Source organism: Paramisgurnus dabryanus, chromosome 8, assembly GCF_030506205.2.
Source record: "Paramisgurnus dabryanus chromosome 8, PD_genome_1.1, whole genome shotgun sequence".
Taxonomy (NCBI): Eukaryota; Metazoa; Chordata; class Actinopteri; order Cypriniformes; family Cobitidae; genus Paramisgurnus; species Paramisgurnus dabryanus.
Window position 1 is genome coordinate 43,519,547 of NC_133344.1, and position 288,358 is coordinate 43,807,904.

The 288,358-nt window shown below is 38.6% G+C and overlaps 8 protein-coding genes across 13 annotated transcripts in view; 5 read left to right on the forward strand and 3 right to left on the reverse strand.

Moving 5' to 3' along the window:
• Positions 1-240: 240 nt before the first annotated feature.
• wdr53 (WD repeat domain 53) lies at positions 241-35,478 on the forward strand. Of its 2 annotated transcripts, none has more exons than XM_065271182.2 (3): positions 241-314; positions 1,087-1,579; positions 33,823-35,478. In XM_065271182.2, exons 2-3 carry the CDS (start codon positions 1,094-1,096, stop codon positions 34,435-34,437), a joined length of 1,101 nt encoding a protein of 366 aa, XP_065127254.1. In that variant the 5' UTR covers positions 241-314; positions 1,087-1,093; the 3' UTR covers positions 34,438-35,478. The 2 variants fall into 2 exon arrangements, with proteins under 2 accessions (XP_065127254.1, XP_065127253.1); XM_065271181.2 differs by lacking the exon at positions 241-314 and adding an exon at positions 342-486.
• On the reverse strand, positions 8,265-15,920 carry LOC135771632 (E3 SUMO-protein ligase ZBED1-like). Its single transcript, XM_065281951.2, has 2 exons — positions 10,023-15,920; positions 8,265-9,524 (listed from the first exon to the last, which is right to left on the reverse strand). The coding sequence occupies exons 1-2, from the start codon at positions 10,849-10,851 to the stop codon at positions 8,512-8,514; spliced, it is 1,842 nt and encodes a 613-aa protein (XP_065138023.1). The 5' UTR covers positions 10,852-15,920; the 3' UTR covers positions 8,265-8,511.
• A 2,577-nt stretch (positions 35,479-38,055) lies between the features above and the next one.
• Positions 38,056-68,033, reverse strand: srprb (SRP receptor subunit beta). Its single transcript, XM_065271184.2, has 7 exons — positions 67,837-68,033; positions 67,663-67,757; positions 67,502-67,579; positions 67,335-67,417; positions 67,004-67,140; positions 60,818-60,872; positions 38,056-39,674 (listed from the first exon to the last, which is right to left on the reverse strand). Exons 1-7 carry the CDS (start codon positions 67,979-67,981, stop codon positions 39,458-39,460), a joined length of 810 nt encoding a protein of 269 aa, XP_065127256.1. The 5' UTR covers positions 67,982-68,033; the 3' UTR covers positions 38,056-39,457.
• Positions 39,683-57,711, forward strand: LOC135752839 (zinc finger protein 862-like). 4 transcript variants are annotated; one of them, XM_073815634.1, is made up of 6 exons: positions 39,683-49,424; positions 49,511-49,850; positions 49,962-50,081; positions 51,367-51,526; positions 51,620-51,758; positions 51,841-57,711. In XM_073815634.1, the coding sequence occupies exon 6, from the start codon at positions 52,689-52,691 to the stop codon at positions 54,045-54,047; it is 1,359 nt and encodes a 452-aa protein (XP_073671735.1). In that variant the 5' UTR covers positions 39,683-49,424; positions 49,511-49,850; positions 49,962-50,081; positions 51,367-51,526; positions 51,620-51,758; positions 51,841-52,688; the 3' UTR covers positions 54,048-57,711. The 4 variants fall into 4 exon arrangements, 2 of the variants coding, with proteins under 2 accessions (XP_073671735.1, XP_065127279.1); XR_012337233.1 differs by having other exon boundaries at positions 43,239-49,424; XR_012337232.1 differs by lacking the exons at positions 51,367-51,526; positions 51,620-51,758; positions 51,841-57,711 and adding an exon at positions 50,485-51,291.
• A 1,043-nt stretch (positions 68,034-69,076) lies between the features above and the next one.
• cux1b (cut-like homeobox 1b) lies at positions 69,077-175,471 on the forward strand. 2 transcript variants are annotated; one of them, XM_065281915.1, is made up of 23 exons: positions 69,077-69,195; positions 78,843-78,953; positions 83,201-83,248; positions 89,027-89,105; positions 90,701-90,838; positions 94,386-94,509; positions 96,691-96,767; positions 97,326-97,392; positions 97,939-97,987; positions 102,496-102,600; positions 129,639-129,827; positions 129,936-129,994; positions 150,332-150,380; positions 150,469-150,565; positions 156,747-156,874; positions 158,005-158,068; positions 158,361-158,473; positions 158,575-158,691; positions 158,970-159,053; positions 163,701-163,757; positions 164,922-165,002; positions 165,094-165,158; positions 174,853-175,471. In XM_065281915.1, the coding sequence occupies exons 1-23, from the start codon at positions 69,130-69,132 to the stop codon at positions 174,902-174,904; spliced, it is 2,019 nt and encodes a 672-aa protein (XP_065137987.1). In that variant the 5' UTR covers positions 69,077-69,129; the 3' UTR covers positions 174,905-175,471. The 2 variants fall into 2 exon arrangements, with proteins under 2 accessions (XP_065137987.1, XP_065137988.1); XM_065281916.1 differs by having other exon boundaries at positions 129,642-129,827.
• On the forward strand, positions 150,572-156,736 carry LOC135752848 (SCAN domain-containing protein 3-like). The gene is made up of 2 exons (XM_065271217.2): positions 150,572-153,402; positions 154,379-156,736. Exons 1-2 carry the CDS (start codon positions 152,988-152,990, stop codon positions 154,717-154,719), a joined length of 756 nt encoding a protein of 251 aa, XP_065127289.1. The 5' UTR covers positions 150,572-152,987; the 3' UTR covers positions 154,720-156,736.
• Positions 175,472-178,919: 3,448 nt separating the features above from the next.
• LOC135770598 (uncharacterized) lies at positions 178,920-181,270 on the forward strand. The gene is made up of 2 exons (XM_065280235.2): positions 178,920-180,607; positions 180,770-181,270. Exons 1-2 carry the CDS (start codon positions 179,195-179,197, stop codon positions 181,268-181,270), a joined length of 1,914 nt encoding a protein of 637 aa, XP_065136307.1. The 5' UTR covers positions 178,920-179,194.
• Positions 181,271-271,902: 90,632 nt separating this feature from the next.
• panx1a (pannexin 1a) overlaps positions 271,903-288,358 on the reverse strand; it is a 79,167-nt gene continuing 62,711 nt past the window's right edge. Inside the window, exons 5-6 of the mRNA XM_065271185.2 lie at positions 287,791-287,938; positions 271,903-272,636 (exon numbers count right to left, since the gene is read on the reverse strand). Coding sequence (XP_065127257.2) covers positions 272,560-272,636; positions 287,791-287,938 — 225 coding nt within the window. The 3' untranslated portion in view covers positions 271,903-272,559. The remainder of the gene's footprint in view (positions 272,637-287,790; positions 287,939-288,358) is intronic.

Below are 288,358 nucleotides of genomic sequence, written 5' to 3' on the forward strand. Positions count from 1 at the left end.
GAGAATGTAGAACACATACTCCTGATATGTAGAGAATACTCTGAATAAAGGAAAGAACTAGAAAAGGCAGCAAAGAATGAATTGTGTGTGGTTTTTTTTTTAAACTATTAGTTGTATTTATTTATTCCCCCCTCCCATTTTATCACCTCCGTAGTAGCGTAATATAATTAATATCCCAAAAAGTTCACACCTCAGTCCAGAAGATGGCGGTAATGTAAAAACTACCGAAGAAGAAGAAAACGCCCGTGACGTCATCAATACGCGCTTACAACAGCACCACAACCTGTCTATGACCACAACACGGGCTCGAGCAGGTATTTTGTTATACGATATTTGCTCGGTTGTCAAATCTTACGTGACGTGATTTATGTATTAGTGTTTATTGTTCTTCAGTGATTCCTTATACAAATTTATGTGTGCTGCGCTTAATTTTTGTTTATGTTTGCAACAACGTGAAAAAAGACAACGAAAAAAACACAACAAAAGGTGTGCTTATGCTCAATCTGTTCTATTGGTTCACATTAGTGAATTTATGCTTGTTATAGACATTAGCATACGAATGCTACACACGGAATGAACATCTGTAGATAAATCTAATCTATAATCTCAGTATCCCAGTTTAAATGCGAATCTGAATCAGTAGCAAGTAATTTACTAATGATATCATCTTTCTAACGTTTAAGTTACTTTTAAACCCCAAATGTGTTATAATTTACTCAAGGTCGTGTTGTTTTCAACTTGTAATATACAGTACAAGAGTGTTTTTATTCTGTAGAAAACAAATGGCGACTTTTTAAAGACTTTCTCATATAATCGCACTAATAATATGAGCAGGAGTGTCAAGCTTATTAAATATCAACAAAACACATAACAGTCAGCCACATCAGGTAATGTCACGTTAATCATGGATGCAGCGTTGATATCCCATTCTCAATTTGCCAGAGAATTTTTGTAAATGCAAATGAACTTTTAAAGATTCTTCAGGAATTCCCTTTGTGTCCCTCACGTTTGACTGTCTTTTGGAAGTCAGAGACTTATCTGTCAATTCCTGGAGTGTTAACTTATGTCTTGTGTGTGTGTATTCAGGATCAGGATGTCACGATGGGCCGGTGGTCACGCTGCACCTGTGCTCTGTGCTGGAGTTTGCTGTGGATCAGAGCAGCTGCTAGCCACCGGAGCAGAAGCGGGTGAACTGACTGTGTGGAATCACAGCGGATTACCACTGTCTAAACTGCATGTGCGTAACCGTGAAGACGTTACATGCGTGGCGTTTTCCCCGTTGGCGCCCTGCATGCTGTACGCCTCTCACGGACAGAGCGTCAGCATACTCGACCCCAGGAATCTCAATACGACTGTGACAGAACTGCAGAATGTAGTTGAGGAGGAGATCAACTCTCTGTCTGTGAATGAGGGGGGCGGCGTTCTCGCTTTGGCTGATGATTCTGGAGTCGTGAGGATCGTAGACCTGCAGCTAGAGAAAGTTACCAGGACGCTGTGGAAACACGACAACATCTGCTCATCCGTGACGTTTCGCCCGCACAGACCTCAGAGCTTAGTGTCTGCAGGACTCGACATGCAGGTAATAAAATGAAAAAATCGCACTGAGAGCGCTGTCAGATGTCTAAGGCTTCATGTGCAAGGCCTACAAACAAACTCTCCAATCAGGGCTCATGGGTTTCCCTCCCCTGGAAGAATTGTTTTTAATCTTAAAAGTTAGTTATTGCACGAGCTAACACCAATTAAAAATAACCAAGACCTTGGTACAGTATGCTTAAGCGTTACTGTAAAACATTTTGATATGTGCAGCATAAATGCATGCAGCTGCGTTCAACACATCCTGAATGACCCCTAACAGAGGTGTGTTTGACATCATGTGCACTGCGCAGACTGATCTGTTTACATAACCGTGAGAGAGATTTAAAGGCATATTAGTAGCCATTTGCTCTGCAATCGCTGACGTGCTGCTTTAATGTCATAAGCCAACTGATCTGCACAGTGCGTGTGATTTCAAACACACATAATAGTGTAAGTTTACCCATTAAGCCCATGTACCCTTTAAGCCTTATTTGTACTTCAACGGCAAATTATAAAAAGAGAAAATCATATTTTATGCTGCTCTAAGCAATTCAGTGATTTGTTAGTTCACTGATTTTTTTGCAAAAAGTGTCACTTCACCCATTTGCATTAAGCTTTGTATTGTTAGAACCCCAGCCAGTCATGTTTTTGAATGGTCGTGCATCATTTCCTCAATTGCCGCTGAGACAGGAGAAATACAGATTTCAGTGTTGCACTTCCTTCTTTCAATGATGTAAAAATCATAATTTTGCATCATTGAAAGAAGGAAGTGCAATATCTTTGTTGAGGGGTTAAGACTACACAAAGCCCTTTTCTTTGTCAAATAGGCACCAAATTCTAAATGTATGTTACTTTTCGACTACAAATATGACACACTTTCAATAAAGATTAATATTTCTATGAGTGAAATGCTCCTATAACAATCACATTTGTCAATGAGCACGTTTACATGGACAACAATATTTGGTTATTATTATTTAGAGAAAGACAATACTCTGATTAAGAAACTACTAGGGCTGTGCAAAAAATTGCCTGGGATTCTCGTGCGTGTTATATCAGTAAAGCGGGTTTTGTGATTAGTAGTACATCGCCATCAGCTGCTTTCAGATAGAGCAGCATTTACTACACAGAGATTATTGGAGTAGATTTACCTCGATTATGAACATGATTTTGCCTATCTTCTCTTTGAAATACGGCTCTGTGTAGTAAATGCTGCTCCATCTGAAAGCAGGTGATGGCGATTTACTCAAGGAACCGGCTTTACTGATGAAACACGTATGAGAATCGCAGGCATTCTTAAACAGACCACGCGATCGATCACAGAATCACTAATGCAACAATTGATAAAACTTATACATTTTAATCTAGTCTATTTAATCTAAATCATCTACCTACTCTTATCTACACTGTGTTCTAACTTATTATGCATGTCACATACTGTATCAGTAAGATATTAGTAAAACAATTCATGTTTTAAAGTACTTGCTTTGTATTTTTCCCCATATATTTTTAGCTAACTGGTATCAATCTCAGACAGGATTACTTATTAGTTTGCAGGGTGATCTTAGAAAGAGAAACCCACTTGAAAAAGTTGTTCCACATTTTTAAGCAAGTTGCAACTTACAATATTGGTATGGAAACAGATATTTCTAAAGACAAAGAAGTGTGCATTATCTTAAAGTTATTTATTTCCTATAACAATTTATATTTGGCGGAACTAAACAGAAATCATTGAATTATTATAAGATTTATGAGTGATTCACTGTACAGGATTTGACAATATTCTTAAATATTAGGAAAAGACAACAATAAAAATGTCACTGCTGAGAAGCAAACATGCTGGTGTCTCTGGAATACTTACCCGTTTCATATCCCTATCGTGTTTATATACATATATATATATATATATAAATATATATGTATCTCTCTCAAGGGTTTTTCTCCTTCTAGGGTTTTTTTCATCTTATGGAGAGTCAGCCAACAGTGGCTTAACTTAGCACTTTCCTGTATACGTTACATTATTACTACACTCGTCAACATTGGCTTAACTTAGCACTTTCCTGTATACATTACATTATTACTACGCTCGCTTGTACGGTTTATTCTTAGCCGCTGTGTTCTCCTTATTAAATTATCTATCGATTTTTCTGTGTTTTCCCCTACATCTATTCATGTAAAGCTGCTTTGAAACAATTAAAGGAATAGTCTACTCATTTTCAATATTAAAATATGTTATTACCTTAACTAAGAACTGTTGAATCATCCCTCTATCATCTGTGTGTGTGCACGTAAGCGCTGGAGCGCGCTGCGACGATACGATAGCATTTAGCTTAGCCCCATTCATTCAATGCTGCCATTTAGAGATAAAGTTAGAAGTGACCAAACACATCAACGTTTTTCCTATTTAAGACGAGTAGTTATACGAGCAAGTTTGGTGGTACAAAATAAAACGTAGCGCTTTTCTAAGCGGATTTAAAAGAGGAACTATATTTTATGGCGTAATAGCACTTTTGGGAGTACTTCGACTCGCCTGAAAAGTCCGCTCCCCTTCTCACTCTCATAATGGGAGAGGGAGGGTGTTACTGCGCCAAGTCGAAGTACTCCCAAAAGTGCTATTACGCCATAAAATATAGTTCCTCTTTTAAATCCGCTTAAAAAAGCGCTATGTTTTATTTTGTACCACCAAACTTGCTCGTATAACTACTCGTCTTAAATAGGAAAAACGCGCTTACGTGCACACACACAGATGATAGAGGGATGATTCAACAGTTCTTAGTTAAGGTAATAACATATTTTAATATTGAAAATGAGTAGACTATTCCTTTAACAATTGTGAAATGTGCTATATAAATAAAATTGAATTGAATACAAAGAAGCCTTCAATACTGGGTCCTTCAGTGCATGAAGTTGTATATTAACCCCACCCCCAAAACTAAAGCTTAGAAAAAGAAAACATTTGCTGTGACCTCAGAATACATGAAGTTTTTAAACTTTTTATTCATTGACATGCAATAAATGCACTAGTATATTCTGGATTGCCGGAAATAAAGACAGAAAATATGCATAGACTTAAAAGTTTAATGAATGGGAGATTTAAAGTCATTTAAAAAATATGTTCATTTTTTCTGATAGACTTTTATTTTGACACGGTGATCTGTTATGATAGAGTAACCATGGTAACGAAGTCTTGGGTTGTGGAAGAACCGCGTGGGAACAACACAGAAGCTGAATACTTTAATTCGGAGGCTTGGAAAATAACATTAGGAATGCGTGGATAAAGGTTGTTTTTGAAGAGTTCCAGCTCACGTGGGGAGTGTTTGATTGTCGTGGAATTTTAGCCGCATCAAATAATACTCACTAAGAGTCAAAGTCAAGGATCACACAGACACACTGTCGACAGAATTTTCTTTGTCTGAATTTTATATATTCTGCAGAATAGGCTCTCACCCCCGTGGTGCTAGAAGTTTAAAAACCTAAGAGCCCCGTTTACAAGGTTGAGCACATATTTATAGTAAGATACTGAAAAAACACAGTCATCCCATCTCCGCCCATGATCCAAAGATTTCATCATAGTTCCAGCGTCACTTAGAAAATAAACCTTCAATTTATCAATGACTAAGAAACATATCAGTTGAAGCACATCTGGTCAAATAGAAGAAATTATTTTGTTCTCAGTGAAACTCCACCGTTTACTGAGTTTTTCCACTTGTTCATCATTTGTTACTTATGTCATTCACTAGCCCCCCTTTATCTTATCTGGTAGGACTTTGCATAATGTTCTAGTCTTTGGACATTTTACTACTGAACAGATGGAAAGAACAGAAATCTTTCACTAGAACAGAAGAAACAGGATTTTGCATTTAACAATTATAAGTTCATAAACTATAATTAAAATGAAAATAAAAAAATCTTCCACTACACTCCTCCCTTTTTATGATTTATTCCTAACTTCATGATTCTCATCGTTACATAGGGTCTTTTTAATTGTAGTGAAGATGTTGAGCACAGTTAGAGTTGGGGTCGTGCGCCCTTGATGATTCCTTTGGATTTGTGGTGAAGAGGTTGAGCACAGGTATAGTTGGGGTCGTGTGCCCTTGATGATTAATTCCCTCTGTAGATTCGGGTATGGTAGCACCACACCACGCAGTCGGTTAGTCATCCTCCCTTTGGATCACCCCTTGGATTCCAGCACCAACCCTTCGGCAATGGGCAGCGTGCACCCATGTGGCACGCTCTGCGATCTTTACGGCGGTATGCGTTGTCAGCAGAACCTGATAGGGCCCATCCCACCATCAGGCTTTCCAGGATTTCCTCCTGAGGTTCTTTACCACCACGTAATCCCCTGGTTTGATGTTGTGTAATGGTTTTTCTACTGGACGGGTTAGGCCTGTTTTTACCTGCTTTGGAGATATTTTGAAATACAGAGGACATAGAAATACAATACTGCAACATGTCATTTTCATTTTGAAGAGTATCGCCTGTCACCGTGGTCCCCATGTGTCAACCTAGGAAAATGGGAATAAAAATGTTTAGGTAAGCAAGGTTTTTGATTTGGACCCATCCAAATCCCTTCAGGAGTTTTGGTTGCTTCACACGATTTCCATAGAGCTGTTTCTGTTGGAAGAGAAAATGTATGCATGGTTATTAATGACTCCTGTGCTGTTTCAGCTTCATTTTCCTGGGAAATCTGCGTAAGAGAAAAGATTTTGTTAGTAGAAATGAGAGATGCTTCCGCATCTGAGCGTGCATTTCCTCTGGAGATCACGTCCTGTTCCTTGGTGTGTGCTTTGCATTTGCACACAGCTATTTGAGAAAGGAGTAAAATTTGTTATAGGAGAGAAACTGTCAGTAAAATGAGCAGTCAATGTAAATGGTTATAGATTGATTAGTAGAAAGTTGACAAGCTTGTGTTAGTGCATGCAATTCAGCCACCTTTGCAGATTTGTGAGGTGGTAAGCATCCGGATTTCACTACTTCAAAGTCAGACACAACTGCCCACCCCATCCTATTTATGCCTCTGTCATCTCTGGAAGAGGAACCATCCACATAATATGTGAGGGTGCATTTAGGTATGGGTGTGTCAGCAAGGTCAGGCCTTGGTGTACATACTTCCCGTAGGGCAGACAAACAACAATGCGGTGTACCTTCACCAGGTGTAGGTAACAATGTCGCCGGGTTTAGCACTGTACATCTTTCAACTGTGACATTAGACATCTGTAACAATACACAGGAATAACGCAGCCATCTTGCTGCAGACAAGTGAGATGTGCGCTGTCCAAGCAGTATATGAGACACAGAGTGAGGAAACCAACAGACGCAGCTGTGCGTACCCCACAAACTCACTGCACGCTTGTACAGCTTTTTCCGCAGCTGCCACTGCCCTGAGACATCCTGGTAGGCCCCTGGCCACCGCATCAAGGCGTCCTGAAAAATATGCAACTGGTCTCAACTTGTCACCATGTTCTTGTAACAAAACAGAGGTCATACAGCCATTCCTTTCATCCACTGTTTGGATAAAAGGCTTTTTTGGATCTGGCAACCCCAAAGTGGGTGCCTGCTGTAATGTCTGTTTTAGTTCCACAAATGCCCTTTCAGCCTTCTCTGTCCATTCTACCTTCTCTGATGGTGCCAAAGGTTTCTCATAAATCATATCATGCAATGGTTGTTGCATCTCAGAATAGTTAGCAATAAAAGTCCTGCAATAAGATGTCATACCCAAGAATGACATCACCTGTTTCTTTGTAATGGGTTTTGGTATGTTAGCTATTGCCTCTATTCTCTTTGGAGAGAGAGGCTTACCCATTGGTGTAATTTCATATCCTAGAAAGGTTACTTTCTGGACTGAGCACTGGACTTTATTAGGGTTTACCTTATGACCTTCCTTAGCTAGATGAGTAAGCAGCCGTATGGTGTTGTCTGTGCACGATTGCTGAGTCGGTGCTGGCACCAAGAATTCATCCACGTACTGCAATAAAGCAACATCATCATCCAACACAAGTTTCTGTAATGAACAATGCAATGCAGAGTTTGTAAATAGTGCGGCTCTCGCTGTACCCCTAAAATGTAAAATCAAGCTAAAACTGGCTATTAGAATCGACAGGAACTCTGAAGAATGCACTTGAAATATCCACTACAGAAAACCACTGGCCGTCAGCTGGTATCTGTGAGAGAATTGTGTAAGGGTTTGGCACGTGAGGTAGGGCTGCACGATGTTGGGAAAAAATTACATTGCGATAGTTTTCCCCCAGACGATGTACATTGCGATGTTAAGAGCCATTGATCCAGGCTAAAGTAAATATGTACCATTCCAAAATATTAATGATTTCACTAATAAGCAAGCTTTATTTCAAGTGACAAAAATGTCACTTAATATTTTTATTCCAAAATTAGAACATTTCTGTAAACACTAAAGCAGAACACATTTTTAAATAAAACAGCAGCTTTACACCAACCCCCCTGATTGGTTAACAACAACATAACTTAAAATAAATATATTTCTATCAAACAACTTATAAGCATTTTGATTCACAATCTTTCAAGTAAACTTTTCTTAGCCAAAGTGCCAAAGTAAAACAGTGTTGGTCATCATAATCATGGCTAAATATATGAAATAAACGTAATAAAATAAAACTTTAATATATTTTGTATTAGAGAACATATTCCTGTAAACAGAAAAGCTAAACACATTTAAACAGCAGCTTTACAACACCAACCCCCCTGATTGGTTCATAACATAACTAAAATATTTTTTTTATAAAACAACTTATAAGCATTTTGGTTCACAATCTCTTGTTTTTTAGTCAACTTTTCTTAGCAAAAGTGCCAAAGTAAAACCGTGTTGGTCATTATTATAATCATAAACAAAATGAAATAAAACTTCTAAACTGAGTATTCTTTAGCATGATCATGCATACATATGTATGCTGAATGCTTTGCTTACTCAAGGTTTTTAGCTAAGAACACAAGTCTATCAACCTTTGCAGGCTTGAGACAGGTTCGTTGGCAAGTGACGATGTTGCCACTTGTACTGAAAAGTCTCTCTGACGGCGAGCTTGTTGCAGGAATACACAGGTATCTGCGTGCAAGTCTGGCAAGATGAGGAAAGCTTAGTTTGTGTACTTTCCACCATGCAAGTGGATCCTCCTCTTTGTCTATTGGAGGTGTTAGCAGGTAGGTGTTTAACTCTGCTTCCAAAGCATCCTTTACGGTCAGAGACGAATCACCCTTTGCTGCAGTTTCACTCTGTTTAAAGAAGCTTCCCAATGACTTCTTTGCTTTCTTTTCCTGGGGTGCACTAACATTTGGCTCCACGTCAGTGCTGCAGCTTGATTTCTCCTGGCATTCCATCATCAGTGATGACACTCTAGCTTTAACTTGGGTCTTCTTGTCTGCACTGATGAAGTCCATCTTGAACCGGGGGTCCAAAAAAGATGCCATATCTAGCAGCTTCTGAGTTTCATCATCTTCGTATTTCTCATTGAGGTAGTCCAGCATCTTCTTCTTTATGTTCTTGGTCAGGTCTGTGTCATCTTCTCGCATTTCCAGTAGTGAAGTGTTGAAGAGCTGAAGAACTGGCTTTACAAAGGAGACACTGACGTATTCATCTCCTGAAAGTGCATCCGTGAAATCCAGCATTGGGCCCAGTGACTTGCTTACCGATTCCAGGACATCTATATCCTGCCAGGTTGGAATCAGATGCCGCAGCTTCTTGTCTGCAGACAGGACCTGAGTTAAAGCCTGCTGCTGCTCTAATATCCTGCTGATCATCATCTGCCTGGAACCCCACCTTGTTTGGCATTCTGAGATGAGACAATGTGATGGTAGATTGAGTTCCTTCTGGACTTTTGCCAGGGCATCGCTGGCCTTCCAGCTGTGAGAAAAGTGGCTCACCAGCTTCTTGCAGAGTCCTACAGCACGATCAATGCGGCCATCCTTTTTCACTGCGTTTTCTAAGCAAACAAAACATTGCAAACTTTAATTATAGAAGTTAAATATTTATTTTAATTATACATTTTGATACAGAAATAAGTTCATATGCAAAAGACCTTGGTTTATGTAATATATTTATCTTATAACTGCTTTTTATAACATTTTAATAATGCTATTGTATGCATTCTATAGTTATACAGTACAATGTCATATGATGCATGTAATTTCTGTGCACTGTTCATCCATGAAATGTTTTCATTTTCGGTCATCTCTAGAGGGCACAATAACCTGTTTTATTTTATACAATGTGCTCATAAAACTATTTTTTCAATGATTCAATAAATTGTTTAAAATTAAATGTTTAGTGTCTGTATTTTTTCTTACGTTTTAAAGCTCTACGTACACACATGCAACAAATTCATCTTACAAGTTTTGTCAGGTTCAGGACAGGTTATCAAGTAAAACAGCTGAGTAAAAATGTATATTTATTTAGGATAAAGATCATGGTCGTTACTCACCAACTGCAAGATGCAGTCTGTGGCCGAAGCATTGTAGCCTGGTCCACTTGTTCAGATCGGCAGCTTTTACCATGTTCGCTGCATTATCTGTTGTCATGCAGACTTGACGTCTCTCATCTAAGCCCCAAGCGGACACCGCTTCTCTCAGGGCCTCTGCGATATTCTCTGCTGTATGACTTTCCGGGAAAAATGCCGTCTGCAAACAGCGACTTTTTAACTCAAAGTCCTCTGTGATGAAATGGACCGTCAGACTCATGTAGGGCTCCATTGTCCTGCTGGACCACAAGTCTGTTGTGATTGCGTAGTATTCCACGTGCGATAGTTCTGTTTCAATCTTAGATTTGCATTTTTCATACAGCTCTTTTATTGCAACTTGGGAAAAATATGTGCGGGATGGTATAACATACCGTCTGTCAAGCGTTCGGATCATTTTCTTAAATCCCTCTTTGGTGACGGTATTTAATGGCAACATATCTTTAGCTATATGAAACGTTATTGCATCGGTTATTTCTTTCTGTCGTTGAGAGCCTTTCTGGTAAGGTGTCACGCTGGCAAAGGCATCACAAATATTTGTTTGTTTGGGTTGACATCCAGTCCCAGATTTGACTTTGTATTCGTCGTAAAGAGCTTTGTAGTGCCGTTTTAAGTGGTCAGACAAATTGGTGGTGTTTCCTTGTTTTGTGCCCACAACTTTATGACACTCAATGCAAAGTACCTCTTTTTGGTCAACATCCTCCTTTTTGTAGCCGAAATAATCCCAAATAGATGATTTCGACTTTCTTTTTGGTACAAAATCACTTTTTTGCGGCGGATCCTCTTCGTCGCGCATTTTAGCAGTGAATTTTTGCTGTGAACTGTGAGCGTGAGCAGCGTCACAGCGAACCAATCACTGTGCAGGCACGCGGAACGTGCATGTCACCCCAGCAACAAGCCATACGACAAACTCGTGTTTACTGTGTGTGCTATCTTGGTGCTACTGTTCTCTTAATACACCATGGGCTACTACCTTTCACATCGCATGTTACGGCGATGTGACTATCGCTCACGCGGACATCGCGATGACGATGTTAAAACAGAATATCGTTCAGCCCTAACGTGAGGTGCCCTTGCTTGTACTGCAGCATTTCCTGCTTGGAGATCTTGAACTAACCTCCACTCTGTGGGCTGACCTGCATCCCTGACCTTTTGTACAGGAAAAATGGGTGTTCTCACAGGTGAGTGTGGGCAGGGAATAATTATCCCTTTTTCCAATAAGGCCTGAAATACTGGCCTTATTCCCTCAAGCGCCTCCCTTTTCAGAGGATATTGGGGTTTACATGGTCTATAATCACTCTTTGGGGTGATAGTTACTGGTTCACACCCTTTAATCAAACCTACATCATACTTGTCTTTAGCCCACAGGTAATCAGGTACATGGTCAAGAACTTTTTGGGGTAAATCAATACTAGCACACGTCATGTGTACTGACAAACTGCTTTGTGAGTTGAAATCTGCAGAAACAGCTTTCTGTATTACAACTCTCTCTCTCTCAGCCATGAAAAAGCAGCATAATCTCTTCTGTGTGCTGATAACTGCTCTGAGAACTGTATGCTATCTGCCAATGGTTCCCAATCAACAGCCTCACTGCAGGCCTTTGCAAATTCACCTGCTTTTTCTAACGGCTGACTAGTATTTTTTGCAATGGAGATGTGGGGTATTGAATTGTCAACATCAAAAATTTGTTCCTGCTTTCCTGTCAACTGAACGAGTGCCACACACCATGAGTCATTCCAGCATATATGGGTTAAAGTCAAAACCCTCTGTCTTTACAGAAAACCATCTCTCTTGCCACTCTCTCTCTGTTATTTCAACAGCATGAGCATGCAATCCATGTTTTCAGCTGGAATGACCTCGCTGGCTTGTGGCAATCTTATCTTCCCTTCAGCATGCAACTCTTCATTTAGAAAGGCCCATTCATACACATATAACAGAGACACACACATAGACAACATTCTGGGATCCCAACAAGAAATATTCAGGCCTTGGTTGTAGGGCTGCACGATTAATCGTTTTTGAACTGAAATCGCGATGTGAATGGATGCGATTTTCGAATCGCAAGAGCTGCGATTTTTTTCGATTCAAAACTATCAAATATAACAATCATCTAGTACGCAGTTTTTGACAGTTCGCTTCATGCGCATTTTACGTTTGATGCAGTTTAAACCAATAGAGTGCATTAACACTGAGGTGCTGACTACACGTCAGATAACACCATTAGGAAAACATGAGCGAGCAGCAGTTCAACTCCTCAACAAAGTGTACGGCCATATGATTTCCGCGATGCGGAAAACACCAACAGAATCGCGAAATGCATACTAATGGAATTAACTGCACAACGCGGAATGTCATGAAGTTGGCAGGTTTTGGATTCAGTCATTTTAAAAACCCATTATAACTCATTAACCGGCAAATGAAAGGACAGAAATGCGCGAAAACATTTCCCTTTTGTGTAATGTTGGACTTAAAGAAAGGTATATACGTCCGTTTCTCGTCATGCATCGCAAACAATGGCAAGCGCCTCATCAGACTATAAGCAGGTTTATAGCCCGGAACACAGCAGACGAAAGAGGTACAGTATACTTTCTTGCACCCGCACATCTGCACCACTTTGAATATTTACAGGCACGAGGGTTCATGAAGCGCGCACACAGAGAGCAGTCAGCACACGCGTGATCACTAAACTTAAGTTTTCTTTCTTGTCTAAGTGAACATAAACAGCTGGATGTTTATCAGTATATTGAAGCAGAGCAGTTTTAAAGCTGTCTTGTGTCTTAAAGTGACAGACAGTAACCTGGTGCTTTCTGTGTCAGAAATGTTTATTACACACCAAAAATTAAAATCACTCCTTAATCTTAACTGTACAAGCTTCTGCAGCTCCACATTTAAAATCGTACAGTGAGGACTGTGCAGTGTTTTATTTGTATTTTTTGCTTATGTTAAATCATAGATTCTAATAACTAATATATTTACATTTATTACAGATGCCTGAAAAGTAAAACAAGATGAGTATAGTCTTATGATTAAAAGAAAAAACTAAACATTTGCTTGTCAGAAGCATTGTTGTAGTGACAGCCAAAATACATTGGCCTATATGTTATTTTAAATAAAACTTTCAATAAATTTTTGTTAAATTGTATTTTAATGTTCTTAGATAAAAAAAAGTTTGTCTGCAGAAGAGCAAAGTCCTGCAGACAACTTGGTACAATGTCTAAGAGGTTTTAAATAAACAGTAGCACAGCATCTTTCTTTGGTGCTATTAAAACCACCACAACAAGCCTGGATGTAGCTCTTTTATTATATACTAATGAATCGCACTTTAAATCGCGAATCGCAATTTTTATCAGAAAAATCGCAATTAGATTTTTTCTCCGAATCGTGCAGCCCTACTTGGTTGTTACATAAGATGCTAGCATTCATTTTACACATCAAATCCCTCCCCATGAGGTTTACCGGACACGCGTCAGATACAAGGAACATATGCATAAACTCATTACCGTCATGCATACAACAGAGTGGAGCAGTAAATTCTTCCCTCACTATATGCCCCGAAGCACTCATAGATGAGTTAAACTGCCCACTCAAGGTGACAAATGGGATTTCATCTTTGCGTATGACAGAGTTGGTTGCACCAGAGTCTACCATAAACAACAATGCCTGTCCCTCAACCATTATTTCTTCGAGAGGCAGTTTAGAGTATGCTTCTCGATCAATTTTAAGCAAAGCAAGTTCTTCATTGCATAGAGCATTCTTTCCCTTTCACACACATCAGAAAAACAGAATTAGCAAGCAGATAATATGGCATTTGAAACGCAGAAAAAACAAGATTGGACTTACCCCCTTCCGTCCGATTCTCTCTTTCCCCCTCCTGGCTTCAGTCCCCTTTTTCTTTACACCCCGCAAAGTTTCCCGCATCCGCCTGGGATTCTGGTTGCTCTTGAGAATTCAGGAAATGAAAACATTGGTTTTTCAAGTGTTCTTTCTGTCCGCAATACCAGCAAATCTTCTCTCTCTGATTTTCTTGCCACTGCTTTCGCTCTTTTTCTCTCTTTCTTTTTGTTGCCAGTTCTCCTGGAAACGTTGTCCTTGTGAAGGGAAACTGTGCTGATTATGTCGTTGCTGGCCCCATTCGCTTATCTTGACAAAAGCTGAAGATAGTTGTTGATTTGCCTTTCTCTGCTGCTTTCGTTTTGTCTTCATGCAGGCGTTCAGCATGTAGAGAATGTGTAATGACCTCACTCAGCTTTCCTGATTCCCATCCAATGCAGGTTTGCTTCACCTTTGTTGAAATTTCAGGTTGAAGTTCCCCGAGGAACATTTGCTTTAGGTAGGATTCCCAGGATGTAACCTCTCCTGTGTTGATGTTTTTATCTGGACTTCCTCCTCTTCCTCTTCCAAGATGCTGTCGAGGAGGATTGGTGGGTTTAGCCCAGGTGATAGTTCTTGTGCTGGCGGTGGCGGGGGTGCAGTTGGTATTCTTGGTAATGCTTCTTGTGCGGGTGGTTGTGGGAGTCTTCTTGGAGGGGGTTGGAGATCACCGTCTAGAAGAGGTACCTTTGTATAAGAGAAATGTACCCCAGGTGGGGTACGTGCAGGTGCATATGGAGGAGGAAAAAAAAAGAAAGTTAGGTTCATCATGTAATGAATCTGATGTAGGAAAACATTATGCTTAATGTTTACCTCTGACTTAGTCTGAGTCAGTTCGTCCTTGGTCTTTATCTTACTCTGTGCTCTCATTTCTCTGCCATCCGCAATGATTTTTTCCCTTAATAAAGTGAGTGCTTTTACACTCAGTGTTCCTTTAGGAGGAAAATCATACCTTTTCTCCCAGATTTTACGCTTTCCAACGCCCCTGTGCTCTTTGATTTGATCACTCGAGTATACACACCATTTTCCAGATCCATTGACTTTTACTCTCTTTCGAATTACCCTGACCCATGGTCACGAACGAAATAACGCTTACCATATTATCTATTCAGATGCCACCACAACGGTTCTTTTCCAGATTCCGTCAGCCTTGACATCAGAACTGGTTGAGACTCTCCCTTCCCTTAGGCCTGGGGTACGGAGCCCGAGACCTCTTGTCTCAGGGGTGATCAGTCAGTCTCTCCCAAACCTGGAGTCTACAGCTGTGGAATCCGCATCCTCGTCGCCATTATTGTCGTGGAATTTTAGCCGCATCAAATAATACTCACTAAGAGTCAAAGTCAAGGATCACACAGACACACTGTCGACAGAATTTTCTTTGTCTGAATTTTATATATTCTGCAGAATAGGCTCTCACCCCCGTGGTGCTAGAAGTTTAAAAACCTAAGAGCCCCGTTTACAAGGTTGAGCACATATTTATAGTAAGATACTGAAAAAACACAGTCATCCCATCTCCGCCCATGATCCAAAGATTTCATCATAGTTCCAGCGTCACTTAGAAAATAAACCTTCAATTTATCAATGACTAAGAAACATATCAGTTGAAGCACATCTGGTCAAATAGAAGAAATTATTTTGTTCTCAGTGAAACTCCACCGTTTACTGAGTTTTTCCACTTGTTCATCATTTGTTACTTATGTCATTCACTAGCCCCCCTTTATCTTATCTGGTAGGACTTTGCATAATGTTCTAGTCTTTGGACATTTTACTACTCAACAGATGGAAAGAACAGAAATCTTTCACTAGAACAGAAGAAACAGGATTTTGCATTTAACAATTATAAGTTCATAAACTATAATTAAAATGAAAATAAAAAAATCTTCCACTGCATGATTACCTTGTGTACTGTGCGGATTCACTTGTAAAGAAGCACGTCGATGCTGGATTTGCAGAGAGACTTTGATTAAAAGCACCACTAATATTGGATCTGACGAAAATGACACAGCAAGTAAGACATTTTACTTTATTTAAGTTACTGTGTTTCACTATTGCTTTGTTAGAAGAGATCGCTTGATATGTCCTGTTGTAACATCCGTGTCTAAACACGTATGTTCGACTGTTTTAAATTACTAAAAACGATTAATAAAGGTGCAACACTTAAGAATACGATTGTAATTTAACGGTAGAAATATGCAAAGGTAGTGATAAGGAAGGACTTATCAGCTGCAATTTAGATTATGATGCCCGCTTACTGTGTTGTATACGGTAATTTAGGCAAGTTGTGTTTGAACAGTCAAACACTCAACAAAGCTCTTTATCATATAACTATGGTATGTAACGTTACGTGTATCTAAGAGCAACCTCACAAGCACAATAGAAATATACAAAGTTATTGATAAGAGCTTATCAGCCGCAGTTTATAATCTGATGCGCGCTTACTGTGTAGTATACGGTACTTTAGTCACGTCGAGTTTAAAGTTTTGTTTCTACTTTACTATACGTATTGTCATTTATGTGTATCATCTTTAGCACCCAGAATATTTTGTGGCTCAAACATACAGTCTTGTTCAAAATAATAGCAGTACAATGTGACTAACCAGAATAATCAAGGTTTTTAGTATATTTTTTATTGCTACGTGGCAAACAAGTTACCAGTAGGTTCAGTAGATTCTCAGAAAACAAACAAGACCCAGCATTCATGATATGCACGCTCTTAAGGCTGTGCAATTGGGCAATTAGTTAAAAGGGGTGTGTTCAAAAAAATAGCAGTGTCTACCTTTGACTGTACAAACTCAAAACTATTTTGTACAAACATTTTTTTTTCTGGGATTTAGCAATCCTGTGAATCACTAAACTAATATTTAGTTGTATGACCACAGTTTTTTAAAACTGCTTGACATCTGTGTGGCATGGAGTCAACCAACTTGTGGCACCTCTCAGCTGTTATTCCACTCCATGATTCTTTAACAACATTCCACAATTCATTCACATTTCTTGGTTTTGCTTCAGAAACAGCATCACCCCACAAGTTCTCAATTGAATTAAGGTCTGGAGATTGGGCTGGCCACTCCATAACATTAATTTTGTTTGTTTGGAACCAAGACTCTGCCCGTTTACTAGTGTGTTTTGGGTCATTGTCTTGTTGAAACAACCATTTCAAGGGCATGTCCTCTTCAAGTATTTTAACATATGCAAACTGATCCATGATCCCTGGTATGCGATAAATAGGCCCAACACCATAGTAGGAGAAACATGCCCATATCATGCTCCATGCTTCACTGTCTTCACTGTGTACTGTGGCTTGAATTCAGAGTTTGGGGGTCGTCTCACAAACTGCCTGTGGCCCTTGGACCCAAAAAGAAAAATTTTACTCTCATCAGTCCACAAAATGTTCCTCCATTTCTCTTTAGGCCAGTTGATGGGTTCTTTGGCAAATTGTAACCTCTTCTGCACATGCCTTTTTTTAACAGAGGGACTTTGCGGGGGATTCTTGAAAATAGATTAGCTTCACACAGACGTCTTCTAACTGTCACAGTACTTACAGGTAACTCCAGACTGTCTTTGATCATCCTGGAGGTGATCATTGGCTGAGCCTTTGCCATTCTGGTTATTCTTCTATCCATTTTGATGGTTGTCTTCCGTTTTCTTCCACGTCTCTCTGGTTTTGCTCTCCATTTTAAGGCATTGGAGATCATTTTAGCTGAACAACCTATAATTTTTTGCACCTCTTTATAGGTTTTCCCCTCTCCAATCAACTTTTTAATCAAAGTACGCTGTTCTTCTGAACAGTGTCTTGAACGACCCATTTTCCTCAGCTTTCAAATGCATGTTCAACAAGTGTTGGCTTCATCCTTAAAGCGTAACTAAACCCCTGGTCAGAGCCTGACTCCGCCCACTGGCAATATTTGAAAAATGCAAGAAAAGTGGGCAGACCCCAACGGAGATAGAGGGGACGAACTAAGTGTGTTGTGAGATCGTAACAAGGGCGTGGTGAGCTTGAACCTGCTTACGTCACGAGTCATTTTTTGGACCCATCATCCAATAGGAAAATTCAACTGCAATAGCCACCGTTCACCCTGAAGAGGGCAGCACTCAGACGTTTTTACACCATATATTGTAGTATTGAAACACTTTATACCCAAATGTCAAAAAACTTACTAAAATCAATGAACAGCACCAATAAATCATCATTCTTACAGATCATTAACTATAAAAAGTTGGTTTAGGGTTTAGTTACTCTTTAAATAGGGGCCACCTGATTCACACCTGTTTCTTCACAAAATTTATGACCTCAGTGATTGAATGCCACACTGCTATTTTTTTGAACACACCCCTTTCAACTAATTGCCCAATTGCACAGCCTTAAGAGCGTGCATATCATGAATGCTGGGTCTCATTTGTTTTCTGAGAATCTACGGAACCTACTGGTAACTTGTTTGCCACGTAGCAATAAAATAATATACTAAAAACCTTGATTATTCTGGTTAGTCACATTGTACTGTTATTATTTTGAACAAGACTGTATATGTGTTCGGCTGCTATTTTCACACATTAATGTTTTTATAACATTTCCCCACATGTAATGATGGGGAATGAAGCTGTCCAATCATAGCAGTGGGTGTTTACGTCCAGGTCTTCAATGCGGCCCGCCCCTTCAGACAAAGCTTTTCTCCAGAGAGCCACTAATCCATGTTACAAAATAGCTTATTACTTATTGTTTTTGATGTTTTTGAATGTAAAAACCACGCGAACATCATAAGTAGACCTCAGACAACATTATAAAACAATAAAATCGACAAATTCACCGCCCCTTTAAAAAAGTATTATATACCTGGCACAGGGGTTTGTGCAATCCACTGCACCAACGACAATAGGGAAAGTTGTAACACAAAATAATGACTGTGCTAATGTAACACTTATTTTTTCTTATTTAGTTTATTTATTTAGATAGGGACAGTGCATATTGATGAACATCAGTACAAGTACACAATGTAAAATGCTAGAGTTAGCACCACAGCTAATTTTCGTCTATAGTCCCTACTTAATGGAGTAATCTGTCCCTGTTAATTTCATTTTGTAGAAATCCCCCTTGATGAGTCACTGTGTAACGATCAGCCCTATCAGCTGAGTTACAAATAGTTAAAAGGGGCCAGATCTTACTGTGTGAAGTTAAAACAATGTTAAAGTGCCCATCTTATGACTGCTTTTCCACAAGTTATATAGGTGTATGAGTTTCATAAAGCATGTTTCAAAAGTTGTTTGGTCGAAATAGCTTGTAGGAAAAGATTGTTACCCATCTCTAGTAGCCTCTGTTTCAGGGCAGTTCAGATTGTGCCGTTTTGAGCTAGTCTTACATATTTATGAGCTACTGCTCCTTTGATCACGCCCCACTACTAACGTCATGTGATCGTGCGCATGCTCAGTGGTATCGTGAGCAGTACAGACCATACTGTGTTATTATTTTATATATTATTATTATTAACGGTTTATGTTGCCAACAGACAAATCATGCAGAAAAGTATCACTAATAAGTACACTACAGGAGAAGAAACTCATGACACACAATGATTCCAGAGTAAATTGTGATGTTAAGTTAGCAGTCACAACAATAAACTCGTTTTCCCAGGACAATGCTAACATATTCCCATTATAAAACATTTTCAAACGCATTATTTTCGCAAATTACAGAAATTAAGACCCGGCGGGGGTTGTATACTGCTTGTGGACCGCGTGCTAATTGCTAGAAGCTAGCGGGAGGTCCGGACAGTGTAACTTATATACCTATGCGGACCGTAAAGTTATTAGAGGCTCGCCTCGTTAGAAAAGCCAGGGCGTACGGTCTCGGTTAGTTTGGCAAAAAGCTTTTAGCTCTAGCATCATAAATGTAGTATTTTGTGACAGAAGATGACAACATGCAAAATACAACGTGACTTCTTACCTTTTGTGATGAAACAACGCGATCGCGAATCGAATCCAGTCTGTTTCAGATGTGTGAATGATCCATGAAAGTCCAATAAAATACATCCAATTACCATTTTTGTCCACAAATGCTTATAATCTGTGAAATATAGATACATAGTATGTTGTTTACATCAGATTTCGCATGAAGGTCTTATCGCCTACAATATGAGGACTGTTTGCGTCGTAACACACTGTATATAAGATTACTCCGGGTTCCAATAACCACGCGTTAAAACTTTGTTTTTAAAAGTAGGTGGGAGTATAATCCATAATATTCAAATAGCGCTGTTATTTCCGTGAGAGATGATAACAGCACAGAGGGTCTCATTCAAGTGACTGCTCTATGCTCTCTAGCTACCTGGTGGGTGGAGACCTGGGAGTGGGGTGGTGGGCGGGAAAATTCAAACTGAATGTGACGAAACGGTTTGTTACGTCACAACGGAGCTAAGTTTTAACTGGCGCAATCTGAGACTCAAGGCAGAGGACATTCAGAAACCTGTATCTCACTCAAAACAGCATGGATGGATTTTTTTCCAAGTTTGTATGCGTGTGGGAGCATCAGAGACACAAAATAACACCCCAAAACCCAGAAAAAGTGAGTTTTTCATAATATGGGCACTTTAAAGGATGACAAACAAGTGAAATTAAATCAAATAAGTGTATTTACAAGGATCACAATGAACTTAAAACAACACATTAAAACTTAAGATTGTTAAAAGAAAGGAATACAAGAAAACCAAACCCAAAACAATCTAAAAGTTGAAGCGTGTTGAAAGTCCAAATGTGCAAAGTGTTCTCCAGTGTATATACAATCCAATGATAGTGTTAATCCAAACTCTGGAAAGGTAGGTCCAATAAAAGTAACTCCACTGACCAGCAACAGTTTGTTTAAGCTTTAGCATTAGCTCCCTATGTGCTCTTTGCTACTTCCTTTTATAGAGTCACTTCCTGTTTCCTGTCATGTGATCACTCACATGACAGGTAGACCGTATCAAAATAAAAGACATACAGACAAATTAAAAGTAAGAGATAAAATGGCTAAGACTATTTACAACGAAATGGCTGCCGCTGTAGAATTCAGATCTGTGAATTCTGACATTGAGTCTGTTCTAAAAGATTTTGACAGAGCATTGATTTTAAGAGGAACAGAGAAACGGGAGCAAGGCATTTGTGGATCGGAAAGAAGTTTTTGCCGTCCTTCCTACGGGATTCGGCAAAAGTTGGTCGCACTTATGGAGGACAAAGTTAAAGAAGCAACTGAGTTCATACGGCAAAATATCGGGAGTGTCCTGTTCACACAGCAAATTAAAGACACAAATATAACACTGCCTGTATGAACGAGCATTCGACCTCAAACCCGCATGCTAGTTGCACACGGTGCCTGTAACCATAGTAACAGAGGTAAATGTTAAAAAAGAAGTATTATTTATGCAATAGGCAAAACTTTATTTATGTAATTAACAAAAAAAGCTGGCTTGTGTAACGCTTACCATTGTGCAGAAAAAATAAGCAAGGGTGGTTCTATATTTAAAGTTTTAATTTCCAAAATGAATGAACATAAAATCAGTGTCAGCAACTGCCCGTTTTACCAAAGGAGATATATCCAATACAAAAGTAATCATAATGACAAATCGATACATTTTTGCAAGAAATTGAACTTTATTTACAGCATTATTAACGCAGCCAAAAAGGAAGTGCGCTTACCCTCCCGCTCTATAGGTGGGGCAGAGAGTATGGTTTACTAACCGCAGGCAAAACCAGCCTCGTAGTGCCACCTACAGAGCGGGAGCGTAAAAGCCAAGGTTCAGTATGGATGCTAATAATGTTGTAAATAACATTCAATATCCTGCAAAAACCGACCGATTTGCTTCACAAGCAGCCAAACTGTCACCAGGAGTCATTGGTGGGGATGTCACGAGAACCGATACTTCGGTACCAAGTCGATACCAATTTTTTTTTTTAAATGATGGTACCCGCTTTCTCTGGTACCGGAGGTACCGAGGCTGCAATACTCTTCCGGGACTGATGGGGGCAGCATATACGCGCGTGTGTATTTGACACTCCACAAGAGTTAAAGAAGAGGAAGAACGCCTCAGAAGAGCACACGGGAATCTCTCTAAAGTAGTTTGTCGCTATCAAACATAGAATTTGGCAAAGCTCTTGAAAGACACACACCCCGATCTCTTTAAATAATTCGAGGTAAGTTTTAATTCACAATAACATTATATAGAAACTGTAAAACTTTAATTTTATACTGAAACCCAGACCCTATATTATGTTTGTTTGAGGCAGCTGGCATTAATGCCGTGTAACCAGCTAACTTTATGCTAGATGTTAATGTTTTGTGTAAGTCAGTTATTTGTTAATGACGCTGCATTTGCAACTTTATAAAGTATGCATCACCATTGCATCGCCATTTAGTCATCCTGTCAGCAAAATGTAGCCTAATGTCACTGGATGAAGTATTAAAATGTTAAGGGTTTTTAATAACTATTTTCATCCTGCAACAATGTGAGTGATATTAAACTAATGCTTGCATTCAGAGTATGTGCATGTGCGTGTGTGTGTGTGTTTATAAGTGCACCTTAGCACCTGTAGCTTTAGCTGATTTATTAGTCATTGTCAGACAGTATGTTAAATAAATAAAATGTATTTCTTATTCTCTCTCTTTTTGACAGTATCAGCCAGAGAAGGATGTACACCAAGAGAGTCAGGAGAAAAGTCAACAAACATTAACACAGACAACCTAAACAGAAGCTCTTAAAAGTTTTCTATAATGTTGAAATGTTTTAATAAAAAAAAATATTTAAGTATAATTGTTCTTTTTTTACACACTGTGGTACCGACTTAGGTACCGAGTACCGTGTACTTTTTGTGGTATTGGTACCGACTACTAGATTTTTGGTACCGTGACATCCCTAGTCATTGGGGATTACTTTTGTATTGGATATATCTGCTTTTTGAGCTCTCAAAGTGACGCATCTTTTGCCTTGCATTATATGATTCACAGATGTTTTTTTTTTTGCAAAATATCTTCTTTATTGCTGCTGCACTGAAGATTTAAGGTGAGTAAATAAACAGCTTATTTTTTTATCGCTTTTATTATACAGTTAAAATTAAATTAATTGTCTACTTCTAAGTTTTTAAGGTCAAGATCACATATATCCCAGCACATAGAGCCTTTTTTACCAGAGTACCAACACATCTCGACTGTGTCTGTTCCTCGAACAAATAAATACAGAGCACCGTTTACCTCGTCTTGTACAAATCTTATTAACATAAAATTAGAACACAATACATTAACAGATGAAACTGAAATGTTAAAATTCGGCCTTCTTAACATTAGATCGCTTACCAATAAAGAACCAATTATCAATGAAATAATTACTGACCAAAACTTAGATGCACTCTGTGTAACAGAGACCTGGCTTAAAGCAGACGATTACACCAGTTTAAACGAATCCACCCCACAAGACCCCATTATTATAAACACGTTCCTCATCTAAAAGGGAGAGGGGGTGGTGTAGCCACAATATACAATAAAATATTTAAAGTAAACCATAAATCAGATCATTAGGATCAGGTCAGTTAGAAATACCAAGGGTTCACTCAAAACAAGGTGCGTCAGCATTTAGCTTTTATGCCACCTCTAGCTGGAATCAACTTCCAGAAGAGATCAGATGTTCTTCAACAGTAAACACTTTTAAATCTAGATTAAAAACACATCTGTTTAACTCTGCATTTACTGAATGAGCACTGTGCTGCTTCACACTGACTGCACCTTTAACTCAAGTCACTTTTACTCCCGTTTTATTCTTTTTAACATTTTAAACTGTTTTATTAAAATCACATTTATTTTCTTTAATAGTTATTTTAAATTCTCATGTATCTTTGTCTTTATTGTGATCTTATCGTGTAAATCTTATTTTTACATTTTCTTTTTCTTTTTTATATATTGTTCTCTCATTTATGTGTAAAGCACATTGAATGACCTCTGTGTATGAAAAGTTGCTATACAAATAAACTTGCCTTGCCTGCCTTGCCTGCCTAAATCCAACATAAAATTTAATTCGTTTGAAATAATTCTGCTAAATATGGAAATAACTGATCGTAACAACAAACGGCTTTCGTTCATTTTAGCTACCATATATAGGCCTCCGGGCCACCACACAGATTTTCTTAAAGAAATAGCGGACTTCCTATCTGACCTTACAGTCACTGTAGATAAAGCTCTTATCGTTGGTGATTTTAACATCCATGTGGATAATCCAAAAGATGCATGAGGACGTGCGTTTATGGATGTTCTAAATTCTCTCGGCATTAAACAAAACATGTCAGGGCCCACGCATACTCGTAATCACACATTAGACTTAATTCTGTCACTCCGACTCAATATTAATGACATCGAAATATCAACCCAGAGCGATGCCGTTTCAGACAATTGCCTTTGTGTCATACACAATACTTCTAGATAGGACCGCTCAATCTACAACATGCTACAGATTAGCCAGAACAATAATTTCCACCACTAAAGATAGCTTTATTAGCACTCTTCCAGACCTGTCTCAAATGAAACATGTAGCAGATAATCGTGAAGATCTGGATATTATAATAGGAAAACTTAACAACGTCTGCTCTAGCACGTTGGATGCCGTTGCTCCCATTCGAAAAAAGAGAATCAAAGAAAAATTGGTATGGCCAAAGGTATGGCGTTCAGCATGGAAAGAGAGTGTTCAACACTACAGACAGGCTATTAAAACTGCCAGATCTACCTATCTCAGTACGCTTATTAAAGAAAATCATAACAACCCTCGTTTCCTATTTAGCACAAACTGTTGCGAAACTGACTAGAAACAAAGAACAAACAGAAACCAATAGTAAACTCCAACACAATAGTGATGACTTCATGAACTTCTTTACTAACAAAATTATGTTTATTATGGAAAACATTAGAATATACGCAAGCAGCCACCACTCTGCCCAATAGTACATTTTCCACTAGATTACCAAACGAACATCTTGAGTCATTAAAACCTACTACAATAGAAGAGCTCTCTAAATTAGTAACGTCATCTAAATCATCATCCTGTATATTAGACCCCGTTCCCACAAAATTACTAAAAGAGGTAGTTCATGTAGTGTCAGACACGGTACTAAATATCTTCAACTCATCTCTAGAATTAGGATACGTTCCAACAGCTTTCAAACTAGCAGTTATTAGACCGCTTATTAAAAAAACCAAACCTTGACCAGGGAGATCTCAGTAACTTTAGACCAATCTCAAATCTACCTTTTCTTTCTAAAATTTTAGAAAAACTAGTGGCCAGCCAGCTACGCACATTCGTAGAGAATAATAATACATATGAAAAGTTCCAATCAGGTTTCAGGCCCCACCATAGCACAGAGACAGCACTTCTTAGAGTTACAAATGACCTCCTATTAACATCCGATCGTGGTGAAATCTCAATCCTTATATTACTAGACCTTAGTGCAGCCTTTGACACAATAGATCACAAAATCTTACTCAATAGACTAGAAAACTATGTTGGCATCAGTGGTCAGGCGTTAGCCTGGTTTAGATCGTATCTAACGATATCACTTTGTTTATGTAAATGAGGAAGAGTCATATCACTCCCCCGTTAAATACGGCGTACCTCAGGGATCAGTTCTAGGCCCTATCCTATTCTCGTTATATATGTTACCTCTAGGAGACATTATCAGGAAACATAACATAAGTTTTCACTGCTATGCAGATGATACCCAGCTTTACATCTCATCGCATCCTAGCGAAACCCACCAGTTTTCTAAGCTAACAGACTGCATTTAGTGATATAAGGGACTGGATGGCACATAACTTTCTTATGCTAAACTCCAATAAGACAGAGATACTTATTTTTGAACCGAATCGCTACAAACATAAAATGTCAGATTACAAGTTGCCCATAGATGGCTGCACGGTGGTGCCATCTTCCACGGTTAAGAATTTAGGCGTGATGTTTGACAGCAATCTAGCTTTTGATAGTCATATCTCCAACGTCTGCCGCACAGCATTCTTCCATCTTAGAAATATCTCAAAAATACGCCATATGCTGTCTGCATCAGACGCAGAAAAGCTTATCCATGCTTTTATGACCTCTAGAATAGACTATTGTAACTCATTACTCGGGGGATGCCATGCAAATCAGGTAAACAAGCTACAGCTGGTTCAAAACGCCGCCGCAAGAGTGCTTACTCGATCTAAAAAGTATGACCACATCAGTCCAATTCTGGCATCTTTACACTGGCTACCAGTTAAATATCGCATACAATTTAAAATATTACTAATCACCTACAAAGCCTTAAATGGCCTAGCACCCTCGTATATTAAAGAACTACTATCAGAATACAATCCATCACGTAAACTGCGCTCACAAAATTCTGGTCACTTAATTATCCCTAGAATATCAGAAGTGTCTAAAGGTGGTAGATCCTTTTCCTACTTAGCCCCTAAGCTCTGGAATGATTTACCAAATAATGTTCGAGTATCAGACACAGCCGATCAATTTAAATCTAAACTTAAGACATTCTTCTTTAACAAAGCATTCACATAAAATGTCCAGTAAATGTACTTTTCCCGCAGTAGTTATTTTTGTCTAGAGCAAAGCACTCACATACCTCATATGGGTAATATGCTATTGCCGCAATAGTTAGCCTGTCTGGAACCGAGCTAACTTAAACCACTATAATGTATGACACGGCCCCTACGCTAATAGAACTCTGTTTTTGTCTCCCTGTCTCGTCCTCCACCCCGAGGACAATGAGACAAACAGACCCAGTTCCTGTTGCTGTGAAGGTCATCGCACCACTGATCTACTGGCTGTCCTTCAACGTGACGACCAGCCGATGCCCGACCAACGACCACCGGCTAAACCAGTTTAATCCGCTTACCCGCCTCCTATCCCTACCGTATCTATCTATCTATATCTATATCTATCTATATCTATCTATATATATATATATATATATATATATATATATATATATATATATATATATATATATATATATATATATATATATATATATATATATATATATATATATATATATATATATATTAATTCCTCCCAAGGGTTTTTGTCCTTCTAGGAGTTTTTCCCATTGGGTTTTTTCCTAAGGGTTTTTTTCGTCCCAGGGCGAGTCAGCCAACTTTGGCTTAACTTAGCACTTTACTGTATAAGTTACATTATTAATATGCACGCTTGTACGGTTTTAACCTTAGCCGCTATATTCAACTTCTTATATTATCTATTGATTTTCTGTGTTTTCCTCTACATCTTCTCATGTAAAGCTGCTTTGCAACAATTAACACTTGTGAAAAGCGCTATATAAATTAAATTGAATTGAATTGAATTGAAAGGTTTAAACTCTCACTTACTGGGCTGTATGCGATTCTATGGATTATGTAATATGTTCTGTGGCGTCTATGAAGGTAATAAAATATCACATTAACCTTGAGCTGCAATTTTGCTTCGTAGTTTGCAGTCATTTTCATGCACTGTAACGTTATCTTAACAACACAAGAGAGCAACGAATGACGTGACAGACAACTGGTTGTCCAGTGCGATTCCGTTCACACGCCACAGCTTCTTTGTATGTACAGTTGTGAAACCCGAAAAATAACAGGTGTGAGGTCGGTTATAGAATGCGGTTGTCAAGCACGTAAATAACCGAAATGCGTGTGAACGGAACCGTCTTAAGGACTCAAATATGGATTTGACAACCGTATTATGGTACCGTGTGAACGCAGCCTTAAATGGGTATCACGGCGATGCAACTCGGCGTGCACAACGAGATTGATATAATTAGCGGTCGTTGCCAGCTTCTTTTCGGAACCCTGGAATCGTGGCGAGAGGCAGCAAGCTCAAATCGTTGCAGTGGCAGCTAGTAGTGGCACTTCCGGCATCAGTAGTGGCACTTCTGGCATCTGGCTCATTTTGAGGCAGCTAGTAGTGGCACTTGAGGCATCTGACTTATCTTGTTTGTGTCACCTCCGGCATCTTAAGGCAGCTAATCGTGGCACTTCCAGCATCAGACTCATCTGGCGGCAGCTAGTGGTGGAACTGTGACTTTTTGAGGTAGCTGACAGTTTTTGTGTCTTAGGGGTGGCACTTCAGCATTGTATATTTGTACCAGCTGTTTATGCGGTTTTTGTGCTGTCATAATGTTTGCGTGCTGGCTGTCAGTCGGACATTTCGAGATGCCTCGGGAACTAGGTGCCACCACTCTTGCACTATGAGGCATTCGCCGCCGTTCATTTCATTCACGCGGGATATGTGTGTTGAATGTGCGCGCAACGCTGGCAGACAGTTGTTTGTAGGTGCGGACATTTCAAGATGGCACGGTTACTCTTGGAATGCCACCACTCTGCCTCCCGGAATAGAAATAATAGAATTCTACTTTTCTCACTTTGTTCATCTTATCTTATTATTTTAGCTGGCAGACTGAGAAACACGTGGCTAAAATATTTCTAATTTATTTAAACAGTATTTTAAAACCAGGAAACCCCCCTCTTTTACTAATCTTACAGTATTGCAATTCTCTTGTCTAACGGTAGGTGCCCCCAAGCACAAACGGGAAATGCCGATGCTAAGGTTATATCAAGTTCTGATATAAGGTGTGTGACTTTAAACTGTTTTTCTAAAATAAAAAATACCATACTGCTATTACTTTTGTTTGACCACACAGGGTGGAGATTCACATGTACCAGCAGTGCAGCAGTGTACATTAACACCTGTGATTTTAGTGTGAATAAACGTTCAAAATAAATTTTGAATGACTCTTTTTGGTTATTGTGTTGTGAATGTAAAACTTTTTAAAAATAAGTAAAAGAAAAATCAGTCACACAGTCAGTCAGTTTGTTTATCAGACCAAACAACCAAGATATGTTTCATATCCACAATTGATATGTTGCAAAAAGAGCATTATGTGTACTAATGATTGGTAGGGGTGCACCGAAATTTCGGTCGCCGAAAATTTAGGCCGAAAATGGCATTATTGGTTTCGGGCTGAAATAAAAATCCAGCCGAAAATGTCAACCGAAAATGAATGTCAACTGCGCCCTTCCCATCTGTGCCCTAGCGCTTGGGTTTCACTCACAGTCAAGCTGTTATCAGTCGTCACCCACCCCTCCCCTCCGTGCTCAAGCAGGTTTCACTCACGGTCGAGCTGTTTGCACGATGTATTTAATCGCAAAAAGGTGCTAAAATGAGCAGATTTCTTTATGCACAGAGGCACATGCGGTTGAATGTGTCTCCGGTCCAGACGTGGTCATCACAGTATGCCCTTCAAAGATCAGAACTCTTGATGTGTAAGCTTTAGAGAGAGTCACGCAAAAGTGTCTCATACAGTAATCCATTAACAAACGTTTGGCGAATAAAGCAATGAAAAACAACGTAACGTTTTTATGTTGAGCGACTGTTGCGCTGTTTGGGATGCACCCTCGGTCTCTGTGTGCACGCACGTTTAAGTGCCCTCAATGTGTCAGCTGCCTCAAAAAGTCACGCTGCCACCACTAGCTGCCTCAAGATGAGTCCGATGCCGGAAGTGCCACGATTAGCTGCCTTAAGATGCTGGTGGTGCCAAAAAGAAGATAAGTCAAATGCCTCAAGTGCCACTACTAGCTGCCTTAAAAATTAGCCAGATGCCGGAAGTGCCACCACTGGCTGCCACTGCTGCACGGAAGTGCCACTACTAGCTGCCTCAAAATGAGCCAGATGCTGGAAGTGCCACTACTAGCTGCAACTGCCGCGATTTGAGCTTGGCCCTACTGATCGTGGCTGCTGAATAAGTGGAGGGACATGCTAGGCTCCGATATCTTTCAAGCCAACGTAATGGGTATCATCATGGATGAAGTTCACCTAACATACAAATGGTAAGAGATAGTCTCACTGTATGACTTAGTAAATACTTAGGCTAATGTTGTGATATAAATGAAATGTTGTAAACATAGTAGGTGTTGATGTACGTTCGCTAACTCAGGCTTAGTATAATCACAATGTTAGTGTCATTGTAGCGAAATAACTAGCAGTTCAGTCAGTCTGCAAAAGACGTAATTTCAACATACTTCACACTCCGTTGCTCTGATTGATCATAGGTCTATCCAATTGAGTGCAGAGGCATTTTTTGGTTGAAACACGCCTCATAATCATAGCCCAATGGAGCGGTATCAGACTCAAATTCTGACTAGAATTGAGTATGATAACGTCAGGCTATGTAAAACATTTAAAACTCAAGTATACATATATATATATATATATATATATATATATATATATATATATATATATATATATATATATATATATATATATATATAGTGGTTAAAACATGAGTCTTGTGTGGCAGTGTCACAACTGAATTTTTGTTTTATTAAATTGAAAAAGAAATCATTATATTTATTATATAAATTATAAATATTAATATGAAATTGGAATGTAAAAAAAATTATATTTTAAAGATTTAAAACATAAATAAATATGATAAAATATGTATTTTAATTTTAAAACATAAATCCCAGCTCCACAGGGTTAATTGCTTTAGATGAGTGTTTACCCTGATCACATCTGTGAGTATGCGCCATTACGTGCAGTGACGTTTATAATATCTACACCTCAGATCTAAACACTGGATGTTATGGTCATGTTTCAGATTACTTTTAATATGTATAGCTCTTTTCATTAAACAAAGTAGAGATGCTGGCTTGTTTACATTAATTCCCTCTCCTCACGTTGGAGATGTGGGTTGTAACTTGGCTTTAAATCCAATTCCAGTCGGATGCATTCTTTCAAACTGTATGTATTCACCATAAAAAAAATTCAGCTTGAGTAGCTTTCTCTTGGCCTGTCCTCTCTCTCTTGCTCTCTTTCTCTGTGTGTGTGTGTGTGTGGGCGTGTGTATGTGTGTGTGTGTATTTATATATCCGTTATTATTATACACAATACACACACATATGATGTAAACAAAAACCTTTATTCTGCAAACGATTGGTCGCGATTAATCGTTTTGCAGCCTTAATAAAAATTTGGCTCTTGCAATGAAATTGCCTTTCAATTACTGAAAACTAAATACTGGATCCAATAAGTGTGTATCTTTTTTTTAATGCATGATTTTTTAACTCTTTCCCCAACATTGACAAATTAAATTGTCAATTAAGAGAAACCGCTTCCCTGCCAATGACGAGTTTTTCCGGCAATACATATTTCCGCTATTATTGATGATCACTTACAAAAGTCATTCACAAAAATGCAATTATCTCAGCATTTTGCTCAAAATTAGGTATTTTTAAGAAACCTACCCATAAAGGTACACTGCAAAAAATGATGTCAAAAAGTGTCTAAAGGTGGTAGATCTAAAGGTGGTAGATCCTTTTCCTACTTGGCCCCTAAGCTCTGGAATGATTTACCAAATAATGTTCGAGTATCAAACACAGTCGAGCAATTTAAATCTAAACTTAAGACATTTTTCTTTAACAAAGCATTCACATAGAATGTCCAGTAAATGTACTTTTCCCGCAGTAGTTATTTTGTCTAGAACAAAGCACTCACATACCTCATGGGTAATTTACTCTTGCCGCAATAGTTAGCCTGTCTGGAACCGAGCTGAATTAAACCACTATAATGTATGACACTTGCATTACATAAGAACGGCCCCTACGCTAATAGAATTCTCTTTTTGTCTCCCTGTCTCGTCATCGACCCCGTGGACAATGAGACAAACAGACCCAGTTCCTGTTGCTGTGAAGGTCATCGCACCACTGATCTACTGGCTGTCCTTCAACGTGATGCCCAGCCGATGCGTGACCAACGACCAATGCCTGAACCAGTTTAATCCGCTTACCCGCTTCCTATCCCTACCGTGTCTATATATATATATATATATATATATATATATATATATATATATATATATATATATATATATATATATATATATATATATATATATATATATTAATTTCTCCCTAGGGTTTTTTGTCCTTCTAGGATTTTTTCCCATTGGGTTTTCTCCTAGGGGTTTTTTTAGTCCCAGGGAGAGTCAGCCAACTTTGGCTTAACTTAGCAATTTACTGTATACGTTACATTATTAATACGCTCGCTTACACTGTTTATCCTTAGCCGCTATATTCTACTTCTTATACTATCTATTGATTTTCTGTGTTCTACTCTACATCTACTCATGTAAAGCTGCTTTGCAACAATTAACAATTGTGAAAAGCGCTATATAAATAAAATTGAATTGAATTGAATGGGTTAATTTTTTACACATTGTGTGTGTCATGCCATTTAACGAGTTTTTCCGGCAATACATCGTCCCTATACTAACACACCTTCTGTGTTATTATTCATTGCGCCGCCCACCATGGTCCTGAGACATTAGATCAGAAATTTCTTGTCTGCAAGTGTTCATTTATCACAAAATAGAGTAACTCAAGCTTGTTTATAAGCTTGACCTTGTGGGGACATCAAAATGTCCCCACAAGGTCACAAAAATACTGGTATTCCTATCTTTGTGGGCACAATTGGACCCCACAACGTGATAATTACCAGGTACACACACACACACACACACACACAAATATATATACACAAAAGTATATTTTTATGCATGTGTATATATATATACATAATTATTATACACAGTACACACACACATATATGATGTAAACAAAAACTTTTATTCTGCAAATGATTAATCGCAAGTATTCGTTTTGCAGCCCTAAGTTCAACTATGAACATTGCACAAAACAAGTGCGATTGCAAATAGTCCACAATACTAACTGTAATGAAAAGCTCTTAAACTTCTTTTGTTTATAACTGTTTAACTTTCATAAATGGTTACATTTCAAGTATTTACATACAACATATAGCCAGTCTTCTATTAATGACTTACATTCCACGTCATATATATATATATATATAGGCTATAAACCACCTTTCCATTGTACACCTTTCCATTGTACACGACTGTTGTAGTTCGCCCCCTAGTGGCAGTTGTAATAAAATTCCAGTTTATTCGTAAATCCATGCCAAAATGGATGAGAAGCTTATTCCAGTTTATGAATATTCACCATAGTTGAATAAATAAATGCAAATTAATGAAATAATAAACAGCTATGCAAGTATGCCAATATGTTTGCAGAGAATTTTTTTTATAATAATGTATAAATAAATATTACATTAATAATTTAACTAGCAGTTATTAATTGTTTTTAAAAAGACTCACGTGTTACTTATAATGTTAAACAAAACGGGATTAAAATTTTTCACCTCGCATACAGTGTTTTGATTGGAATACAATGAAATACATCACTTTCGGTCGTGATGTCATATGCGATGTAGTCACACAAGTTTATTTTTTGAATGCATCCAAAGCTCAAATTGGATCCAAAAATTATCCACCCGCAGATAGCCACCCACGCAGCCCCTTTGCGACTCTCCTTCCAGTTTATCGGCCATCATTTGTCATGTACAGTGGAAAGGCAACTTTAAATTAACCACACTGATTTTAAATCAAACAAAGATAAAAATGTTTGGCGCACAGCATTTGGCCCGTGGGCCGTCAGTTGACTAGCCCTGATCTACGTAGTCTGCAGAAGCTTACATATTTTGTGTTTCTCTTTTATCTATAACTCATTTTTAGTTTACATTTATGCTTGCATCCAAAGCGACTGTACTGAACAAAATTGTACAGCCTGAGTGCACTGTGTTCCAGTTTGTGTTCCCTGGGAGTCGAGTCAACAACCTTTTGCGCTGCTAATGCAATGCTGTAACAGCTGAGCTATAGGATCACATATAGCAACCGATCTTCCGATGAGCTGTGAATCATAACATATAGCTGTGACAGCACATTTATTAATGGCAGGATTTAATGACGTTTTGCTCTCTTGATCCTACAGGTAATGTTATGGAGTCTCCCAAAGGTGTGTCCGCTTTGGACCTGCAGTCTACAGGACGCGTCAGAGGGAGGAGGTGCAGGGCAGATTTTCAACCCTCCACTGGCACACTGCGTTGACGTGGCATCCTGTGGCGATGTGTTTGCCTGCGCGGCCGAGGACGGCTGTGTGCATCTACTGCGGGTGTCTGCTGACTCGAGGCTCAGAGAACGTGGTGCTTTCAAAGCTCACAGTCAGGGAGCCTCACAAGCACGCTTTCTCAACTTCCTGTCTCATCCGTATTGGCTGGCCACAGGAGGAAATGATGGACTTGTGGCTCTTTGGGACCTCAGTGAAAATGATGTGGTGCTCAACAACAGGAAGTTCAAGCAAAACGTGACTAAGAAGAGAACTAAAGGCAGAGCAAAGACCGTTAAACCGCAGATGGGAAGAGATGAGCATAAAGATGGCAGTGCTCACTCTGCTTTAGAGACAGGTGCAGAAGTTAAACCAAAATTGTGTTTTAATCACAAGGACAAAGTAAACTGGGTGTGTCCGACTATGTTGAAAGGAAAGCCGAGTCTACTGGTGACAGACCAAAGTTCCAGCCCGACTCTGTATTCACTGGAAAACCTGTAATATTTATCTAGAAAAATATGATCATATTGTCTCGTGATTTTCTCTGAATAGTACACTTAACAAATTTAGATATGTGCTCTGATTGCCCAGCTAACCAGTATGTTGTGATTGGCCGAATACCTCTAGAGCAGTGGTCTCCAACATGGTGCTCACTGGTTGAGTCTGTGTGGTCCCCGCCAAAGCACATTCTATGAATAGTCTCAATTGTAATATTTCTTTTTTTGCATATGTTTATATTAACTTGGCTTCTTTTTATGTATGTTAACATTTTAAGCAATGATAAAACATAAAACATGTAAAGTAAAATAGAATCAAAAAGTAAAACAAAAACGTTTTGGGTAGATAAATATCAAAAAAGTAGCCCTCAAGATTGTTTTATCCATTGTAGTAGCCCTTGCTCACAAAAAGGTTGGAGACCCCTGCTCTAGAGTATGATGGAAATGTTACGCTCCTTACCATATCTGTCTTGTTATTTTCATTATGTATAATAACATTCTTTGTATATGCATCAGATTTGAACCCAAATAAATATTTTCTCAGTTTTTTTCAATGTTAATCACAGCATTGTTATATATTGTAAATTAGAACTTGACCGATATATCGGTATCCCGATATTGAAGCATTTTCCTATTATCGGGTATCGGTTTTGTAAAATCAGATTGACCAATAAGCGCTGCCATCTTGTGGGTGTTTTGAAAATTGCGTGTTGGACTGCCATTTCATCACAGCGTCTGAGAATAGAACAACAACAGCGTGCTCAGCAAATTTGACGGCGGTGTGGCGCAAAAGGACTTTGAGTATTTACTTACTTTGGTTTATTTAATCAACTTCTTTATAACAGCCGTTAATGCACAGACGAGATGTATTATAAGTGCCTGATATGCAATTTATGTAGCTTGGCTGAGAAATAGAGACAAACTTACAGTCACGTCAGATCCATCAAATCCTGTCCCAATAATGACGTAGTTTTACTTGAATAAAAAAACCATGAATGAATGCTTGTGGGACATACAATGCTGAATTAAATTCATTTTTCTGTTATTTAGGCTTATTGTAGCCTTGTAAAATCATGTTCATATTCCTTACTGGGTTAAAACATGTAGCCAACTTTTATCAAGATTTTATCAATATTTAAGATATTAAGTTATATTAACATTCCCTTGATAAACATTTTTGCAAAAATTCTAAATTAATGTTTGTGGAAATCATTTAATTATCAATCAATTAATTATTTATGACTTCCACAAGCTATTGCAGTTTGATACAGTTAATGCATAGGCTAAGTTTATCTAGCCTATGTCAACAGCCCTTTGGCTGTTTATCAACAGCCATTTCAACAAGCTATAATAACAAAATATTAAATATTCTGACATAAAATACAATAAAGAAATGCAATGATAAGTTGTTTGTTACTTTCCTGACAAAGTATTATTCCAGTGATATTATTCATTAATATTATTCACTCTTTCAGCCCCCTATTTATTACATTGTATCAGGGCTCCAGACTAACGTTTTTCACTAGGAGCACAGTGGCCCCCAACTGAAAATTAAGGGGCATACAATGTAAATCAACATGCTAACCAAATATTCACATTTCTATGCAATGTGCTGTTTCAAATTCAGTGTCACATCACAAAAAAAAAGGGTCAAATTTACTGGTCGCACACTGGATGTAAAAATCAGTGGCACACTCTCAAATTTTTGTGGCAAAATGACACCATTTGGGAGCAGTCTGGAGCCCTGTGTATGCAAAGAGTGAGTGATTGTTGTTATTAAAACAACATTTTATAAATGTTATTTTATTTATAAAAAATTAAAATCGGTTCGGCATATTGTTTACCTGGTGTATTCCAGAAAGCAGGTATGTGACTTACCCAGGTAAGTTTGGGATAGGTAAGTGGATAACCTCTGCTTTTGGTTCCAAAAACAGAGGTAACTTTCGGGTTATGTAAGTAACCATAGCAACTGACTATTATAGAATCATAAGAATAAATGTGTGTGTAAATACATTGTCATTATTGAGACAGAGATCTTAACATGTGTTACCTAAGTGACAATGTGGCAATGTTACAGAAAATGGATATAAGAAATAGAAACACATGATGCCAATCCTGTGCTAAATAATAATAATTAATGAGTGACAAAAGTTACCCTGCAGTCTCTGATAGGCATGTTCATTTAACCTGACCCACAGAATGACACAGGCGAAGCACAGACTTCATTAGGTGAAACACCATTGAAACACAGACATGGCAGAGTGGTCAGAGATTTCCTATTATCAGTAAGATGCACATACATAATGAAATAAAATTATAAATATATATTTCATAGTATTATTTTTATTTCTTAAACATGCACTTCGGATCCTAAGCCATCTTTGATCTGTAGTTGGACTTTCTCTAATTCACCTTTTTCCTTCTTAAAAAATGGGCCTTTGCAGCTTGTTTCCTTAGCTATCATTTTTGAGCCAAAGGGAAATTGAGATATTTGGATATTTTAAATGATACAGGACATATAACATATAGAACATGTTTCTATTGGCACTAATGTAACATTTACATTCTCCAATTTTGTCACAGCACATCCTAATCATCCAATGCAAATTAATGATTATTCCTAGTGTAAGGACTGTAGGGAAGCTTTACAATTAAAAGAGGTTGCATTAATTTATCAGCTATCAGTAAATGTTAAAAAGGATGGTGATACATTGTCATTCAATTGAAAGTCCAAAACTAAACCGGGTCACCGAAAGGAGCGGAAGTAAAATAAGTACAATATAGTGAAAATTGTCATAGTGCATTTTATGTATACACATTACAATCGTATCTTTAAAAAAAAAAACTGTAAGCCTTATGACAGATTTATGCACTTTTTATGCCACAAAAGATATTCATAATGAGTACATATTTTTATAATCATATATAAAATCTATGATTATTTTTACAGGCTTTTAAATATGTGTATTTTCATTGAGACACATGTAATATTGTACTTATATGGGGTAAAATAGGTTTTTATTAATTAATTTTATCTGTTTTGTAATCAAGCACTTCTAAATCAATCATAAAACATAAATTTTGCCCGAAAGTATAGGTTTATGATGTTATTTCTCATCTAAAAACGTTTACGTTCTCTGACATTTCCATTGTGACTCGTGAAATCTGTGATCCATTGACAATGCCTTATGTAGTTACCATAAGCGCGTTAACTCTGAGTTACTTTCAGCGGGTTGATTGAACTAACTCGTAAACTGTGTTTTGCAACCGACCTACCAAGAGTAAGCAAGTTTTGGGTTAATCAACCCAGAGTTCAGGGTTAATCTGATGGCAAGTTAACCCTGCTTTCTGGAATACACACCAGGCGCATAAGCAGCAAAATATTTGGTATCAGCATTGATTATAAAAAATCAGTATCAGCCGCAGTATCAGAGCAGTTGTAGCCTAATATTTAGAGAGTAGGACTTGTAACCTGGTTCAAATCTCCCAGCTGACAGGTTGCAAATGAGGTGCAGTGATAGCATCCACTGCTCCAGGTGTGCGCTTACTACTCAGTGAGAAAGGTTAAATGTAGATGTCACATTTTGAGTATGGAAATCCTTGACAATCCTGTGCCTTCTACTTCAATATGCTGCCATTTTTAATTTCCGTTCTAAAATGTGTTTGTTTGGATTCAGTTACATTAATAAACCTAAAATATTTAAATTATTCTCTAAGAAACACATCATTTCACTTCAATGGTTAATAAATGGTTTCTGGAGTTACTGTAAAACTTCGAATAATAGCCCGGGCTTTTATTTTCCCAAACCTATCGTCACACCAGCCGTCTAAAAGAGACAGGCTTTTAAAATAATTGTTCCAGCATGACAGCAGGAGGTTACCACATATTACGTTTTATTTATAATTTGAAAGTGTTTAACAAATTAGTTTGTGTAAGAATAACAGTATTAAAGTTATTGGCAGCATAAATAAAGCATACGAGGATATGCTTTTTTATTGGTTATTGCGTGAAATCTTACCCAGATACAACAGTGCTATTTTCTGATTGGCTCGCTCGACTAGAACTCCAGGGGAGACGGGCTTGATAGAGAGAGCAGAGCGGCCAGATACATTTTGGGCACTGCAGTGTATTAAATATGAAAAATAGTGTTTCCGCGTGAGAAATACAATGTGTGGCGGGCTATTAATAGCGGCCTCAAAACACTACCGGCCCACCCGGAAAAGTCCCGACTCTCCCGATTGCCACTTTGCTACTGTCATCATCGCTGCAATCCTGACTACGAACCTTGTTGTGTTGTCATAGTGATGAGTAACGGAACGACTGCGTCTGTCACGTGACATCTACCGGTAATCAAAACTTTAGCGTATGCAATCTGCACCATAGAACTGGCTTAAAAAGACGATCTGATGGGTTTTAGAAGATTAAATGCAACCCGAAACTAAAAAACAGAACAGGCCTTTATTTGAGACAAGCGTTTATTTACCCAAACCTGTCGTCACACCAGGCGTCTAAAAGAGACAGGCGTCTATTTGGGACTAGGCTATTATTTGAAGTTTTACGGTATTTGGATAATATGGATGGTTATGCATTTTGGAGCATGGTAAGGACAATGTGATAGCATATTTGCATAAAAAGAGTTGTGTTAAACTATAGAAAGAATATCATTTGCAAAAGGGGAAGTAAATGGGGACAGCATTTTCATATTTGGGTGAACTTTACGGTTCTCACAAGGCTTTGGAAAACACAGCAATTTACATATCATCTGATCTTCAAAAGTCAATTACAGCATTACATAGCACAAACAAACACAACATATACAATATGAATAAAATTAGTAAAATGTTGACTTCACTTCAGTTTAACTCTTGAGAGCCCAGAGGCTAAACTCAGTTTTTAATATTAATCAACTGATGAAGCTTGAGCAACATTAGGTTGAGAACGTTGCAATGAAAAAATGAAGGAAAAAACAATAGATGACAAACAACTGGAAAAGAATAATGAAAGTATAAATAATTTCTGGTTATTAAAGTTTAGCCAGAGACTTCTCCAACGCATCAATATCTGCATCTCCATCTTCTCCTTTATCTCCACAGGCGCTGCATTCAATAAACTCCACCCGATTGGGCAACTGAGAGAACTCAAAATCTTTACCCTTCTTCCCCAAATAGGCCGAACCCCCCATCCCAACAGCATCATCCTGAGAGGAGAGAGCTGCAGATCGAGTTACTCTCAATGTGTTCCTGTGAGAAAAAAAATAAAACATTTGACAATTAAGCTCAGTTTAGATAAGATACAAGAATGATTTACACAAGAGGAGATATAAGCCAAAGGGCTGAGTATTAACTCATATGATTTCAAATTTGTGCCAAATGCCATTTTTATTTATTTATTACTCAATGCCATTCTAGTGTTTGTGGCTATATTCATGAAAGAACCACAGTTAATTTACACACAAGACAGGGTTTCTGGTGTTTTATAGGAAATTTTAGACTTTAACCATTTCCCTGTCAGCTTTTTTTTAAGTTGCTTTGCCAGCATTTTTTGTGATTTTCACAAAAGTTTCACAAAATGCATTCCAGAATGCATTTCATACAATATGAAATAAAAGAACAGACCCTCTGTTTTCAAATAAACAAAAAAGCGTCTGTCACTGCATCGAAGGGGGCCGTCTATTTCTAACACAGGTGCTTATTCGCTCTCACCTTCGGCGCTGCCTATAGTCGACTCAAAGATGGCGGCCATGCCCTCTCGGGCGGCGGTGGAAGGGCTTGAGTGGACTCAACCTCCCCCACCCGAACCATCCAGCCTTGACGACTGGTATTTTGGAATTGCTCGGGCGTCTCAACCCTTACCTCCTGCACTTTTCTTCCCGGAGGTGCATGATAAGCTGACCCGGTCTTGGAGAACCCAGTTCTCCTTTTGTGACCGACCCTTTCAGCAACACCCCTTTACCTCTCTCAATTGCAGTGCAGCTAAAGGGTATGATGGCGTCTCGACAGTTGAGTGGTTGGTTGTACACAGGGTGGCCAGCCACCCCTGCCACCTGGACGGATAGCCCTGCCCTTCCGTAGCGGGCTTATAAGCAGTCGTTGCACTAACGGCATCTGGGTATTGGGCTTGTGGGGAGGCGGCCTCTGCACTTCATGCAACGGCGTTGCTGCAGGTACATCAGGCTAAGGTGCTAATGGATCTGCACAAGAGAGGTCACGACTCAGCTGTCTTTTTAGACCTTTGTGCAGTCACTGACCTGGCGCTCCATGCGACCAAGGTCACCACACAGGCTGTTGATTGTGCAATGTCCACATGAGCTTCGCCCACGGGGAGTTTGGGTACTTCGTTTCAGAGTCCCAACAACCCTGCCCCCATCAGCGGAATGCCTGTATTCGTGTAGCCACAGCGCACACAACGGCGATCACCAGCACGAAAGGGCTGAATCCATAGGGAAGTTTTCTTATTCCTGTTGAATTAACATCTGAAACCCCTCTCAAAGAATTCACATCTACCCCTGAGAAAACCACTCCATGATGTGGGGTCACCCCTACCTCACTTCCTCTCCATCTCCCACTCTTCTCATTCTCTCAGGACAAACTGTATATGGAATGCTACATACACAAAGTATCTGAAACTGGTCTTGTTTGATGTCACATTAAGTATTTCAATGTAAGCGGTACAATTTGGTTCATTAAAGGGGACATATGAGATTTTTTAAAGATGTAAACTAAATCTAAATCTAAGTCTGAGCAAAAGTGTGCCGTTTTGGGTGCACATTTTCTAGGTTGATAGAAGCACTGGGGACACAATTAAAGCACTTAAACATGCAAAAAGTCAGATTTTCATAATATGTCCCCTTTAAAATAACAACAGAATTCAATGTTAAAGTGTAACAATACATTAAGCAAACTTCACTAAGTGTTGATAGGCACCTCCACTCTTAGGCATAATCCAATCACCCACTGTATGCAAATTAAGGACAGCCATGTGTTCACAGCAACCGATCAGTAACAAATTTCATTATGCTTTGTTCTCTCTGGATATTTAAGGAAAAGTTTGTAAATGTTTCGGGGGGAATTTCTAGATTCAGAAAGAAACCCCCATTTTGCTGTCTTGACACAGCTTCATGTATTATTTTATTTTATTTTAAGGAATCTGTAACCAGATCTTCATCGTTTTACCAGGTATGCAATGGTTTTTCATTTGATTGTTTTGTAACGTGTCAGGACCCATGCATACTCGTAAGCACACATTAGACTTAATTCTGTCACTCGGACTCAATATTAATGACATCGAAATATCACCACAGAGCGATGCCGTTTCAGACCATTCCCTTGTGTTATACACAATACTTCTAGATAGGACCGCTCAGTCTACAACATGCTACAGATTAGCCAGAACAATAATTTCCACCACTAAAGATAGCTTTAGCACAAAGATAGCACTCTTCCAGACCTGTCTCAAATGAAACATGTAGCAGATAACCGTGAAGATCTGGATATTATAATAGAAAATCTGAACAACGTTTGCTCTAGCACGATGGATGCCATTGCTCCCATTCGAAAAAAGAGAATCAAAGAAAAAATGCCAGCTCCATGGTATGACCATCATACTGCAGCCCTTAAAAAAGTAGCTAGAAAAATGGAAAGAAACTACCAAAACACAAAGTTAGAGGTATGGCGTTCAGCATGGAAAGAGAGTGTTCAACACTACAGACAGGCTATTAAGACCGCCAGATCTACCCATCTCAGTACGCTTATTAAAGAAAATCATAACAACCCTTGTTTCCTCTTTAGCACAGTTGCGAAACTGACTAGAAACAAAGAACAAACAGAAACCAATAGTAAACTCCAACACAATAGTAACGACTTCATGAACTTCTTTACTAACAAAATGATATTTATTAGGGAAAACATAGAAACTACGCAAGCAGCCACCACTCTACCCAATAGTACATTTACCACTAGATTATCATACGAACATCTTGAGTCATTTAAACCTACTACAATAGAAGAGCTCTCTAAATTAGTAACGTCATCTAAATCATCGTCCTGTATATTAGACCACGTTCCCACAAAATTACTAAAAGAGGTATTTTTATGTAGTGTCCGACACGGTACTAAATATCTTTAACTCATCGCTAGAATTAGGATACGTTCCAACAGCTTTCAAACTATCAGTTATTAACCGCTCATTAAAAAACCAAACTTGACCAGGGAGATCTTAATAACTTAAGACCAATCTCAAATCTACCTTTTCTTTCTAAATTATTAGAAAATGTAGTGGCAAGCCAGCTACGCACATTCATAGCGAATAATAATACATATGAAAAGTTCCAATCAGGATTCAGGCCCCACCATAGCACAGAAACAGCGCTGCTTAGAGTTACAAATGACCTCCAATTAACATCCGATCGTATCTAACCAATCGATATCACTCTGTTTATGTAAATGGGGAAGAGTCCTATCACTCCCCCGTTAACTCTTTCACCGCCATTGACGAGATATCTCGTCAATTAAGAGAAAACGCTTCCCCGCCAATGACGAGATTTTCCGTCTTCCCGCAATACCGCTATTATCCACCAGGTGGACAAAAAAACAGTTTCATCTACCTTCAGTGGTTCTTTTGTAATCAGCTTTTGAATATGGGTAAGTTTCTGCAAAAACACCACATTTTGAGCAAAAAGCAGAGATAATTCAATTTTTGTGACTGACTTTTCATAGAGATCCCATTCAGAGCGATCTTTAAAACAGACACGGACATGCAGCCGCTTGCCACATGGTGGATAATAGCAGTATTGCGGAAAGACGGAAAATCTCATCATTGGCGGGGAAGTGTTTGACAAGAAGCGTTTTCTCTAAATTGACGAGAGAGCACCGCCAGTGACTGGATTGTTAAAAAAAAAGAGTTTTAAAATAAAAGAAAGAGTTAAAAAAATAAAACAGAGTTCATGTGGGATCTCAGTACCAAACAGATATTGCATGTCGGAGGTAAGAAATATTTGGTTTAACGTCTTTACAAATAGTTAACTCTTTCCCCACCAATGATGAGTTTAAGGCAATCTATATTTCCGCTATAATCCACTAGGTGGCGGGCTTACCCAACTTATAAAACACTGGAGTATTCACTGATATCATCTGATCTCTAACAAACATCCTTATATTTACCTTTTGCACATTTTATTTATGTTAAAAAGCTCTTTCTACAGTAGCTTTTTCTAATAGTATTTTTCTAAATCTTTTTGCACATTTTATTTATGAGCTATTTCTAGCTCAAGCTTATCCAAAAACTTATAAAAGGATTTATTATTTTTCACAAAGTTGTCTGTTGATTGCTGAATATAAAACCCCTTCAATATAGGAGTCGTCGAATCTTATTAGAGTAATAAATTAGAGTACCGGGCACCTCTTTTGGGTCACTTCAAGCACTGCTTAAAACCCACCCATATTTGAAAGGTGATGAATAAAAATGGGATGAAACTATTTTATTTGAAAGCAGAGGGATCAGCATTAAACTTTTGTGAAAATCATAAAAAATGTGGGTGCTGGCTGGCATCGTAAAAAAATCCGCTGGCGTTAAAGAAGTCCGCTAAATGCTCCACTATTTGTTAAAATGGATAGAACTGTATAACTGTCATACATATTATTTCTGTTATTTAACATGTTTGTTTAATTTGTTAAGTCTTTTCGTGAATATTGAGTGTTGATGTTAACGAGGAACTAAAGTTCGTTTGCGTTGCACACGGACATTTTTGAGGTGCAACAGGAAAAAGGTTTATGCTCTGGTGAGAAGAAGTTATTTCTCTGCTCGTGTATTAAAGAGTTACGTGTACTACAAGATTTACTCGTATTTTGAGCAAATAACTAAAGATGTTTTTTCTTTTTGTGTTTTAAGCAAAGGATTAAAGAAGATGCGTTTCATTTTTTGTGTTTTGAACGGGTTTTTCAAGAACTCATTCCCTCTTGGTTATATGCAGCCAGCGAGGTATGTGTATATTACGTTTGTATTCGCCAAGTGTATTTGTATTTATGTTTTATAGCATATGTGAACGTGTTTGTCTTTTACATTGTCATACTGTAGTTTGACGGTGGTTTTCATTGCCGGTTAATGTGATGACGGAGAAATGGATGACAAGGCAATAAATCCATCAGTAATCAGAACAACGGTGTCGTTTATTTCCTGGAGGGAGTGATAGTCAAACTCGGATCTGCGTCAACGTTCCCGAACCTGCTCGTCCCCGGCACAGATACAGATAAGCCCACGTTTACCGTTAAGGATCTGCAGTTCATCAGTGTTTCATTAAGACGTCCATAAGTCAGACACTTAAGTTTGTGTTCTGAAAAGTGACAATAAGTTTGAACACTACAAGGGACTGTGTAACCTTAATTATAATTGTGGTTTAAATTGTACAAGGGAAATTTATTGATATAGTCTATTGAAGAAAGATAGAAAGTGATTTCTTTTTTTTTTGTACATTTAAGCAAACCAATATCTTTCACTTTTTTGAAGTTTATTTATTATTATAAGTTATTATTTTCAAAGAATGTTTACCTTTATGCAATATTACGTAACCTTTACAATGTTTACTTAATTGAGGGGTTGAACTAAAAGCAATTGACATAATTTAATTTGATTGTTCAGAAAAAAGAAAAGAAAAAAGGGCAGTTTAACTACACAGCTAATTTTAAGTGTGTTCAGGCTATTTCCCAGATAATGTAAGATGTCTCAAACGAGTGAAAGGGAACAAGTGTCAGGGAATGCTACCATTGTACAACAAGCAGTACAGCCTGCAGAACCTCGTAGAAGTGAAAGAGATCGAACATTAACAGAAAAAGGAAGGGAATTTCAGAAGGAAAAGTGAAAGTATTAATACTTCGCTTTGACAGTATTTATGAATGCTGGAAGGTTTTGACAAAGGTGGCTAAAAAAATCTGTAATCAAACAAGATCCCAGTGATATCCTTCAAGAACACATTAAAGGTATTCAAAGAGAAAAATCAGAGATGAACAGTGTTTATGATGAATATCGAAAAATTGACACCCCATCTCATGACATGAGGCGCAAGTTGGACAGATGTCCATCCACCACCAGAATTGTAATACAGAATGCTCAATCTCAAATGCAAGGAAAGGAGGAAGAGATTATATGGCCTGATGCTTCATCTGTATTTGCTTCTTTAACCTCCAGTGTTTCATTTCAGAGCAATAATTCTAAGTCCATTCACTCTGCTGTATCCTCATCAAAAAGACAAGAAGCTGCTGCTGAATATGCACATACACAGGCTGTATTGAAGATTATGAGTGAGCAAGAAAGCCACCAAGCAGAACTACAGAGACTTGAAGCTGAGGATAAGTTAATAGTTGCAGACCAAGAAGCAGCTGCATCAACTTGCCGCCTTCAAAGAGAAAAGGAAGAAATTGAGCACAAAATAGAAAAAGAGAGACAAGAGGCTGCTCTGTTAAAGAGACAGCATGAAGAAAATGCTGCAAGAAAAAGGTCAGTTGAAAATTTGAAAAGAGAGCTTGAGCGTTTGGAAGAGCTAAAGAAGCTTAACGCAGCCAAAGCAAAGCTTCAAGTGTACGATGCAAATGAGTTCTATCCAACCCAAGACTTTGTACCACAAAACTCTGAAGGTGAGCTACCTACAGATATGCAGATAATCTGTCAAGTGAGTACTGCTGATCAGCATCATCCACCACCGCTCCGAGATGAGACTCCAAGAAGTGAACTTCAAAATGCGATGCGAGAGCTGGTGAAGGTCTTAGCTGAAGCTATGACAGCAAACAGGCTACCCATTCCAGAGCCTTCAATATTTAGTGGAGATCCACTCAAGTTTAATCATTGGAAATCATCATTTCAGACACTTATAGAGAAAAAGAATATTCCAACCTCAGAGAAAGTCTTCTTCCTTCAAAAATATGTGGGAGGAGCTGCTAGAGAAGCCCTAGGTCATCATTTTCTGGTTGGTTCAGAAGATTCATACAGTGCAGCATGGGACCTGCTCAATGAAAGATATGGCCAACCCTTTGTAATTGCCAAGGCTTTTTGAGACAAACTACATACATGGCCAAAAATAGCTCCAAGAGAGAGTGCTGAGTTGAGAAAATTTGTGGACCTTTTACGCAGTTGTGAAAGTGCTATGTCTAACAATGACAGTCTCCACATTCTTAATGATGGAGTTGAGAATCAAAAACTTACTGCTAAGTTACCTGACTGGTTAAGCTCCAGATGGAACCGAAAGGCCACACAATATCAACTTGAACACAGAAGGTTCCCAAACTTCAGTTATTTTGTGGCATTCCTTTCAATGGAGGCTAGCATCGCTTGCAACCCCATTACATCTTTTCATGCATTACGGCAAGGTGAATCTGATAAAGCAAAGATCAGGAGCCAGAACGTTATGACCTCCAAGAACCAAACCAGGAAGGTGCCAAGATCTTCACGACAAACACCATTAAGAGGAAAATAGACACGTGTGTTTTGCAAAAAACCAGGACACAGCTTACACAAATGCTATAAATTAAGAGAGAAGCCAGTTGCTGACCGCATAAAATTTATGCAAAGTGAAAAGCTGTGCTTCGGCTGTTTGAGCCCTGGTCACCAGTCTAAAAGCTGCAGTAACTGGATGGTCATGCTCAAAGAGGCACCCCACATGCTTGCACGAAGAACGTTCAAAAGGGGACCAAGACCCAAAGAAGGAAAAATCTAAGGAAAGAACTCAAACACAAGATGTCACAAAGGAAACAACTTCTAACAGAGTTGTGCAAGATACTACCAGTGCACAGACGTCAGCAATAGTGCCTGTCTACGTGTCAACGCCAAGTGATCCAGACAAGGAAGTTCTCGTCTATGCTCTGTTAGATTCACAGAGTGACTCTTCATTCATTCTTGGTGAAGTGGCAGATGTTCTTGATACAAACACTGAACAAGTGAAGTTAAAACTATCTACAATGTCATCAAAAGGGACAATCATTCACTGTAAAAGACTTAACAGCTTACAAATAAGGGGCTTATTTTCCTCTAAGAAGTTAACAGTGCCAACAGTTTACACACGTGACTTTATCCCTGCTAATCGCACACACATGCCTGAGACGGCAAAGGCATGGCCTCACTTGGGAGCATCTTGCTGACCACATTGCGCCTCGAAAGGATTGCAAAATTGGTCTGTTGGTTGGATACAATTGCCCACAAGCTTTAATGCCACGAGAAGTCGTTTGTGGAGAGGAAAGCCAGCCATTTGCTCAGAAGACCGACTTAGGATGGAGTTATGGTGACCCAGGAGAACACTACCGCGATGCAATTGGAGTAAGTCATCGCATCATCGTAAAACAAGTCATGCCTGAAGTGAATGCAATGGTCAAGCTTAAAGGAGAAGTCCACTATGTTTGCAATACGAAGGTCAGTGAAATGGTCACTCCAGATGACATAATTAAGATGTTAGAATCTGATTTCAGTGAGAGTGTTGGAGACGAGACAACCTTTTCTCAAGAAGACCTACACTTCATCAGGGCTCGAAATTGCGACCATTTTGGTCGCATATGCGACCGAAATTTAACCTGTGCGACTGTTAAATATATTTGGGAGCATTTGTGCGACTGCCCATTTTGTTGTGGTACGACTTTATTTATATGCTGTGTGCTGTACTGTCCTGGGATCAGTGTTTTCTCCAACGTTACATCACCAATCAAATTTCACCATTAAGTTCTTGCGTTTAATGAAGACCGCAGATTGGCTAAAATGAGTGTAAACAATTCCTTGTCGCCGTGCTGTTACGTTGCTACGCAGAGCGCGAAAATTTTTAAAAACAACCACAAGCATGAAGAGAACATTGAAAGATTTCTTTTGTAAGCCGACTACCACCACTACTGTAATTGATGGCGACGATGCAGAATCATGTGGGATTGCACCACCGGAAAAAAAAGCTTACTTGTTTCGCAGAGAGTGGCTTAAAGACTTCGAGTGGCTCCGTTATGAGAAGGGCTCGATGTACTGTGTTCACTGCAAATCCTGTGGACCGGAGGTTGCAGGTAAAACGGCGTTCGCCGTGGAGTCCACACATTTTAAGCGCGAGACCTTGTCTAAACACGGCCAAAGTGCCAAACACAAGAAGTGCCGTGACAAATGTGTGGGAAAGAGTTCAGCATCGAGTTCAATTGTTGATGCTTTTGAACGACAGGATGCTGCCAGCCGTTCCGCTTTGCTGGCAGAGTTGAAAATAAAATTTAACACCGCCTATACGATTGCCAAAGAAGAGCTAGCCTTCACTAAATTTAAACCGATGTTGCAGCTCCTGAAAAAGAACGGCGTTGAGATCAACATGACATACGCAAATGACAGGTCATGTGCCAACATCATTGGCGTAATAGCGGACACCCTCCAGGAGAACACCGCAGTTCAAGTGTCGTCATCGCAATACGTTGCATTCATTATTGATGGAGACACGGACATATCCGTCAAAGAATGTTTAATAGTGTATGTGCGCATTCTGCTTGATGGACATCCGAGAAACATCCTTGTAGGGCATGTTGAGTTGGAACACGCCAATGCTGATGGTAAGAATGTTTTTGTTTTGAATGTTTTAGTTTTAAAAAACATTGCCTATTTAGTAGTAATAGCATGCTGGCAAAGCAGTTATCTATATCTATATATATGTAATATATATATTACATAAGGTCACTTTTGTAATGTCACAAATAATCATGTGTTTTATTTGTTTACTAGATTTTCTATTTTAATCATAATAATGTCATCTGTAATTGTTAAATTATTATTTCTGCTATACTATTTAAACAGCATTTGGATATTATTTTAGGAATCTATGCAGCCACCAAGTCAGCATTTGCTGGTCTTGGTGAGTCATGCCAGGACTGGCTCCAGAAGACTGTGGCGATGGGAGCTGATGGAGCAGCTGTGAATTTTGGAAGGAAGGGAGGAGTATCAGCAAAACTTCAAGAAGAGGCAGGAAAGCACATTATCCCATTTCACTGCATGCCTCATAGGTAAGCTGGTGATACCCATTAATGCACACATAAGACTAACATTTTTTGAGTAGCAAACTATAATTTCAGATTTTTTAATATTATAGATTGGAGCTTGCTCTGCTATCTGCCCAAAAGGATTCACCTTGGGTAAGCAATGTATACAACCTGCTCAACTTAATCTGGAAGACTTATCACTACAGCTCTAAATCCAGAAGAGAGTTAAAGTGCCTTGGAGTCGAACTGGATGTGTCTGTAAACAATCCAAGTGGAGTCAAGGGAACAAGATGGTTGCCACATGTATCCAGGGCATTGGATGTGCTTCTGAAGCAAGGGAAGAAGGAGGGGACTCTGGAAGATGCTGGGCAGTACACTGCTGTATATACTCATATGGAACACCTTGCTGCATCATCAGCTAACGCTGATATAGCTGGCAGAGCAAAGCATGTTAGTGTAAACTAAGTATAGACATGCTTTTGAAATTTTCATTTAATACTTTACCTGCTTAGTGCTTATAAAAACCCTGTTTTCTATGCTTTTGCTGTGCTTGTTATGCAGGTCAAGGAGACTATGGAGGATGGCTCATTCCTGGCATTTTGCCATTTCTTGGCAGATTTATTTTCTGCCATCAGTAAATACAGCCTATTACTACAGAGAAATGATGTGATCCTCCCACAGGTAAGCTTTACCTGGTCAAAGAATATATCATATATTTTCTTAAGTTTTAAGTGTTAAGAGTACAATAAAGTTGATTAATAGAATCACACCAACAGGCAGTCAGCAGCTTAAGGAACCTTATTCTAAACATTGAGGCAATGGCTGTGAGGCCATCTCCAAGTGGCAGGCTGGCTTCCTTCCATGCAGCTATGAAGAGGCAAAGAGATGCTAGGGAGGAAGAGCAGGATCAGGAAATGCAGCCTCGTTTTTTTTTCCGGGTACATTGATTATAATACTGAGCAAGAGTACAGGAAAGCCTTAAAGACTATTTAAATATTAATGAATGTCTAGTGAGAGAAAGATGTGACATTTACTTTGAGATTCTGTGTATATGTGTATGCTTTGTTCATTTTCAATCATTAAGGGAGTGCCTTTGAGGAAAGGAGAGGTAGAGAACATGGCTAAGGATGGACCCATCAGTCAAACTGCGCCCAAACTGAAAAGGCAGATCGAAACCACTGTTACTGCAACAGTTAAACAGCTCAGTCTTCGCTTCAGCAGCTTACTCAGTATGTTTTGATCAGGGTGGCTAACATATGAAAATTAAATACAGTATTTTAAGACGTAAGTAACATTAGATCGTTATGATGCCGTGTTTGAAAGTAAGCAGTCTGCCAAATTGTAAGTCTAAAGGTGAACGAATAGCAAAGTAATGGCTTGTGAAAAAGGGAGTTGACTCTGAATTACTATTAATATGACATACTAGTGTTTTTACACATTGTATGTACAAAAACTTGCTGTTGGACACTCCATAAACCAAAGTAGGAGCTCAAAAATCAAATGTTACTTAATAATCTGCACTGAAAGCTAATGGTCATTTACTAAACTTATTTTACTTTTCATTTAACACTTTATTAACTCTTTCCCCACCATTGACAAGTTATCTTGTCAATTAAGAGAAAATTATGAGTTTTTAATGGAAATCCATATTTCCGCTATTATCCACTTAGGTGGCCCTATTACACAGTTTAAAAAACAGTATTCACTCAGTTAAAAACCTACCCGTGCTTGACAGGTGATAAAAAGAACAAAAGAGGAAAGGATAAAACAGTTTTTTTTTTTTAAAGCAAAGGGTCTGTTATTTCATTTGATGTATTGTATGTTTATATATTCAAAGAAGAACATTTTCTGGAAGGCATTAAACTTTTGTGAAAATCATGAAAAATGCTGGTGCTTGATGGGAAACAGTTAATTAAAACAAAATGGAATTATTAAATCTTTATAAAATCTTTTATGACTTCTTCAGGTCAGGCAGAACATGTAACAGACACTGCAGCAACCAAAGCTGTCCAGTGTTTCCAGGTGTTTAACCATGATTCTTGGCCGGAAACTTTGGAGGAGTTGGTTGATTATGGAATTGAGGAGGTGCACTATTTGTTGGACCATTTTCAATCTGTACTGGAAAGGTAATTCATAGTTATAATTTAATCTTAATAAAGTTTGTTTTAAGTCTGAAAATTTAAGAACCACCAGTAAAAGTTGGATGGTATTTAATTAAGGAATGGCTGTGACTGTGCCCTGGCTAAAGAGGAGTTTCAGGCATTGAAAACTCTAGTGTTCATGTCCTTCAAAGACAAGAGCTACCATGGGCTATGGGAAATCCTTCTGACCAAGGAACCCTATTGCTTGGATTTACAGGTAGGCTATGTATTATATTATGATACAGTTGCCACTGACTACTTCTAACCTGATAATGAAATATAAGTTATTTTTGTTTCAGAACATCCTTCATCTGGTGAAGATCATGTTGGTCCTTCCTGTGTCCTCAGCACAATGTGAAAGAGGGTTCTCAGTCCAGAAAAGGATAAAATCAGACGTCAGGTCTTCATTAAATCCAAGCACTGTAGAAGATCTGATCCGAATCAGTGTTGAGGGTCCTTCTTTGGAGGCATTTGATGCCTCAGCCGCAGTAAAGAGATGGATGGAAGAGGGACAAAGAGCCAGAAGACCAAATTTCAAATCCTGGCCACAGGATGCTTAAAGCCCATTGATTGCGTTTTATTTTTAATAAAATTAATGAATTAACATATACATTGTAGTTGTGGTGCTTCTTTATTTTTGGATGTGTGCGCCTAAATTTTTGCTGGTGCTCCTAACTCTTTAAAGTTGGGAGCACCAGTGCTACCAAATAAAAAAAGTTAATTTTGAGCCCTGCTTCATGGCTAAATTGAAAGACGGAATCAGACAGAATCAAGACGGACATTTTGAAATGCCCCTAACTTTAAAACAAGATACACCAAATCTACCAAATAATAAATCATGTGCTGTTCAACGCCTAATGTCCTTGGAACGAAGACTTAGGAGAGACCAGCAATACTGCACTGACTACCTGGGGTTTATGAAAGACATCATTGCTCGGGGCTATGCAGAAAAGGTCCCTGAAAAAGAGCTTCAAAATCAACCAGTCTGGTATATTCCCCATCATGGCGTATACCACCCCCAAAAGCCTGGGAAGATACGAGTGGTCTTTGATTGCTCAGCAAGGTTCCAAGAAATGTCACTGAATGACCAACTTCTTACTGGTCCAGAGCTTACAAACACCTTGGTGGGAGTCCTTTGATTGCCATCATGTGTGACGTGGAACAAATGTTTCACCAGTTCCATGTAAGGCCTGAGCACCAAGACTACCTCAGGTTCTTATGGTGGGAGAACGGTGATCTAGACTCTCCACCCTCAATTTTTCGGATGAAGGTCCACCTATTTGGGGCAGCCTCCTCACCTGGATGTGCCAATTTTGGACTTAAACATCTAGCCGCTCAAGGTCAGGATAAATTTAACCCAAGCACCGTTAAGTTCATCCAAAGGAATTTTTATGTTGACGATGGATTGGTGTGTGCAACATCTAATGCTGAAGCAATCCAACTGATTAAGAAAGCAAGAGACCTTTGCAGCACAGGCAAGCTAAGACTACACAAATTTGTCTCCAACAGCAAGGAGGTATTGAAATCAATACCGAAGGATGAGTGTGCTGAAAGTGTCAAAGACATGGATATGGCTTTGGGAGAGCCACTCATAGAAAGAGCTCTTGGCATTCAATGGTGTGTGTCCTCTGATGACTTCCAGTTCAGAGGGACCATCAAGGAACACCCAAATACCAGAAGAGGAGTACTTTCTACAGTAGCTTCCATCTACGATCCATTGGGGTTCGTAGCGCCCTTTATTCTACGTGGAAAGCAGATCCTACAACAACTCTGTCGAGACAAAGTAACTTGGGATGAGGAGCTCCCACTAGAGCTAAGAACACAATGGGAAATCTGGCTACAAGATCTTCAAAACATATCTAATGTAAGGATCAAAAGATGTTATATCCCAGATAGCTTCAAAGATGTCAAGCAGCACGAAGTTCACCACTTCTCCGATGCAAGTGTCACCGGTTATGGGGAATGTACTTACCTCAGAGCAGTCGATGTCAAGGGAGATGTTCACTGCACACTAGTCATGGGAAAAGCACGGGTTGCTCCTACCAAAGTAACCACAATGCCACAACTTGAATTGACGGCAGCAGTTGTAGCAGCAAAAACGAGTGTTATGCTCAAAAATGAACTTGAAATAGAGAGTCTTCAAGAATATTTTTGGACTGACTCAAGGGTCGTCCTCGGCTACATAAACAATGATGCCAGACGGTTTCATGTGTTTGTAGCGAACAGAATCCAAAGAATCAAGTCCACTACAGATCCTGCACAATGGCACTTTGTAAGGTCTGAAGATAATCCTGCGGATCACGCGTCGAGAGGTCTCTCTGCAGATCAGCTTTTTGCTTCAAATTGGTTCACTGGCCCAGATTTTTTATGGGAAAGAGATCTACCCAGAGGAGATGTTATGGTGGGAGAAGTCTATGATGATGATCCTGAACTTAGAAAGGCCCTGGTGCTCACCACCAAGTTGAAGGAGGAGGTCATTGTTAGACCGCTTAACAAAGTTCTCTGACTGGAAAAGAGCTGTGAAGGCTATCGCTTTTCTAAAGCGTCATGCTAAGCAGATCAAGGGCATCAAAGAGAAAGTAAGTGGATCTACAAGTATTGAGGAAAGAAAGGAAGCAGAGCTGTTTATAATCAAGTTGGTTCAGAGGGAAGCATTCAGCAGTGAAATCAGAAGTATAAATTCAATTCAATTCAATTTTATTTATATAGCGCTTTTCACAAAAGTCAATTGTTTCAAAGCAGCTTTACATAAATAGAATCAGTGAAAAGCACAGAAAAAAAGATGCAGCAGTGCAGTTGCCTCACATATTCACAAGTGCACAACATGCAGAAGGTACAGAAGGAGCACACAAGATCCAAAAATGGCAGATTTGCCAGAAGAAAGAATGGAAATGACACCTCCTTTCACATATTGTGGCATAGACTGCTTTGGACCGTTCTATGTGAAGGAAGCAAGGAAAGAACTAAAGAAGTATGGTCTTATTTTCACCTGTATGTTCTCTAGAGCCATACATATTGAAATGCTTGATGACCTCACTACAGATGCTTTTATCAATGCATTGCGTGGATTCATCGCATACGCGGCCATGTGAGACAGTTGAGATGTGATCAAGGCACTAACTTCGTAGGTGCAAGAGGAGAGTTTATGAAGGCAATGAAGGATTTGGATCATGAACAGTTAAAGTGCCCGTATTATGAAAAACTCACTTTTTCTGGGTTTTGGGGTGTTATTTTGTGTCTCTGATGCTCCCACACGCATACAAACTTGGAAAAAAATCCATCCATGCTGTTTTGAGTGAGATACAGGTTTCTGAATGTCCTCTGCCTTGAGTCTCAGATTGCGGGAGTTAAAACTCAGCTCCGTTGTGACGTAACAAAAAGTTTCATTCAGTTTGAATTTTCCCGCCCACCACCCCACTCGCAGGTCTCCACCCACCAGGTAGCTAGAGAGCATAGAGCAGTCACTTGAATGAGACCCTCTGTGCTGTTATCATCTCTCACGGAAATAACAGCACTATTTGGATATTATGGATTATACTCCCGCCTACTTTTAAAAACAAAGTTTTAACGCGTGATTATTGGAACCCGGAGTATCTTATATACAGTGTGTTATGACGCAAACAGTCCTCAGATTGTAGGCGATAAGACCTTCATGGGAAATCTGATGTAAACAACAGACTATGTATCTATATTTCACGGATTATAAGCATTTGTGGACAAAAATGGTAATTGGATGTATTTTATTGGACTTTCATGGATCATTCACACATCTGAAACAGACTGGATTCGATTCGCGATCTTTGTATATCAACAAAAAAAGGTAAGAAGTCACGTTATATTTTGCATGTTGTCATCTTCTGTCACAAAATACTACATTTATGATGCTAGAGCTAAAAGCTTTTTGCCAAACTAACCGAGACCGTACGCCCCGGCTTTTCTGACGAGGTGAGCCCTTTAATAACTTTACGGTCCGCATAGATATATACACGGTCCGGACCTCCCGCTAGCTCCTAGCAATTAGCATGCGGTCCACAAGCAGTATACATCCCCCGCCAGGTCTTAATTTCTGTAATTTGCGAAAATAATGTGTTTGAAAATGTTTATAACGGGAATATGTTAGTATTGTCCAGGGAAAATGAGTTTATTGTTGAGACTGCTACATCACAATTTATGCTGGAATCTTTGTGTGTCATGATGAGTTTGACACACCGAGACCGGGCCTTACAGCCCCGGCTTTTCTGACGATGCTAACCCCCGAGCCTCTTAAAACTTTACGGTCCGGACCTCCCGCTAGCTTCTAGCAATTAGCACGCGGTCCACAAGCAGTATACATCCCCCGCCGGGTCTTAATTTATGTAATTTGCGAAAATAATGTGTTTGAAAATGTTTTATAATGGGAATATGTTAGCATTGTCCAGGGAAAACGAGTTTGTTGTTGTGACTGCTAACGTAACATCACAATTTACTCAGGAATCATTGTGTGACATGAGTTTCTTCTCCTGTAGTGTACTTATTAGTGATACTTTTCTGTATGATTTGTCTGTTGGCAACATAAACCGTTAATAATAATATATAAAATAATAACACAGTATGGTCTGTACTGCTCACGAGACCACTGAGCATGCGCACGGGCACATGACGTTAGTAGTGGGGCGTGATCAAAGGAGCAGCAGCTCATAAATATGTAATGACTAGCTCAAAACGGCACAATCTGAAATGCCCTGAAACAGAGGCTACTAGAGATGGATAACAATCTTTTCCTACAAGCTATTTCGAGCAAACAACTTTTGAAACATGCTTCATGGAACTCATACACCTATATAACTTGTGGAAAAGCAGTCATAAGATGGGCACTTTAAAGGAATATGGATGCGAGTTCATAATGAACTTCCCATCATCAAGCCATATGGGAGGCGTATGGGAGAGGCAAATAAGGACGATCAGAAGTGTCTTGACCGTAATCCTTGAACAGTCTGCTAAACGACTCGACAGTGCCTCACTCAGAACCTTTCTGTATGAAGTAATGGCTATTATAAATAGCAGACCTCTGACAATCGAGCATTTGAATGACCCAACAAGCCTTGAACCTCTCACGCCCAATCACATTCTCATGATGAAGTCAAACATATTATTCCCACCTCCTGGTGAGTTTGTGAGTCCAGATCTATACTTGCGCAAGAGATGGTGCCAGGTGCAGTTCTTGGCGAACGAATTTTGGACAAGGTGGAAGAAGGAGTATCTCCTTAATCTTCAGCAAAGGCAAATGTGGCAGAAAGAAAAAAGAAATACAAAGGTTAATGACATTGTCATCCTGCAGGAGGACAGTTCTCCACGTAACCAATGGAGATTGGCAAGGGTGACAGAGGTGTATCCGAGCACTGATGGAATAGTTCGAAAGGTGAAATTGTTGATTAGTGACTCGACCTTAGACAGCCAGGGAAGACGCATTACCAAGCCAAGATAATAGCCTTGATAGGCCTGTACAAAAGACAGTTGTATTGATTGAAGCAGAGTAAAGGTTATGGTTGCCATTTCATAAATACAGTATTTTATGTTACTGTAAGTATTATGAGCATACTTTATGGTTGAAATTAAAGTGTGAAAGGGTTTAAATTGTAAGGTGAAATGACACAATAGTCATTTGGTGGGAGTATAACTGTCATACATATTATTTCTGATTTTTAACATGTTTGTTAATTTGTTAAGTCTTTTCATGAATATTGAGGGTTGATGTTAACGAGGAACTAAAGTTTGTTTGCGTTGCACATGGACATTTTTGAGGTGCAACAGGAAAAAGGTTTACATTCTGGTGAGAAGTTATTTCTCTGCTCGTGTATTAAAGAGTTACGTGTACTACAAGATTTACTTGTATTTTGAGCAAATAACTAAAGATGTTTTTAAAGTTTTTTCTTTTTGTGTTTTAAGCAAAGGATTAAAGAAGATGTGTTTCATTTTTGTGTTTTGAACGGGTATTTCAAGAACTCATTCCCTCTTGGTTATATGCAGCCAGCGAGGTATGTGTATATTACGTTTGTATTCGCCAAGTGTATTTTTATTTATGTTTTATAGCATATGTGAACGTGTTTGTCTTTTACATTGTCATACTGTAGTTTGACGGTGGTTTTCATTGCCGGTTAATGTGATGACGGAGAAATGGATGACAAGGCAATAAATCCATCCGTAATCAGAACAACGGTGTTGTTTATTTCCTGGAGGGAGTGATAAACTGCATGGAAATATATGCAGTAAATATTTTCCATACTTCTGTTTGTTTCCATCACACAATGATTTTGACCTATTACAACATTTGCTAAATATTTATAATTCTTGATTCACAGACACTATCTTTGAGGTTCTTTGGAAAGAGATGCTAACTGAGATTAAGGCAATCCACTTTATTAGCGTGCTGGCAGAAACAAAAACAACACTGTATAAAATGTAATAACACTGTTTTAGTAATATGGGTTAATTAGCCAACTTGCAACAAGATTTCATTTAAGAATGATCTTTTTTGCAGTTTTTGTGCTGAAATATCTGAGACCATAGCCCTGACAGGCTAATGATGAATACAATTTGTAAAATTATCTTTGACTTTTGAATTATTGTTTTTAATATGTGACACAAAAATATTTTTTGGTGGGGCCAGTGAAAATTTTGGCAGGGCAAGTGAAAACCTGAACCACTGGGCCAGTAGATTTTTATTTGCGTTGAGCCCTGCTGATGCTCGGCTTTCTCAGCGGAAATTGCACCTGCCTCTTGTTAAATGATTATGCGGCTGTCCCGGCGGATGCAAATACCTGCATGCAAATTTCAGTAGCATTTTAGTAGTTTGTCAAAGTAGATTTGACCCGCAAAGCGCGTCACCAATTCGTTGGTCACAATGTGACATCTCAGTTTCCATCCTTCAGGGAACGAGGGTTACATACATAACAGACGTTTTATCACCTCTAAAATATGGGTAGGTTTCTTAAAAATACCACATTTTAAGCAAAAAGCTGAAAAAAAATAGCATTTTTGTAAATAACTTTTATTAGAGATCAGATTCAAAGCGATCATCAAAACATGCACAGAGTTTTCTATTTTTTTTTTTAATTAGTTGATGCTTCAGTTTTTTATAAGGTAGGTTAGGGTTGTGCCGATAGACGATAGTATCGTGTATCGACGATCTTCAGACATATCGCCAATGGCAGGCTTTCATGGCAATAGTCATGACGATAGTTGGCGAATGGTTATTCAGTGTTTCCCATAGATCTGAAATTTACTTGTGGTGGTAGCTGGTGAAAAGGGCAATCATTATCCACCGACAAAAAATGGTCTACTATACATGTGACAAAGAACTAATAATGTGTGACACAACACAATACTTTGATTTATTAAACATGAATATTAATTTCACATTATAGTTCATTAATCTAAGCACCCCAAACTTTTTTGCCATAAACAAAGCTGACACTGTTTGTCAAAGCACCACAAAAACACTAAATGTTTTTGCACTGATATATGAAGTAATAAGATGACCTTTTATCAAACTCAATATATACAATACTATGTATATAGCCTTAATAGACAGTGCAGGTCTATAGATTATAAATGTGACTGATGTTATAATGGTAATAATTTCTATTAGAATTTTTCTATTTTACTGCTTCTGCTTTCTATTTCTCTTTTGCCGATTAAAAAAAAGCTTAATCCACTAATTATTATTTCAGATTTAAAAGTCTACTTGCTGTCCCGATGACAGGCTTTACATTACAGCTTTGCGTTTTTTATATCCTGAGTCAGCTTGAGCTATGCTCGTTCATTATTAGCACTGCTTTTTGCTACAATCTCTGTGCAAACTGTTTAGATTTTAGTTAAGATATGGTCTATTAATAGTAAGATTATAAGAAAATGGGATAAAGAAAATGAAGCGGCGCGTGGTCTGAAACAGCACTTGAGCTTTAGCGCGGTAGCGCTCGCGGCCGTTCTCCGATGGACTCGGGTTTTACACACAATATTAATCAGACTTGGAACCCGAAGTAATGAACTAGGACCGACCCGGACCCGACTGACCATTTAAAATATAAACCCGGGACGGGTCCCGCGTCCTCAGTGAAGAAAGACCTCTAATGATAAAACTCTGCTCAAGTTCAGAAACATGAAAGGATATGTGACACTGAGGCGGTTGACATTTTTTTTCCTGGGCGGGTCGCAATTTACCTGGGTGCACCTCCCAAGTAGAGCCTATGTATGGGAAACACTGGTTATTATTATCATCATAGTTTTACATTAACATCCACATTGCATGTTTTTCCTCGCACAAGGGTTTGAGGGTTTTCACTTTACGCGGAGAGCTTGTAAATAGAGAATTTCTTCTTGCACTTACCTGTAATTAATGACAGAGATCCATAAACATAAATTGGGTGGTTTCCTGGACAGGGACAGTTAATTGTCATTTCATTAAAGTGCTGTAATGATAATAACTGTGTGTTCAGAAGACTATGCCGCAATTTCCCCTTACGAGAATAAAAAACTTTTTTGTGGTAAAAGTGTAGTAACAATGTTGTTTGGTGTATTGATTACTGTTAGCAAAACCAGGGATTTACTACAGAAATCATTTTTATTTGGTTTTAACTCTTGAAAAACCATGGTTAATTATTGTAAGGACAGGGATTAGACTAGTCATAGACTAAAATAAATTGAAAACCACTTGCCCTGCCATATCTTAAAATACATCAGTCTCATTTGTTTTGTCTGAAAATGCACACAAGTAATGTTTTTAGTAGGGCATGTTTGTTAACTAGTTATATTTCCTAAATTAAACTTGCGGTTACGAGTCATCCAAAAATATTGTTAATGATATGCAGGTCGCGGTTGGTTGGGTCGTTTGAAATAAAGATGCCAAAGAACAATTTTAAACAATTGCTACTTTAAAAAAATGCTGGCCAGGAAGCGGGTCGGGCACATATTAGTATATATTTTTTGCAGTCGGAGTTGCAGGCGGATTAGTTGAAAACGTTGTTTGGGTGCAGGTTGTTTGTTAATACATTAACCCGCGCATCACTGCTGCCCACTGCTCTAGGGGTGTGTGTTTACTATTCACTGGATGGGTTAAATGCAGAGGTCACATTCCAAGTATGGGTTACCAAACATTAGCAAATACGATACGTCACTTTTCACTTTCATTTCAAGAACTTCATTTTTGGAATCTGATTACGTAATCCAGATTACATGAAATCAGTTACATTACTTAATTTAGCACTTTTATAAAAGTGACAGAAATACGTGAATACTCACAGCTCCTTCTCCAACTGCTGCTGAATCAATTTGGCTGATTTGGCCACAGCTACATCTGCAAAGTGATTAAAAATATGTAAAACATACACCAGTGTGTCCAAAACTTATGATAGTATGCACAGGAATGATTAAACAAAGTTGCATTTACACCTGCACACATTACAAACCGCTCCCATCTTTGATTTCTGTCTAGTTAAAGGTGTATTGTGTAACTTGTAAGAATTTGGCTACGTTCATACTGCAGGGCTTAATGCTCAATTCCGATTTTTTGAAAAAATTAGATTTTTTTGCAAGGCCGTTCACATTTCCAATAAAATGCGACCTTTTGCGATCTCCTGTGTGAACGTGAAATGACCCAGAAGTGACCCGCATGACGTCACTTGTAAGCTAACGTTAAACATGGATGTCAACAACGGTGTAGTCAACAGTGGAGCTCTTTTTGCAATATTAAAGTTATTTTCCCAACGGAGCCAGCACAATTACAATCTTCTGTTTTTTATGTAAAATGTAAGGTAACATTTGTTTAATTATTCCTCATATCATTTTAAAGCCACGATCTACAGAACATCACACAAAAAACATTTTGATAACTACACCTAAAAAAAAATAAAGGAGATCCTGCCTTGGAAACTCCGGCTACAATTCAGTGTTTTTATATAATTTGGAGATTTAGCGCGTCAAAGCAGTCATGACAAAAAAAACGACAAATGAGAAATGACAAATAATTTGTGTTTGTTACTGTAAATGATAAAAACTAAGCTTTATATACAATTCATTAAACGTTAATTTATAACAAGAAAAACACTGAAATTAATGATTTTATAGACACTTCGCGTTATTATTTAGCATAGAAATACCTGCTTCCTTGCTTTGACTTTGATCATCTCTGTATTCACTTTAGATACAGAAAGAACTGATGATATTATTTATTTCAGGAATCTCTTTGCTATCATTTGAAAGTGAACACACGAAGACAGTCGTGTCAGGCATATATATAGGTTTGGTGCAGATATTTTCCGTTTCAGCACCGAAATTTAAAGAAACGGCTTACCTGTTTTGTAGTTTAACTTTTGACAAAATAACCAGTTTGTTTTAAATACATTTTAAAAACTTATACCCGTCGAAAAACATCCGTTTTTTAATGTTTAGTTTGATGAACTCCTAAATATGAGACGAAGAGCACCTAGCACGTTCGGCTAAATTGCATGCGCAAGCATGGCCAGCACGCAATAGCGCAACATCGATACAACGAAAAGCAATCCAAAATTTACAGACTTAAATTAGATCAGAATTTACGTTTATTATAAATACAATTTTTTTTTATAAAATAAGGTTAGAAGTAACAAAGTGCAGAACAAATGTGCAAAATGCCTCAAGTGCACGGAAACAAAACACAAGCCAAATAGATAAATCAGATAACCCAGAGTGATTTATAAATAAAATAAAGAAATTATTAAAAGAACGAAAGTATAGCCAGAATTGCCAGCTTTGTCTTTTAAATGTAGAAACAAAGAGGCAATGGTTTATAAACATAGAAACCTCTTATGGACGTGTCGACCGGTCACAGGCGTTGTTGGATCTATAAACGCATTTTAAAAATATTTATTGAAAGCTGCTACTTCACATATTATTTGCAGCATTATAATAATATGCTATATATTAATATATTTGGAGAACGCTGTTATATGTGAAATCATATAACGTGTGCACCCATACGGCCAAAATTTAATGATGTGGAGCTGTGTTAGCAACGTCGCCCATGGTTGTTGTTTATCTTATCGTTCTTGCCTCCTTCAATGCAGAATTATGACGTTTGTAGCGTATCAGTGACGTACGGGTCGGATCCATGTGGCCTGGCCGTTCAGACGAAGGTCGCATTTCAAAAGATCGGATACGTATCGGATTCAGGACCACATACCCAAGTGGCCTGGGTCACATTTGAAAAGATCGAATCTGTGTCGTTCAGACTGTCATGAAAAGATCAGATACAGGTCGCATAGGGGCAAAAAAATCGGAATTGGGTCGTTTCAGACTGCAGTATGAACGTAGCCTTAGAGACTGCCTCTAAACAGATTCCACTCCAATTTAGGTGTTAAAATGAGGTCGTCCCCCTAAAAAGCTTGATTATTTTAGAGGTAATCTCAGACAAAGCAATACACTGATAATATTACCTAAAGGTATATTATCTTAATTATAGTGTGGGAGCAACAGTGAGACTTCGAGAACCAACACAGGTCGAAAGTGGGTCTATTATAATGAAAGAGATTTGTTTACACATCATCCAATCACTTGGGTGAGCACTGTAGCTTAATCAAATCAATTTGACCATTTGATTAAGTACTCCTTTGGTGACTGTAAGGAATTAAGCCATTTACATCGGTATTCATAGTTAAGATTTCTGGCTCAATAATGACAATGTATTTGCACACACATTTATTATAATTTTAGATTCATCTCAAATTATCTAGTAAGTCAGGGATTCCCAAAGGTTGGTGCGCGAGCTGCCACCAAGGGGTGTGCGAGAGGAAAATTAAAAAAATTTATTCATACAATAAATGAATAAAAAAACATGAACAGTAAAGATTTCCTTTGTAATCGCTTTTATTTTAAATAAAAAACTAGAAACGTAGAAGACAGCTGCTGTCTTTTTCTACGCACTGCTCTTCTGTTATGCACTGCAGCCGCTATATGCATGGCATGCCAACTAGTTTCATTAATTCCATATACATTATAAATATGCTTAACTGGCTGAAATCAGGGAAACTGTCAAGTGGGACATCTTATGATAAACTTGTTAGTCACAAAGGAGGGACCAAGAAAGAGGGACTTTTTTCTATGGCAAAAATAGAAATAATGAAATGTGACGAGACATGGGCGCGCCTTATGGACAGGATACGCAGCAATGTGCTTTCATTCATGGTAGAGAGACCGCCAATTAATTATATAAAAAAAAACAAATACTTACAAAGACACTGTACAGAACTTATTAAAAGCTTTCATTTAATTTTGTTTGAAACTTAAGCTGTTATAATGAATCTGCAAACTATTATACCTTTTGTGCGAACAGTAAAGGCTTTCGTGAATGTGTTTGATGGGTCTGCACTTGACGCACGCATCTTGGGGGAGAGCGCACTGGTAAACATGAGGAAAGCTCTCATATGTAATCTATTAGCTGGCAGTAAGTGTAAGTTTTTTACCATAGTAAATTCTAATGGCGTCTAAATATCACAATGGTTAAACGCATACACGGGGGTGCGCACCATCTACGCTGAGTTTAGCTGCGTCTGGTCATAGTTTCAGATGGTGCAACAGGCGTAAATATTTTTCACACTGTTGGACGTAGCTAAGCCCGACGTAGGACTTAAGGGCGATTTATAGTCGTGCATAGGTCCTACGGCGTAGCCGCGACGGCGTAGGTTCCGCGTCGGTTTTCATTTATACTTTTGCGTCGCCATCCGCGTCGACGTGCAAACACACGCGAAACCGCTGGTTGGCAGTAATCACGCGTGTAACCACAGTAGCAGCAGAAGTCGTCACAGAAGAAGAAGCCAAGCAAGTTAACCCACAAACGAAGAAGAAATAGCAACTTGTTGTGTATAATTTGAGAAGACCAGCAATGATGGAAGTAAATAAACAGCGACTTATGTTGCAGTTTGAGTTAAATCACTCAACTTGGCTCATCTTTGTTTTCACAGTCTCAAACGGAAATACCTATGACGCAGTTTTTTTTACCTGACGGGAGGGGTTCTGGTAGACCAATCACAGCGCTTGCGGTCCGCGTAGAGCCGACGCGCTGTTAGAAATTTTGTGTGAATTTTGTAGCTACGGCGTAGGACCTACGCACGACTATAAATCGCCCTTTACACCCAACTTCTTTACGTCCGGCTGGTGCAACCGCCCCCTGGTTAGTTGCGCATGATTAAACATTAATCTTTATGGCGAGAAAACAAACTTTTGTTGGGGGGTGGGGGTACACCAACCTGTTTGGGACATAGAAGGGGGTGCGCAGGAAAAAAGTTTGGGAACCACTGTAGTAAGTGAAAGAGAGTGATGAGGTTATTTGTGAATTTACAAAATTGATATGGAAATGTACTTTATTGTTAACATTAATTAACTGATGGAATTGTGTTTCATACATCCACTAATATTTGGAGATATATTAATAATAGACATAATTAAATGTATAGTATTTAGTCCGAACACAAATATGAATAAATTTTTATTAATAAAGTGCATAACTAAATGTATAGTACTTTGTCCAATCACAAATATCAATCCATGTTTAAAAAAAAAAATCTTTAAAAAAATACAGTACATTTTCTAAGACAGCAATAAATATTTGGGAATGTAATAAAATGTATGCTTTAACATTGTAATATTAGGCAAAATACATGCTTCCACGCCCGCTGCACACTCATCATAAGAACACACATACGCGGACATCCTCCGGAGCCTCGTTTCATTGATTAAAATGAACTTACCCTGCAACATAACCTGGGGCCTCATTTAAAAAACTGTGCGTAGAATCCTTACTAAAAGTCTACGTACGCATAAAAGCAAAAAACAGCGTACGCAAAAAAATATTCAGATTTATAAAACCATGCGTACGCACACCAGCAAGCAATATTCATTTTATAAATCACAGATCACCTGAAAATGTGCGTACATGAATCTGCCTCACATCCCGCCCTATGCACGCCCATTTTTAAGCAAAAATAGTCAATGCAAATCACCTCCTGAATGCTGATCCTCATATTAATGAGACTGGCATCCAATTGTTAGTTCGTAAGCTAAATGCGCCCAGCCAATAAACATAAGCCATTGTCGTAATCCTCGAGCATTGAAAGGACGCAGCATTACACACGGGGATCACTGCAGCATTTATATATTTTTAAAGCAATTATATACTTAAAAACATAAATAGTAATTTCCTTTTACCTATCAGACTTGCATTAACTTGTACATGTGAGAGTAAATATTTATTTTAATGTAATAGGCGAACGCATGTTTCTTCATGCAGGTTTTCACATCATTTTTAGGACTATTATAATGATAATATAGAAAGAAACGATTGTCCGGGAGCTTGATGGCTGTATTTCCACACTTTGACACTTGATGATAAAAATCCACAGTAATTATGGATAATTTTTGGTATTTACACTGTGTTCTGCAGTTATCTAATCGATATTTGATGCCATCCATCTGTCGGTTCATATTGCGCTCCCGTAGTGGACAACGTGACCATGAGACAGCGCTGATTAAATATTAAAAATGATCTTTTGATTTAAGATTTAATTTTACAAGATGTATATGAAAGAATTATCACTCAGTACAAGTGCAAATAACACTGCTGGATTTCATAATCATGATAATGTGGATCTAATGTATGATAGTGAAATTAAATGTGTTTGTGTTATCAATACTTATAATCGCTCGTCATATTTACTTTCTTTAATCTGATTTCAGTTCACTTTCTCGCCATCTGTGTCGCCAATTCCCATTAATTGTCTCCAGAATGTGCGTACGCATGGGTCAGAGTTTGCTTACAGGTGCGCACATTCTGTCGTCAAATTTTTCTTTATAGATCACAACCTTTGCGTGGGAAGTGGCGTACGCACGTTTTTAGCCCCATTTTGTGCGTAGGCACGCTTTATTAAAGAGGCCCCTGCTCCGTAGCAGGTTATCTTTAGAGAGTCAGTTGCTATGGTTACTTACGTAACCCAAAAGTTACCTCCGTTTTTGGAACAGAAAGCAGAGGTTATCCGCTTACTTACTTCTAAACTTACCTGGGTAAGTCACATAACCCGGCTAAGCAGGGTTAACTTACCATTAGCAAAACCCTGAACTTTCGGTTAATTAACCTAAAATCTGCTTACCCCGATCATGTCAGGTCTGGGGGCACCTGATAAGAGTTGGTTCAAACTCCTACTAGTAACCTAGACTTAGCACACTGGGAATGCATAAAGACATTTATTAATTTAAAACATACCCGGGTATGTCACACAACAAGCTTTCTGGAATACCCCCAGATTGTATTGGGGTAGGGACGTGTATGTTTAGGTAATTTCAAATATCAACATTGGCTTTCAAACATTGTGCACTCCATCTTTAAATATACGTAAACACATTGATTTGGTAGAAGGATCATAGGTTTGTTCACGTGAGCAAATTCATTTAAACAATTACCTTGTTTGTTGCAGGCTACCAAGACAGCTGGGGCATTTTTTGCTACCATGTTGTCTGTGAGTGTAGAGTAAAGAAATTCAGCCACATCTTTGACATCCTTCTGGAAAACACTACTGTCCACCACAAACACAATAGCTCTGAATCACAACAAAAACACAATCACAGGTCGTAGGTTAATCTCTGAATTTCCTTAATCACACAGATAAAAAGATTTAAAAACCGTTGAGTCTTTATCAAAGTAAATGTTTTTCATTTAATAACATGTGAACAATTTATCAGATGTGTTTTTTACGTTTATAGACTAATCATCTCTTCATGTATCATAACTCACCGAGCCATAGCCTTATACTTCTCCACAATCTGAGATCTTAAACTTTCATGTCCAGGAACATCAATGAGTGTCCAGCTGGTGGCCTGTAGTGTTAAGCATATCACGCTTGTACTTGTCAAACAGGGCTTGATGTGAATGAGATGTTAACTAAATCCAACGAAACTTACTTTGTCGTTTTTGCATTTGTATGAAGCGCAGCTCTCTGTAAAGGACATCTGAGTTCTTACAAACTTCCCGATTAATAACTGCAAGACAAACACCGCAGATGTGATGGTGTGTAACAGTAAGTGATGTTTAAAAAGAGTGTGTAATAAACAGAGACACTCACTCGAGTGAACAGCAGAGTTTTCCCAGAATCACACAATCCCAAAAGCAGCACAACATTCCTCACTTTACTCGAGCCAAACAAATTCCCAAAGAAAACTGCACAGAACATTGATGTCAATAACAATTAGACATGCTGTATTTCATAAACAACAATTACAAACATCCAGCTTCTTACCAGCAGTGAGAAAAACTATCGCCAAAGCAACAAAAATCCCGATGAGGATAAGTGGATCTTGACTCTGCATTTCTTGAATAAATGTCTCCAGGAGCGCACCTGAGGAAGAGAAATCCTCTAAATCTACATTTACTCTCTCCTCCATCTTTATCACACACAGTCACAGAGCATGCACACGAGACAGCGGAAGTGAATGAACGATGACACGTGTACTTCACAGAGTGCATGCTCATGAATAGGCTTGTTCGACTTCATGCGGCGCTGCAAGAACCAACAGCCGGATGACATCAAAGTACCGCGAGAACGATTCGAGAAATCATACGAAGTGTAATTTCGTCTAGCTCTCGCGGCACTATGACGCCATCCTCCTGACATTAGGCTTGTTTGAGATGAGCAAAATATGCGCAGAACCGATCACCAGTGATCAGCGCGAGATGCATGCCGGTTAGAATAGAGCGTATGCACATGACGTTACTGTCGGCGAGAGGGACTGCGGTCCGCCCACTGAGTGGCAAAAGACAGAGCGGCAACATTTGAGTACAGCGTGACATACATTCCAAAGCATATATCATAATTTTTACTCTATTATATTTCATAAATGATACGTTTTTGTTTTACATTTAATATTTAAGTACATTAACGTACTTTTACTCCAGTACCCAATTTAAATGTAATTAGGTATTAAATAAATTTTAATATGAAATATTAAAGAATACGATTATGCTGATTATGCTATAAGTATGATTATGCTTTAGAACAGGGATGGGCAACTTCGATCCTGGAGGGCCGGTGTCCTGCAGAGTTTAGCTCCAACCATAATTAAACACACCCGAAGCAGCCAATTAAAGTTTTACTAGACATACTAGAAAATTTAAGGCAGGTGTGCTGAGGCAAGTTGACGCTAAACTCAGGACCGAAGTTGCCCATCCCTGCTTTAGAATGTAGTGAAGTAATGTTTTTCCCAATACAAACAACCTAATAAAGCACAGATGCTTGGAAAATGTAACTAATATACTAAGTATTGTCCACCTATGCTATCAAGTCCAACTAAATTTAATTTAAGCTGATAATAATCAGTTTTACTGGCATTTTCGCAGCAGTTCCTGTGAAAACCAGCCATTTAGTTGAACGTTTGCCACTCAACAGGGCGAGTTCCGGCGTGGTCACGTGGAAAAGTGACGTCAATTTGCATACCCTGTCTTCACACTCCATCACAGCAGGCGGCGGTATGCACCTATGTAGTTGGTTCGAAACCTGCCATAAAATCAGAAGAAGAAGAATTGTCGCGGTGGAATGATGGCGGTGAGTGTTGTGTCGGTATGTCAATATTGGAGACGCTTTGACATACAGCAGTTGCAGGTCAGTGGATGTTTATCATCTAATCTTCATCAGTTATAATTCTCTAGTGTTTGTTCATCACATGCTTTCATGTAAACTAGTAATATCACAGATTATTAAGTTTATTGTGCTCTTATCTTTAGGGTTTAACTGTTTAACTCTGAATTGTGTTTGTGGAGTTAAACATAAATAATATCGCAGCATTATAGCTCCTGGATTAGTGCCGTTTATACATGAAGGGCATGTGCTTTTTTGTTGTACATGAATGTGTAAATTAACATGGACATTAAACTGCTGACTGCTGTATAAAGTGACGTATTATACACACACACACACACACACACACACACACACACACACACACACACACACACACACACACACACACACACACACACACACACACACACACACACACACACACACACACACACACACACACACACACTATTGGACTTAATCATCAGACCAGATAAACCAGTAGTTTTGATGTCGTATGATTAGTCTAGTTTACTTAGAGAGTAATCTGGAGTTGGCTCGAGTCAAGATTTGATGACCATGTTTTTGAACATGTACTACCAAGACAGGACTTACCCTGTGTCTCAATTCGTTCCCTAGCTCCCGAGGTCGGGTATGGGGGTAATATGATGCCAATATTATTGAAAATTGACAGAGTAAAAGTCACAAATAGATATTACAACTTGTAAACACAAAACGCAATCTACAAATAGATTAAAAATCCACAAACACAGTCCTTGTGATCCGCAAATGTAAAACAAGATCTAAGAATCGTCTTTGTGATTCACAAATATAAAGCATGATTTACAAAAAGAAATCAGTGACTTGTACTTGAAAACCAGAATTTGAATGAATGTAAAGTGACTTCTTTGCAGATGAATATCATTTTCTATTTGTAGATTGTGTCACATTTGTTTTCAGAATTCTGACACTATTGTTTCGCTTTTGTGACAAAATAATGCCATAATCGTTGAAAATGAAGAGACTACAATTTGTAAACACGAAACAAATCTGTAAATAGGTTCTAAATCTGCAAACAAACTCCTCATGATCCGCAAATGTAAAACGAGATCTACAAATATATAAAAATCTTCATGACATACAAATATAAATTGCGATTTACAAATAGATTTAAAATCCGCAAACCAACTCTTTATGATTCACAAATAGAAATCATCGACTTGTACTTGACAACCAGAATTTAATTGAATGCAAAGTGATTTGTCTGCGCATGAGGGTCATTCTTTGTTTGTAGATTGTGTTGCATTTGTTTTCAGAATTTTGGCACAACTGTTTCACTGTTTTCCATTAAAAAAATCTACAAATGCCCTCCTCACAATTAGCAAACAAACACAGTCTAACTCGTATTTTCCAACCATTGTAAAAAGACATTCTTACACATTCTGTGCAAAGTTCAGCATGCAAGTGTTGAATCTGTGTTTGCAGATCACAGGGCATTCACGGATCCTTTTGCACACGTCTACAGATCTTTTTGGAAAAACATAGCTAGCAAGTAAGGCTGTCAACGAATATTTTAAATTCGCCCAAATGAGCATGGCATCTTGTACACACTGCATTTTAATTTGTTTGTCACTTCAACTTTTAATGCTTAATCCTGTTCTGTACACACACACTTCAGTAATTTACGGGACTGACAATCGCATTCTACAACCGCATTAACTCCCGCATTAACTCCCGCAAACTGCAGTGACAACCGCGTTTACAGAAACAACCATGCATTAGGAAAATTAATAATTGCTTTATTTAGGCTATAGTATATTTTCTATAGACGTGTAAAACCATATTTTGGCGGATTGTTTTTTACTTTCATTGTAGTTTGCCTGCCCATTTAGTCTTAATAATTAATGGAACCTAAACGAACTTGGCTTGCTGTTCTCGAAGGCAGCTCGAATCTTGGTCGGGCTCGAGACCCAATTCCAAGTAACAGAAGAGAAGAAAAATGCAGTGAAGGAGGAGAGATGCCAGAAGAATTGCGGCTGGGCGCAGAGACACGAAGACTCACATTTACCATGATTAATGATGATTGACAAGTTTAGGTTCCTTTCAAACCGTTAAAAGTGTAGCTGTTAAAATATTATTAGCCTAATAGTTTATTTTGATCATGGTGCTACGATCGATGGATAATTCTGAAGTTGTTTTAAAGAAGAATAAAATAATTACTTTTCAGTCATTTGCGCTGTCCCACATTTGAACGTCTCCGCATATGTACATCATTGCGACGTACATTTGCAAATGATTCATAAAGTCATACCTCCGCAATTCTTTGATCGATTGTGTTTTAGAAGTACTATGCTCAAACTCTAATGACAGCAATGTGATCACTGATGCGCTGGTAGAGAGAGAGAGGCGGAGAAAAAGAGAGAGAGCGCAGCTCTGTTCAAAAGTGGAAATGATTGATGTTATTTGAAGTCGGCTCTTACAGTACAAAATACCCGATTAAGCTATTACGTGGCTATTATATTTTTTCGGGACGTTCTTGCGACCCGGTGGCAACTTGTCCACGACCCAGTACTGGGTCGCGACCCCGGTGGTTGGGGACCTCTGGCCTACATAACCGAAATGAACAACTAGTTAATGAAGTGTTTAAACGTGCATCATGGACATGACAGGTCTCTCTTCTGAAGAAATAAATTATTACAAGGGGGAAAAGTCTTCTGTATGCGCGGTACAGAGAATGACAGAGGCAAAAGCGTTTGCTGACTAGTGTTGCCAGATCTTGCGCTAAAAAAACAGCAAACAAGAAAAATCCAATAACAAACCAGAATAAATCCAAACGCTTTACCTCAAAGATCAAAATATTGAGACTGGCACCTTCACATTTTAACAACACCAAAAACTTGATCGCTTCATGAGCCAAAAGCCATAAACGGTTAAGCGCTTAAATGGTATGTGAGTACAAAAAAGACGAGGACCTGGCAACACTGCAAGAGCTACAATACACAACAACACGACGGAGGTTTATTGCAAAACATAATGCTGTTAAATTATTTTCATCAAAGCTGTGAGTGATAAGCGAGACGGCAGACCGTTGCTATGGTTATCTCTGTGTCAATCATCATATTTTCACATTAAAATGCGGTTGTCACTCCTGAAAGTTTGCAGTGTGTACAAGACCACAATGTGTGGAACTCCAGCTAAACAGTCACGTCTTAACACTTACTTTGCATCGCTCGCCACAAGCTATTTGTCTGCAACACAACAAGAGGTCATAACGGAGAAATAAATTTTGTTCATTTGTAAGGACATGAGACCGATCAGTGTCGTGGATGGAGCAGGCTTCAGGGAGTTTTGTCAAGCAATGTAACCGAGGTACCATATCATTTTGATGTCTCTTGATTTACTTTTTTGTGTATGTAATATACGTTGTCAAATATGTTTAAACTTAAATAGACTACCTATAGAAGTAGTTATGTATCTTTATATTAATTTGTCCTGTTATTGACTTAATGCGTCGTTAAACGTCGTTGAAAAAAATGGGCAACCAGATGTTCGAATATTCGTGGGTTTTTTAGGGAGAATATTCGAACGTCATTTTTGAGCAATTTTGACAGCCCTACTAGCCAGGTGCGTGCAGCTAATGTAGTGTGTGTTTACAACTAAGCGTTACCTCCGGTTGGTGCTCAGTGTTTTTAGTTCAGGAGGTTTCTACCAGGAGACGAATTAATTAATAATAATAATAATTCCTTACATTTATATAGCGCTTTTCTCAGTACTCAAAGCGCTTTACATATGAACGGGGGAAATCTCCTCAACCACCACCAATGTGCAGCATCCACCTGGATGATGCGACGGCAGCCATATTGCGCCAGAACGCTCACCACACACCAGCTTATTAGTGGAGAGGAGACAGAGTGATATAGCCAATTAGTATGAGGGATGATTAGTAGGCCAATGGGCAAGTTTTTGGCCAGGATGCCGGGGCACACCCCTAAGCTTTTTCGAAGGACATCCTGGGATTTTTAATGACCACAGAGAGTCAGGAATTAACACCGAGGTCATGTCCAAAACATACGGACCTGGCCATTAAATCGTTAAAAACACTGCATGAAGCAGTTTTATTCTTAAAACATCTGTCTCTTTAACGAACATTTGCCGAGCGTCAGCGAGCCAGCTGGATGCTAAGGTGACGCAGCTAAAATAAAGCAAGCGCGTGCACCGATAATATTGGATGTAACTTGCAGTAATGAACAAAAACATGAGCCTTATTTGACAGCAGCACTAATTGAACTATTTGACCATATGCATTTGATATACAGACTGTGACTGGAATGCACTCACAAATCGCACTGTTATTAGAAACATTTAACTGTTCCAGACTGAGCATGGACACAAACACAAACAAGCACAAGACCGTTTATAAAAGCAGCTGCCTTAGCGTGTACGGAATGAAGTCAAAACGGTCTCGGTTTTTAGACCGGCAGTCTGCCTGTGCCATTCCACCCTAATCCGGACTGCAAATTACATGTTAATATTATATCCACCATTTAGAATCCTTCCTTTCAGGTCTGTTCTGCTTTTAACAGCTCAAAGCTATTACTCTCTGTAGCTTTCGAGTCCATTGTAGGCTACTAGTGCTGGGCGATTTGGCCTAAAAATAAAATTTCCGATTTTATTTTTTTTAATTCGACTTCCGATTTTTTCCCATTTCCCCCCCCACTTATTAAGAAAAGCAATACGTACAAACGGCAGACAACTTAAAGCAAATTTTGCTTTTATTTAATCAAAAGCAAGACAAATGTAACCCCCATTTTTGAGATGAATAATAAATAAATAAACACCCTCTTGGAATTAAAGTCCCAATTTAAGTCACACTTTGTAGTCTAGAGACTAAAAGGAGACAAACATTAACCTTGAGAGTAGCACCATTTTCGATTGCTGATGCTGTTTCACGTGTGCTATGATGTTGTTGATGTTGCTATAATAACGCTACGGAAGCCCCGGGCAGCCAAAAATGCGCCATTACAAAAAAATCGAATTACTTATTTTTTAAATCGCCCACAACAAAAAATTCGAATTAATTCATTAAATCGATTTTTCGCCCAGGCCTATAGGCTACGGGTAAATTTTGCAGTTGTTTTAGTTAACTTTGCAGCGCATTTTATTGTCGGAAATGGTCCTGGGCTGGGTTTCCCGATAATGAACTTAGCTCTTAAGAGCGCTTTCAACGAGCTACTTAAAACGATCGCTCGCAGCTGGGTTTTAAGTGCTACTAACGAGTCTCTATCTGTTTGTCAAGTGCTGAAATGTCACTTATTGAATGACTCGTAATTGTAGCAGAAGCTTATTTAGGCTAATGATCGTCAGCCGATGTGCACTAATATTTTTTAAAATATTATTAATTATTTTTCAATGAATGTTTTAATAATTTGTGCATCATGAAATTATCTATGTATATGAATAATAGCAGCAGTTAGGAACCATTTATCAATTTGCTAGTACCAACTTTTACCAAAATTGTACCAAAAACATTTCCCTTCTTTATTAATTTATGTTTAGTCATTTATATTTGATTTCTCATTTGAATTTTAAATATATTATATTTAAGTAATTTAAACAAAGAAGAACCCAATAAATAAATATACATTTAAAACATTACATTATCGTCTCGAGTAATGATTAATTCATAAGTGCATGGTAAGAGAACAGAGTTACAGCGTTAACTGCAGGGCCACCAGCAAATTGCACTCTTGCAATGACGATAATGTAATGTTATAAATGTATATTTATTTATTTGGTTCTTCTTTGTTTATTTGTTTAAATTACTTTAATATAAAATCAAATTAGAAATCAAATATAAATGACTAAACATAAATTAACTCATTCACCGCCAGCATTTTTCATGATTTTCACAAAAGTTTAACGCCTTCCAGAAAATGCTCCTTTTTAAATATATAAACATATAATATATAAAATAAAAGAACAGACCCTCTGCTTTCAAACAAAAAAAAATCCGTTTCATCCTACCTTCATGTGTTCTGTTTTTATCACCTCTCAAATATGTGTAGGTTTCATCAAAAATAGCTAATTTTGAGCAAAAAGCTGAGATAATTCCATTTTTGTGAAGGACTTTTGATAGAGATCAGATGCAGAGCGATCTTTAAAACATACACGGACATACAGCTGTTTGCCCTAGGGCAATACTTCCGGTTTTTATAAGTTGCGGAAGAGCGCCACCTGGTGGATAATAGCGGTATTGCAGATTGACGAGATATCTCGTCAATGGCGGGGAAAGAGTTAATAAGGAAGGAAAACATTTGGGACAATTTTGGTAAAAGTTGGTACTAGCTAGGCCTGCACGATTAATCATTTTTAAACCGAAATCGCGATTTGGATGGGTGCGATTTTTGATTTTAGATTTAGGGAATTCTTGAACCAAGTCTCTGATTAAAACTTTTGATTGTAACATCACAATTTATTTGATAAAATATTCCGTATACGTGTATAGTTTAAGCAATGCCCTATGCTATAACCTTCGGCGTCGTCAATACTACAATCTGTAGACTAAAGTCTAAACTAAATATAATTTTAACCGGTTCACGAGATCCGTGAGTCTTTTCACGACCCCGCTCTCTATGTTCACGTGCATTAAAGCTCGCTCACTGACGGTGACAGAGAATGCACCGGGTGCGCATTCATATATCTCGTTAAAAAACTTTTAAACGATTAAAGACACATTCATCTCATCTTCTGGGATTGTTTTTATTAATGTCTACTTAAAACCATCTGTGAATATGTGTATATTAAACAACAAATCTTATTATGTCTGCTCTGACAAAAAAAAGGATTATTTTATATTTTAGGTGGAGCGGACACACATATTTATGGAAAATACTGTTTAATATAAACGGTTGTTTTGTCAAAAGTTTTAATCAGAGACTTGGTTCAAGAATTCCCTAAATCTAAAATAAACCTTTACTTTTTGTCAACGTGGGGTGAATTACATTTTATTTTACCAACATAGAGTTTTAGAAATCTTTACTCGTTTACAAGGGCACCCACGCTGTGAGTCGTGCTGGGGCTGAGGGCTGGTGAGAACGGAGGGGGAGAGAGAGGGAGAGACACCGCTCATAAAACATGACAGTCCAGAATCTGGACAGCCTAAAACTACAAACTTTTTTACACATCCATAAAATGACAAACATACATGTGACAAAAAACAAACACCCAGGAAAAACAACGCGTTGATTGACGCGTCGTAAAACGCACACAGTCCGGACAGCCGCTGTCTGAAAAGCCATAAAATACGACACTCAAAACTGGACAGCATGTGCATCTTTTGATTGATAGCCCCTCCCACCTGTCAAGGGAGCCATAAATCAATCAAATTTTGACAAATGGTGGGCCGCTATAACTACTAACACGTATGTTAGTATGGGTTTTGTGGACTTATATCAGTCACTTAAAATTTTTCTTTTTCAAAAACCACGCATAAACATTTTTCTCTCAAAAATACAAACATGTACATACATGTTAATCATATAAAATAGTAGCCCAGTTTGTGCTGAATGCAGTGTTATAAGACTTTTACCATTTGTGCTTTTTTCAGTTGCTTAAAAACACAATAATGTCAGTGCATGTCAAAACTTCTCCAGGGCCCTAAAAACCCCTTAGACCCGAGAGGGTTAAACACAGAAACCAATGTGTGTTGTTTTGATCTCACCTTCGATCGTCTGCTCATGATGACATCATATCAGAGTCCTGCAACCGGTCTGGTACCCGCGGATACCCGCATAAAAGTGTCTTAAACGGGTGGATTGTGACATTCCTTTAATTCACAGGCAGGGATGCGGGCGGATAATTAACTCCATGTGGCCCAGGTAGTAGCACGAATGAAAATACCGGTATGTGCAAAATTTGTATGTGGGTTGTGCACACCAAAACTTTTAAATGCGGCTGAAAACGCCTGGAGGACACCAAATTGCCAGCTGTTTTTTCAGCAGAGTGATTTTTAGCTGTGATACTTGAGCTGTGGTTGTGATACTTGTCCTGCCCCTCCTCCACTGTGATTGGACGGCCTTGTGCGAACTGACATTGACGAGCGGAGCTTTTCACCCCGACAGCTTATTTTAAAAACGCGAGGTTTCAAGTGGAATCAATTGAAAATTTTTAAAAAAAATTACCATTACATGTGCAACATATGATAGTGCGCAGCCTTTTTTGATTCTTCTCGTAGCCTAGTTTGAGAGAGCATTGCAGGAGTTGCATAAAGTTTTGCCGTTGATTGCCGGAAGCTGAATGTCTTTTCTTAGAAAGCATTTCAAATCGAGACTTGGGGCACAGCAGGGGTTGTGTAGGTAGGTAGGTAAGTTTTTTTTCTTTTTTTATTAATAGGTCTATTTGTGTATAGTTATCAGGTTCCATTTGTGCCGATGGTAGGCTACTTGAATGGCAAAACAAAGTGCACTTTAGCCTGTTTCATTAGCCCATTCATGACGCTGTTGTGATGTTAATTAATTTTAGCGTGTGTGATTATTGTGGGTACCGGATGGGTAACGGGCCAAATATTAACGGGTCCGGGCATGTGCGGATTTAATTTTGGTATTATCACGGGTGACAGGTCGGATCTGGCGCTGAACTTTGCAGGTACATGCGGGAGCGGGTCTCTAAAAATGGACCCGTGCAGGACTCTGCGTCATATTGGATGTATTGCCTTGAGAATACGGCACTTTTACAAGTTTACAGTTTTGTCCACGTTGTTTCTTGAGCATTGCTGCTGCAGTAGACTTAAATGAAGCTGGCAGTGCCACTAGCAGCTTTTTTCCTTCGCTTGCCGCGCTAAATGGTCCGCAACACACACACACACACACACACACAAACAAACACGTGAGGAGGAACTGTGAGGTTGGCAACAGATTAGCATACTATGAGTTGATTGGACTCTCACATAAACACACATAAAGCTTATTCAGAACCATACATTAGCGGGACGATTAAATTATGGGACGATTAAATTCTTGAAAAAAATAACTATGATGTCACAGTATATTGGATGAAAACATCATACTTTGTTCACTGTGGAACAATTTAAGCCCACATTATGTAATTCAACGAGGAATCCCTCTAATTACAAACTTTTAGGGATTCACCGAAAGGAAAATTCCTGCCTGAAGCCGAATATAGTGAAACACTCAGACAAATACTGAATAGGGATGCACCGATACCACTTTTTTGGAATACGAGTACTTGCATTTCAGTACTTGCCGTTACCGATACCGAGTACTTAATAAAAAACATGATTTAAATTTACAGGTAACAGCTTTAGTCATATAATTTAACAAAAAACAAGGGACTGGTTTTCCAGTTTGTTGTAAACTCTGCCTCTTTGGACAACACGAGGCATTAACCCCTTACACGCCGCTCAAACATAGATATTTCTCAGACCGTGGTATCGATCCCTGGTATCGGGGGACTTTTAACGAGTACGAGTACTTTAGAAAATGTCGGTATTGGTGCATCCCTAATACTGAACAACCAAACATGTTTTGTCCCCCAATTATTTTGTACATTTTTTCATCATTGGATAAGTTACATTTTCAGTGTGCTTTTACTATATTTATTTCACATGATTAAACAATGAACATTTGTTAGTTAACATACGTTATATTGCCTTTTCTTCTGTTCTCCTTCAGAGAGAGTTAGACAGCACTGCCACACTATTGGCCAGCAGACAGGATGACAGTGAACAGTCCAGGAAGAACCTCGTCGAGCAGAGCCGACAGTTTAAAAAGAGCTCACCAGAGGTACTGTTGACAACTTTATGTATCTGTGTGTGAGAGAGAGAGAGAGAGAGAGAGAGAAGGGTGGGGGACTCGAGTCACACTTTTCAGGACTTGCAACTTGTTGATTAAAGTATGAAAATGAATCGACTTGACTGGACTTAATTTGGAAACAAGTTACTTGAGATTTGACTTGAAGTGGAAGACTCGACAATGACTTGAACTTATAATAAATAAACAGCAATAAAATTCATTTAAAATAAAAAAATATTATTGTGACGTCAGCACCACTAATCAGCATCTGTGCCTTTAAAGCTGCACAATGCAAACCGCACCAAACATGGCACACAGTAACGTTGGTCAAGCTCCACAAATAGTCTTGTTTGGCTATAAAGACTTTGATCTGGACCGTGCCAGTAAAAAAGATTTGCCAGATGCAAAATATGCAAATGCAAGAATATCCGACAGGACAACCACAACGTTAAGAATGACAAGGAAAGGTAAGAAAGTAATATCTTTATAGTCAGTTTCACTCTTAATTTGTGGAAAATAAAAAGCCTTGCGCTTGCAGTTGATCCATGGTCACGAGTCACGACCCCACGGTTCGGCTCGCATGAGATTCGATTTGCGGTTTGACATACAAATTTAAATAGGGAAAGTTTATCATCTGCAAAAGTTTCAAAGGCTTGCATATTTTAACATTCAAGTGATTTTAAAAAAAATTAACTGCAAAAAGGCTCTAAAGTGAGCAGCTTTCTGTAACTACGCACAGACGCATGTGCGGTTGAATGCAGTGTTTCTATGGAGTTCCAAACGGTTCTAAAATATGACTTTGCAACACTCTCGTGTCACTGAACGTGACATTTGCGTCTGCCCAATGCGACGTAGGAGAAAGCACTATACACATTTAATTACAATAGTATCGGGCAGATATCGGTATCGGCTGATATTCGGAATTTTTGGTATAAGAATCGGTTCGGAAATTAAAAAGTGGGATCTGGACATCCCTAATTGATCAAAATGAAATTGCTCATCCAAACACCCAAATATTTATAAATGAAAATCTTCAGGGGAAATTGTCAGGGGTGCACAAACTTTTGCCATGTTATGTTCTTGTTATGTTTTATGTTGTTTTGTTTTGTGTAATGCTTTGGCAATATGAAGGGGAAATTGGGGCACAACCTAGCACTTTTTGGTTTTGGCTCCATCGTTAAAAATGTTTAGTGTGATTTAATTATATTTTGACACAAGCAACACACACATCTCTGCTACAAATTACCATTTGTAGTTTGTTTCTATTACTTGCCATTCTGGACAATTACCCAAAACGTGACAGAAGTGCAAACGTAACAACTTACCCCATAGGTGGGGTTACTTGTAACAGGCAGGGGTTTAGTTGTCACACTTGTAGGGGTGTCACGGTTCTCCAAATCCTCGATTCGATTACATTTTCGATTCTAAGGTCATGGTTCGATTCAATTGTCGATTTTTACTTTTTTTTTTGAAAGACAAGAAATGACAATTAAAATGCCATTAATATTTATTATTATTATTATTATTATTATAGTTACACATTAACATACACATTGCGTGCTTTTCCTCACATGGGGGTTTTTGGGCTTCACTTACCCGAGAGAACTTGTAGAGAGGATTCCTTCTTGACTTGCACGCACATGGACTTAATGCGCATGTCTTGGACTGGCATCTGAAATAAAACCAGTGGGTCATAAGCAGCTGCGCTTCTCTCTGTCTCACGTGCATGCGCTCTCGCATCTGTCCGAAGTCTAAACATAAACTAAAGTAGTTATCCTTATGCATTTGTTCAGTTTTATGCGTTTCATGGGAGCTGAGGCAAACTATCCTTTTTGTTTGAAATATAACCCGCTGCATCTTGGCGCCTCATTACTCATGCACATGCAGAGAGCTGCGCTCTGTCTAAAGGCAGATCAGTAGGTAGTAATCCGGTTTATGATATGCATTTCAAGGATTTGTAGCAATACATCCCTCGTGTTTAAAATATAAATATCTGAGAGGTTTTTTCCCACTTGGCAAGCCGACTGGACGTGACATGGGGGCGTGGCAGCATCGACAATCCTATTTTTTAATTCGAAGTTCGAGGCTGTGACTTAATTTCGATCGATTTCGATTTAAAATCGAAATCGTGACACCCTTACACAATTGCTTAAAAAGTTTGCAGACAAATATTTCATTACTATTTTGTCAATATACTTGAAGTGGATATTGTTTATATATCAGCCTATTATAGACTGTTATCTACACTATTCATCCCTCATCCATAGTTCAATTATAAATTGATACAAATGTCTAAATATGTGAAAAAAAGCAGCACAGTTATGATAAAAATTGATATGTGACCCAGTCTGTAAAAAAACATACTAAAGTCTCAGAATCAACGATGAAATGAAAATCAAAATGAAAATCAAAGTCTGATTTTAGCCATTCATTTTATTAAGATTTTAATCTTTGACATGACCTTATTCAATCAATATTAAAGATATGAACAAAATGCATTTTGACACACAGTTTTTGATAGGACAGGCACATTTATTTTATTGGCAGCCAGCAATCATTCATGTGTAGTCTATTTAAAACAACGGCAAGAATTACGCTTACTTGAGCAGTTTTCATATCATTATTGCTGAGGGGTTAGTTGTAACACAGCGTGACAACTAACCATGCTGGGTGAAAATATTTTCAAGCCTACCAAAAAAGTTGCTAAGAGCTGCAGACATATTTCAAAACGATGCTATGTTTTAGTTAGGGCTGTACGATTTTGGTAATTTTTCCCATTGCGGTTATTGATGCTAACATTGCGATGTGCGATTGCGATTATAATAAATGGTATCATGAGTCAACTTGATGGGTTTTAAGGAAAATCCACACACAGTTTAGGGATAATGCTAAAATGTGTATTTGTAAAACTAGAAATGTTTTCGTATTGCCACGTGATGTAGCAACTGCTCAGTGTCAGTAATCCTAAATCCAAAATACCGCCATACAACAGACGTAGTTTTTTTTCAGCTATCAGATCACTTTCAATCTACTCTGCATCCATCTTCGCTTTGGTATTTCTGCGCTGCGCATACACAAGTGACAACGCACGCCACACACGTTCATGCCACACGTGCACTGCCTTTATTGTTCGTTTTTCTTTCTTTTTTAAACAGCAAGAAAAATCATCAAACTGTTATCAGAAGGTTTGTGTTAACAAGTCCACACATTTATTTATTTAATATAATTGCAACATTTTGCTGTCATATAATCGCACAAGCTGACATCGCGATTGCGATTGCGATGCGATTAATTGTGCAGCACTAGTTTTAGTCAACAAGACACTGATTTAGATGACATAACATTGCTTTTGGTATCTTACACACCCAACTCAGAAACAAAAAAAACAAATGATGAAAAAATGTACTTGCATGCCATCAAAACACTCTTTCATCAATAACTCTATGGAAAAATATGATACTTTTCCATAAATTTGCGGGAGCGTGAAAAAATACCCTGTGCCACAATGTAAACTGTTCGTGTTTCAACTAACCAACTGTTAGTTTTTGCCCCTCGCACCACTACTTTTGTATGTCATGTCAATATAGCAAATTTAATTTGTTCTTTCATACATACACACACGCAAAAGTGGGGCCTACACAATATTAGGCAGGTGGTCACAATGTTATGGTTGTATTTGTCCTCTAAACACATTATAAACAGATTTTAACATGAGTTACAGTAAATGGATGGATAGATAAATACAGATTTTAGATACACACATGACTTTAAAATGTTTTATTAAATTAAAACAAATGGAGCTTTAAGTTAATGATTAGGGCTGGGTATCGATTCAGATGTTCCAGATCGATTCGATTTCGATTCACAAGCTATCGATTCGATTCCGATTCTCGATTAAATTTTCGATTCTGGTTCTCAGGTAGGTTTTTATACTCGATTCTCGATTCAACTCCATGAATATAGATTTAATACACATACTATATTAATAAAAAAGAACAGTGAACAGCAGTTTACAAGTGGGTAATTAATAAAAAGAAATTAAAAGCCACAACACGTCTTGCTTGCAAAATCTAAAATGCTTCCATTCCCATGTTCAATGTTTGCGGAAATAAATATGAAAAAAATCGATTCTGCTCTTTGAGAATCGATTTTTAATCGACCATGTTTTAAAAATCGATTAATTGAAAAATCGATTTTTTTGCCCAGCCCTATTAATGATGGTGATAAATGTTTTGCAGGACCTGAGGAAGCTTGTGGCTCCACTGCTGAAGAGTTTTCAGGCTGAGGTGAGTGTTAGTCTCAATATCTTTCTCACATTCATCCATGCAGCCTTCAATGATTCACTGTTTACTGTTTTTACAGTCATTTACTTCACAGACCTTATAGCATTCAGACACTCAGTTAAAGAGTTTTTAATACAAGCCTTCCAGCCAAATCGTGTGTGTGTGTGTGTGTGTGTGTGTGTGTGTGTGTGTGTGTGTGTGTGTGTGTGTGTGTGTGTGTGTGTGTGTGTGTGTGTGTGTGTGTGTGTGTGTGTTCACTACTCACTGGAATGGGTTAAATGCAGAGGTCACATTTAGTTGTGCTACAGTCATTTAAACCTTATTTGCTTTCATAAAAACCTGCACCCAGCACATTTATGTTACTGTCTGAGTGGCACTGATCGACTACGCTATATGATAGGCATTGTGAGAGGGCTGTGTGTCATTGTGTCCTAAACAACTCAAAATAGAAGCGACAAACTTGCACTCCAGTGTTAAGAGAGTGCTATACTTCCTGTTTACTTCAAAACAATTGCATCCTAATGAGGAAAGCGTGCTTAACGGGCACGGATCTATACATGTACAGTCATAGACATTATATACGTAGACACCTCATGACGTGCTGGAACGCATCAAGCGCCAGCGCCATATTGGATGGGTCTCCTCACTGTACGCTAGCATCAGAGTCAGTGGGAGTTAACGGAAAGAAAGCCATACTATGGCTGTATTTTGTGCAGCTTACGGTTGCAATAACCGGCGCAGTATTGATTCCAGATCACATGGGATTACATTTCACAAGTAAGATTGAACAATCATTTTGGTTATTTTACGTTATTATTTATAATATTATGTCAATGTTCAGCAGGAACTGGTACACTCTCTCATGATCTCTCGCTGTTTTTTCTTCACATTTGAAGGTTTCCCAGTGATACAGGCATGAGGAGGCAATGGGAAGTTGTTATAAAACGGGAGGGTTTTGTTGTGACAGAGTCGTCAAAGCTCATAGAAGAACAAGAGGGGAAACTCTTATTCGTTTTTGGAAACAGCCACTAGATGGCGCTTCAGTAGCGCGACGGCCATAGGAATGAAAATTCTCACAGCCAATTCATTCTTAATTCATTCATATTCAAATTTATTTAATACCTAATTACATAAAATACCCAAATTATTAAAAATTACATAAACATTTTGTACTAAAGTATATTTTACTTAAGTAAACGTAAAAAAGTAGATGTTTAATGTACTTAAATATTAAATATAAACAAAAAAATTGAAATTATGAAATGTAGTGGAGTAAAAATTATGATAATATGCTTTGGAATATAAGTTTTCCAAAATAAACACTGATAAAATACAGATACTTGAAAATTTACTTTTATGTAGAAAGTAAAACACTTAAAGGCAGGGTAGGCAGGAATTATCTAAAAAACTTTTTTACAAATTTGTTTAAACTGTCTTTATATACAAATACATAATTAAAATGTAAGTACTCTGAAAAAGAGAGTATAAAACTCAAGTGTCTGTAGACCTCTCACAACTGTTTTAAACACAGCTAATTATTTCCATTCGGGACGAAACAAATGATTAGCTTGCGCGAATATCACTCTCTCTCGCTACCATGGCACCACCCGTTGCTATGGGATCTGCCCAGACATGCGCACACCCGATTGATTTGAACGTGCACGAGGCACTCTAGAAAGAGCACAAGCATGGCAGAGAAAGTGCATTCAGAACTCCCAGAAAGTGAATTCAGAAGTCACAGTACCTGCATATCCAGTCAGCGAAGGCAAACAAGTCATAAAGGGAATAAACGAAGCAATCAAACGAGAGTAAATATCACGTGGCTTTTCCTCAAGTCGACGATGCGACGTAGCGGTATTGTCTGCGGAGTGTAGTCCTCATCAAAGTCAACAATGCTTTCATCACGGAAACTCTTCCATGCAAAACACTGGCTTAATAGTGAGTACTAGAAGGCATCCTATCTGTTTATATTCCTACTGATAAAGTTAGGTGTATTATTACATGTGATTGTGACATGATGTTATTACATGCACCGCGCTCCTTCCTCTCCGCTTGTCTGAGGTAAATCCTTCTCCCAGCAAAGCTGTCGGTGTCTCGCGTTCATGTGTTTTGGGGGCGTGGCTTTAGAAGAAACCCAGAAGGGAGGGGGTGGAGTGAATGGAAAAAATGAGCTGTGTTTAAAACAGTGGTGAGAGGTCTACAGACACTCGATTTTTATACTCTCTTTTTCAGAGTACTTACATTTTACTTATGTATTGATATATAAACACAGTTTAAACTAATTTGTAAAAAAGTTTTTTTAGATAATTTCTGCCTATCCTGCCTTTAAAGGTGCAATTTGTAAGATATTTGCAGTAAAATCTCCAAAAACCACTAGGCCAGTGTTATATATTTTGTCCAGCTGATTACTATCAATGACTGCGTTTACATGCAGCCAATAACCCGTTCAAATCCGGAATATTAGCAATAACCCGGTCGCGCACGTCCATGTAAACACCGGCAAAAACCCGAATATGCTCATATTCCTGTTATTAAAATCCCGAATATTACCCCTGGGTTACCTCTTTTCTAACCCGAAATTTTGGTCATGTAAACGCGCATCGGGATATTCCCATCAAAAGGAACATTGATTTGTGTACTGCGCATGTTCTATTCGCAAGGAATCTTGGTCTTCTGAGTAGAGAAACTTCTTGTATGCGCCAAAAAACCCGCAGGGAGTAGAGGTAAGCATGGCGAGAGAGATGCGCCACACTTTTAGAGCGAGGAGGAAACCAATTGCAACAACCGCATTTTTCACGTTAAATTAATATATAGCTATTCTTGTTTTTCAAAGCATACATGTATAATAAAGGCCAAATAGATTGTCAATAGTTATGAGAGTAACTTTTTTTTTGTGTGTGTGTGTGAATTTGAATTAAAAATGTAATACTATGCTATTCATATTTCGTTAAATACAGTGAGTGTGTGAAAAAGTTAAAGATGACAGAATAACTGTAGCGTCGTCTGCATCTTGATGCAGTTTCTAAGATTAAAATTACTTTAATTTAACTGATCGACACAAATACAAAGCGGCATAATATAACTGATTGCTTACCAGCATTAAAACCACTTAAAATAAAAACCTTAGGTTTTTTCTTTGTATACAGCGTCCGCTCCGTGTATAAGGATGTTGCAATAACGCCGGTGGCTTTATTATTAACTGACTGAATACTTATACCTGACATTTAGATATGAAAGTTTATCATCAACAGTACCTGTGTGAAACATTATAAACATTGGTGATCATCTGCCGACTCGACTGTTTCTGCACGTTCTCAGTCCGCTTAATTAACGGCTTTTCGTTCTATCCGCGTGAGGTAAACATTTTTGTTCTGTACTTTTTTACTTGCATGTATTTCTACATATTTTCGTCCAAGTAACACTCAGGATATAATGTAAGTTATTATAGATAGCATATAAGCTTGTTCTGAAAGGATGACAATTATAAAAATTATCCATCCAGCTTAATTTAGCCAAAATAATGATTTATTCGTTTTCATACTTTATAGATGTTAATTTATCTACTAATATATTATTGAAAATGCCATAAATAAATATTCATTGCCTTCTGTAAGCTATTGCATTCGTTTTGCACATTTATAGTTGCATGAATACTGTCTAATTTTAATTTCTTTAAGACACTGTTGTGTTCTGTATTTACCGATGCTCTGTAAATATGCACTTAAAAAACCTTCTTGTTAGAAAATCGTTCTTCAATTAATTTTTTTTTTTCAAAAGTATATTTAGCTGAAGGCTAGTATAGCTTGTTAATCTTTTTCTCATAAAAGGAAAGACATGTAACTTAGCCTACCCTGCTTCTACATCGGTGCAGCTTGTTCTGGATTTAAATAATCATTTTATTTTAGTAAATGAAGACGGTAAAACCGCATTGCGCAATAGTGAGCCACGCAAAATCACCGCATTTACCTTTTAATCACAGTTTACATCGGTATATTGCCAATTACATGTATACAGGGGTAACTCTCTCTGCTCACGCATGTAAACGGATTATTCCGAATGTTTCAGAAACCCGAAACCCGACCTTAACCTGATCATAACCCGAATATTTACAGCATGTAAACGTAGTCAATATCTGTAATGTTTTCAACTACTTGTAAATCATGAGAAAATTTCCATTCAAAACATTGACACGGGGCAGTGCAGTCTCCTGTCAATGACGTTAATATCCATGTGACCCTTTGTCACCGCCTTTACTGACGTAAACCACATGACAACAGTGGTCAAGCTCGAAAAAATAAAATGGCGGCCAAGGAAGCGACTGGAGCACAAATTTAGTGTAAATAAACGTATATTTTCACTTTTTACACATTTTAATTGCATTTCTAGCGAGAAATTAGTATTGTAGTTTTCAAATATGTGATTAGTTATCACAAAGGCGCTCTCTGTTTATATTTCAAACACGCTACCTTTGAAGTGCGTCGGAAAGCCTTTCTCTGAGCGGCCTTCAGGCCTCCGAGGAAGTCATTTCCTTGAGTTTTCGGACGCAGCGAGCCAGTGTTGTGGACAAATGCGGAACTATGCGATAGCGCCTGTCGGGCTACGCGCTTGCTTATGAACTTATGGATATCTCTGTACCGTCTGCCGCTGGTTGTGTCAGCTCCTGTAAGCGTACGGGCCAACCAAACGACCCAAGAAGAGTTTGGAACAAAACGAGGGAGGATCAATTTGTTGTTGCATTATCTGGATGGAGAGAGCTTCACGACAACATTTAACTAGACCGAGATTCTGATCCTGCTTGTGTTTTACGCGATGGGTGAGTTGTTTTGATTCGTAACCCTTCAAAAAACGTATGCTATTATATTGATCACAACATTAGTGTGTAGATTGTAATCAGCGCGTCTTCCCGCGGACGATATGCACATCAAAAGGTATTGTACAGCAATATAAATGGTCATTTTAAGACACTTCACAATAAGATTTGTACTGTCAATACATTATGTCAAAAATCATTGTAGATTGTAAGTTGAAAACTTAATTCTGTGCTGTGTTTACCATCGAATTTGGACTAATACTGTAATATCAATATGACTAACAATTTCGTTTTGAACATCACATATAAACTTACATAATGAAATAAACGATGTCATCAAACGCAACATTTATAAGACTTGATTACCTTTCGTGATTTCTCGTTCGCGTCTGATTGATGGCCATCAGTGGTTGAGTTAAAGACTACAAATCCCATAATTCCACGCTGCTTCAGAGCGTCAGTAAACAACATCATTGTTATTGTTTGATCTGGCGCCATCTAGCGGCGAAAATAATACAAACTGCATCTTTAAGTAGTGTCTGCCTTTGTCAATATGCCATACTTAAAGAGCATAATACAAAGTATTTTAGGATGAAAACAGTATTTTTCAATGTGTGGCAGCGTCCTGTATCATAACTAAATTTCTGCCGCATATAACAACTCAAACCGTGTGAAAATCCGGTAAAAATTAGGGGAGTTATGATTATTCCTCATTAGAAATGAATGCAAGGGAGCGCACTGGAGACCCATCCAAGATGGCGGCCGCCCGATACGTCAGCTCCAATAGGCAGCTCAGTCTACGAGGTGTCTACTTATATAATGTCTATGTGTACAGTGTGAGTGCAAGTTTTTGGGGGATTTGGGTCAATCATGCTTGGGCAACCGTTCAAGGCAACTGTGCCTAATGTGAGTGCACTCTTAATGTGTAGAAGAGTCAGGGCACTGCTGATGTGTATGTTTGTATCTTTCAGGTTGATGCATTGAGCAGGAGGAGTAAAGAAGCAGAAACAGCCTTCTTAAGCGTCTATAAACGGCTGATCGATGTGCCGGGTGAGTGCTAAACATAACTCTTTTTGAAATAGCTCTCTAATAATTTCAGTATATAAGGGATTGGTGATGGTCCACCAAACTACTACTACTTAGTGCGTCTTGTGTTGGTTTAATTAAATTAAATTCAGTTTTATTTATATAGCGCTTTTCACCATTGTTTTTCACAAAGCAGCTTTACATTGATAAAAGCAGGAGAAAACTTGGTGGACAACAAAAGTAGGAGAGTACAGCAGCCAACATTAAACCGTACTAGCGAGCGTAGTAATACTGAAACGTATAGTTACAAGAGTACTAAGTTAAGTTAAACCAATGTCAGCTGACTCCCTAATGGTTAAAAAAAAACTCCTAGGAAAAAACTTAATTTTTTATGGGAGGCAAAAGTCATACTATATATTAGATACTATTTTATACAATTTAATGGGAATTGAAACATTTAAAATAAAAATAAATAAATAAATACAGGTAAATTAAATGGAATGTGGTCGGTGGTCATTGGTCAGACATCTGCTGGGCATGATGTTAAGACAAGATTACTCCCCTCTGCCGTGTGAGTTATCCAATCATAAAAAGTTAATGTGTTGTTGAGCTGCTGCATCATCATCACCTGGGTATTTATAACAATAAAACACCAAACACTGGACATTTAATGCCAATTCAAACAGACCTAAAACAATCACAGCGCTCTATTGGTTTTTATTGCCAACAACATGCAGTAGACAATGTAAGATTTTATCATAAGATTTAAAACACACAGACTCTTCCAACATCTCTTCACATGTGCACTTCAGCATCAGTTCATCTTGAGCTCTGTGATCAAATTCAGTCCAAAACTGAGGACGAACATAATTAAGTAAATACCTCTGACAATTGATAGTTGGACCTCAACTGAAAGTTACTTAGACATTACATTCAAACATGCCAAAAATATAAATGCATCATCCAGTGACCTGCTCAAGTGGTGATATACACAGTTTGAATTGCACTTTATGCTTGTTAATGCATACAAATGTTTTCTAGGGGTGGGAATCGTTTGGACCCTCATGAATCAATTCAAAATTGATCCTTAGGGTCCCGATTAGATTCAGAACCGATTCTTTACATACTAATTAGCATATTTGTGACATCATTACGTCGCGTTTGTGCCCAAGGTCAGACTAGTGTTGGCCCTGTCTACTAGTTTCTGAACTGTCATACACTGTATTTTAATGCAACTAAGTGCTGAATGAAGCCAATCTTATTGACACATGTTCTGTTATTAGATATTAAAGCAAGTAAAAAAATTGTAATTAAACCTAACCTAATTCTACTTGTTAACCAGTTACTTCTACAAACTGATTGTCTGATCATCATTATTATATATCTATGTTAAGGAGCAGTGGTTTTAGCATTACTACTGTATTGGTCTAATGCAGCACACACAGTGCCTCCGTCTGGATAACAAACTTCCACCTTTTGGTTCAGATAACATCATGTTATTCTTTTTTAGAATCGATATTTCACATTTGTGATTGAGAAATGTCCATGTCTGCATTGTGAAGCACCCAAGATTGTGTGTGTGTGTGTGTGTGTGTGTGTGTGTGTGTGTGTGTGTGTAGATCCAGTGTCAGTGTTGGAGTTGTCACAGCAGCTGCAGCTGAAGGTTCAGAAGATGAATGACATTGACACAGAGAATCAGAAGTTACGTGAGACGCTGGACGAATACAACAAAGAGTTTGCTGATGTCAAGAACCAAGGTAACTAATAAGTTAATAAGTGAACTCTGTTGAAATTGCCGAGGGTTTGGTTTCGAGTTCCTTCCTTTTTTTTTGTCCTTGGCCAATCACATGCCTGAAATTGCAGTTTCTACATTTTAGCATTACAGTATAACCTGAAACAATAATAAAAAATGTCAAGACGGTTTGTTATCAATGAAGTTTACAAGATTTTAATGTAGGACAATACTTTTTTTACCTTGTGAGGCAGCAGCAACAGAGCTTCATGTGAAACTAAACATCCCACCTAATACCGCGAGTTCACTTTAGTTACCTGTATAGTACTTAAGCTCAAACTTGATTTGAAATTAAGTAAATTTGCATGTTTTGTTGTGGTAGTGGACGGTGGGTTTCGCTTCTCATCAATGACATCTGAGTTATGGACCTTATTGTGAAGCTCTGGTATTTAATGTCAAGAACACAGAAAGCTGGCACGAACCTGTCTCTACTACATGCCAGAGAACAGAGAAAGCACACTTTATTTTGTCAGGTGTTTTAGTTAAGAGGTGTCTTATCAATTAGGCAGAATTTGATGCCGCTTTGTTGCTAAACTGCTTTGTGAAATGCTTGCCTTGGAGACTACAAGTGTCTGTTGTGATGCTTTCAGATTTACACAAGGCAGATAGTTTAACTGCGGACTCTTGTGCTGCGTCCGAAACCGCCTACTTCATACTATATAGTATGCAAAAAGCAGTAGGCGATGCGAGTAGTATGTCCGAATACATAGTATTCGAAAAACAGTACGCGAAAAGTACCCGAATGACCTACTACTTCCGGTTAGATTTTGCAGTGTGCATACGATGGACACTTCACTATCCCATGATGCCCCGGGAGAGGAGTTATCCAACGAAGAAGAAGAGGCATTCGGCAGTTTTCGCGCTGGAATGACATGATGTCATGACGACGATGTCACGTGATGTAGCAACATGGCGGATGTAGTACGTCCGAATCTCATTCATGCTACCAGGATTCATACTATACAGTACCTACTATTTTAACGGCAAGTAAGTAGGTACTTCATCTTATTCAGTACCTACTATACAGTATGCGGTTTCGGACGCAGCCTTGGTTTCTGTTGCTGTGTGACAGCTGATGTAAATAAAGGATTAGGCAGATGCACACAGCTGGTCCCTATCTATTAAAGGATTTGTATCCAAAGGATACCATTGTGTTGTTTTTAACCCTTTCTTTTGTTTCTTTATTCTGTTGAACACAAAAGAAGCACAAAAGTGTTTGGGTGCTGTCAACCAGTGGGGAACCTTCAGGGCCTTCTACACCTTCAGAGAAGGCCTTTTTATAATAATAATAATAAATAATAAAGTATTCAATAAAAATATGTTTTTAAATTTTTAAATCTCTATTTAATTTAATTTAATACAATACATGTAATATATTTTCTCTCATCTATGTTCTAACGTCAAGCTTACTGTCAGGTTCATGTCATGAAAACATCTTATCCAATCAAAATCGCCTGTCTCTATTAAGGATCGGTTAGCTGGCTCATTCATTGGTTAGGACTTCCCGAATCCCAGGGAAGGCCAAGCTATGTGTTTTGGTGTGGAGAGTGACGGGCAAATCAACCAATCACGCTTTGATTTCAAGTGGGCGGGTAAAAAACAAAACATTGTAAGCCTTCATGACCTCAAGTCCTAAGCTGCAACAAACTGAATGCGAGCTGCCGTAAAACACCAAAGAAGAAGAAGCATTTCTAATCATAGACCGTTAACAGTCTAATGGCCCGAATCTCTGCGGTGAGAGTGGTTGAGGTAAATGCCGGAAAACGTGATTGACGTTGTGGCTAGCTTGATAGGGCTGAGGTAAAAACGAAATTACTTAAGCAGGTACTCGTGAAGAGCACAGCCAGGAGAAGCGCGTGCAGAGAAGTGCTGCGCAATGTGCGCATATCAGACGTGAACACGAGAAAAATAATGGGTTTAATTATACTTTCACTTCCTGACAGTTTCACTTGTTACATGGGGATAGTAATGACTGACAGACGACGCCGAATTACATACAATATAATTACCTAACTAAATCTGAGAGAATGCAAAAACATTCAAATATTTTTTCCACCATATACCCGATGGGCAGGGCGGAGATACATTTTGGTAGAGCGACAAGAATTTGAAATAGCCCCGGGACCTCGAGGCTCGCGTTAGCGATTTTGCGAGCCCTGGTTATATTATAACAGTTATAAGCCATAAGGCGGTGCACTGAGCACGCAGGATGCTATTCCCCTTATGAAAAAAGATTAACAAGCTATCCTACAGCTAAATATATATTTATTTACAAACAAACTAAAATAAATTAAAGAACATAATTTAGGCTTGTTAATGCAAATTTACAGAGCCTCTGTCATTACAGAGCAGCAGAGTCTGTATTTGTGTTGATCAGTTAAAGTAATTTTAAACTTTAAAACTGAATTTAAAGGCAGACAATGCCCATTCTGTAATTTAACTTTGCGTGCTCAGAATTTTTACACGTTCACTGTATGATTTAACGAAATATGAATAGACTAGGATTATATTCTGAACTGAGAAATTTACGAAAACAAAATACTCTTTATTTGGGTGTTTATTCCCCCCATGTTCACTTGTCTCCGTTTCCCTGTTTTTAAGAATTAAGGCGGTGTAGTAAGTAGAACCTATCCATTAAAATTGTGACTTTAATTTATTGCGCCATGCGTAATTGCGCATGGAGAGGCATTTGCACTTCATTGCATATTTTGAAGGCCCAGCTGTAGTACTCACGGTTCACCACTGCTGTCAACAGTGTGGTTAGAATCACTTATCAAAATATCTTCTTTTGTATTCAACAAAGAATGTTGTATTGGTATAGTTCAATAATTTGAATTGTCATTTAAAGCAGTGGTGGTGACACAGGGCACTACTTTCTCTTCCTCCACTAATTCAGTTCCGGTTAATTAACGTGTTTATTTTGACGTGCGGGCGGCAGCGCAGCACATCGTTAAAGCAAATATATTAAGAGTATTAATGTATGTTGCAGATACTACAATGATAATATTTTCATCAGAGGCTGGAAGATTGTAGCCTATATAGCTTAGTATTTGTCTTTCTGTGGACTGAATAAAGTGCTTATATAATATAGATTGGCCTTTCTTTTTCTGTTTGCACTGTTTATACAACAAAACTCAATGCCATGTTTGAATTATTGAAGTGATCTTTTTACTGTATTATGATTAGATTCACTGGACTGATTGTCAGACTGAACAAATAATTCAACAGCCTGTCGTCAATTATTAATTTTATCATGGTTACCACAGACATTGTTCTGTTTGTCATAAGACATTTTACAGGTCAGGTGTGCATGTTAAAGAAAAAAATAATCAACACCTGTGTAACATTTCTCAACCGATCAGAATAAAGCATTCAACAGACACGTGGAATGAACACCAATAAAAACCTGATTTTCTCCATTTTAAAACCCTAAATGTTCATGTCTTCTGTGAACTTAGCATGTTGTCTGTCCAGAAAGCTTTGATAGAGAAATTATCATCTGATATTTGCAGAAGTGACCATTAAGAACCTAAAGGAGAAGATCCGGGAGTACGAGCAGAGCATCAGGAACCAGGCACAGAATCTGGCCCAGGAGAAACAGCAACAGATACATAAAGACTTTGCTGAGAAAGAGAGGTGTGTAATATAATTGTGTACGGCAGGTAGCCATCTACAGTCAGTGAGTCTGCCAGAACAGCGAGTGGGTAAGATGGGTAATTCATAATCATAAGAATAAGCAGGCCTTTTACATACAATTTCACCCAAACATTAGTTGAAGGACAGTAAACATGCATAAATGAAGGAAACCACAGGAAGACTTACAGACTAGAACTGTCATGAGATGAATTCCAGTCACATTATAATCCAGGGACAAGCAGCAGCCATATCACCCTGTAGCCCAAGACAGCTTGCCCACTGAAGCTAAGCAGGGCTGAGCCTGGTCAGTACTTGGATGGGAGACCACTTGGGAAAAACCAGGTTGCTGCTGGTAGTGGTGTTAGTGAGACCAGCAGGGGGTGCTCACCCTGTGGTCTGTGTGGGTCCTAACACCCCAGTATAGTGATGGGGACACTATACTGTCAAAAAAGCACCGTCCTTCGGATAAGACGTTAAACCGAGGTCCTGACTCTCTGTGGTCATTAAAAATCCCAGGATGTCCTTCGAAAAAGAGTAGGGGTGTGACCCGGGATCCTGGCCAAACTTGCCCATTGTCCTACTAATCATCCCTCATACTAATTGGCTATATCACTCTGTCTCCTCTCCACTAATAAGCTGGTGTGTGGTGAGCGTTCTGGCGCAATATGGCTGCCGTCGCATCATCCAGGTGGATGCTGCACATTGGTGGTGGTTGAGGAGATTCCCCCGTTCATATGTAAAGTGCTTTGAGTACTGAGAAAAGCGCTATATAAATGTAAGGAATTATTATTATTATTATTATCCTGCAGGTCTTTACCTAACCAATAATAGTTACCTTTAGAAATATCACCCTACAGCAAATTCAGATAAACTCTGGGTTCAAAAAAACATAACAATAAATAGGGAAGCTCAAAGTAAAAATTTAGTGTAAAAAAGAAACTATATGTAGTGTAAACTAACAGTCATAAATCAGTATTGTAGTGCAAGATGAATGCATGGAAGTGTAAGGAAAAACCCCAGTGAAGACATGGGTCAGTATCATCACATGAAAGAATGCAAACAAGTTCAAATTTAAAAGAAAAATAATTCTACGAAAATGCAAACTGATTCAGATTACAAGATGTGTCCATAACCTGTATATCCATAAATGTAATTCTGTTCATTTAAAATTATATTTCACATATGTGAGCCAAAACGTATTTACCCAAATGCAAATTACATCATGTTCTCTGTCTTAAAGGGACAATCCACTTTTTTTAAAGGCTCATTTTCCAGCTCCCCTAGAGTTAAACATTTGATTCTTACCGTTTTGGAATCCATTCAGCTGATCTCCGCGTCTGGTGCTAGCACTTTTAGCATAGCTTAGCACAATCCATTGAATCTGATCTAATCTAAAAAATAAACAAAGAGTTTCGATATTTTTTCTATTTAAAACTTGACTCTTCTGTAGTTACATCGTGGACTAAGACTGACGGAAAATTAAGTTGCGATTTTCTAGGCAGATATGGCTAGGCCTATACTATCAAACTGAGTGATATTATGCACTGCCCGAAAATAGTCCCATTGGTTACTTTACAATAGCAGGGGACTATTTTCTGGCAATACGTAATATCACTACGCCTGCTGCAGCCATATTACAGCCGCAAAGTCCTTGATTATTACGCCTGAATGAAAATCATCATCTTGTTCGCCGCCTTCGTCTTCGTCATCTTCTACGTCGTCTTCAAAATAATTTATCACACTCTGTGACATGGATAGTTTAAATTTTGGTAAAAAAAGCATGTAGACCGTACCATGATGACACCTATTGAATTGAAAGGCTGCAACACATGTTAGCAGAACGTCACCAGCTTGCGTAACTGGTAAACTAATACAGGTATGCAGGTAAACGTCCGTCTTTATACCTTTTTCACTGTACGACATAGGACCACCAATCACTATGGCAATTTTTTGTCTGGGACAGCCAAAAATCTTGCAGTGTATGCTGGGCTTTACTGTACTGGTATCTCTGGCACTGTTACTTATTTTATTTACAAAGTGTACAGAGAAATGTGTTCAGTAAAAGAATGTAAAATACAATGTTTTTATTTAAACTAATTTAAATGTTGTTCATGTCAGTGTCGTTTCTGTAATGACCACAGAACAAAGGTATTGTTTTGTCTTTGTGATTTGTTCTGATAGGAAGTTCCAGGAGTCACATGAGGCTTTGGTGTGTAAGCTGCAGGATGCAGAACTAAAAGCTCAGACCCTGCAGACAGGTGCGCATGTCCGCGATCTAAATAAACATACTGTTTGTATTGCTCCAAATTAGTAATTTTTGATCAAAATCCTAACGCATATGGTTTGGATGAAAGTGCCTGATGGCTTATCCTATTTGTGGCCTGTAGGCTGTAGTTTGCCCACCCTCGATGTATGCTCTACAGACTTTTAAATTGTGATTGTGTGAATTTATAGAGGCGTAATATTTAAATGGCGTCAACCGTCACATTTATCAACAAATGATTATTCGTACGATGGGATAGACTGTATAGAAATGTGAACCCTGTTATAAGATTCTGCACTCAATCTATGCGTTCATGTTTAAAATCACCTTTATCATTTGCGTGTGTGCCAAATCCTGATGTAACAAAAAAGCAGTTTTGAAATAAGACGTGCAGACAAACTTGTTATTTGTAAACGTTGTAATTCTTGTAAAATCTGATACACTTTATAATGAAGAATGAAATTTGTTTTTGCATTCTCTTGCCTGAGGCAGAATGATGGATGTGTTCATATCACTTTTGTTTGTGTGATATTGATTAATTGTGTTTTTACAGCCCTTGAAAGAACACAGACAGAGCTTTTTGATCTAAAGACCAAATATGATGAAGAGTCAACAGCAAAGTAAGTGCAAAGTTAACTTCAGGGCAAGCGCACAAGTTACTGTGGCTGCAGTTAATTAATTAATTTAGAGATAAAGTAATCTCTTATGCACATGATGTTGAATAATAGAGAAATATTCAAACAAAACACCTCAGACAGAACTTTACTTCCATTTTCTTTCGACTGAGTTTTTCTGTTATTCTTTGTTTTTATTTCATACGTTCATACGTGTTTATAAATGATGTGTATGTATTGTGGGGACAAATCACATCCTGTGTTGATTTGATACAGGACACATAATTTCTTTATTAAATACAGTTTTGTGTCTCTGTGTATTAAACCATTCATGACAAAGTGTTTCAGCACTGCACCCCCTTTTGAATGTTTTGATGAAGGTTGAAGTATGCAGACCGCTCTGTACCGTAACATTTCCAGTGACTGAAATATAAGTGCAATACTAAAAGTAAAAATGTTAAACTGGTTGAGGAGTCAAATTATTCAGAATATTAACAAATAATGTCTTTATATGCTGTTAATGTTATATTGCTGAATTTGATTGGTTCTTAGAGCTGATGAGTTTGAGATGGTGATGATTGATCTGGAGAGAGCCAATCAGGTAAATAAACATGTCCATGCCACTATATGAAAATTTATTATAAAGCAGTAAGTAACCAGATACTGGACATTCACCCATAATAATAAACAGTTATATAAATTAACTTTTACCACCACCAAAACAATAACAACAAAAAACCCAAAGCAAATTAAATCTCATATGACAACTCAGACCACCATCAGACACCGATACATTCTGATGCTCTGGCCAGTGGGAAATTATAAGTGTCCGAGATCAGGCTGTGAGTAGGGTAAGCGAACACTGATGCTCGCTGGCCGGGCCTAGAACTCACACGTCACACGTTTGTTTCTAAACATATGTTCAAATAGGCACTATCGTCACTAATCAACTGCAGATTTGAATATATATATTCTCGTATAAACTAATCTTACAACTACATTTTGTTATACAGAAACAGTAATATTGAGATATTACATCTACTGAGTAAAGACATTGAAAATTAACGGCTGAAAGAGTTACCTGTCATTCTGAGCTTAAAGACCGTGGCACAAGAAAGTAGTTCCTCACAAAAGAGGCTTTTAAAATAACTCTATAACCAGCAAAATGATGTATAAAAGCAATATCATTCTCGGGGTCATGTGATATCATATCGCTCTATATCATCATGGCTGTGATTGCCTTCGGTACTCGGCCTGTGGCCTCTGTCCTAATTACACTGTGATGACATGTAAGGGACAATGCACAGGCAAGCAGAAATAAGCCCCGCTTCGCTTTGGGTCCTGATCACACTGAAGGGGCTTGTTTCGTGATAACAACCATCTGCCTGTACGTTATTCCGTTATTACACTGGTATTTACCTCAAAAGTAAGGTAAAGAGCATCCAATATTCATTTGAAACGTTTTGTTTGCTCATTTTTAACAAATGCAGACCTTCTGCAAGGAAACCGGTTTACTTTCGGTTTTAAGATAAGACATTTAAATGTCACGAAGACACTATTTGGTTTAATCATTTGTAAATATAATTTTATTTGTTATATAAAATATATGTTATTAAAAGACATTTTTGTGTAATATTAAACAATACCTGTCAAAATGATTTGCATCTGTGTGTTGTTAGCTTTAAAGGGATGATTCACTTTAAGATTCTGTCATCATTTACTCATCCTCATGTTGTTCTAAACCTGTATGAATTTCTTTTTTTCTGATGAACACAGAAGATATTTTGAGAAATGATGGTAAACACACAGCAGATAGTGACCAATTGAATTCCATAGTAGGAATAACAAATATGATGGAATTTAATGGGTACTATTAACTGTGTGCTTACCATCATTTATCAAAATATTTTCTTTGTCATCTATCACAATAACTATTTTTTCCTACTATGGAAGTCAATTGGTCACTATCTGCTATGTGTTTACCATCATTTCTCAAAATATCTTCATTTGTGTTCATCAGAAAAAAGAAATTCATACAGGTTCAGAACAACATGAGGATGAGTAAATCTTGACAGAATTTTCATTTTAAAGTGAACTATCCATTTAAGCAGTAGTTATTTGAAAAGAGCAAACCTTGTTATGTTGTGTGACTGGACAATCAGGATCAAACATTTTAGAGTACTGTGTAAAAATGAGTGATATCACACTCCTGCTCGAGCGATATTGTTTTAATATTGACATCAAATAGAAAATCAATAACTGTTCATCAAAGATTTACAAAAATTAAAAATAAAAACCTTGGCTCAGGCTGTTGAGTTTATTAGTTTCTAAGTGCTTTCTTAGGCTACGTTCATACTGCAGGGCTTAATGCTCAATTCCGATTTTTTGAAAAAATTAGATTTTTTTGCAAGGCCGTTCACATTTCCAATAAAATGCGACCTTTTGCGATCTCCTGTGTGAACGTGAAATGACCCAGAAGTGACCCGCATGCGCATAAGAGTACTCCACGGTCAAGGACGTCACTTGTAAGCTAACGTTAAACATGGATGTCAACAACGGTGTAGTCAACAGTGGAGCTCTTTTTGCAATATTAAAGTTATTTTCCCAACGGAGCCGGCACAATTACAATCTTCTGTTTTTTATGTAAAATGTAAGGTAACATTTGTTTAATTATTCCTCATATCATTTTAAAGCCACGATCTACAGAACATCACACAAAAAACATTTTGATAACTACACCTAAAAAAAATAAAGGAGATCCTGCCTTGGAAACTCCGGCTACTGTACAATTCAGTGTTTTTATATAATTTGGAGATTTAGCGCGTCAAAGCAGTCATGACAAAAAAAAACGACAAATCAGAAATGACAAATAATTTGTGTTTGTTACTGTAAATGATAAAAACTAAGCTTTATATACAATTCATTAAACGTTAATTTATAACAAGAAAAACACTGAAATTAATGATTTTATAGACACTTCGCGTTATTATTTAGCATAGAAATACCTGCTTCCTTGCTTTGACTTTGATCATCTCTGTATTCACTTTAGATACAGAAAGACCTGATGATATTATTTATTTCAGGAATCTCTTTACTATCATTTGAAAGTGAACACACGAAGACAGTCGTGTCAGGCATAAATATAGGTTTGGTGCAGATATTTTCCGTTTCAGCACCGAAATTAAAGAAACGGCTTACCTGTTTTGTAGTTTAACTTTTGACAAAATAACCAGTTTGTTTTAAATACATTTTAAAAACTTATACCCGTCGAAAAACATCCGTTTTTTAATGTTTAGTTTGATGAACTCCTAAATATGAGACGAAGAGCACCTAGCACGTTCGGCTAAATTGCATGCGCAAGCATGGCCAGCACGCAATAGCGCAACATCGATACAACGAAAAGCAATCCAAAATTTACAGACTTAAATTAGATCAGAATTTACGTTTGTTATAAATAAAAAATTTTTTTATAAAATAAGGTTAGAAGTAACAAAGTGCAGAACAAATGTGCAAAATGCCTCAAGTGCACGGAAACAAAACACAAGCCAAATAGATAAATCAGATAACCCAGAGTGATTTATAAATAAAATAAAGAAATTATTAAAAGAACGAAAGTATAGCCAGAATTGCCAGCTTTGTCTTTTAAATGTAGAAACAAAGAGGCAATGGTTTATAAACATAGAAACCTCTTATGGACGTGTCAACCGGTCACAGGGGTTGTTGGATCTATAAACGCATTTTAAAAATATTTATTGAAAGCTGCTACTTCACATATTATTTGCAGCATTATAATAATATGCTATATATTAATCTATTTGGAGAACGCTGTTATATGTGAAATCATATAACGTGTGCACCCATACGGCCAAAATTTAATGATGTGGAGCAGTGTTAGCAACGTCGCCCATGGTTGTTGTTTATCTTATCGTTCTTGCCTACTTCAATGCAGAATTATGACGTTTGTAGCTTATCATTGACGTACGGGTCGGATCCATGTGGCCTGGCCGTTCAGACGAAGGTCGCATTTCAAAAGATCGGATACGTATCGGATTCAGGACCACATACCCAAGTGGCCTGGGTCACATTTGAAAAGATCGAATCTGTGTCGTTCAGACTGTCATGAAAAGATCAGATACAGGTCGCATAGGGGCAAAAAAATCGGAATTGGGTCGTTTCAGACTACAGTATGAACGTAGCCTTAGTCTGTTTTTATCAGTTGTGTGCATGTTACCAGATAATTACATAGATTTAAGCCATTTTATGTTTATTTCACTGTAATGTAATGATTGACCTATGGCAAAGCCACGCCCCCTCCACTCACTCGGACAAACGATCAACATTCGGTGACAGGAGCTATTGCAGGTGTCACAGTAGACATTTCACAGGAGGCAATTGATGATTTTTGGACAAGCCTTTTTACCATCTTTACCACGATTAAGTTACCTCTCCGTTAGTTTGGTGCTACAGTATTTACATGAATCATTCAGTGCAACATTGCTATTACAAATAACATTTGTTATCTTGGTTATTTACAGATACGTTAATGAAGCTAAGTAACATGATGCACAACGCAGCTAGAAACTAACTTTTTCTAATGTTAGGCTAACGTTACGTTAGAGATGTTAAAGATAACGTTCAAATACGTTGTTGACTTAGCTTAGAACAGATGTAGACATCCTTGTTTAATTTATCCACATTTAGTTGGTGTTGTGGTTTACCGCATAAATTAATCTGGATTAAGCAGACACTTATCTCGGTTGAGATGTGGCTTGGAAAGGGTTAAAAATACACACCGTCGCCCAGCCTTTATACCCAGAATATACCTAGTGTCGGAGTTGCATGTACCCCATGCACACCGTTTGACCATTTTAAACTTAAAATGACAAGAAAAACATATAAAACAAATGAAAACTGACTAACTGGAATGCATTTCAATGGACGTGGAAGGAAAGAATGTCAGTGTGTATTGGGTTGCTATGCGCACTGTGATTGGCTAATTGCATTTGGGGGCATGGCTTAGCCATAGGTCAATTACCTTGTGTAACCTTTCACATTTACAAGCTTTTACCATCTGTCTGAATATTGAAAGCATATTGATATTTATTACAGAGAGCAGAAGCCGCTGAGAGAGAAGTGAGATTACAGAGAGAACAAATGACTTCAGCTAACAAATTAATTCAACTCCCATCACAAATCCATAGAACTCCAAATACGGTAATAACTTTTCTGTGTAGTGTTCATGTTTTTTTAAGTATTAACAGAAATGTTTTATTGGTTGCAAGAATATAATGCTGATTTTCCACCCAACACTGGTTCCTTGAAAGAAGGACCAGTAACTTAAGATATACTGGAAAAATATGAGTGGGCTACCATAAATTCACAGGTCCCTATCTAGGCTTGTTGCGATAGTCGGTGAAACGGTGATTATCTCTTACCGGTTGAATCACTTGCCCACCGCGACACCGTCTTTCACCTTGGTTTTATATTTTCTTGTAATTAAATAATTTAGTTTCGTTAGAGAGAGCAAACACTAAGAACTGAATGTGTCTGCTGCCTAAATTAAGTGGAGCTGAATGCGCGTCATCACAGAGCAGTGGCTGTGGGTGTCAGATTTCATTTATTCCTGTGAGACTGCGGTGAGCTGACTGACCAGACGATCATGGCAGAAGCCGCGTGCTTACTCGTTTTTGTTATAATATACATAAATGATGTTAAATATAAGCGAGATCGTTTTGTTGTTGTGTTTTTCATTAAAAAATAATAAAAAACCCATCATTCAAGCTGCGCTTTATGGAGAAGTAGCCCGTTGCTCTGTTTGGGACTGGCGGGTTTCTGTCAGTACCTGCGCACATTGAGTCACGCACTTAAACCAGCTATTGCACTCGCAATTGCACGCAAATTCATATGCGATTTAACGCAGCGTACCCAAGCGCTGGATTTAAACAACAGTTGCATCTAATTCAAAAGTAGGGGTGTGCCGGTTTCAGAATTGGTGATGACGGTTATGACGTTATTCAAATGTGACGGTTCGTCACATAACCGTCGGTAGGGGGCGTTTTGCTCGTTTAAATGCTCGTGGATTGACGCGAAAGTGTCATTTTACCATAAAATCATGAATGTGATGCCAAGTGTGTTTTAAACAATAATAACTTTGAACAATTTAACAGAAAGCAATGAAATATAAAAAAAAACACACTGTTGCCAGAAGACTGCGCTGTCACTCTCTGCCCAGCATAAATTAATCCTCTATCTATCATCTATTTTAATAATCTTCAGAGAAACAGATGTGCATTGGGCTTTTATGTCTGTAATTGTGTCTATATCTGTCATTACACGGACCAGAACAGCACGAAAACAATGTGGATTAAAAGCGTATAGAAGAGGTTTTGCTCATAAATGCAGGTAAAAGAAAGTAATGTGAACTTGAGATTGTTATTAAACGCAGCCGGTGTAAAGCACAATGGCCACCAGCAAACGCTCTCCGCAGACGCGCTGCACAGTGCTCACCCGGCGTTTGAATAAACTAGACACTGATTAGCTATTTGCTTTACATTTCTTTTAAATTAACAGCAAGACAACTAGCAGTGAATGTGGTTTCAGGAGAGTTCGTAGATTAGCATGGGAGGATTTGAACTTGAAAAGCGGAGTGTACTGACGCCTTTCCGCGGTTAAAACAACATTCCTTCTCATGGTCATTCATGTTTATTTGATGCTATAAATTAACTAGAAGGAAGAGATGATTTGAAAGGTGAGACTTTGTTTAATATGTTAAATCTAAAAAGTAACTGCAAAGTAATCTGGTTTGTCCTGTATGTGAGCACGTTGTCAGTGTCTGCTCCGCTCTGTATTTTTCACTGCTTGAGAACGTGAGGGGGCGTGTAACACAGACTGTTAACAGTTGTTTTTAATTAGTATTTAAAAATTCTTTATGATACAAAATGTTTAAAAAAATATTTTAATAACACGGTTTTGGCGGTTATAGAGTTCTAATGGCGGTGTTCAACTATAACCGTCGGTCTCACGGTTATATAATGACCGTCACACCCCTATTCAAAAGTGAAAGTAAAATGCGCACGTCTGTAAGTGCATTTACAAGCCCCTCCCACACGGTGAAACCGGTATCACCGGGTTTGTCGCGTGCTGATTAACCGATGGGAAAATTCTGTCACCGCAACAACCCTAGCCCTATCATAAACTCACAGGGCCCTATCATACACCCGGCGCAATGTGCAACGCAAGTGTCTTTTGCTAGTTTCAACCCGGTGCAATAATTGATTTTAGTTTAGTGCCACGTTGTTTAAAAAGCAGATGCATTTGCGCCGCATTTTGTGCACATGGGCGTTCTTCTGAAATTTTGGGTTACACCCAAAACACACTCATTACGAAAATGGATAGCAAAAATGGAATCCGACACGCCTGTTTAGACCGTGCGGCGTGCACTTATGCGCTTAGATCGTTAAAATAGGGCCCACATGCTGAGACCAACGTGATATTTTGTTTATTGCCTAACACATAGGGAAATTAAACAAAAATTCAATTTCAATTCTATAGCGCTTTTCACAATTGGTAATTGTTTTAAATCAGCTTTACATTAATAGAAGCAGGGGGACAGACAAAAATTTACAGACAACATAAGTAGCAAAATACAGCGACTATGTATAAACTTTACAAGTGAGCGTATTAATAATGTAACGTAAAGAAGGGGGTGCAAGGTTAAGCCAAAGTCGGCTGACTCCCCGGGTTGAAAACCCCCCTAAGAGAAAAACCTCCAGACTTTTTAAGCCTAGGAGGTAAAAAGTCCTAGGAGGAAAAAACCCTTGGGAGATACGTGTAAACGGATAGGAAGATTAAACTGGTTCTGCCGGTGGTCGTTGGTCAGGCAGGGCTGTTCACATGTAATGCAAGTGTCACACAGTGTTGTGGTTTAATATCTGCTCTGTTCCAGACAGGCTAGATCAGGGGTTCCCAAACTTTTTTTCCTGCGCACCCCCTTCTATGTCCCAACCGGGTTGGCGCACCCCCAATCCCCACTTCAAAAAAAAAAAAAACGCTAAACAGATATGTTTTTAAAGACTCATGTTTAATCATCCGCAAATAACCAGGGGCCAGTTGCAACAGCCGGACGTTAAGAAGTTGGGTGTAAGTCCTACGTCTGGTCTGACATTATGAAAAATATTTATGCGTGTTGCACCATCTGAAACTACGACCAAACGCAGCTACGCTCAGCGTAGATGATGTGTGCCCCCGTGTATACGTTTAACCACAGTGATATTTAGATGCCATTCGAGTTTACTATGGTAAAAAACTTACACTTACTGCCGTCAGCTAATAGATGATATGAGAGTTTCCTCATATTTACCAGTGCGCTCTCCTTCTAGATGCGTGCATAACATGCAGACCCATCATTCACGAAAGCCTTTACTGTTCGCAATAAGGTGTATAATAGTTTGCAGATTCATTATAACAGCTTAAGTTTAAAACAAAATTAAATGAAAGATTTTTATAAGTTTTCTACACTGTCTTTGTAAGTATTTATGTATTTTATTATATAATTCATTGGCGGTCTCTTTACCATGCATGAAAACACTTTGCTCGCGTATCCTGTGCATTAGACGTGCCCATGTCTCGTCACATTTCATTATTTCTATTTTTGCCATAAAAAAGTATCTCTCTCTTGGTCCCTCTCCTCCTTCTTGACTAGCACTTTATCATAAGACGTCCCACACTTGACAGTTTCCCTGATTTCAGCCAGTTAAGCATATTAATAATATATATGGAATGAATGAAACGAGTTGGCACGCATATAGCGGCTGCAGTGCATAACAGAAGAGCAGTGCGTAGAAAAAGACAGCAGCTGTCTTCTACGTTTCTATCAAAAACTAATTAATTATAGTTTTATATTTAAAATAAAAGCAATTACAAAGGAAATGTTTACTGTTCATTTTTTTATTTATTTATTGTATGTTTAAAGAAACAGACCGCCATTAAATTTTTCCTCTCGCGCACCCCCTGGTGGCAGCTCGCGTACCCCTGGGGGTGCGCGCACCACACTTTGGGAATCCCTGGGCTAGATATTGCGGCATTAATGTATATGAATTTTGCGACCACAATGTGTGCGTGATGGATTGTATTCTGATATTAATTCTCTAAGATACAAGGATGCTAGGCCATTTAAGGCTTTGTATGCAATAATTGACTGGTAGCCAGTGTAAAGATGCCAAAATTGGGCTTATGTGGTCATACTTCTTAGAACAAGTAAGCACTCTTGCAGTGGCGTTTTGAACTAGCTGAAGCTTGTTTACCTGATTTGCATGGCATCCCCAGAGTAACGAGTTACAATAGTCTATTCTAGAGGTCATAAATCATGGACAAGCTTCTCTGGATCTGATGCACACAGCATATGGTATATTTTTGAGATATTTGTAAGATGGAAGACTGCTGTGCGGCAGATGTTGGAGATATGCCTATTGAAGGATTAAATTGCTGTTGAACACCTAAGTTCTTAACCATGGAAGATGGCACCACAGTGCAGCCATCTATGGCCAACTTGTAATCTGACATATTTTGTTTGGAGTGATTCGGTTTGATAAGTATTTCTGTCTTATTGGAATTTAGCATAAGGAAGTTATGTGCCATCCTGTCACTTATATCGCTAAGTTAACAGAACTTGTGTGTTTCGCTAGGATTTGAGGATATGTAAAGCTGGGTATCATCCACATAGTAGTGAAAACGCTTAGGTTACTCACGTAACCTCGGTTCCCTGAAATAACGGTTCACTTCGCATTGCGTCAGTGGCTGCCGCTATGGGGAAAAACTCCTGTTTACTCCGCGATTGAAGCCTATTGGTTAACGTCTGTAAAATGTACAGACCTATGGCGTTCGAGCCCGCGAAAAGGGATGGACTATGCCCTATAATAGTCCGAAAAAGAGCGCCATGAACTCACTTGCATTCGACTGAAGCGCGTAGCTGAATGAAGCTCGCTGCATAGGCGTTTGTAGCATGGCCAGCTACGCAATGCTCGTTCCCGTTATTTCAGGGAACCGGGGTTACGTGAGTAACCTAAGCGTTCCTTTTCAGGGTGTCCGCGGGGTTTTTAAAAGTATTAAAAAGTGATAAATCAAAATTGTCAAATTTAAGGCCATTAAAAGTGTTAAATTTGGTCTCAGAGGTATTATTTTTTTCCAAATTATGTATTATTTTTTCAGACTATCAGGTGTCCTATTCTGATTGAAATTCTATCTGCGTTCGCGTTAGTTCGTTTAAATATGGGCTTTAGCATATCTGGGCACACAATCAAAGATCTTTCGTCTCTGGGATGTGATCAAGGCCTGGAGTGGAGCTAAATCACATTCCTCTCTCCACTTTAAGCGTTCTGTAATCACTATGCACCGGATTCACTCCGGGTTTTCTGACTGTATCACGTTAAGCTGAGGTAAAACTTTATTTCAGCTAGCATGGTCAAACTTATAATGCAGGCTCCGATGTTTTGAAGATCGATAAAGGTGTAAAAGACCAATGGAGATTGACTTGGCTTAGCGAAATGATGAAGATTGGCAAGCCTTTCAGTTCGTGGGCTAAGAAAGCCAAACAGCCAGGTAACTTGCGTGTCTTTGCACAGTATGACCAACGTTAGTGGTCCTTTATTTTGGGGGTAAATGATTTCTCACGTACGTGATCATCCGTGTCACGTTTTTTAATGATATGCTGATCTAGCCAGTAGCTGATGCAACGGGTTTGTTAAACTCGTGGGTAAACTTCATGTGGTGCCACAAGAACCTAGTGGCAGATGACATTCAAATCCTGTGAGAGCGATTCAAGGAATCATAAGAAGAGACTGCTTCCGAAATGCTCTAGTTGCTCGTTCAGGGTTTATATTCATACATAACGTTACTGTGTTAGAGCTTTGACTGTAAGCTGTTGTGTGAACAGAACAGACCCTGGATTATTCGTTTATGTGAACTGAATAATATGATATGAAAAAGTTGTATTTGTTCACATTAGTAAATGCATTATATAACATGAACAAACAATGAAAAATATAGAGGATATAAGCATAAGTTAATTCTTGTTAATGTCATTACAGTAATTGACGGTAGTTCATGATGCATTCACTAATGTTAACAGTTTCGACTTTGATTAAAAAAAATATTAGTAAATGCTAAAATAAATACATTTACAATTAATAAATAATTAATAAAAGATTAATTAAAGGTGGTGATATTCATGTTTTCTTTTTATATAGTGAGTTATTTAGCTGTTTCGCCTTAATCTGAATTGCCCTGCAAACTACAGCTACTTGTATATGCCACAGGAGACTTCAATATGGAATTTATGGCAAAAAAAAATCTCACCTTAAAATGCTATTGGTCTCGCCTACATAAAGTGTTAGTTAAAGGAATATGACTTGGCCTAAAAAACATTTCAGTCAGAAGAATTTTTTTCACTTTAATCCATGTCTATTCTTTTTTGTATGTTATATATGTCAAAATCTGTGTAAATAATAGAAAGGTCGCTGATTAACACTTGCAATTCAGTGTTGTGATGGTTTTAAAAAATATTCTGACAGTAGTAAAAAAGGTATTAAAAAGTAGTAAATTTAACTTAAGGATTGCTGTATTGCCCTGCTTTTCAATATGGTTCACTTCGCATTGCGTCAGTAGTAGGGGTGGCACGGTTCATGAAAAAATCCGAACCATTCGGTTTGCTTGTCTCGGTTCGGAGCGCATGTGTGTCGCACGGTTCAACGGTTCATGGCATGCGCAATGTAGCCTCATGCCCTCTATGTGACTTCAGAATCAGATAGCGTGTTTCCCTTTCGCGCGAAATAAGAAGTGACTGTTTTGGAGAATAAGTAACTGCAGGTTATGTTACGTGTAGAAATGGCAAGTGGGAGAGAAAAGGAAGTCTGCCCGCTGTTGGAGGATGCGCCAGTGCGTTTAAGTTTGGTGTGTGAAAACATTATTTCATGTTACAGCGGAAATAAAACAATAGATAGAACTGCAGTCTATGGGTTGAATGTGTTCGAACAGCCCCAGGAGATTGCCTTCTATCCGACCATTTATCTAATCTGAGGTACTGAACACATTTTACGTCTTTTCGTATTCAGCGCTATTTTTAGCCTTTCATTGATAAAACGAATGCGGCTGTTTCATTTTGCTAGCGTGTGAAAGTTGCGCAATCTTATTTCATTAATTGCCCCTCAAAGTAATCAGGACAGAAGTAGTCAAAAGTGGACAAAAGAGACGGATGTAAATATTACAGGTGTAAACGTTATGTTTCTCTCTCGTCCACATATTCTCTCTGCAGTATTTAGGCACTCTCTCAGTGATAAATCTAAGAGCTACACTGAAGTTGACATTTTGATAAATGCAAGTTATCTTTGTGTGCTAAAAATGCACACAAAGTTCATGTAGATGGCAATACACATTCTCTTTTTTGCCAAATAAATGAAAAGCATGTTGAAATCATCAATGTCTTCCCTCTTGCTGTATCAAAATCTCATCTGGCTTTCCTCAGAGATGGGCCCAATAATGTGCTTAAAGTCAAATTCAGTTTGTGCATGATTATATGATATAACTTTTTTTTAATACTGTATCCTAAATTATGGATAATTAATACATTAATAAGATAATACATTTCTGGAGTGTTAAAAATTAAAAGAAAAAATAACAACAAGAACCGTACTGAACCGAGAACCGTGACCATAGAACCATGATACGAACCGAGGGTTTTGTGAACCGTGCCACCCCTAGTCAGTTGCTGACGCTATGGGGGAACGTAATCCCATCACACCGTGCGTTTGTGGCGAGGCAGTGGGAAAAAACTGAATAATTAAAGCTCTTAATACTCAATTTTAATATGTAATAGAAGCAGACTACGCCACCCCTGTTTACAGGGGACAATGATAACCCAGAAATAGGGCACACAGGTTCATTACCATGGAGGGCAGAGAGACGTGGTTGACGGTACAAAAATATATTTTATTTAATCACACAAAATGGATAAAAATGTTCAAGAGTGTCAATTATAAAACATTGCTCTAGAAGCCATACTGCATCACAATTTTCCAAACAAACACACAAAACAAACTTTAAGGCAACCAAGGCTTTACCGTAGCCGGGCAGGCTAGCAAGAGTAATTATCATAGGCAAAAGCACACACACACACACACACACCACACACACAGTGAAGTGTAAGCAGTTACAAGCGGCAAACCACACTCCGTGCTCAAAGACCACCACCACACGGCAAGAAAGCTAGCCTCCCGACCCGGGGCCTGGCTGCCTGAAACAAACAGAAAAGACCATTAATGAATGAATAAACAAAACAAATTATAATAAAAGTGATTTCCAAGATGTTGGGGGAGACGTACAGTTGGTAATCAGTCGAAGAAATCACCAAATAACTCAAACAAATAGATTAGATTTTTTAACCAACAGAATATCCATAAACAAAATGAAAAAAACAAATTAATTCATACAATTGTATGAATTATTAAACTTTTGAAGACAATAATCAATTTCACACACACACACACCTACAAACAGCCAGTGGCGGTAACTACGTCACACATGCGACAAGGAATAGATTTAAGGCAGTCCTACTCCAGCCACCAGCTGTGGTATAAAACAACAAAACAAACAAAACAACAAAAAAAGGAAAATCTGCACACATGCAGCAGAGCAATGCAGCCAAAGAGCACAGCAAAGCAGAGCCACCAGCAGAGGAGCGAAGCAAAGAAGCGAAGCAGAGAAGCAGCAAGACAGCAGCGCCGTCCTAAGGCAATTAAGCAGCAACCAGCCACCGCAGTATTGTCTTAAGAGCGCTCATTCAGCAAATCAATCGTCCGGTGGTTCCAATGAGACCCACACAACGCAATCACTGACTGTTAATAAAAGAAACTCAGTTAACTAAACTGATTTAAATGTTCATCAGAATAAAACAGAAAACTATACGTACCAGATAATGATCACAGAACCACACATTGTACCGTAGCTCACAGTATATGCCACCACAGCTAACACGCCTGAGTGAAACCTCGCAGCTAAAACAAAAACACAATTTAACGTAACGGCCTAAAGAATGAAAAATTCAGTTTGACATACCTGAGGATTAATGACAGCCTGGACCCACCGTAATGTCTCAACAACGTGTTATTCCAGCTATAATAAAATAATTGATTTACAAAGATGCCAAAACGAGCACTGCAACATTAGCCTCTTAGCTAAACATACCTTTGACGGGAAAACACTCGCATGCACACAAAAGGGCGGAGTCACCAGTGACGCATATCCAGGTGGCATAAACGCAGTCTTTAAATAGACCAGCATTAAATGCTGATAGGCTACTAATAATTAATTGGGAGGGAACTTACCCTACCACAATCTTCCCCCATCTTTTGCATTGTCGCCCCGACGATGAAATGACTCAAAGCCTAGCAGACTTAATGCCAAGGCCTAAACAAGGCAGAAACAGAATTTGACATGGGACCTCTAGTCCCTTCCCTGACCATCTCTCCTGCTGCCCGAGGGAGATGGTAACGGTTAGAATGCTGGCCAGCATTAACTCTCCCAGTACGTCGCACCATGGCATCCCCAGCGCTGGACTGACTTTCCAACAAGGGGTCTACAAGGGGTCTACAACCACAGGCTCCGTTACTGGCATTGGAGATTCTATACTCAGGAACACTAACATTGAGGCACCAAACACCATAGTCGACTGTATACCGGGAGCCAGAACGTCTGACATTAGATCCAAACTTAAAGTGCTGGCTAATGCTAAGCGGAAGTTTTCTAAGATTGTTATTCACGCCGGCACGAATGACACTAGGCTCCGCCAGTCGGAAATCACCAAAGATAATATTAAGGAGATGTGTGAAATTGCAAAAACATTGTCAGACAATGTAATATGCTCTGGTCCCCTCCCCGCCTACCGGGGAGATGAAACACATAGTAGATTAGTGTCTCTCAATGGATGGATGTCAAAGTGGTGCCCTCAGCATAATGTAGGGTTTATAGACAATTGGAAGCATTTCTGGGGAAGACCATTCCTCCTTACCCGAGATGGCCTTCATCCGTCATCGGAAGGAAGTGCTATACTCACTAAAAATCTGATCAATAGTCTTAATTCTGATATAGTCTGACTATCCAGGGCCCAGGTCAGGAAACAGACGGATCGGCTTAACCGTCCATCTGTTAGCTGCCGTGATATGTCAAGACCACTTATATCCCAGCACTTCGAGTCAATCTTACCGAAATATCAGCACATTTCAACTGTATCTGTTCCCCGAACAAATAAATACAGGGCACCGCTTGTTACATCTGGTACAAATCTGATTCAAATAAAATTAGAAAACAATACATTAACAGATGAATCTCGAATGTTAAAATTCGGCCTTCTTAACATTAGATCGCTTACCAATAAAGAACCTATTGTCAATGAAATAATTACAGACCAAAACTTAGATGTACTCTGTTTAACAGAAACCTGGCTTAAAGCAGACGACTACATTAGTTTAAATGAATCCACCCCACAAGACTATTATTATAAACACGAACCTCGATTAAAGGGGAGAGGGGGTGGTGTAGCTACAATATACAACACAATTTTTAAAGTAAACCAAAAATCTGAGCTAAAATTTAAATCATTTGAAGTAATGTTGTTAAATATGGAAATAACTGATCGTAACCACAAACAGCTTTCTTTTGCTTTAGCGACAATCTATAGACCACCGGGCCACCATGCAGATTTCCTTAATGAAATAGCAGATTTCCTATCTGAGCTTGTAGTCACTGTAGATAAAGCTCTTATTGTTGGTGATTTTAATGTCCATGTGGATAACCCAAAAGACGCATTAGGACGTGCGTTTATAGATGTTCTAAATTCTCTCAATATTAGACAAAACGTGACAGGGCCAACGCATACTCGTAAGCACACATTAGACTTAATTCTGTCACTCGGACTCAATATTAATGACGTCGAAATATCACCTCAGAGTGATGCAGTTTCTGACCATTACCTTGTGTCATACACTGTACTTCTAGATAGGATCACTCAATCTACAACATGCTACCGACTAGCCAGAACAATAATTTCCACCACTAAAGATAGCTTTATTAGCACTCTTCCAGACCTGTCCCAAATGAAACCTGTAGCAGATAACTGTGACGATCTAGATATTGAAATAGAAAAGCTAAACAATGTCTGTTCTAACACATTGGATGCCGTTGCTCCCATTCGAAAAAAGAGATTCAAAGAAAAACCGCCAGCTCCATGGTATGACCATCACACCGCAGCCCTTAAAAAGGCAGCTAGAAAAATGGAAAGAAATTATAGAAGCACAAAGTTAGAAGTATGGCGCGCAGCATGGAAACAGAGTGTTAAACACTACAGACAGGCTATTAAAACCGCCAGATCTACATATCTTAGCAAGCTTATAAATGAGAATCATAATAACCCTCGTTTCCTCTTTAGCACAGTTGCGAAACTGACTAGAAACAAAGAACAAACAGAAACCAATAGTAAACGTCAACACAATAGTAACGACTTCATAAACTTCTTTTCTAACAAAATTTCAGCTATTAGGGAAAACATCGTAGCTACCCAGGCAGCCACCACTCTACCCATTAGTTCACTTAACACTAGACTACCATACGAACATCTTGATTCATTTAAACCTACTACAATAGATGAGCTCTCTAAACTAGTCACATCATCCAAATCATCGTCCTGTATATTAGACCCCGTTCCCACAAAACTACTTAAAGAAGTATTCCCTGTAGTGTCAACCCCGGTTCTAAATATCTTTAACTCATCGCTAGAAATAGGATATGTTCCAACAGCTTTCAAACTAGCAGTTATTAAACCGCTGATTAAAAAACCACAGCTTGACCAAGGAGAACTTAATAACTTTAGACCAATCTCAAATCTCCCTTTTCTTTCGAAAATATTAGAAAAGGTAGTGGCAAGCCAGTTACGCACATTCTTGACAAATAATAGTACATATGAAAAGTTCCAATCAGGATTCAGGCCCCACCATAGCACAGAGACAGCGTTGCTTAGAGTTACAAATTACCTCCTATTAACATCCGATCGTGGTGAAATCTCAATTCTTATATTACTAGACCTTAGTGCAGCATTTGACACAATAGATCACAGAATCCTACTCAATAGACTAGAAAACTATGTTGGTATCAGTGGTCAGGCGCTAGCCTGGTTTAGGTCATATCTAACCAATCGCTATCACTTTGTTTATGTAAATGAGGAAGAGTCATATCACTCCCTGGTTAAATACGGTGTACCCTAGGGATCAGTTTTAGGTCCTATTCTGTTCTCGTTATACATGTTACCCCTAGGAGACATTATCAGGAAACATAACATAAGTTTTCACTGCTATGCGGATGATACCCAGCTTTACATCTCCTCGCATCCCAGCGAAACACACACGTTTTCTAAGCTAAAAGACTGCATTAGCGATGTTAGTGACTGGATGGCACATAACTTTCTTAAGCTCAACTCCAATAAGACAGAGGTACTTATTATTGAACCAAATCGCTACAAACATAATATGTCAGATTACAAATTGCACATAGATGGCTGTACTGTGGTGCCATCTTCCACGGTTAGGAACTTAGGTGTGATGTTCGACAGCAACTTATCCTTTAGTCATATCACCAACGTCTGCCGCACAGCATTCTTCCATCTTAGAAATATCTCAAAAATACGCCATATACTGTCTACATCTGACGCAGAGAAGCTTATTCATGCTTTTATGACCTCTAGAATAGACTATTGTAACTCGCTACTCGGGGGATGCCATTCAAATCAGGTCAACAAGCTTCAGCTAGTTCAAAACGCTTCTGCAAGGGTACTTACTCGATCTAAGAAGTATGACCACATAAGCCCAATTCTGGCATCTTTACACTGGCTACCAGTTAAATATCGCATCCAATTTAAAATATCACTAATCACCTACAAAGCTTTAAATGGCTTAGCACCCTCATATCTTAGAGAATTACTATCAGAATACAATCCATCACGCACACTACGGTCGCAAAATTCTGGCCTATTGATTATCCCTAGACTATCAAAAGTGTCTAAAAGTGGAAGATCCTTTTCCTACTTAGCCCCTAAGCTCTGGAATGATTTACCAACCGATGTCCGAGAATCAGACACAGTCGATCATTTTAAATCTAGACTTAAAACTTTTCTCTTCAACAAAGCATTCGCATAATTTGTCTAGTAAAGGTTCTTAACTCGCAATAGTTATTTTCACGGAACAAAGCACTCACGGTCATAACACAGACCAACCAAATAAATAAATAAAAACCTTTTCTGCATGAACACTTAAAATGAATTGCATTAAATAGTTTGCCACTGTTTGCCACTGAACCTGCATTAACGACGACAGTGGGGCTTCCGGCCTTAGTCAAACGGTTTGGCACGTATGGTCGGGTTGCGATTTTGGTGCTTTCGTGTGTCTTGTGAATAGTATGCCATACAGACCCGTTTGCCACTGAACCTGCATTAACGACGACAGTGGGGCCTCCAGCCTTAGTCAAACGGGTTGGTATGTATGGTCGGGTTGTGTTTTTTGCGCTTTCGTGTGTCTTGTGAATAGTATGCCATACAGACCCGTTTGCCACTGAACCTGCATTAACGACGACAGTGGGGCTTCCGGCCTTAGTCAAACGGGTTAGCATGTATGGTCGGGTTACGATGTTTTTGGCGTTTTCTCCTGGTCCTGTAAATGGTATACAATATAGACCCGTTTGCCACTGAACCTGCATTAACGACGACAGTGGGGCTTTAGGCCTTAGTCAAACGGGTCGTCAGGTTTCATTTTCTCTTAAAGATCGGAAGGTGACCCTTATTTACCATATATACCCTCGCATTGGGCCCCCAATTTGCTAAATCCTCAACTGTGGATAACATAATTATGCCGCAATATTTAGTCTGTCTGGAACTAAGCTGAGTTAAACCACATCACTGTGTGACACTTCAATACATATGAACGGCCGCTACGCTAATACGATTTTGTTTTTCTCTCCCTGTCTCGTCCTCGACACGAGGACAACGAGACAAACAGACCCAGTCCCGGTAGATGTGAAAGTCGGCACACCTCTGATCTACTGGCCGTCCTCCAACGTTATGCCCAGCTGATACCTGACCAACGATCACCGGCAGAACCGCTTAATCTCCGCTAAATCTCCATTTCCGTTCTCCCAAGGGTTTTTCCCTCCTAGGACTTATTTTTCCTCGGATAAAAGCCCGGGGTTTTTTTTCTCCTAGGGGGTTTTTCACCCCGGGGAGGCAGCCTTTTTGGGCTTTACCTAGCTTCCTCTTCTATACGTTGCTTTAGTAATACGTGCCCTTATAATATTGAGTCATAGCCGCAGCAAATTTAACTGCTCATGCTATCATGTATTTTGTTGTGCTATCTGTCGTTTTTCTGTGCTTTTCACTGCTTCTATTTATGTAAAGCTGCTTTGAAACAATTGACTTTTGTGAAAAGCGCTATATAAATAAAATTGAATTGAATCACACCTGGCAGTTCAGAGGACACAGGTACTACCCCTTCACTATGCCCTACACACTCTGATAAAACCGAGGGAACCCCCAACACAGGGCCCTGGACAATCCTCCGATCACTCATCGGTTGAACTTCAGGTACCGAAACCCACAAGTCCACCTCTTCCGCAATTGTGGACTCCTCCAATGGTGGTGCCTCCACCACCTCAGGCACCCTGTCAGAAGGTAAGACCGGGGACTCTCCTTGAACTCTGATTTTAAGCAGGGAGCGATGGACATGCTTCACCTTATTCAAATCATCTACTGGTGCGATAGTGTAAACAGAGCCTCCCATCTTAGGCGCCTTTACCACCTGATACACCACCGGGCTCCAAAGGTCCTGGATCTTATGACGACCTCTCACCCCATAATTGCGTAGGTAGACCAGCTGGCCCTCCCCCAGTGGTGTATCCCGCACATGCAAATCATGATGCGCCTTACGCCGATCAGCAGCTGCCTTCACATGCTCTCGGGCCCCTTCGAAAGCCACCTGCAGCCTGGTTTGGTGCTCTAAGACCCACTCGTTTATACTACCATGCCCCATCTCCTGACCTCCACCCAGCAGAAAGTCAATAGGGAGTCTTGGCTCTTGGCCAAACATTAAAAAATAAGGAGATTCACCAGTTGTTTGATGAGGGGTGGTATTGTAGCAAAAAAGCATTTGTGGGAGTGCAGAAGGCCAGTCTACTTTCCGAGAGTTCGGTAGAGTGCGGAAGAGATTGTGCAAGGTTCTGTTAAACCGCTCGCATTGCCCATTGCCAGCAGGATGGTATGGTGTAGTATGGGACTTCCTGATCTGATAAAGACTGCAAAGTTGCTGAACCAGGAAGGACTCAAAACTACGGCCCTGGTCCGAATGAATGCGAGCAGGGACACCAAATTTATAAAACCACTCGGTAACCAGGACTTGAGCCACTGTCTCGGCCCGCTGGTCCCGAGTGGGAACTGCCACCGTGTACTTTGTGAAGACATCAGTCATCACCAAGATGTTCTCCAGCCCAGAACGTGAAGGCTCAAGCAAAGTAAAATCTATGGCCAAGATTTCATTTGGTCTACTGGCTAGCGGGTGGCCCATAAAACTCTGGGCAACAGGCTGGGTATCCTTAGCGGCCTGGCACCTCTCGCAATCCCGACACCACTGAACTACATCAGAAGTCAAGCCAGGCCAATAGCAGCGCTGCCTCAATAACGCTGTGGTACGATCGACACCTTGGTGCCCATGTCCTTGATGCATTTGCGTAAGGACCTCACTTCGCAAAACAGATGGGAGAACCAGTTGTAAAACCCCTTCACCCCCATCAGAGCGAAAAACACGACGGTACAGCACCCCTTCCCTTTCTACAAACCGATCCCACTGACGGATCAGGACCAAGGCCATCTTGGATAGCCGTTTACGCTCCTCAGATGTAGGAGGTGTTCTACGTCTCCAAAAAGTCAAAACCCTACCAATTACTGGATCTGCTTCCTGCATTGCCTTAACATTGCTTATGGAACTTGGCAGTGCTGAAATCACAGCTTGTGTTACTGGTGGGACTCCAGCTACCCCCACTGCTTGCACCACAGCAGCTGGGACCTCTGTCCCAGGTAGAAACTCTCTCACCTCACACAAACCAGAACGGTCCTGCCTCGAAAGAGCATCCGCATTTTTGTTACTCCGACCGGACCGATACCTGATCTCAAAATCAAAGACTGCAAGCTGAGCAGCCCAACGCTGCTCAGTGGCCCCAAGCTTGGCAGTATTTAAATGACTGAGAGGGTTGTTGTCTGTAAAGACAACACATCGATGGCCCAATAGATATTCTCTGAATTTCTCAGTCATGGCCCACTTGAGCGCAAGAAACTCCAACTTCATGGAGCTGTAGTTAGACATATTGCGCTCAGTGTGCCGAAGACTGCGGCTGGCGTAAGCAATGGGCCGCACCCTACCCCCTTGTTCCTGGGATAATACTGCTCCTAAACCACCATGACTGGCGTCAACTTCCAGGACAAAGGGGAGGGAGAAATCAGCGTAAGCAAGCACTGGAGATGTAATAAGCCTACCTTTTAACTCGTCAAAACTCCTTTGACATTCCTCAGTCCAAACATTAGAAAACTCCTGCCTTGCTCTTACCTTGGGCCCAGCAGCTACACACTCAGCCACCACCCTGTGGAGGGGAGCCGCCATTTTTGCGAACCCCTCCACAAAGCGACGATAGTAGCTGGCAAAGCCCAAGAATGAGCGCAACTCTGACACACTAGTGGGGCATCTCCATTCAGCTACAGCTTCGATTTTACTAGGATCTGTAGAGACTCCCTGTGCTGAAATCACATGTCCGAGATATCTTACCTGTGGCTTAAAGAAAGCGCATTTGCTCAATTTGGCTTTTAAGCCCTCACGCCCCAGGTGATCCAACACAACCCCCAGCCGTTCTACATGTTGAGACACAGAGGACGAGAAAACTACGATATCATCCAGGTAGAGGAGAAGAGACCTACCTTGCTGGTCCCCAAACATCCTTTCCATTAAACGCTGGAAGGTGCTTGGGGCATTGCAGAGCCCAAATGGCATTCGATTCCATTCGAATAAACCAAAAGGGGTGCAAAAAGCAGTCTTGGGCCGATCTCCTTCAGTGACGGGGACCTGATTGTATCCGCTAGCCAAATCCATAGTGGAAAACCAACAGGCCCCCGTCAAGAAGTCTAAGGACTCCTCAATGCGTGGCAAAGGGAAGGCGTCCCTTCTCGTCCTTGCATTTAACTGACGGTAGTCTACGCACATGCGTAGACCACCGTCCTTTTTAACAAGAACAAGAGGGGAAGCATAGGGGCTGCAACTCTCCTTAATAATGTTTGTCTCCAACAACTGATTTATGTGAGACTTGACAACCTCATACTCTGATGGAGGAATCCTCCTGTATCGTTGCCTAACAGGAGCAGAGTCTAAAAGGGGAATATCATGAGATATCAAATTTGTGCATCCTAGATCGCCTTCGTGAGATGAAAATACTGTCTGGTACTTGTGGAGCAGAGCCCTGACTTGACCCTGTTCAGTCTCAGAAAGAACAGACAAATCAATGGCTTCAATCTGTTCTTGAAGGGAAGGGGACACCTCCACAGCATGGGAGTTCACTGTAGCAGTTGCAGATTTAACCTCAGTGATCCCAGCAGGCAAACTTACAACACAAACATCATTAAGAGTTCCAAGAACAGTATTAGCGTAAAGCATAACATCCACAGTGCCTACATTAACCACAGGTAAATAAACAGTACCTCGTATGACCTGCACTAATGCAGGAGAAGCCAGCAACCCAGCTGGTAACCCAGACTCTGGAGGTTCAAATAGTACTACACTCCCTGCATACTGCCCTGAACAAGTTGTCGCAACAAACTTCATCATGCCACCTGGAATGCAGCATGGCTGGCGGCCTCGCAACTTAACACTGCCTACTTGACTCCCCACAGCGCCGTCATCTATGCGATGGCAATGTTGCAGTGCCTGAATCACGAAACTAGGGACCTCAGAATTTAAGGAGGGGTCGAAAAGGGCCAGACCATGTTGTCCAAAGAGCTCCCGGTAACACCGACTAAGGACATTCATTCCCAGCACCCCTGGAACTTGGGTACGAATGCCACCGGGAGGGTCCCGGACAACAAGCACTCCACATTTTGAAACGACACGACCACATAATTCCACGTCCAATTCCATATAACCTATATATGGAATTGAAAGGCCGTTAGCAGCCCGCAGCTGCAACCACTGGCATGACTTAAGTCGGTCCTGGCCCCATGGTTCAAATTGTTGACGAAAACAACTTTCAGTAATTGTAGATACCATGGAGCCAGTATCGACCAAACATGGCACTGGAACCCCACCCACTTGTACAATCAGATGTGGACAAGACGACATTAAATGAGACATACTTGACTGGTTACTTAAGTAATTAGAGCCGGTCACTTGCCCAACCGCGCTTTGGCTCGGCGGCGCGGTGGGGATTAGTTTCCCGACAACACAGATGGGCCAGGCTGCCCACCCCCAGCTAATGACGAACTACGCGAAGGTTGTTGAGGGCGAGGGGAGACACGGTCCTCTTCACATTCTCTAGCAAAGTGGCCAGGTTTTTGACATCTCCTACATATAATAGGACCCCTATACGAGAGGTGACTGCGTGGCGGAGGGGCCTGCAAAAGGGCAACACTTTGGGTTAGCTTACTTAGCTGTTCCTGCTGTAATTTCAACATTTCCCTCAACTCACCCAATTCAGTCTTTTGTAAGGGCCTACCATCCTCTAAGGAGGATTCACTGTGCACCCCATACTGAATGCCATAAGCAGATGGAACGGAATGACTACGGGCCCTCATACTCCCTGGCATCTTTCCCATCTAAGGGCTTCGCTTCGGACCTCTAACAAGGTTAACGTAGGTTGACGACGTATCAACTGCTTTAGTTCGCGACGAAGAGCAGCATCAGAAACATGCTCTATAAACTGATCGCGTAACAAAACTTGTGAATTCGGCATTGCATAAAGCGATTGCTGCTTTACTCTATCAAGCAGGCCCATCAAAGCGAGGGAGAACTCCAACAGCGATTCACCCTCCTGTTGTCGCCTAGAAAAGAAAGCTTCCTGAAGAGAGACATATGACTGTGAGCAACCATACAATTCCTTTAACACAGCAATAATTTTAGCTGGATCATTACGTTCATCATCTGAGCGGTACTTAATCTCATCACGCGCTTCGCCTTCTAAATGATCAAACAAAAAGAAAGCCTTATCGGAAATGGACATGTGACGAGCCTGCATACAAGCCTGGACCTCCTCCACCCACTCCTCAATACCAATGCCAACCCTGCCACCAAACTTTGGGCACTTTCGATCTCGTGGTATAAAAACAAATCTCTCTGGCAGGGCAGCACTCTCACTATTTAATTGAGGGGTAGCCACAGAAGGCCCAGGCCCAGCAGGGGAAGCATCACTAGAGCTAGGTAGTGCAGGTACGCGCTCCTGACGCAGCCTCTCGTTATCAGCCCGCAGTTGAGCCACCATTTCCCGCAGTTCCTTTAGCTCCTCTTCCATTGTCAACCCAGATAACACTTACCAATAAGTAGGCCCACAGTGAAGCAAAGAATCAATCCACGAGACGCACGCTGCTGTCCTGCTGCTACTTCTCCTGAAACAATATACAAAAAAAACACAACAAAAAAACTAAACTAACACTAAACACCTGTACCCACGTCTCTGCCGAACACGGTGCCCTGCCGACTACGCCAGTTTGTGGCGAGGCAGTGGGAAAAAACTGAATAATTAAAGCTCTTAATACTCAATTTTAATATGTAATAGAAGCAGACTACGCCACCCCTGTTTACAGGGGACAATGATAACCCAGAAATAGGGCACACAGGTTCATTACCATGGAGGGCAGAGAGACGTGGATGACGGTACAAAAATATATTTTATTTAATCACACAAAATGGATAAAAATGTTCAAGAGTGTCAATTATAAAACATTGCTCTAGAAGCCACACTGCATCACAATTTTCCAAACAAACACACAAAACAAACTTTAAGGCAACCAAGGCTTTACCGTAGCCGGGCAGGCTAGCAAGAGTAATTATCATAGGCAAAACCACACACACACACACCACACACACAGTGAAGTGTAAGCAGTTACAAGCGGCAAACCACACTCCGTGCTCAAAGACCACCACCACACGGCAAGAAAGCTATCCTCCCGACCCGGGGCCTGGCTGCCTGAAACAAACAGAAAAGACCATTAATGAATGAATAAACAAAACAAATTATAATAAAAGTGATTTCCAAGATGTTGGGGGAGACGTACAGTTGGTAATCAGTCAAAGAAATCACCAAATAACTCAAACAAATAGATTAGTTTTTTTAACCAACAGAATATCCATAAACAAAATGAAAAAAACAAATTAATTCATACAATTGTATGAATTATTAAACTTTTGAAGACAATAATCAATTTCACACACACACACACACACACCTACAAACAGCCAGTGGCGGTAACTACGTCACACATGCGACAAGGAATAGATTTAAGGCAGTCCTACTCCAGCCACCAGCTGTGGTATAAAACAACAAAACAAACAAAACAAAAAAAAAGGAAAATCTGCACACATGCAGCAGAGCAATGCAGCCAAAGAGCACAGCAAAGCAGAGCCACCAGCAGAGGAGCGAAGCAAAGAAGCGAAGCAGAGAAGCAGCAAGACAGCAGCGCCGTCCTAAGGCAATTAAGCAGCAACCAGCCACCGCAGTATTGTCTTAAGAGCGCTCATTCAGCAAATCAATCGTCCGGTGGTTCCAATGAGACCCACACAACGCAATCACTGACTGTTAATAAAAGAAACTCAGTTAACTAAACTGATTTAAATGTTCATCAGAATAAAACAGAAAACTATACGTACCAGATAATGATCACAGAACCACACATTGTACCGTAGCTCACAGTATATGCCACCACAGCTAACACGCCTGAGTGAAACCTCGCAGCTAAAACAAAAACACAATTTAACGTAACGGCCTAAAGAATGAAAAATTCAGTTTGACATACCTGAAGATTAATGACAGCCTGGACCCACCGTAATGTCTCAACAACGTGTTATTCCAGCTATAATAAAATAATTGATTTACAAAGATGCCAAAACGAGCACTGCAACATTAGCCTCTTAGCTAAACATACCTTTGACGGGAAAACACTTGCATGCACACAAAAGGGCGGAGTCACCAGTGACGCATATCCAGGTGGCATAAACGCAGTCTTTAAATAGACCAGCATTAAATGCTGATAGGCTACTAATAATTAATTGGGAGGGAACTCTACCCTACCACACATACACAACGGACTGAAGTGCCTAAATAGCCACTGTTAGTAACCGGCATACTTAGTGAGTGATCTGCGCAGCTCACGAACGGCCGATCTGACTATAATATGCAGCAGAACATCCTCAATGCATATAGATGAATCAGAGTGTTATAGTGCACAGGCCGGCAAGATTCTCGAGCGCGCCTTCATGTGTCCTGATAATAAATTGTGCGTACACAGGTGAACCCTTCAGTGCACCGTGAATGCGTATAGATAAATCCGTGCACAGAACGTGCCGTGAATGTGTACAGATATAATTGATGAATGATGATTGGTGGGTACCCAACCAAACGTACACAGATGAACAACAACAGTGTTTATGTGTCACAAATGGATAACACAGCCGTGTATACAGGTGAGCTTCTCCAAGCGCATCTTTAGTGTATACCAAAATCTTATAGCATGCATAGGTGAGCTTCTGTAAGCGCACAGGGTGGACGCATATAATTAAAAAACATTGTGCATACATGTGAGCTTAAGTGCGCACCTTTTAATGCAACAAACCCCCAGTAGCGCGCAAGGCAGGGATGTCGAAGCTGTAAAATTGACAACGTGGACGGCGAGGACCAGCCGCCGTGTCACAAATGTCAAAATGAAAACCCTCTAAGACAGGGGTCGGCAAGTAACTTTGGCCTCGGGCCAATATTTTTTTTAGCCAGTAGATGGCGGGCCAGCTGAATTTTTTTTAAATTTTGAATTTAATCTGATCTTTTCTCAAGCAACATTGTTTTAATTTCCTATTTAAAAGACGATAGACGGCCTTAAAAATTGCTTAAAACATGGTTGTTCTGCTGTTTCTTTGTCTGTTTGCAACCGCAATAGGCCTATAATCATGGAATATGATGGGTCCGTGTATCATTCGTTCAATCGTTTTTTTTTTTCAAATTAAAAACAAAAATAAAAAAATGAAAAAAAAAACTATTATTTATTCCTGAACTTAACACCTTTATAGGCATATATCAATGAAATAATTTTAAGCAGATCAAGTACTATAGTGGTAACATTTTACAGGCATTTATGCTCCCATGAAAGTCTCTTACAGTCCGGCTTTTGAACTTTATTCCTTTTTTAATTATCATTTATTCGGGACACACACATACACACCTAAGGTTTAAGAAGGTCTGCGCGGGACTACTTTTTTTTCGTCCAGCTCCCACAAGTTTCTATTCAGCAACGCTTAAAATACACTCTGTGTTCACACGCTTTATTTCCCGACCTGATGGGTCCGCAAAACCTAAATCTCGTTTCCAGAATCTCAAATTCAAATGTCTCTAACTGAAAGAGAGAGATTAAGTAGCCTATAACAATTATAAATGCTATACAAAATTGTGTTCGTGTCAATATAAATATTATTTTAACATTGTACTGTCAGCAGAGAAAAAAATGTCACAGAAAAAAATAATGAAATATAAATAACATAAATTAAATAGGACAAAGCCTATCACTCAAATTTCTAACCAACATAAACGGAAACCATATTGCCCTACTGACAAATTAAGTAAGCTATTTTCTGCCAAACTATTTCAAACTACTTGCACAAAAATAATGTTGTTGGCTGGCAATTTCAGTACCAAACAGCTCCTAAAGCTGTACAGGTGGTCAGAATGAAGTGCGGATACGCTGTCAAGAGATGGCTGTGTCAGTCAGACCACACGCTCCGTCCAAAGTATAGGTACCCCAGAGTTCCGCTACCGTCTTTATATTTAAAATTTCATCATGCGCCGCATGAATCCTTTTGGGCGTTTCATACAGTATGCAGCGGGGAAATCGCCGCGCGGCTACGGCTTTTCTCAAGTAGGCTAGTGGAAGAGTTTTGTGCAGCATTTGGTGCAAATATGTTTTATCAGGTAATACATATTATTTATTATATAAATAATAAATAAATAATAATGAAAAAAGTTCAAAAGTCGGACTGTAAGCGAATAACACTGGCGCATGGTTGCTATTCAAACCAACGGCTGTAATCTGTTAACACAATAGTACCTGATCTGTTTAAAATTATTTCATTGGTATATGTCTGCTAAGGTGTTAAATAAAAATTTGTCTTAACCCGTTTCATTAATATTTTCTATTTTTGATCTGAGCGCACAATCAGAAAATCGGAAAACGAGTCGTTTGGCCTATTTTTTTTTTTTTTTCATTTTAGTTCAGAAAATAAATAATAGAGAAACAAGTCGTTTTTCTTTATTTTCTTTTTGGTTTAAATTTGAAAAAACGAATGAAGGAATGATAGGAGCCATATTTGTAAACTGTTATTGTAAAATAAAAATAGTCTAATAAAAAACGGACTTCCAAAATAATCCGGCGGGCCAGAAAATATTGCTGGCGGGCCACTCTTGGCCCGCGGGCCGCCTGTTGCCGACCCCTGCTCTAAGACTATGCTCGAGGTAAAGCTAATCCACACATGGAGTAGGTTTAACCACGAGTGAGCATCATTTGTTAAGGGAGGTGATAACTTCAACGGTCCATAGATAACCTGTGTTGACAGGTGTGCTAGTGAGTGATCTGTGAAGCTGACGAACAGCTGATGCCGCCACATAGATATTAGCGTAGGGGGAGAGAGCCGCCGTGCACGAGCCTCTGTATTGAGGAGAAAAGTGTTCCACACCAAAATTAGTGGGGTTTAGACTTTTCGCTGTCACCGGACAGGGACAGATCAGACTTTGCATAAGGATGCCTCGCGAAAGGGGTCCTAGCTGCTCGTGTCATAAGGCATGTAGGTCGTGTCTCACGGATGCAGTCTTCACATGCCCGTTGTAACGGGGGAATATATCTGCACCTTGGTGGTTTAAGCACGAGATGCGTATCACTCTGATTGAACATAGCTTATAAAAGCGATGCAATGAGCTTATAAAGGGGCTTGTACAGCTTGTACAGGGGACGAGATCTCAGCCTGGCTCGGTGAATAATGAAACCACCGTAGTTTGCTCGACCGCATTATCACAGATAATACGGTCGAGAGTGCTGCAGTGCTAAAATCACCGCCTTAATGGACTGCATGTACAGTACGAGGTGATTGATATGAGACAAACGGGCGTTCCACGCGCCGAAGGCTGATTGCCTTCGCAAGGCGTGTCCAACCCACAGCAGATGCTGGGCGAGCTCGTAACGATAGCACTTTATGCAGCCGTGTGTAACTCAAACCATAAGCGTCCCGGCCTTCAGCTCGGGGCGGGACCTTTGCTTCGTCAACTGAAGCAGTCTTATGAACAGAATGCCACGATATTTAGCTTTCTGGGACTCGTTAGGGGGGTACGTGAGTCCGCCTTAAAGAGATGTCGCGCGTCTGACTGTGAGCGCCCTGTGGTGTTAAGCTCACTTTCCGAGCGTCATAAACGAAACTCATTGTGGCGGGGGTAGCAAGCTCACTTGGAGGTGGATATAACCCTTAATTTCTCCGAGTATTGGAGTGGAGCGAAGGTGTGAGCGTCTTCGGATCCACTGATATAAACCAGCCATCTGTGGCCGAAAAACTTCATAAACCGCTTGGCTGTAAGCCTTTGAGTGAATGTCCGGAGAGGGTGCGATTCAAAACGCTTGGAGCCATGAAAAGGTCTGAGGCTGCCGTCTCTCTAGGAAGAGAAAATAACAGCCGTAAGACCGTGCTTGCTTGCACTGTCAGTATCGTAGCAGAAAAGGTGAGGCTGAGGTGGGCTGCGAGCGAATTTCAGCAAAAAAGCGTCCCGGGGAATGGATCGCCAAACCGGGGTTTGACGGCGAGCGTCGGTACAATTATGGACGGCGGGCCGTGTGTGCGTATATTGACTTCTTGTAGGTAAGGCAAAAAAGTGTTTAGAGACACCGTACAGCCGTGGAGTGTCAATACACCATATAGTAAGCACAGAAATTGCTCTTAGAGAGGAATTCAATACCGTTCGCGCTTACGGTGAGGTCGCATAACCGACAGTATTACATGTGTATGTTTCTGGATAAACAGAGCACCCAAAAAACATTTCAGGGAAAAGGTCTGAGACTGCCATCTCTCTAGGAAGTGAAAATAACAGCCGTAAGGCGTGCTCGCTTGCACGCTTTCGTAGCAGAAAAACTGAGATGGGCTGCGAGCGAATTTCAGTGAGAAAGCGTCTGAATTATTGTTTAGAATCCAGCCCATACCGTTCGCCACTACAGTGAGGTCGCATAACCGACAGAATTACATGTGTATGTTTCTGGATAAACAGAGCACACAAAAAACATTTCAGGGCAGTCCAGCCAAGGCGCAACTTAACCCTCCCTCTCCCAGACAGTCTGTTCTCTGTCGACGCAGCTATGCTGCAAGTAAGTATGTTGCCCATGTGTGCTTGTTTATGCATCTATCTTAGTCTCACGGCTCGCCGCTTGCTCGTCTCAGCGAGGGAGGAACAGCAGGGGGAGCACGTAACATAGATAGAACAACCGTGCATATGAGAGCGGTCTAGGTGTGGGAGGTCCCAGACCGGCGACATGCTCAGAGGAAATTCATAGCAGAGAGGCTCGCTCGAGCCGCTGTGCTGGACGTTATTACAACAGCGCCTGCTCTTTTAGCTTATAGCTTTATTAAAAATATTGATCTTACCGGGCGGCCGTAGGGGAGACCTCGTCAGGCATGTGTCCGCTGCACAGGGCTCGTACCACGGCAAGCGAAGGCTATCTTCGGTTCTCAGCCGGAAAGCTGCAGGGAAAGGCGCTAGACCTGGATTCCGCTACCTTCAGTTCTCAGCCGGAAAACAGCAGGGGAAGACGCTAGGCCTGGATTCCGCTGCAGGGCTTGTGTCGACAGCGAGTAAGGCTTCTTCTTCGGAGCAGCGAGAGGTTTGCGCTGAAGGAGAATGCGAATGAGTTCATGGCACTCTTTTTCGGACTATTATATGGCATAGTCCTGCCCTTTTCGCAGGCTCGAACATCATAGGTCTGTAAATTTTACAGACGTTAACCAATAGGCTTCAATCGCGGAGTAAACAGGAGTTTTCCCCCATAGCGTCAGCAGCTGACACAATGCAAAGTGAACCGTATTGAAAGGGAACTTATGTTATGTTTCCTGATAATGTCTCCTAGAAGTAACACATATAACGATAATAGAATAGGACCTAAAACTCATCCCTGCGGTAAGCCGTATTTAACTGGGGAGTGATATGACTCTTCCTCATTTACATAAACAAAGTGATATCGATTGGTTAGATACGCCTGACCACTAATGCCAACATAGTTTTCTAGATTTCACCAGGATCGGATGTTAAAAGGAGGTCATTTGTAACTCTAAGCAGTGCTGTCTCTGTGCTATGGTGGGACCTGAATCCTGATTGGAACTTTTTATACGTACTATTATTCACTAAGAATGTGAATAGCTGGCTTGCCACTACTTTTTTATATTTTAGAAAGAAGAGAGAGATTTGAGATTGATCTAAAGTTATTAAGAGCTCCCTTGTCAAGTTTGTTTTGTTTTATTTGTTTTGTTTTATTATTTATATAGCACACATAATACAACAGAAGTTGCACAAGGTGCTTCACAAACTACAAGCTAAAACACTTTAAAAAAATACATACAAGTTGTGTTTTTTTATGAGCGTCTAATAACTGCTAGTTTGAAAGCTGTTGGAACGTACCCTAGTTTTTGTGATGAGTTAAAGATATAATAAGGCGTAATAATCCAGGACTATGCTGCCGTAACATGGCTGCAAGAGGTGCAATGATATTACGCAGCAGCCGAAAATAGTCCTAATTAGTTGTCTATAGTAGTGCTGCCCTCAGTTCAGAAGATCGGTTCTCTTCTTACACATTCATGTGACAGATACGTGACACATGTTTATGTGCTGGTGATGATAAGGGTTTCTGTTTATTTAAGCAGGATGAGTGTGAGATGACATTACGTCCGAGTCTGGAGGCAGAGCTAGGTTTAAAGGAACGTGAGATGATTCAGTTGGTGGAGGATGTTCAGAAACTGCAGGGCAACCTCTCCACTCTTCGGGAGAACTCGTCCACACAGATCAGCCAATTACATCAGCAGCTCACCATCAAGACTGCCACACTGAAGGTAGACAACCTCACAAAAACTTTGAGGACTGTTTCAATCTCACATTTGAGTGAGTGAACAGTAGGTGGAACCAGTACCACACCTATAGCTTTACTTTCCTTTATCCAGCAACTGGAAGAGAAGCTTCAAACACAAGCAGATTATGAGGAGGTGAAGAAAGAGCTGAGGTAAGATCCCATTTAAATTTCTCTAAGATGCTGCTAAGCTTTGTTGCTTTATATTGCTATGCTGGTAATTCTCAGGTTTTAGTGTATAAATCTGTATGTAGGATTGGGATTCTTTATGCGACTGGGTTCATAGTTTTAACTTGAACTAAATAACTTGTTTAGTTCCAGCTCATATACAATGTTTTGGAATAATAATTAAAGTTCTACTTCCTCTAATAATTCCCTCCAGTCTTAAACACACGTACAACATCTTCTGCAGTAGCTCTTAAACTGCACAGTCAGTCATGTGCATGAATGCAGTGGGCAATTAAAGACATTTTAAATCGTTCTATAGACCTTTTGCGTGTTTGCAAACAGAGATTACGTTTTTTTGTGGGCGGAGCCCAACTGGTGGCAGAAAGTGAATGCTTCTCAATAGCTGTGTGAAGTGTTTTAGCATTAAACTGTGATTTTTATGGATCCGGTGTTCTGTAGAAGTCTGTTTCCCCTATATTTCTCTTAAGTGTAATGTTTCTTATGACGTTTTCACCAAGTTACGTTTATTTTTTAAATAGATTAAAAGTTTAAATGGCTTGGCTACTAATTGTGTGCATGTATGTAATGTATATGTATTGTTTTTTATTGGTAAATCAATTATTTTTATAGTATGAATCGCTGATGTACTTATAAGAGCAATATCATGTATTCTGTATAATATCATTTATTAAATATTTCATAATTTTCCTGTTTTCAATTTCTTCCTTATATTTATAGCCTACGTGTTTGTTCTAAAACTATTTTGTTTACATACAAATTAATTTGTATAGGCCTGTTTATATATTATTAACACTTTACATCGTGTGTGTGTGTGTGTGTGTGTGTGTGTGTGTGTGTGTGTGTGTGTGTGTGTGTGTGTGTGTGTGTGTGTGTGCGCTATGTTTATATATTTATTAGTAAACATCATAATTTAGAACAAACAGGAAGAAGACATAGGCTAAGATATAAGGTAAAAAGAAGTAATAGAAAACTGAAAAAATACGAAAACTTTAATAAATGGTAATATTATTGATATTATGAACTCATTCAAATCTTTAATCTTTCTGAATAAATTATAAACGTAACGTGATGAAAACGCTATAAGAAACACATAGAGGGAACAGACTTCGACAGAACACCGGTAAAGAAAATCGGATGACATCCGGTTTGTGACGTCACGCTGAACAGATCGTGCATCGTAGCTCCGTCGAGTTCATCATCTAAAAGCTTTTTTTTACCATCTTATTCCTATTTATATAATATAACTTATTAGTTTTACATAGGAATACTTTACCGTGACGATTATTGAGCAGTACTACCACGTGAAACAATTTATCACTAATAAACACCCAGTGTTAGCATATACAGATGTGGCCTTTAAAAACGCGCGTTTTCTCCCGCGGCATTCGCCAAATCGTCTCGCGGAGTCACGCAGAATTCTGCAAGTGTTTTCGGGGGGGGCTACTTTCCCTTTTCCCTTAATGTGTTTCGCTTCACAGAAAATCCACCAGGTGGCGCATAAAAAACTAAATTTTTATATGCGTTGTAATGCGGTTGTTTCCAGAAGTTAATAAGGGCATTGCTGAATATTTAACATTTCTATTGAAACAGCAAAGTGACGTCAACCACTTCTTGCCAGCATAACAGCGCATACATATATTAAGATGACTGTACGTGCAATGGGCATTTATACTAAGTGCAACAAAGAATTTAGTGTGAGCCTAATACACTTAACTCTATTTACAGTGAATATCTTAATTATTTGTGTTGTCGATTTTTGACACCGTTTCATTGTTTGTTCATAATATTAATAATTATGTCAGTTTTTCTAAAAGTATTAATATTTTAAAGAGATTCATGTGGTATAAAAATACATGTTTTAAAGTTAAAAATGTTGTAAAAATATATTAGTATTATTGTTCTTAATATATTAAGAACAATAATATGACACATGTATATTGTGCTAAATTGCTTTACATATGGAAAGAGGAATTCTTCTCAACCACCACCAATAAAGTTTAAAAAATATTCTTTAAAAACGGCGTTTAAACCCACGCAGAGCGAACAAGAAAACATGGGCCTATGCTTACATACTGTACAGTGGGCATATGATATCTTTATTTAGTTTTACATATTTAAAACTTTAATAATACCTTTCTTGCGCATATAGGCAGTCAGTGTTATGATTTTTTTAATCTTTTCAGCCGTTATTCATAACAGTAAAAATATTCAGTGGCTTTGTAAATATATTACTAAAATAATGGATTAAAGTAACTTTATAAAATCTCTTAATGTCACTTTTGTATTTTTTATTTGGTCAAAACAAAATAAATGGCTAGAAATAGAACAGACATTTTAATTTAAAATGTACATATATTATAGGCGTATATTATAGGTCCTTCCAGATATCTTATCTCAGACGTTCGCAGTCAACACTTTTAAAACTTATTTATATAAAATCTAATTTATAAATTAAAAAACAAAGTTTTAAGTTAAGACAATAATAAATATGTTTATTTTTATTGAAAGAAAAACGTAGAAAATGTTATTATGGGTATAGTTGATGCAAATAATGTGTGCAGTATACAAAAAATGCAAACAAATTATTTCTAAAAGTGGCAAGATTTTAAAAAGATAAAGGTGGTATAAAGAAAGACATGAGAAAAGTAGAGGTATGCAAAAGAGCACAGTTTAGTTATTGTTAATTAAAGCGGTTTTATACACCTTTGTTTGAATTGACAAGCATTTTATTCGCCACTTTCAACACATTTTGTGATTGATTTACTGATTTATTACAGAAAATTGTTGTCAGAAGCAAAGCTATTATACAAAGCATCTTTATATGTATGTTTTAAAGTTAAAAATGTTGTAAAAAATATATTAGTATTCTTTTATATTAAGAATAACAATATGATACATTTATATTGCGCTAAAATCCAATATACATTATTCTGCAATATAAATTATTATCAACCACCACCAATAAAGTGTAAACATTATTCTTTAGAAAAAAAACGGCGTTTAAACCCGTGTTGCGTGGAGCGAACAAGAAAACATATGCTTACATGCTCAATCGGCATATGATATCTTTTTTATTTAGTTTTACAGTTTTAAAAGTGGCAAAAAAGTTCTTAAAATCTAATGAATACCGGTTTTGTAAAATGTATATAACTGCAGATGCGTGCGTGGGATCCGGGCAGGTATCCTTTTCCTCAAGACCTTGACGCATGGTAGGGGAAAGCGAGAAATATATATATTTTTTAAGTAAAAATATTTTGCACAATTGATATATTACTTATGAATATTTTAGGAAATTATTTTTGACACACGTAGGTTATTACGTGTATTTTGGATTTTAATTTCATTACTGTCTGTGCCTATCCGTGGCCTCATCCGAGCGCACTTTCTTTGTCTTGCGTCTTGAAGACATTGGTACGCAGCACCATGAAAGACTCACACACCTTTCCCTGATGCATGCCCACACAGAAATACTGAACTCCCTGGACATTCGTCCCCTAGCTCATGAGAGACTTTGGAATTTCTATTATACAACCGGCGCAATGCGCGACGCGAGTTTTTTCTGCTCGAGTAAAGAGCGCGTAGATAATATGCGCATTAACGGAATGACAACGCGGGTTTGTTTATTACATACACAAAAACGCTTTTTAATATGAAAAATTAAAGGATTAAAATGTAACAGATTATTATTTAGTCTCTTGGACATAAATGATGACCAATTATGAGACGTTAGAAGGCTTAAATAGCTGCTTCATCTGTAGCTAAGTAAATAAATGCTTTGCTTTAAACAAATGCATCTACTTTTAAATGTTTTTTTTTTTTAAATGCTACCCAACGGATTTATTGTATATAATGAATCTGCACCTGTAGATATGGTGAGATGAGAAAACATTTTAAGTAATGCTTTTAAAAAAAACATTTCGCTGTCCAGGTGCTGAAATGGCTCTCCACACGTTTGTAAATTCTTTATCTTTTGTTTGTAACAAATAGAGTATTTTTACAGTACAAACCTTATATAAAGCCTATTCTAAAAATGTAATTATACACCATGTATTTCTTTATAAAAGTATACAATATCAGAACTAAACCCATCATTATTTTTGTTCAAATTATGAATTATTTATAAGTTTAAAAAAGACAGTAATAGTACTATTTAGTAAAAAAAAGATCTAAAAATATACTAGGTATGTTAATGTGAGAATATTTTACATCTGTTAATCGACGTGTGATTCTAACTTAAAAACGAAAGTAAAATATGTTCGTACGCATGGACATTGAAAATTGTGGAGTTTAATTAATATTATATGTTGTTATAATATTATATGTTGTATGTAAATTGTAACGAAAGTAATTCCCCCTGGGATAAGTATTTTTGCTTCTGATTAATAACGCATATTCATCTGAGAACTGATGATGTCTGTGTGTTTCAGACCCTGGCTGTGTGCCCTGAAGTGTATATGACAATAAAGTAGTAAATCTCAATGTATTTTTAAAATGTATTTTAAATAGGCCTATAGGCTCATAGGTTTTTTGGTTAAAAAATTCACAGCACCCCCTGTTCAAAATGACTTCCAGCGGCCCTGCCTTGACGCTTTGTGTGTTCGACTTTAAATGGTGCGGCGCTGACTGGTAGGCGTATGACATCAGAGTACCGCGAGAGCAAAGGTAAAGTCGGACCATATGTAACATTTCGACTTGCTCTCGCGGTATTTTGATGTCTTCGTTGCCGAACTGTCTGCGCAGCGAAACGCCCTTTGACTCTTTAAGTCAAAGTACCAGCAACATGAGAAGTGGTGGCACGCAAAAGAAAGTGAAGGTACGCAGTACACTAAAATATAAAGCGTCTGTACTGCGAGCACTGGTATAGTTATTTACATCGTGTGTTGCTCTTTCACCATTGTGCACCCGCGCACTCGCTCTGTAGTTTGTAGCTCGCGCTCCGGCTTCGATAAACAAGGCCCGTTTCTCAATACCAAGTAGGGGAGAGTGGGGCAAAGTGAGCCAGTGGGTAAGTTGACCCACCCCCTTTATCTAGGCAACCATACAGATTTGTAGCCGTGTGACCACAAATACAGGTAGCAACCATAATTTATATGTTAAAGAGAAGGACAAATTAAAGAGTTATGATTAAAGTATGATTTTTAAACAAAAAAACAGGTTTTTATCCTATCAAAGTAAAATTTATACATACCAGGTATAAAGGCTGTTATGTTAAAGTAGATTTATCCAGGTCTAAATATTCATACCATAAATATTGGTGATAGGCTAATGTATAAAACCATGTGAATGATTTAGCTAAAGATTAGCCTGAATTACTAAGCTAGGCAGTTTCCCAGAACGGTGGCTGTGGGGCAAAGTGAACCAGATGGGGTAAACTGAACCAGGGGTTCAACCCCACCATGAGGCACTGTAACCATTGAATATGTTTCATTAAAAAAAATTCTGTGTAGTTTCGCACAACTGATTTGTTCATTTTTAAACATTTTAGAAAACATATCATGCTAAGACATTACAATATTAATTAATTTTTATGCATTTGGCGTTTTGCAGGTCTACACTGAAAAACAAACATAGCCTACCACTCAGAAACGTCCATTGACAATCTCCAAACAATAAGTTGTTCCTCAAAATCTGTATTTTCATCTGATACAGACTCAAACATGAGTGGATGACATCAGAGTACCGCGAGAGCGATTTAAAACCAACCTCCTCCGCTTTATTTCTCGCGGTACTCTGATGTCATCTGCTTGTCGGTTCTTGTGGCGCTGCGTAAAGTTGACCACACCTAAAAAATGTACTTCTAAACTCGACAGAAATGCTCTGTATACCAGCATCCCCTTTATTAATTTGTATAGCAGGAAAAGTTCTATTTTACTTCTCAGCGTGATAAATAGCTTACAAGGTTTGGTGTGTGAGCGTGTGAACTGACAGAAATGCGTCTGTCTAATGGTGAATGCGTACTTAAGAGCCTAGGTTATATCAACATATGTCAAATTAAGTTACCTGATATCCACTTAATTTTATAAGTTCTAAACATTCATTTAAAATAACATACAGCGTATGTATTAGGCCTATTTGCTTAAATTACATTTTAACAAAGAAACTGCAAGGGTTGATATTAAAACCCAACACGCTGGTGAAAACTGGATAAACCGGTTTTCTTTGATGAGGTGATCGATTAGCATTGGGGGTTGGCAAAGAATTGGCAGACCTAGGGGTGGGTGGTTTTTAATTTCTTGACTCTGTGTCACTGGTAGCTGCTAAAACAAGCAGCTAAACCATGTACAATTAATTACATTTTGGAAGTAAAGTTAGCATTAAATATGTTTTACAAACAATTGGTTTACAAACTCTGGGACGTTTGTGATTATCTTCATTCAGAAAAGTGGTGCTTGTGTTTAGACTTGTGTTTTACGTGATTAAATCAGGAAGATTACATTAGTTTCTTTTCAGTGTAGAACAGTTGGTAATCAAAATGCAAAAATAGTATCTTTATAAACATCGCTAAAACAAAGAGTGAATTAAAATTAAAAAAGTAATAAAGTTAAAGCTGCTTATAATTTTGTTTATATTTACTAGCATTTTCTGAGTGAAAAATGTTTAGATTTTGTTAAGTAGCCTAAATCTTACTCCAATTTATTTCAGTGTAGGTTTCTCATTTTTATCAGCTTTCTTTTGCTTTTCAAAGGGCCGTCTACCTTTGCTACCGCCAGTGCTTTAATGTGGGCCGGTAGGCGCCAGTACTCAGTACCGCCACTTCCAAATATAGCTCTTGAGCGTACCACCACCTCTCCCTGCGCCCAGAACGTACTTCTAGCGTACCAGAACGCTCATTTGCACATCTGTTTAAATCAGAGGCTTAATTTAATTATTTGGCTGCGCTGCCGCTTTTCAAAGCGCCCTTCACAATGCAAGCTACCTAATTCGTCCCACCGAGAGCAGAGACTACATTACCCATACACCTTTGTGTTTTACAAGTTAAAAGCGCATGCGTAGCTTTTGCTGCTGTCAATAGGCTTGTTCGACTTCATGCGGCGCCCCGAGAATCGACAGCCGGAAGACGTCACAGTATCGCGAGAGCGAGGCGAAATATGATTTCTTGAATCATACTCGCGGTACTCTGACGTCATCCGGCTGTCGGTTCTTGCGGCGCCGCATGAAGTCGAACAAGCATAGTGTTAACAACGTGGTTTGGAGAGGTGTGTGAAACGCGCAACCATAGCTGCTCTGTTAAAATGAAAATACAATGAATACTTAATATGCCCTCCTGGTTTTAGACTCTGAGGAGTAAAAGAACAAGGTCAGAATCAGAGGACTCTCGCTGGCAGAATGATATCGCTGCAGGTCAGATGCAAGCTTTTTCCAATACCCTTTTAGGTACGTGACAATCTCTGCTGTCGCGGCTGTCAGCTTGGTTCCCCTCGACGCAACTTCGGATTTCCTCAGACGATGTGCAGTGTAAAAACATTATTGAAATTGTATTATACATTCTTGCTAAACTACAAGTGAACGAAATTTCAATGAATTTGAACAACGCGCACAGGAGTTTTACCAAACGCAAAATGGAAAACAATGGGACAAAATAAAGTGATGACTTTCGAGTTTCAAATGGCCAATATTTTGTTATTCTTGAACCCATAGACATGGTCTTGGTGTCCAGAGAGTATCTTTGCCCGACAGCGACAATATGTTATTAAAAAATAAATTACATCATTATGGATAAATGAGTGCTTGCAGAATATATATGTTTGAGAATGCTTATAAGTACTTTTTTGTTTCTTAAACTTTAAAGATGAATATTCTCCTTTAGAGATGGGCAATTTTCAGCAATAGCACATTATATTCAAAATTTTGAGCTCATAAAAAAAGATTTTTCGCTTATTTAAATGACTTTTTTATGTTTTTATGCACGTTTAGTTTTGGTGCAATTTCATCAAAAGCTTGTAATTAGGAAATATACACAACATGCTTAACGTATATTTTCTATTAAAAAATGTTAAAATGTTGAAAATGTTGTAAAAATTGCGTATTCTTATATAATAAGAATAACAATATGATGTATTTATATTGCGCTCAAAATGATTTAGAAATGGAAAAAGGAATTCTTCTCAACTACCACCAATAAAGTTTTAAAATTCTTCTTTAGAAAAACGGCATTTAAACCCACGTGCACCGAACAAGAAAACGTATGCTTACATACAGTCCGTGTATGATATCTTTTTTATTTAGTTTTACATATTTTTATTTATATGCATTTAATAATAGTCTACCGTAACGTCATAATGTACACACTGTTAAAAATGATTCAGTGGCTTTGTAAATATCTCTAAAATAAATGATTAAAGTAACTTAATAAAATCTCTTAATGCAGTTATGCGATTTTTTTAGTTGGAAAATAAATTACTAAAAATAGAACAGATATTTTGTGTAAAATGTACATATATTATTTGATGTATACGCCTTAATAATATAAGTATTACATTTACAGATTATTTTAGTCAATATATTTAAAAAGGTCAGAGTAATATATTTAAGTTTTTAAAACTGTAATAATTGCATATTTCAAATTATTATTATTTCTATTTGACATCAACAATGTGTAAGTTTTACGCCTAACTTGAAGTATGATTTACTTATATTTTCACATTGATATTATTTGAGTAAATGTAGGCAAAAAATTAATTAATAATAAGTAGAAAAAATGTCAATTTTAAACAATCACATAGCCAACGGTTTTTAATCAGCAACAAAGAAACTGCGCATTTTGCCGATGACAAACACCTCAGAAACTCCTCGAATTTATGAATATTTACACTCACAATATGATTTTATTTCCTTAGTATAAAAGTATAACATATTATACAAATTCTCAGTGAAATGTATTAAACACCAATGCATACTTTTTATCGTGTTTCATACCATGTAAAGGGAAACATGATAATATAAAAAGTAGCCTACTGTTCAGTAATGCAGAAAAGCGCACCACAACCATGTTAAAGCTATTAAAACGTTCAGATGCAAAAATGAACTAAATGTAAAATTAGATAAACTAGTTAATGATATTGCGTAAATGCGCTCGGTCTCTTCAAAGGTCTTCGCGAATTATTTTGTTATAAGACTCGATTATCATACATCACGTCTCTTCTGTAAGTACACGGAAAAAATAAGACAAATGATGCGCGTTTGAGTCGGATTTTTATGAAGAATATGTGACTGTTTATGTAACCGGCAAAAGAAAACTTCGCCAACAAAATGTTTGCCAAAAAGCATGCATTTGTATGACATCAAAGTCTATCGCCTAAACATCGATAATCCGTGTCATGTTACTTCAATATCATACAGTATGATATATATCATACAGAGCGTCAGTATAGCCTACGCTCAGCATGAAGTCGAGCACACACATTGTCGTCAATATGGCCTACATGAAACACGCCTGCCCTCTACAGGTTTTTATATTTCCTGCGTCCCCCACCGAACCCCCCTTTTGCGGGATCTCGCAGAATTTCGGAAGTCTCCGCGGCATTCTGGTCTCAGAGACGCGCATTTTTAAAGGCCACATCTGTAGCCCGCTAGCATCCACACGGTGGAGGCTGAAGCTAGCATTTTCCGATGTAATGGCGGATTCATCTGATATATGCTTTTCTGACCTATCCTCACCTGAGCGCTATATGGGGAGGCTGCAGACCTGGAGTCGGTAGATCTACGCCCCTGGCAGTTTTACGCCCCTGGCAGTTTTGCGCCCCTGTTGCTTCTCATGCGTTCAGTAGGGGGAGAGGGAAATACAACTACGATACTAGCCTATTTAAACAACCGTTTATGAGAACTATTGATTAATTTTACACATTTAAACAAAAATTGTATAAACTTACAGTGTACACTGCAGTCTGCACACTACGGAAAAATCCATATAGTCCAGGTCTGGTCATCTTGGTTTTTATTATTGGAGATAAAAATAAGGATCATGGTTTAAATAATTTTGCATCATGATACGAGTGTATATTAGCGTGTTTTCCTGTGGCATTTGAAATCGATTGAACCCGGAAGCGGCGCATGATGACGTCACACTTAACTATTTATATTTATTTATAAACTGTTTTTATATACAAGAGACTGGCTGATATGATGTTGTGATTTTATATTAAGTTACATTTAGATATTAACCATATTTAGGCCATTAGACATAAAGTACTGTAATCATATGGATCCTAAATGCTGTACAATTCACAATAGGTCGTCATACAGCTACAAAACATGTCCTACATAGCATTTTATGAAGACAAACACAATAACTTTTCTAAAATTCCAAGGGTCATTTAAAAGAAAGAGACAATATTGTGGTTCACAAATTTTTTTATTAACACCATAACTTGGTTATTTCTTAATGACTCCTGTAGATGACTCTCCTATGGTTTGCCACTTTTTATCCTGCTATCAAAGTGCTCTCGCTCACTAATAAAAATAAATAAAGCAAAGGTTGAATAGTGTTAGAAACAATGGTTACTTATAATTAATGGCAGTATATCGCATCAATCGTTTATAAATAATAAATGTATCATTATAATACAATCAACAACAATAACTTTAGCAGATTATTTAACATACCTCAATTCGTATCGCTTCAAGAAGGTCTGCTGCTATCATACGGTCTGCTGTTTTGATATATGACTAGGCTGATATACTAATATACAGCCTCCCCCTACTGGACGCACGAGGAACAACAGGGGCGTAAAACTGTCAGGGGCGTAAAACTGTCAGGGGCGTAGATCTACCGGCTCCAGGTCTGCAGCCTCCCCCTACTCCCTGAGCGGGAAGCTGTGGAGGAGTTGTTTCCCGGTTTTAGCAGATCCAAGGCGAGGTACAGCGCCCACTTCACCCTGCCTTCCGACGTCCACAAGCGAGCAACAAACATGCATTCCACGCGATGCAGCTTCACGGACCGTGAACGACATGAAAGCGATCGGGAAGCTGTGCAGATTCAGCAAGCCAAACATCACCCTGGCCCCAGACGTTCGCAGGCGACCGAGGCGTGTCACAACCGAACACCCCACGCGATGCAGCTCCGGGGACCGCGTTCGGGTAAAGGAAGACGCCATCGCCCAGCATGAAAGCGGTAAGACTCCGCTTGTTATTGTAACATGTACTACTTGCCACATGTATAGTTTAGCTTCTGCTGTTAGCATAGAGGGGTTTACATGCACTAAGTGTATTGAAGTATTAAGGTTAACTGAGAAGGTTGCTGAACTAGAATCGCGCATCCGAACGCTAGTTGAGGATAGCAAAACCGCTAATGTTACTGTCGCAAATAATCTATCGAGCGAAAAGACTAATGGCTCGGTTCTGACATCAGATGCTAATATAAATATTACAAATACTGTATCGAGCGCGCATAGTGTTTATCAAAATACACTTGGCTCGGTTCCGTCATCAGAGTCAAGTCGGCGGTCAAACTGGGTGACTGTTAGGCGGCATAGTCATATAAGGCGTCCTTCTAAGACCCATAACGTAACGACAATTTCTAACAGATTCGATCCCCTAAGGAGTATACCAGCTGAAACACCTTTTAAAAGTGCCCTGGTCATTGGAGATTCTATACTCAGGAACACTAACATTGAGGCACCAAACACCATAGTCGACTGTATACTGGGAGCCAGAACGTCTGACATTAGATCCAAACTTAAAGTGCTGGCTAATGCTAAGCGGAAGTTTTCTAAGATTGTTATTCACGCCGGCACGAATGACACTAGGCTCCGCCAGTCGGAAATCACCAAAGATAATATTAAGGAGATGTGTGAAATTGCAAAAACAATGTCAGACAATGTAATATGCTCTGGTCCCCTCCCCGCCTACCGGGGAGATGAAACACATAGTAGATTAGTGTCTCTCAATGGATGGATGTCAAAGTGGTGCCCTCAGCATAACGTAGGGTTTATAGACAATTGGAAGCATTTCTGGGGAAGACCATTCCTCCTAACCCGAGATGGCCTTCATCCGTCATCGGAAGGAAGTGCTATACTCACTAAAAATCTGATCAATAGTCTTAATTCTGATATAGTCTGACTATCCAGGGCCCAGGTCAGGAAACAGACGGATCGGCTTAACCGTCCATCTGTTAGCTGCCGTGATATGTCAAGACCACTTATATCCCAGCACTTCGAGTCAATCTTACCGAAATATCAGCACATTTCAACTGTATCTGTTCCCCGAACAAATAAATACAGGGCACCGCTTGTTACATCTGGTACAAATCTGATTCAAATAAAATTAGAAAACAATACATTAACAGATGAATCTCGAATGTTAAAATTCGGCCTTCTTAACATTAGATCGCTTACCAATAAAGAACCTATTGTCAATGAAATAATTACAGACCAAAACTTAGATGTACTCTGTTTAACAGAAACCTGGCTTAAAGCAGACGACTACATTAGTTTAAATGAATCCACCCCACAAGACTATTATTATAAACACGAACCTCGATTAAAGGGGAGAGGGGGTGGTGTAGCTACAATATACAACACAATTTTTAAAGTAAACCAAAAATCTGAGCTAAAATTTAAATCATTTGAAGTAATGTTGTTAAATATGGAAATAACTGATCGTAACCACAAACAGCTTTCTTTTGCTTTAGCGACAATCTATAGACCACGGTTAGGAACTTAGGTGTGATGTTCGACAGCAACTTATCCTTTGATAGTCATATCGCCAACGTCTGCCGCACAGCATTCTTCCATCTTAGAAATATCTCAAAAATACGCCATATACTGTCTACATCTGACGCAGAGAAGCTTATTCATGCTTTTATGACCTCTAGAATAGACTATTGTAACTCGCTACTCGGGGGATGCCATTCAAATCAGGTCAACAAGCTTCAGCTAGTTCAAAACGCTTCTGCAAGGGTACTTACTCGATCTAAGAAGTATGACCACATAAGCCCAATTCTGGCATCTTTACACTGGCTACCAGTTAAATATCGCATCCAATTTAAAATATCACTAATCACCTACAAAGCTTTAAATGGCTTAGCACCCTCATATCTTAGAGAATTACTATCAGAATACAATCCATCACGCACACTACGGTCGCAAAATTCTGGCCTATTGATTATCCCTAGACTATCAAAAGTGTCTAAAAGTGGAAGATCCTTTTCCTACTTAGCCCCTAAGCTCTGGAATGATTTACCAACCGATGTCCGAGAATCAGACACAGTCGATCATTTTAAATCTAGACTTAAAACTTTTCTCTTCAACAAAGCATTCACATAATTTGTCTAGTAAAGGTTCTTAACTCGCAATAGTTATTTTCACGGAACAAAGCACTCACGGTCATAACACAGACCAACCAAATAAATAAATAAAAACCTTTTCTGCATGAACACTTAAAATGAATTGCATTAAATAGTTTGCCACCGTTTGCCACTGAACCTGCATTAACGACGACAGTGGGGCTTCCGGCCTTAGTCAAACGGTTTGGCACGTATGGTCGGGTTGTGATTTTGGTGCTTTCGTGTGTCTTGTGAATAGTATGCCATACAGACCCGTTTGCCACTGAACCTGCATTAACGACGACAGTGGGGCCTCCAGCCTTAGTCAAACGGGTTGGTATGTATGGTCGGGTTGCGTTTTTCGCGCTTTCGTGTGTCTTGTGAATAGTATGCCATACAGACCCGTTTGCCACTGAACCTGCATTAACGACGACAGTGGGGCTTCCGGCCTTAGTCAAACGGGTTAGCACGTATGGTCGGGTTGCGATGTTTTTGGCGTTTTCTCCTGGTCCTGTAAATGGTATACAATATAGAGCCGTTTGCCACTGAACCTGCATTAACGACGACAGTGGGGCTTTAGGCCTTAGTCAAACGGGTCGTCAGGTTTCATTTTCTCTTAAAGATCGGAAGGTGACCCTTATTTACCATATATACCCTCGCATTGGGCCCCCAATTTGCTAAATCCTCAACTGTGGATAACATAATTATGCCGCAATATTTAGTCTGTCTGGAACTAAGCTGAGTTAAACCACATCACTGTGTGACACTTCAATACATATGAACGGCCGCTACGCTAATACGATTTTGTTTTTCTCTCCCTGTCTCGTCCTCGACCCAAGGACAACGAGACAAACAGACCCAGTCCCGGTAGATGTGAAAGTCGGCACACCTCTGATCTACTGGCCGTCCTTCAACGTTATGCCCAGCTGATACCTGACCAACGATCACCGGCAGAACCGCTTAATCTCCGCTAAATCTCCATTTCCGTTCTCCCAAGGGTTTTTCCCTCCTAGGACTTATTTTTCCTCGGATAAAAGCCCGGGGTTTTTTTTCTCCTAGGGGGTTTTTCACCCCGGGGAGGCAGCCTTTTTGGGCTTTACCTAGCTTCCTCTTCTATACGTTGCTTTAGTAATACGTGCACTTATAATATTGAGTCATAGCCGCAGCAAATTTAACTGCTAATGCTATCATGTATTTTGTTGTGCTATCTGTCATTTTTCTGTGCTTTTCACTGCTTCTATTTATGTAAAGCTGCTTTGAAACAATTGACTTTTGTGAAAAGCGCTATATAAATAAAATTGAATTGAATATCTTCTTTAATTATTTTCTATTCAAATTATTAAAAGATTTTCATATGATTTCATCACTCCAGTCTGTCCGGTTGAGGACTTTTATTGCAACCATAAACACCTACGTTTATCTTCAAATGGTGTCTTTGACGACGGCATACTGCAAAAATGAAGGTCCTCTATTTTGGCATTCCTACTCTGACACTCAACAGCACAACAAAACATTTTCTAGTGAGTTATATTGTTCGTTTCACTCGTGTCTCATTCATTTCCACTGTTTTTCTGCCACCACATGCGCGCGTGACGTAACTGTGACGTCGACTCGCAAAAGGTCTATAAAGGTTTTATTATGCAGCAATTGGTTTGCTATGAGTGGGGTTAAAGTAGATTTACAGCTTTGTGACGTTTTATTTCTGTTTGCAGTGCACATTTACATTAAACCTAAAGCTTTACAATTACAGCTGAATCAGATTTTCAAAGGTTCTGTTTTTCTTTTTGTACATCCTCATTGAAAGATTTAAGCGATTTATGGATAAGAATGAGCAAGGCCTCATTTTTCACATTTTGCAAACTTGCACTCACTGCAAGAACAACAATACTTGGGGACATCCGTTCTCAAACCTGTCCAGTAAAAATACTGAAAGACGCATTGAAAAGCAAAAAAATGTCTCTGACTATTATATGATCTGAAGACCTGTCACCTGATGAAAGAGCGGCGTGGGCCAAGGTATGGCCGTTGGTTCAGAAAGCCAGAGAAGAAGGAAAGAGAGCATCATTCATTGGTGCTTTTGCTTGCATCGAAAACAAATAAAAATATGCACAGATTGTATCTACAACACCAGATAAACTAAAATAAAACTGGTATTTATTGTGTTTAGCTGAGTTTTCAGACGTTTAATGATAGTTAAACGATAGTTCCATTTTGTTGTTTATAAAACTATATTTTTTTTTTTGAAACTTTACTCATTTGTGTCATGTCTCAGAGCTGTGATCATGTTTTTAGACACAAACTTTCGGAGGTACACCAGTGGTATATGGAAAATGGCGGCATAATTAGCGATATCAATAACAAAAAATATCAGTATTAAGACTGACAAAATCCTTTTTCAGACATCATGGGTCAAGTTATGTGTTCTTAAATGGCTTGGTTTTGTTGGTGTCATGTCCACATAATCATCATATGTGCAAACATAGAGTTTATTATTTCCCTTTTTCAGTTCAGAGGCATTGCCACATTCCTCTTCAGTTATATGCAGTCCCAACTCAGTCACTTTTTTCCAAATTTGGATTAAATAAATGACATCATATGCATTGTAGATAAGGCAGTCCTGGCTAGTAGCATTCTGAAATAAAAAATACTTGTGTTTTTCCATGCTTATTAATCTTGATGCAAATCAATTCAAATCACACTTATACATTTCAAAGGATTTGCCCATACCACAGAATTCACACAATACTGCCTGGCGAGCAGTATTGTGTGAAATTCGCCGTTTTGAAGCCAGAATAGGTGACCCACGTGAATCGTGTAGATTCGATAAGAAACTTTTTTGAGGGGGCGGGGGGTATTGTGCGCGCCTATCGCAGTCATCCAAAATGTATCCCAGACATTAGGTTTGTTTGAGTTCATGCTGCACTGCAAAAACAGACAGCCAGGTGACATCAAAGTACCACGAGAGTGAATCGAGAAGTCATAAGGACATTTGCTTTCAAACCGCTCTCGCGCTACTGTGATGTCATCTGCCTTTCTGTGTTCTTAGTCATGCACGCTTGTTGAAGATGCATATATATATATATATATATATATATATATAGACTGACATTGCAAAGTGACCTGAAAGATTTTTTATTGGAATGGATTGGAACGAATGATGGACATAGGCTACTCCTCGCTTGTAAGTTACTTAACTTAGTAACACTGCAAAATAGTGCATGAAATGCTGTTAATAAGAACATACTGTTAATAATACTGTTAATAAGAAAGTTTATCGTTTACATTAACTATTTGAGCGACAAAGATGCTAAAGTGAGTTGTTTTCTGTGGGCGCATACGTGCACAAACTCAAAAGCCCAGGCACGAAACGCGTGTTACACAATCACGCAAACAAATAATTTCTTTGGGCTTGACAGGAGATATACACACAAATTATCTTGTAATACCACAGTCTATCCAAGTATTCTCATAAAAACAGTCATTTATTATAAGTGAGCAGTTGATCATATGTGTCAGTGTATAGATCAGCGCTCCTCCAGTCTTAAAGGGACAGTTCCTCTTAAAAGAAATGCTTATGTTTGAGTCATTATGTTAATCAAACTACAAAAGACAAAAAAATATCACTTTTATAGCTTTAAAAAGATCAATTATATTTAATTTATAGAATGAAAACAGTGTTTTATTAATTTGATACTGTTTCTCTACCTAATCAATACTGTTAGATCTTACTTTATTTGCAACTTTGTTCTTTTCTATTTTAATTCAATTCAATTCAATTTTATTTATATAGCGCTTTTCACAATTGTTAGTTGTTTCAAAGCAGCTTTACATTAATAGATGTGGGAAAAAAAACACAGAATAGCGAGCGTACTAGTTATGTGACGTATACAGTAAAGTATTAGGTTAAGCCAATTGTGGCGTACTCTCCAGGGGATGAAAAAAAACCCTAGGAGAAAAACCCATGGCTAGTCCAGAGGGGAAAACTCCTAGGAGGAAAAAACCCTTTAGAGAGATTCATGTATATTAATATTTTATATGCTTGTAATTTCTTGATTTGTTCTTATATATCACTTTTTTGCTGATCTGAAAATTATTCAACCCATGACTCAAAAACCATAATGTAATTCATTTAACCAATACTATATTGTAAAATTAAGTAATTTTAAATGTCATGTAGGCCTTCAGGTCCACCCTATTCCAAGGTCAACTTTAAATTGTATGGCCTTACGACTGATGGTCAGATTTTGGCTAAATAAAATTATTGCAGATGTAAAATAGTAAGGGAATGCTAAAAAATCTCATTTTGAGAGAAATATAAAAAACAATTTAATTACCCTGATTCATAGTGTCTTCAAACATTTTTCAACAAAAGCAGAAAACATATTAAAATGTAAAACCTGCAGTTAGTAAAGAAAATAGAGCATCAGAACGACAAACTTGCATGCAAATAAACAAATGCTACACAGGATTACTTATGTAATAAACTCACAAACAATCCAGTATAAAACTGCACACATATAAAGTCCAAACAAGCGTGTATTCTCACCTATCAATGAGCATGCAGCAGCGCGAGGAAAAATCCATCTGAATTTAAGGTGCAAAAACTGTAAACAGTCACTGAAAAGAATCATAATAGTTTTCCATCATACCTCACGTGAAGCAACCGTTCATCTGATACAGTCTTAAGGGCACCAAGTAGTAGACAGAAGATAAGATGAAAGCGGGTGACGAGCTGTAGTCACAGCGATTGTTGAAACCCCCCAATGTACTTGAATCAATGCACAGTTGACACGTAGTCCGTCAAAGCAGCAACTCCGGCGATCGTGTGAAATCCGAAGGGTTCACGGCACCACATGTAACGGGTGACTCGCTACACCAAACTTTACATGCAGCTAGCAGCACCGGTGAACTGGACTCAGGACAGCAGGCGTCGGTTCTTCTGAAGGGCATTTTTATTACCTGACACACGAAAAAAACAAGTAGCCTCTTTAGATGGTATTGCACTTTTCATTCTAAAATACACACTTTGTACATTTATCACCATGTGCTCTCACAAAAAACCAAGACCAAAGTCAGTATTGGAGTAACGTCAGTTTTCCAAGATGTAAACAGCTCAGGAGGCTTGAGCTGATGCTGAAGTTGCCTGCTTTCTATCTTCTCCACAGGTAATTCAGCATATTTGTTTAAATGTATACAGTCTATGGTGTAAACTCGAAGTTTTATAGTTCCTTGGCTTACTATAGCATGGTTAGGCATAACACTACGTCTTGTTAGTGTAAATGCATGTGGTTTAATGTGTTCGAAGAGCCACACACCGTCTCTCTGCCCATTTATGTAATCATAGGTACTGAGATAAATGTTTTACATCTTTTCTGATCTCTAGCATGAACACACGGTGTACAGCCCTATTTTTAGCCTTTCATTAATAAAACTAAAGCGGCTGATCTGCGCTTTCATTAGTTTCATTTTACAAGCGTGTGAAAGTTATTTCAGTAATTGCACTGAAATATCAGAGAAAGCTCTTACACGGACAAAATATTGTGTAGCATGTTACTTACAACACAAGCAGTGGACTCTGACATAATATTAGTTCACGTCCATTTAAACGCATAATTTCTCCCGCTCATGTTTAAATGACAGGAGAGGGACTCGTCCACAGACCATCCCCTCACTGAGGCTCAGTAATCTGGGGAGAAGCGGTCAAAAGTGAACAAAAGAGACAGATTTAAATACCAGGTGTAAACGTGATGTGTCTCTCTCGTCCACTTGTGATCCGATCGACGAAAACACATCTTAATACCAAGTATAACAGCCCCTAGGATATTTTTCCTTGCGTCGATGAAAAATGAGTCTCTAAGCTACGTTAATGGTTGCTTTTTGTATGTGATTTAAAGCGGACATATCATCAAAATCTGACTTTATTTATTCATTTAGCTGAAGCTGTTATCCAAAGCGATTTACCATCCCTATATATGTCAGAGGTCGCACCCTCTGGAGCAACTAGGGGTTAAGTGTCTTGCTCAGGGACACAATGGTGTGTCACAGTGGATTCGAACCCGGGTCTCTCACACCAAAGGCGTGTGTCTTATCCACTGCGCCATCACCACTTTTTCCATGATTAACATAAATCTGTGTGCTATGATGGATCACAGGCAAAGGACACTGTAAATTGTAGTTATTTTTCATTGCTTTTGCTTTGTACTGGAAGCCATGTTAACCTTGGCATGAAACGGCCGCCGTAGTAGTTAAAATGCGTTCCGAATAGGGGGGGGGGGGGGGGCTAGAAAGTGATATTGAGTTGGTTGTCATATAGAATTTCACTGCTAGATGGGAGTAGATTCTACACAGTGTAGCTTTAAGAAATAGAATTAATTGGAAAAAGCATGTCTCTTCCCTTATACATTTGTGTCCCCAACAAATTTAAAGAACTTCATTTAAAAATGTAGCATAATATAAACCCCACTAATGAGATTATATTTAAATTTAGTAACACTAATTTGAATTGTAATTTTTTAAATTTTGCTACTGAATCACTTGATCATCTTTTTTTTTAAATGCCCCCTTGTCAAAGAATGTTGGTCTGATTTATCAAAATTTGTGTTCGAAATCCAGCTTGATCATTGATTTAACTACGTACATAAATATTGGGACAGAGGCACATTTAATTACAGCCATTTAATATGTAGCTCCCACTTTTTAAAGGGGTCAAAAGTAATGGGACAGTTGACTTGAAAGCTGTTTTATGGACAGGTATTGTCTATTTGTTAAAAAAAAAAATTCCTCATGAATGACAGATGTTAAAGGTCTGGAGTTGATTTTAAGTGTGGTGTTTGCATTTGGAAGCTGTGGCTGTGAACCAAAATCATTGGGCTTAGGGACATCTTTAACCATTTAACACATCTTACTGGTTTGTCATGACCTAAGGTTCGCTTCTGGGTGTGATAGCCTTTGCTTTACTGTAAAAAAAAAAGAGTATTTCAGATGGTCAAACAAATAAATCCTAGTTGTTGTATCATAATGGTTTATTTTGTTATTGATAGTATCCTGAAGTCAATGGAGTTTGGCCCATGTGATGACTCTACATTGCAGGTAAATGCAGCCTTTTATTTTTGTTTATTTTGTGTATATTTGTAGCACATGAGTAATTGACTCTCTAATGTTTTGTGCTCTCCAACAGGATTCATGTAAACCATTAGAAGTGCTTCTGCTGGAGAAGAACCGCAGCCTACAGTCTGAGAATGCATCTCTGCGCATCGCTAACACTGACCTGAGTGGTAAGTCTGATCTAAGCTGTGCTGTAATGTTCTAAAGATAAGCTGAGGGCTAAGTCTAATTTCAGCTAAGGTGAGGGGGGTGAGTCTGCTGTCAGATGAGCTGAATGGGGAGTATGATCTTGGTTCAGAAACTCTTAAAATTGGCCCCATTGTCAGAGTTATTGGTTATTAGCTGGCCTGCACTCATAGATTTCCATGGGAAACTCTGCAGAATTCCACTGATTTTAGTGCCCAACTGCTTATGCGTTTGTGAGTGGTAATAAGTTTATGTTCTTTGCTGTGATATAGTTTAGATGAAATAAATCTAGATATTAAACAAAACTTAGTGCAGACTCACTTGACAAATGCTCTTGTTAGGTTTAATTTGAAGTTTGTATGTGTATATACACATACATACATATACACATATATACATATACAAATACATACATACATACACTCACCTAAAGGATTATTAGGAACACCTGTTCAATTTCTCATTAATGGCAACCAATCACATGGCAGTTGCTTCAGTGCATTCAGGGGTGTGGTCCTGGTCAAGACAATCTCCTGAACTCCAAACTGAATGTCATGGTTGTTGGTGCCAGACGGGCCGGTCTGAGCATTTCACAATCTGCTCAGTTACTGGGATTTTCACGCACAACCATTTCTAGGGTTTACAAAGAATGGTGTGAAAAGGGAAAAACATCCAGTATGTGGCAGTCCTGTGGGCAAAAATGCCTTGTTGATGCTAGAGGTCAGAGGAGAATGGGCCAACTGATTCAAGGTGTTAGAAGAGCAACATTGACTGAAATAACCACTCCTTATAACCGAGGTATGCAGCAAAGTATTTGTTAGGCCACAACACACACAACCTTAAGGGGGATGGGCTACAACAGCAGAAGACCCCAACGAGTACCACTCATCTCCACTACAAATAGGAAAAAGGCTGCAATTTGCATGAGCTAACCAAAATTGGACAGTTGAAGACTGGACAAATGTTGCTTGGTCTGATGAGTCTCGATTTCTGTTGAGACATTCAGATCAGTCAGAATTTGGCGTAAACAGATTGAGAACATGGATCCATCATGCCTTGTTACCACTGTGCAGGCTGGTTGTGGTGTAATGGTGTGGGGGATGTTTTCTTTGCACACTTTAGGCCCCTTAGTGCCAATTGGGCATCGATTAAATGCCACAGCCTACCGGAGCATTGTTTCTGACCATGTCCATCCCTTTATGACCACCATGTACCCATTCTCTCATGGCTACTTCCAGCAGGATAATGCACCATGTCACAAAGCTCAAATCATTTCAAATTGGTTTCTTGAACATGACAATGAGTTCACTGTAATAAAATGGCCCCCACAGTCACCAGATCTCAACCCAATACAGCAGTGATTCCCAACCCCCGGTCCCTGGACCGGTGCCGTTCCGTGGACTCGTTAGCCTTGAAATATTCCCAGAATATTTTTTTATATAATAATAATATAAATTTTTATAAATGCATTTTAAAAAAACTATTTTTATGTCATGTTATTTTATCGAAAACAATCATAAACAATAAATAAATAAAAATGTGTTTCTTTGAGCGCCTTGCGTAGCAAGGTATCTGAACGGACTGCAAAAAAAAGTGCGCTGCACCTGAAGTGACAGAGAAATATGTGAAGAGATGAGTGGGCCTAAGCAAACGTCAATGGCTAATTTCATTGTGGACAGTTCCGGTAAAAGGAAAGGCGATGGCCATCTCGAAAATAGCTAGGGAAAAAATAGAAGTCAAGCTTCAAAGAAGCTTCAAAAGAAAGAAACGTGAGTTGGACGCTCAGCGGCAAGTTTTGATATCCTCAACATCAGTAAACGTAGCTGCAACAAAGGCGTCATATCTGGTTGCTCACAGAATAGCTAAAGCTTAAAAAAAGCGCTAATTTTGCCGGCTGCAAAAGATATTTGTTGTGAACTTTTGGGGGGAAAAGCAGCTAGCAAATTGGAACATGTTCCACTATCTGACAATACTGTTGCCAGGAGAATTGATGACATGGCTGAAGATATTGAGGGGCAGCTGTTGGGCAGATTAAAAGCATCTCCGTGGTACGCAATTCAAGTGAACAAATCGACTAACGTTGAAAATAAGGCGATCATGTTAGTTTATTTGCGGTACGTGCATCAAGAGGAGGTGCAGGAAGATTGTCGAGGTTCACTGCCAGGGTGAAAGAAGTTGCGGCAGAATGTGAGGTAACTCACTGTATGATTCACCGAGAGATGCTGGCAAGCAAGAAGATGTCTCCAGAGCTCCACACAGTCCTTAATAATGCTATACGTGTCATCAACCACATTAAATCTCATGCACTAAATACGCGTTTGTTTGAATTATTGTGTGAGGACGGATGCTGATCACAAGCGCCTGCTCTTACATACAGAAGTTCGGTGGCTGTCCAAAGGAAAAGCCATGACACGAGTGTTTGAGCTAAGAGAGGAATTACAGAAATTCCTCTCCGACAAGCAGTCACCTTTAGCAACGCACTTCAGTTACAAGAGCTGGCTCGCAAAACAGGCATACTTAAGTGACATTTTCATGACCTTGAATGACTTGAACCTGACAATGCAGGGGAGGATGGCTGACACATTCAGGTTGGCGGATAAAATTGCTGGATTTAAAGCCAAGCTGAAAACCTGGGCACGGCGCATCAACCGGGTTGTTTTTGATATGTTTAGCAACTTATCCAGTTTTTCCAAGGATGCTGAAGGACTTGGCCTGTTGAAACATTGCCACCTGACATCACTGTCTGATGAGTTTGAGCGTTATTTCCCCTCTGAAAAAGACCCAAGGAATGGCAAAGAATGGATGCGCAACCCATTTCAAGGTAAATATATGCACATTTCATATTGATATATGACGGCCCTCCCCAAATTATATTTTCTATTTAATTTTCAATTTGGCAAAATAGTAATTTAAGTAAATGCAGATTTTTTTTAAACAATTATAGGCTACTTTTTATATTAAATTACTTTAAATATATTATTTTGACTGTTGTGGATGCACTCTTCCTACAAAGTGCTGAAAATGAAAACTACCATTAAAATTCACAACAATTTTATAAAATATTGTTCTCATCGCTATTACTAGCTGTACATTGCTGTTTGAGCTGCGCGCGTTGAATAGATACCGGTAAACTGGAGCACTTTGCTAGCACTTTATTTAAATCAAAGAAACTTATACTGACCTATATGATATTAATCTGATATAAACAAAATAAAAATAACATTACAAATTATATCTGCACAAAATTACGAGAATGCACAAGTAAATTTAAACTAAGTTATGTGCCATTCAGAATGACTCATGTTGTAGACGCGCTCTCTTCCTGGACCAACACGACACGGCAACTAAACCCAAATAATTCACAATGTTTTATTACAATGTTGTTCTCTTTATAATGGTATGTAATATGACAGTCCCCCGTTTGAACTGCGCGCGCTGAAGCTGAGGATCATAGGCTACACTTTTCTACATTCATTTTTAACCAAATGCATATGTCATGAGATAACTCCGATATAGATAGGCCTACACAAAATAAACACAATATTACAACTTACATTTGCACAAAACAAAAGGTTGCAAATGAACACGCAAACGTAGTCATTATGGTTTAATATTATCCCAAACATTACTCGGTGTGCTCTTTTTACATGTTTTGCGTTTGAGCAGCATGTACGTGCATGAACCTGCTTTTCGTCGATTAATCATTAACATCCCTTTTTTGCACCAAAACACCAAAGCAAATTCTTTCAAAAAAACTTTTGTGCTAATATAAGTAAATTTTGATTCTAATTCTGAAGATTATGACGGTCAGAACCAGCTCTCATCAAGACAAGAGGACCAGCTGCTAGAGCTCAGAAATGATGGAGGTCTGAAAACTGTCTTTATTTCAACACCATTGACATCCTTCTGGATCAAAGCATCAAAAGAATACACTGAGATCAGCACCCTTGCACTGAAAACCCTGCTCCCGTTCCCGACTTCATATCTGTGCGAGGCAGGTTTTTCTGCCATGACTTCCACTAAGACCAGACTCAGAAACAGACTGGATGTGAGAAATACCCTGCATGTCTCATTGTCAACCATCAAGCCCCGGTATGATGTTTTTGTGGCTGCCAAGCAATCGCAGGGGTCTCACTGATATGGATATCAGACTGTAAGCTGGTTTTTGTTCATATTTGTGAAGCAGACCTTTTCAGATTTCGTTTTATTGTATCCCTGTTTTGGATGCATATGTTTTTATTGGATGCCCAGGAAGAACAGCTTGTCTTATGCACAGCTACAAATAGGCTAGTAATTTCAATAAGCAGTTCATGGTCACATTAATATAGTTTTGTTCTCATTGGTCTGGTCTGGTATTTTTTGTTAAAGGTTTAAGCTTAATTTTATACTTTTAAAAATTATTGGCTGAAATCACTGTGTTTTTGCTATTGTATTCCAAAACTGTCTGACTGTTAAAACTGGCTCTTATTTTCATACAATTAGCCTTTGTTGTCGCCAGTTGGTGAGTGAATACACTGAGTGAGGGGAGTGAGTGAGTGAGGGGAGTGAGTGAGTGAGAGAGTGAGGGGAGTGAGAGAGTGAGGGGAGTGAGAGAGTGAGGGGAGTGAGAGAGTGAGTGAGTGAGTGCTGTGTAAGTTGCTTTTGAAGTAAAGTATGGGAGAAAAGGGAAAAATTTTGTGAACCGGTCTGAAAGTTTAAGAATATGGTATGTTCATACAAGAAGCCTTTGTTGCCACCTGTTCTTTATGTGCAATTAAATGGTAGACTGTTACTGTTTACACAATGATATATTACAAAGTACGATGCATTTTTGAGGCATTAAAATTGACAACTGGTCCCTGGAATTTTTTCATTAATATATGCTGGTCCCTGGCACAAAAAAGGTTGGGAACCCCTGCAATAGAGCATCTTTGGGATGTGGTGTGGATCTCCATCAACTGCAAGATGCTATCCTATCAATATGCATTTCTAAAGAATGCTTTCAGCACCTTGTTGAATTAAGGTAGTTAAGGCGAAAGGGGGTCAGACACACTAAGTACGGTGTTACTAATAATCCTTTAGGTGAGTGTGTGTATACAGTGAGTATACAAAGTATTTGAACACCCTGCTATTTTTCAAGTTCTCCCACTTAGAAATCATGGAGGGGTCTAAAATTGTCAGGTGCATGTCCACTGTGAGAGCCAAATCTAAAAAAATCAGAAATCACAATGTATGATTTTTTAAACTATTTATTTTGAAGTTGTTATATGATACAGCTGCAAATAAGTATTTGAACACCTGTTAGTCTGCCTTTAAAATGTCCACATTCACTTCATTTATTATCCTAAATTAAATGCACCTGTTTTAGGTTGGTTAGCTGCATAAAGGCACCTGTCCATCCCATACAATCAGTAAGAATCCAACTACTAACATGGCCAAAAATGCTCCACTATTGGAGCAATCATTATAAAATGGAAGAAACTAAACATTACTTTCAATCTCCCTCGGACTGGGGCTCCATGCAAGATCTCACCTTGTGTGGTCTCAATGATCCTAAGAAAGGTGAGAAAGCACATGTCCAGGCCCGTCTTAAGTTTGCAAATGACCATTTGGATAATTCCACTAAACGTGTTTGGAGGAAGAAGAATGATGAGTACCATCCCAAGAACACCATCCCTACTGTGAAGCACGGGGGTGGAAGCATCAAGCTTTGGGGATGCTTTTCTCCACATGGGACAGGGTGACTGCACTGTATTAAGGAGAGGATGACTGGGGCCATGTATTGCGAGATTTTTAGGGAACTCAGTTAGAGCATTGAAGATGGGTCGAGGCTGGGTCTTCCAACATGACAATGACCCGAAGCACACAGCCAGGATAACCAAGGAGTGGCTCTGTAAGAAGCATATCAAGGTTCTGGTGTGGTCTAGCCAGTCTCCAGACCTAAACCCAATAGAGAATCTTTGGAGAGTGCTCAAACTCCGTGTTTCTCAGCGACAGCCCAGAAACCTGACTGATCTAGAGCAGATCTGTGTGGAGGAGTGGGCCAAAATTCCTCCTGCAGTGTGTGCAAACCTGGTGAAAAACTACAGGAATTTTTTGACCTCTGTAATTGCAAACAAAGGCTACTGTTCCAAATATTAACATTGACATCTGTCTGTGTGCGTGCACGTCTCTGTGTTTTTTTAGGCCGTTATGCAACTCTACAGCTGGAGTTCTCAGCAGCAGTGAAGAGCATCTCTGATCAAAAAGATCTTATCCTCAAACTGGAGCAGGATCTAAGCACCATCCAGACTATGTCACGGCCCGAGGCTGAGGTTAGAAAAAACACCACACACTTTAAAAATATGAATAGGGATCTACATTTACACTACTCTTTTCCTTTCATTGTTCATTGTACAGTAGACTGCACATACATGTAAATTGATTCTGTATCTGTTTACTTTATGCAGTGAAATATATACTAAGGAATTGTGCTGAGTAATTCTATTTGCCTTGATCTTTTGACATAAAAGTGGTCTTTGTATTATGTATAAAACTTGCAAGTTTCATAGCTGTCATTTCATAATCAATTTAAATTGGCTGGATGACATCACAACCACACCCAGAGAAAGATGACAACACACCATTGTACTGTTGGCACTGCCCACTTGCGTTCAGTCTGACTCAAATGGATCTAAAGGAGTAGTTGTCTACAATCCAGATAACCCTGTATATACACAAAAGCAAATGTGTTAGAAACATGCTGGTATTGTATTGATAATCTGTGCTTATAGTTGCTGGCAGTAAGTGTATTATTAAGGGTGCAAATCTCAGTTTAAAAGAGGAATAAAGTTGCAATGTTTGTACATACTAGCTGAAAACTGAGTTTATACTTCCTTTAGTTGTAAAAACATTTATGGTTGTGCTTGTGAGATTGTTAGGCTATATGGGACATGAATAAACACAAAATGTGCTTAAAAAAGACAGTTTGTGCAACTGTAGGCTGTCAATCATAGAAGTGGGTGGGACACCGAGCTAGGCCGAATGCTCTTAAAGGCATAGTTCACCCAAAACTAAAAATTCTGTCATCATTTTCTCACTCTGAATTTGTTTTAAACCTGTATGTGTATATTTATTCCGTTGAAAACAAAACAAGATATTATGATAAATGATGATAAGCACATGTTTTTCTACTAAATAATATAGGTTATACATAAAGATTTAGATGTTCGTAAAGATGTTTGTATAGGTTCCTTCCAAGTTGTTTGTGAAAGTGGTGATAAGACAAGTGCTGTTTTAAAACAGTAGACCCTGCCATTTACTTGATAGAGTAAAATAATATACTGTAATCATTCTGGGTTGGTGTAGTAGATTCATACCAAAATAATGAAAGGTTTCAAACACATTTCATGTCCTTTAAGTGTCCTAAATTAATGATTAAGAATGATATATGTTCGCGTTGTAGGGTGCAGACAGCACTGTGCTGATAGTCCCTGAGCCCGTGAAAGAAGCCACATCTCTTTTCTCAGGTGAACCCAGACATTTCTAGTGCTTAATGTGCAATAAGTAGATAATAGATTATGTTGTTTACATTTTTATCACCTCACAAATATAATATAACAGATTGAAATGTGGCTTATAAGGTGTAGTCTTGATTATTAAAAAGCATGCAGCTCGGCCAAACCATGTTTCTCCTTAAGTCTAATAATGTGAGTGGTTTGGTTTTGTGAGTGGTGGGTTTAGGGGTAGATTAAAGTAAATCATATACTATCATATACTACATTAGGTTTCCTCTCAAGCTGTTTGTTTGTGTTTCTGGAGGTGTGAACAGCTCTCCTCAGGCAGACATTCCTCAGGGTCAGATGGATTCTCTGCTGTCCATTATCTCCAGTCAGAGAGAGCGTTTCCGCTCACGTAATCTGGAGCTGGAGGCTGTGAGTACACATCATCATCATCATCATCATCTCTCTTTTTGTTTGTCTAAGTAACAGACACATGCTGATGTGGGTTTTATTATTATCATCATCATCATCAGACAAACAGTTCCCTTCAGCAAACCTTACAGGCGCTGCAGAGCAAGCTGGACAGCATGCGGGCTGACAACATCAAACTCTACGAGAAGATCAAATTCCTGCAGAGCTTCCCCAGCAGAGTACCTCACATAAACAACATACAAAAAATAAATACAAGCACTGTTTAATACTGATGTACAGTGTAATGTATTCCCATAGTCATTCATTAGAAAATATAAAAATTATAATGAAAAATGCCATGCAAGTTGTTTTAAATGAGTAAACTCTTAAAATGGAGTCTTGAAAATAGTTTTTGTTAGAATAAATGTGTTGCGTAATTCTACCCCGCTCCAGAATAATCCTTCAGTAAGAAAAACACCCTTTATTGAGTCTGTCTTTCTGTCTGTCTGTCTCTCAGGCTGGAGACAGTGATGATACAGTCATGCGGTACTCATCTCAGTATGAGGAGAGACTTGACCCCTTCACATCCTTCAGTAAACGGGTGAGAATATCTTCATCTTCCACAGATATAAAGAGAGCTGTGGAGGAATCTATTGTCCTGACGTAAATATGAGTAAATTAGGCTGTGAACATAAACTTTTAATACTTTTTTTTATAGTGAACTTTTGTACAAACACTTCACAAAAATCTAAGATTTCAATAAAGTGAGGGGTAATTTTTTTATTAAATACATATTTTATATCAATACACGTTGGTCAAGTTTATCCACATTCACATTTGTAAGCACATCAGGGTGAGTTAGGGTAACCACCTGTTCCGCCTTGCATTGCACTGCACAGCATTTTGAATCTTTGTCCTGCACGTTGCATATTGGGGAAATGTCCTGCATTATTTTTATCAGTGTTGGTTTTTAATTGTCAAGTTAGGAAAACATGCTTGCATTCTAAAAGCAGCAACCTCGATGACACACATTAGTGTGTTCAGATTCACAGGGCACCGCAACTGACAGGCGGATGACATTGAAGTGCTTAAGAGCGATACATGATTATTATACATAATGTCATAGTTGTAGGTTGTTTTTCAATATTTCATTGGTCTCGTACAAACTGCAAACTTTCGGGAGAGACAACCGCATTTTAATGCAGGAGTGAATCTCGTAAATGTTCGTTTCATGTCTGTACGGAATAAGACCACTGATCTATGTAAATGACTGGATTGCGCATAGAACGCTTGATGTAACTGCGTGAGGTGAAGCCAGCGCAGAGTTCGAGCCGCCATCTTGGTATACCCAACCGGCAGAGAGCGTCATTGACTTCCATTCAAAATCATGATCAAAATTTACCCCCTTTACAGCGTATCAGTTACACAAGGTTAATTTTTAGGATATGTGTACCGTAATTATTTGTTAATTCTGTTGTTATTTGCAATGTTTATGTTTTAATCGGGCAGGATAATGGATTTATAAAAAAACGTTAATGTGAGTGTGTCTGTTGCATTTGTTAATGACACGGGTATAAATAAAGTTTTGTTTGACATTCAGCTACACTGTGACGGCGTTATTTCTCTAAATAAGTTTGGGTAACTTGTAAGTTTAGATAACATTACAAAACTAGCAAATTATTGCATGCACATACGGTACAAAGTATGATTATTTATTTAGATTTCAGAATGAGCACGTTTATTGTCATTAATACTAAATATGCTGCGGTCTGTCTGCTGATCTGATACTGTAATAAAGATGAATGTATAATAACTGTTTAAAACGCAAAATGTACAGCTTTCAGTAAATAACTATTTACATGCTTTGGACGTTTGTGTTGTAATAATGTACAGGGTAACTTCACATATAAAAACGAAGACGAGTAGAGTGATGTTTTATCATTAAAATCTGATAACGTCCATTGATTTAATAGAACGTTTGGGTATACCAACATGGCGGCGCGGTGGCTTCACAAGTGTGACGTCATGCGCAATCCAGTCATTTATATAGATCAGTGAATAAGACTCACTCCCGAAAATGTGATAGCGACCAGAGCAATAGCAACGTATTGCGGTCTTACGTGCTTATCACTCTCAGCTTTGACCAAAATAAATAATAAAAAAAAAAAAAATGTAAGCATTTGTGAGGCTGCTTCACAGTGTTGCCAGGTCCTTGTATATATATATATTCTTAATTTTACGCAAAATCCAATAGGTTGCTATATATGTAGGTTGCGTATATATATATATATATATATATATATATATATATATATATATATATATATATATATATATATATATTAGGGCTGTCAAAATAAACGCGTTTGTAACGCGTCGCAAATTCATTTTAACGGCACTAATTTAATAAACGCGCGATTAACGCAACACGCATTTTCTGTTTGACCCACAGCTGGATGAACTGAGACGCAGCAAGTGACCCGCGCTGTCTAGATGAGACGGAGCTTTTCATAAAAATAAGAACATTAAGCTCTCGTCTAGCGAATCCAATGCTCTAAATGGTCATTAAACATCTAAAATGATCTTTATCTGTACGTTTTCTGTAAGGTGTACCGTCCCAAATCAAAAATTTAAAGCAAAGATGCGTCTTTCACTTTTTAGTTTCGTTTTTAAAGCATTCAGAAATTATAGAAAATAGACTGCAGGATTTTCTTGATGGTAAAATAATTATTAAGAGAGATAAAGTTCGGGACCTGATTGATGTTAAGAGAGTTATTAAGAGTGACAAGGCTCAAAAGCGATGTCTGACGCAGACGTCTGAAGCGCATGTACACAAACACGCGAGTGCGCGACCCCGATATATATATACATCTAACACAAAATTACATTTTTAAAAATATCTGTTTTGACAAGAATTCACGCAGGTATGACCTATAATCTGTTATATCTGAAGTGAATGTTTGGTTAACTGTTAAGGAAAAGTATCTGTTGTGTAACATTATATTAAACCCTTGCATTAGTATACAGTATCTTAAAGCAGTCTGTCTCAATGTCAAAATTATACAATAAAAGAAAAACATATATGTAACATATATTGATATCGTTTTTGCTCTGCGTAAACGGGTATAGTTCTGTCATGCTTTGTCATATTCCATATTGTTCCAATTGTTTTGAAGTTTTTTAATAGAGAATGTTAAAATATAAATGAAACATTTTTGGAAATTTGCTCATCCCAACTCAACTTGCCAGCACAGGTCACAAATGATGCAGCAGCAAACAGAAATGGAAAAAGAACAAGGTCTTCTAAAGGGAAAATCATATATAAAACAATGGCTGATGGTTCTGTTGAAAATGTAAACAGGCTGTTGTAGACATACATTTGCATATAGCATATATATTATCCAAATTCATGCTGATTAGAGCATTAAAAACTTGAAAAGTGTTACATTTAGGTAAATTTAGAACAGATAAAAATGTGCGATTAATTTGCGATTAATCACGAGTTAACTCATGAAATCATGCAATTAATCACAATTAAATATTTTAATCTATTCACAGCCCTAATATATATATATATATATATATATATATATATATATATATACACACACACATACACAACCTATTGGATTTTGCGTAAAATTAAGAATATATATATATATATGAAGAGTTTGGTACCAAGAAATACCAAGAAAGTGACAAGATGAAAATCACTATTTTCTGTTACAAACTTTTACATAGCATCTTTAGGTTATAAAAACAATAAAAAATTCAAATCCATAACTTGATTTTTAAAGATTTATTATAAAAACGGATAATTTTTTTTTCAAAATGCTATAAATCTATTGAATCAATAGCCTTTATAAATGTGCATTCATCTTTGCCATTTTATATTCATTTAATTGACTAGTGTTATACACTGATAAAAAATACACATTAATGGCATTAATTAAAACACTTTGTTATATTAAGAACACTGTCATTGCTGCGGTTATACTTGACGTCTTCGCTTAACATTTTTGACAGCCATCAGCTGTCAAATGTTTTGGTCCTGCTCGATTTTCGTTGACTGAGTAAAATTATGGAAAGTTTTTCATAAGATCCCCTGGGGTCAATGTGTTAGCATGACAGAGCTTGATGCTGTCGGGAGAACAAGCACCCGTCTCCCGAGTGCCTCTTGCGTAAATTATTAGATGTTGATGGCTTACGTTTCTTTCCCATTACAGAAAACCATCACAGGTTTATCAATGCCATTAAAGTATTATTTTATTTTTGTTTGTTTGTTGATCACCAAATACAAAGTAGATGAGGAAAACTAAGATTCCGTGTACTCAACACGCCGCCATTGTTTGTTTACATTGCGTGGAATGGTGCGCTGTAATTTGTGGAGCGGATTTATTGCATTCTGTGAAAAGGAGCAGTGGCGTTTATCGCGTTTTGGGGAATAAAGGGAGAAAAGATGACAGAATAACACGGCGGATATTGGATTTTTTTAAATTAAGAATTTACTTTTAAAAACTGACCTGATATAATACTGATTCTGGCAGTAACTCATTTTTTTTTCAGAAATGGTGTTTATTGCGTTTTGGAACCAAACTCTTCATATATATTTTTTTGTCCTGTCCTGTTTATGATACACGTTCAAACACTTGATTAACTACTAGTTGTTCAGTTCGGTTATGTACACACTTATCAGAGTTTCTGTAAATGTGGTTGTCACTACCTGCATTTTGCGGGAGTTAATTCGGTTGTAGAATGCGATTGTCAGTCCCGTAAATTACTGAACTGTGTGTGTACAGAACTGGATAAGGCATTAAAAGGTGAATTGACAACTGAATTTATATGCAGTGTGTACGGGACCAAAGTAATGTCCCACATTGTCCCACACAAACTTACTACTTGTCCCACACAAACTTACTACTTGTCCCACATTTGGTTTGTTGGGTGGAGGTCACCCTAGTGAGAGTAGGAACTGAATAAAATTAAAGTACTCATGTACTGCTTTAATATTGTAGGTCATTTTATGCAGAAGATCTCAGAAATGAATCAACATGGAGGACAAAAAAATCAAAATCCGATTTCCTCTGCTAAAAATCTTGTAATTGGGTGCTACTAATTTTGACCAGGAATAATTCTCATAAGTGAATGACTCTGTGCATTCACTTATGAAATATTTAGTTTGAATGTTAGTTTCTATTGATCATTTAGATTCATGATATATTTGTAATAAAATGTGATGCTTCCTCAGGAGCGGCACAGAAGATATCAGAACCTCAGCCCTTGGGACAAAGCTACACTCAGTTTGGTGTGTAACATCTTATCCTGACCTTGGCAGTAGCTGCTGTCTTGCCATTTGACATAACCCTAACCACAGATTAACAAAAGATCACCAGTGTGCATGTTCATGACACTATGAAACTAGTTAAAAATGCAAATGATGCCTGTTCTGCCGTCATCATATTTGTCTGTGGTTTTGTCACTTATTAATCAACTTCACATAAATTACCAGATCATCTTGGTAAAGGCACAACACTGTATTTAATATTAGCTGTTGGGGATCACAAAACAATAACACGTGTAGCTTGATGATTGTGTGAAGGAGCGAAGAATGATGGGAGCTCTTCACCTCCACTGCTGATGTAAATCAACCCAACAGGACTCAATTAATGTTCATGGATGAATGAATGATGCAGCATTGTTCGGTTCTGTTATGTTGTAATGTAAGACAACAGATTGACTTGATAGAACCTTGTTTGGATTTATTGTTTTTAAGATTTTTAAACGAATTTTTAACTTATTTTTTAGCCTTACTTTATTTAATTACACTTCATTCTCGCCATGAATATAGCCTTAGAAGCTCGTACTGTGTTTAAAATAAAGATAAAAACAATCACCAAAAGAGACTACTGCTGTCATATGTGACGCTGTGCAGAACGATCAGCGTATGAAGTACTGAAATGAGACGCAACAGTAATGTTTTTGTAATCTGCACTGACATTTAGTGCAGAGATCAGCTCATTTGCATTTTAAAGGACACACACAAAAACTGCACATTTTTACTCACACCTACAAAGTGCAATTTTAACATATAACACAAATAAATTATCCGTATGGTATTTTAAGATTAAACTTTATATATGTCTCTGGGGACACCAAAGATTTATTTGACATCTTAAAAGAGTCTTGTAAAATGTCCCCTTTAAAAAGAAAAAGTGTAATGTAACCATATTTAAGATATTCTAATGATAAAATCTTACATATTCTGTCTGGATGTTTTTTAACCTTAGCAAGAAACCAAAGTTGAGCTCATCCAGATCTCTAAAAGCTGAACATGGATGTTTGCAACAGTGTTTAAATTCTCCAGTATCTCATGAAGTCCAAAGCACCTTTACACTCAAAACAAGAAGAGTGTTGCTCTTTTTACTGTGTGGTTTATGTATCTGTGCTCAATGTTTGTTGTCTGTTTTAGGGTCGTGTCATTCTGTCTAATAAGACTGCCAGAACGGTTGCTTTCTTCTACACACTGTTACTGCACTGCCTCATCTTCCTGGTGTGTCACGTCCCCTTTATAGCCACTATGAATCTTTTGTGCCCTGATGTTAAGTTTAAAGGGTTTTGACTTTTGTGTGTTTGTGTGTCAGGTGCTGTATAAAGCTGCTTGGAGTGAGAGTATCGGCCGAGACTGTGCTGCATTTTGTGCCAAGAAGTGAGTCTTTTACCCTAATTCATAGGGGTGGGCGGAATGACCAAAAATCAATTCCACGGAATGAGTCATTTTATTTCACGGAACGTTATATTTCACGGTATTTTCAGTTTATATTGTTTTTTTATTATAAAAATGTACAGAAATTTGCCACTCACTAGCTTTTAACCAAATGCTCACCACAGTTTTAAATTATGAGCAATTTAAAGTTTATAATATTAAAGTGAAAATACCCAGAAGATAACAACAGATTAAGTCTTGATAAGACAGAATCTTGTTCATAATTGATTTATTCATTTTATAGACCGTTGAAGCTATAGCATGCCTTCATTGTATTTATGCATACATTACATTAAAATAGGCAATATGTTAAATGAACAGGTATAAATATATTCAATTCAATTCAATTTTATTTATATAGCGCTTTTCACAATTTGGTAATTGTATCAAAGCAGCTTTACATAATAGATGTAGTGAAAAGCACAGAAAATCGACAGATAGCATAACATAATACACGATAGCACAAGCAGCTAAATTTGCTGCGGCTATAAATCAACATTATAAGCAAACGTATTACTAATGTAACGTATAGAAGTTAAGCCCAAAAAGGCTGCCTCCCCGGGTTGAAAAACCCCCTAGGAGAAAAAAAACCCGGAATTTTAGCCGGGGAAGTAAAAAAAAGTCCTAGGAGGAAAAAACCCTTGGGAGATATATATATGTGACCCGTCACGGAAACCAGGGACTCAAGTCGGCAGCACAAGTTTCGAGAAAATGAGAAACAAAGTTTTTTTTCGAAATTTGTGATTTTCATTTTATTGAAGAATCTGTTAGTTGAGATCACGAAGAAGCCTCTCCATGTTTGAGATAGCAGTTTTTGTATATTTAAAAGCGTACATTTTGCGGTTAAAATAGGCTTGTTTTTCCGGAGATTCTAGCGTGCAGCGGGGGGCGTCATTGTCTGTGTGTATATTTACATACTGTATAAGCTTGTGTTTTCGCCTCCGCCCACAAAGGGAACAGCGTGACTACTAAATAAGGATAGTTCGCCCAAAAATGAAAATAATGTAATTAATGACTCACCCTTATGTCGTTCTAAACTCGGAAGACCTCCGTTCATCTTCGGAACACAGTTTAAGATGTTTTATCGTTAGATTTAGTCCGAGAGCTTTCCCCTTCATTGAAAATCTATGTATGGTTTCCATGTCCAGAAAGTTAATAAAAACATCATCAAAGTAGTCCATGTGACATCAGTGGGTCAGTAAGATTGTGTTGATGCATCGAAAATACAGTTTGGTCCAAGAATAGCAGAATTACGACTTTATTCAGCATTGTCTTCTCTTCCGGCTCGAGCGTGAAGTCACGTGACTGTAGTGACGCGCTGCCCTGTTCCTCAGACATGTTTGCTAAGTTTTTTTTTTTTTTTTCAAACTTATAGCCTGCGTCTCCCCAGACTGTAAAGCTCGGGCGCACAAAACAAAAGAAAAATAAAAGAAGCTGGGGCGGAACAAATAACAGTCAGCCGCATCGTACGTCAGCCGCGTCACTGACTTTATGCGGCGCCGCAGTCGGATGACGTCAAAGTACCGCGAGAGCTCTTCAAGAAATCTTACGGAGTAGTTTAATTTCAACTCGCTCTCGCGGTACTTTGACGTCATCTGTATGTCAGTTCTTGCAGCGCAGCATGAGTCCAAACACACAGAAGTTACACAGATATAGTTGTATACTTCATATAATTGGCTACATGTTTTGTCTATCAATATTTTCCATGAAGTCATTGGCTGATGGAGGAACGAGCGAGCCATTGGTAACCTCTCTTAAGGATGTCACGTTTTCGACGGCGCTGTTTGGATGATCTATTATACTACTTCCCTATTTTAAATACAAACTTTGAAGGCGGGTTCATGTGTTTAACGGAATGTAAGCTCATATACCCTTACATGTTACGATTTAAATAGTCTTCAGATTATATATTTTTATTGTATTACCAGACATTCATGCGAAATCTGATGTAAACAATCTATATTTCACGGATTATACGCATTTGTGGACAAATATGGACATTGGATAATCTGAAACAGACTGGATTCGACTTGTGATCCCCACAAAGGTAAAAGAGTCATGTTGATTTTTGCGGGTTGTCATTTGGTCATAAAATACTACATATGATGCTAGAACATCTCAAAAAGGGTTTTACAGGGGGCATGGCTTAGCTAAATGAGATGTAAATGAGCCCTATTGTCTCCCCCAGCTGAAAAGAAGAGTCCCTTTCGTCTCGATTTTCTCGGTTTGAGTATTTCTGAGTTCCTATATTCAAATGGCCACAACTTCTCCAAATCTTATCAGATTTCCATGTGTTACACATCATTGGAAAGCTTAGAAACTGCACTTTCAGAATCTGTGAATAACTCAAAATGCCCAGATCCGACTTGTGTCCCTACTTTCCGTGACTGGTCACATATATATATATATACACATTGAAACGGAAGGAGATTAAGCGGAGATTAAGCGGGTTCTGCCGGTGGTCTTTGGTCAGGAATCAGCTGGACATCACGTTGAAGAACAGCCAGTAGATCAGAGGTGTGCCGACTTTCACATTTACCGGAACTGGATCTGGATCTGTTTGTCTTATTGTCCTCGGGATCGAGGACGAGACAGGGAGAGAGAAACAAAATCTTATTAGCGTAGGGGCCGTTCACATAAAAAGCAAGTGTCACACAGTAATGTGGTTTTAGTCAGCTCGGTTCCGGGCAGGCTAACTATTGCTGGTTAAGTGTATTACATATAGTTGATGATTTTAGAAACAGAAACAGAACTGGTTTGACGAAGGCCAGAACTATATGCGTTGACTATATGCAAAAACTTACAGACAGGATGAATACCTATAGCCTATATGAGAGACTAAGCTCTAGATTTTATAAAAATGACAGGTGCTATGATATGATGATCATGAAATCTGTTTTAAGGTCTTGACACCCTTTACTTTCTATTAGACCTTAACATTTGTGTCTCTTTCTCGTATTTCCGATCAAATATGTTTGTATAAGCAAATGGCACGTCAAACTACACCGTTTCAGCAGCGCACGTGTCACTGATATAAACGTGAGTTTTGTCTTAGCTTGTTTAAGTTGAAAAAACTTTACAACTATTAGCATTATGTTATTTGGTGTCGCAGCTCCTTGCACGCCTAGAGAGACCTCTGCACGCGAGAGACCGGCCAGCTGGCTGCAGCATGATCAGAGAGAGAGAGAGAGAGAGAGAGAGAAAAAGAGCGAGCGAGACTCTCGCTGCGAGACCCGTAGTGGATTCACTGGCAGTTATTATAAAAATTACAGAAATAACTCGTTTATTTTTTATGAGTGAATTATTTTACATGTTTCTCCGTCACACTAAGTCTAACATGCGTGAGGGCAGAGTTGGCCACGCCCACTTATTTGCATTCCGCGGAATAGACAGAATAGAAAAACCTGTTACGTCCGACATTTTATTCCGCGGTAACGGAATATACCGTCATACCGCCCAGCCCTACTAATTCATATGTTCCTAAAAAGTACCATTGTACTGATAGACAATATTATTGACTCTGGTCTTTTGAGTTATATATATATATATACAACTAAGAAAAATCCCAAATTCATTCTCTAATCATAAATTTGAATATTACCTAAGACCAATACAATGAAAGTATTTTTAGAAATCTCGGCCAACTGAAAAGTATGAACTTGAAAAGTATGAGCATGTACAGCACTCAATACTTAGTTGGGGCTCCTTTTTCCTAAATTACTCCACCAATGCGGCGTGGCATGGAGTCGATTAGTGTGGCACCGCTCAGGTGTTATGAGAGCCCAGGTTGCTCTTATGGTGGCCTTCAACTCTTCTGCATTTTTGTGTCTGGCATATCGCATCTTCCTCTTCACAATACCCTATAGATTTTCTATAGGTTTAAGGTCAGGCGAGTTTGCTGGCCAATAAAGAACAGTGATATCATGGTCCTTAAACCATTTAGCACTATGTGCAGGTGCCAAGTCCTGTTGGAAAATTAAATCTGCATCCCCATAAAGTTGGTCAGCAGCAGGAAGCATGAAGTGCTCTAAAACTTTCTGGTATACGGTTGCGTTGACCTTGGACCTCAGAAAACACAGTGGACCAACACCAGCAGATGATATGGCACCCCAAACCATCGCTGACTGTGAAACTTTACACTGGACCTCAAGCAACGTGAATTGTGTGCCACTACTCTCTTTCTCCAGACTCTGGGACCCTGATTTCCAAGGAAATGCTAAATTTACTTTCATCAGAGAACATAACTTTGGACCAGTCAGCAGCAGTCCAGAAGCGAGACGCTTCTGAAGCTGTCTGTTGTTCAAGAGTGGCTTGAGATCAAAACGAAGTTTTATAATGACCTGGGAGTCATTATTGCTGCCACAGCCAGTACGGATAAATTCCTGATACTGGGTGACTTCAACGCCAGAGTTGGAAGTGACCATCAATCATGGAATGGAGTCATAGGTGCACATGGTATTGGAAAATGTAACCGTAACGGTCTTCTACTGCTGCAAACATGCGCTGAATTTGACCTACTTATCACCAACACGTTATTCCAATTACCAAAGCGCAAGAAAAATTCATGGATGCATCCTCGCTCACACCACTGGCACTTGATTGACTACGTCATCGTGAGGAGGAGTGACCGGCATGATGTTAGGGTGACCAAGGCAATGTGTGGTGCTGAATGTTGGACTGACCATCGTCTCATTATCTCCAAACTTAACATCCGGATTAAGCCTAGCAGACGCCCACAAGGACAAAGACATGTTAAGCGTCTTAACATCACCCGCCTACAACAGGAACACACCAGACTGGCCTTTGTTGACGCTTTAGACCATCATCTGGAGTCTCTAAGCTTCGAGCATATAGATGCTGAGGCAGACTGGACTGCTCTCAAGACCGTGCTGCATTCTACAGCCCTTGAATCACTTGGTGTTCTATTACGTACACACCAGGACTGGTTCGATGAGAACGATGCAGATATCAGAGCACTCCTTGACGAAAAACATCGCCGGCATAAATTATATCTGAATGACAGCAGCTCAAATGCGAAGAAAACTGCCTTCCTTAACATTCGCAGGACTGTTCAGCAGAAACTTAGAGTCATGCAAGATGCCTGGTTGTGCGCAAAAGCTGAGGAGATTCAATCCTATGCTGACAGTAACAACACCAAGTGCCTCTATTATGCACTCAAGCAGGTCTATGGCCCGCAACACTCAGGAACTTCACCTCTCCTGAACCTAGATGGAACAACACTCCTAACGGAGAAGGACAAAATACTTGAATATACAAAATACTACAGTGCGGTCCTAAATCGGCCATCATCCATAAATGAGGAGGCAATTGCGAGATTGCCGCAAGTTGAAATAAACCAGTCCTTGGCGGTTCTACCAACCACTGAGGAAACCTGTAAAGCCATAACACTTCTCTCATCAGGCAAAGCTCCCGGGTCCGATGCCATTCCAGCAGAAATCTACAAGGCTGGAGGGCCTCGTTTAGTCGAGAAACTGACCGAGCTCTTCCAGACCATGTGGAAGTTAGAAGCAGTTCCCAATGAGTTCAAGGATACTACTATAATCAATCTATATAAAAGGAAAGGCAATCGGCAGGACTGCGACAACCACAGAGGCATCTCCATACTATCAGTCGCTGGCAAAATCTTGGCGAGAATTCTTCTGAACCGCCTAACTGTTCATCAAGAACAGGATCTGCTACACGAGAGTCAGTGTGGTTTCAGAAAAGACAGAGGAACCACTGACATGGTGTTTATTGCTCGGCAGTTACAGGAAAAATGCCAAGAACAAAATGTTGATCTATATATGGCCTTCGTTGATCTAACAAAAGCACTCGACACAGTCAGCCGGGAGGGCCTATGGAAAATCATGGCCAAGTATGGTTGTCCAGACAAGTTAATTGGCATTGTGCGTAATCTCCATGATGGCATGATGGCCAGTATCAGAGAGCAGCAAGAACACTCTTATCCGTTTCCAATCACAAACAGGGTGAAGCAAGGCTGCGTCTTAGCGCCACCGCTGTTCAGCATGGTGTTTTCTGCCATGCTGCAAGACTCATTCCAGAATTACAACACTGGGATCAAATTCATCTACCGTTTTGACGGTGGGCTTTTCAATCTGCGGAGGTTGCAAGCCAAAACTAGAGTGGAGGAAGTCACTGTTTGAGAACTTCTGATTGCTGATGACTGTGCTTTGGCTGCTGGCTCAAATAAAGATCTACAGGACAGTATGGACCACCTCTCCTCAGCTTGCAACAACTTCGGCCTGACAATCAGCACAAAGAAGACGAAAGTCCTATACCAACCCGCTCCTGGGAAACCCTACACTGAGCCAACCATCCTTGTGAATGGGCAAAAGCTTTCAGCTGTTGACAAGTTTATATACCTTGGTAGTACACTGTCTCGTGCTGTGCACATAGATGATGCAGTTAGCATCAGGACTGTCAAGGCCAGCACTGCCTTTGGACGTCTACGTGACTCGGTATGGGAAAGGACTGGCATCAAGCAGGAGACAAAACTCAAGGTCTATTGGTCTGTTGTCTTACCAACTCTCCTGTATGGGTGCGAAACCTGGACAGTCTACCAGCGTCATGCCAAAAAACTGAGCCAATTCCACTTGAGCTGTCTGAGGAAACTGCTGAGGATCAAGTGGCAGGATCAAATCCCTGACACGGAAGTCCTCAGCAAGGCAAATATCCCCAGCATTTACACCATGCTTGCGAAGGAACAGCTTAGATGGGCCACGTCACCAGAATGCCCTACGTGAGACTTCCAAAACAAGTCTTCTTTGGCGAGTTGAAAAATGGCAAGCGAGCACAAGGTGGTGAAAAAGCGTTACAAGGACACCCTTAAAGCTTCCATGAAGAGCTTTGGACTAGACCTGAAAAGCTGGGAATCCCTAGCACAGGATCGACCTGCCTGGAGAAGAAAAGTCCAGGACGGTGAAGTTCTCTTTGAGAGTAGGAGAAGCTCCTGTGCTATCTTGAAGAGGCAGCAGCGCAAATCTACCACGAAAGTATATATGGCTGCACCACAAAGCTCAACATCCTCCCTCACCTGCCCAGTGTGCCATAGGGAATTCCAGGCATGAATTCAGCCATCTGTGCACTCATCAAAACCCAACATAATGACAAATGTGCCATGGTAATCATCAACTTTGATGGACGAACAAGAGACACAAGGAATGCGACAGCTAAAACCCATGTCTTGCATACGTCTGTGCGTAGTGATTCTTGAAGCACTGACTCCAGCTGCAGTTCCCTTTTTTTGAATCTCCCCCACATTTTTAATGGGTTTTGTTTCACAATCCTCTCCATGGTGCAGTTATCCCTTTTGCTTTTCCCCATCACTTTTTTTTACCGCATCTTTTCCTTCCCTTCGCCTCTATTAATGTGCTTGGACACAGAGCTCTCTGAACAGCCAGCCTTTTTTTGCAATGACCTTTTGTGTTTTGCCCTCCTTGTGCAAGGTGTCAATGGTCGTCTTTTGGACAACTGTCAAGTCAACAGTCTTCACCATTATGCCCCATTCAGACAGCCAGCGACCAGCAGTAGCAGAGCGATGCAATCTCATTCATTTCAATGGAAACCGGGCGACTTCCGGCGACACGAGCGAAAGTGACAGTTGGCGACCGTATGGTCCAGCGACGCTAGAAAGTTAAGAAAAGTTTAACTTTATGCAAATGTCGAGCGAATTTCGGGAGCGACTACCAATGAGAACGAAGCAGTGGAGTTCACGTCATCCTTCTCTCGTCAGTTACTGGCGTAGATGGTACTCATTTGTTTATGACAAGCAGATTTAGAAACCCCTCATTGAAAGAGACGGGCGACACACAGCAATGAAATCACTGGCTGTCTGAATGCAGGCGTTATTGTGTAGCCTGCAGAACTAGACTGAGAGACCATTTAAAGGCCTTTGCATGTGTTTTGAGTTAATTAGCTGATTACAGTGTGGCACCAGGTGTCTTCAAAATTTACCCTTTTCACAATATTCAAATTTTCTGAGATACTGAATTTGGGATTGTTAGTTATAATCATCAAAATTAAAAGAAATAAACATTTGAAATACATCAGTGTGTGTGTGTAATGAATGAATATAATATACAGGTTTTACTTTTTGAATGGAATTAGATAAATAAATCAGCTTTTTGTTGATATTCCAATTATATGATGTGTGTGTGTGTGTGTATTATAATTCAAAAGCTACTTACACAATTTAAGAGAATAGCTGTATAAAGAGTAAGTATGACCAGTGTTGGGCAGTAGCTTCGCTACAATTTGCGAAGCTATACTAGTTTAACCACATTTTTCAGTAGCTTGGTGGTAGCTTCACTGCTTTCTAAATCAAATAGGTTTTCAGTAGCAAAGCTATTTTTTGACCAAGTAGTGCGGTAGCTTCCACACAAGCTACAAATTCCCTAACATTTCTGAATTTGAAAATAAGCTTGTTCCATTTTGAATCAATATGCAATGGCGTTTGTCCCATATTTTCGAGTTGTGCCACATTCATACATTAAAACCATTCCCGCTCGCAATCCGAAAAGACTCGTGCTACTCTACCTCTGATTGGGTAATGCTCACTGCAATCATCAGTTGGATGATGTTTCAGAGCTGAAACGAAGCTAATGCAAAAGTACTGACAAGATTAAATTAACTACACTATTTGTTGTCGAGTACTGTCTGAGGCACTTGCTGGTTTGTCAGATGTACGACAGCAATTAAATCATGCATCGGAGCAACATTACCGCAATACTGTTACAGATATTAAAGCACGGTCTCATAATTCAAGCATCTCCCGAGGTTCAGTGTACATAACACTTTTCTCATTTTTACATCAGTAATTTTCTTTTCTTTTACATTACATTTCAAATGCTGCCTATTTGTTTAGAAATAATGTTAAAATGTAAATGAATCACATCCCCACCTTATATTTTTTTACAAGAGTGCGATGTAGGCTATTCAAACACATACGCATTCATTTAAAAAGAGTTAAAAGAGATATTTTTAATAATGACTTGAAATAAAATTTAGTGGCTGTTTCCAGGACAAGGTTTGGATTAATCCAGGACTAGGCCTTGGTTATATTAGGTCATTTAAGTGGTTTTTACTAACAAACCTTACAAAAAACAATACTGGTGTGCATCTGATATTTGTTAAGATATGTCAGTGCAAGGTTTTTTAAATAAAGGCAGCTCAAACATCAACATTCTGGAAGTAGGATAAGACCTGTCAAAATTATACTTAAATTGCCTATAATAATTAGAATGCTGTATGGAAACTGAATAAATAATTACCTAATAAAACAAACTAAAAATGTAAAAAAATAATTTTATGATAAAACTACACATACACTACCGTATTAGAGTAAAGGGACACAATCATGCTGTCAATCATTCTCTTTCACTAAAGCCAAAGATGCAAGTCATCTTTTGGTAAAGTGTGATGATCTTCTGTCTGTAACTCACATTACAGTATATCGATTGTTAAATAAGCTCATGATTCTGTGTGCGTGTGTTCACTACTCACTCGCATGAGTTAAATGCACAGGTCACATTATGAGTATTTTCCGTCTGACTCACTTGTTACATATAGACTTTGTGTTGTGTTTGTGTGATTTCCATCTTCCTCTTTTTCACCTCAGGTACTCCGATCACCTGCACCGCTTCCATGAGGATGGAGACATGTGGCAGTAAATAAACCTTCAGTAGCAGAGAGATTCACATCACTCACATCAGCATCATTCTGTCAATCATTAAGTCCAAAAAAACAACTTTATTTAGTTTGTTAATGATAATAATTTAGTGCTTCTTTCTATTGATTTATCGGTACTGGGACTTGCTCATTTTGACTATATACTGGGTTATATGTATTTATTTTACAGGAATTTTTAAAGGTTTAATGTTATTGACAATATTTACTCTCTCTGGCATTTTTCTGATTTTGTCAAAGTTTTAAACTTTATCATCTCATTACAACCATTATTGTTCAATTCTGCTCCTTCTAATGAACATTATTATATAAATATTATTCTAACACCTAAATAAAAGCGAGAGGTTGATCTTTAACTTTTTGTTAGACTCCAGATGTAAAGATCTCCTAGATCATCAAATGAGAAAGTTAAACATACCATCATGGCACAATGATTATAAATGTAATTTTCATACTGTTTATTTAGCCGAGTCACTTTATATAGACACTCTAAAAAGCAAACAAAAAACTTTTCTGCCTTCCTGGGCTGCATTAAAATTTTGGTGAAGTTTTATGGCTTGTTTCTTTATGCATTGATGTAATTCATTAATTCAAACAATCTGTTTAATGTTTAAATGGTGGTGTCATGGTCCAAATCACTTAATAAGAGACACCGTTTGGACTGTAACTTTAAAACAGCAGGAAATATAAATGTCATAAATTATGTTACAGTGTATGGATGATGCTTTTATGTGAATCAGTCACATGAGTAAGGCTCAGAAATGAACATTATGACCCTATAACATCTGGGTGATAGTAGCTATTTCTGCTATGGTCTGGTCACACGGGATTTTTCATTCCTACTTGAAATACATATACATTATACATATACAAATACATTTTGCACATTCGCAAATCAGTATGCGAAGAGAGTTTCTTGCGTGTACAATGTTTTTTACAAATATATTGTATTTTTTGGATATTTTTCTTGCACAAACACAAGTACATAAATACAACTGCTTGAATCTGCTATTACGAGTTCAAAAACTCTTTTTCACTTGCAAGTTACAAGTTTCGCATGCTGTAGTACACCTGTTCAAGAGGTCAACATTGGGTTTGCTTGTGGAGATACCCATAAAGCAAACTCTACAGGGAGTGCTGATAAACAGTACTCAACCTCTCTGTCTTCCTCTCCCAAATTCCAGTTCACAGAAGATCTATTTAATGTCATACATTCTATGTTGTGATGCTACAAAACTTTTAGTCTCTTGTTTGGTGTCATTTTAATGGTCATGATGCGATGGTTAAAAAGGTCTAATTTCTGTCACTCTAAAAAAAGTATATCAAAGTTTAGAACTTAAGACATAGGGCCCTATTTTGACGAGCTAAGTGCATTGTCTAAAGCGTGTGGTCTAAACATGCGTGTCCAATTCCACTTTTGCTAATTAAACGATGGGAGGCACCGCCTAAACGTTCCTATTCTCCGAATGAGTAATGGGTGTTTTATGGGCGTAATAAACCAATGAGAGTCTCAGCTCTCATCCCCTTTAAAAGCCAGTTGCGCCTGGCGCCATGCCTAATCCTTAAAAAGTGGAATTTGTAAACTGAAAAACTAAGCGGAGGAAGAGATGTAAAAAAATTGTGTTGTTTAAATTTTTATTGAAATTGTAATTTTTTTGGATTAAAACCTTTTAAAAGCCCTTTTCTTTCAGTCATAGAAGTACAAATAGCAGGCTTTTAATTGCTGTAAATGTATTGATATCCGACATAATCATTGTAATCTCATAAAAGGTTTGCACTTTATTTGTAACAAACAAGAGATAAAGAATTTACAAACGCGCCGTTTCAGCACTCGGACAGCGACATGTTATTTTTTTTAAAGCATTACTTAAAAAAGTTTCTCATCTCACCGTATCCACAGGTACAGAGTCATCATATACAATAAATCTGTGGGGTAGCATTTAAAAAACGTTTAAAAATAGATGCATTTGTTTAAAGCAAAGCATTTATTAACTTACCAGGCTGCAGGTGAAGCAGCTCTTTGTGCCTTCTAATGTCTCCGGTCCTCATTTATGTCCAAGAGACTCAATAATAATCTTTACATTTTAACCCTTTAATTTTTCATATTTAAAAACGTTTTTGTGCTGCTGCGCATCCATGTATGTCAAACCCATGTTGTCGTCCCGTTTAAAGGCTCTATAGGTGCATACACTGCAAAAAATGACTTTCTTACTATTTTTGTCTTGTTTTCAGTAGAAATATCTAAAAATTCTTAAATCAAGATGTATTTTCTTGATGAGCAAAATGACCTGAGAAAATCATAGTAGTTTTTAGACCAAAAATATACAATTTAAGTGAATTTATGCTTAAAACAAGCAAAAATATCTGCCAATGGGGTGAATTTTTTTTTACTTGAATTAAGTGTTTTTTTTTCTCACCCCATTGGCAGATAATTTTGCTTGTTTTAAGGACAACTTCACTTAAATTGTATATTATTTGTCTTAAAACTAGACTTATTTACTTCATCAAGAAAAAACATCTTAATTTAAGAATTTTTAAATATTTCTATTGAAAACAAGACAAAAATACTAAGTAAGAAAGTCATTTTTTGCAGTGTACTAACACGCTCTTTAATTAACAAAAACAATATTGCGCCATGGTTTTTAGACTTTAGACCAGGGGTTTGTTGGTCAATGGCGTAGTCTATTTTAGTTGCCTCAAAATAGCAACGCGCCAACAATGCGCCTGAACACGCCTCGTTTTCAGACCAGAATGCCCATGGGCACAAATAACGTTTGCTATTTAAACAATGTGACGCTAAACGTGAAAATTATAATTGAGCCAGGTTAAAACTAGCAAAAGACACTTGCGTCGCGCATTGTGCTGCATTGCGCTGGGTGTATGATAGATATCTGTACTCCTGCGAGAGGTGTCACCTTCTGAAGAGATATAGATAACAGATGGTTAACAATCACATTTTGCTGCCTTTTAGGGTCACGAGAACCTGACCAACCAAATCCTGATTTCCTGACGAACCAAATCCTAAGAATTCTTGTCTCATTTTGTATATAAGGTGGCTTGGCAAGAGACTTGGGGAGGCATTCTGTAACCAGAAGCTTCCACACTGTATTAAAAATTATAAAGGAAATCTTTAACAAGAATCTTCCTAGACCACATTGTGTCTCTTTAATTGCCATTAATGATTTTTACTTTTATTTTCTATGCTGATCTTTTTAATTGAGTTTTAGTTGATCTTTTTCATTGATGAATTTGAGTAACCAAATGATTGATTTAAAGCAACACTATGTAGTTTCCATGTAAAAATTACTTACAGCTCCCCCATGTGGTTGAAAAGCACAACAGTGCCTGGTATCAGACACTCTTCTGCAGGCAGGGGGAGGTGCGGGGCTGTGTGCTCTACCCTCCACCGCCACTTTCAGGCTGAATCCGAAACCGCATACTGCCATACTATATAGTAGGCAAAAAGCAGTAGGCGAACGAATAGTATGTCCGAAACCTCAGTATACGTAAAAGGGTAGGCGAGAATTTTGGCGGGATTTTGGACTATTTCTCGTGAGATTCAGAGGCACGTGTACTTAAGTGTCGTCCGAAACCGCCTACTTACTGAAAATGTAGTAGGGGAAACAGCACGTGAACAGAGTAGTACGTCCGAATCCTCAGTATCCATAAAGTCAGTAGGCGAGAAATCCCCGGATGCCCTACTGAGTCCGCCCAGATTCTGAAGCGTGCATGGTGCCACGGGAAAGCAAAGCAATCGACCGGATACCAGCCAATCGGGTGATTTCGATACACACACAGGGCTGTTCCTCAGCACCATGACGCACAGACCCAGGATATACCACAAAGTGCTCAGCTGATTCATGAAAATAAAGCTGTAGAATTGTCACAGCTGTGTTAAGATGACAGTAAATAACGTAGATAACGTCAACATGGCAGATGCTGTCCATATTCAGTGTTGGCAGTAACGGCGTTTAAGTATAACGGCGTTAGTAACGGAGTTCATTTTTCAGTAACGGAGTAATCTAATTAATTACTTTTCCCATCGTTGCAACGCCGTTATCTTTACTGAGAATGTAAAGTGTTGCGTTACTACAATTTGGTTGAATAAAGCGCGAGGTGTCATGCTTTGGCTACACATCAGCTGCCTGGAGAGAGCAGGGGTGGGGATGATGACACCGTTTCAAATGCCATGATGATTGGCTGGGTGGGCGGTGCCCTGCTCACGCTGTCTCACTGCACGCGCTGACTACCAACACAAGACAGCGTGAGTGACAATGGCGATGAGCCGGGGAAATTCAAAGGTTGCGTTCGCAAACTGGAAGTACCGGCATTACTTCTCATTAATTGAAATTAAAGGCAAGAATGTTTACGTTACATGCACGCTATGCCCAGGAAAAAAGACTTTATCGACGTCTGCCTCAAGCAACTCAAATCTTATGAAGCACCTCACATCAACACACGCTAACACGACACTTGTTGCTGCTGCTAACCCAACCCCAGATGCAGCTAGCCTGAGCTCCAGCCAAGGAGACGGAGCCACTCTGTTAAAACAAGCAACGCTCGATTTTTCGGGTCAGCAACAGGTGACCAAGCCCGAGCTGAACACGTTGATTGCAAGGTATGTTGTTGAAAACATGCTCCCCCTGTCAACTGTGGTGTCTGAGTCATTCAGAGCGATCCTTGCTAAAATACCAATACGAGGAGGAGGAAGGGGGGTTGCCCCATGCCGAAACACTTTTGCTAAATTCATAGACAGTGAATATGAAAAAATGAATATTAAGCTCAAAACGTCATTTGAGGAACTTGAGTACATTTCAACTACAGCAGACATCTGGACTGCCCACAATAAAAGTTACCTGGGTGTGACAGCACATTGGATCAATCCAAATAACATGGAAAGAGAGAAAGCAGCTCTTGCCTGCAGACGGTTTAAGGGGCATCATACTCATGACGCCATTGCAGTTGAGCTTGACAATATACACTCAACATATGGGATAACACACAAAATCACAGCAACAGTGACTGATAACGGCTCTAATTTTGTTAAAGCATTTAAGAGGTACCAGCCACTTGAGGAAAGTGATTCTGAAGAAGACAATGAAGATGAGGTGACGTTTACAGACATTAATGCTGCTCTACATGCAACTGATGATAATGATGGTGATGTTGTGATCACTTTGCCCCCCCACAAGAGATGTGCATCACACACACTAAACCTGATTTCATGCACTGATGTTGAAAAGTGGCTGCTGTTAAAATCTGGAACAAAGGCTGTTTATAGAAGTGCTACTGCCAAATGTACTTCCCTATGGAACAAGACTAGTCGATCTGCTTTGGCTACTGAAACAGTTGATGAGTTGGTGTCAAAAAAGCTGCTTGTACCTTGTACAACACGATGGAATTCCTTCTATGATGCCCTGGCTAGAATCTGTGAAATATCCATGGTAGACCTTAACACCATTTCATCCAAATTAGGACTGGCAGCGATAACAGAAAGGGAACACCAGTTTTTAAAGGAGTACTGTACTGCGATGAAGCCCCTTACAGTTGCCTTGGATATACTTCAGGGAGAAGACAACTGTTTTTATGGTACACTCTTACCAACGATCGAGACATTAATGTTGAAGACAGAAGCCCTTAAAAGTGACCTGCAAATACTGAGAGACCTTCCTGATGCCATAGTCACAGTAAGAACTTGAATTTGATATTTTATTATTTGTTAAGTGAACATTGCTATAGTACACATAATAATAAATACAACTGCTACTAATTATGATAATAATAATAATAATAATATCACTGATTTGTTTTGATACATATATTTAATGTTATTATTATTATCATTTCAGTCTATCAAAACCAGATTTGCTGATGTCCTGGGAAATGAGGAGGCTATACTTGCTGCTGTAACTCTTCCAAAATTCAAACTTCGCTGGCTGCGTTCACAGGAGTTAAAGGATAAGGCTAAGGCAAGTTTGCTGGCAGAGTGCAGAAGAATTGTCCTCGACGAACCACAGCCAGGTCCCAGCACATCTTCACATTACACAGATTCAGCCAAAGAGAACGATTTCTTTTCCTTTGAGGAGGATGAGGAGGAAACTTCATCTTCAGCAGAAAACCAAGTGGCAGACTATATTAGATCTTCAGCACAAAACTTAAACTCTCTGTGTGAATTTTCTCTCATCAAGAAAATTTCACTACGTTACAATGCTGCTACACCATCTAGTGCACCTGTTGAGAGACTGTTCAGCCTGGGCAAGCTTGTCTTCTCTCCGAAGAGGAACAGACTGTCAGACAAAAGATTCGAAAAGCTTCTCCTCCTACGTTACAACCACTGGTTTAGTTGTTAGATGAGAGGAGTATTTTAGTATAGATTAATGTATTGTTCATTCTAACTGAGAACAAACAACATGTTAATCTACATACATAGAGAGTTGGATAGTGTTCTGTTTATTGTGCAATAATATATAGGTACAGAGATTTATACTACTTAATGGCCAGATCTTCCTTTGTTTGTTTACACAAGTTTACATTTGTTTGTCTTAGTTTGCACTTGATTGCAAAGTGTGTGAATAACTGAATATTATTTATTTTCAATATTTAATTTGTATTACTTTACTGAATATTTAAGAGTTGGATAGTGCTCTGTTAATTGTGCAGCATTATAGAGAAACAGATAATTGCACTAATTAAAAGCCAAATTTTCTTTTTTTTTTTTTATTACACAAGCTTACAGTTGTGTGTCTTAGTTCTGCACTTGAATGCAAAGTATGTGAACATTATTTATTTTCAATATTCAATTTTGTTACTGTACTGAATATTTAAGAGTTGGATAGTGTTCTGTTTATTGTGCAGTAGGCCTAATATACAGTTACAGAGATTTGCACTAATGGCCAGGTTTTCCTTTGTTTCTTTTTACCCAAGTTTACATTTGTGTGTCTTAATTTTGCACAATATTTATTTTTTACATGTTTTTATTTCTATGCATATATGGCAGGCTGCAATCTATTGAGTTCAAATAAATACCAAATGTTCTAAAATACTGTATATAGTGTTTTTATTTTTCAATCAGTTAATATACATTTTTGATATTAAAGATGTTATAGAACGTAATAGCGTTATACAACTTAAAAAATAACGTCACAGTTACTTTGCTGAGTAACTAATTACTTTTACAATGTGGTAACTGAGTTACTAACTCAATTACTTTTTGGGATAAGTAATTTGTAACTGTAACTTATTACTTTTTTAAAGTAAGATGACCAACACTGTCCATATTTAACGCGAACGTAGGTACTGTCTTAGCGCACGTTAAGTAGGTACCCAGTGAAATTCAGTACCTACACAGTATGCGATTTCGGATTCAGCCTCAGAGTGTGCTTCTAGCAGCTAGGAGGCTGCTCAGGTTGCAGCAACAGTACAATTTGTCCAGGTAAAAGTTGTTCTATCACTGAAATATTTTTTAAAGACATTATTTAAAGGTAAAAAATCTACATAGTGTTGGTTTAAGTGTAACCTGCCTGGCCAAATAAAATGTTAACCTTTTATGTTAAATTTTAAAACTTGTGAAACCTTTTATTATTAAACTTTTTTAAGTAATGCTTTAAAAAAAATAACATGTCGCTGTCCGAGTGCTGAAACGGCGCGTTTGTAAATTCTTTATCTCTTGTTTGTTACAAATAAAGTGCAAACCTTTTATGAGATTACAATGATTATGTCGGATATCAATACATTTACAGCAATTAAAAGCCTGCTATTTGTACTTCTATGACTGAAAGAAAAGGGCTTTTAAAGGTTTTAATCCAAAAAAATTACAATTTCAATAAAAATTTAAACAACACAATTTTTTTACATCTCTTCCTCCGCTTAGTTTTTCAGTTTACAAATTCCACTTTTTAAGGATTAGGCATGGCGCCAGGCGCAACTGGCTTTTAAAGGGGATGAGAACTGAGACTCTCATTGGTTTATTACGCCCATAAAACACCCATTACTCATTCGGAGAATAGGAACGTTTAGGCGGTGCCTCCCATCGTTTAATTAGCAAAAGTGGAATTGGACACGCATGTTTAGACCACACGCTTTAGACAATGCACTTAGCTCGTCAAAATAGGGCCCTATGTCTTAAGTTCTAAACTTTGATATACTTTTTTTAGAGTGAGTAAAAATGACTTACAGCTCCCCCATGTGGTTGAAAAGCACAACAGTGCCTGGTATCAGACACTCTTCTGCAGGTTTAAGTGTAACCTGCCTGGCCAAATAAAATGTTAACCTTTATTCATTTTAAAACTTGTGAAACCTTTTATTATGTTTTATAAATATACCGGAGGGGGTAGACTAGGAATAACCTTTACTAAAAAATATTATTGAGTTAATACCCACCATTGTAGATTGGAGGTAATGATTACTCAATCCTAATATAGATGGATCCTCATATTTTTATAGTGCGTTTGGATAAACCTCTGACTTTAATTTAAAGAGTAACTAAACCCCAAACCAACTTTTTTTAGTTAATGATCTGTAAGAATGATGCTTTATTAGTGCTGTTCATTGATTTTAGTAAGTTTTTTGACATTTGGATATAAAGTGTTTCAATACTACAATATATGGTGTAAAAACGTCTGAGTGCTGCCCTCTTGAGGTTGAACGGTGGCTACTGCAGTTGAATTTTCCTATTGGATGTTGGGTCCAAGAAATGACTCGTGACGTAAGCAGGTTCAAGCTCACCACGCCCTTGTTACGATGTCATTACACACTTAGTTCATCCCCTCTATCTCCGTTGGGATCTGCCCACTTTTCTTGCATTTTTCAAATATTGCAGTGGGTGGAGTCAGGCTCTGATCAGGGGTTTAGTTACGCTTTAAGGAAAAATGCCTCTACACCCAGCTGTAAGCACCTCCAGAGATGCATTTTATTCTCTGTGTAAATGTAATTTATTCTAAGTAATTAACAGAATGAAAATATATATATTATGATCAGCATCAGATTGATATTTATAACTTATAATTTAGAGTCAGATTATAATTTAATCACAGTCAGGTTATAATTTAATCACAGAGGTCAAATAAATAAATTGAAACCTAATAAATGGAATTATTCTTTCAGAAGCACTGAAGAACGTGAGTACACGAAATCCCTTCATCCACTCCATTGGTATCTGTTGTTGTGGGTGCAGAGTGGGTCCTTACAGCACCAAATATATCTGAATTAAAGGGTGCAGAAGTCATTTGTATTTGTACACGACGGCAAGCACTGTTCAGCTTTGCCCACCAGGTGGCACCTGACACTCACTGAAGCAGAGTTTATTTATTACCACCAACGTTTCAACAAGGTAAATCGCCTTTGGCTGCTTCCAAAAACTAAATTGCTGCCTTCTGAGGCAGCATTCAAAGTCAGGAAGGCATGTCCTAATCCAATGTTTTACTTTCTGACTCCTGAGATACCTCCATCATCCTGTCCCACAATTCTATGCGTGTGTGCGCATGGGGAATGTGATTGGTTGACCCTGGTCGAGTTCTAAAAAATAAAATGGCTGCCAAGAAAGCGATTGGAGCACAAATTTTGTGTAAATAAATGAAAATATTTTCACTTTTTTAACACCTTTAATTTGCATTTCTAGCTAGAAATTAGTATTGTAGTTTTCAAATATGTGATAAGTTATCTCAAAGGCGCTCTCTGTTTATGTTTAAACATGCTGCCTATAAAATGTGTCCCAAAGCGTCTTTCTGAGCTGCCTTTATGCCTCCGAAATCATTGCCCCACCATGAGGCAGCGAGGCAACAAGTCAGCTGCCTAAGTTTTCGGACGCAGACAGGGTCAAGGTATTATTTTCACCAAGTGGAGAACAGTATAAATAGGAGTGCTAATTAGATACAGGTGACGCTAATGACATCCAAAACTCCAATGATTCATTAGTAAACTAAATATAAAGTTTTTCATAAGTCTTAAACTATCAAATAAATAGTTTCACAAATATTAGCAGAAAATACACATGTATATTTCAATAAGATACAATATGATTTAAGTCCCATAAATTTTAATATCATAATACTGGCCAAAATTCTCATTTTATATATCCAAAAGGCCTTCTGTCTAAGTAAATTTTGGTCCAAAACCACCTATGTGGAAATATGCCATTTTAATTCCTCTTTAACAAAATTAAGTAATAGGATGATAAAGTTCAACAAAACGCAATACTTATAGCAAGTTTATATTTCTGCATATTACTGTGCTCCGATGTTTCACGATGCATTTTATATTCTCTATTGGTTTACATATGATTTACAACACTGAAATGTTATCAAATAAATAATCAGTTTTGTTTTTAGAACTTTTTTCTTTAATGGGAATTGATTTACACATGTGGGTGTGTAAAATGATACCTATTACTACATTGATTGAACCACACTGATAATTTCCTTCTCGGATCAGTGTTAAAGTGGTTTTTGTTGGTATACAGTAGATGGAGAGGAGTGGTCCAATATAACTAATTGATTGGCAATGTTGGGTGATTATCTTTTTAATTTGTTCCGCACGTTTGGTATATTTCGTAGTAAACATCACTGAAAAATCATTTTGATATGTTTATTTTTTTCTGCAATAAATCTGAGCGCGGGCTGAGCCATATTTTTTTTCCACAGCTTGTATTTGTTTGGGGGTGTTTATCCTTTATAATAGAAATATGTTTCCATATCATTACGATTCTTAATAAAATAATAAGGTCCACTACATATTCTTTTTAGTCAACATTTGACTAAGGAAGAATGTTCTTCAATGGTAACGGACGATAAGAATCTGCTCTCAAGAGTGTACAAGCTGTAGGTTTATTAAATAGATCTATATATAAAAATTACCCTATCGAATTATCCACAAGTCTAAAAAGCGGATTTTATTTGGGTAAGCATCCATGGTGAATGTTAAGATATCACAAAAAAACATTTAGACAATGATAGAAAGAATTGAGTTGTTCAGTATCCCCTTCAAAAAGACCAAATCATCTATATTAGTATATTCGAGGAAAGGCGTGATTTAAGTACACGTATTGTTCTTCAAAAAATTTCATATTTGTAAAAGAGGATGCAAAAGCACTCTTCAAGGCCCCACCTCTTCTTTGAATGAAAAATCGTACTGAAAGATAAAAATAAGTTGTTTTTTTTACAAGTATTATTATATAAAAAATTGATGGGACTTACATCATACAGGGTTTCTGCAGGTTTCACCAAGTCTAATTTAAGACTTTTTATGACATTTTTAAGGCCATAATGAATGAAATTTAAGACTTATATCACGACAATAAAGTCCAATTTTATAGTCCAGTGTACATGTATCCATGTGTTTTTTTTAGAACCTTTTATCTTTCATGACAAAAAACAAGATGTATTTTCTAGAGGGGTGACAAGACACTTGCTCTACAAGATGAAACAAGATTGGGTTCACAAGAATAATATCTGACAAGAATTTTACACTTTGCTGATATTAAGGTGAAGTTTTTCACCTTAAACGTCATACAAGGTTTTAAGAAATCCCCAATGATTAAATATGTGAAGAAAAATAGCATTTTTATAACCAATGTTATAACCAATCCTTGGGTGTTTTACTAACAGTTATTTTGGTAAATGATGATGATCAAGTAATAAGATATTTTTTGGTAATAAAAATAGAGCAAAATGGGAAAAAGCATGTACAATGACAATAATGAGACAATAATAATTGGTTCAAATAATGTATCAAAAATAAACACATGGTTTTATGTAACAACAATGTTAAAATATTAGGTCTGGTTACCCAGATAGAGTTTAGATGAATCCAGGACTAGGTCTTATTTATATTAGGATGTTTAAGGAGTTTTTAAATATATAACTTACAAAAAAACTTTACTGGTGTGCATCTTGAGACATCTTAATGGCAGGGAAATATTTTATGGAAAAATAGAAATAGTCAAATTGTTGAGACAGTGGCGCGTCTAATGCACAGGATATGTAAGCAGTGGGCTTTCATGCATGATAGAGTAAAAGACCACACCATTACATTCTTGTATATAATACTTAGATATTTACAACTTAGAATTAAACAAAGCTTTTAAAGTTTTAATTCAGAACTGTTAGAATTAATCAGCAAAGTATTACCTCTGTGCAAACGGGACATGCTTCGTTTTATTTGAATAAAATTTTTTGTATGTATTTGGGTTAATGTGGTTTTACTTATTTATTTGTATAATCGAGAAAGAAACCAGGAGTAAGGGAAATAGTGTGTAGTAGACCTATTATCAGATCCACCCTCCGGAGCAAAGGGGACGCTAATGCACCTATAAGCTGGATGTCAACCGCCGTTAAAAGAGAAGAACAAGACAGGCTTCGTTCGTTGGAACCAGGGGGGCAGGGTTTCATATTTTATTGAAGCTTCCCCTGGCGCCGCCATTGTTTAGCAAACCCCCACCTGCTATTAGCATCCCATTGACTCCCATTCATTTTGGCATCACTTTGACAGCGAATAACTTTACATCTAAAGCATTTAAAGACTCCATTTATCCATTAATTATTTCTAAAGAAACACGAAAATGTATAAAAGGCTCCATTACCATCTATCTTACATTATGGCCCAGTAGAAGCAGTTTTTGTAAAAATAGGCTAACGATTGCGTCATAACCTGTGACTCTCTGTCGCACAGTAGGGAAATTACCGTAAGGACTGGGAGAGCAGGCAGGCAATCTTTTACTGTCTATGAGGCAATCGGGTGGACGTGGAGGGATAATGTCAAGGGAGATTATTAATCAGAATACTTACCAAAATTTGCTCCTGTTCACGCTCCCCGTCTCTGCAAGATTCTGTGGGTGATTCAGATTTCTCGTGGCAAGTTTGAGTCTGCGCAGTATGCTCGACCCCCAGGAAGTGCGTGCTTCTAATTGACTTTACTTGTCTCCGTTGAATCCAATGGGGTCGCTGTGTCCATTTCTTTTACTGTCTATGGTTGGAACTTGGCAGTGGAGTCAAACGTTTATCTCAGGGCTATTCAAATCTTACCCTGGAGGGCCGGAGCACTGCATAGTTTAGCTCCAACCCTAATCAAACTTACCCACCTGTGATTGTCTTGTGATCATGAAGACCTTGATTAGCTTGCTCAGGTGTGTTTGATCAGGGTTGGAGCTAAACTATGCAGTGCTCCGGCCCTTCCGGCCCTATTTGAATAGCCCTGGTTTATCGGATGTCTGATGGAGCAGAAGCTGCGGTGCTTAAAACTGCTGATGCAGATGTTTAGCTTGTCCTGGTGCTCTTTAGGGCTACTCTGCTCTAGGCACAACAAAAAATGAGAGATGCCGGGTGTTTTCGACAGGTTTCTGCAGCAGCTTTATGTTTCTTACATTACATGTGTGCCACTAAAACTTAATCAGTAATCTGCTGAGAGGGGTAACAACCCTTACGAAAAAGAAGTTTATTCAAGTGTGATATAAGTATACTTCTTTTAAACTTTAAAATAAGAAAGTATACTTTCAGTTTAATTTTTATGTACTTCTCTAAAATGTACTTTAGGTAATTCTCAGAAATATACTTAAATTGTACTAAATTATACTTGACCTATACTGACCGAAATTATACTAAAGTATATTTGAAGAGTTTGGTTCCAAAACGCAATAAATCCATTTTGACAAATTTCAGTAAAAACGTGTTTTCTATACCAAGAAAGTGACAAGATGAAAACCCCTCTTTTCTGTTACAAACTTTCACATTGCATCTTTAGGTTATAAAAACATAAAAAATTCAAATCCATAACTTGATTTTCAAAGATTTATTATAAAAACGAATTATTTTTTTCCACAAAATGCAATAAATCCATGACACTTTTTTTCAAAATTTTATAAATCTATTCAATCAATGTATAAATGTGCATTCATTTTTGCCATTTTATATTTATTAAGTTGAACAGTTGTACAGAATGATGTAAAAAATAAACATTCTTGGCATTAATCAGAACACATACTTTGTCATATTAAGAACACTGTCATTGCTGCTGTAATACTTGACGTCGTCGCTTAACATTTTTCACAGCGATCAGCTGTGATTCTCGCTGACTTTGAGTAAAATTATGGAAAGTTTTTCATAAGATCCCCTGGGGTCAATGTGTTAGCTATGAGTGAAGCTAGATGCTGTCGGGAAAACAAGGGATCATCTCCCGAGTGCCTCTCGCGTAAATGATTAGATATTGATGTCTTACATTTCTTTCCCGTCACAGAAAGCCACCACAGGTTTATCAATACTGTTAAAGTATTATTTTCTTTTTGTTTGTTTGTTGATCACGAAGTACAAAGTAGATGAGGAAAACTAGGACTCTGTGTACTCAACGCGCCACCATTGTTTGTTTAAATTGCGTGGAATGGTGCGCTGTAATATGTGGAGCGGATTTATTGCGTTCTGTAAAAAAGGAGGAGTGCCGTTTATTGCGTTTTGGGAAAAAAGGGAGAAAAGATGACAGAATAACACAGCGGATATTGGATTTTGCGTAAAATTAAGAATTTACTTTTAAATACTGACCTGATATAATACTGATTTTGGCAGTAACTCATTTTTTTTTTCAAAAATGACCTTTATTGCGTTTTGGAACCAAACTCTTAATTTGGCCTATACTTGTTTACTGACATATACTTAAAAGTATAAAGTAAAAATGCAACAACGAAAGCTACATCAGAAAAGCTGCAAAAAGCCATATGAATAGTGAAAAATAAATATACTTTATTGTATTTCAAGTATATTTAACTTTGCAATAGTACATTACAAATATACTTATAAAGAAATGTACCATCTTTGAATATATTGAAAGTATGCTTACAACATATTTGCTTACAATTAAACTTTTAACATATTTCAAAATATTTATAATTTAGTATACAGTATTTTCTAAAAGTACATACTTGAAGTTCTGTGCAATTTTTAAAGTATACTAATTTGAACTTATTTTAAAGTTTATTTAGGTATACTTTATCTGTTAATCTTATCATTATAATAATGCACTGACAGCATATTTATAAAATACATTATTTAGCATCCTTTAGAAACAGTATATTTTTAGGAAAATTTTGAAAGTATAGGTAGTGTACAAATGTATATTATCTTTATGGAGAATCTTTAGTGTTAGTAAACTAGTATGTTATTAATTTAGTGCTGCAGGTATACTTGCAAGTATTATTTTACTACACTTTTAGTTAACTAGTGTACTCATACTGAAAGTGTACATGCAAGTGTTCTGTTAGTGTACTCTTAGTGAACTAGTAAGTTACTAATTGTGTGCTGCAGGTATACTTGCAAGTACTATACTTTTAGTTAACTAGTAGTTTACTACTCAACTTTACTTTAAGTGAACTTAACATCATACTATAAATATATATATATATATATATATATATTGCACTTAAAGTACAATACAATGTTCCTGTTTATACATTTTTATACTTGACATATACCTTTTAATTGTACTTTCAATTTGAAGCTAAATCTTTCGTATGCTATCAGTGAGCTAATCAAACAAAAATAATAAATAAAAAATCATAAATATATATTATATACTCACTTCCAACATTTGATATGTTATCTATATTCTATTGTGAATAAAATATAAGTTATGAGATTTGTAAATTATTCCATTAATTTTTACTCACAATTTCTACAGTGTCCCAACTTTTTATAATTTGAGGTTGTATATATATATATATATATATATATATATATATATATATATATATGGCTGAATCCCCTGAATATTTACTTTCGTTCTGGACTCTATTTACCATAATCCCGCATACCTGGACTGATTACTCTGCCACCTGAAACTCATTGGACAGCCTATATAAACTCTCTGGAAACATTCAGTCAGTGCAAAGTCTTGATTTGTACCGGCTGTCATTGCTGAGCGGTTTGCCTGCCTGCTTGCATATCTATCTGTATTTATTGATCTTTATCTGTTTTACCCGGTTTATGAGTATGTTTGTTGCCTTCCCTGCCCCTTTTGCCTGTTTCATGACTACGAGATTTGCCTGCCCTACATTGCTGTGTTTGCTGTTGTTTGACCTTGCCTGTTGGAATATGAGTGTGTTTAATAAAAACCTGCAGATGGATCCTCAGTGTCAAAGTGCTTTGTTACACAAGCAGTATACAAAAAGTAACCTACTAGTTTACTAAGAGTACACTTTCAGTATATGACTAGTAAACTACTAGTTAACTAAAAGTATATTAAAAGAACACTTGGAAGTATACCTGCAGCACACAATAAGTAACCTACTAGTTTACTAAGAGTACACTAACAGAACACTTGCATGTACACTTTCAGTATATGTCTAGTAAACTACTAGTTAACTAAAAGTATATTAAAAGAACACTTGGAAGTATACCTGCAGCACAAAATTAGTAACTTCCTAGTTTACTAAGAGTACACTAACAGAACATTTGCATGTACACTTGAAGTATAAGTCTAGAAAACTACTAGTATACTCATGAGTTCACTTGCAGTACAAATGAAGAACTAATTGTGCACTAGTTGTACACTTAAAGTTGACTACTCTTACACTTATAGTACACTTAGAAGTATACTTTTATATACTAAAACTGGGCCAATTTAGTCCCAAGCGGTATTCGTATTCTACATAAAGTATACTTAAAACTATACTCCAACATTAGTTAAGTATACTTAATAAAATGAACTTGAAGTATACTTCTTTTTCGTAAGGGCATCCAATCTGGAATCCTCATCTGGCACCCTCTTGCAATGTGTGGAATGGACCTTTTAGCCACCTTTACCTTTACCAACATATTTCCGCTGCACATGCTTCTCTAGGCGCGCAGAGCAATAGGTCATCTACATATTGCAACAGTACCACGCCCTCCGGCAGGGTGAGCTGGCTGTTTGCCTGGGCTTCGTTGTAAATCGTAGGACTAACGATAGCCCCGGCAAAGGTGAGTGAACGTGAATCGGCGGCCGGCGAACATAAAAGCAAACCAAAACTGGCTGTCCGGATTCACCGGGAAGGAGTAAAACGTATTGGAAATGTCCACTGTCGTATAAAATGCTGTATTCTGTGGTATTTGTGACAGGATGGTATAAGGGTTGGGCACGTTCAGAGCCTTTTGCTTCTACAGCCGCATTTACTGCCTGTAGATCCTGTACAAATCTCCACTCAGTGGGCTCACCTTTTTCTCTAATTTTCTTTACCGGAAATATTGGGGTATTTACCGGTGACGACGGGCATGGAATAATAATTCCTTTTGCGAGCAATGAATCATGAACGGGTTTGATACCATCCTCTGCTTCTTTTTTTGTTGAGAGGAAAGGCGAAAATCACTCTTTGGTGTGATCTGTCCGGGCGCATATGATTTAATGAGACCCACATCATACTTATCTGTGGCCCACAGATGGAGTGGCACCGTGGACCGATCCACCCCATGTGTGTTGCCAACTGTCACTGCGCTGCTATTCCCAGAGCTATCGCTTTCGCTGAGAATAGCTATTGTGTGCGGTTCTACACACACCTAAAGATGGAGAATAAGACATGTCATCATTTTATATATGCCAATCTGTGGCATTTGTGCATGCACTTACTATAGGGCCCAAGTCCTTCCTTCCATATCAGTAGCTTTGGCCAGTGATATGTAAGGACCAGCATTTGCAACATCATACAACATAGAAGCACATTCAGGAAGCATCACACTCGATGCAGCCCAGGCCCCATTCCAGTACAACCAATTTTTGGTCAACTGATCACCAGACTGTTATGACCATGCCGCTTGGTAATCTGCTTTGATTTCCCAGGCGACATGAGCTGTGCAGGGCAAATCTTCTGGTGACATAAAATCTGAGGACGGGCGTGTACATTAGTGTGTTTTTAAACAAGCATCACTCTCAGGCCTCTCCCCCACATACACACTGAGGCACACTTCCTTACACAGAGTCACATTCCACCCAGTCACTTCATCACACCATACTGTCATGTGCAGTTTACACATGATGTCTCTACCCAGCAAGTTATATGGGCAAGTTCTGCTTATTAGAAAAGAGGTAACAAATGAAGTTTGAGTATGTTCATATATATACAATCAACCGGTTGAGAAAAAGTTTCTTTAACAACATGCCCTGGCCCCTGTGGCACTGAGGGAGCGTTCTTTAACACTGGTCATCTGTACAGATTTGGGCATATAATCAGCACATAATATTGAAGTGGGGGCCCCTGAATCTACAATAAAAGGATTCTTTTTGCCTTTACAATAACACATATTGTAACCTTTCAAATGGTTTTCTTGTGAAAGATTATTTAGTATCACAGGGTAAAGTAGGAAAACAGACCTTACCTCGGCCAAGCATTCTTCATTGCGACAGAGCATAAATAAACCTACTTCAGTCTCCTCTCCACCGGCCCCCTCCCCACTGTTTAACACATTTCAGTCTGCATGAGGTTTTTGAACTCTTGGTTCGGGGCATTGATCTCTCCAGTGGTCCACCGATCCACACACCCAACAGCCTTGTGGAGCCCCTTGTCCTCTTCGTTTGCCTCTGCCAATTCCTCTCCCCTTGTTAAGTGTTGGAAAACCGGAGTTACGATCCTGTTGTTGTCAATCGTGAAGTGTGCATTGCATCAGGGTGAGATTCAGATCTTGTGCCTTCCTGTTCTTTTTGAGGCGTTCTTGCTTAAGCCTTTCTGTTCCACATGTCTCACCAGTTCCTCTAATGTAGCTGTGCTCAGAGATGGGCATAAATACATGTAAATGTATTTCAAATACAAATACAAAATACTGTGTCGAAAAATGTATTTCAAATACAAATACAAAATACTGTGTCGAAAAATGTATTTAAATACAAATACAAAATACTGTGTGGAAAATTTTATTTAAATACAAAGACAGTATTTTGTATTTTAAAAATACACAAATTACATGTGAAATTGGTGATTCAGTGCAAGTATCCCTATTATGCTGAAATCTATCTGGGTCCATTTCTGAATGCCAAAAAGCATTTAGATGTGTGCAACTGCTTAGAAACTTTCGTTTTATTTTACATACCTCATTGTTTGAGTTATCTTTGTTATGACAACTTGACATAAACCAATACAACACAACTTGTTATAAATCATAAACAATAATTATCAAACTTAAGAAACTACCTAGCTTTGTGGGTTAAAATTACATTAAACTGTGATTTAAATGTCATTAACTACTATGTTAATGTAAATGTCATTAACTACAAGTTACTACTATGTCAAATATTATTAATACTCGGTCAAATAAACATTATGAACTGAAGAATATTCATGATGCTGTTATAAAACTATTTTACAGAGTATTAACACTTAATGACATTTTAATGACATATTCAATTTGTATCACTGGTAAAAAGTGGTCAGTTATGTTGTCTTGGTAATGTCAAGTTGTCATAACAAAGACATCTCAAACTATTTCATCTTTGCAATAAAAATGACATAATTGAACAAATGACACTTAATGACAGTAGTCATAAACATCATAAAATCTCTTTCATATTCATGACATTTCTCATGTCAGCCTTATGAACACCCATTCAAGTAAAGTGATGTTTTATAAAAACATCATAAAAACTTTTTCATGTGTCATCAAAATGACCCACAACCTAATCAGTTTATATGTGAAGAAATCCACGTATTTACAAATTTCTCACAAGACGAGTGTTTGACAAATTATTTGGCAAACTACTTCCTCTCATCGATGCTTTTTGATGGTTACAGAATTATACAACGGAGAGCATGTCAAGCATAAAAGTCTTGTAGGTTTATTGAGGAGCCTGCAGGTTCAGCAGGTTCACACCGTAGAGTAGAGCCATGCGAATTGCAAAAGTGCAAACAAGGCTTCAACTGCACAAAGCTAAAAAGAAATTAGCAACTGTGTGCTGATTCCACCACTTGCTGCGTCATGTGTGAAAGGGCCTTTATAGTAAAACACCACCGTTTTCAATATTTTACTATGTTCTTACCTCAACTTGATGAATGAATACATACCCATCTTTTTTCAATATGTGGACTTCATCTTTGCACAGCGTGTCATGAATGTGTTAGCATTTAGCCTAGCCCCATTTATTCCTTAGGATCTAAACAGGGAAGAATTTAGAAGCCACCAAACACTTACATGTTTTCCCTATTTAAAGACTGTTACATGAGTAGTTACACGAGTAAGTATGGTGGAAAAAAATAAAACGTGGTGATTTTTAAGTGGATAAAAATGAGAACTATATTGTATGGCGGAAGAGCAATAGTTTGCAGCACTTCAACCTCTGGCGCAGTAACATCATCAGTCCTGTGAAGATGTTACTGTGCGCTGAGGTTGAAATGCTGCAAACAAAGTGCTCTTCCTCCATGCACAGAAAAAAGATAGTTACAGTATGTTTTACAGTTTTTCTAAATTGCTAAAACACATTTTTTGAAACCATCACTCATTTTCTCAAAACCTTAAACACAAATCCCAATTTTAAACAAAATTCACAAAACCCCTGACTCTTCTAGCAAATTCAAACAATTCCTTCAAAACCATTTCACTTGTACTCAAAATCAAACTAAGCTTTCAAATCATACACACATAAGTCTGTAATATAAAACACTACAAGCATCCATTAGACACTACCTTAAAAAATGGAAAACACAACATCCAGGAGATCTGCTTACAGAAAAATACATGTTTATTGTACATAACAACACACTTGACAAATACTGTTAAAAATCTATATTACTGTTATCACAAGTTTAGTTCAGTGAATATAGCGAATACTTTACTGTAAGTACTGCAAGTAATAGTAAGTTTTCAATATTACTGTAAGCAGCACTTGTATTTTGTAAAAAGTCAGCAATCCAACTGCAAATTTTGCCAATTGCATCGTCTCTGGTGTCCTTTTCTTCCTCAGACTCTTCATCTGACTCTCAGACTGTTTCCAATCCACACAATTGGTAAAAAATACCAAAAGTGTGTAGAATTTTGAGTTGTTGTGTTTACTCGATGATAACGGTGTTTTAGTTGTGTTCAACTTTTGCTTGCCTGTGTTTAGCATTTATAAAACAAGTGCATTGCAGTGTGAAATGTGTGTTTTAGTGAGAAGTTTGTGTTTAGAATTTTGCAAAAAGAGTGCATGATTTGACAAATGGGTTTAAGCCACTATGAATTTGGTTCAGAGATTGGGGTTTAGTGTTTTAGCAATTCAGAAAAACTGTAATAACACAAATCACATCACACCCAATAATGCAATCGCCCTTGCTTTTTTCCCACTCCAACATTTCAATTATTGCCCACTAAAAGCTGCACAGATATATTTGCTTCCCTGAACTCTGGTGTCTGGTCTGAACTAGTTGATGCATGAAAACAGCACCCTGACTGGTTGACTGGCTCAAATTATTTTGAGTATTTTAAAAATACAAAAATACTCATCTTAAATGTATTTAAATACAAATTACATTTAATTTTTTTCAAAGGCTTTAAAATTCAAAATACTATTTTGTATTTCAAATACGTATTTTAAATACATGTATTTGAAATACTGCCCATCCCTGGCTGTGCTCCACCCGATCAGTGTAGCTTTGATGGGTTTAGACAGTTCAGTATCTAGATTTTCATGAAGTAGAATAAATCAAGAATACATTTCTATTACAGTAGCATTTTGATTGGTTGTGTTTGGAAAAGGAAAGCAAATGACTTCCCATAGATCTTTGTGTTTTAGGTAGAGAATTGTGAGCAGTGTTTTGAAAAAAGTGTTTCATGCAATTGAAAACTGAGTCAAAGACTGAGAGATAGCTTATGGTTTTGAAGATTTGGCATGTAGTGTGCACTTTGAGTGAGAGGTTTCAAAAATCATGTGACATAAAAAGATTTTGTGTGTAAGCAATCATAAAAAACTGTAAAATCGACAGACAGAACAACAACTCTGCCCTCCCTTTGACCCTGATTGGCCCTGACCTGATTCTGACTGAAGGTATTTGGTGCAAAACACCTGCAGACCCATGACAGTGGAATTTGTAGGTTTAGAGATTATCCACACAGGTCTATCAGTAAATTTGAAGTCACAGATGAAGAGCTTTTATATCCCTCAAATACAACACAACAATTACAAATCCTATTGTACAAATCACAGATTAAGTAACTCAGATGCTCATGTATTTTGCTACAATTGCTGCAGTTAATATGGTGCAAAACCCATTTGAACACCTGCTGCAAAAACACACAAATTTTGCACATTCGGAAATCAGTATGTGCATCTGTGCAATGAGAGCTGCATGCGTGTACAATGTTTTCTTACAAATATGTTTTATTTTTTGGGATAATTTTCTGGCACAAACACAAGTACATAACTACAACTGCTTGAAACATTGTAAATACTATTCATCAAAATGATAACTGTTACAGTTTTTCTGAATTGCTAAAACACTAAACCCCAATCTCTGAACCAAATTCATAGTGGCCTAAACCCTTTTGTCAAATCATGGACTCTTTTTGCAAAACTCTAAACACAAACTTCTCACTAAAACACACATTTCACACTGCAATGCACTTGTTTTATAAATGCTAAACCCAGGCAGGCAAAAGTTGAACACAACTACAACACCGTTATCATCGAGTAAACACAACAACTCAAAATTCTACACACTTTTATCTAATGGTATTTTTTACCAATTGTGTGGATTGGAAACAGTCTGAGAGGCAGATGAAGAGTATGAGGAAAAAAAGGACACCAGAGACAATGCAATTGGCAAAATTTGCAGTTGGATTGCTGACTTTTTACAAAATACAATTGCACAGTAATATTGAAAACTTACTATTACTTGCAGTACTTACAGTAAAGTATTCACTATATTCACTGAACTAAACTTGTGATTACAGTAATAGAGATTTTTAACAGTATTTGTCAAGGGTGTTGTTATGTACAATAAACATGTATTTTTCTGTAGCAGATCTCCTGGATGTTGTGTTTTCCATTTTTTAAGGTAGTGTCTAATGGATGCTTGAAGTGTTTTATATTATAGACTTATGTGTGTATGATATGAAAGCTTAGTTTGATTTTGAGTACAAGTGAAATGGTTTTGAAGAAATTGTTTGATTTTGCTGGAAGAGTCAGGGGTTCTGTGAATTTTGTTTAAAATTGGGATTTGTGTTTAAGGTTTTTAGAAAATGAGTGATGGTTTCAAAAAATGTGTTTTAGCAATTCAGAAAAACTGTAATACAATATCAAGGGAAATAACTCACAATTATGTCTTAATTGTGTGGCTCTTTCAAACAAATCTATATTTATATGCATCGATGCATAATACAAGGATGTTATGAAGGATCATGAATGGATGAATGTGCGGATATATATCTATTATAGCAAATACTATATATAAACAGTATCCACCTTTACTTCAAATTTACTGATACATCTGTGTGGATAATCTCTACAACTGGGGCAGCACAGTGGCTCAGTGGGTAGCACTGTTGCCTCACAGCAAGAAGGTCCCCGGTTTGAGCCCTGGCTAGGGCAGGTTGCCTTTCTGTGTGGAGTTTCTGCATGTCCTCCCTGTGTCAGTGAGGGTTTATTCTGGGTACTCTGGTTTCCTCTCACATGCAAATTGTCCCTCCCCCAACCTGTGTATGGATCAACTTGTCTGAATAAAAACTTTTGTATGAATTAACTGGTTCTCGCCATGAATATAGCCGTAGATGTTAGAATGGCGTTAAGAAATAAAGGAAGAAGAAGAATCTCTACAACTACAAATTCCACTGTCACGGCAAAGACAGTTTTTATAAATATGGACTTTGCCGTGGATTTTTGCGTACGCACACTTTACGATTAAAGCTGCATGCTTTATAAATGAGGCCTCCGGTTTAGAGGTTTCATCTGATCTTGATTAAATATATATTACCGAGAATCGTCGGCATAGCAATAAAAGCTAATCCCATGTTTTCTAATATTTCCAAGGGACAGCATGTACATTCACCTAAAGGATTATTAGGAACACCATACTTATATTGTGTTTGACCCCCTTTCCCTTTCAGAACTGCCTTAATTCTACATGGCATTGATTCAACAAGGTGCTGAAAGCATTCTTTAGAAATGGCATGATGGATCCATGTCTCATTCAGTTTACGCCAAAATCTGACTCTATCATCTGAATTTCTCGACAGAAATCGAGATGAGTGGTAACCGGTGGGGTTCTGCTGTTGTAGACCAGTGGTTCTTAACGTTATTCCTGGAGGCCCACTGCCCTGCATGTTTTGTATGTCTCTTTTACCTGACAGACGTAGTTCAGTTCATGGAGATCCCTTCTAATGAGCTGATGATTTGAATCAGGTGTGTTAAATAAGGGAGACATACAAAATGTGCAGAGCAGTGGGCCTCCAGGAATAACGTTAAGAACCAGTGTTGTAGACCATCCGCCTCATGGTTGTGCGTGTTGTGGCTTCACAAATGCTTTGCTGCACACCTCGGTTGTAACGAGCGGTTATATCAGTCGGCCCATTCTCCTCTGACCTCTAGCATCAACAAGGCATTTTCGCCCACAGAACTGCCGCATACTGGATGTTTTTCCCTTTTCACACCATTCTTTGTAAACCCTACAAATGGTTGTGTGTGAAAATCCCAGTAACTGAGCAGATTGTGAAATAATCAGACCGGCCCGTCTGGCACCAACAACCATGACACGCTCAAAATAGCTTAAATCCCCTTTCTTTCCCATTCTGACATTCAGTTTGAAGTTCAGAAGATTGTCTTGACCAGGACCACAACCCTAAATGCACACTGTAAAAAATACTTTGCTGCCTTAAAATTTTTTGTTGAATCAACTCGGATTTACAAGTCATTTCAACTTACTATTATTTATCTTGACTAGAGATGAGTTGTTATAACTACAGATGAGTTGTTATAACATATAAAATTAAGTTGACTTTTCTAAACTATATTTTATAAGTTGTGACAACTCATCTCTATTGACATGACTTGTAAATCTTTGTTGATTTAACAAAAAATTTTAAGGCAGCAAAGTTTTTTTTACAGTGCATTGAAGCAACTGCCATGTGATTGGTTGATTAGATAATTGCATTAATGAGAAATTGAACCGCAAAGACCCAAGTACAGATCATTGTAATAAGTTGTTTTATTTATATAGCACCTTTCCAGAGCTCAAGGACGCTTTACATCAAAAAAGAAAATTTTAACAAGATGACAATGATAAGGGACACATAAGTACAGAAGAGACAAAGACAAGTCCAACAATACAAAACAGAAATTAAGATGCATAACATAACATTTAGGGAGATATTGGTATAAATACAGTGTAATCAAATCATCAAGAGTAGCATTCAGAAAACAGGTGGGTTTTGAGTAGTGATTTAAATTCAGTTATATTATTCACACTGCAGAGAGAGCGGGGAAGAGAATTCCAAAGTTTGGGTGCAATAGTAGAGAAAGACCTGCCCCCCATTGAAGAAAAGCGATACCGAGGGATAACAAGAAGACTAGAGTCAGAGGAACGTAGTGAGCGAGTTGGGGTGTAGGGAACGAGCATATTGCAGAGATAAGGGGGAGCCAAACCATGCAGAGATTTAAAGGTAAGCAGTAGGATTTTGAATTTAATACGATGGACTACCGGAAGCCAGTGGAGATCTTTCAAAATTGGAGTGATGTGAGCAGAACGCTTAGTGTGAGTGAGAAGTCTAGCAGCTGAGTTTTGGATATATTGTAACCTGGAGATGGAGCTGACAGGTAGACCAATGAAAAGGGCATTACAGTAATCGAGACGTGATGATACAAATGCATGGATGACAGTAATTGTAGTAATCCATATTTTACTTGCATTAGTTATGATTCCCCATTTATATGAAAAAAAATGATCAAAATGTTCAGATAGATATGATCTATTCTAAACCATTGTTTAGCCTGTCCCTGAATACCAGTGTAATTCAGGTTTGTTTCACTAAAGTAGGACCGGCTAATTCTTTCTATTTTTTCATTTCATTTTTAATTAATTTATTTATTTCCTTTAATGGTAATGCAACAAAATAACCCTGACCAGATTTAATCTACACTCTAAAAAATTTCTGTAGAAATTACAGTATTACTGGCAACTAGCTGCATAAGTACAGCATTTTACAGTGTACTTTTAATTTTAACAATTTCATTTATTTTTATTTCGTTTTTAGGGGTCAAGCCCAGAATGGGCGAGACCCCTATTGGGATTGTTAGTTTTCTTCTTCTTATTAGGGGTCAAGCCCCGAAGGGGCGAAGACCCCTATTGTATTTGTTAGTTTTCTTATTAGGGGTCAAGCCCCGAAGGGGCGAAGACCCCTATTGTATTTGTTAGTTTTCTTATTAGGGGTCAAGCCCCGAAGGGGCGAAGACCCCTATTGTATTTGTTAGTTTTCTTATTATTATTAGGGGTCAAGCCCCGAAGGGGCGAAGACCCCTATTGTATTTGTTAGTTTTCTTATTAGGGGTCAAGCCCCGAAGGGGCGTAGAACCCTATTGTTATTGTTAGTTTTCTTATTTAGGGGTCAAGCCACGAAGTGGCGTAGACACCTATTGTTATTGTTAGTTTTCTTATTATTATTCATCCTAGTTCTTCCGCCATTGAAGTCAATGGCAGCCCATAGAACCGTACGTAGGAAAGTTATGTAATTTGGCACACATGTAGAGGACAGTCTTAGAAGTTACTATAGCAACATTGGTGTGTCTAACTCAAACCCTCTAGCGCCACCAACAGTCCAAAAATCCACTTATGTTCATGCTCATAACTTCTGACCCGTGAGTCCTAGACAATAAATTCTTGTTTCCTCTGAATCCTTGGCTCATGATGATTCAATTGCACACATTGATGTCATTTGTGTCATGCACATCTTTCCGCCATTTTGATTTTCCGTAAAACCTACTTTTTCGAACTCCTCCTAGAGCGTTTGTCCGATTTGCATGTCATTTGGTATGTAGCATCTAGAGACACCCCAGACAAAAAGTTATCAAAAGCTTTTTGATAGACCAATGCGTTCTCGTATACAGTGACAACATATAAGGCGGCGAGCACGCCAAAACGGACGTGAGGCCGTATCTTCGCAAAACTTTTGTGTATCGACACGAAACTTGGTATATGTCATTACAGTCATGACCTGAGGGTGCCTGCAACGTTTCGTCTCAGCGCCACCTAGTGGTCACGAGATTCGAAAAATGCTTATTTTTGCTTATAACTACTTCAAACTTGAGTCTAAAATCATGAAGGTGGTTTTGTTAGATTCCTTGAGGCATGCCGAGTCAAACGATAACAAACGGTTTTCGGTCGGCCATTTTGGGTGTCGGCCATTTTGAATTTTCTCATTAAGTTCAGTATTTCACAAACAAAATGGCGTATCGCTACGAAATTTGGCATGGTTCATCAGTGACATGTTCTGAGCGCACCTATAAATCTTTAGGAAAGCGCCACCTAGTGGTCAGGATATGTAAAGAAATTGTTTAAAATCTTTATAGCATTTGATTCATTTGCCACACTGACATGAGACTTCACTCTATTGATTCCTTGGCTCGTGCTAAGTCCGACGGTACCAAATATGTCTGAGTCAAACCTACTTCCTGTCGGCCATTTTGAATTATATTGAACACCTACTTTTTCGAACTCCTCCTAGAGCGCTTGTTTGATTGGCTTGATTTTTGGTACGCATCATCTAGATACACTCTAGACAAAAAGTTATCAAAAGCTTTTCGGTAGACCTATCCGTTGTCGTATAACACATCAAAGAATGCGAGGGCGAGCACGCCAAAATGTGTTTGAGCCTGTATCTTTGCAAAACTTTTGCGTATTGATATGAGACCTGGTATATGTCATAACAGTGATGACGTAAGGGTGCATGCACCGTTTCGTCACAGCGCCCCCTAGTGGTCTCGAGATATAAAAATTTCTATTTTTGCTTATAACTACTGCAAACTTAAATGTAAAATTATGAGAGTAGTCTTGTTAGATTTCGTGAGGCATGCCGAGTCAAACGATACCAAATGGTTTTTGGTCGGCCATTTTGTGTGTCGGCCATGTTGAGTTTTTTTTAAGTTCAAGCATTTCAGAAACGCAATTGCGTATTGTTATGAAACTTGGTATGGTTCATCAGCAACATGTTCTGAGAGGGCTTGTAAACTTTTTGGCGCCCCCTAGTGGTCAAGAGATTTGAAGCTATATCTCTGCATCTCTTTATCGTATTTACACCAAATTTGGTGGGTGTCATCACAATCATGACCTGAGTCACCATCTATTGTTTTGGTCAGTGCCCCCTAGTGGTCAAGTCATTTAAGGCTATATCTCCGTATCGCTTTATCGTATTTACACTAAATTTGGTGGGTGTCATCACAGTCATGGCCTGAGGCACCATCTATTGTTTCGGCACAGTGCCACCTAGTGGTCTCAAGATACAAAAAATTGCAATTTTTTCCCTAAAACTAATGCAAACTTAGATCTTAAAATCATGACCGTCATCACGTATGAATCATTTTTGTCATGTTTGGCTTGACCCCGGTATCGCTGCTTGCAGCTATATTATTAGGGGTCAAGCCCCGAAGGGGCGAAGACCCCTATTGTATCCGTTAGTTTTCTTTTTATTATAATAATTATTATTATTATTAGTTATTCTTCTTCCGCCATTGCGGTCTATGGCAGCCCATAGAACCGTACGTAGGAAAGTTATGAAATTTGGCACACTGATAAAGGACAGTCCAATGTGTCCCCACAGCAAATTTGGAGTCTCTATGTCTAACCCGCTAGCGCCACCAACAGTCCAAAGTTGCACTTATGTTTTTGCTTATAACTTCTGATCCGTAAGTCCCACAAACAAAATTCTTGCTTCCTCTGATTCCTTGGCTCAAGCCGATTCGATTGGACCCTATGACGTCATTTTCCGTCATGAAATTTTTTCCGCCATTTTGAATTATTCGTAAAACCTACTTTTGCGAACTCGTCCTAGAGTTTTTACCCGATTGCCGCGAAAATCGGTATGTAGCATCTAGAGACCCTCACGGCAAAAAGTTATCAAAAGAATTTCGATAAACCAATCCGTTGTCGTATAGCGCGTCAACAAAATTTTCGTAGAGTGCAAAAAAACAGATTTTAGGCTGTATCTTCGTCAAACTTAGGCCTATTGACACGACACTTGGTACTTGTGATGCCAGTCAGGAACTGAGTGTGCATGCACAGTTTCGTCGCAGCGCCACCTAGTGGCCAGACAGATGTTTTTTACACCTATAACTTTGGCTGTGATCAACGTATTTTGACGGGACTTGATTTTTAGGAGTCCTGAATAGTCGCCGAGTCCAACGATACCAAACATGCCAGATTTCGCCTTACGATTAGCCCTGAGCAGCAAAACAGCACTTAAAAAACACGCGCGAATATCTCCGCGAGCGTAATTCTGATCGACTCGAAAACATCATAGGAAGAATATTGCATTACCTTCTGAACAAAAAGTTCTATTGGCACTATATTAAAATTTTCATCAGAAATGGCCGAAAATGGCAAAAAACGAAAAATTACCTTTAAATTTTGTGTTTTTACACATAAATGGTTATAACTTCGTAACGCAAAGAGATTTTTTCACCATATTTGATACGCTGATGTACGACTACAGTCTGAGGCTACACAAAAAAAATTGTATGGTTGCACCACTAGTTGGCCTTATAATTGAACAAAACCTTTGAAATCAAGCCACCCTATGGTCATACAACTATTTCTTCACTAAACTAAAGTGTATAGTCATAAAACTAGCTAGATGTAACACAGTTATGAACTGAGGTTGCATGCACAACTTTGTCATTGCGCCACCTACTGGTTTTGAGATAGAAATATGGTATTTTTGCCTAAAACTACTCCAACAGTACATCTAAAATCTTGGGTCATCATGTATTATTCTTTCATGGCTTGGAGATCATTGGTGCATGCCAATTAACTCCCTAGCAACCAATTAGGATACCTTATCAACCCTTTTTACAAGAGCTATATCTCTGCATCAGAACATCGTAGAGACATGGGGGTGGTCTCTTTTGACTCATTAACACCACTGTAACATTTTGTGAGCTGAGAATTGCCACTGCAAGCACCACTCACATTTTCTTCAGTGTTCTAGTTGTCAATGCTCCTCGAGAAGAGAGGGAGAGATGACACTGAATGAAAACACAGCTTTTTTGCTGATAACTGTTATATTATTTAGTCTGAAATCAAGAGATTTTCCCAGGTTCTTTAAACTGCTCATCCGAATTCAACTTTACTTTCTTATGTGCCCTTTTTGGCTTGACCCCGGCATTGCTGCTTGCAGCTATATTTAGGGGTCAAGCCCCGACGGGGCGTAGAACCCTATTGTTATTGTTAGTTTTCTTATTATTATTATTATTATTATTATTTTTCTTCCTCGTTCTTCCGCCGAAAGTCAATGGCAGCCCATAGAACCGTACATAGGAAAGTTATGAAATTTGGCACACTGATAAAGGACAGTCCAATGTGTCTCCACAGCAAATTTGGAGTCTCTATCTGTAACCCTCTAGCGCCACCAACAGTCCAAAGTTGCACTTATGTTTTTGCTTATAACTTCTGATCCGTAGGTCCTAGAAACGAAATTCTTGTTTCCTCTGATTCCTTGGCTCAAGGCGATTCGACTGGACCCAATGACGTCATTTTCCGTCATGAAAATTTTTCCGCCATTTTGAATTATTCGTAAAACCTACTTTTGCGAACTCGTCCTAGAGCTTTTGCCCGATTGCCGCGAAAATTGGTATGTAGCATCTAGAGACCCTCACGGCAAAAAGTTATCAAAAGAATTTCGATAAACCAATCCGTTGTCGTATAGCGCGTCAACAAATTTTACGTAGAGCGCAAAAAAACTGATTTTAGGGTGTATCTTCATCAAAGTTTGGCCTATTGACACGACACTTGGTACTTGTGATGCCAGTCAGGAATTGAGTGTGCATGCACAGTTTCCTTGCAGCGCCACCTAGTGGCCAGACAGATGTTTTTTACACCTATAACTTTGGCTGTGATCAACGTATTTTGACGGGACTTGATTTTTAGGAGTCCTGAATAGTCGCCGAGTCCAACGATACCAAACACGTCAGATTTCGCCTTACAGTTAGCCCTGCGCAGCAAAACAGCACTTAAAAAACATGCGCGAATATCTCCGCGAGCGTTATTCCGATCGACTCGAAAACACCATAGGAAGAACATTGCATTACCTTCTGAACAAAAAGTTCTATTGGCGTTATATTAAAATTTTCATCAGAAATGGCCGAAAATTGCAAAAAACGAAAAATTACCTTTTACAATTTGTGTTTTTATACATAAATGGTTATAACTTCGCAACGAAAAGAAATTTCTTCACCAGATTTGATACGCTGATGTATGAGCAGAGTCTGAGGCCACACAAAAAAATTGGTATGCCTGAACCACTAGGTGGCCCTATAATTGAACAAAATCTTTCATATCAAGCAAGCCCTATGGTCATACAACTATTTCTTCACTAAACTAAAGTGTATAGTCATAAAACTAGCTAGATGTAACACAGTTATGAACTGAGGTTGCATGCACAACTTTGTCATTGCGCCACCTAGTGGTTTTGAGATAGAAATATGGTATTTTTGCCTAAAACTACTCCAACAGTACATCTAAAATCTTGGGTCATCATGTATTATTCCTTTCATGGCTTGGAGATCATTGGTGCATGCCAATTAACTCCTTAGCAACCAATTAGGGTACCTTATCAATCCTTTTAACAAGAGCTATATCTCTGCATCAGAACATCGTAGAGACATGGGGGTGGTCTCTTTTGACTCATTAAACACCACTGTAACATTTTGTGAGCTGAGAATTGCCACTGCAAGCACCACTCACATTTTCTTCAGTGTTCTAGTTGTCAATGCTCCTCGAGAAGAGAGGGAGAGATGACACTGAATGAAAACACAGCTTTTTTGCTGATAACTGTTATATTATTTAGTCTGAAATCAAGTAATTTTCCCAGGTTCTTTAAACTGCTCATCCGGATTCAACTTTCTTATGTGCCCTTTTTGGCTTGACCCCGGCATTGCTGCTTGCAGCTATATTTATTATTATTATTATTTTTCTTCCTCGTTCTTCCGCCGAAAGTCAATGGCAGCCCATAGAACCGTACATAGGAAAGTTATGAATTTTGGCACACTGATAAAGGACAGTCCAATGTGTCCCCACAGCAAATTTGGAGTCTCTATCTCTAACCCTCTAGCGCCACCAACAGTCCAAAGTTGCACTTATGTTTTTGCTTATAACTTCTGATCCGTAGGTCCTAGAAACGAAATTCTTGTTTCCTCTGATTCCTTGGCTCAAGCCGATTCGACTGGACCCTATGACGTCATTTTCCGTCATGAAAATTTTTCCGCCATTTTGAATTATTCGTAAAACCTACTTTTTCGAACTCGTCCTAGAGCTTTTGCCCGATTGCCGCGAAAATTGGTATGTAGCATCTAGAGACCCTCACGGCAAAAAGTTATCAAAAGAATTTCGATAAACCAATCCGTTGTCGTATAGCGCGTCAACAAATTTTACATAGAGCACAAAAAAACAGAATTTAGGCTGTATCTTCGTCAAACTTAGGCCTATTGACACGACACTTGGTACTTGTGATGCCAGTCAGGAACTGAGTGTGCATGCACAGTTTCGTCGCAGCGCCACCTAGTGGCCAGACAGATGTTTTTTTCACCTATAACTTTGGCTGTGATCAACGTATTTTGACGGGACTTAATTTTTAGGAGTCCTGAATAGTCGCCGAGTCCAACGATACCAAACATGCCAGATTTCGCCTTACGGTTAGCCCTGCGCAGCAAAACAGCACTTAAAAAACATGCGCGAATATCTCCGCGAGCGTTATTCCGATCGACTCGAAAACACCATAGGAAGAACATTGCATTACCTTCTGAACAAAAAGTTCTATTGGCGTTATATTAAAATTTTCATCAGAAATGGCCGAAAATTGCAAAAAACGAAAAATTACCTTTTACAATTTGTGTTTTTATACATAAATGGTTATAACTTCGCAACGAAAAGAAATTTTTTCACCAGATTTGATACGCTGATGTATGAGCAGAGTCTGAGGCCACACAAAAAAATTGGTATGCCTGAACCACTAGGTGGCCCTATAATTGAACAAAATCTTACATATCAAGCAAGCCCTATGGTCATACAACTGTTTCTTCACTAAATTAAAGTGTATACTCATAAAACTAGCTAGATGTAACACAGTTATGACCTCAGGTTGCATGCACAATTTTGTCATTGTGCCACCTACTGGTTTTGAGATAGAAATATGGCATTTTTTGCCTAAAACTACTGCAACAACACATCTAAAACCATGAGTCATCATGGATTATTCCTTTCATGGCTTTGACTATAATCCACTGATGGTTGTCAATTCACTCCCTAGCAACCAATGAGAATACCTTATCAACCGTTTTGCAAGAGCTATATCTCTGTGTCAGAACATCGTAGAGACACGGGGGTGGGCTTTTTTGACTCATTAACACCACTGTAACATTTTGTGAGCTGAGTATTGCCACTGCAAGCACCACTTATTTTTACTTCAGTGTTCTAGTTATCAATGCTCGTCGAAAGAGAGGGAGAGATTTCACTAAATTCCTGTTACATTTACAATAGACTTTAAAGTATTGTTACCCGTTTATAAATCACTTCATGGCTTAGGACCCAAATACATGACAGATATGCTAACTGAATATAAACCTAAAAGATTACTCAGATCATTAGGATCCGGTCAGTTAGAAATACCAAGGGTTCACTCAAAACAAGTTGCGTCAGCATTTAGTTATTATGCCACCTCTAGCTGGAATCAACTTCCAGAAGAGATCAGATGTGCTTCAACAGTAAACACTTTTAAATCTAGATTAAAAACACATCTGTTTAACTCTGCATTTACTGAATGAGCACTGTGCTGCTTCACACTGACTGCACTTTTAACTCAAGTCACTTTTACTCCTGTTTTATTCTTTTTAATATTTTAAACTGTTTTATTAAAATCACATTTATTTTCTTTAACTCTTTCACCGCCAGCATTTTTAAAAAAAGTTGCCAGCCAGCGCCAGCGTTTTTCATGATTTTCACCAAAGTTTAATGCCTTCCAGAAAATGTTCTTCTTTAAATATATAAACAAACAATATACCAAATGAAAGAACAGACCCTCTGCTTTCAAACAAAAAAAACCGTTTCATCCTACCTTTAGGGGTTCTTTTGCAATCAGCTTTTGAATATGGGTAGGTTTTTGCAAAAACACCATATTTTGAGCAAAAAGCAGAGATAATTCCATTTTTATGACGGACTTTTCATAGAGATCATATTCAGAGCGATCTTTAAAACAGACACGGACATGCAGCAGCTTGCCATAGGGCAATACTTCCGGTTTTAAAAAGTTGCGGAAGGGCGCCACCTGGTGGATAATAGCGGTATTGCGGAAAGACGGAAAAACTCGTCATTGGCGGGGAAGCGTTTTCTCTTAATTGACGAGATATCTCGTCAATGGCGGGGAAAGAGTTAATTGTTATTTAAAATTCTCATGTCTTTATTGTGATCTTATCGTGTATATCTTATTTTTACATTTTCTTTTTCTTTTTTTATATATTGTTTTCTCATCTCTGTGTAAAGCACTTTAAATGACCTCTGTGTATGAAATGTGCTATACAAATAAACTTGCCTTGCCTTGCCTTGCCTAAATGAGAACACAGCTTTTTTGCTGATAACTGTTATATTGTTTTGTCTGAAATCAAGAGATTTTCCTAGGTTTTTTAACTGCTCATCCGAAGTCAACTTTACTTTCTGCTGTGCCCTTTTCGGCTTGACCCCGGTGATTGCTGCTTGCAGCTATATTTATTATTATTATTCTTCTTCTTCTTCTTCTTCTTCCGCCATTGCGGTCTATGGCAGCCCATAGAACCGTACGTAGGAAAGTTATGAAATTTGGCACACTGATAAAGGACAGTCCAATGTGTCCCCACAGCAAATTTGGAGTCTCTAACTCCAACCCTCTAGCGCCACCAACAGTCTAAAGTTGCACTTACGTTTTTGTTTATAACTTCTGACCCGTACGTCCTAGAAACGAAATTCTTGTTTCCTCTGATTCCTTGGCTCAAGACGATTCGACTGGACCCTATGACGTAATTTTCCGTCATGAAAATTTTTCCGCCATTTTGAATTATTCGTAAAACCTACTTTTGCGAACTCGTCCTAGAGCTTTTGCCCGATTTCCACGAAAATCGATATGTAGCATCTACAGACTCTCACGGCAAAAAGTTATGGAATTCATGTCGATTCGCCAATCTGTTTGCGTAAACCGCGTCAACAAATTTTAAGTAGAGTGCAAAAAAACGGATTTGAGGCTGTATCTTCGCCAAACTTAATCCTATTGAAACGACACTTGGTACTTGTGATGCCAGTCAGGAACTGAGAGTGCATGCCCAGTTTCGTCGCAGCGCCACCTAGTGGTAAGACGAATGTTTTACACACCTATAACTTTGGCTGTGATCGACGTATTTTCATGGGACTTGTTTCCTTGGAGTCCTGAATAGTTGCCGAGTCCAACGATACCAAACATGCCAGAATTGGCCTTACGGTTAACCCTGCGCGGCAAAATAGCACTTAAAAAACACGCGCGAATATCTCCGCGAGCGTAATTCTGATCGACTCGAAAACATCATAGGAAGAATATTGCATTACCTTCTGAACAAAAAGTTCTATTGGCATTGTATTAAAATTTTCATCAGAAATGGCTGAAAATCGCAAAAAACGAAAAATTACCTTTAAATTTTGTGTTTTTACACATAAATGGCTATAACTTCGTAACGCAAAGAGATTTTTTCACCATATTTGATACGCTGATGTACGACCACAGTCTGAGGCTACACAAAAAAAATTGTATGGTTGCACCACTAGTTGGCCTTATAATTTAACAAAACCTTTGAAATCAAGCCACCCTATGGTCATACAACTGTTTCTTCACTAAACTAAAGTGTATAGTCATAAAACTAGCTAGATGTAACACAGTTATGACCTGAGGTTGCATGCACAATTTTGTCATTGCGCCACCTACTGGTTTTGAGATAGAATAACGCATTTTTTGCCTAAAACTACTGCAACAACACATCTAAAACCATAAGTCATCATGGATTATTCCTTTCATGGCTTTGACTATAATCACTAGTGGATGTCCATTTACTCTCTAGCAACCAATGAGAATACGTTATCAACTGTTTTTGCAAGAGCTTTTTCTCTGCATCAGAACATCGCAGAGACATGGGGGTGGGCTCTTTTGACTCATTAACACCACTGTAACATTTTGTGAGCTGAGTATTGCCACTAGAAGCACCACTCATTTTTACGTCAGTGTTCTAGTTATCAATGCTCGACGAAAGAGAGGGAGAGATGACACTGAATGAAAACACAGCTTTTTAGCTGATAACTGTTATATTATTTAGTCTGAAATCAAGAGATTTTCCCAGGTTCTTTAAACTGCTCATCCGAATTCAACTTTACTTTCTGCTGTGCCCTTTTTGGCTTGACCCCGGTGATTGCTGCTTGCAGCTATATTTATTCTGGTTCTTCTTCCGCCATTGCGGTCTATGGCAGCCCATAGAACCGTACGTAGGAAAGTTATGAAATTTGGCACACTGATAGAGGACAGTCCAATGTGTCCCCACAGCAAATTTGGAGTCTCTATCTTTAACCCTCTAGCGCCACCAACAGTCCAAAGTTGCACTTACGTTTTTGCTTATAACTTCTGATCTGTAAGTCCTAGAAACAAAATTCTTGTTTCCTCTGATTCCTTGGCTCAAGACGATTCGAACTGACCCTATGACGGCATTTTCCGTCATGGAAATTTTTCCGCCATTTTGAATTATTCGTAAAACCTACTTTTGCGAACTCGTCCTAGAGCTTTTGCCCAATTTCCACGAAAATCGGTATGTAGCATCTACAGACCCTCACGGCAAAAAGTTATGGAATTCATGTCTATTCGTCCATCCGTTTCTGTAAACCGCGTCAACGATTTTTACGTAGAGCGCAAAAAAACGGATTTGAGGCTGTATCTTCGCCAAACTTAAGCCTATTGACACGATACTTGGTACTTGTGATGCCAGTCAGGAACTTAGGGTGCATGCAGAGTTTCGTCACAGCGCCACCTAGTGGTCATACTTATGCTTTAAACGTCTATAACTTTGGCTCCGATTGACGTATTTTCACAGGACTAGTTTCTTTAGAGTTCTGAATAAAGGCCGAGTGCAACGATACCAAACATGCCAGAATTCGCATTACGGTTAGCCCTGCGCAGCAAAATAGCACTTAAAAAACACGCGCGAATATCTCCGCGAGCGTAATTCTGATCGACTCGAAAACATCATAGGAAGAATATTGCATTACCTTCTGAACAAAAAGTTCTATTGGCACTATATAAAAATTTTCATCAGAAATGGCCGAAAATTGCAAAAAACGAAAAATTACCTTTAAATTTTGTGTTTTTACACATAAATGGTTATAACTTCGTAACGCAAAGAGATTTTTTCACCATATTTGATACGCTGATGTACGATCACAGTCTGAGGCTACACAAAAAAAATTGTATGCTTGCACCACTAGTTGGCCTTATAATTGAATAAAAACTTTGAAATCAAGCCACCCTATGGTCATACAACTGTTTCTTCACTAAACTAAAGTGTATAGTCATAAAACTAGCTAGATGTAACACAGTTATGACCTGGGGTTGCATGCACGAATTTTGTCATTGCGCCACCTACTGGTTTTGAGATAGAATATGGCATTTTTTGCCTAAAACTACTGCAACAACACATCTAAAACCATGAGTCATCATGGATTATTCCTTTCATGGCTTTGACTATAATCACTAGTGGATGTCCATTTACTCTCTAGCAACCAATGAGAATACATTATCAACTGTTTTTGCAAGAGCTTTTTCTCTGCATCAGAACATCGCAGAGACATGGGGATGGTCTCTTTTGACTCTTTTAACTTGTTGTAACATGTTGTGACCCATGTTTGCCCACTGCAAGCATCACATACATGTCCTTCAGTGCTCTAATGTTCCATGATTGTCAATAACCGAAGGACAGTTGCAGTAGACAAGAACATAGATTATTTTTGTTGATTAATTTAGCATTTTTTCATCTGAAATCATTAGGTTTACCTAGGTTCTTCAGTCTGCTTATCCAAACGCAACTTTACATCCTTCTGTGCCCTTTTCGGCTTGACCCCGGTATTGCTGCTTGCAGCTATATTTAGGGGTCAAGCCCCGAAGGGGCGTAGAACCCTATTGTTATTGTTAGTTTTCTTATTATTATTATTATTATTATTATTATTATTATTATTATTTTTCTTCCTCGTTCTTCCGCCGAAAGTCAATGGCAGCCCATAGAACCGTACATAGGAAAGTTATGAATTTTGGCACACATGTAGAGGACAGTCTCAGAAGTTACTATAGCAACATTGGTGTGTCTGACTTAAACCCTCTAGCGCCACCAACAGTCCAAAAATCCACTTATGTTCATGCTCATAACTTCTGGCCCATGAGTCCTAGAAACTAAATTCTTGTTTCCTCTAAATCCCTGGCTCATGATGATTCAAATGCACACATTGATGTCATTTGTGTCATGCACATCTTTCCGCCATTTTGAATTTTTCGTAAAACCTACTTTTTCGAACTCCTCCTAGAGCGTTCGTCCGATTTGCATGTCCTTTGGTATGTAGCATCTAGAGACACCCCAGACAAAAAGTTATCAAAAGCTTTTTGATAGACCAATGCGTTCTCGTATAAATTGACAACATATATGGCGGCGAGCACGCCAAAACGGACGTGAGGCCGTATCTTCGCAAAACTTTATTGTATCGACACGAAACTTGGTATATGTCATTACAGTCATGACCTGAGGGTGCCTGCAACGTTTCGTCGCAGCGCCACCTAGTGGTCACGAGATTCAAAAATGCCTATTTTTGCTTATAACTTCTTCAAACTTGAGTCTAAAATCATGAAGGTGGTCTTGTTAGATTCCTTGAAGCATGCCGAGTCAAACGATACCAAACGGTTTTCGGTCGGCCATTTTGGGTGTCGGCCATTTTGAATTTTCTCATTAAGTTCAGTATTTCACAAACAGATTGGCTTATCGCTACGAAATTTGGCATGGTTCATCAGTGACATGTTCTGAGCGCACCTATAAATCTTTAGGACGGCGCCACCTAGTGGTCAGGATATGTAAAATAAATTTTTAAAATCTTTATATCATTTGATTAAATTGCCACTATGACATAAGACTTCACTCTATTGATTCCTTGGCTCATGCTGAGTCCGACTGTACCAAATATGTCAGAGTCAAACCTACTTCCTGTCGGCCATTTTGATTTATATTGAACAGCTACTTTTTCGAACTCCTCCTAGAGCGCTCGTGTGATTGACTTGATTTTTGGTATGCATCATCTAGAGACACTCTAGACAAAAAGTTATCAAAAGATTTTCGGTAGACCTATCCGTTGTCGTATAACGCATCAAAGAATGCGAGGGCGAGCACGCCAAAATGTGTTTGAGCCTGTATCTTCGCAAAACTTTTGCGTATTAATATGAGACTTGGTATATGTCATAACAGTGATGACTTGAGGGTGCATGCACCATTTCGTCACACTGCCCCCTACTGGTCACGAGATATAAAAAATGTCTATTTTTGGTTATAACTACTGCAAATTTGAATGTAAAATTATGAGACTGGTCTTGTTAGATTTCATGAGGCATGCCGAGTCAAACGATACCAAATGGTTTTTGGTCGGCCATTTTGTGTGTCGGCCATTTTGAATTTTTCTTTAAGTTCAAGTATTTCAGAAACGCAATTGCGTATTGTTATGAAACTTGGTATGGTTCATCAGCAACATGTTCTGGGAGGACTTGTAAACTTTTCGGTGCCCCCTAGTGGTCAAGAGATTTGAAGCTATATCTCTGCATCTCTTTATCGTATTTACACCAAATTTGGTGGGTGTCATCACAATCAAGACCTGAGTCACAATTTATTTTTTGGTCAGTGCCCCCTAGTGGTCAAGTCATTTAAGGCTATATCTCTGCATCTCTTCATTGTATTCACACCAAATTTGGTGGGTGTCATCACAATCAAGACCTGAGTCACAATTTATTTTTTGGTCAGTGCCCCCTAGTGGTCAAGTCATTTAAGGCTATATCTCCGTATCGCTTTATTGTATTTACACAAAATTTGAAATGTGTCATCAGTCATGACCTGAGGCACCATCTATTCTTTCGGCACAGTGCCACCTAGTGGTCTCAAGATACGAAAAAATAGCTTTTTTTCATAAAACTAATGCAAACTTAGATGTTAAATCATGGCAGTCATCACGTATGAATCATTTTTTGCCATATTTGGCTTGACCCCGGTATCGCTGCTTGCAGCTATATTTATTATAATAATTATTCTGCTTCTTCTTCTTCTTCCGCCATTGCGGTCTATGGCAGCCCATAGAACCGTAAGTAGGAAAGTTATGAAATTTGGCACACTGATAAAGGACAGTCCAATGTGTCCCCACAGCAAATTTGGAGTCTCTATCTCTAACCCGCTAGCGCCACCAACAGTCCAAAGTTGCACTTACGTTTTTGCTTATAACTTCTGATCTGTAAGTCCTAGAAACAAAATTCTTGTTTCCTCTGATTCCTTGGCTCAAGACGATTCGATTTGACCCTATGACGTCATTTTCCGTCATGGAAATTTTTCCGCCATTTTGAATTATTCGTAAAACCTACTTTTGCGAACTCGTCCTAGAGCTTTTGCCCAATTTCCACGAAAATCGGTATGTAGCATCTACAGACCCTCACGGCAAAAAGTTATGGAATTCATGTCAATTCGTCCATCCGTTTCCGTAAACCGCGTCAACGAATTTTACGTAGAGCGCAAAAAAACGGATTTGAGGCTGTATCTTCGCCAAACTTAAGCCTATTGACACGATACTTGGTTCTTGTGATGCCAGTCAGGAACTTAGGGTGCATGCAGAGTTTCGTCACAGCGCCACCTAGTGGTCAGACTTATGCTTTAAACGCCTATAACTTTGGCTCCGATTGACGCATTTTCACGGGACTTGTTTCCTTGGAGTCCTGAATAGTTGCCGAGTCCAACGATACCAAACATGCCAGAATTGGCCTTACGGTTAACCCTGCGCGGCAAAATAGCACTTAAAAAACACGCGCGAATATCTCCGCGAGCGTAATTCTGATCGACTCGAAAACATCATAGGAAGAATATTGCATTACCTTCTGAACAAAAAGTTCTATTGGCATTGTATTAAAATTTTCATCAGAAATGGCTGAAAATTGCAAAAAACGAAAAATTACCTTTAAATTTTGTGTTTTTACACATAAATGGCTATAACTTCGTAACGCAAAGAGATTTTTTCACCATATTTGATACGCTGATGTACGACCACAGTCTGAGGCTACACAAAAAAAATTGTATGGTTGCACCACTAGTTGGCCTTATAATTTAACAAAACCTTTGAAATCAAGCCACCCTATGGTCATACAACTGTTTCTTCACTAATCTAAAGTGTATAGTCATAAAACTAGCTAGATGTAACACAGTTATGACCTGAGGTTGCATGCACAATTTTGTCATTGCGCCACCTACTGGTTTTGAGATAGAATAACGCATTTTTTGCCTAAAACTACTGCAACAACACATCTAAAATCATGAGTCATCATGGATTATTCCTTTCATGGCTTTGACTATAATCACTAGTGGATGTCCATTTACTCTCTAGCAACCAATGAGAATACGTTATCAACTGTTTTTGCAAGAGCTTTTTCTCTGCATCAGAACATCGCAGAGACATGGGGGTGGGCTCTTTTGACTCATTAACACCACTGTAACATTTTGTGAGCTGAGTATTGCCACTAGAAGCACCACTCATTTTTACGTCAGTGTTCTAGTTATCAATGCTCGACGAAAGAGAGGGAGAGATGACACTGAATGAAAACACAGCTTTTTAGCTGATAACTGTTATATTATTTAGTCTGAAATCAAGAGATTTTCCCAGGTTCTTTAAACTGCTCATCCGAATTCAACTTTACTTTCTTATGTGCCCTTTTTGGCTTGACCCCGGCATTGCTGCTTGCAGCTATATTTAGGGGTCAAGCCCCGAAGGGGCGAAGACCCCTATTGTATTTGTTAGTTTTCTTATTATTATTAGGGGTCAAGCCCCGAAGGGGCGAAGACCCCTATTGTATTTGTTAGTTTTCTTATTATTATTATTATTATTATTCTTCTTCTTCTTCTTCTTCCGCCATTGCGGTCTATGGCAGCCCATAGAACCGTACGTAGGAAAGTTATGAAATTTGGCACACTGATAAAGGACAGTCCAATGTGTCCCCACAGCAAATTTGGAGTCTCTAACTCCAACCCTCTAGCGCCACCAACAGTCTAAAGTTGCACTTACGTTTTTGTTTATAACTTCTGACCCGTACGTCCTAGAAACGAAATTCTTGTTTCCTCTGATTCCTTGGCTCAAGACGATTCGACTGGACCCTATGACGTTATTTTCCGTCATGAAAATTTTTCCGCCATTTTGAATTATTCGTAAAACCTACTTTTGCGAACTCGTCCTAGAGCTTTTGCCCGATTTCCACGAAAATCGGTATGTAGCATCTACAGACCCTCACGGCAAAAAGTTATGGAATTCATGTCGATTCGCCAATCTGTTTGCGTAAACCGCGTCAACAAATTTTACGTAGAGTGCAAAAAAACGGATTTGAGGCTGTATCTTCGCCAAACTTAAGCCTATTGAAACGACACTTGGTACTTGTGATGCCAGTCAGGAACTGAGAGCGCATGCCCAGTTTCGTCGCAGCGCCACCTAGTGGTAAGACGAATGTTTTACACACCTATAACTTTGGCTGTGATCGACGTATTTTCATGGGACTTGTTTCCTTGGAGTCCTGAATAGTTGCCGAGTCCAACGATACCAAACATGCCAGAATTGGCCTTACGGTTAACCCTGCGCGGCAAAATAGCACTTAAAAAACACGCGCGAATATCTCCGCGAGCGTAATTCTGATCGACTCGAAAACATCATAGGAAGAATATTGCATTACCTTCTGAACAAAAAGTTCTATTGGCATTGTATTAAAATTTTCATCAGAAATGGCTGAAAATTGCAAAAAACGAAAAATTACCTTTAAATTTTGTGTTTTTACACATAAATGGCTATAACTTCGTAACGCAAAGAGATTTTTTTACCATATTTGATACGCTGATGTACGACCACAGTCTGAGGCTACACAAAAAAAAATTGTATGGTTGCACCACTAGTTGGCCTTATAATTTAACAAAACCTTTGAAATCAAGCCACCCTATGGTCATACAACTGTTTCTTCACTAAACTAAAGTGTATAGTCATAAAACTAGCTAGATGTAACACAGTTATGACCTGAGGTTGCATGCACAATTTTGTCATTGCGCCACCTACTGGTTTTGAGATAGAATAACGCATTTTTTGCCTAAAACTACTGCAACAACACATCTAAAACCATGAGTCATCATGGATTATTCCTTTCATGGCTTTGACTATAATCACTAGAGGATGTCCATTTACTCTCTAGCAACCAATGAGAATACGTTATCAACTGTTTTTGCAAGAGCTTTTTCTCTGTATCAGAACATCACAGAGACATGGGGATGGTCTCTTTTGACTCTTTTAACTTGTTGTAACATGTTGTGACCCATGTTTGCCCACTGTAAGCATCACATACATGTCCTTCAGTGCTCTAATGTTCCATGATTGTCAATAACCGAAGGACAGTTGCAGTAGACAAGAATATAGATTATTTTTGTTGATTACCTTTGGATTTTTTCATCTGAAATCATTAGGTTTACCTAGGTTCTTCAGTCTGCTTATCCAAATGCAACTTTACATCCTTCTGTGCCCTTTTCGGCTTGACCCCGGTATTGCTGCTTGCAGCTATATTTCTTCTTCTTCTTCTTCTTCCGCCATTGCGGTCTATGGCAGCCCATAGAACCGTACGTAGGAAAGTTATGAAATTTGGCACACTGATAAAGGACAGTCCAATGTGTCTCCACAGCAAATTTGGAGTCTCTAACTCCAACCCTCTAGCGCCACCAACAGTCTAAAGTTGCACTTACGTTTTTGTTTATAACTTCTGACCCGTACGTCCTAGAAACGAAATTCTTGTTTCCTCTGATTCCTTGGCTCAAGACGATTCGACTGGACCCTATGACGTCATTTTCCGTCATGAAAATTTTTCCGCCATTTTGAATTATTCGTAAAACCTACTTTTGCGAACTCGTCCTAGAGCTTTTGCCCGATTTCCACGAAAATCGGTATGTAGCATCTACAGACCCTCACGGCAAAAAGTTATGGAATTCATGTCGATTCGCCAATCTGTTTGCGTAAACCGCGTCAACAAATTTTACGTAGAGTGCAAAAAAACGGATTTGAGGCTGTATCTTCGCCAAACTTAAGCCTATTGAAACGACACTTGGTACTTGTGATGCCAGTCAGGAACTGAGAGTGCATGCCCAGTTTCGTCGCAGCGCCACCTAGTGGTAAGACGAATGTTTTACACACCTATAACTTTGGCTGTGATCGACGTATTTTCATGGGACTTGTTTCCTTGGAGTCCTGAATAGTCGCCGAGTCCAACGATACCAAACATGCCAGAATTGGCCTTACGGTTAACCCTGCGCGGCAAAATAGCACTTAAAAAACACGCGCGAATATCTCCGCGAGCGTAATTCTGATCGACTCGAAAACATCATAGGAAGAATATTGCATTACCTTCTGAACAAAAAGTTCTATTGGCATTGTATTAAAATTTTCATCAGAAATGGCTGAAAATTGCAAAAAACGAAAAATTACCTTTAAATTTTGTGTTTTTACACATAAATGGCTATAACTTCGTAACGCAAAGAGATTTTTTCACCATATTTGATACGCTGATGTACGACCACAGTCTGAGGCTACACAAAAAAAATTGTATGGTTGCACCACTAGTTGGCCTTATAATTTAACAAAACCTTTGAAATCAAGCCACCCTATGGTCATACAACTGTTTCTTCACTAAACTAAAGTGTATAGTCATAAAACTAGCTAGATGTAACACAGTTATGATCTGAGGTTGCATGCACAATTTTGTCATTGCGCCACCTACTGGTTTTGAGATAGAATATGGCATTTTTTTGCCTAAAACTACTGCAACAACACATCTAAAACCATAAGTCATCATGGATTATTCCTTTCATGGCTTTGACTATAATCACTAGTGGATGTCCATTTACTCTCTAGCAACCAATGAGAATACGTTATCAACTGTTTTTGCAAGAGCTTTTTCTCTGCATCAGAACATCGCAGAGACATTGGGGTGGGCTCTTTTGACTCATTAACACCACTGTAACATTTTGTGAGCTGAGTATTGCCACTAGAAGCACCACTCATTTTTACGTCAGTGTTCTAGTTATCAATGCTCGACGAAAGAGAGGGAGAGATTTCACTAAATGAGAACAGCTTTTTTGCTGATAACTGTTATATTGTTTTTCTGAAATCAAGAGATTTTCCTAGGTACTTTAAACTGCTCATCCGAAGTCAACTTTACTTTCTGCTGTGCCCTTTTTTGGCTTGACCCCGGTGATTGCTGCTTGCAGCTATATTTATTAGGGGTCAAGCCCCGAAGGGGCGAAGACCCCTATTGTATCCGTTAGTTTTCTTTTTATTATAATAATTAGGGGTCAAGCCACGAAGTGGCGTAGACACCTATTGTTATTGTTAGTTTTCTTATTATTATTCTTCCTAGTTCTTCCGCCATTGAAGTCAATGGCAGCCCATAGAACCGTACATAGGAAAGTTATGAAATTTGGCACACATGTAGAGGACGGTCTTAGAAGTTACTATAGCAACATTGGTGTATCTGACTCAAACCCTCTAGCGCCACCAACAGTCCAAAAATCCACTTATGTTCATGCTCATAACTTCTGACCCGTGAGTCCTAGAAACTAAATTCTTGTTTCCTCTGAATCCTTGGCTCATGATGATTCAAATGCACACATTGATGTCATTTGTGTCATGCACATCTTTCCGCCATTTTGAATTTTTCGTAAAACCTACTTTTTCGAACTCCTCCTAGACCGTTTGTCCGATTTGCATGTCCTTTGGTATGTAGCATCTAGAGACACCCAAGACAAAAAGTTATCAAAAGCTTTTTGATAGACCAATGCGTTCTCATATAAATTGACAACATATATGGCGGCGAGCACGCCAAAACGGACGTGAGGCCTTATCTTCGCAAAACTTTATTGTATCGACACGAAACTTGGTATATGTCATTACAGTCATGACCTGAGGGTGCCTGCTACGTTTCGTCACAGCGCCACCTAGTGGTCACGAGATTCGAAAAATGCCTATTTTCGCTTATAACTACTTCAAACTTGAGTCTAAAATCATGAAGGTGGTCTTGTTAGATTCCTTGAGGCATGCCGAGTCAAACGATACCAAACGGTTTTCGTTCGGCCATTTTGGGTGTCGGCCATTTTGAATTTTCTCATTAAGTTCAGTATTTCACAAACAGAATGGCGTATCGCTACGAAATTTGCCATGGTTCATCAGTGACATGTTCTGAGCGCACCTATAAATCTTTAGGATGGCGCCACCTAGTGGTCAGGATATGTAAAAAAATGTTTTTAAATCTTTATGTCATTTGATTAAATTGCCACTATGACATAAGACTTCACTCTATTGATTCCTTGGCTCATGCTGAGTCCGACTGTACCAAATATGTCTGAGTCAAACCTACTTCCTGTCGGCCATTTTGAATTATATTGAACACCTACTTTTTCGAACTCCTCCTAGAGCGCTTGTGTGATTGGCTTGATTTTTGGTATGCATCATCTAGAGACACTCTAGACAAAAAGTTATCAAAAGATTTTCGGTAGACCTATCCGTTGTCGTATAACGCATCAAAGAATGCGAGGGCGAGCACGCCAAAATGTCTTTGAGCCTGTATCTTCGCAAAACTTTTGCGTATTAATATGAGACTTGGTATATGTCATAACAGTGATGACCTGAGGGTGCATGCACTATTTCGTCACACTGCCCCCTACTGGTCACGAGATATAAAAAAATTCTATTTTTGCTTATAACTACTGCAAATTTGAATGTAAAATTATGAGACTGGTCTTGTTAGAATTCGTGAGGCATGTCGAGTCAAACGATACCAAATGGTTTTTGGTCGGCCATTTTGTGTGTCGGCCATTTTGAATTTTTCTTTAAGTTCAAGTATTTCAGAAACGCAATTGCGTATTGTTATGAAACTTGGCATGGTTCATCAGCAACATGTTGGGAGGACTTGTAAACTTTTCGGTGCCCCCTAGTGGTCAAGAGATTTGAAGCTATATCTCTGCATCTCTTTATCGTATTTACACCAAATTTGGTGGGTGTCATCACAATCAAGACCTGAGTCACAATTAATTTTTTGGTCAGTGCCCCCTAGTGGTCAAGTCATTTAAGGCTATATCTCTGCATCTCTTTATTGTATTCACACCAAATTTGGTGGGTGTCATCACAATCAAGACCTGAGTCACAATTTATTTTTTGGTCAGTGCCCCCTAGTGGTCAAGTCATTTAAGGCTATATCTCCGTATCGCTTTATTGTATTTACACTAAATTTGGTATGTGTCATCACAGTCATGACCTGAGGCACCAACTATTCTTTCGGCACAGTGCCACCTAGTGGTCTCAAGATACGAAAAAAGTGCTTTATTTCATAAAACTAATGCAAACTTAGATGTTAAATCTTGGCAGTCATCACGTATGAATCATTTTTTGCCATGTTTGGCTTGACCCCGGTATCGCTGCTTGCAGCTATATTTAGGGGTCAAGCCACGAAGTGGCGTAGACACCTATTGTTATTGTTAGTTTTCTTATTATTATTCTTCCTAGTTCTTCCGCCATTGAAGTCAATGGCAGCCCATAGAACCGTACATAGGAAAGTTATGAAATTTGGCACACATGTAGAGGACGGTCTTAGAAGTTACTATAGCAACATTGGTGTATCTGACTCAAACCCTCTAGCGCCACCAACAGTCCAAAAATCCACTTATGTTCATGCTCATAACTTCTGACCCGTGAGTCCTAGAAACTAAATTCTTGTTTCCTCTGAATCCTTGGCTCATGATGATTCAAATGCACACATTGATGTCATTTGTGTCATGCACATCTTTCCGCCATTTTGAATTTTTCGTAAAACCTACTTTTTCGAACTCCTCCTAGACCGTTTGTCCGATTTGCATGTCCTTTGGTATGTAGCATCTAGAGACACCCAAGACAAAAAGTTATCAAAAGCTTTTTGATAGACCAATGCGTTCTCATATAAATTGACAACATATATGGCGGCGAGCACGCCAAAACGGACGTGAGGCCTTATCTTCGCAAAACTTTATTGTATCGACACGAAACTTGGTATATGTCATTACAGTCATGACCTGAGGGTGCCTGCTACGTTTCGTCACAGCGCCACCTAGTGGTCACGAGATTCGAAAAATGCCTATTTTCGCTTATAACTACTTCAAACTTGAGTCTAAAATCATGAAGGTGGTCTTGTTAGATTCCTTGAGGCATGCCGAGTCAAACGATACCAAACGGTTTTCGTTCGGCCATTTTGGGTGTCGGCCATTTTGAATTTTCTCATTAAGTTCAGTATTTCACAAACAGAATGGCGTATCGCTACGAAATTTGCCATGGTTCATCAGTGACATGTTCTGAGCGCACCTATAAATCTTTAGGATGGCGCCACCTAGTGGTCAGGATATGTAAAAAAATGTTTTTAAATCTTTATGTCATTTGATTAAATTGCCACTATGACATAAGACTTCACTCTATTGATTCCTTGGCTCATGCTGAGTCCGACTGTACCAAATATGTCTGAGTCAAACCTACTTCCTGTCGGCCATTTTGAATTATATTGAACACCTACTTTTTCGAACTCCTCCTAGAGCGCTTGTGTGATTGGCTTGATTTTTGGTATGCATCATCTAGAGACACTCTAGACAAAAAGTTATCAAAAGATTTTCGGTAGACCTATCCGTTGTCGTATAACGCATCAAAGAATGCGAGGGCGAGCACGCCAAAATGTCTTTGAGCCTGTATCTTCGCAAAACTTTTGCGTATTAATATGAGACTTGGTATATGTCATAACAGTGATGACCTGAGGGTGCATGCACTATTTCGTCACACTGCCCCCTACTGGTCACGAGATATAAAAAAATTCTATTTTTGCTTATAACTACTGCAAATTTGAATGTAAAATTATGAGACTGGTCTTGTTAGAATTCGTGAGGCATGTCGAGTCAAACGATACCAAATGGTTTTTGGTCGGCCATTTTGTGTGTCGGCCATTTTGAATTTTTCTTTAAGTTCAAGTATTTCAGAAACGCAATTGCGTATTGTTATGAAACTTGGCATGGTTCATCAGCAACATGTTGGGAGGACTTGTAAACTTTTCGGTGCCCCCTAGTGGTCAAGAGATTTGAAGCTATATCTCTGCATCTCTTTATCGTATTTACACCAAATTTGGTGGGTGTCATCACAATCAAGACCTGAGTCACAATTAATTTTTTGGTCAGTGCCCCCTAGTGGTCAAGTCATTTAAGGCTATATCTCTGCATCTCTTTATTGTATTCACACCAAATTTGGTGGGTGTCATCACAATCAAGACCTGAGTCACAATTTATTTTTTGGTCAGTGCCCCCTAGTGGTCAAGTCATTTAAGGCTATATCTCCGTATCGCTTTATTGTATTTACACTAAATTTGGTATGTGTCATCACAGTCATGACCTGAGGCACCAACTATTCTTTCGGCACAGTGCCACCTAGTGGTCTCAAGATACGAAAAAAGTGCTTTATTTCATAAAACTAATGCAAACTTAGATGTTAAATCTTGGCAGTCATCACGTATGAATCATTTTTTGCCATGTTTGGCTTGACCCCGGTATCGCTGCTTGCAGCTATATTTATTATTATTATTAGTTATTCTTCTTCCGCCATTGCGGTCTATGGCAGCCCATAGAACCGTACGTAGGAAAGTTATGAAATTTGGCACACTGATAAAGGACAGTCCAATGTGTCCCCACAGCAAATTTGGAGTCTCTATGTCTAACCCGCTAGCGCCACCAACAGTCCAAAGTTGCACTTATGTTTTTGCTTATAACTTCTGATCCGTAAGTCCCACAAACAAAATTCTTGCTTCCTCTGATTCCTTGGCTCAAGCCGATTCGATTGGACCCTATGACGTCATTTTCCGTCATGAAATTTTTTCCGCCATTTTGAATTATTCGTAAAACCTACTTTTGCGAACTCGTCCTAGAGTTTTTACCCGATTGCCGCGAAAATTGGTATGTAGCATCTAGAGACCCTCACGGCAAAAAGTTATCAAAAGAATTTCGATAAACCAATCCGTTGTCGTATAGCGCGTCAACAAAATTTTCGTAGAGTGCAAAAAAACAGATTTTAGGCTGTATCTTCGTCAAACTTAGGCCTATTGACACGACACTTGGTACTTGTGATGCCAGTCAGGAACTGAGTGTGCATGCACAGTTTCGTCGCAGCGCCACCTAGTGGCCAGACAGATGTTTTTTACACCTATAACTTTGGCTGTGATCAACGTATTTTGACGGGACTTGATTTTTAGGAGTCCTGAATAGTCGCCGAGTCCAACGATACCAAACATGCCAGATTTCGCCTTACGATTAGCCCTGAGCAGCAAAACAGCACTTAAAAAACACGCGCGAATATCTCCGCGAGCGTAATTCTGATCGACTCGAAAACATCATAGGAAGAATATTGCATTACCTTCTGAACAAAAAGTTCTATTGGCACTATATTAAAATTTTCATCAGAAATGGCCGAAAATGGCAAAAAACGAAAAATTACCTTTAAATTTTGTGTTTTTACACATAAATGGTTATAACTTCGTAACGCAAAGAGATTTTTTCACCATATTTGATACGCTGATGTACGACTACAGTCTGAGGCTACACAAAAAAAATTGTATGGTTGCACCACTAGTTGGCCTTATAATTGAACAAAACCTTTGAAATCAAGCCACCCTATGGTCATACAACTATTTCTTCACTAAACTAAAGTGTATAGTCATAAAACTAGCTAGATGTAACACAGTTATGAACTGAGGTTGCATGCACAACTTTGTCATTGCGCCACCTACTGGTTTTGAGATAGAAATATGGTATTTTTGCCTAAAACTACTCCAACAGTACATCTAAAATCTTGGGTCATCATGTATTATTCTTTCATGGCTTGGAGATCATTGGTGCATGCCAATTAACTCCCTAGCAACCAATTAGGATACCTTATCAACCCTTTTTACAAGAGCTATATCTCTGCATCAGAACATCGTAGAGACATGGGGGTGGTCTCTTTTGACTCATTAACACCACTGTAACATTTTGTGAGCTGAGAATTGCCACTGCAAGCACCACTCACATTTTCTTCAGTGTTCTAGTTGTCAATGCTCCTCGAGAAGAGAGGGAGAGATGACACTGAATGAAAACACAGCTTTTTTGCTGATAACTGTTATATTATTTAGTCTGAAATCAAGAGATTTTCCCAGGTTCTTTAAACTGCTCATCCGAATTCAACTTTACTTTCTTATGTGCCCTTTTTGGCTTGACCCCGGCATTGCTGCTTGCAGCTATATTTAGGGGTCAAGCCCCGAAGGGGCGAAGACCCCTATTGTATCCGTTAGTTTTCTTTTTATTAGGGGTCAAGCCCCGAAGGGGCGAAGACCCCTATTGTATTTGTTAGTTTTCTTCTTATTATTATTATTATTATTCTTCTTCTTCTTCTTCTTCCGCCATTGCGGTCTATGGCAGCCCATAGAACCGTACGTAGGAAAGTTATGAAATTTGGCACACTGATAAAGGACAGTCCAATGTGTCCCCACAGCAAATTTGGAGTCTCTAACTCCAACCCTCTAGCGCCACCAACAGTCCAAAGTTGCACTTACGTTTTTGTTTATAACTTCTGACCCGTACGTCCTAGAAACGAAATTCTTGTTTCCTCTGATTCCTTGGCTCAAGACGATTCGACTGGACCCTATGACGTCATTTTCCGTCATGAAAATTTTTCCGCCATTTTGAATTATTCGTAAAACCTACTTTTGCGAACTCGTCCTAGAGCTTTTGCCCGATTTCCACGAAAATCGGTATGTAGCATCTACAGACTCTCACGGCAAAAAGTTATGGAATTCATGTCGATTCGCCAATCTGTTTGCGTAAACCGCGTCAACAAATTTTAAGTAGAGTGCAAAAAAACGGATTTGAGGCTGTATCTTCGCCAAACTTAATCCTATTGAAACGACACTTGGTACTTGTGATGCCAGTCAGGAACTGAGAGTGCATGCCCAGTTTCGTCGCAGCGCCACCTAGTGGTAAGACGAATGTTTTACACACCTATAACTTTGGCTGTGATCGACGTATTTTCATGGGACTTGTTTCCTTGGAGTCCTGAATAGTTGCCGAGTCCAACGATACCAAACATGCCAGAATTGGCATTACGGTTAACCCTGCGCGGCAAAATAGCACTTAAAAAACACGCGCGAATATCTCCGCGAGCGTAATTCTGATCGACTCGAAAACATCATAGGAAGAATATTGCATTACCTTCTGAACAAAAAGTTCTATTGGCATTGTATTAAAATTTTCATCAGAAATGGCCGAAAATTGCAAAAAACGAAAAATTACCTTTAAATTTTGTGTTTTTACACATAAATGGCTATAACTTCGTAACGCAAAGAGATTTTTTCACCATATTTGATACGCTGATGTACGACCACAGTCTGAGGCTACACAAAAAAAATTGTATGGTTGCACCACTAGTTGGCCTTATAATTTAACAAAACCTTTGAAATCAAGCCACCCTATGGTCATACAACTGTTTCTTCACTAAACTAAAGTGTATAGTCATAAAACTAGCTAGATGTAACACAGTTATGACCTGAGGTTGCATGCACAATTTTGTCATTGCGCCACCTACTGGTTTTGAGATAGAATAACGCATTTTTTGCCTAAAACTACTGCAACAACACATCTAAAACCATGAGTCATCATGGATTATTCCTTTCATGGCTTTGACTATAATCACTAGTGGATGTCCATTTACTCTCTAGCAACCAATGAGAATACGTTATCAACTGTTTTTGCAAAGCTTTTTCTCTGCATCAGAACATCGCAGAGACATGGGGGTGGGCTCTTTTGACTCATTAACACCACTGTAACATTTTGTGAGCTGAGTATTGCCACTAGAAGCACCACTCATTTTTACGTCAGTGTTCTAGTTATCAATGCTCGACGAAAGAGAGGGAGAGATGACACTGAATGAAAACACAGCTTTTTAGCTGATAACTGTTATATTATTTAGTCTGAAATCAAGAGATTTTCCCAGGTTCTTTAAACTGCTCATCCGAATTCAACTTTACTTTCTGCTGTGCCCTTTTTGGCTTGACCCCGGTGATTGCTGCTTGCAGCTATATTTATAATAATTATTATTATTATTAGTTATTCTTCTTCCGCCATTGCGGTCTATGGCAGCCCATAGAACCGTACGTAGGAAAGTTATGAAATTTGGCACACTGATAAAGGACAGTCCAATGTGTCCCCACAGCAAATTTGGAGTCTCTATGTCTAACCCGCTAGCGCCACCAACAGTCCAAAGTTGCACTTATGTTTTTGCTTATAACTTCTGATCCGTAAGTCCCACAAACAAAATTCTTGCTTCCTCTGATTCCTTGGCTCAAGCCGATTCGATTGTACCCTATGACGTCATTTTCCGTCATGAAATTTTTTCCGCCATTTTGAATTATTCGTAAAACCTACTTTTGCGAACTCGTCCTAGAGTTTTTACCCGATTGCCGCGAAAATTGGTATGTAGCATCTAGAGACCCTCACGGCAAAAAGTTATCAAAAGAATTTCGATAAACCAATCCGTTGTCGTATAGCGCGTCAACAAAATTTTCGTAGAGTGCAAAAAAACAGATTTTAGGCTGTATCTTCGTCAAACTTAGGCCTATTGACACGACACTTGGTACTTGTGATGCCAGTCAGGAACTGAGTGTGCATGCACAGTTTCGTCGCAGCGCCACCTAGTGGCCAGACAGATGTTTTTTACACCTATAACTTTGGCTGTGATCAACGTATTTTGACGGGACTTGATTTTTAGGAGTCCTGAATAGTCGCCGAGTCCAACGATACCAAACATGCCAGATTTCGCCTTACGATTAGCCCTGAGCAGCAAAACAGCACTTAAAAAACACGCGCGAATATCTCCGCGAGCGTAATTCTGATCGACTCGAAAACATCATAGGAAGAATATTGCATTACCTTCTGAACAAAAAGTTCTATTGGCACTATATTAAAATTTTCATCAGAAATGGCCGAAAATGGCAAAAAACGAAAAATTACCTTTAAATTTTGTGTTTTTACACATAAATGGTTATAACTTCGTAACGCAAAGAGATTTTTTCACCATATTTGATACGCTGATGTACGACTACAGTCTGAGGCTACACAAAAAAAATTGTATGGTTGCACCACTAGTTGGCCTTATAATTGAACAAAACCTTTGAAATCAAGCCACCCTATGGTCATACAACTATTTCTTCACTAAACTAAAGTGTATAGTCATAAAACTAGCTAGATGTAACACAGTTATGAACTGAGGTTGCATGCACAACTTTGTCATTGCGCCACCTACTGGTTTTGAGATAGAAATATGGTATTTTTGCCTAAAACTACTCCAACAGTACATCTAAAATCTTGGGTCATCATGTATTATTCTTTCATGGCTTGGAGATCATTGGTGCATGCCAATTAACTCCCTAGCAACCAATTAGGATACCTTATCAACCCTTTTTACAAGAGCTATATCTCTGCATCAGAACATCGTAGAGACATGGGGGTGGTCTCTTTTGACTCATTAACACCACTGTAACATTTTGTGAGCTGAGAATTGCCACTGCAAGCACCACTCACATTTTCTTCAGTGTTCTAGTTGTCAATGCTCCTCGAGAAGAGAGGGAGAGATGACACTGAATGAAAACACAGCTTTTTTGCTGATAACTGTTATATTATTTAGTCTGAAATCAAGAGATTTTCCCAGGTTCTTTAAACTGCTCATCCGAATTCAACTTTACTTTCTTATGTGCCCTTTTTGGCTTGACCCCGGCATTGCTGCTTGCAGCTATATTTATTATTATTCTTCTTCTTCTTCTTCTTCCGCCATTGCGGTCTATGGCAGCCCATAGAACCGTACGTAGGAAAGTTATGAAATTTGGCACACTGATAAAGGACAGTCCAATGTGTCCCCACAGCAAATTTGGAGTCTCTAACTCCAACCCTCTAGCGCCACCAACAGTCTAAAGTTGCACTTACGTTTTTGTTTATAACTTCTGACCCATACGTCCTAGAAACGAAATTCTTGTTTCCTCTGATTCCTTGGCTCAAGACGATTCGACTGGACCCTATGACGTCATTTTCCGTCATGAAAATTTTTCCGCCATTTTGAATTATTCGTAAAACCTACTTTTGCGAACTCGTCCTAGAGCTTTTGCCCGATTTCCACGAAAATCGGTATGTAGCATCTACAGACTCTCACGGCAAAAAGTTATGGAATTCATGTCGATTCGCCAATCTGTTTGCGTAAACCGCGTCAACAAATTTTAAGTAGAGTGCAAAAAAACGGATTTGAGGCTGTATCTTCGCCAAACTTAATCCTATTGAAACGACACTTGGTACTTGTGATGCCAGTCAGGAACTGAGAGTGCATGCCCAGTTTCGTCGCAGCGCCACCTAGTGGTAAGACGAATGTTTTACACACCTATAACTTTGGCTGTGATCGACGTATTTTCATGGGACTTGTTTCCTTGGAGTCCTGAATAGTTGCCGAGTCCAACGATACCAAACATGCCAGAATTGGCATTACGGTTAACCCTGCGCGGCAAAATAGCACTTAAAAAACACGCGCGAATATCTCCGCGAGCGTAATTCTGATCGACTCGAAAACATCATAGGAAGAATATTGCATTACCTTCTGAACAAAAAGTTCTATTGGCATTGTATTAAAATTTTCATCAGAAATGGCCGAAAATTGCAAAAAACGAAAAATTACCTTTAAATTTTGTGTTTTTACACATAAATGGCTATAACTTCGTAACGCAAAGAGATTTTTTCACCATATTTGATACGCTGATGTACGACCACAGTCTGAGGCTACACAAAAAAAATTGTATGGTTGCACCACTAGTTGGCCTTATAATTTAACAAAACCTTTGAAATCAAGCCACCCTATGGTCATACAACTGTTTCTTCACTAAACTAAAGTGTATAGTCATAAAACTAGCTAGATGTAACACAGTTATGACCTGAGGTTGCATGCACAATTTTGTCATTGCGCCACCTACTGGTTTTGAGATAGAATAACGCATTTTTTGCCTAAAACTACTGCAACAACACATCTAAAACCATGAGTCATCATGGATTATTCCTTTCATGGCTTTGACTATAATCACTAGTGGATGTCCATTTACTCTCTAGCAACCAATGAGAATACGTTATCAACTGTTTTTGCAAAGCTTTTTCTCTGCATCAGAACATCGCAGAGACATGGGGGTGGGCTCTTTTGACTCATTAACACCACTGTAACATTTTGTGAGCTGAGTATTGCCACTAGAAGCACCACTCATTTTTACGTCAGTGTTCTAGTTATCAATGCTCGACGAAAGAGAGGGAGAGATGACACTGAATGAAAACACAGCTTTTTAGCTGATAACTGTTATATTATTTAGTCTGAAATCAAGAGATTTTCCCAGGTTCTTTAAACTGCTCATCCGAATTCAACTTTACTTTCTGCTGTGCCCTTTTTGGCTTGACCCCGGTGATTGCTGCTTGCAGCTATATTTAGGGGTCAAGCCCCGAAGGGGCGAAGACCCCTATTGTATCCGTTAGTTTTCTTTTTATTATTATTATTCTTCTTCCGCCATTGCGGTCTATGGCAGCCCATAGAACCGTACGTAGGAAAGTTATGAAATTTGGCACACTGATAAAGGACAGTCCAATGTGTCCCCACAGCAAATTTGGAGTCTCTATCTCTAACCCGCTAGCGCCACCAACAGTCCAAAGTTGAACTTATGTTTTTGCTTATAACTTCTGAACCGTAAGTTTTAGAAACGAAATTCTTGTTTCCTCTGATTCCTTGGCTCAAGACGATTCGATTGTACCCTATGACGTCATTTTCCGTCATGAAAATGTTTCCGCCATTTTGAATTATTCGTAAAACCTACTTTTGCGAACTCGTCCTAGAGTTTTTACCCGATTGCCGCTAAAATTGGTATGTAGCATCTACAGACCCTCACGGCAAAAAGTTATCAAAAGAATTTCGATAAACCAATCCGTTGTCGTATAGCGCGTCAATAAATTTTACGTAGAGCGCAAAAAAACAGATTTTAGGCTGTATCTTCGTCAAACTTAGGCCTATTGACACGACACTTGATACTTGTGATGCCAGTCAGGAACTGAGTGTGCATGCACAGTTTCGTCGCAGCGCCACCTAGTGGCAAGACAGATGTTTCTTACACCTATAACTTTGGCTGTGATCAACGTATTTTGACGGGACTTGATTTTTAGGAGTCCTGAATAGTCGCCGAGTCCAACGATACCAAACATGCCAGATTTCGCCTTACGGTTAGCCCTGCGCAGCAAAACAGCACTTAAAAAACATGCGCGAATATCTCCGCGAGCGTTATTCTGATCGACTCGAAAACACCATAGGAAGAACATTGCATTACCTTCTGAACAAAAAGTTCTGTTGGCGTTATATTAAAATTTTCATCAGAAATGGCCGAAAATTGCAAAAAACGAAAAATTACCTTTTACAATTTGTGTTTTTATACATAAATGGTTATAACTTCGCAACGAAAAGACATTTTTTCACCAGATTTGATACGCTGATGTATGAGCAGAGTCTGAGGCCACACAAAAAAATTGGTATGCCTGAACCACTAGGTGGCCCTATAATTGAACAAAATCTTTCATATCAAGCAAGCCCTATGGTCATACAACTATTTCTTCACTAAACTAAAGTGTATAGTCATAAAACTAGCTAGATGTAACACAGTCATGACCTGAGGTTGCATGCACGATTCTGTCATAGCGCCACCTAGTGGTTTGGAGATAGAAAATAGCTATATTTGCCTAAAACTACTGCAAAAACACATCTAAAACTATGAGTCATCATGGATTCTTCATTTCATATGGCTTGGTCTATAATCACTGGTGGATGTGAATTTACTTTCTAGCAACCAATGAGAATACCTTATGAACCGTTTTGAAAGAGCTTTTTCTCTGCATCAGAACATCGTAGAGACATGAGGATGGTCTCTTTTGACTGATTTAACTTGTTGTAACATGTTGTGACCCATGTTATGCCACTGCAAACATCACTTACATGTCCTTCTGTGCTCTAATATTCCATGATTGTCAATAACATAGATTATTTTTGTAGATTACTTTTGCGGTTTTTTCATCTAAAATCATGAGGTTTACCTAGGTTCTTTAGTACTCTTATACAAACTCAACTTTACACCCTTCTGTGCCCTTTACGGCTTGACCCCGGTATTGCTGCTTGCAGCTATATTTAGGGGTCAAGCCCCGAAGGGGCGAAGACCCCTATTGTATTTGTTAGTTTTCTTATTATTATTATTATTAGGGGTCAAGCCCCGAAGGGGCGAAGACCCCTATTGTATTTGTTAGTTTTCTTATTATTATTATTATTATTATTAGGGGTCAAGCCCCGAAGGGGCGAAGACCCCTATTGTATCCGTTAGTTTTCTTTTTATTATAATAATTATTATTATTATTAGTTATTCTTCTTCCGCCATTGCGGTCTATGGCAGCCCATAGAACCGTACGTAGGAAAGTTATGAAATTTGGCACACTGATAAAGGACAGTCCAATGTGTCCCCACAGCAAATTTGGAGTCTCTATGTCTAACCCGCTAGCGCCACCAACAGTCCAAAGTTGCACTTATGTTTTTGCTTATAACTTCTGATCCGTAAGTCCCACAAACAAAATTCTTGCTTCCTCTGATTCCTTGGCTCAAGCCGATTCGATTGGACCCTATGACGTCATTTTCCGTCATGAAATTTTTTCCGCCATTTTGAATTATTCGTAAAACCTACTTTTGCGAACTCGTCCTAGAGTTTTTACCCGATTGCCGCGAAAATTGGTATGTAGCATCTAGAGACCCTCACGGCAAAAAGTTATCAAAAGAATTTCGATAAACCAATCCGTTGTCGTATAGCGCGTCAACAAAATTTTCGTAGAGTGCAAAAAAAAAGATTTTAGGCTGTATCTTCGTCAAACTTAGGCCTATTGACACGACACTTGGTACTTGTGATGCCAGTCAGGAACTGAGTGTGCATGCACAGTTTCGTTGCAGCGCCACCTAGTGGCCAGACAGATGTTTTTTACACCTATAACTTTGGCTGTGATCAACGTATTTTGACGGGACTTGATTTTTAGGAGTCTTGAATAGTCGCCGAGTCCAACGATACCAAACATGCCAGATTTCGCCTTACGATTAGCCCTGAGCAGCAAAACAGCACTTAAAAAACACGCGCGAATATCTCCGCGAGCGTAATTCTGATCGACTCGAAAACATCATAGGAAGAATATTGCATTACCTTCTGAACAAAAAGTTCTATTGGCACTATATTAAAATTTTCATCAGAAATGGCCGAAAATGGCAAAAAACGAAAAATTACCTTTAAATTTTGTGTTTTTACACATAAATGGTTATAACTTCGTAACGCAAAGAGATTTTTTCACCATATTTGATACGCTGATGTACGACTACAGTCTGAGGCTACACAAAAAAAATTGTATGGTTGCACCACTAGTTGGCCTTATAATTGAACAAAACCTTTGAAATCAAGCCACCCTATGGTCATACAACTATTTCTTCACTAAACTAAAGTGTATAGTCATAAAACTAGCTAGATGTAACACAGTTATGAACTGAGGTTGCATGCACAACTTTGTCATTGCGCCACCTACTGGTTTTGAGATAGAAATATGGTATTTTTGCCTAAAACTACTCCAACAGTACATCTAAAATCTTGGGTCATCATGTATTATTCTTTCATGGCTTGGAGATCATTGGTGCATGCCAATTAACTCCCTAGCAACCAATTAGGATACCTTATCAACCCTTTTTACAAGAGCTATATCTCTGCATCAGAACATCGTAGAGACATGGGGGTGGTCTCTTTTGACTCATTAACACCACTGTAACATTTTGTGAGCTGAGAATTGCCACTGCAAGCACCACTCACATTTTCTTCAGTGTTCTAGTTGTCAATGCTCCTCGAGAAGAGAGGGAGAGATGACACTGAATGAAAACACAGCTTTTTTGCTGATAACTGTTATATTATTTAGTCTGAAATCAAGAGATTTTCCCAGGTTCTTTAAACTGCTCATCCGAATTCAACTTTACTTTCTTATGTGCCCTTTTTGGCTTGACCCCGGCATTGCTGCTTGCAGCTATATTGGCAATTGTTTCTGTTAGTAAATTTTTCTTCTTCCGCCATTGCGGTCTATGGCAGCCCATAGAACCGTACGTAGGAAAGTTATGAAATTTGGCACACTGATAGAGGACAGTCCAAATATTATCCACAGCAAATTTGGAGTCTCTATCTCTAACCCGCTAGCGCCACCAACAGTCCAAAGGTGCACTTATGTTTTTGCTTATAAGTTCTGATCCATAAGTCCTAGAAATAAAATTCTTGTTTCCTTTGATTCCCTGGCTCAAGACGATTCGATTGGACCCTATGACGTCATTTTCCGTCAAGAAAATTTTTCCGCCATTTTGAATTATTCGTAAACCTACTTTTTCAAACTCGTCCTAGAGCTTTTGTCCGATTGCCACAAAAATTGGTATGTATCATCTAGAGACACTCATGGCAAAAAGTTATCAAAAGAATTTCGATACAGCAATTCGTTGTCGTATACCGCCTTAACGAATTTTACTTATTGCATATAAAAACTGATTTTAGGCTGTATCTTCGTCAAACTTAGGCCTATTGACACAACACTTGGTACTTGTGATGCCAGTCAGGAACTGAGGGTGCATGCACAGTTTCGTCGCAGCGCCACCTAGTGGCCAGAAAAATGATTTATACACCTATAACTTTGGCTGCGATCAACGTATTTTAACGGGACTTGATTTTTTGGAGTCCTGAGTAGTCGCCGAGTCCAACGATACCAAACATGGCAGGATTCGTCATACGGTTAGCCCTGCGCAGCAAGATAGCACTTAAAAAACACGCGCGAATATCTCTGCGAGCGTTATTCCGATCGACTCGAAAACACCATAGAAAGAACATTGCATTACCTTCTGAACAAAAAGTTCTATTGGCGTTATATTAAAATTTTCATCAGAAATGGCCGAAAAATGCAAAAAACGAAAAATTGCCTTTAAATTTAGCATTTTTACACATAAATGGTTATAACTTCGCAACGAAAAGAAAGTTTTTCACCAGATTTGAGACGCTGATGTACGACCACAGTCTGAAGTTACACAAAAAAAATTGTATGCTTGCACCACTAGTTGGCCTTATAATTGAACAAAACCTTTGAAATCAAGCCACCCTATGGTCATACAACTGTTTCTTCACTAAACTAAAGTGTATAGTCATAAAACTAGCTAGATGTAACACAGTTATGACCTGAGGTTGCATGCACAATTTTATCATTGCGCCACCTAGTGGTTTTGAGATAGAAATATGTTTTTTTTGCCTAAAACTCCTGCAACAGTACATCTAAAATCTTGGGTCATCATGTATTATTCCTCTCATGGCCCGGAGTATAATCATTGGTGTTTGCCAATTCACTCCCTAGCAACCAAGAGTATACCTTATCAACCGTTTTTGCAAGAGCTATATCTCTGCATCAGAACATTGTAGAGACATGGGGGGGCTCTTTTGACTCATTAACACCAATGTAACATTTTGTGAGCTGATTATTGCTACTACCAGCACCACTCACTTTTCCTTCAATGTTCTAATTATCAATGCTAGTCGAGAAGAAAGGGAGAGATTTCACTAAATGAGAACACAGCTTTTTTACTGATAACTGTTATATTGTTTTGTCTGAATTCAAGAGATTTTCCTAGGTTCTTTAAACTGCTCATCCAAAGTCAACTTTACTTTCTGCTGTGCCCTTTTTGGCTTGACCCCGGTGATTGCTGCTTGCAGCTATATTGGCAATTGTTTCTGTTAGTAAATTTTTCTTCTTCCGCCATTGCGGTCTATGGCAGCCCATAGAACCGTACGTAGGAAAGTTATGAAATTTGGCACACTGATAGAGGACAGTCCAAATAATATCCACAGCAAATTTGGAGTCTCTATCTCAAGCCCACTAGCGCCACCAACAGTCCAAAGTTGCACTTACGTTTTGTCTTATAACTTCTGAACCGTAAGTCCCAGAAATGAAATTCTTGTTTCCTCTGATTCCTTGGCTCAAGACGATTCGATAGGACTCTATGACGTCATTTTACGTCATGAAAATTTTTCCGCCATTTTGAATTATTCGTAAAACCTACTTTTGCGAACTCGTCCTAGAGTTTTTGCCCGTTTGCCTCAAAAATCGGTATGCAGCATCTAGAGACACTCAAGGCAAAAAGTTATTAAAAGAATTTCGATAAACCAATCCGTTGTCGTATAGCGCGTCAACGAATTTTAGGTAGAGCGCACAATAACAGATTTTAGGCTGTATCTTCGTCAAACTTAGGCCTATTGACATGACACTTGGTACTTGTGATGCCAGTCAGGAACTGAGTGTGCATGCACAGTTTCGTCGCAGCGCCACCTAGTGGCCATACAGATGTTTTATACACCTATAACTTTGGCTGCGATCAACGTATTTTGACGGGACTTAATTTTTAAGAGTCCTGAGTAGATGCCGAGTCCAACGATACCAAACATGCCAAATTTCGTCTTACGGTTAGCCCTGTGCATTAAAATAGTGCTTAAAAAACACGCGCGAATAACTCCGCGAGCGTTATTCCGATCGACTCGAAAACACCATAGGAAGAATATCGCATTACCTTCTGAACAAAAAGTTCTATTGGCGTTATATTAAAATTTTCATCAGAAATGGCCGAAAATTGCAAAAAACGAAAAATTACCTTTAAAATTTGTGGTTTTTACACATAATTGGTTATAACTTCGCAACGAAAAGAGATTTTTTCACCAGATTTGATACGCTGATGTACGAGCAGAGTCTGAGGCCACACAAAAAAAATTGGTATGCCTGAACCACTAGGTGGCCCTATAATTGAACAAAATATTTCATATCAAGCAAGCCCTATGGTCATACAACTATTTCTTTGCCGAACTAAAGTGTATAGTCATGAAACTAGCCAGATGTAACGCAGTCATGACCTGAGGTTGCATGCACGATTCTGTCATACCGCCCCATAGTGGTTTGGAGATAGAAAATAGCTATTTTTGCCTAAATCTACTGCAACAGCACATCTAAAACCATGAGTCATCATGGATTATTCCTTTCATGGCTTTGACTATAATCACTGGTGGTTGCCAATTCACTCCCTAGCAACCAATGAGAATACCTTATCAACCGTTTTGCAAGAGCTATAACTCTGCGTCAGAACATCGTAGAGACACGGGGGTGGGCTCTTTTGACTCACTAACAACACTGTAACATTTTGAGAGCTGAGTATTGCCACTGCAAGCACCACTCATTTTTACGTCAGTGGGCGAGTTATCAATGCTCGTCGAAAGAGAGGGAGAGATTTCACTAAATGAGAACACAGCTTTTTTGCTGATAACTGTTATATTGTTTTGTCTGAAATCAAGAGATTTTCTTAGGTACTTTAAACTGCTCATCCGAAGTCAACTTTACTTTCTGCTGTGCCCTTTTTGGCTTGACCCCGGTGATTGCTGCTTGCAGCTATATTTCTTCTTCTTCTTCTTCTTCCGCCATTGCGGTCTATGGCAGCCCATAGAACCGTACGTAGGAAAGTTATGAAATTTGGCACACTGATAAAGGACAGTCCAATGTGTCTCCACAGCAAATTTGGAGTCTCTAACTCCAACCCTCTAGCGCCACCAACAGTCTAAAGTTGCACTTACGTTTTTGTTTATAACTTCTGACCCGTACGTCCTAGAAACGAAATTCTTGTTTCCTCTGATTCCTTGGCTCAAGACGATTCGACTGGACCCTATGACGTCATTTTCCGTCATGAAAATTTTTCCGCCATTTTGAATTATTCGTAAAACCTACTTTTGCGAACTCGTCCTAGAGCTTTTGCCCGATTTCCACGAAAATCGGTATGTAGCATCTACAGACCCTCACGGCAAAAAGTTATGGAATTCATGTCGATTCGCCAATCTGTTTGCGTAAACCGCGTCAACAAATTTTACGTAGAGTGCAAAAAAACGGATTTGAGGCTGTATCTTCGCCAAACTTAAGCCTATTGAAACGACACTTGGTACTTGTGATGCCAGTCAGGAACTGAGAGTGCATGCCCAGTTTCGTCGCAGCGCCACCTAGTGGTAAGACGAATGTTTTACACACCTATAACTTTGGCTGTGATCGACGTATTTTCATGGGACTTGTTTCCTTGGAGTCCTGAATAGTCGCCGAGTCCAACGATACCAAACATGCCAGAATTGGCCTTACGGTTAACCCTGCGCGGCAAAATAGCACTTAAAAAACACGCGCGAATATCTCCGCGAGCGTAATTCTGATCGACTCGAAAACATCATAGGAAGAATATTGCATTACCTTCTGAACAAAAAGTTCTATTGGCGTTATATTAAGATTTTAATCAGAAATGGCCGAAAAATGCAAAAAACGAAAAATTACCTTGAAATTTTGTATTTTTACACATAAATGGTTATAACTTCGCAACGAAAAGAGATTTTTTCACCAGATTTGATACACTGATGTATGAGCAGAGTCCGAGGCCACACAAAAAAAATGGTATACCTGCACCAGTAGGTGGCCCTATAATTGAACAAAACCTTTGAAATCAAGCCACCCTATGGTCATACAACTGTTTCTTCACTAAACTAAAGTGTATAGTCATAAAACTAGCTAGATGTAACACAGTTATGACCTGAGATTACATGCACAACTTTGTCATTGCGCCACCTAGTGGTTTTGAGAGAGAAATATGGTATTTTTGCCTAAAACTACTCCAACAGTACATCTAAAATCTTGGGTCATCATGTATTATTCCTTTCATGGCTTGGAGATCATTGGTGCATGCCAATTAATTCCTTAGCAACCAATAAGGATACCTTATCAATCCTTTTTACAAGAGCTATATCTCTGCATCAGAACATCGTAGAGACATGGGGGTGGTCTCTTTTGACTCATTAACACCACTGTAACATTTTGTGAGCTGAGAATTGCCACTGCAAGCACCACTCACATTTTCTTCAGTGTTCTAGTTGTCAATGCTCCTCGAGAGGAGAGGAAGAGATTACACTGAATGAAAACACAGCTTTTTTGCTGATAACTGTTATATTATTTAGTCTGAAATCAAGAGATTTTCCTAGGTTCTTTAAACTGCTCATTTGAATTCAACTTTACTTTCTTCTGTGCCCTTTTTGGCTTGACCCCGGCATTGCTGCTTGCAGCTATATTTATAATAATTATTAGGGGTCAAGCCCCGAAGGGGCGAAGACCCCTATTGTATCCGTTAGTTTTCTTTTTATTATAATAATTATTATTATTATTAGTTATTCTTCTTCCGCCATTGCGGTCTATGGCAGCCCATAGAACCGTACGTAGGAAAGTTATGAAATTTGGCACACTGATAAAGGACACTCCAATGTGTCGCCACAGCAAATTTGGAGTCTCTATGTCAAAACCGCTAGCGCCACCAACAGTCCAAAATTGCACTTATGTTTTTGCTTATAACTTCTGATCCGTAAGTCCTAGAAACAAAATTCTTGCTTCCTCTGATTCCTTGGCTCAAGACGATTCGATTACACTCTATGAAGTCATTTTCCGTCATAAAAATTTTCCCGCCATTTTGAATTATTCGAAAAACCTACTTTTGCGAACTCGTCCTAGAGCTTTTGTCCGATTGCCACGAAAATTGGTATGTATCATCTTGAGACACTCATGGCAAAAAGTTATCAAAAGAATTTCGATACAGCAATCCGTTGTCAAATACCACCTTAACGAATTTTACGTAGAGCGCAAAAAAACTGATTTTAGACTGTATCTTCGTCAAACTTAGGCCTATTGACACGACACTTGGTTCTTGAGATGCCAGTCAGGAACTGAGGGTGCATGCACAGTTTCGTCGCAGCGCCACCTACTGGCCAGACGAATGTTTTATACGCCTATAACTTTGGCTGTGATAAACGTATTTTGACGGGACTTGATTTTTAGGAGTCCTGGGTAGTCGCCGAGTCCAAGGATACCAAACATGCCAGATTTCGCCTTACGGTTAGCCCTGCGCAGCAAAACAGCACTTAAAAAACAAGCGCGAATATCTTCGCGAGCGTTATTCTGATCGACTCGAAAACACCATAGGAAGAATATTGCATTACCTTCTGAACAAAAAGTTCTATTGGCGTTATATTAAAATTTTCATCAGAAATGGCCGAAAATTGCAAAAAACGAAAAATTACCTTTGAATTTTGTGTTTTTTACACATAAATGGTTATAACTTCGCAACGAAAAGAGATTTTTTCACCAGATTTGATACGCTGATGTACGAGCAGAGTATGAGGTCACACAAAAACATTGGTATGCCTTCACCACTAGTTGGCCTTATAATTGGACAAAACCTTTCATATCAAGCAAGCCCTATGGTCATACAACTATTTCTTTGCTGAACTAAAGTGTATAGTCAGAAAACTAGCTAAATGTAACGCAGTCATGCTCTGAGGTTGCATGCACAATTTTGTCATAGCGCCACCTAGTGGCTTGGAGATAGAAAATAGCAATTTTTGCCTAAAACTACTGCAACAACACATCTAAAATCATAAGTCATCATGGATTCTTCATTTCATGGCTTGGACTATTATCACTGGTGGATGTGAATTTACTCTCTAGCAACCAATTAGAATACCTAATCAACTGTTTTTGAAAGAGCTTTTTCTCTGCATCAGAACATCGTAGAGACATGGGGATGGTCTCTTTTGACTGATTTAACTTGTTGTAACATGTTGTGACCCATGTTATGCCACTGCATACATCACTCACATGTCCTTCAGTGCTCTAATGTTCCATGATTGTCAATAACAGAAGGACGATTGCAGTAGACAAGAATATAGATTATTTTTGTTGATTACCTTTGCATTTTTTCATCTGAAATCATTAGGTTAACCTAAGTTCTTCAGTCTGCTTATCCAAACTCAACTTTACACCCTTCTGTGCCCTTTTCGGCTTGACCCCGGTATTGCTGCTTGCAGCTATATTTATTATTATTAGTTATTCTTCTTCCGCCATTGCGGTCTATGGCAGCCCATAGAACCGTACGTAGGAAAGTTATGAAATTTGGCACACTGATAAAGGACAGTCCAATGTGTCCCCACAGCAAATTTGGAGTCTCTATGTCTAACCCGCTAGCGCCACCAACAGTCCAAAGTTGCACTTATGTTTTTGCTTATAACTTCTGATCCGTAAGTCCCACAAACAAAATTCTTGCTTCCTCTGATTCCTTGGCTCAAGCCGATTCGATTGTACCCTATGACGTCATTTTCCGTCATGAAATTTTTTCCGCCATTTTGAATTATTCGTAAAACCTACTTTTGCGAACTCGTCCTAGAGTTTTTACCCGATTGCCGCGAAAATTGGTATGTAGCATCTAGAGACCCTCACGGCAAAAAGTTATCAAAAGAATTTCGATAAACCAATCCGTTGTCGTATAGCGCGTCAACAAAATTTTCGTAGAGTGCAAAAAAACAGATTTTAGGCTGTATCTTCGTCAAACTTAGGCCTATTGACACGACACTTGGTACTTGTGATGCCAGTCAGGAACTGAGTGTGCATGCACAGTTTCGTCGCAGCGCCACCTAGTGGCCAGACAGATGTTTTTTACACCTATAACTTTGGCTGTGATCAACGTATTTTGACGGGACTTGATTTTTAGGAGTCCTGAATAGTCGCCGAGTCCAACGATACCAAACATGCCAGATTTCGCCTTACGATTAGCCCTGAGCAGCAAAACAGCACTTAAAAAACACGCGCGAATATCTCCGCGAGCGTAATTCTGATCGACTCGAAAACATCATAGGAAGAATATTGCATTACCTTCTGAACAAAAAGTTCTATTGGCACTATATTAAAATTTTCATCAGAAATGGCCGAAAATGGCAAAAAACGAAAAATTACCTTTAAATTTTGTGTTTTTACACATAAATGGTTATAACTTCGTAACGCAAAGAGATTTTTTCACCATATTTGATACGCTGATGTACGACTACAGTCTGAGGCTACACAAAAAAAATTGTATGGTTGCACCACTAGTTGGCCTTATAATTGAACAAAACCTTTGAAATCAAGCCACCCTATGGTCATACAACTATTTCTTCACTAAACTAAAGTGTATAGTCATAAAACTAGCTAGATGTAACACAGTTATGAACTGAGGTTGCATGCACAACTTTGTCATTGCGCCACCTACTGGTTTTGAGATAGAAATATGGTATTTTTGCCTAAAACTACTCCAACAGTACATCTAAAATCTTGGGTCATCATGTATTATTCTTTCATGGCTTGGAGATCATTGGTGCATGCCAATTAACTCCCTAGCAACCAATTAGGATACCTTATCAACCCTTTTTACAAGAGCTATATCTCTGCATCAGAACATCGTAGAGACATGGGGGTGGTCTCTTTTGACTCATTAACACCACTGTAACATTTTGTGAGCTGAGAATTGCCACTGCAAGCACCACTCACATTTTCTTCAGTGTTCTAGTTGTCAATGCTCCTCGAGAAGAGAGGGAGAGATGACACTGAATGAAAACACAGCTTTTTTGCTGATAACTGTTATATTATTTAGTCTGAAATCAAGAGATTTTCCCAGGTTCTTTAAACTGCTCATCCGAATTCAACTTTACTTTCTTATGTGCCCTTTTTGGCTTGACCCCGGCATTGCTGCTTGCAGCTATATTTATTATTATTCTTCTTCTTCTTCTTCTTCCGCCATTGCGGTCTATGGCAGCCCATAGAACCGTACGTAGGAAAGTTATGAAATTTGGCACACTGATAAAGGACAGTCCAATGTGTCCCCACAGCAAATTTGGAGTCTCTAACTCCAACCCTCTAGCGCCACCAACAGTCTAAAGTTGCACTTACGTTTTTGTTTATAACTTCTGACCCATACGTCCTAGAAACGAAATTCTTGTTTCCTCTGATTCCTTGGCTCAAGACGATTCGACTGGACCCTATGACGTCATTTTCCGTCATGAAAATTTTTCCGCCATTTTGAATTATTCGTAAAACCTACTTTTGCGAACTCGTCCTAGAGCTTTTGCCCGATTTCCACGAAAATCGGTATGTAGCATCTACAGACCCTCACGGCAAAAAGTTATGGAATTCATGTCGATTCGCCAATCTGTTTGCGTAAACCGCGTCAACAAATTTTACGTAGAGTGCAAAAAAACGGATTTGAGGCTGTATCTTCGCCAAACTTAAGCCTATTAAAACGACACTTGGTACTTGTGATGCCAGTCAGGAACTGAGAGCGCATGCCCAGTTTCGTCGCAGCGCCACCTAGTGGTAAGACGAATGTTTTACACACCTATAACTTTGGCTGTGATCGACGTATTTTCATGGGACTTGTTTCCTTGGAGTCCTGAATAGTTGCCGAGTCCAACGATACCAAACATGCCAGAATTGGCCTTACGGTTAACCCTGCGCGGCAAAATAGCACTTAAAAAACACGCGCGAATATCTCCGCGAGCGTAATTCTGATCGACTCGAAAACATCATAGGAAGAATATTGCATTACCTTCTGAACAAAAAGTTCTATTGGCATTGTATTAAAATTTTCATCAGAAATGGCTGAAAATTGCAAAAAACGAAAAATTACCTTTAAATTTTGTGTTTTTACACATAAATGGCTATAACTTCGTAACGCAAAGAGATTTTTTTACCATATTTGATACCCTGATGTATGAGCATATTTTGAGGCCACACAAAAAAAATTGTATGCTTGCACCACTAGGTGGCCCTATAATTGAACAAAACCTTTGATATCAAGCCAGCCCTATGGTCATACAACTGTTTCTTCACTAAACTAAAGTGTATAGTCATAAAACTAGCTAGATGTAACACAGTTATGACCTGAGGTTGCATGCACAATTTTGTCATTGCGCCACCTACTGGTTTTGAGATAGAATAACGCATTTTTTGCCTAAAACTACTGCAACAACACTTCTAAAACCATGAGTCATCATGGATTATTCCTTTCATGGCTTTGACTATAATCACTGATGGTTGCCAATTCACTCCCTAGCAACCAATGAGAATACCTTATCAACCGTTTTTGCAAAAGCTATATCTCTGCATCGGAACACCGTAGAGACACGGGGGTGGGCTCTTTTCACTAATTAAACTTGGTTTAACTAGGTTCTTCAGTCTGCTTATCCAATCTCAATTTTACATCCTTTTGGGTCCTTTTCGGCTTGACCCCGGTATTGCTGCTTGCAGCTATATTGGCAATTGTTTCTGTTAATACATTTTTCTTCTTCCGCCATTGCGGTCTATGGCAGCCCATAGAACCGTACGTAGGAAAGTTATGAAATTTGGCACACTGACAGAGGACAGTCCAAATAATATCCACTGCAATTTTGGAGTCTCTATCTCAATCCCGCTAGCGCCACCAACAGTCCAAAGTTGGACTTATGTTTTTGCTTATACGATCTGATCCGTAAGGCCTAGAAACAAAATTCTTGCTTCCTCTGATTCCTTGGCTCAAGACGATTCGATTGGACCCCATGACGTCATTTTCCGTCATGAAAAATTTTCCGCCATTTTGAATTATTCGTAAAACCTACTTTTGCAAACTCGTCCTAGAGTTTTTACCCGATTGCCGCGAAAATTGGTATGTATCATCTAGAGACCCTCACGGGAAAAAGTTATTAAAAGAATTTTGATAAACCAATCCGTTGTTGTATAGCGCGTCAACAAATTTTACGTAGAGCGCAAAAAAACAGATTTTAGGCTGTATCTTCGTCAAACTTAAGCCTATTGACACGACACTTGGTACTTGTGATGCCAGTCAGGAACTGAGTGTGCATGCACAGTTTCGTCGCTGCGCCACCTAGTGGCCAGACAGATGTTTTATACACCTATAACTTTGGCTGCGATCAACGTATTTTGACGGGATTTGAATTTTAAGAGTCCTGAATAGATGCCGAGTCCAACGATACCAAACATGCCAGATTTCGTCTTACGGTTAGCCCTGTGCATTAAAATAGCGCTTTAAAAACACGTGCGAATAACTCCGCGACCGTTATTCCGATCGACTCAAAAACACCATAGGAAGAACATTGCATTACCTTCTGAACAAAAAGTTATATTGGCGTTATATTAAAATTTTCATCAGAAATGGCCGAAAATTGCAAAAAACGAAAAATTACCTTTAAAATTTGTTTTTTACACATAAATGGTTATTACTTCGCAACGAAAAGAGATTTTTTCACCAGATTTGATACGCTGATGTATGAGCAGAGTCTGAGGCCACACAAAAAATTGGTATGCCTGAACCACTAGGTGGCCCTATAATTGAACAAAATATTTCATATCAAGCAAGCCCTATGGTCATACAACTATTTCTTTGCCGAACTAAAGTGTATAGTCATGAAACTAGCTAGATGTAACGCAGTCATGAGGTTGCATGCACGATTCTGTCATAGCGCCCCCTAGTGGTTTGGAGATAGAAAATAGCTATTTTTGCCTAAATCTACTGCAACAGCCCATCTAAAACCATGAGTCATCATGGATTATTCCTTTCATGGCTTTGACTATAATCACTGGTGGTTGACAATTCACTCCCTAGCAACCAATGAGAATACCTTATCAACCGTTTTGCAAGAGCTATAACTCTGCGTCAGAACATTGTAGAGACACGGGGGTGGGCTCTTTTGACTCATTAACAACACTGTAACATTTTGAGAGCTGAGTATTGCCACTGCAAGCACCACTCATTTTTACGTCAGTGTTCTAGTTATCAATGCTCGTCGAAAGAGAGGGAGAGATTTCACTAAATGAGAACACAGCTTTTTTGCTGATAACTGTTATATTGTTTTGTCTGAAATCAAGAGATTTTCTTAGTTACTTTAAACTGCTCATCCGAAGTCAACTTTACTTTCTGCTGTGCCCTTTTTGGCTTGACCCCGGTGATTGCTGCTTGCAGCTATATTTAGGGGTCAAGCCCCGAAGGGGCGAAGACCCCTATTGTATTTGTTAGTTTTCTTATTATTATTAGGGGTCAAGCCCCGAAGGGGCGAAGACCCCTATTGTATTTGTTAGTTTTCTTATTATTATTATTATTCTTCTTCTTCTTCTTCTTCTTCCGCCATTGCGGTCTATGGCAGCCCATAGAACCGTACGTAGGAAAGTTATGAAATTTGGCACACTGATAAAGGACAGTCCAATGTGTCCCCACAGCAAATTTGGAGTCTCTAACTCCAACCCTCTAGCGCCACCAACAGTCTAAAGTTGCACTTACGTTTTTGTTTATAACTTCTGACCCGTACTTCCTAGAAACGAAATTCTTGTTTCCTCTGATTCCTTGGCTCAAGACGATTCGACTGGACCCTATGACGTCATTTTCCGTCATGAAAATTTTTCCGCCATTTTGAATTATTCGTAAAACCTACTTTTGCGAACTCGTCCTAGAGCTTTTGCCCGATTTCCACGAAAATCGGTATGTAGCATCTACAGACCCTCACGGCAAAAAGTTATGGAATTCATGTCGATTCGCCAATCTGTTTGCGTAAACCGCGTCAACAAATTTTACGTAGAGTGCAAAAAAACGGATTTGAGGCTGTATCTTCGCCAAACTTAAGCCTATTGAAACGACACTTGGTACTTGTGATGCCAGTCAGGAACTGAGAGCGCATGCCCAGTTTCGTCGCAGCGCCACCTAGTGGTAAGACGAATGTTTTACACACCTATAACTTTGGCTGTGATCGACGTATTTTCATGGGACTTGTTTCCTTGGAGTCCTGAATAGTTGCCGAGTCCAACGATACCAAACATGCCAGAATTGGCCTTACGGTTAACCCTGCGCGGCAAAATAGCACTTAAAAAACACGCGCGAATATCTCCGCGAGCGTAATTCTGATCGACTCGAAAACATCATAGGAAGAATATTGCATTACCTTCTGAACAAAAAGTTCTATTGGCATTGTATTAAAATTTTCATCAGAAATGGCTGAAAATTGCAAAAAACGAAAAATTACCTTTAAATTTTGTGTTTTTACACATAAATGGCTATAACTTCGTAACGCAAAGAGATTTTTTTACCATATTTGATACCCTAATGTATGAGCATATTTTGAGGCCACACAAAAAAAATTTTATGCTTGCACCACTAGGTGGCCCTATAATTGAACAAAACCTTTGATATCAAGCCAGCCCTATGGTCATACAACTGTTTCTTCACTAAACTAAAGTGTATAGTCATAAAACTAGCTAGATGTAACACAGTTATGACCTGAGGTTGCATGCACAATTTTGTCATTGCGCCACCTACTGGTTTTGAGATAGAATAACGCATTTTTTGCCTAAAACTACTGCAACAACACTTCTAAAACCATGAGTCATCATGGATTATTCCTTTCATGGCTTTGACTATAATCACTGATGGTTGCCAATTCACTCCCTAGCAACCAATGAGAATACCTTATCAACCGTTTTTGCAAAAGCTATATCTCTGCATCGGAACACCGTAGAGACACGGGGGTGGGCTCTTTTCACTAATTAAACTTGGTTTAACTAGGTTCTTCAGTCTGCTTATCCAATCTCAATTTTACATCCTTTTGGGCCCTTTTCGGCTTGACCCCGGTATTGCTGCTTGCAGCTATATTTAGGGGTCAAGCCCCGAAGGGGCGAAGACCCCTATTGTATTTGTTAGTTTTCTTATTATTATTAGGGGTCAAGCCCCGAAGGGGCGAAGACCCCTATTGTATTTGTTAGTTTTCTTATTATTATTATTATTATTATTCTTCTTCTTCTTCTTCTTCCGCCATTGCGGTCTATGGCAGCCCATAGAACCGTACGTAGGAAAGTTATGAAATTTGGCACACTGATAAAGGACAGTCCAATGTGTCCCCACAGCAAATTTGGAGTCTCTAACTCCAACCCTCTAGCGCCACCAACAGTCTAAAGTTGCACTTACGTTTTTGTTTATAACTTCTGACCCGTACGTCCTAGAAACGAAATTCTTGTTTCCTCTGATTCCTTGGCTCAAGACGATTCGACTGGACCCTATGACGTCATTTTCCGTCATGAAAATTTTTCCGCCATTTTGAATTATTCGTAAAACCTACTTTTGCGAACTCGTCCTAGAGCTTTTGCACGATTTCCACGAAAATCGGTATGTAGCATCTACAGACCCTCACGGCAAAAAGTTATGGAATTCATGTCGATTCGCCAATCTGTTTGCGTAAACCGCGTCAACAAATTTTACGTAGAGTGCAAAAAAACGGATTTGAGGCTGTATCTTCGCCAAACTTAAGCCTATTGAAACGACACTTGGTACTTGTGATGCCAGTCAGGAACTGAGAGCGCATGCCCAGTTTCTTCGCAGCGCCACCTAGTGGTAAGACGAATGTTTTACACACCTATAACTTTGGCTGTGATCGACGTATTTTCATGGGACTTGTTTCCTTGGAGTCCTGAATTGTTGCCGAGTCCAACGATACCAAACATGCCAGAATTGGCCTTACGGTTAACCCTGCGCGGCAAAATAGCACTTAAAAAACACGCACGAATATCTCCGCGAGCGTAATTCTGATCGACTCGAAAACATCATAGGAAGAATATTGCATTACCTTCTGAACAAAAAGTTCTATTGGCATTGTATTAAAATTTTCATCAGAAATGGCTGAAAATTGCAAAAAACGAAAAATTACCTTTAAATTTTGTGTTTTTACACATAAATGGCTATAACTTCGTAACGCAAAGAGATTTTTTTACCATATTTGATACCCTGATGTATGAGCATATTTTGAGGCCACACAAAAAAAATTGTATGGTTGCACCACTAGTTGGCCTTATAATTTAACAAAACCTTTGAAATCAAGCCACCCTATGGTCATACAACTGTTTCTTCACTAAACTAAAGTGTATAGTCATAAAACTAGCTAGATGTAACACAGTTATGACCTGAGGTTGCATGCACAATTTTGTCATTGCGCCACCTACTGGTTTTGAGATAGAATAACGCATTTTTTGCCTAAAACTACTGCAACAACACTTCTAAAACCATGAGTCATCATGGATTATTCCTTTCATGGCTTTGACTATAATCACAGATGGTTTCCAATTCACTCCCTAGCAACCAATGAGAATACCTTATCAACCGTTTTTGCAAAAGCTATATCTCTGCATCGGAACACCGTAGAGACACGGGGGTGGGCTCTTTTCACTAATTAAACTTGGTTTAACTAGGTTCTTCAGTCTGCTTATCCAATCTCAATTTTACATCCTTTTGGGCCCTTTTCGGCTTGACCCCGGTGATTGCTGCTTGCAGCTATATTTATTAGGGGTCAAGCCCCGAAGGGGCGAAGACCCCTATTGTATCCGTTAGTTTTCTTTTTAGGGGTCAAGCCCTGAAGGGGCGAAGACCCCTATTGTATCCGTTAGTTTTCTTTTTATTATTATTATTATTATTATTATTATTCTTCCTCCGCCATTGCGGTCTATGGCAGCCCATAGAACCGTACGTAGGAAAGTTATGAAATTTGGCACACTGATAAAGGACAGTCCAAATATTATCCACAGCAAATTTGGAGTCTCTATCTCAAACCCGCTAGCGCCACCAACAGTCCAAAGTTGCACTTATGTTTTTGCTTATAACTTTTGATCCGTAAGTCCTAGAAACGAAATTCTTGTTTCCTCTGATTCCTTGGCTCAAGACGATTCGACTGGACCCTATGACGTCATTTTCCGTCATGAAAATTTTTCCGCCATTTTGAATTATTCGTAAAACCTACTTTTGCGAACTCGTCCTAGAGCTTTTGCCCGATTTCCACGAAAATCGGTATGTAGCATCTACAGACCCTCACGGCAAAAAGTTATGGAATTCATGTCGATTCGCCAATCTGTTTGCGTAAACCGCGTCAACAAATTTTACGTAGAGTGCAAAAAAATGGATTTGAGGCGGTATCTTCGCCAAACTTAAGCCTATTGAAACGACACTTGGTACTTGTGATGCCAGTCAGGAACTGAGAGCGCATGCCCAGTTTCGTCGCAGCGCCACCTAGTGGTAAGACGAATGTTTTACACACCTATAACTTTGGCTGTGATCGACGTATTTTCATGGGACTTGTTTCCTTGGAGTCCTGAATTGTTGCCGAGTCCAACGATACCAAACATGCCAGAATTGGCCTTACGGTTAACCCTGCGCGGCAAAATAGCACTTAAAAAACACGCGCGAATATCTCCGCGAGCGTAATTCTGATCGACTCGAAAACATCATAGGAAGAATATTGCATTACCTTCTGAACAAAAAGTTCTATTGGCATTGTATTAAAATTTTCATCAGAAATGGCTGAAAATTGCAAAAAACGAAAAATTACCTTTAAATTTTGTGTTTTTACACATAAATGGCTATAACTTCGTAACGCAAAGAGATTTTTTTACCATATTTGATACCCTGATGTATGAGCATATTTTGAGGCCACACAAAAAAAATTGTATGCTTGCACCACTAGGTGGCCCTATAATTGAACAAAACCTTTGATATCAAGCCAGCCCTATGGTCATACAACTGTTTCTTCACTAAACTAAAGTGTATAGTCATAAAACTAGCTAGATGTAACACAGTTATGACCTGAGGTTGCATGCACAATTTTGTCATTGCGCCACCTACTGGTTTTGAGATAGAATAACGCATTTTTTGCCTAAAACTACTGCAACAACACTTCTAAAACCATGAGTCATCATGGATTATTCCTTTCATGGCTTTGACTATAATCACTGATGGTTGCCAATTCACTCCCTAGCAACCAATGAGAATACCTTATCAACCGTTTTTGCAAAAGCTATATCTCTGCATCGGAACACCGTAGAGACACGGGGGTGGGCTCTTTTCACTAATTAAACTTGGTTTATCTAGGTTCTTCAGTCTGCTTATCCAATCTCAATTATACATCCTTTTGGGCCCTTTTTGGCTTGACCCCGGTGATTGCTGCTTGCAGCTATATTTAGGGGTCAAGCCCAGAATGGGCGAAGACCCCTATTGTATCTGTTAGTTTTCTTTTTATTATTAGTTATTCTTCTTCCGCCATTGCGGTCTATGGCAGCCCATAGAACCGTACGTAGGAAAGTTATGAAATTTGGCACAATGATAGAGGACAGTCCAATGTGTCCCCATAGCAAATTTGGAGTCTCTATCTCTAACCCGCTAGCGCCACCAACAGTCCAAAGTTGCACTTATGTTTTTGCTTATAACTTCTGATTCGTAAGTCCTAGAAACAAAATTCTTGCTTCCTATGATTCCTTGGCTCAAGACGATTCGATTGGACCCTATGACGTCATTTTCCGTCATGAAAATTTTTCCGCCATTTTGATTTATTCGTAAAACCTACTTTTGCGAACTCGTCCTAGAGCTTTTGCCCGATTTCCACGAAAATCGGTATGTAGCATCTACAGACCCTCACGGCAAAAAGTTATGGAATTCATGTCAATTCGTCCATCCGTTTCCGTAAACCGCGTCAACGAATTTTACGTAGAGCGCAAAAAAACGGATTTGAGGCTGTATCTTCGGCAAACTTAAGCCTATTGACACGATACTTGGTACTTGTGATGCCAGTCAGGAACTACGAGTGCATGCAGAGTTTCGTCACAGTGCCACCTAGTGGTCAGACTTATGCTTTACACGCCTATAACTTTGGCTCCGATTGACGTATTTTCACGGGACTTGTTTCTTTGGAGTTCTGAATAGTTGCCGAGTCCAACGATACCAACCATGCCAGAATTGGCCTTACGGTTAACCCTGCGCGGCAAAACAGCACTTAAAAAACATGCGCGAATATCTCCGCGAGCGTTATTCCGATCGACTCGAAAACACCATAGGAAGAACATTGCATTACCTTCTGAACAAAAAGTTCTATTGGCGTTATATTAAAATTTTCATCAGAAATGGCCGAAAATTGCAAAAAACGAAAAATTACCTTTTACAATTTGTGTTTTTATACATAAATGGTTATAACTTCGCAACGAAAAGAAATTTTTTCACCAGATTTGATACGCTGATGTATGAGCAGAGTCTGAGGCCACACAAAACAATTGGTATGCCTGAACCACTAGGTGGCCCTATAATTGAACAAAATCTTACATATCAAGCAAGCCCTATGGTCATACAACTGTTTCTTCACTAAATTAAAGTGTATACTCATAAAACTAGCTAGATGTAACACAGTTATGACCTCAGGTTGCATGCACAATTTTGTCATTGTGCCACCTACTGGTTTTGAGATAGAAATATGGCATTTTTTGCCTAAAACTACTGCAACAACACATCTAAAACCATGAGTCATCATGGATTATTCCTTTCATGGCTTTGACTATAATCCACTGATGGTTGTCAATTCACTCCCTAGCAACCAATGAGAATACCTTATCAACCGTTTTGCAAGAGCTATATCTCTGTGTCAGAACATCGTAGAGACACGGGGGTGGGCTTTTTTGACTCATTAACACCACTGTAACATTTTGTGAGCTGAGTATTGCCACTGCAAGCACCACTTATTTTTACTTCAGTGTTCTAGTTATCAATGCTCGTCGAAAGAGAGGGAGAGATTTCACTAAATTCCTGTTACATTTAGAATAGACTTTAAAGTATTGTTACCCGTTTATAAATCACTTCATGGCTTAGGACCCAAATACATGACAGATATGCTAACTGAATATAAACCTAAAATATTACTCAGATCATTAGGATCCGGTCAGTTAGAAATACCAAGGGTTCACTCAAAACAAGGTGCGTCAGCATTTAGTTATTATGCCACCTCTAGCTGGAATCAACTTCCAGAAGAGATCAGATGTGCTTCAACAGTAAACACTTTTAAATCTAGATTAAAAAAACATCTGTTTAACTCTGCATTTACTGAATGAGCACTGTGCTGCTTCACACTGACTGCACTTTTAACTCAAGTCACTTTTACTCCTGTTTTATTCTTTTTAATATTTTAAACTGTTTTATTAAAATCACATTTATTTTCTTTAATTGTTATTTAAAATTCTCATGTCTTTATTGTGATCTTATTGTGTATATCTTATTTTTACATTTTCTTTTTCTTTTTTTATATATTGTTTTCTCATCTCTGTGTAAAGCACTTTGAATGACCTCTGTGTATGAAATGTGCTATACAAATAAACTTGCCTTGCCTTGCCTTGCCTAAATGAGAACACAGCTTTTTTGCTGATAACTGTTATATTGTTTTGTCTGAAATCAAGAGATTTTCCTAGGTTTTTTAAACTGCTCATCCGAAGTCAACTTTACTTTCTGCTGTGCCCTTTTCGGCTTGACCCCGGTGATTGCTGCTTGCAGCTATATTTATTATTATTATTCTTCTTCCGCCATTGCGGTCTATGGCAGCCCATAGAACCGTACGTAGGAAAGTTATGAAATTTGGCACACTGATAAAGGACAGTCCAATGTGTCCCCACAGCAAATTTGGAGTCTCTATCTCTAACCCGCTAGCGCCACCAACAGTCCAAAGTTGAACTTATGTTTTTGCTTATAACTTCTGATCCGTAAGTCCTAGAAACGAAATTCTTGTTTCCTCTGATTCCTTGGCTCAAGACGATTCGATTGGACCCTATGACGTCATTTTCCGTCATGAAAAATTTTCCGCCATTTTGAATTATTCGTAAAACCTACTTTTGCGAACTCGTCCTAGAGTTTTTACCCGATTGTCGCGAAATTTGGTATGTAGCATCTAGAGACCCTCACGGCAAAAAGTTATCAAAAGAATTTCGATAAACCAATCCGTTGTCGTATAGCGCTTTAACAAATTTTACGTAGAGCGCAAAAAAACAGATTTTAGGCTGTATCTTCGTCAAACTTAGGCCTATTGACACGACACTTGGTACTTGTGATGCCAGTCAGGAACTGAGTGTGCATGCACAGTTTCGTCGCAGCGCCACCTAGTGGCCAGACAGATGTTTTTTACACCTATAACTTTGGCTGTGATCAACGTATTTTGACGGGACTTGATTTTTAGGAGTCCTGAATAGTCGCCGAGTCCAACGATACCAAACATGCCAGATTTCGCCTTAAGGTTAGCCCTGTGCAGCAAAACAGCACTTAAAAAACACGCGCGAATATCTCCGCGAGCGTTATTCTGATCGACTCGAAAACATCATAGGAAGAATATTGCATTACCTTCTGAACAAAAAGTTCTATTGGCACTATATTAAAATTTTCATCAGAAATGGCCGAAAATTGCAAAAAACGAAAAATTACCTTTAAATTTTGTGTTTTAATAACAAAATTGGTTATAACTTCGTAACGCAAAGAGATTTTTTCACCATATTTGATACGCTGATGTACGACCACAGTCTGAGGCTACACAAAAAAAATTGTATGGTTGCACCACTAGTTGGCCTTATAATTGAACAAAACCTTTGAAATCAAGCCACCCTATGGTCATACAACTGTTTCTTCACTAAACTAAAGTGTATAGTCATAAAACTAGCTAGATGTAACACATTTATGACCTGAGGTTGCATGCACGAATTTTGTCATTGCGCCACCTACTGGTTTTGAGATAGAATATGGCATTTTTTGCCTAAAACTACTGCAACAACACATCTAAAACCATGAGTCATCATGGATTATTCCTTTCATGGCTTTGACTATAATCACTAGAGGATGTCCATTTACTCTCTAGCAACCAATGAGAATACGTTATCAACTGTTTTTGCAAGAGCTTTTTCTCTGTATCAGAACATCACAGAGACATGGGGATGGTCTCTTTTGAATCTTTTAACTTGTTGTAACATGTTGTGACCCATGTTTGCCCACTGTAAGCATCACATACATGTCCTTCAGTGCTCTAATGTTCCATGATTGTCAATAACCGAAGGACAGTTGCAGTAGACAAGAATATAGATTATTTTTGTTGATTACCTTTGCATTTTTTCATCTGAAATCATTAGGTTTACCTAGGTTCTTCAGTCTGCTTATCCAAACGCAACTTTACATACTTCTGTGCCCTTTTCGGCTTGACCCCGGTATTGCTGCTTGCAGCTATATTTATTATTATTCTTCTTCTTCTTCTTCTTCCGCCATTGCGGTCTATGGCAGCCCATAGAACCGTACGTAGGAAAGTTATGAAATTTGGCACACTGATAAAGGACAGTCCAATGTGTCCCCACAGCAAATTTGGAGTCTCTAACTCCAACCCTCTAGCGCCACCAACAGTCTAAAGTTGCACTTACGTTTTTGTTTATAACTTCTGACCCGTACGTCCTAGAAACGAAATTCTTGTTTCCTCTGATTCCTTGGCTCAAGACGATTCGACTGGACCCTATGACGTTATTTTCCGTCATGAAAATTTTTCCGCCATTTTGAATTATTCGTAAAACCTACTTTTGCGAACTCGTCCTAGAGCTTTTGCCCGATTTCCACGAAAATCGGTATGTAGCATCTACAGACCCTCACGGCAAAAAGTTATGGAATTCATGTCGATTCGCCAATCTGTTTGCGTAAACCGCGTCAACAAATTTTACGTAGAGTGCAAAAAAACGGATTTGAGGCTGTATCTTCGCCAAACTTAAGCCTATTGAAACGACACTTGGTACTTGTGATGCCAGTCAGGAACTGAGAGCGCATGCCCAGTTTCGTCGCAGCGCCACCTAGTGGTAAGACGAATGTTTTACACACCTATAACTTTGGCTGTGATCGACGTATTTTCATGGGACTTGTTTCCTTGGAGTCCTGAATAGTTGCCGAGTCCAACGATACCAAACATGCCAGAATTGGCCTTACGGTTAACCCTGCGCGGCAAAATAGCACTTAAAAAACACGCGCGAATATCTCCGCGAGCGTAATTCTGATCGACTCGAAAACATCATAGGAAGAATATTGCATTACCTTCTGAACAAAAAGTTCTATTGGCATTGTATTAAAATTTTCATCAGAAATGGCTGAAAATTGCAAAAAACGAAAAATTACCTTTAAATTTTGTGTTTTTACACATAAATGGCTATAACTTCGTAACGCAAAAAGATTTTTTTACCATATTTGATACGCTGATGTACGACCACAGTCTGAGGCTACACAAAAAAAAAATTGTATGGTTGCACCACTAGTTGGCCTTATAATTTAACAAAACCTTTGAAATCAAGCCACCCTATGGTCATACAACTGTTTCTTCACTAAACTAAAGTGTATAGTCATAAAACTAGCTAGATGTAACACAGTTATGACCTGAGGTTGCATGCACAATTTTGTCATTGCGCCACCTACTGGTTTTGAGATAGAATAACGCATTTTTTTTGCCTAAAACTACTGCAACAACACATCTAAAACCATGAGTCATCATGGATTATTCCTTTCATGGCTTTGACTATAATCACTAGAGGATGTCCATTTACTCTCTAGCAACCAATGAGAATACGTTATCAACTGTTTTTGCAAGAGCTTTTTCTCTGTATCAGAACATCACAGAGACATGGGGATGGTCTCTTTTGACTCTTTTAACTTGTTGTAACATGTTGTGACCCATGTTTGCCCACTGTAAGCATCACATACATGTCCTTCAGTGCTCTAATGTTCCATGATTGTCAATAACCGAAGGACAGTTGCAGTAGACAAGAATATAGATTATTTTTGTTGATTACCTTTGGATTTTTTCATCTGAAATCATTAGGTTTACCTAGGTTCTTCAGTCTGCTTATCCAAATGCAACTTTACATCCTTCTGTGCCCTTTTCGGCTTGACCCCGGTATTGCTGCTTGCAGCTATATTTATTAGGGGTCAAGCCCCGAAGGGGCGAAGACCCCTATTGTATCCGTTAGTTTTCTTTTTATTATTATTATTATTCTTCTTCCGCCATTGCGGTCTATGGCAGCCCATAGAACCGTATGTAGGAAAGTTATGAAATTTGGCACACTGATAAAGGACAGTCCAATGTGTCCCCACAGCAAATTTGGAGTCTCTATCTCTAACCCGCTAGCGCCACCAACAGTCCAAAGTTGAACTTATGTTTTTGCTTATAACTTCTGATCCGTAAGTCCTAGAAACGAAATTCTTGTTTCCTCTGATTCCTTGGCTCAAGACGATTCGATTGGACCCTATGACGTCTTTTTCCGTCATGAAAATTTTTCCGCCATTTTGAATTATTCGTAAAATCTACTTTTGCGAACTCGTCCTAGAGTTTTTACCCGATTGTCGCGAAATTTGGTATGTAGCATCTAGAGACCCTCTCGGCAAAAAGTTATCAAAAGAATTTCGATAAACCAATCCGTTGTCGTATAGCTCGTTAACAAATTTTACGTAGAGCGCAAAAAAACAGATTTTAGGCTGTATCTTCGTCAAACTTAGGCCTATTGACACGACACTTGGTACTTGTGATGCCAGTCAGGAACTGAGTGTGCATGCACAGTTTCGTCGAAGCGCCACCTAGTGGCCAGACAGATGTTTTTTACACCTATAACTTTGGCTGTGATCAACGTATTTTGACGGGACTTGATTTTTAGGAGTCCTGAATAGTCGCCGAGTCCAACGATACCAAACATGCCAGATTTCGCCTTAAGGTTAGCCCTGTGCAGCAAAACAGCACTTAAAAAACACGCGCGAATATCTCCGCGAGCGTTATTCTGATCGATTCGAAAACATCATAGGAAGAATATTGCATTACCTTCTGAACAAAAAGTTCTATTGGCACTATATTAAAATTTTCATCAGAAATGGCCGAAAATTGCAAAAAACGAAAAATTACCTTTAAATTTTGTGTTTTAATAACAAAATTGGTTATAACTTCGTAACGCAAAGAGATTTTTTCACCATATTTGATACGCTGATGTACGACCACAGTCTGAGGCTACACAAAAAAAATTGTATGGTTGCACCACTAGTTGGCCTTATAATTGAACAAAACCTTTGAAATCAAGCCACCCTATGGTCATACAACTGTTTCTTCACTAAACTAAAGTGTATAGTCATAAAACTAGCTAGATGTAACACATTTATGACCTGAGGTTGCATGCACGAATTTTGTCATTGCGCCACCTACTGGTTTTGAGATAGAATATGGCATTTTTTGCCTAAAACTACTGCAACAACACATCTAAAACCATGAGTCATCATGGATTATTCCTTTCATGGCTTTGACTATAATCACTAGAGGATGTCCATTTACTCTCTAGCAACCAATGAGAATACGTTATCAACTGTTTTTGCAAGAGCTTTTTCTCTGTATCAGAACATCACAGAGACATGGGGATGGTCTCTTTTGACTCTTTTAACTTGTTGTAACATGTTGTGACCCATGTTTGCCCACTGTAAGCATCACATACATGTCCTTCAGTGCTCTAATGTTCCATGATTGTCAATAACCGAAGGACAGTTGCAGTAGACAAGAATATAGATTATTTTTGTTGATTACCTTTGCATTTTTTCATCTGAAATCATTAGGTTTACCTAGGTTCTTCAGTCTGCTTATCCAAACGCAACTTTACATCCTTCTGTGCCCTTTTCGGCTTGACCCCGGTATTGCTGCTTGCAGCTATATTTATTAGTTATTCTTCTTCTTCCGCCATTGCGGTCTATGGCAGCCCATAGAACCGTACATAGGAAAGTTATGAAATTTGGCACACTGATAAAGGACAGTCCAAATATTATCCACAGCAAATTTGGAGTCTCTATCTCCAACCCTCTAGCGCCACCAACAGTCCAAAGATGCACTTACGTTTTTGCTTATAACTTCTGATCCGTAAGTCCTAGAAACAAATTTCTTGTTTCCTCTGATTCCTTGGCTCAAGACGATTCGATTTGACCCTATGACGTCATTTTCCGTCATGAAAATTTTTCCGCTATTTTGAATTACTCGTAAAACCTACTTTTGCGAACTCGTCCTAGAGCTTTTGCCCGATTTCCACGAAAATCGCTATGTAGCATCTACACACCCTCATGGCAAAAAGTTATGGAATTCATGTCGATTCGCCAATCTGTTTGCGTAAACCGCGTCAACAAATTTTATGTAGAGTGCAAAAAAACGGATTTGAGGCTGTATCTTCGCCAAACTTAAGCCTATTGAAACGACACTTGGTACTTGTGATGCCAGTCAGGAACTGAGAGTGCATGCCCAGTTTCGTCGCAGCGCCACCTAGTGGTAAGACGAATGTTTTACACACCTATAACTTTGGCTGTGATCGACGTATTTTCATGGGACTTGTTTCCTTGGAGTCCTGAATAGTTGCCGAGTCCAACGATACCAAATATGCCAGAATTGGCCTTACGGTTAACCCTGCGCGGCAAAATAGCACTTAAAAAACACGCGCGAATATCTCCGCGAGCGTAATTCTGATCGACTCGAAAACATCATAGGAAGAATATTGCATTACCTTCTGAACAAAAAGTTCTATTGGCATTGTATTAAAATTTTCATCAGAAATGGCTGAAAATTGCAAAAAACAAAAAATTACCTTTAAATTTTGTGTTTTTACACATAAATGGCTATAACTTCGCAACGCAAAGAGATTTTTTCACCATATTTGATACGCTGATGTATGAGCACAGTCTGAGGCTACACAAAAAAAATTGTATGGTTGCACCACTAGTTGGCCTTATAATTTAACAAAACCTTTGAAATCAAGCCACCCTATGGTCATACAACTGTTTCTTCACTAAACTAAAGTGTATAGTCATAAAACTAGCTAGATGTAACACAGTTATGACCTGAGGTTGCATGCACAATTTTGTCATTGCGCCACCTACTGGTTTTGAGATAGAATAACGCATTTTTTGCCTAAAACTACTGCAACAACACATCTAAAACCATGAGTCATCATGGATTATTCCTTTCATGGCTTTGACTATAATCACTAGTGGATGTCCATTTACTCTCTAGCAACCAATGAGAATACGTTATCAACTGTTTTTGCAAGAGCTTTTTCTCTGCATCAGAACATCGCAGAGACATGGGGGTGGTCTCTTTTGATTCATTAACACCACTGTAACATTTTGTGAGCTGAGTATTGCCACTAGAAGCACCACTCATTTTTACGTCAGTGTTCTAGTTATCAATGCTCGACGAAAGAGAGGGAGAGATGACACTGAATGAAAACACAGCTTTTTAGCTGATAACTGTTATATTACTTAGTCTGAAATCAAGAGATTTTCCCAGGTTCTTTAAACTGCTCATCCGAATTCAACTTTACTTTCTGCTGTGCCCTTTTTGGCTTGACCCCGGTGATTGCTGCTTGCAGCTATATTTCTTCTTCTTCTTCTTCTTCCGCCATTGCGGTCTATGGCAGCCCATAGAACCGTACGTAGGAAAGTTATGAAATTTGGCACACTGATAAAGGACAGTCCAATGTGTCCCCACAGCAAATTTGGAGTCTCTAACTCCAACCCTCTAGCGCCACCAACAGTCTAAAGTTGCACTTACGTTTTTGTTTATAACTTCTGACCCATACGTCCTAGAAACGAAATTCTTGTTTCCTCTGATTCCTTGGCTCAAGACGATTCGACTGAACCCTATGACGTCATTTTCCGTCATGAAAATTTTTCCGCCATTTTGAATTATTCGTAAAACCTTCTTTTGCGAACTCGTCCTAGAGCTTTTGCCCGATTTCCACGAAAATCGGTATGTAGCATCTACAGACCCTCACGGCAAAAAGTTATGGAATTCATGTCGATTCGCCAATCTGTTTGCGTAAACCGCGTCAACAAATTTTACGTAGAGTGCAAAAAAACGGATTTGAGGCTGTATCTTCGCCAAACTTAAGCCTATTGAAACGACACTTGGTACTTGTGATGCCAGTCAGGAACTTAGAGCGCATGCCCAGTTTCGTCGCAGCGCCACCTAGTGGTAAGACGAATGTTTTACACACCTATAACTTTGGCTGTGATCGACGTATTTTCATGGGACTTGTTTCCTTGGAGTCCTGAATAGTTGCCGAGTCCAACGATACCAAACATGCCAGAATTGGCCTTACGGTTAACCCTGCGCGGCAAAATAGCACTTAAAAAACACGCGCGAATATCTCCGCGAGCGTAATTCTGATCGACTCGAAAACATCATAGGAAGAATATTGCATTACCTTCTGAACAAAAAGTTCTATTGGCATTGTATTAAAATTTTCATCAGAAATGGCTGAAAATTGCAAAAAACGAAAAATTACCTTTAAATTTTGTGTTTTTACACATAAATGGCTATAACTTCGTAACGCAAAGAGATTTTTTTACCATATTTGATACGCTGATGTACGACCACAGTCTGAGGCTACACAAAAAAAATTGTATGGTTGCACCACTAGTTGGCCTTATAATTTAACAAAACCTTTGAAATCAAGCCACCCTATGGTCATACAACTACAACATATAATACAACATACAAACTAAAGTGTATAGTCATAAAACTAGCTAGATGTAACACAGTTATGACCTGAGGTTGCATGCACAATTTTGTCATTGCGCCACCTACTGGTTTTGAGATAGAATAACGCATTTTTTGCCTAAAAATACTGCAACAACACATCTAAAACCATGAGTCATCATGGATTATTCCTTTCATGGCTTTGACTATAATCACTAGTGGATGTCCATTTACTCTCTAGCAACCAATGAGAATACGTTATCAACTGTTTTTGCAAGAGCTTTTTCTCTGCATCAGAACATCGCAGAGACATGGGGGTGGGCTCTTTTGACTCATTAACACCACTGTAACATTTTGTGAGCTGAGTATTGCCACTAGAAGCACCACTCATTTTTACGTCAGTGTTCTAGTTATCAATGCTCGACGAAAGAGAGGGAGAGATGACACTGAATGAAAACACAGCTTTTTAGCTGATAACTGTTATATTATTTAGTCTGAAATCAAGAGATTTTCCCAGGTTCTTTAAACTGCTCATCCGAATTCAACTTTACTTTCTTATGTGCCCTTTTTGGCTTGACCCTGGCATTGCTGCTTGCAGCTATATTTAGTTATTCTGGTTCTTCTTCCGCCATTGCGGTCTATGGCAGCCCATAGAACCGTACGTAGGAAAGTTATGAAATTTGGCACACTGATAAAGGACAGTCCAATGTATTCCCACAGCAAATTTGGAGTCTCTATCTCTAACCCTCTAGCGCCACCAACAGTCCAAAGTTGCACTTATGTTTTTGCTTATAACTTCTGATCCGTATGTCCTAGAAACGAAATTCTTGTTTCTTCTGATTCCTTGGCTCAAGACGATTCGATTTGACCCTATGACGTCATTTTCCGTCATAAAAATTTTTCCGCAATTTTGAATTATTCGTAAAACCTACTTTTGCGAACTCGTCCTAGAGCTTTTGCCCGATTTCCACGAAAATTGGTATGTAGCATCTACAGACCCTCACGGCAAAAAGTTATGGAATTCATGTCAATTCGTCCATCCGTTTCCGTAAACCACGTCAACAAATTTTACGTAGAGCGCAAAAAAACAGATTTTAGGCTGTATCTTCGTCAAACTTTGGCCTATTGACACGACACTTGGTACTTGTGATGCCAGTCAGGAACTGAGTTTGCATGCACAGTTTCGTCGCAGCGCCACCTAGTGGCCAGACAGATGTTTTTTACACCTATAACTTTGGCTGTGATCTACGTATTTTGACGGGACTTGATTTTTAGGAGTCCTGAATAGTCGCCGAGTCCAACGATACCAAACATGCCAGATTTCGCTTTACGGTTAGCCCTGCGCAGCAAAACAGCACTTAAAAAACACGCGCGAATATCTCCGCGAGCGTAATTCTGATCGACTCGAAAACATCATAGGAAGAATATTGCATTACCTTCTGAACAAAAAGTTCTATTGGCATTGTATTAAAATTTTCATCAGAAATGGCTGAAAATTGCAAAAAACGAAAAATTACCTTTAAATTTTGTGTTTTTACACATAAATGGTTATAACTTCGTAACGCAAAGAGATTTTTTCACCATATTTGATACGCTGATGTACGACCACAGTCTGAGGCTACACAAAAAAAATTGTATGGTTGCACCACTAGTTGGCCTTATAATTTAACAAAACCTTTGAAATCAAGCCACCCTATGGTCATACAACTGTTTCTTCACTAAACTAAAGTGTATAGTCATAAAACTAGCTAGATGTAACACAGTTATGACCTGAGGTTGCATGCACAATTTTGTCATTGCGCCACCTACTGGTTTTGAGATAGAATATGGCATTTTTTTTGCCTAAAACTACTGCAACAACACATCTAAAACCATGAGTCATCATGGATTATTCCTTTCATGGCTTTGACTATAATCACTAGTGGATGTCCATTTACTCTCTAGCAACCAATGAGAATACGTTATCAACTGTTTTTGCAAGAGCTTTTTCTCTGCATCAGAACATCGCAGAGACATGGGGGTGGGCTCTTTTGACTCATTAACACCACTGTAACATTTTGTGAGCTGAGTATTGCCACTAGAAGCACCACTCATTTTTACGTCAGTGTTCTAGTTATCAATGCTCGACGAAAGAGAGGGAGAGATTTCACTTAATGAGAACAGCTTTTTTGCTGATAACTGTTATATTGTTTTGTCTGCAATCAAGAGATTTTCCTAGGTACTTTAAACTGCTCATCCGAAGTCAACTTTACTTTCTGCTGTGCCCTTTTTGGCTTGACCCCGGTGATTGCTGCTTGCAGCTATATTTATTATTATTATTATTATCTATTATTCTTCTTCTTCCGCCATTGCGTCTATGGCAGCCCATAGAACCGTACGTAGGAAAGTTATGAAATTTGGCACACTCAAAGAGGACATTCCAAATAGTCAACACACCAAATTTGGAGTGTCTATGTCAAACCCAATAGCGCCACCAACAGTCCAAATTTTCACTTACATTTTTGGTTATAACTGCTGACCCGTACGTCATAGAAACGCAATTCTTGTTTCTTCTGATTCCTTGGCTCATGCCGATTCGATTGCACCATATGATGTCATTTCGGTTATGCTATTTATTTTGATATTTTGAATTGTTTGTAAAACCTACTTTTTCGAACTCGTCCTAGAGCTTTTGTCTAATTTGCGTAAAAAATGGGTGTGTAGCATCTAGAGACACTCATGGCAAAAAGTTATGGAATTCGTGTTGATTCGCCAATCCGTTTCCGTATACCGCGTCAACGAATTTTACGTAGAGTGCGTAAAAACGGATTTGAGGCTGTATCTTCGCCAAAGTTAAACGTATTCACACGAAACTTGGTAGTTTTGATGGCAGTCATGACCTGAGGGTTCGTGCCCAGTTTCATCACAGCGCCACCTAGTGTTCACGAGATTTGAAAAATGGCTATTTTTGCTTATAACTACTGCAAACTTGAGTCTAAAATTATAAAAGTGCTATTGTTAGATTCCTTGAGGCATGCCGAGTCAAATGATACCAAATGGTTTTCAGTCGGCCATTTTGGGGGTCGGCCATTTTGATTTTTAACTTTTTTTGTCGGAAAGTTATGAAATTTGGCACACTCAAAGAGGACATTCCAAATAGTCCCCACACCAAATTTGGAGTGTCTTTGTCAAACCCTATAGCGCCACCAACAGTCCAAATTTTCACTTGCATTTTTGGTTATAACTGCTGACCCATACGTCATAGAAACGCAATTCTTGTTTCATCTAATTCCTTGGCTCATGCCAATTCGATTGCACCATATGACGTCATTTCTGTTATGCTAATTATTTTGATATTTTGAATTGTTTGTAAAACCTACTTTTTCGAACTCGTCCTAGAGCTTTTGTCCAATTTGCGTAAAGAATGGGTGTTTAGCATCTAGAGACACTCATGGCAAAAAGTTATGGAATTCGTGTCTATTCGCCGATCCGTTTCCGTATACCGCGTCATAACATTTTACGTAGAGCGCGAACAAACGGATTTGAGGCTGTATCTTTGCCAAAGTAGTTTTGATGGCAGTCATGACATGAGGGTGCGTGCACAGTTTCGTCACAGTGCCACATAGTGTTCACGAGATTTGAAAAATTGCTATTTTTGCTTATATCTAATGCTACCTTGATATTAAAATTATGGATTTGTGGCTATATCTTCGCAAAAGTTTTGCACATTAATCGGCATTGCCAGTGGTTCAGTGGTTAGTGAAGGTTGTCTACAAATCGGAAGGTTGGTGGTTCAAACCCCAGCTCCACCTGACCAAGTGCTGAGGTGTCCATGAGTGAGACATCTAACCCCAACTGTTATATGTCATCAAAGTCATGAACAGAGGGTGCATGGAGCGGTTTGTCACAAGGCCACCTAGTGGTCACGTGATTTGAAAAGTGACTGTTTTTGTTTTTATGCTGCAAAATTGAGTCTAAAATCATGAAATTGCTATTGTTAGATTCCTTGAGGCATGCCGAGTCAAACGATACCAAAATGTTTTCGGATGGCCATTTTCAATTACATAGCATACCAACTTTTTCAAACTCCTCCTACAGCGTTCATTTGATTGGCTTGGATTTGGTACACACAATCTAGACTCTAGACAAAAAGTCATAAAAAGATTTTGATAGACCAATCAGTTATTGTATAGCGCATCAACAAATATTATGGCGAGCACGCCGGAATGGATTTGAGGCTATATTTTTGCAAAAGTTTTGCATATTAATGTGCGTATTTCCAGTGGTTCAGTGGTTAGTGTAGGTTGTCTGCAAATCGGAAGGTTGGTGGTTCAAACCCCAGCTCCACCTGACCAAGTGTTGAGGTATCATTGAGAACCCCAACTGCTCCTGATGAGCTGGATGGCTCTCGCATGGCTGACAGTGTATGAATAGGTGAATGTTTCACAACTTGTAAATGTCATGAACTGAGGGTGCATGGAATAATTTGTCACAGAGCCACCTATTTCATCAGCATTTTTTTGAAAGCCCTTGTAAACTTTTCAGTGCCCCCTAGTGGTTAAGAGTTTTGAGGCTTTATCTCCAGATCGCTTTATTGTGTGTACACCATATTTGGTGGGTGTCATCACAATTATGACCTGAGGCACCATATTGTTTTGGTGCAGTGCCCTCAGTGGTCAAGTCATTTGAGGCTATATCTCAACATTGCTTAATCATATGTATATAAAATTTGGTGGGTGTCATCACAATCATGACCCACGGCACCATCTATTGTTTCAGTGCAGCGCCACCAAGATAAAGAAGATTTGAAAAATTGCAATTTTTGCCTTAATCTACTGAAAACTTAGATTTAAAATCAAGACAGTCATTATTGATACTTCATTCTGTGCCCTTTTTGGCTTGACCCCGGCATCGCTGCTTTGCAGCTATATTTTATTATTAATTCTGCTTACACAGCACTAAACAAACAAAAACAACAATAATGCAATGATAACAATTCTGACAACGAAAACAACTTCGAGACCATCATTATTATTATAATTTTAAAAATGTACACATTCATCTTTATACAAATTAAGTATCTTCTGTTTATACTAATATTTAAATTAAGTAATATTTGAACAACAGTTTTTTTATCTAGTTTAAATATTATCTAGAAAATTCCATCTTTTCACACCAGAAACTTAAAAAAACCACACATTTGTTTGAGTGTATTTCCAGCAAATGGATGTGTAAATCATTATTTCTTCTGCTTGTCTCACTATTTGCGGGCGTATTTGAGGGTTTGTAATCCATGCGGTAACAGGCAATATTTTGCATTAAAAACAACCAATAAAGTTTGTAAAGCAACCAAGTCCTTCAATTTGAGTAGTCCTGAGGTCAGAAACATTCCTTTAGTATGTTCTCTGGGCAACTCTATCAATTATTTTTAAAAGCAAAGCAAAGATATAGGCCTATAATTTGTGAGACTATGCCTATCACCAGATTTAAAAAGGGCAATCATTTTAGCCACCTTAATTTTATCTGGAAAGAAACCTGTGTTAAAAGACAAATTGATTATATATTTTAATGGTCTAATAATGTAACCTAAAGTTTCTTTGACAATATTATCTAAGCCATCACTATCACATGAATATTTACTTTTTAATTGGCAAACAGTAGAAATCATTTCACTCTCACTAACTTCATCAAAAAAAGAGACTGATTTCACCTTTCAAGCTGTTTTTTTCAGTAGAGTCATGCAGAGGTATAGTTTTTGGCAATATTTGGACCAACATTAATGAAAAATTTATTAAATTCATCAGCCATTCTTCCGCCACTTATCTCAATGTTCCGTAAATACTTTTCAAAAAATGATTTATGAGCCTTATTTACATTGTTGGTACAATAACATTGTCCCAGTGTTCTTTCATAAGATTATCCCTGAATCTATTTAATCTTTCATCAGTTTTTAACCTAATAACTGTACTAAACAATTATTTATTTGTTTTTACTTCACAGAAGTGAGTAACAAATATCGGTAAATAATCAGTTGTATCATTGATCAAAAGACCATTGATCAAATAAATTGAAAAAAGAAATGATTAGACTCATTGAAGAGATTTATATTGAAGTCCCCGCAAATTATTGACACTTTATTTTCATTTTTTCCAACTAATAATTGCTCTAACTTGTTATTAAATACTGTATTACTAGACCCTGGAGTTATATATGCATGTGACAACTGACAACAATCTGTTTCTTCATTTCAATTTCAACAGTTAAACATTGAATTTAATCTTATATTGCAGTAGTCATTCATTCAATTGTTTTGCAATTCAGATCACTACGAGCATCCCCCTCAAAATGAAAGCTATAACAGTAATTTATTTTGTAATGTGTTCAAATAATCATGTATTTTACTTAAATTTGTTCTCATCCGAAATCCCCTGTTCAAGCGTCATTGACCTTTATTCTTAATTCTTTGAAGTTCAGTTTTATGTTGCTCACCTCCTTCCTCAGTAGGCCTACACCAAAATTTTCAGCTGTTTCGGTTAGAAATAATTTGAGTTCCTTCAGTATTTCTGAAGTATTATCGGTGCTACCAGCCTTTTCCTTTCCCTCCAAGCAGGTTTGGCTTGCTGGCACAACATCTCACAACTCGCCTTGTCTTTGGTCTTGGCATTATTAGGCGCTCTTAGGCTACTCCTTAAATTATAATTTGATGGTTTAAATCGTAACTTGATGGTTCAAGTCGTAATACACTCCACAAGCAGTAGTCAGTCTTCTTAACAGGGTTCTTGCAGGTTTCAGCAAGTTAAATTTAAGACCTTTGTAAGACCTTTTAAGAACATTATGAGTAAGATTAAAGACCAACACGACACATTACTAGAAGCATTCGAATGGTCTCAGAAATTCTCAAAATGTTCTATTTGTATTGATCCAGTAATAGAAAAATATAAAATAAACACAGTATTAAAACCGATAATCAAAATACATGGATACATTATGCTTATTAGACCACGAGTGTTGGCGCCGACAAATTCTACCCATAGCCCTTTAAGAAAAAAACTTTTGATAATGGAAGTCCAAATAGCTCAACCTTCACGTGATTCATAGAGACTTTAGTTAGTTCCTGAAGCTCATAGGGAGCCATTGAAATACATTGAGTTAGAGGCAAAGAGCTGTTTTTCTTTATTAATAGTCAAGAAATGCATTGATTTACAAAATTTATATATAATATGTAGTAGTATATTTTTATAAAATTCTATCAACAATGTTTTTTGACAAATAAAATCCACTAATATGAGATCACTTAGTATATTCAGCTGCTGGTTTGTGCCCAGTTTTACACTGCCTCATACAACTTTAAAGCTTTAAAATGCATCACACTGTGTAGTACGTAAGCTTATAGGGGCGGTTTCCCTGACAGGGATTAGACTAGTTACAAATAAATGTAAGAGCTGTCCAAACTGAAAACAACTTGCACTGACATATCTTTATATACATCAAAATGCACACAAGTAATGTTTTTAGTATAAGGCATGTTTGTTAAAACTAGTTATATTGCATAATAAAACTAATGCCTAGTCCTGGCTTAAACTAATCCCTGTCTGGGAAACCACCCCATAATGTGTATGCATGTTTATAATGTACAACTGACTGTGTGCTGTGTATATATCTTGTGCCTGTTTGATTTATAAATATGCAAAAAACAAAAGATCACTTTCAATTATTATTCATTCCTAAAAGCATTAATGTATGCATTGTATTAATACAAGTTAATAAATTAATTTATTGCATTTAATTGAATACAAAATTACAGAGCCAAAAACACTTATACGTTTTATGCATAAATATGCACTATAGCACAGCCATCATGTTTACTAGCCTCTCTAATACAATTACGGATGAATCTGCATTAAGAAAACGAAATTTACCATTAAAAGGCTGTTCGTGGTTTGTTATGTGTTGCTAACTTTATACGTTTCACAATCCCGAAGGTTGTAGCCTCTTAAGGGTGGCATTTATAGGCTGCCTTATGTCAGAATTTATTATTCATTATTATTAGTAAATCATAAATTGATGTTATATGCTTATGACTTGCAAATGTAATGCTCAGTTAACCTAAATAAACCAGGATTGATGACGTATGCGACCTCCGGAGGCTACAGGCGAAAGGGTTTTGATTCTACCGCTATTCATTCAACCGTAACTCCTGAAGCATTTGCAACAAGTTTGAATTGTTCCTAAAAGATGACAATTGTGCTTTTTGGAAAGCTACCGTTTATAACGGTACTTTCTTGCTTTCCGTCCGCCAAGCGATGCTGTTTGTGGAGAGCTGACGGGGGAGCGCGTTAGGTTCGAGTGCATTGCAGCAGAGAGCAATATTAAAGTCTAAAATATAAAACTATGCAACACTAAAGTTGACACGCTGTTGGTGGCTCGTGACTCGACGGCCAGACTGTTTAAGTTGATTTTCAATAAAGCAGTGTTGATTTTTTTCGCTTCTGGGTCCTCTATGTTTCAGAACCTGGCAAATGCTCAGGTAAGCCACGGGCTAGTTGGTTAAATTACGTAATCCCGGAAAAGAGTTTTGCTTATGCTGTAAGGGTTGTTTCTTGCCAAACCCCACAGTATTATACAGTCAGATCACAACACCTGAGATATAGTTTATGGCACGATTTGCGTGGATTATGACAAAGTGCGGAACGTTTCTGTTGGTCCCCACAACGTGATAATTACCAGGTACACACACACACACACACACACACACACACACACACACACACACACACACACACACACACACACACACACACACACACACACACACACACACACACACACACACACACACACACACACACACACACACACACACACACACAGAGAGAGAGAAACCTCAGTTATAAAATCAATCAAGTTTAATACAATTGCTACCACAGAGATCTGTACCACATAACAGATGGTGGAATGTTTCCACGTTTTCTCCCACAGAAATCACTTTTAGAGCTGCTTTTTTCATCCCTCTTGTGCTGGTTCCTATAAATGTTGCATTAGCCAAAACATTCAAACTTTGGCCCATTCAAAATGTCTGAGCTGACACTTATTCCAAGTAAGCAACCTGTAAGTAATAAGTTTATTGAACATGAATAAAAGCAAAGTTCAAAGTTTCAAATGTTTCCAATTTTAACATGATATAGATAGGACTCTGATGTAAATTCAAAATTCCATGAACTTGCAATAATCCATAAAAGCTTATGTATGTACTTATGGTTTATGTCCATTTTTACTATAGATGCACTGTCCCTGTAAGTGTCCACATGTTCCTTTATAAGAAAATCAGCATGTCTATGCGGAGTTCCAATAATGGCTGTCAATCTTGACATTTTAAAAGTACCAAGACTAAAATGGGAGTGAGAACAGAATGTTCAAGGCAGAGTTTCACAATATTCTCAAAGTATTATAATTATAATTAGACCCTTCACATCATAGACAACTAAAGTAACTAAAAAAATCTAATTGTACCTTTAACTCACTTTATACATCTCTGTGCTAAATCAAACTTTCAGTTCAGAGATGTCAGCAAAGAAAACAGAAATTGCAAATAATTCCAAGTAAATATTTTGTCCAAATGAGAGCAGTTATGCTTTAAAAACAAAAGGGTAAGATTCCTATCCAGTGTCAATTTCCTCCAAAAAGCATTCATCCATAAAAAAGATGTTGCTTTTGCAGATGCCTCAATAGGATGCTGGAAGTCTGTTCACCATAAAAACAGCTATTTATAACACTCTCTTGTGCACAACCTTCTCAGTCTCACACTTTTTGATGTGGTCATTCTGCAGAAGTGAAGAAACCTCTGGGAAACACACAGAAAGTAAACAATTAATACAGGACAAAATGGCAGGCAACATGATATATACAGCTTACACTTTTGTCTTAAAACACTGTCTGGATCAACATAGAAAAATAACAGCAGGAAACATAACACTGCTTCATGTATTTCCACTCAGTCTATATAGATCATTTCGCAAGACGTAACACCACTGTTCCAGAACCACTTCCTATTTTAGGTTTTTAAGATTTTTTTTCCTTTATAAAATATCACATATTTAAGTCTTAAAAATGTTTGTCTAAATGTTTTATTTGTTGTATTTTGTTGTTGGTGTAGTGTTAAAAAAATGATGATTCTGAAACCAGTGTGATTCTGGATCAGTGCTAAATGCTCTGTAGTGGAATACCATATGAACAGGGCTGTGATTGATGTCACATGAGCATAATCAATGTCCTTAATTCTCAAGCCGCCCTTTCAGAAAGACAAACAGACCATGAAATTAATTATTATAAACTAATGGATAAATAGATCCTAATAGAAAAAAATCAATTTTACATTACATTATGCCAGTCTAAAGATTTTGGCTTGCATTTCTGCATCCTGAAACAATGTAATTACAGCAGGAAGCATCCAAATAGGCAGTATGCCCATTAGGCATTTTCTTCTATAGGGTTTCTTTTTCTTCTACATTGTTTACATTTTATTGTAGTAGAGATTGAGATGCATTTACTTTCCAGGATTTATCTTTTCATTTTTTTTCCATTTTTTTCTAGGCAATTCTGTGCTAAATACATATTACAGAGACATAGCACTTTGATTTGTGTCCCACCCAACCAGAAAGCCATTTTCCGGACAGAATTAAAGGCAGGATAGGCAGGAATTATCTAAAAAACTTTTTTACAAATTTGTTTAAACCATCTTTATATACAAATTCATAATTAAAATGTAAGTACTCTGGAAAAAGAGAGTATAAAACTTGAGTGTCTGTAGACCTGTCACGACTGTGTTAAACACAGCTCATTATTTCCATTCGGGATGAAACAAATGATTGGCTTGCACGACTATCACTCTCTCTCGTGACCATGGCACACCCCTGTTGCTATGGGATCTGCCCACACATGCGCACACCTGATTGATTTGAACGTACACGAGGCACTCTAGGAAGAGCAAAAGTATGGCAGAGAAAGTGCATTCAGAACTCACAGTACCTGCATATCCAGTCAGTGAAGGCAAACAAAAAAATAAACGAAGCAATCAAACGAGAGTAAATATCGCGTGGCTTTTCCGCGAGTCAACGGTGGTATTGTCTCCGGAGTGTAGTCCTCAGAGTCAACAATGCTTTCATCACGGAAGCTCTTCCATGCAAAACACTGGCTTAACTCTTTCACAGCCAGCATTTAAAAAAAGTTGCCAGCCAGCGCCAGCGTTTTTCATGATTTTCACCAAAGTTTAATGCCTTCCAGAAAATGTTCTTCTTTAAATATATAAACATACAATATACCAAATGAAAGAACAGACCCTCTGCTTTCAAACAAAAAAAAACCGTTTCATCCTACCTTTAGTGGTTCTTTTGTAATCAGCTTTTGAATATGGGTAGGTTTTTGCAAAAACACCATATTTTGAGCAAAAAGCAGAGATAATTCCATTTTTATGACGGACTTTTCATAGAGATCCCATTCAGAGCGATCTTTAAAACAGACACGGACATGCAGCAGCTTGCCATAGGGCAATACTTCCGGTTTTAAAAAGTTGCGGAAGATAATAGCGGTATTGCGGAAAGACGGAAAATCTCGTCATTGGCGGGGAAGCGTTTTCTCTTAATTGACGAGATATCTCGTCAATGGCGGGGAAAGAGTTAATAGTGAGTACTAAAAGCCATCCTATTTGTTTGTATTCATAGTGATAAAGTTAGGTGTATTATTACATGCGATTGTGACATGATGTTACTACATGCACCGCGCTCCCAGCAGAGCCGTCAGCGTTGCGCGTTCATGTGTTTTGGGGGCGTAGCTTTAGAAGAAACCCAGAAGGGAGGGGGTGGAGTGAATGGAAAAATGAGCTGTGTTTAAAACAGTGGTGAGAGGTTTACAGACACTCGATTTTTATACTCTCTTTTTCAGAGTACTTACATTTTACTTATGTATTGGTAAATAAAGACAGTTTAAACAAATTTGTAAAAATGTTTTTTTAGATAATTCCTGCCTATCCTGCCTTTAAGTAATTCAAAAACAACAATAAATAATAACACTACAAATAAACGTCATATGACATAACTTCTATCTATTCATAATTTTGTTAAATATATTAAGTTTCCAACTCTTAATTTTATGCAGTTTTGTAGTTTTGACTTAGGCCTACTATAGGCTTGTCAAAATAAAACGTTAAATATAATATGTTATGATCTTTAACCAGATGCCCCAGCTGGTTCAAACATGTTGTATTATACAACAGTTTATACATGTGTCCCCTACTCGCAAATGATCAAAAATTCGTTTGTGTTATTTTGATATTCTATATTTCAAAAACTTCAAAACGATGTATGACTTAATCTGACAAAAAAATGACAGAGCTACACATGTTTTAAGTTGATAGAGTCAACAAAGTTTCAAAAACAAAATCACTGCATCCATACCTTAAAATCACTGGTAAAACTAATATATTTGGTACACACACAGTCAAAAACAATATCTATAGGAAAATAAGTTTTTACCTTTATTTTATTGTTTTATTTACATCGAGACAGACTGCTTTAAGATCTACTGTAATGCAAGGATCTAATATAATTATACACATCAGATATTTTACCCCAACAGTTAACCAAACATTTACCTAAAACATAACAGATTATATTTGCGTGAATTATTGTCAAAACCAGTTATTTTTAAAACTGTAATTCTCAGTTTTTATGTATATATAGGGGTCGTGCACTCGCGTATCTGTGTGTGTCCAAACTTCGGATCTGTCAGTGAGTGCATTTACATACACAGTCTTATGCTGATTATGTAAGGGATAATGTAGAGGCAGCCGGTAGTTATCGGGAAATAAGCCCCGACAGTGTGATCAGGACCCGACACGAAGCGGAGGAGGGCCTTGTATCACACTGAAGGGGCTTATTTCCCGATAACTACCGGCTGCCTCTACATTATCCCGCTTATTGCACGGCTACTTGTCACATAAGAAAAAAACCGGACATGAATATGAATTTGAAACATTTTATTGGCATATTTGTTTTAAATTAACATTTTTATCCTTCCGCGAAACTTTGCACAGATGCATAAAATGATCGTAATACCTTATTAAGATCCTCTGCTTCATACTTGTCTGTCTCCATTTTTTCTCTTTTAGCCAGTCTTTGAGAAGTTTTAATGCCCATTCTGTATTTTTTTGTGTGTTGGCTTCGTAGCTGTCATGCTCTATTTTGTCAAGTTCAGTCTCAGTAAGCTGTCTGTGTCTTGTCGTGGTTGTCCAGTGTTTGTCACTAGATGGCGCCAAACAGTAGTCTTTATTGATCTTTATTGGCGCAGAGCGATTTTACCGGCTATGCGTTATTACTTTGGAGCGGTTATTATTTGAAAAGAACGAACCTGCAAATGTCTCAACTGACCAATCAGAATCAAGCATTCCAGAGAGCCGTGTAATAAGTTTAATTATACCACGAGTCTGTTGAATGCTGTATTGTGATTGGCTGAAAAATGTTCCGTGAGTCTGCATTAATTTCTGATAACCGCACACCTAACTTGTCAAATGTATTAAAAATAGGCACCAGAGCAATGTTTGTGGTAACCGTGGTATACAACAAAACTTTTTGCGTGACATGTAAACACCTTAAAGGGATAGTTCACCCAAAAATGAAAATTCTGTCATGATTTACTTACCCTCATGTTGTTACAAACCCGCAAAAATGTATTTGTTGTGATAAACACAAAGGAAGATATTAAGATAAATTTTTATAACCAAACTGTTCGTGGACCCCATTCACTTCCATGGTAGGAAAAAATAATACTATGGAGGTAAATGAGGTCCACGAACCGTTTGGTTACAAACATTTCTCAAAATATCTTCCTTTGTGTTAATCAGTACAAATAAATAAATACAGGTTTATAACAATATGAGAGTGAGTAAATGATGACAGAATTTTCATTTTTGGGTGAACTCTCCCTTTCATCGGCTATCTCACGGTTTTGTCCATGTGCACATGTCTGTGCGTGTGAAAGATAAACGTCAGCGCAAAGTGACGCATAAAAGTCTCTGCTCTACTACAGCAGTTGGCAGAGAAATTGCGAAAAATAAAAACTGATGTTATATTTTGATTGACTATTTGATTGACTATTATGTACTATTATGACTTCACTACCTGCGAGAAACCTGACAAATCTCCAAGTCCCATGTAAACGCAGTTGTCTGCATAGCCGGTCTGCAACAGTTTTTTATAATAAGCAGATTTTTGATAGTTATCCGCTTATTCTGTGAATGTAAATGTACTCAATAAGCTTGCGAAAAATCGCTTTCGAGTCTTGTAACTCTTTAAACATCAAATCAGGTCCTGAACTTTGTGTTTCTTTATAACTGTTACATCCAGTAAGTCCTTCACTTTATTTTCTAATTCCTGCATGTTTTAAAAAACGAAACCAAAACGCAGACGCACAAATGCGCAACTTTTCCTATTGGGTTGAGCATTTAGGTCTCAGAAACCGTATCAAAAATATTAAAATGTCATAAAACATAATTTTAGATGTTTAATGACCATTCAGAGCATTGGGATTGCTGGACGAGGGCTTAAAGCAGCTACTTATTTTTATATATAAAAAAACAATGTACGACATGTATAGCCTACGTTCGACTTCGTTCTTCCGCTAAATTTCATTACGCTACGGTATTCAGTCTGAGATACCTCCCATTCAAACCGTTTTCCTCAAATCAACGAACAGAGGGCGGGCTGAGAGCCGTGACATAGACGCTAAGCGCCGAATGTACGGTTGAAGTTTGTAGTGGACATGGAGGCACAGAAAGCTATTTGCTCTGTTGTGGAGAACCGGCACTTGCCAACTTAAGCCCGAACAAGAAGAGTGTTTGTTAAACATTTTGAATGGAGATTATGTTGTTGCCCTACTCCCGACAGGTTTTGGGAAAAGTTTAATTTATCAACTATTACCGATCGTCAGCGAGAAACTGTGTGCAGCACTGCTTGACGTGCACAACAATCGAGAAATCATGGAAGGGAATTTCATTGTTCACAGTAAATGGTGGAGGACACGTGGGCCATTCGGACACATTTGGACAGCATGGGTCACATATGTTGTATGCTTTGCCCACCCTGTTTTCTACAGGCCCACCCACTTGAACATTTCTGGTTACGCCACTGACATAAACCTCATTCACACAGCACTTTGGTCCCAGAAAATACTCGTAAAATTGCCAGAAAAGCCTCTGTGTGAATGCAAACACGTCCTGTACATCTTCTGGGATTGCTCCCGGAAAGAAGACCTAGTAAGATACTCGGAAAACCCACTGTGTGAACAAGAAGCCAAAACAAAGCCGTAATGGGCATGTCGTAGTGAGGACGCACGTGTCATCACAACAATAAAGTTACGGTTCAGCTCTTTAAAACAAGAGATTTACATGCAGATCAACATTCACGAAGAGAAATGAAGCAGTTCAGGGAATAATAAATGAGACGCAAAAAGAATGCTGTAAGGGGCATGCCGTAGTGAGGACGCGGATGTCATGGCAACATGAAGTTATGGTTCAACTCTTTGAAATCAGGGATTTACATGCAGATCAATGTAAAGTTAGTCACGACGCGAAATGTCAGCAAACTGGACTAAAGCAGATAACAGGTAAGTTAGCTCGTCACCTACTGCGCTGAAGCGGAGATCATTCAGCAGCATAAAATAATATCACGTCACGTGTTCATTTGAGCATATAATAAACAAAAATGCCAGTGCAACTTCCCAACAAGATATATCATTCAGCTCCTCAAGCTGAGTTTTTAAATGCACATTAACAAACACGATGAGAAATGTCTGCAAGCTGGATTAAAGCAGAGATCAGGGAGCTTGTCAAATATCCACTCGATCTGAAGCTGACATCATTCACCAGGATAGAATGACACGTCACAAGCTTCTTTATAGTCTTATCATTAACAAAAATGGACACGAGTGGTTCCTGGAGAGTGAAATAATAAATAATAAGCTAACTTCAGACACTGCACAGAAGAAAGTGCCGGACTTCAACAGTCACGTGTCTTTCCGCTATGCACACACAGATTCTGGCAAATCATTGGCAGTGTGAATAAACAAAAAAATCAAACCATCCCTGAAAAATCCTGGGTGCATTTTCTGTGTATTTTCTGGAATGTCTGTGTGAAAAGGGCTTTATTGTGTTATTTTAACTGTTTACCAAAATCTATTCCAGTTATAGTCATACAATGAATATTGGCTTAAAGGAACACGCCCAGATTTTGGGAATTTAGCTTATTCACCGTATCCCAGGGCTCGCAAAATCGCTAGCCGACGTCCCGGGGCTATTGTGAATTCCTGTCGAGCTACCGAAATGTATCTCCGCCCTGCCCGTCGGGCTATCTTGGAGAGGAAATAATAATTTAATGTTTTTGCTTTGTCTCAGATTTAGTTAATTATATTGTATATATTTTGGCCGCGCGTCCTCTTTGTCAGTCATTATCTTCACGTAACAAGTGAAACTGTCAGGAAATGAAGTGAAAGCATAAATAAACCCATCCTTTAATGTGCACGTCTGAAATGCGCGCGACCCTCTGCACGCGACCCTCTGCACGCGCTTCTTCTGGCTTCGCTCTTCACGAGCTCTTGTGCTCAGCGCGAACTCAAGTCATTTAAAAAAAATAACGTTATTTCATTATAACATCATAGACAAACATTGTTTTAGCGTTTCTTTTTTCTTTCTTCAGTTAGTAACTTAAATATGTGAGAAGGAAAATATATTTGAGGGATTTCCGATCGATTTGACACGTCTAGGCTATTAAGAGAATATAATGTTAGAAGCTTTTGAGTTGAGTTGAGTTTGAGTTGAGTTTAACTTTATTGTCCAGTCTGTTTTCACAGAGCGGAAATTTGTCTTTGACACTGCAACATACAAACACATCACACATCAACAACAAAAATCATACAATTAAACACTTTTAAAAAGATGAAAACAGCCCTTCTATTGCTTCACTTAAAATACTGTACGATTCAAAATAATCACTGCCATTGGGAGAAAAGATCGTTTATAAACATTTTTCCTAGCTAAGGGAATTTTCAGTCTTCGCCCAGATGGGAGCAATTCAAAACTAGAGTGTAGAGGGTGTGTATTGTCTTTAAAAATCGCAATTGCCTTTTTTCCCATAAAATGATCGAACAAGCTCTGAAGTGGCTGTTGTTTGTGCCGGGTGATCTTGTTTGCTTGGTTAATTATTTGTGAGAGTTTGTTCTTTTGTTTTATTACACGGCTCTCTGGAATGCTTGATTCTGATTGGTCAGTTGAGACATTTGCAGGTTCGTTCTTTTCGAATAATAACCGCTCCAAAATAATAACGCATAGCCGGTACTACTTTTATGAGTAAGATCGCTCCGCGCCAATAAAGATCAATAAAGATTACTGTTTGTTTGGCGCCATCTTGTGACAAACACTCGACAACCACGACAAGACACAGAGAGCTTACTGAGACTGAACTTGACAAAGAGCATGACAGCTACGAAGCCAACACACAAAAAAATACAGAATGGGCATTAAAACTTCTCAAAGACTGGCTAAAAGAGAAAAAAATGAAGATAGACAAGTATGAAGCAGAGGATCTTAATAAGGTATTACGATCATTTTATGCATCTGTGCAAAGTTTCGCGGAAGGATAAAAAATGTTAATTTAAAACAAATATACCAATAAAATGTTTCAAATTCATATTCATGTCCAGTTTTTTTTCTTATGTGACAAGTAGCCGTGTAATAAGCGGGATAATGTAGAGTCAGCCGGTAGTTATCGGGAAATAAGCCCCTTCAGTGTGATACAAGACCCTCCGCTTCGCGTCGGGTCCTGATCACACTGTCGGGGCTTATTTCCCGATAACTACCGGCTGCCTCTACATTATCCCTTACTTAATGTTAAATTGCCGTACCATGAAACAATGTTATATGTTAGTGTACTCTCGATCACTGATTGATATAACATAGTTAAGGTCTGAGGACTGACATTGAAACTTCTTAATTTCCTGAGGAGTCCCAGGCGTTGTCGTGATCTTTTATAAATGTACTCAACATTACTTTCAAAATTAAGTTTCTCGTCGATAATTGTACCCAAATATTTAAAATTCGCGACCTGCTCTACAGTCTTTCCCTTTATGACAACTGGTTTATATTCAAAAGCAGTACCTACTTTTTTCGATTTATTTCCCAGACATAGCTCTTTTGTCTTTTCAATATTAAAGCAACACTAAAGAACTCTGGCTCTTTGCTCCCCCTACAGGTTAGAAGCGTAATTGTTCATTACCACTGTCATAAATACTGAGGCATAGCTGGCTCTGATTGGATTGTAGGTCTGCCGTAAAGCAAGTTTTTGTAGTATTCACTCGGACTACAGGACCACTACCCGACGTTTGGAAACTTCTTTAGTGCGGTTTTGGTCGATAGAGGGCTGCAAAGCGAATGTGAAAGTGCTGTTCACCCTGTTTAGAGTGGATGAACGACTGAAACTGTTTTGGAAGCGTTATTTTAAGGTAAAAAAAACTCTTTGGTGTTGCTTTAAGATGCAGAAAACTGCTCTCAAACCAACAAGTAATACTGTCAATGTACTCAAAGTATGAGGAGCAATTAATTCCCTTCTGACATGAGACTAATGCTATATCATCGGCATATTTTATAAGGGTAAGATTATCGTCATTACGCTTCAACTCATTGATATATACTGAAAAAAGAATTGGAGACAATACACATCCCTGCGGTACCCCAGTATCTAAAACCAAGCAGTCTGACATAACACTATTATTAATACGGACTCGCTGAGGTCGACATTTTAAAAATTCCTTAATCCATAAAATCATCCAACTACTAGCACCCAAATCATAGAGCCGTTTTAGAAGAAGATGTGGTTGAACAGTATTAAATGCAGATGAGAAATCCATGAAGAGAATTCGAACATAGGAGTTTGGGTTATCTAAATGATTTTGAACCTTATTTAAGAGAGTGAGGGAGGCATCCACAGTGCTTCTATTTGCCCGATAGGCAAATTGCAAGGGGTCTATAGATGTCTCAATTTGTGATAACAATTCCTTACACACTATGCGCTCCATGCATTTACAGAGAACAGATGTGAGTGCGATTGGGCGAAAGTCTTTGGGAAATGTTGCATTTGGTATTTTCGGCACCGGGATAATGATGAAATTTTTCCAGGCTAATGGTACAAAACCATTGTCCATGAAAATTTGAAATAACCTTGTACACACATATCCAAGTTGTACTGCACATTCTTTCAGAACTTTCCCCTTCAGGCCATCTGGACCAGTTGCCTTATACGGTTTAACTTTACGAAGCACTGTGACAACCTCTCTCTCCTGAATAGTCATCATAGGCTGTGATTGGGTCATGGTCATCATTAATTCATTATTAACAGTCAGATCATCGTTAAAAACATTATCAAATCTTGAATAAAAAATATTAAGATTATTTGCAAGATTGTGAGGGTCATCATGTTGTTGAACTCTTTTCTTTTGTCTACCCATCATTGTATTCAATCCCTTCCATGCATCTCTTACATTCCCTGTTTTTAATTTCTCTTCCACATTCTCTTTATATTCATTCTGTGCATATTTTATCTTACGTTTTACAGCTTTATTTAACTCTTTTACTCTCTGCTGATCATTCTGCAAGAAAGCAGTTTTCTTCATGTTTAAGTAATATTTCAGATCTTTGTTGATCCATGGCTTATTATTTGGGTACACTCTGATATTCTTTGTTTGAACCACAGAATTTACACAGAAATTAACATAACAGGTTATTGTATCATTTAACAGTTCGTGATTACTACAACAGTCATCATCATTAAAAAACAAGTCCCATTCAGTGCACTCAAAACAGCCTCTTAGCTTTTCTGTTTCGTCTCTGGACCATATTTGATAGGTGACTAAACAGCAGTGGTAAGATCTGTTTACCTAAAGCGAATAGAATGTTTATTTATAATTTCGTTTTACCTCAGAGTCTAACATTATTCTAGCGAAAATAAACGGCTATGGTAAGATCTATTAACCTAAAGGGAATTAAATGTTTATTCCTTTTTAATAAATATCTGTTTTAAGTCTTCTATACTGTGTTAAAGTCACTGGTTGTTTATATATTTGATAAAATACCATGTTATCTAAATACAATGTGTGATGTGTTGAGGTATATTCTATTAAATTATATTAAAAATAACCTGTGTTATAATACATTCATATAATATTTCAGTAATATAACAATTCAATTATTCTAACGTTGGGGAAACGTTAAAATAACCTAAAAATAACATTAGGGGAATGTTTCTTTTCTTGAAGAAAACATTCCTTGCTATTAAACAAAAACCTTGGAAAATAACATTCTAGAAACCAAAAACTAATGTTAGGGGAACGTTTTGGGAACCAAATTGTTAGCTGGCGATGGACAGAAATAGTTGGCTTACATGGAAATCCAGGATTTATCAATATTCTACATTAAACAGTGTATTTTTAATTCGGGCTTGTTGTATTCATGAGTGCCTGCCCGAAGGGCTACCAGGGATTTAAAAATTTTGCGAGCCCTGGTATCCCCCAGAGTTAGATAAGTCCATACATACCTTTCTCATCTCTGTGCGTCCCGTAACTCTGTCTGACGCAGCCCCCGCTAGCTTAGCACAAAGTCTGGAAGTGAATGGCTCCAGCTAGCAAACTGCTCCCAATAAGTGACAAAATAACGCGAACATTTTCCTATTTATGTGTTGTGATTTGTATAGTCACACCGTGTACAAATAACAAAGTGATATGAGAAACAGCGATCTTTTAACAGTATACATCCTGGGAACTATATTCTCAGAAGACGAAGCATTGCTACGTGGGCGGAGTGATTTGCTCGCAGCACCCGAAAAGCCCCTGGTGAGGAGCAGAGAGTTCAGTCAGAGTTGTGCAAATCACTCCACCCCTGTAACAGTACTTCGTCTTCTGAGAATATTGTTCCCAGTATGTATAGTGTTAAAAGAGTTACAGCACGTACGGAGATGAGAAAGGTATGTATGGATTTATCTAACTCTGGGGAAATGGTGAATAAGCTAAATTCCCAAAATCTGGGCGTGTTCCTTTAAAATATAAAATAAAAAGATTTATTTGGAGGGTATTCACATTAAAATTGGCTTAAATATTTAGGAATTACAACTGATTATTAAAGCTGCAAGCAGCGATGGAAGGGCCCTTGCACGCATGTGCACCGCCACCCTATGGCCTTAGAAAAGCATTGAACCAGGGGGATTTAAATTTAAGTGGGTAAATATAGGTGGATATTTAAAGGAACTTTGATGTGCCACACCTTTTGTGTGCAGCAGGTGGCGCTGTGACTGTAACTGATTGTTGTTATATTGATGTGTTCAGGCCAGGACCCTTATCAAAAGTGTGAAGTATAGGGCAGATCGGACAATGTATGCCTGAATTGCAACAGATTCCTGTTTCATGGCGAAACATCACTCTTTGCGAGGCCGCCATGGACACGCCCATCAAGAAAAGTCAAGATCTTTGCAATTTATCATCGCAAAGGGCTTAAGATCAGTCTCACCTGATATGATAATGATTTGATTAAATCTCTGAGACAGTAAATCACAGCGTAAAACAAGGCATTTCCTGCTACCTCTAGGTGGCGCTAGGACTGAAGCTGAATATTGGCATTGAAATGTGTTAAGGCCAAGACTCTTATCAAACATGTGAAGTGTGGGGCAGATTGGACATTGTATGCCTTAGTTATAACAACCTCCTGTTTCAGGGCGAAAACGCTGAATTTGTCAGGCCGCCACGGACACACCCTCCAACGAAAAGTCAAAAAAAGTCAAAAAGTCAAAAGCTCCGCAATTTAGATGGTACTGCCCAAATATGATGATGATCGGATTAAATCTCTAGGAGGAGTTCGTTAAAGTATGACGCTTGGAAATGTCAAAAAATGACAGATAAAATTCAAAATGGCCGACTTCCTGTGGGGTTTAGAGCTTCGCTCCAAGAGACTTTTTTGTAGGTCTTGGGGTGATATATGATCCTACCAAATTTCGTGTCTGTACATTTTTCGTAGGTGGGGGGCTGTTCTCTTGAAATTTTGCAGGTGGCGCTATCGAGCCATTTCTACACACCCAGTTCCGACGCCTATACTTCATGTACATTTTCGCCACTTCTGAGGCGTGTGCAAATTTTCATGAGTTTTCGGGTATGTTTAGGCCCTCAAAAATGCAATCCATTTCGAAGAAGAAGAAGAAGAAGAAGAAGAACAAGAAGAAGAAGAACAAGAACAAGAACAAGAACAAGAACAAGAACAAGAACAAGAACAAGAACAAGAACAAGAACAAGAAGAAGAAGAAGAAGAAGAAGAAGAAGAAGAAGAAGAAGAAGAAGAAGAAGAAGAAGAAGAAACGGAGCAAAAACAATAGGGTCCTCACACCCCGGTGTGCTCAGGCCCTGAATATGTAGCTTTCCCTTTTTAACTCTTTCACCGCCAGCGTTTTGAAAAAAAGTTCCCAGCCAGCGCCAGCGTTTTTCATGATTTTCACCAAAGTTTAATGCCTTCCAGAAAATGTTCTTCTTTAAATAAATAAACATACAATATACCAAATGAAAGAACAGACCCTCTGCTTTCAAAAAAAAAAAAAAAACGTTTCATCCTACCTTTAGTGGTTCCTTTGCAATCAGCTTTTGAATATGGGTAGGTTTTTGCAAAAACACCATATTTTGACCAAAAAGCAAAAATAATTCAATTTTTGTGACTGACTTTTCATAGAGATCCCATCCAGAGCGATCTTTAAAACAGTCACGGACATAAAACAGTATATAAACAGGAAGGGATATAAAAAGATATCCAAGGAATTGAGAACGCCAATCAGCAGTGTTCAAACTGTAATTAAGAAGTGGGTCTGTTGAAACCACATCCACAACTGCCAGGAAAATTGTTTGGGATGAAAAGCAAAAAAACACAAATAAATTCAGGGGAAATACAGGGCTTTAATGATGCACAATAAGGAAGCACTTGAAGAAAAATGGACTGCATGGTCAAGTCATCAAAAGAAAGCCATTACTACACAAATGCCACAAATAATCCCGTTTACACCAAACAGCCCAGAGACAAGCCTCAAACCTTTTGTCACAAAGTCATTTGGAGACCAAAATGTAACTTTTTGGCCACAATTATAAACGCTACATTTAAAGAAGAGACAACAAGGCCTATGATGAAAGGTTACCATTCCTACTATATGAAGGTGGATCGCTGATGTTTTGAGGATTTGTGAGCTACAAAGGCACAGGAACTTTGGCCAAAATTGATGGCAAGATGAATGCAGTATGTTAGCAAAAAATACTGGAGGAAGATTTGCACTCATCAGCTGGGAAGCTGCGCATGGGACGTTCTCGGACATTCCAACAAAACAATGATTAGCAGAATAAAGTGTATAAAGGTTATTGAGTGGCCATCTCAGTCTCCTGACCTCAACGAGATCTCTAATGTGCAGTTCATGCAAGACAGCCCAAGAATTTACAGGAACTGGAGCCTTTTTGCCAAGAAGAATGGGTAGCTTTACTGTCTGAGAAGATAAAGAGCCTCATCCACAACTACCACAAAAGATTTCAAGCTGTCATTGATGTTTAAGGGTTAATACGTAAGGAATAATTGACGACGGGCCATTGAATTATAAGAAAATAATGCACACCCAAGGTGGTAATGCGGCATGACGCGAAGCGGAGTGCTGTTACACCGAGGGTGTGCATTATTTCCTTAATAATTCAAAGGACCTGAGTCAATTATTCTGCTTATACCGTGGTTACCACAAACATTGTTTTTGTGCCTATTTTTAAGACATTTGACAAGTTAGGTGTCCGGTCATCAAAAAATAATGCATACCCACGGAACATTTCTCAACCAATCAGAATACAGCATTCATACAGCATAAACTTTTGTCATTTGGTTAGTTTCTGTTGTCATTATGATTTGAAAAGATTAAACATGGTTGAGCAATAATTGGCTTCAGCCAAACACTAACCATGAGTGAAAGAAAAGTTTTTGTGTTATCATTTACATTCTCTGAAAAATGGCCAGGAAATCATAAATTCTGCCAACTTATGAGCACAACTGTGAACTTTTGAGCACAAGAGACACATTAAAAAGATGTGATTAAAAATCAGGGTTATTCCATATAATTTCTGAACTGTTCCTAAAATACATTACCAAAAATCTATTTATTGAGAAATAAATTTGAACTTGTTTTCTCTGCAGTATTCAAGATCGGAAAACACCATCTTTTTTGATATTGGACCAAGTTTCTCAAGGTCAGTTTGTGCAAGGTCAGTTTGGGCACAATGTGTAGACCATGGATCTTTAACCAGGCTCCTAGAGAGTTACCTGCTGTATAGACAGTTTCATCGAACGCACGTGGGTTGTGGCGGTTAAGAATCTGGTCGAAACTTTACCTCCGGTTTCTGTTTGTTTAATGGTCTGACTAGTGGCTAATGAACTCAGGAACATTTTAAACAGCAACGTTAGCTCAGTCAGTGTCATTTTTTTATACGCTTTAGCTATGATATATCAACTAAGGTAATCTACTTGCTGTTTATTTAGCTTGTTATCAGAAATTAACTACCCTAAAAGGACTTTGTTGTTATTGATTCTTAGCGTTATTGAGTTTTCTGGAAGTAACACAAGTTCCACGAAAGCCTTTGTTTATGTTGTTACTGCTGAAACTGTCAATACTTGAGTTCCAACCCTGCTCTGAAACACAACCTGAAATTTTCAAGTAACCCTTAAACAACTTGATTAGTTGGCTCAGACATGTTTGATTGGGATTTGGAGCTAAACTCAGGAGGACAGAAGCTATTTAGGAGCAGGGTTGAAGACCCCTGGTGAAGACAACACATAGTATTGCAATGCAGTAGGTTACATCATACCGTATGAGAATTAAAAAAAAATCTCTAGAAAGAAAAAGACAAACCTTTCATCTCAGTGCCAATGTTGTTGGAGTTTTTCAAATCTTTAGGCAATCTGCTATCCACCACATCTGTTTTTACCTGTCCAAGATTCTGTAACAGCAGCATAGTGTCAAATGACTCATCTCCTTCCTCCTTTAGCAATTCGATCACCTACATAAATCAAAACACATTCAAAAAGAATAGGTTAGTACCGTATTAATATATCATCCTAATGCATTTACATACTTTGTGTTGCAACCATTTTTAGTTAACCTAACTAACGCTGACTAATTACTGAATATATCAAATATAAATGTTATTGTATAGTGTTGTTTAAAATGTTATTGTTTGAATGGCAATATGTGATAGGTCTAGTACTGTAATAACCCTGCTGTCCAAGACCCTCTCAGAACCATTTGTGAAGCCTTTCCTCAGGCATAAAAGAAGACATTTTAGTCCTATTATAGGGCAGTTTTGGTGGTCCTACAGTCCTAAGCATGTAGACCAGGTGACCTCAACCCTGCTCCTGGTAAACTACCATCCTGCAGATTTTAGCTTCAACCCCAACCAAACACAGCTGAGCCAGCTAAT

Excerpts from the sequence above, each read along its gene's own strand:
- LOC135771632 (XM_065281951.2), bottom strand. The coding sequence starts at position 10,851 with ATGCGCGACGAAGAGGATCCGCCGCAAAAAAGTGATTTTGTACCAAAA. Across the intron at positions 9,525-10,022 it reads CAGACTGCATCTTGCAGTTG|AAAACGCAGTGAAAAAGGAT; the intron begins GTGAGTAACGAC and ends TTGTTTGCTTAG.
- wdr53 (XM_065271181.2), top strand. The coding sequence starts at position 413 with ATGTGTGCTGCGCTTAATTTTTGTTTATGTTTGCAACAACGTGAAAAA. Across the intron at positions 487-1,086 it reads CGAAAAAAACACAACAAAAG|GATCAGGATGTCACGATGGG; the intron begins GTGTGCTTATGC and ends GTGTGTATTCAG. Across the intron at positions 1,580-33,822 it reads CTGCAGGACTCGACATGCAG|GTAATGTTATGGAGTCTCCC; the intron begins GTAATAAAATGA and ends TTGATCCTACAG.
- LOC135752839 (XM_073815634.1), top strand. The coding sequence starts at position 52,689 with ATGTGTGACGTGGAACAAATGTTTCACCAGTTCCATGTAAGGCCTGAG.
- LOC135770598 (XM_065280235.2), top strand. The coding sequence starts at position 179,195 with ATGGCGATGAGCCGGGGAAATTCAAAGGTTGCGTTCGCAAACTGGAAG. Across the intron at positions 180,608-180,769 it reads TTCCTGATGCCATAGTCACA|TCTATCAAAACCAGATTTGC; the intron begins GTAAGAACTTGA and ends TTATCATTTCAG.
- cux1b (XM_065281915.1), top strand. The coding sequence starts at position 69,130 with ATGATGGCGGTGAGTGTTGTGTCGGTATGTCAATATTGGAGACGCTTT. Across the intron at positions 158,692-158,969 it reads TGCAGAGCTTCCCCAGCAGA|GCTGGAGACAGTGATGATAC; the intron begins GTACCTCACATA and ends TCTGTCTCTCAG. Across the intron at positions 165,003-165,093 it reads TGCACTGCCTCATCTTCCTG|GTGCTGTATAAAGCTGCTTG; the intron begins GTGTGTCACGTC and ends TTTGTGTGTCAG.
- LOC135752848 (XM_065271217.2), top strand. The coding sequence starts at position 152,988 with ATGACACGAGTGTTTGAGCTAAGAGAGGAATTACAGAAATTCCTCTCC. Across the intron at positions 153,403-154,378 it reads GATGCGCAACCCATTTCAAG|ATTATGACGGTCAGAACCAG; the intron begins GTAAATATATGC and ends CTAATTCTGAAG.
- srprb (XM_065271184.2), bottom strand. The coding sequence starts at position 67,981 with ATGGAGGAGAGAGTAAATGTAGATTTAGAGGATTTCTCTTCCTCAGGT. Across the intron at positions 67,580-67,662 it reads AAACTCTGCTGTTCACTCGA|TTATTAATCGGGAAGTTTGT; the intron begins GTGAGTGTCTCT and ends TTTGTCTTGCAG. Across the intron at positions 60,873-67,003 it reads GGTAGCCTGCAACAAACAAG|ATGTAGCTGTGGCCAAATCA; the intron begins GTAATTGTTTAA and ends ATCACTTTGCAG.